This window comes from Acipenser ruthenus, chromosome 20 (assembly GCF_902713425.1).
Source record: "Acipenser ruthenus chromosome 20, fAciRut3.2 maternal haplotype, whole genome shotgun sequence".
Taxonomy (NCBI): domain Eukaryota; kingdom Metazoa; phylum Chordata; class Actinopteri; order Acipenseriformes; family Acipenseridae; genus Acipenser; species Acipenser ruthenus.
Window position 1 is genome coordinate 21,821,960 of NC_081208.1, and position 253,621 is coordinate 22,075,580.

Genomic DNA, 253,621 nt, shown 5'->3' on the forward strand with positions numbered 1-253,621 from the left:
GTAGAAACCAGAATTTTAAAATCAATCCTTAATTTAACAAGAAGCCAGTGCAGTGATTTAAGAACTGAAAATATGGATGGCAGTGAAATAGCGAAGGCTTAAAGGAGTGAACTATGAAGACAGGTTGAAAGAACCGAATCTATTCAGCCTAGAACAAAGAAGAATGAAGGGAATCTTAAAATGAGTTGACAAAGTTAATCCGAACCAATACAATACACAGAAACCAGAATCAGAGGACACAGCTGGGAATTGTGTGGAGATAGACTTAGGATAGAGGGAAAGAGACACTTCTTCACACAGCAAGTGGGGAGGGCTGGAATAGGTTACCTAGCAATGCTGTTGATACTGCACCACTTTGATCCTTTAAGACCAAACTTGACAAAGTTTTGAGATTAGTTAGCGACTATGAACTGGAAGCATAGATGGGTGAAATGGACTCCTCTCATTCTTATTCTCTAATATTATGATCACTACTTTACATTTTACCCCGTTGGTTTTAAGGCATTATACTTTATTATAAGTCAAGAACGTTGTAACTAGTGGCATCAGCTTTGCAACCTTTACAGCCATAGTCGATCAGTGATTTACCGGCATGTTTAGAATATTTACACTTTTTCTTTCTATCAATAAATCAACCGAGGGCTAATCAGCAGCCAAGGCCACAGCTCTACTTAAGTCAATGGTGTCAGTGTAAGGCACTCCCTCTAGAGGGATCTAGAAGAATTACAAGGACAAATTGAATACAATACTTTCAATTACCGGAAACATAGCTATTATTAAATGTATCAGTTTACTTTTAGAAACGAAATACGAATATGCAACTATTCTAATGGGAATTCAATGAAATAAATGAATATTCCATGCAAAAAAATTCTAAACTTTAACTCTATACACAATAGCTTACCAGCATGCTTCAGTCTAAAGGGCCCTTGAGGAAGTTAGACAGAAAACATCAAATTTAAGAATAGGGGTCCTTTCTGACTGCTAGAGCTTGACATTACTGCTAACCTCTCGTGAATACAGTGACATTGACGGTTTAAGTTACTTTTTGCAAGAAGGAAACATTATGCCTTTATGTAGGACATGATCATTTTCAGGTATTCATTTCTTGATTATGTTTTACAAGGAATGTTGGGGAGTAGCACATTACACTTAATGCATTACTGTATTCTGATTACATTTCAGTAACTTGTAATCCTTAAAATTTCCAAAAAACAAAAGCATTTCAAAATTACATGTCAATCCTTATGTGTCACGTGAATGAAAATGACATCCGAGGAGGGAACGAGTGGGGTCAATAACTGTAACTTGTAACTGTATTATTATTATTATTATTTATTTCTTAGCAGACGCCCTTATCCAGGGCGACTTACAATCGTAAGCAAATACATTTCAAGTGTTACTATACAAGTAATACAATACTGTATTACTTGTATTACAGTATTGTCCCCAATACTGCGAATACATCCTTAAACATGTTTTCATCCTTGGAGTAGATCTTTAACTACTGTACCTACATTACTTAAGGATACACTTTATTTTGCATGGGTTAAGACTAAATTTAAAAAGACTGGGTGACTCTCAAGGTCAAAACCTGATCTATGAATAGAAGCATGTTTGACAACATAAAAACAGAAAGGAAAGTAATGAAACAGTAATGAAGTTGTTTGTGTGAGACTGGGTAGCCATTTAATCACAGCACACTGAGCTCCCAAACCACAGGCATTTCTCACTTACAGTTTACAGTGCTGTCACCCTGCCTGTGGAGTGTTGGATAGACCTTTATTTGATCACTCATGTGAAACCAGCACTGCCAACGGCACAGCAGGCACAACTTGGCAACGATAAGAATGTCTGTCTTAAACCCTATTCAGTTTGAACTGGGAAAGTACAGTAACCGGAACAAATACCAGCAGCACAATATATGTACCTGACAAAGTTCTGCAATCAGTTAGCTACTAGGAGCCAAACAAGAACTGATCTTCAAAGAGGTTGTTCTTACTTCATATTTTCATGTCAGGTGTTCCTTGGATGTCCCTACTAGGAAAAATGGGCAAAAAGATCTGTGAAACAGAGCATTCTAATTTTTCTGAATATATGAATAATGGAAGCAATATTCCAAATGTAATAAATGTGTTCATGAAGCTCAACATGTCTATAATAAAAAAAAATAATGCTGTACTTTTATTGAGTGCTTATAAAATTAAATTGCAAAGATTGCAAAAAACTTCTGAGTCAACCCCCTGTTATTTAGTTAACTTTCACACTCCATGCTTATTCTGGTTCAACGAAGCTGCAGTTTAAGCACTAGAGTGCACAGTCAGTAAACAAAACAACAAATAAACAGTAACAAACAAACTGGCACAAGAGCCAAAATAAAGTTTCAAACAAAAGACTAACTGGCTGTAGGCGGTCAATTACCTTCACTACACATAGTCAAAATAATACACCAAAACACTCACCTAACTCCAACAAACAAAGGATTTCTGGGCCCTTTTATACACACTCCCCAATTAGCACTCAATTACCTAATTGGGGAATGGCCATACCCGTAATTGCTGGCAGGGACAGATTTATCCCTATCCCTGCCAACCTTACATTCCCACAAACACTATTTACACCAGCAGGGCTTTTGCCCTGCCACAGCTGGGATGCAATGCTATAAAATGATATTCTTATTCAAAGACACCCAAGGAACAAAATGTACCATCAAAACATGAGAGCTTCCCTTCACAGCTCTGCGAGTGAACAGGCACACTTCAATCCTAACCAGAGAACAACCCCAGTCCTGGTTCTCTCTCGTGGACAGACTGCCAGTTTTGCCAAATTGTATGTTGATTTAGGGATGTGGACATATGGGTCCGGGTTCAGCATCTAGGCTAAGAGGTTTTAAAAGGTTTCAGTTGAAATTTGAAAGCAGCTACTTTTCCCATGAGGTCAACTTCGTGCAATCTTCTTTTAACTCTTACTGATAGATGTTTGGTCCTGATGCGTCTTCCCGCCTCTTGAGTACAGTGTTAAAGTGTTGGTCATTTTGTAGTGGCTTTTCTCTTTCCCCTTATAAAACTTTACAACAGTAAATTTGCGCAGCCATTTTGCAGTTTTCATATAAGAACATATGAACATAATTTATGAATTAGAGGAAGTCACTCATCCGGTTCCTAGTAGCTGACTGATGATGTCAAAACTTTGCTAAGTTGGGTCTTAAGGATCCAAATGGTTCTGCCTTAACAACATGACAAGGTAACCCATTCCATACCCTCACCACTGTGTGAAAAAATGTCTCCCTCCCTCTGTCCTAAGTCTATCTCCACTTAATTTCCAAATGTGGTCCTGGTTTCTGTACTACACTTACCAAGTATTTGTTATAGTTGACTATGTCAACTCTTTCTAAGATTTTATTATTATTATTATTATTATTATTATTTGTTTATTTTAGCAGACGCCTTTATCCAAGGCGACTTACAGAGACTAGGGTGTGTGAACTATGCATCAACTGCAGAGTCACTAACAACTACGTCTCACCCAAAAGACGGAGCACAAGGAGGTTAAGTGACTTGCTCAGGGTCACACAATGAGGCAGTGGCTGAGGTGGGATTTGAACCGGGGACCTCCTGGTTACAAGCCTGTTTCTTTAACCACTAGACCACACAGACTTGTCATGTACCCCTTAATTCTTCTTTGTTCTAGGCTAAACTGATTTAGTTCTTTCAGTCTTCATTGTTACAGTATGCATTTACCATAGTTTACCATGCTTTGCCATGTTTTTAAATGTGCTTTACCATTCACCTATGGGTTTTACATGTGAGGATGCCATTAGTGTTATGGAATCATAGTGATATTTCAGTACCATGGCTCCATACCACTGTTCAATATTAGTTTTAAATCAATAGTGTCGCCATTGCTGGTGGTCTGATGTGGTTGGCTAATGGTTCTGTGTTAGGGTATCGTCAAGGTAAAATGGAATACCAATGGCCTGCTCTGTCGACCGCAAGCTTTCTCTCTCTTTTGGAGTAATTTTCAATGCTTAAGGCCACAGTGTATTCATTCAGTTCTTAGAATTAGCTTTAAATAAAGAGTATTGTGCTTGATTCAGCCAGTCAGTCTCTAAGGATACGACAAGTGCTATTAGTTTTCTTTGCTCTAAATCATAGTTAATAAATAATAACCTAACACTGAAAAATAAGAATCTCATAGAAATAGCTTTTTCATTGATACTGAAAAAATGACTGTTTCACTGACTGGTTCAGTCATGATTCTGTTCCAGCTGCACAGAAGAGGTATTTTAAAATGGGGTGGAGGTGGTGAGAAAGGAGGATTTTTTGTGAAATGCTGAATTCCTTTGGCCAATGTGACGCAGCTCTCTATGTTCTCTGCCTCATCTATTCTTAGCACTGTAGTGATTCAGAGAGTTTCAAAGCCATGTTGTGAAACAGTCATCGACAATGAGAGTAGACTAAAACGTACAGTAACAGCTTTACGTGCTTTGAATGAAATGTCTATAAAATGTGTAACAGAAACCAAACAAACTCAATTAGCTTTGCTGAGAAGTCTGCCAAACCAAGTCCTTACAGACAGTCAATTTAGCACCAAACCTGAACATGAGCCAAAACAGGGAGGGATGTGATCAATCCACAGATAATGTGATCAATCCACAGATAAGTTATCGGGGTGGAAGCAACTCCATCAGGGTAGAAGCAAAGTATAACAGCATCCTTAAAGAAACTGGAGCTAAGATTTCCATTACACGAGAGTAGATGTTAAAACTTCATGCTGATTTGAACTCGGCTCTCGCCAAGATAAGCACCAACTAAGACGTAGCTTTACAGTAAACTAATGTGATCCATATGCGTCTCCATCCATTTACGTTTCCTTCCATATGATGATGTAGATATCCTTCTGTCTGGTGTTAATGGCTGAAGTGTAATGCTGGCTCCAGGGATCAGCTTATTTTGCCTCCCTGGCGCATCAGCACACACAACGGCTGCGATGCTGGCTCCAGGGATCAACCAAAGTGCGGCCTCCCCAGCGCATCAGCATGACAACCGTCTGGATTGAGCTAAGTAGGGTACATCTCTGGGGTTTTCAAGTGGGCACCTTCCATCCTCAGTGTTTCGTCGACTAGCCCACGACACCTCAAGAGGGCTCGACGGTGATTCTGGCGTCCCAGCATCACCCCCCTCCGTCCCCCACTCAACTCAGCCCAGCTTACTTACCTGTCCCCAGCCAGAATCTTTCCGTCTCAACCACAGCCAGTTGCTGCTCCTCTCTGCTGCTTCAGATAAGTTCTTCACTGTGCGACGCAACTCTTGGCCACTGAATCCGACGTCTCTGAGAAACCGGGTTGTAGAATGTGCCACAAATCCTCGACAACCCACTTCCACTGGGTAAACCCGAACTCTCCATCCTCGCTGTTCCGCTTCAGTGGCTAGTTGAGCATACCGCAGTTTCTTCCTCTCATACGCCTCATCTACAGCGTCCTCCCATGGCACTGTTAACTCTACCAGGTGAACAAGGCGTGCTGATCCAGACCACAAGACAATATCTGGTCGAAGGTTAGTGGTGGCAATCTCAGGTGGAAAAATAAGCCGTTGACCAACATCTGCCAGCATATTCCAGTCTCTAGCAGCTTCCAGTTGTCCTGGGCGAGGATTGGTTTTAACACCTTTTCTTGGTGGTTGCTCTCCTGGGCGGAGGAATGTTGTCTTTTGTGTGTAATGTTTTGATGGAACAGGTGGCAACTTATTGGTCATGTTACGCTTGTCTTCCAATGCTAAGGCCAAACATCGCAGCACCTGGTCATGGCGCCAAGTAAACCGTCCTTGGCTAAGAGCCACCTTACATCCTGTCAAAATGTGCCTTAATGTTGCAGGTGATGAACACAAAGGACATGAGGGATCCTCTCCTACCCAGAGGTTTAGGTTCTGTGGTGATGGGAGAACATCATATGTTGACCTGATGAGGAAACTGATCCTGCTCTGTTCCATTGACCATAGGTCTTGCCAGCCAATCTTGCGTTGTTCCACACTCTCCCATCTCATCCATTCTCCCTGTTTGGCCTGGGAAATGGCCTTTATACACCTCATCCTCTCCTCCTGCTTTTGCACCTCGTTGACTACCAGCTTCCTTCTTTGAGCTGGGGCCGCCTTGTGCCATGTAGGAGGAGTTGAACTGAAACCAAGACCCCCTCTTCCATGCTGAACTTGCCCCATGATATCACCAATTCGAAGGGCAGCCTTTGCATCTTCCACAGCTTTCTTTGCCGCCCACTTTCTTCCAGTTTTCAACACAGGTGCTGCCTCCCTTACGCATTTATCGCGTGACTCTACTAATGTCATTTCCAGTCTGACCTTGGCGCACTTAAACTCCTCGGTTAGAGCAGAGACTGGTAGCTGCAGTATTCCTTTACCATAAAGTCCCACTCTGCTGAGGCAGCGTGGAACTCCCAACCATTTCCTGATGTATGAACTGATTAAAGCTTCCAGCTTCTCTACTGTTGTCAAAGAAACCTCGTACACAGTCAGTGGCCACAGCAACCTCGGCAGTAGACCAAACTGAAAGCACCAGAGTTTTAGTTTACCTGGTAGAGCGCAGCTGTCTATGCTCTTCAACCCTTCCACTGCTTGTTGTCTAACTTCTCCCACACGAACTGTGTCCTTTAGATCCCCGTCGTACCATCTCCCAAGACTCTTCACTGGCTTCTCAGACACTGTTGGTATTGCCTCACCATTAATGAAGAATGTTTTATCTACTACTTTGCCTTTAATTATAGAGATGCTCCTTGATTTAGTGGGCTTGAATTGCATTCGTGCCCATTCAATGTTATTGGTTAACTTGCCCAATAATCGATTAGTGCAGGCTACTGTTGTAGTCATGGTTGTCATGTCATCCATGTATGCTCGAATTGGTGGTAGTCGCATTCCAGAAGCCAAGCGCTCTCCTCCTACTACCCATTTTGATGCCCTAATGATTACTTCCATTGCCATGGTAAAAGCCAGTGGAGAAATGGTGCATCCTGCCATTATTCCAACCTCTAGGCATTGCCATGTAGTGCTGAATTCTGAAGTTGAAAAACTGAATTGCAAATCTCCAAAATAGGCTTTCACTAAATTTGTTATTGTCATCGGTACACTGAAAAAATCAAATGCTGCCCAAAGTAGTTCATGTGGCACTGAACCATATGCATTAGCCAAATCCAGGAATGTCACATGGAGCTCCTTCCTCTCCTTTTTAGCTGATTGAATTTGTTGCCAGATCACATTGATGTGTTCTAAGCAACCTGGGAAACCTGGAATGCCCGCTTTTTGTATTGAAGTGTCAATGAAGCAGTTCTTTAATAGGTAAGCTGACAATCTCTGAGCAATAATGCTGAAGAAAATCTTGCCTTCTACGTTTAATAGGGAAATGGGACGAAACTGACTGATGCTTGTAGAATCTTTTTCTTTAGGTATAAAGACTCCACCTGCTCGGCGCCATGCTCTTGGTACAACCTGTTTTTCCCATGCCACTTTCATCAATTTCCACAGAATTCGTAGAACTCCTGAAGCACTCTTGTACACTCTGTACGGAACTCCATTAGGCCCTGGAGATGATGAAGCCCTTGCTTTTTTCACAGCTTGCTCTATTTCTTTCCACTTAGGTGCACAGTCCTCCATTTGGTATTCTGGTGGATTGATAGGTGGGATGTCTGACGGAATTGACATAGGCTCCTGCCTTTTTGAATCTGTATGTGTTTCCTCCAAATATCTCTCCAGCTCAACCTTAGATGCTTTTAGTGTGCCATTCTTCTCACTGGTGAATAACTTCTTTACAAATTTGAATGGGTCTTTATAAAAGTTAGTTCTCGCACGCTCCTTCTTTTTGTAGCGTTTCCGTAGGCGCTCAGCTCTGCGCAATGTTGCAAGCTTATCTTTTATGACCCTTTGTAAGAGATTGAGTCCCTCCTTCTGACTTTGTTCTGCTCTTCTCCATTGCTTCCTCAGCTGTCTCCTTTCTCTAACTAAGCGTTCAATCTCCTGCTGCCGTCTAGACTTTCCAGGAATAGTTTGTACTTTTTCCTTCCTTTTTTCAACTCCAAACCTCTCACTTCCATATGCGTAGATGATGTCCCCAAATTTATCCAGCTTCTTTTCAACTGTTCCACTTACTCTTTCCAATGCAACGCAGAGATCTGTGTTTACTGTGTCCCATGCAGTTTTCTCACAAGCTCTTGGCCATTTAACTCCAGGCTTGTGCCCGTTGAGGTTCTTTTCTCTCTTATGCTGGTTTGTCTGACCGGGTTCACAAGGATCATTAGGTTCATCACTAACTGTGTCCATGCAAGTCCTCCTCACATCTATGACAGGGGTGCTGATATCCTGCGAACTGTGGTTTGCTTCCTGTCGCTGGATTTCATTCGACTGACTTGACTGACTTCGTAAGAAGTACTGATCAATGCGAGGCCCTTGTCCCTTCTCCCTCAAGCATTTCATTCTCCCTTGATGAATCTTCAAACCCCTGACCGTTGTCGCCTTGCTCCAGCCGCAGACACAAACCTGGAGTTCCATGTCTTTGTTAACTGCAGATCTTGAACTAGTCTTTTGTGAAGTACTCTCCATACTCATATCCGTTTAAGAAATGCATTCCAGAAATCTTACCCATTTTGTACCTCCATTTATAATATAGAACATAATTAATGAATACAATATTTCTTATTTGGTTAAAAATATTGATAAAATCTATATGTAGTACAAAACAACCTTCTGTTGATGAGTTCTATAATCTTGGGTTGACATTATCAAGTAATGAACCCAAAAGATGGCAAGTTTTAGTTTTACTTATTCATATATTTGCTGTACTTCTTCAAATTTCTACAGGGGCTTTATAATTTTTAACAAATCTACAAAATTATAGAAGCAGAGCATATGCATATACTGTAGATCGAATTATGTTATTTGGTAAAACTGTACAATACTAGAACAAAACAAAAAAATAATCCACATACAGATGATGGAATCCTGAACATGTTTTACTTCCAGCTTGTAAAACGCTAAAATTAGCAATATAAACCTACACAGCGAAAAAGGCTACAAATGAACAGTCACTGTTTCCCATCTCATTCTCACAATCTGAAGGCTGTGCAGGCCTTAGTGTCTAATGAGGTGAAACTCACTAATCTAATCCCCTATTCACACTGCCTACTCACATTGAAACCATCTGACTGCCATTCACTTCATGCACGTTTGTAAAACCTACAGCTAGGAACAGCACACAGATACCAACAACCAACGACATTGGGTCTAACTCCATGTTAGGAGTGTTCCCTATATCCTGTTCCCCTCTCCCTTCTGTCCCAGTGAGGTTCTCCCCAACCCCCAACCTCTGTCATCCCACACACACACACACTTCTACACTGTATAATGTACAGTATACAATTACTACATTAAGAAAGTTTAGATAGTAATTAATAATACATTTTCTTAAACTTTTAACAAACCTTTCCTTTGATAAAAAAAAAATGCCACTGTAATTGCAAAAGGCAGATAACAGCATCTTACATGTTGTAAGGTGGCACGGATTGTGTTGCTATGTTGTGATGTGGGTGTGGAGCAGTACAGTAGATTCAAGTTTTGGGAGTCTGGTAGATGCTTTTTTTAGGGATATTTCAGGGATTATATGGGACTGGCTCACAAACCATACGTTGGAAACACCTCATGGAAAAAAAATACTGACAAGCCATTTGACTGCCATTCACATTCACAACACGTGATGGCTGTACATCATTTAAGTAGCGTCCATAGGGGAATAGGTGTACCTGTAATTCATTTAGGAAGTCCGCCCAAAGCACTACACTACAGTGCTGTCAGAAAGTTAAGTGGAGTATATCCACACATGCTGTGACTTGCTAAAGGTGGAGAGCTAGGTTTTGGTACAGACACAGAACAAGGAATAGGGGCAATGTTGAGCCTATTTGACATAGTTAATTTACTATTAGTGTCATTGTAGGGACACAGTGCTGAATTAATCAATGAAGGCATTTGTTTGAGTTTTTTCAAGCATTGTGTGTCACTGTTCTTGTGCTATTAAACTGCTGTTAAGTTGTAGTGAAGTGCTGTTCACACATTCACACGATTTTACAATTTCATCTTCCTCCTGGTCTCCTGCACCAGTCTAACTAAAGCTATCCCATTGGTTTCAATCCGGTGAACCAGCTCCAGGATGGACTCCAGGCTCTGGGATTCCCAGAAGACATGATCACCAGAGAGGGAGAGCAGCAGCTTCTCTGAAACACATCCTGAGGACAACAAGGACACTGACATCCGAGGCAATCTGGACAAAAACAAACAGAGATAATTTCTGAGCGCACTCTGCAATAATATACGTATAGAATCACTGAACTATTGCAAATCACTAAACTAAGCCATTGTAATTGCAAATAGCAGATAATAGCATCTATGTAGTATGTTGTTAGGAAGCCCAGGTTGTATTGATATGTTGTGATATGTGTGGTTTGTGCATGAGGTAGATGCTATTGTTTTTTTAAAATATATTTTAGGGACGACATGGGTTCACAGGCCACAGATTGGGAACCTGTGATGTAATGCACACAATTTTAAAAATACATTTTACACCCTTTTTTCTACCCAATTCAAATCCCCAAAACACTGCACAGCACTTACCTGATCAGGAAGACTTAAAAAAATGAGCTATGAAGACAGGCAGAAAGAACTGAATCTTTTTAGCCTAGAAAAAGGAAAGAATGGGGGGAGGAATTGATTGAAGTCTTTAAAATCCTTAAAGGAGTTGACAAAGTTAACACTAATACTTTGAGCGCAACACAGAAACCAGGACCAGAGAGCACAGTTGGAAAGGAAGTGGGGATAGACAGGACAGAGGGAAGGAGACACTTATTCACACAATTGTGAGGGTATGGAATGTGTTACCTAGTCATGTTGTTGATGCCGAATCACTGGGATCCTTTAAGACCCAAGTTTTGAGATCAATCAGCCACTAGGAACCAGGCGAGCAGAGATGGATCGAATGTTAGTTCGTAAATGATGTCAGAACAAATGTTATCAAGTTACTGAAACCTGAAGGCTAGGGCCCAGCTTGGGAAGTCTCCACCTAGACTCATTGGGCACCTCACCAGTAACTATTCCCACATGATATTCCTCCCTATACTTGTAAAGACCAATGCAGTGCTCCCTACGGTCCCCGGCCAAGATCAGCAGGAATCCAATCCCCTCTCATGACTCAGCCACAATATTATTTTTAGACATGCAAATGTATTTTTTTGGTTTTAAAATAAGCATCCTTTACATTTCTACTGGTAATTGAGAAAATAACCAGTGCACACACATAGAGAGGGCATTCGTAAGTGCATTGTATTCATAATAAAGTGTATAAAATCTAAGGGTTATCCGATTATATTAAAAAGAAACCTGAATATATCTGTTATAGTTATCACAGCTGCAATGACTTCTTACATTTCTTTAAAAATAAAACACTAGACATCAGAAATGAGATTCCACAGACACCTTCTATTAAGGAGGACTCCAGCACAATTTTACCAACTACAGTGTTACTACACCTATTAAGGCTACTATGGGGGCTTTATCTTTGATTACCTTACAGGAATTGACAGGGCTAGTTCAACATTGTATTACTTGTATTTGCTTATGATTGTAAGTCGCCCTGGATAAGGGCGTCTGCTAAGAAATAAATAATAATAATAATAATAATAATAATAATAACATATGAGAGCAACTACATACTCTCTTCATCCTATTCCTGCAAAACTATTAAAAGATGTTCTTGGTGTTATTAATACCCCCATTTTAAAAATTATAAATGGTTCACTTTCCCCCGTATAGTTCCCTCAGCACTTAAGGTCGCTGTGGTAAAGCCTATGCTTAAGAAACACAATTTAGACCCTAAAGTCCTCAATAACTATAGGCCAATCTCCAACTTACCATTCTTAGATAAAGTTCTAGAGAGAGTTGTTGCAATTCAATTACAAAAATATCAAACTCTTTATGGTATATTCGAGAAGTTTCAGTCTTGTTTTTCATGCTGCACATAGCAACGAGACGGCCCTTATCAGAGTTGTGAATGATCTGCTGATAAGCTCTGACTCTGGCTTTCCATCAGTTTTAATTCTTCTAGATCTAACTGCTGCTTTTGGTACTGTAGACCATTTCATCCTACTGAATCGTCTTGAAAGCACAGTGGGACTGTCTGGCCTTGTCCTATCCTGGTTCAAATTCTGATAGTTCTAGTTTTAGTTCGTGTCTATTGGGGAGGTAAAATTGGCATTATAGGAAATTGTCTGTGGTGTTCCACAGGGCTCCATTCTAGGTCCCTTGTTGTTTTCATTATATATGCTACTGTTAGGTGACATTATCCGCAGACACGGAGTGAACTTCCATTGCTATGCTGATGATACCCAGCTATATTTGTCCCTAAAGCCAGGAATTTCTTCTGCCTGGGTGTTATCAGCTACTTGCCTTACAGACATCAAGCATTGGATGTCACGCATTTTAGATAAAACAGAGGTTATGCTAGTGGGCTCTCAGAACCAACTAAAAGGAAATGTGGGATTACATGAGCTCGAACCTTGCAGGTTCTCATCAAAATCAAAACTAGAAGTTTGGGGGTCATCTTTGATCCCGATCTGTCATTTGAGACTCATATTAGGGAAGCTACTCTTTTTACTATTTGACAAATATAGCCAAACTTAGACCAATTATTTCCGTATCTGATGCCTAAAGACTAATGCATGCCTTTGTTTCATCTAGAATTGATTATTGTAATACACTTTTTTATGGTGTCCCAAAACGTGTGGTATCTCGCTTGCAGCTTGTTCAGAATACCGCCACTAGAATTCTTACTAAAACCAGGAAAAGTGAACATATTCCCCCTGTTTTGGACTCTTTACACTGGCTCCCTGTGCAGTATAGAATTGATTTTAAGATTCTGCTGTTAATTTACCAGACCCTGAATGGATTAGCACCTCCTGTTATTTGCAGGAGTTACTGACCCCATATCTTCCGAACCGCACTTTGAGATCAGATCTGGGCTTCTGGTTATTCCTAGGGTCAACAAAAGCAACACTGGACAGGAGGTAGGGCTTTTTCCTGTAGAGCTCCAAAATTATGGAATGCTCTGCCTTCGTTTGTCAGGGAAGCTGGGTCCGTTACAGTTTTAAAGTCAAGACTAAAAACACAGTTTTATAAAATGGCTTTCTTATCTTAGTGGGTTTTAATGTAACTTTAAAATTGCTGCTTTTGTATTATGTGTATGCTATTATTTGAATCTATTATTTAAATGGTCTGATTGTGACAGTTATATGTGTGACATACTATACAAATGTATTGTGGTTTGTTCTTTTTTTCTGCTGTACAGTGCTTTGCAATACTTTTGTATACAAAACGCTATATAAATGCAATGCATAAATAAATAAATACATAAATAAAATGCAGTTCCAGTATATTCAACGTGAACTGAAGTTGCAGGTAGAAATGCACCTTACACTATGTAGTTACACTGTATAACTGCAGTTCCAAAGTATTTTTTAATTCAGTGCTTATGAAAAGTAAAGGATGACAGCACTGGTCAACTCAAAACTAACCTGAACCCACTTTTATTAGGCCGTGCTATTCACAAGTACAGACAGAACGTACAAGCCTTCTCTTACACCTAGCCTCTGCTTTCCAGTTTAATTTTGTGATTATTTATTTATTATATGTTTTAAATGAATTACAAAATGGCAACAAAGCAAAAAAAAAAACCCATAGGGCAGAGATATAGACGCTCTATTTTCTGATATGTGTGGGATCCAGTCTCTCACATTCATGAGGATCTGCAGGTGACGCTGCCTGACTTACCGATCAAAATGTTTAATCAGCGCTGAGTCAAGTTCATTCTGCACGTCAGAAACCATTAATCTTGCATCCGTTCCCTGTGGGAGAATGTTTTAAGAAAAAAACATTACTTTAATTACTAGGGCTGCTGCTGCACTGCAAACGCCATGTACTTATGGTTTAATTTGACAGTAGAAAGCAATGTGGCCTAGTTGTTAGAGCTGAGCCACTGGGACACAGTGAGGCCTAGCAGTTAGGCCTAGGAAGAGCTCAGGGACTGGAAGGCAGTGTGGTCTTGTAGTTTGAGCTGACAGTTTGGGGGGCTGTGTTGCCTAGTGGTGGTCTAGTGGTTACAGCTGGGGACCTGGGAAGCTGTGTGGTCTAGAAATTGGTGCTGAGGGACTAGGAGACAGTGTGGTCTAGTATTACAGGTGAAAACTGGGGTACAGTTTGGCTTATTGCTTATAGCCCAGGGACTTGGAGGCAATATTGCTATGTTAGAGCTTGGAAACGTGGAAACAGCATGATCTAGTGGCCAGGGCCCAGCTGATTGTATTGTGGCCTGCTGATTAAGGGACTTGGCATCCCCTATCTTCCCACCAGCAGTCTTTGGTATTCTGTGCAAAAACTACAGTGGATAACCAGACCTTGTCTAATTTAAATAGTGGGTGTTTTGCTATGGCAGGGGTTCCCAAACTGTCCTTTATTCATTTGAATAAATATTGTGAAAGAGGGAAAGCACACAGAATATGCACTGAGTGAAAATTAAAAAAAAATGGAAACACTTTAATTTTAGTAAATAAAATAAATTGCAAAAACTAAACAGATGTTTTTTTTTTTTATCAAACCTTTAAATTAGGCATCTTTGTATAATTGAAAGTGCTGGAAATGTAGTTATTTTTCTTGGTCATCAAACAAGACAGAAATGCATGTCTCTTATTATTCCCATTCATAAATACCTGAACAGTGCTTGCTGTTCACTGTTAATAGAAAAAAATACATAGAATGTCATTGCTCACGCGGCCCACCTGGGACTGTGTCGCGGACCACAGTTTGGGAACCCCTGTGCTATGGAACTTTTGCTCCCTCTAGTGGGCAAAACTGCAAATGAATGTGGACCACTATCTGTCAATCTTCTCCCCTAAGTGCTTTTTAGGGTGCTCATTCAAAACATGGGGACCCTTGTGTGCTGATTGTGTCAGTCTAGTACATGGTGAACACGATAACCAAACTTTTATCATACACTGAGCCTCCTGTAGACTTTTCAGATTGCTTTTGGCTATAATCTGATAAACTCTAGATTTAGAAAATCCATGTATTTATTTCAAAGCTTCATTTTTGAGACCTATATAACGAATGCTCAACAGGTAAGATTTATGGAATTATTATTTACATGTGATGGCTGGAAGTTGTAAATGCATTTAAAATGTTTTGTCAAACCTGGATTACTTTTCAATAAACATGATTTGAACTGATTAGATTTGAAAGTCAAGAGGAGTAAAAGGAGTGAGGCCAAACAACAGACAGAGTCAAATAATAGAGGAGGTCTGTTACCTGCAGCAGGTAGTCTAGCAGGAGACTGGAGGTGTCATTAGGCCACCCCTCACCCTCACCCTCACCCTCACAGGAGCCCCTGCCCTCACACAGCCCAGCAGGGGTCCGTTCTGGAGGCAGGGTGGGGTCCCACCAGCTCAGTCCTTTAGGGCTGTCGGTGTAGCGGAAGGGCAGGAGCCAGCTGGTGAGGGTGCGGGCGACGGCAGGTGGGCGGTACCCCACACCCAGGATCCTGTCCAGGTGAAACTGCACCACCTCCCCAAGACCCCCTTCCTCTCTGGCCAGCGCACACCAGCCCTCCTCGCAGTAATCTCTAGCACCATCTACAGGCTGGGAAGGGTCCAGCCCCAAAACCACACAGGCAGTTTTGGATGGACGGTTGAGTTGATAGACTTTCCGGATAGACCCTTCCTTCAAAAGTGTCAGAATCCCCTCGTCCCGAGAGCTGAGCCAGTCTCTCTGCCTTCCAGAGTCCAGCAAGCCCTGGAGCTCCTTTTTGGAGAACTCTTTTATGTTCAAGCACGGCCGTTGTTTTCCTGGCTCTTTTGCCCCCCTTTTATGGCCATTTCCTCCACCTTTGACCTGTGGTTGGTCAATAATCTCATTGTCCTCCCCTAGCCACCTATGCAGAACAAAGATAAAGCTTGGTTCGCTGACAGTGCTGAACTCTTCCAGCAGAGCTGTGGAAATGTTTTATAATGCTATTTCTTCCTTCATCTTCCCATCTAACAGAGACTGAGTAGTACTGGATCTTCTGCTCCCTCACTCTGACGCACATTTTGATTTGGGCACGTTTTAAGGCCTATCCTTTAACAGTAACAATAAAGTTTCCAACAGCTTCAATACAATAATCGTTAAGTAAGGTTCTTACGTTTTGAGGTCAAATTGATAAACGTTTAGCTAGAGAAAAGATTATAATTATACAAGGGGAACATTCAGAGTAAAAAAGTGTCACTATCATTCTCTGACAACAGTTTAATCAACTTAGAAATTCATGAAATAATGGGGACCACTTTAAGAGATGTTATTCTCAACATCTATTAAAAATAAAATGTACTCGTTCTACATGTTTTTTTTATTTCTGTTACCCTCATTGCAGGGTCAGTAACTCTTGTTGGAATTACACCATTATTATGTACAATTGGGTGTACTTTATTCCTTATGTTATGATTATTATTACCTCATCCCGTCAATGCTTCCTGTCTTTGATTCCTTGATTCTCTTTCCCAGCCTGTCCTCCATCACTTCCAGTGGTCTGGGTGCTGGGTGAGGGCCTCTAGTTTTCTGGAGGTCTGCTTGGCCTCCCAGGCGAGGTTCCTGGTGCTGCGGAGTGCGATGCTCTCTGCTGTATTTGAACTGCTTTGAAAATCTTCTGTCCAGATGGGTAGCTTGCATTAGACCCAGGCCGAGAGTAACTACTCCCAGAACACAGGCACAGAGCAGCATCGCCCGCCAGCTTACCCGCAGCATGGCTACTTTCTGCAATAGAGAAATGACCCAGTGACTGTCAAGTTGGTTTAAATGTGTGAGTGATGTGTCACCTGCTTACAAAAATTTTTTAAATAAATGTGTTAAGTTGCTTTCTGTAAGAACCTCAAATAACACGTAAGGGGAAAACTAAAACGGATGTGTTTAAACTTGTGTTATATACAACTGGCCACTGGCCTGCAGTGTGGATAGCAATGGGTTTGAGTAGCTCAGCAGCTAGAGTTCTAGACTGCAGTGTGGAAAGCAATGGGTTTGAGAAGATCAGTGGCTAGAGTTCTAGACTGCAGTGTGGATAGCAATGGGTTTGAGAAGCTCAGTGGCTAGAGTGCTGGGTTGCACTGCAGAAGGTACTGTAGGTATTCAAATATGAAAAAAATACAGGGCATTATATTTATGAATTAATAAACATATAGCAATATTATAAAGCCCAGAGGGGAATATTTTAATGTGTTTACTCCAGTCTTTAATTACCTCTTATATTTCTGAATGGAGAAAAACACTTGACAATAATTCCAAATAACAATATAATAATATTGAAATGCAAAGTTTCTATGGAATGGATTTTCCCATCACTAAATGCAAGGTTTGACTAGTACTGTTGAAGAGCTTTCTGATTTCCACGTTATGCATTAGCTGTAGTATGATTTTTAATGTAATGAAAAGTAACTATGTTATTTTTTCACATAAAATGTAATCTGTTACCACATTTCGTTATCTGTCTGAAAAACACATTACAGTAAAATGCAATCAGATCATGTTACATGTAATGTGATTCTTCCCAGTACAGCCCAGCACACACAGTACCTCGGTCCAGAACGGTCAACTTTATTGTAACAATGCAGGTCAACAAAAACCAAATGCTTGAAAATGCCTTCTCCTCATTCCTCATTCATTTGCACTTGGCTTAACAGTTGCAGAATATATTGTTTTATTCATCTCCATAAGAAACACAAACATGTAGACAATGCAAGCTTTACTGGGATACAGAACCTGCACGCAAATATACTGAAGTATATAGTATTACTTGCATGCAATGGACCAGCAATTTTGAGTACTTTGCTACAACCACACTTAGAAAATGATTTTATTAGTAGGTTGATTAAGAATAGATAGTTTCAATAAAAGTATTTACTTTACCTGTTGAAAACAACACTGCTGGGACTGAAGGCTTCTCACTGGTAACAGTGTTTACTTGCTCAATTAGCTTTATTTAGTTATTTCTTTCACTATATCTCTGCTCTTTGGACCCCAATGGAATGAAGACCTATTTCCCAAGACACCCTTTCACCGGAACTGTATCACATGGCCAGAGATACAGAACAGCAGAAGAACACATTGCCAGGCTGTCCCTGTTTCTCTCATTACCTCCATATGTCTCAGATTCTGTTGGTAGGGACACAGCTGTATTTCACTTGGTTAAAAGAGGGCACAATCACCTCTATATTAAGACAGCAATGGAAACAATCAGGGTTATTGGCTTCTATTGCATGGATGCAAAATTTGTATAGTATTTCGATGATGTCATTTAAAAATTCTAAATGAAAAAATCTCCAAATTCTGTTTAATGCCAGTATTATCATTTTCCAAAAATGCTTTATGCCAACCAAAATTGGAATGAATTTGACCTTTGGTTGTTTTAAGTGTGTTTACAATACATCAAACAAAGATTATTTTAGCTGTGCTCACAAGCCTTATGAAACCGGGTTGTGATCTTATTGTAAAACAGTGGGCGGTTATGACATACTGAAATCAGAAAAATAATATACCTAATAAACTGTCAAATAATATAAATGGCATATAAACTAGATAATATTCATTTAAACTGCTTATGGTCTATTTATAATACGTCTTAGAAGTCATCTTTGACGTCACTTTCTCCCTTGTTGTTTCATTCGTTATGAAGCAAAGGTCGACGAACACTATCGTGTAAAGGGATCCCTTGGGACAAACCCGGAAGTATATTGAAACTCAGGGCTGCTGTTATGCGAGTCTCTATCTGCTGAAAAGACTAGTTCAGTGCGCTGATTTGTTTCGTTCGAGTCAGTTGCCATCTGATTAAAATTATTTCAAGTGTTTTTATTTCAGCATTTGCAACCATGACTTTTAACTGGGTACAACGGACCTCCAAACTCTCAAGGTGGCAGGGGGCGTTCCAGTCGTGCATATTTAGCTGTAAACGCTACTCCGTGCAAGAGCAAGTAGGTGCAATATTTCAAGCAGAGCTCGAGAGAAGGAGTTTCATGAGAATTCCTGTCAGCAATAACAGGCTAAGCACCAATTGCATTACAGTTACAGTTAGTAGCATAATTTGCAGGCTTTAACTTGTTTAGTGATGTGGAAGTTGTGTTCCACTAAAAAGCCGACTTTTAATAATAATTATACATATTTGTATGTGTACTGGTACATTATATTTTATTTTTGTAAAGGATGCAGATTGTAATTGGTACAGAAGGCTGTATGACTGGTGTCTCAGTACCAGCTGCAAAAACGGAGTTGATTTGTTTTGGTTGACACTAATTTTAGTGTGTCTGTATTCAGTTGCCAGCTGTGCGTTTTAAGCATCCTTGCCAGGGCAGCTTTAATAACTTTTGTTAATCAGCCTCTGCTGCCACTTCTTCTTTAGCTCATATCTCATAAACTGTTTGAGTTGCTGCCTGACTCCATGCTATTACACTCTACAGTACTTTCAACTGTCCTAAACAATATCCAGCTTATTGAGTTTTTCACATGATTTTTATTTTCAGCTGTCCATCCATTAAAGGTGAACAGCTGTGCTCCATATTTTATTGTAGTATACAGCTAATATTCACCCTCCCTATACGTCCTACTCTACTGTCTGTGGGTTTCTCATTACCTTCATTGATGGAATTCGTTGACTGAATATCTAATGCCATTCTGACTCGACAATTAGCAGCAGAGGTTTAGATACTAAAGATACATTGAGACATTGTGAAACTTTTACTTTAAAAATATATACTGTATATGTATAGAGATATATATAGATATATATATAGATATAGATATAGATATATAGAGAGAGAGAGAGAGAGAGAGAGAGAGAGAGAGAGAGCATTAATTAATACTGAATGCTGACAAATTCCGTTTGTCCCAGAACTCAAGAAATTCAGCCCTATAACATTTGAACACTAGGATGGTTAAAATTTGTTATCACTGTAGCACTGTCACTTAACAAGGTTGGTGAAACATGACCAACATTTCACATGTGTGTGTCATCATAAGTGTCAAACAATACATAGGTAGTGATCAAGAATGCTTGCCATTGTGGAGCTTAGTGGCAGTGTAAGGGGCAGCACTTTATTCCACACTTCTTCTCTTCCTCATTAGTGCCGTGTACCAAGTTCTGTGGTCGAAGCTTTCCGAGCTGTGACAGGAAGTGATGGCGTTTCCATGGGAACTGCAGTCAGAGAGCAGCATGGTAAAGATGAGTCTGTTCACAGGTAAGCCCAGCTTCATTTATTTAGAATCACACACTGATATTCAATGGCAATGGAGTGGCTCTATACTAAGGGGCAAACAGAAGGGCACCTACAGTGGGATGCACTGTTGATAGAGTGGTAGAAACATGCCTACCTATACACAGTGGTATCCATTACAATACCATGGTACAATATCATGCCAGGACACAATATTTGCTCCAAAGTTATTGTATTGGTTCCGCAAATTGTTCTGCTAAGGTTTGTTTTGTATAATATGATTGGTGTAATATTCAAGGGCACACACAAAACAAACAAACAGTAATTCAATGTATCCAATTTGGATACGCAGAAAAGGACACCTAATGCATTGCATCTGGATAGTGTTTTGAAATTGTTTATAAATTTATAAATGTAATCATATTTGCACAGAGAGTACATGATGCAACATCAGTAAAAGCAGGCAGATGCCAGGACATTTGTAGATTTCTTTAAGGAAAGGAAAGCACCCATTGAGATTTGCATCGTGTTTCATATCAATTTAAATACATAGTGACACAGCCATTTTTCTTGTTTCTGTTTCTTATAATTGTTTGTTTAACCTCATTATTTCACTCCCTTCCTATAACTGAGGAACAGGTTATTGCAGGACAAAGCTACCGAATAAGTAAACAAAGATGCACCTTTTTGAGAAGAAAACAATCCTTTGTATTTTCTTTGTTGTCAATCTCTGAATACAAATATCAAGTTGAAGGAATTTGATGAAGTCAGAATAAACAAGTATGTCAATCACACTTTAATTTGGTAACAGTACAGAAATGTTTAACAGTGCTTTGTCTGTCTGTCTGTCTGTCCCTCTGTCACAATTCATTTTCCATTTATATACATAAACTCTTGCCCAATTTTAAGGAAACTTGCTAAAAACATTTGTTAGATTTTTTTGAGTGTCATAATCTGTATGTCACACTTACATTTTTACATACTGTCTACAAATCTAATTGTGAAGAAACTCGGTTTGGACATTCTTGAGTTTTTGAGGGTATGTCAGAATCTTTGGATATAGGAAGACTTCAGTCCAAATACAGTATATTACATTTGTCCATGTGCCTGTAAGTCATGGTGATTGCTCTTATTTTGTATTTACAGTATGGTGTACATTTTTATTACATTTTTACATCATTGATCTGAATGAAGAGAGCTGAATCTGTGTGTGTTTATTTGAATGCTGAGTCCTGTAAATGTCTCTCTCTCCTGGGACACACATTAAAGGTGGGTATGGTTTTCCAGGTTAACCCTTTGTTTCTCAGCTGCAGACCCCCAGATGTGGTGGTGTGGCCGCGCAGCGTGGAAGAGGTCAGTGCGCTCGCCCGGCTCTGTCACCAACACAGCCTTCCCATGATCCCCTTTGGCACGGGCACAGGGCTAGAGGGAGGAGTCGGAGCCTTGAAGGTGTGTAATGACAGAGACAATGTGACAGAGTGATTAGAGCTGATGGAATTAGAGGGAAGCAGTGTGGTCTGATGGTTAGAGCTGAGGGAAGCAATGGGTCTTGTAAGGGATGAAATACTGGGAGGGAGTCAATTTGGCCTAGTGATTAGAACTGAGGCACTGGAAGGGAAGCAGTGTGGTATTGTTGTAAGGTATGATATACTGGGAAAGAGGCAATGTGGCCTACTGGTTGGAGCTGGTGAGGGAGATAGTGGTTAGAGCTAAGGAACTGTGAGGGAGGCGTGTGGTTAGAGCAAGAGTTGATGGTTAGGCCTGGGGGTCAAGGGACTACACTCACAGAGCAAGATCTCGCTTTATATTCTTTTGAGGCTGTAGTCATTGCCCACGTGCCCCCATCTGTGTTTCTTCAGGGCGGTGTGTGCTTTGATCTGCAGAAGATGGACAGAGTCCTAGATTTTCATGCAGAGGACTTTGACGTCACTGTGGAGCCAGGGGTGACCCGGACTGGGCTCAATTCATACCTCAGGGACAGCGGCCTCTGGTTCCCTGTTGGTACGGAGGTGGATCAGGCTCTTTAAAGAACAAGCAGAGTGTATTCGCCAACGTTATTGCTTCTGATCATTTTCAAAGCCATCTCTGTAGATTTTATTTCAGCCAAATATCTAGCCATTTCTTTCACTTCATCCCTCAGACCCAGGGGCAGATGCTTCTCTTTGTGGGATGGCAGCCACCAGTGCATCAGGGACCAACGCAGTGCGCTACGGGACGATGCGGGAGAACGTCATGAACCTGGAGGTGGTGCTGTCCGACGGGACAATCGTTCACACTGCCGGCAAGGGGCGCCGAACTAGGTGAGGAGCAAGAAAAAATGGTTTAATCATCACAAGATAGTGCAACTTTTTTGGTCTCTGTATTCTAACATATGCAGTACAGTTAGTTTCAGATGGCAGAGAAGAAGTCTTAAAGTGCTGCTTATGGTGGACAATATAATATTACCAGGAACCTTTTACAGTAAGGTGATTTACCCAAAGATTTTATTTGAATTGTCTGCTTTCCTTATAGCGGCTTTTAAAAAGTCCAAATAACAAAAGCTGTGATAAACTGTGCAGTTATTTGAAGCTAACTTTACATAACATGTCCAAAACCTCCAGTCAATGTATCTGCCCCTCTATTCCCCTGCATTCAACTCTCTCTTAATGTTCTTCCATTCCTCCTCTCTCAGGAAGACTGCGGCGGGCTACAATCTGACTAATCTGTTTGTAGGCTCAGAGGGGACGCTGGGGATCATCACCAAGGCCACGCTGCGTCTGTACGGGATTCCCGAGGCCGTGGTGTCGGCTGTTTGCTCCTTCTCATCAGTCCAGGCAGCAGTGGACAGCACCGTGCAAATCCTACAGTGTGGCATTCCCATCGCCAGAATCGGTAAGAGATCCTCCTAGTGGGCATTTGGGGAACCTCACACTCAAGTCCCAGACTTTTGCTCCCTTTTGTGTACACTATGTTAGATGTAGGTAGAAATTGATTTATATTTATGACAATTATTTAATTTCCCTTCAGTACTGTGGCTCTTTAAAGTGTTACCTTGGGTACAGTGGGTACAATGGTTGTGTTTGGGAACTGTGCACACTTTTTGTAGTGTAAATCCACTCCATTGCCATTGAATATCAGTGTGTGATTCTAACATATTATTGGCAGTACAGAATATATTAAGGATTGAACACCTTTTTGTTGCAGGAAGGCTGAAATAGGAAATCATCATACTTTTTTGTTACTGTATTCATAGTTTAGATTTACTTTGTCTTATTTTCTGTTTCAATTATTACATCCTGGTAAAACTTAGAAGTTGAAAGCACCCCAATGGCCTCAATAGAGCTCTCCAACATGTGTAATCTCCAAGCTGGTAAACCAGAGTGTAACCATTAATCTGTCCCCTTGCAACACTGGCCCCAGTGGATGTAAAAATGACATCTGTAAGAAATACCACATTGAACAAATGTGACATAGATTACCATTCTACCTGTTTGAGTCTTGTTTATTTAAATCTTTTAGATATTTTTGTAGAGGAGATGATTATCTATTCAGGGATGCCAATGTATTTATTAAGTAAGGTGGGGAAAAGTAGGCAATTAAATCCTCACTCCCTGGCTTATAGTGTTTGCCTTTGGGGTGTTCTGTGTTATAACATATAAAATATGCAATTAAAAAGTTGACTGCCTGTTGATTCTCCAGAGTTTCTAGATGATGTGATGATTGACGCCTGTAACAGGTACAGTAAGCTGTCCTACCCTGTCTCGCCGACTCTGTTCCTTGAGTTTCACGGCAGCGAGCGCAGTCTGGAAGAGCAGGTCTCTTTGGCAGGTATGTTTTTATTATTCAGTTATTGTCCCCAGGTGGCCAATCACATTCCCTTCATCAGGGGAGGCCTGAATATATGCTGAACAGTTTTGTGTAATTGTCATCCATTTCATTGGAGGCAGACAAAAAGGTGCTTGGTTGGGAAGTCCTTATAAAATATTGTATACCAGGGTAAATAGAGAAAATATAGCAAAGTATTTACATAAGTATGCCAAGGTTGTAAACAACGTGGTTTAAGTTTTGTTAAGTGCATATTATAATCATGGCAAAAGCATTGCAAAATGATGACTGCCAAGACTGACTTAGAGGAAGGTGTCTCTGATTCTCTCTCTCACCAGAGGAGATCACGAAAGCCAATAGTGGCTTGGATTTTATCTGGGCGAAGGACCAGGAGACAAGAAGCCGGCTGTGGAAGGCACGGCATGATGCCTGGTACGCAGCGCTGGCAATCAGACCCCGGTGCAAGGTAGGCATGCTCAGTCTTGGGAACCTGTTCAGTCTGAACCACTTAAGGACACAGAGGAAGAGTGGTGCATCCTGTTAGCAATGAAACACTTTGATGCAGATTAGAGACCATACATAACCTGGGCGATTCATAGTTTATGCAACATTTGTTTTGCATTGTTTTCAATAGTCAAGTGGTTTGTCATAGTGTCTCTGTCATATACATTTTTCCTTTGCGCATAATCCTCCACGTACCCTATATTGTATCCAGTACACCATAGTGCTTCTGTTTTTCTGAAACACCCTCTGTGTTTTCTCTGGGATTCTGTAGAATAGAAATTCTAAAAGAAAGAGACTGAGTGAATATGTTCAATGCAATTTGTTTCCACAAACTAATTTATTTAGAACAATCCCATAACAATCCCATTACAGCGAACCTTGCAAATCTAGCATCGATTTACTGACAGAGACTGCTTTAGCTTTATTCACTAGAGGGCACCAGAGCGAGGCACTGTCACTGAACACATTCTCACTGTGTGTTGCTTCCAGGCTTACTCCACAGACGTGTGTGTGCCCATCTCCAGGCTACCGCAGATCATTGTGGAGACTAAACAGGACCTGACCCAAAACAGGCTCACAGGTACATCAGAGGCCTTTTTTTTTCGTGGTTTATAATGTTTAAAATATCGAATTTTTCTTGCTGTCAATAGAGGATATCATTTATATTTGTAGTAATCGCAATTTACCACCAAATGCCAGCTCAGTGCAAGGACTGAAATCCCAAAGAAAAGGTTCACTGGGAGGTGTATCATCATACCCGCTTGGATTTAAAGAGGCAGTGTGATTCACACATTAATATAGTTTGGGAACTAGTTCTACATGTTTGTGAGTTGTATTCATTTACCATCTAGATGAGAGAGCAGTGCACAAGACACTACAGGGAATTGTTTAGTATATATGGAAAGGCAAGTACGGGGTGTGAACCACAAACCATACATTGATGATTGATGGAATGTACTTGTTTCTTAATTCATCTGATCCCATACTTGAATCAGGGTTCCCTAATGTTTTATTGAGATATGGTACTGTCGCTGGCCTTATAAAGGTTTACTGTAGTAAAAGCACAGTGAAAGCATGATAAAGCCTTGATAGGTATAGTAAAGCATATTAGAAATACTGCAAATAAAAAGTATTGTAGGCTATGGTAAATTAATAGTGTAAACATTGAAAGAGCATGGAAAAAATACTGTGTAGCGGAGGATGAGAAGGGAATATGATGCAAACAAAAAGGTTGATTAGGCACATTAGTTTTTTGTAAATGTTGTTTTTGTTCAAATAGAATTAAAAAAAAAACAAAAAAAAAAAAAACAGTAAAAAACCCTCTATAATAAAGTGTTTACTATATATTAATTATAGGTTATATATAGAAAACTAATTGTAATTAAAAATAAAAAGATCAGCCATCTATGTTTTGTAGGAAGAAAAAACAGTGTTCAAAACCAGTGTGAATCTGGGCATCTCGATTAAAATTGAGGTGTTCCGTACCACAAACCTTAATGCAGGTCAAGCTCGAAAAGGTTGCTAGCTGGAATTATATTTCACAAATTAATGAACAAACACGTATGCAGGAACAGGTCCTGGACATGTAGTATGAAATTGTATGTATGTGCCAAAAAGGGGCTACTTTTAAAAAAAAAAATTTATAAACACAAAAAAAACTTTTTTTGTGAAAACGACAGAACAGAAATCTGCTTTATTAGCCAATATATCCCCCCCAGGTCCAATTGCTGGCCATGTGGGAGATGGGAATTTCCACTGCCTGATGGTCCTGGATCCCACAGACCCTGACGAAGTCCAGAGAGTTCAGGAGTTCACTGACCGTCTGGCCAGGTGAGGGAAACCTAAAGTACTTCCAGACTCACTGCTGCAACATTGTTTTAGAAGCTTTGAGTGATTGTCTGTCCGCCAGCAGAGATGTTTGAAGAGATTTCACAGGGCAGTGTTCACTGAGTGAAGGCAAAGACATTCTAATAAGGACACATGTAGACATAGCAGACTGATAGACCTACCAAAACCAACACCCTCTGTACTGTGAGGAAAGAGCTGGGGAACAACTTATGAATTGCCCCCATCCCCATTCCGTTGTCAGTTTTCCTCTCATTTTCCACAATGTACTTCTCTCTGCCCTTTCCTTTCTCTCCATACAGCCTTCCTCTATTTTTTCTTTGTTTAGGATGAATATTTTCCTTCCATTTTTTTCTTTTTTCCTTCCAGGATAAAATGACCCAAGCAAGAGTTAATTAGACAAACTATGTGGCGTATATGGTCTATGGTGTACAGTGCTTTTGTAATGAATCTCCTCCTAGCAGCTGATGAGTTAATAATACTGACATCAGCATAAGACGTGTACTTATCTCTCAACTACAGAGCTTGTTCTTTAGTTGAATGCTAAGACATTCATCTTTGAAGCGTAATGTTAGCAGTTTGCATTCATCCTTGCCTTTCCATTCAATTCAATGGTCTGTGGCACCCTGTGGGAAAGAATCCTGACCCCTGTGGTTGAAACAGGTCATTTAATGTCTGTGTTGCTTGCATTATTATAAGTTATAGCATGCATGCTGGCTGGCGAGACATGTAATTCTGTTAAATTGCTCCTGATCCTGGTGTCAATTATGAGCCCAACATTGAAACTCCCTGAGCTTAGGTAGACAAGCTTTGATTAATCGGGTGGAGAGTGTAATGAATCTCCTCCTAGCAGCTGATAATGTTACTAACATCAGCATGACACGTACTTGCCTCTCAACTGCAGAGCTTGGTTTGCGGTTCAAGTCCAGCCCTTGCCTTTCCTTTTCATTTCGATTGGCCGAATTGACAATTTATTAAACTTTGTTATACTATGGCATCAAAAGCGTTCTACTGGCGATTTTGATTTCTGTTGTTGTTCACATCATTGTACCCAAGCATTTAAGGGCTAAAAGAATTGCTACATTGCTGCTGAAATATTGTTTTGTCTTCAGATGAATACAATTGGTTTGTATAAGATTTCAGAAGCAGTGTAAATTACAATAATATTACTTCTGTTATCATTGTGAGTATTTGCTTCATTATCGCATTGTGTCTCTCGGCAGGCGTGCTCTGGCAATGGATGGGACCTGCACAGGGGAGCACGGGGTGGGGCTGGGGAAGAGAGCTCTGCTGCGGGAGGAGGTGGGACCCCTATGCATGGGGGTGATGGAGGGGGTCAAGGCCTCCCTGGACCCCCAAAACCTGATGAACCCTGGGAAGGTTCTGTAGTAATGCCCATAACCTATACTGAACCTCCGTCTCATTTCTCACCAAGAGGACGATCCCCTCTGCAGCTCTGATTGTGTGGAAATACTATATACAGCATCCCCACTACCTCACTTTGAAGATGTGTTTAAAGAAGCCTCTGATTTCTTGTTTCTAACCTGTATTCCCCCCCAATAGTGTGCAAATCTACATAACTCCTATCACATTATACTGTAGTTCCAGATGTATGTAGAAGTGGCATGTTAGGTATGGATTTGACTCTGAACATGTTTATTTTAAATCTTAGTTTATATAAATGCCAAGTTTGTAAATGATGTGCTTAGAAGATTGTTTATATATTTTACATGCTATACAGTAAATTAATGCATCATTTGTTCCTAATGAGATGCTTTAATTAATAAATCCAGCTTGAAATGTTATGTTTTCCTGGCTAGGATGCTTTTACAAATATAAAGTGTGCCAACCACACTTTCTCTTTTAGGTTTACTTCTCTTGTATGCCCCAATTTGTTTTGTGTACATTTCAGTAAGTTTTACAAATGTGGTCTTGCATGGTTTCCAGAAGTCATAACAAACTAACAAACAAAAGCTACTTATATCAACTGCTTTGCTAATTGTACTTAAACTAGATTAGGGCTTTCGTTAGCACAAGTTCTTAAGAGGAGATACGGTGTCTGTCTGTCTTAATAATAGCCATAGCTCTAATTTGATAATTATAGTTATGGTGTGTGATGTATTAATATATATTTTTTTATTCATGTGTAGTAGTACGACATTGAACATAGTAGTCATAGCAACCTAGAATTAATTATATATATATATATATATATATATATATATATATATATATATATATATATATATATATATAATATTTCAATACAACTTATCAAATCACCTTCACTGAGAAACCTTTTTTTCTTAGTATGTATATATATATTTTTTATTTTATTTTATTTATTTATTTTTTTACTATAAATGCACAAACTTTTCCAGCCAACAGTTCAAACATCAAAATCATTAAACATGATCTACCTCCTAAAACAGGCATCAATTTAAATGATATAAAAAGAAATCCCACAGCCTCTAGAGTAAATATTTAAGTGGTTCCCAGTACACAGAGTGGTTTAAAAAGGCTTTTCTGGATATATAGGGAATACATTGAATCTAGCTTAATCTCTCAATTCCCAAACATATACAACACTGCCTGTGGTTTCAATTCTGATCTTGGGACCATTCCACAGCTTTCATTGGACAATAAACACTTCCCTCAAGTGCTTTGAAAAAGAAACACTCCATGTGCCGTAACTTGATTGCATTCAGTCAACATATAGTGCTAAGCTCCCCAAAAGGTGCCCACCCCACCCCAAAAACATTCACTCACACCCACCCACCCACTCTCGCTCACCAACAAACACACAGTTTATACAGGTAGCCTTATTTGGCAACTTTCACTCACAAAGTGTAACTAGGTAGAAATAAGAGTGCTCATCCATTTTTCTTAATAAATTGTAAACATCAGCAAAATAATAACACACACACACAAAAGATTAAATTTGTAAACATTTCAAGGACAGACCAACAAACTGCACTGCCAAAAAAGAACCTCACATCGTCAATTTTCTTCAGTTCAGATGCCTCAGAAGAGACCCAGGAATTCAAATGTGACTCATCTTCTGATTCAATTGCGTTTTTAACTAAGCCTCCAGACATACAACTCTGTAACCAGCACCACTCCTCTTCCCCCCCTCCCAAATCATCTGTCCAAGCCCTTTCGTTAATGAGAGAGAGATTTTTTCAAGTCAAGTTTTAGAGCTACCATGATCTGGGCTGTATTTTTTTTTCACGGTAAAGAAAACTGCTTATTTCACAGCATTTCATAGGTATTTCAAGATATTTGTAGAATATTTTGTTTATGTCCACATTTTAAAGACATTCTATTTTCACAATCAGTGGATTATCAAACAAAATAAAAGCATAAATAAAAGTTAAAATAACAACAGACACTTGAAATGTCCTCTTCTTGTACTGGACAGAGCTGGTGTCTTTTTCATTGATGACATAAAGAAATTGTGCAACTCTGTGCAGTGTGTTCAATCATTTACCATAAGTAAACTAAACCATTTGCCAGGTTCCTAAATGCAGTGTAACTAGCCGTGCGTAAATAAGGCAAACATTTGCTTTTTTTTTAAGTGACAAAAAATATATATATTTTCACAATTCTTTCAGAAATGGGAATTTTTTTTCACGTGGACCTAACGGCAACGAGTACATTTCACAGAAATCATGAAGTCTGTGATAACCGTGAAAAAAATACGGCCTTAACCATGATCAATGAAATCCCCAACTCTTCTCGTTTGCTGTAGGACATCATTTTCTAAAAATGTTTTGTGAAGAATCTTGTGTCTTCAGCTATAAGCTCAGGGATTAGGGATCAAATGGGGCAAGATGATTTCAGACTTCTTTTGCAGAACACAGAAGGGATATGGGGGGGCGGGGTTAAAGGTTTCGAGGTTTGTTTTTATTTATTTGTATGTATTGTTTTTTTGGTTGTCTCTGTGTCCAGATCTCCAGGTATGCAAGTTTAGGTCAAGTCCATAAAGTGACCTGTAGATGACACAATACAAAAGACATACCACAAGTTTAACTTGGAGCTCTGGTTACAAAACCAAATGACATACGTGTGTTAAACAATAATGTGCCAGTAAAAGGAATGTGACCCAAATATATTATATATACACACACAATTTAGTTTTACATTAATTTTCATAGAAAACATTAAATTACAAAATGACTGTGGCACATCCATTTTGAAGAACCACTGTGCTAACACAAGGTATACAGTAGCCAGCTCAGTGCCTCTTTGTGCATATAGTATTTGTGGGTCTTTAAAGCTGTAGAATCCTATAATTCCATTATACACTAAAGTTCAATTACACAGTGTCCTATAGCTACATCATTCCATAGGTTCTGAGCTAGCCACTTCATGTTAGTCTATATTTTACATACGGTACATCTCAACTATAAACTTGCTTGCCACTATGTCTATCTGTGCTCCTGCGACTACTTGCTGCAAAGAGGTTACCAATGCTCAATAGTTACACAATCACAGGAAAGAGTTAAATGTTAAATCCCAGGAGAATCTCAGGTTTTTTTTTGCAAGAGCAGGAGACTGAACTACCTTCTCATTCCACCAGATGGCAGTTTCCAGTGTATCATAAATGACACAGCACTTGTCAGCCCAATGCCCCTGTTAGCACCGTACCTGCCCTGTGAATTAACAGGACTTCAGTTTCTAGTGTTATCACTACATCACCTTTTATACTGTGTTAAAACTGCACTGTAAAGAGACTAACAGATACACAGACAGGGGGTAGTAGTTTCTCGTGCTGTCTGTAACAGTACAGAGATAGAAGCAGTGCACGTAAATGGCAAGTACATGGGACAGACATACCAATTCAGGTTGAGGACAAGTCCTTACTAAATTCAGCTCTATGTCTGACCTGTAATAGTAATGAAGGGATATCCAGCCTGGGTCAGTCAGAGGGGTGTTCTGGGCAAGACCTGTTTATTTCAAACCAGGAGTCTATACAGCTGTGGAGAGACAGTTGGACAGCAAGGTTAGACCATCTGCAGTGTGATCAGGGAACAGAACATTTTACATTATTTCAGATGGCAGGAAAACACTGAATTTCAACGCTTGGATTACTCAGCCTTCTTAGTTCAGACAGGCCAGTGACTTGCATGCCAATGACAGCAATCAATAAACCGTCTGTCAGGGAGACTGACACTCCAGCAGATACAGCGCTCCCACTAGAAGGACAGCTAATGGAATACACAAGATACCCAAGGGGAGGCAACAAACCCTTGAGCTCTCCCTCACTACTGCTGGTGCATCCCTCAAGGTTGCATGAAGTCTGTCTTACATTGACCCGCCGATATGTTAAACAAACAGCTAGAAGTGAACAAATCAGATAAATCAGTTTAGGTTTAAATCCCTCCCCAATTTGGCAATTAGGCGTTTCAGATATTTAAAGAGTAAGTAGCGGGGTTCCGAAAAATACAGCGTTACACGTCCCGCGTTATGCTACAACTGTTTAAATAACTTACCTGTAATTTTTTTCATTGTTAACATCCTGACAACTTTTTACACTTTTTACTTTTTATAACTTTAAAGTCTGTTTCAAAATGGCTGCTCTAGTGCACTGAGGTTTGAGATCTGTACTCTAAATCACTGCAGGAAGCGCAATTAAAAAAAAACCAAACATAACAACTGCTCTGGCTTTTCTGTTCCGTACCACATCATGGATCGTTATTGCTGTGTTACCTGTTTGACAATGTTGGCAATAATCCTTACACTATCATTGCACTAGAGCTTTGAAACAGACTTTAAAGTGTAAAAAGTTGTCAGGATGTTAACAAGTAAAAGAAAAATTACAGGTACGTTATTGAAACAGTTGTAGAAACACGTGGGGACTTGTAAAGCTATAGTTTTCTGAACCCCACTACTTACTCTTTAAGTCTCTTGCAAAAACATAGACAGTTTTGTGTTCCTTAGTCACCATAAAAGGAGAAGAGGTCCGGTCTAAGTTTGTGTCCCTCTATGATCAGGATGGGCACACAGCCCCATCATGGCACTGTGTAGTATATTAAACAATACCAGGATAAAAACCACCATAGTATTGAGATTTTTGTCCTGGCTGGGGAGGAGTCAGCGCAACCCCTTGTGGAGAATCAGTGCTATGACAGCAGATGAGATCCTCTTAGAATTTATACCTTTTATGGTAAATGCAGAGGCAGGGGAGTCTGGCTATTGTGTCCCCCTGCTGCAGATCATCCAAGCAGATCACACACTCACCAGCATCCTTACTCAGCACGTCATCTGAAAAAACGGCAGAGAAAACATCAGGGGGTTACAGCAGTTAGTAACAGGACAGGTCAGGTCAGGCTAGGGAAGTCATAAAACAGTTACAGTTACCTAAGCAAGATTAGACAGTAAATACACTTACATAAGCAAAACAATACAATCAAAGACTCAGCAAAGTAAGATAATAGGCTTATAATGATTTATATAGTTATAGTGTAGCAAAGAAGGTTCTATACTGTTGTCTATGCAATTCAGTGTATGATAAAAACACCTGCAAAAAATTGGTATGTACTAGGTAACTAACAAGGCCAATCAGTACAGTAGCAAGGCAAAGTAATGTTGTAAAACCATTTGTTAAAATAATCTTATCAACCTACATTAGTTAGTAATGATTTTATAGTTGGGGATCTGATAAACAGTCTTCAGCTCCCCCCATTTAGGGTCATCAGATGATGAAGAGCAACTAGTCTGGCCTCAAATCCCATAAACCCCTCCTGTTTGAAGACAGCTGCCCTCTGAAGGATTATAAGACTTGATAATAAGGATTTATAAGTTTTCTTGTGCACCTGCTTTTCTTTGTCCAACCCCTCCTAGGCAACCTATCCTTGTTGCCTCATGGTATTTAAATATATATATATATATATCTATCTATCTATTTAAATATATAAATATATATATATATATCTGTGTGGTGGGCTGTCCCCGCCCCTGTGCGTATGTTGTGTTTTATGTTGTATGTGGTGTGTTTCATGTTATCTATTATATGTGGATATAGCGGTGCACAGGATATAAATTGATTGGGATAAATTCTCTCCTCTGTCTCTCTCCCGTTCTCCACTCTCAAACACACAACCCAGAGTGAGTGAAACGTGCATCTATATGTACAGCTGTGCTGGGATCAATTTCTAATTAATTATTCACTTGAATCCTGGCACGTGAACTCATTTGTGCACTCGCCGTGCTCACATACTAATACACATTTTATCTGCACATGAAGTGATTGTGCAATCCCTGTGCCTAAATACATATTACAACACTCGTGCTACATAGCCCAACATAAAACCCCAAATATGCACAGGGGCGGGGACACCCCGCCACAATCTGCCACACCCTTTGCATTTATTCTCACTTCTCATATACAGCACAAGACCTACATCTCTGCATTGTAGCATTCTTCAAGATGAAACCTGACTGATACACCCCTGATCAACACTTTCTCTGATAAAAGGCTCCAATTAGCCAGTACTACTCAAGCTACAAATCTTCCAGTAGACCTCTGCTCCATTACCACTTACTTAGGGTCAGGACGATTTTAAAAGAAGGCTGGCCCTGGTTTGTGTACCACTTCCTGGATACCAGAAAAGGGACGGAAAGAGACGGTATTGCTTTGCAAATTGAGACACAAAACTTGTTAATTGAGATGCAGGATCTAGACAGCAGATGTGGGTGTGCTGCCAGACCCCTGGAGGGCTAAGGCGAAAGGGCTGTAGGGGGCACAGTACTGTAGTGAGATGACTCAGTCCTTGACGATTCTGCATCAGCTTTTCCTGTGGAATCCCCAGCAAAGATTCCTGAGCTTACACAAGCCTGCGCCTCCCTGACTGTATGACTCACCCTACACACCACGCAGGTGAGCCACTCAGAGACTCCCCAAACTGTATTTAAACTGTACCTTCTGCTAAATAATGTCCATACAAAGTTTTATGACGGTTGGATGAGTGGTTATCCGGCAGGGAAAAATCTATGACAGACCGTACACCTCCAGCAGCAACAATATGCTGCACATCTCACAGGCAGATAGGTGGTCAAGGGCACTCAACGCATTACTCATGGGTATATACCCAGCACTGTTATAGTTTGTGCAACATCCATAACTACGACACGACTGAAACGTTTGTGTTTCGTATAAGTTTTACCTTAAAGTTTGTGCAAGAAACAGTCACATAGATGTGAAATTCATTGTGGTGGTAGACACAGAAACAGGAGTAATTCATTTAGGCTCCTCTTCACTAGTTTAATCCATTAATACCAGGGGATACAGTAAGTAGAAAATCAGAATAATTTGGGTCATATCGACACCCTTAAGCACTATTTGTGAGATTTTTTTTTAATTTACACTGTAAAAGTTCAACAATAAGCACACTGCAGATGTTTCAGTTTTATGTTTTGTTGTCAGTTTGTTCTGTTTTGCTTTAAAGGAAATGGCGGTGGGGCCTCACTCTTGGTGCTGTAGTAGATGTACAGCATGTTAACATATAAATGCTGTTGATGAGTAGGATTAAGCAACATGCTTTTGTGATTTTGTATCAGTACATTTAATAGGACTATGAGTAATTCAATATTAAACAATGAAAACAGCATGATGTACAATGAATATATTTCTGGACATCAAATGGAAACATAACTGTTGACTATTCTTCTCTTAAAGGCTTTGATATTACTTAATAGTAGCCTGACTTGCATAAAATGAGAGTAGATTTGATTAAAAAGCAGATAGAGTACTACATTACAGGGAACAAGTCAGCCTTGAAAATCACAGTGACTGTTAAACTAAACCAATTTCAGCTACACATTCCTTATGCAAGGTCAATACCGTATTGTGATACCAACCTTGACGTCTGTAATCTTATCACAATAACAGTAGCATCTCAGGGAAAGGATGTCATTTCTAACTCTTGCAAATCCATTGTCATGCTTTTTTATACTGATATATATATTTAAAAAATCCTGAAAAATAGTTGTTAAAAGCAATGCAAACATGAATTAACACAATGCTATTATGTTTATGTTTCTGCACAGTGCTCCTGATCTAGCATCAGATGCACATAGCACAGCCATTTTCATTTCAGTTCTAGCCAACAAGTAGGATTTTTAGAAATGCTGAAATGTTTTTGGCCAGATAAATAACAACATAACAGTTATAGTTTATCAATATTCTATAATGTCTCTTAGCATCATTAAATTATGTTTTCATGATAAGGAAGGATACATTGAAAGTGTGTGTAAAGTACAATGCATTTACAACAAGCAAATCTACTTTAACATTTTACAGGGAGGGTGGGAATATAATCCCAATATTGAGGTTTGTTTGTGTGTAGGATTTTGTCTGTGTGTTTCGGAGTGTGAGTCTGAATGAGTCTATTTTTGTGTTTGTATCCAAGGTTATTTGTAAGGCTGTGTGTACTGTACAGTTGCTTGTTAAACATCCACTTGCCCAAGTGCTGATATAGTTACTGTAGGCAGCACAGTATCTGCCTGTAGTGAGACACTTGTAAGGTGACTTCAGTTTCTTTTGATTCTGTTGCTCTCAGCTGAACTGAAGTATTTCAATGTCAAGGCTCAATGAAAGCCAGGAAGGATCCTGCGTGTCTGCCGAGCAGCACTAAAACAAACTCCTCTAGAGACTGCTGTGCCACGTGAGGCGCGGTGTGCCTTTGAAAACGCGCCTCTGCCTGATGCTATATTAATACATTCTGTTAAATATAGTCCTGATCTCTGCTCTCCTGCTCTTCAGAGTGAGGCAGCTCATTGCTAAACTGTTTAACAGCCCTGATTCTGGGGAACAAACAGCCCCTGCATCTCACTGAACCCAGGACAGGAGCTGAAGAGGGGTGACGCCCCAGGAAAAGAATTCTGAGTTCAAATCCTAATCAGGTTAGGGACATAATGTGCAACAGCCATGTTTCATAGAAAAACAGCAGCGTCGCAATCACATTCAATTGCATACCAATATTAGAGCGGGGACAAATATCAGACTATCTGAACAGACATTCCATTACATGTATTCGAAGGCAAAAAAAAAATGCGTCCCTGTCCGCCAGAAATTACACAATTGATAGAGATGAGTAACACTTATCACAGCAATTTAAGACCTTGCCAGAATCTATGCTAAAATAGCAAGTGGGGATAGGATGCGCACGTAACACAAGTGGCCAAATAGTGATCTCTACTGTACCTAAAGCCACTGGTACTGCTTTCGTTTTGGGAAGCGAGTCAATCGGGGTCCTTTTCTGTCTGCCATCAGGTACAGATCAGGTACGTTTTCCAGCACAGTTTTTCTTATGTGGAATGTAATTAAAAAGAAATGAAATGGTGAGTAAATAGTGTTGTTTTTTTGCATTGTACAATGCTCCCTTTTCCACTTTTATTTTATTTGAAGTGTTTCTTGAAGTTATACACTTTATTAAAACATGTCTATGACCACTTTGTTTATTGCAAAGACACAACAATGTCAGGGATTATCTAAAAAAAAAAAAAAAAAGGTGTCTTTTGGACAGTACATAACCTAAAGGGTCTGGACAACCACTCAACCCCACAGTGGAACATCATCTCAACACTTGTCGTTGATGTCATTGGCTGCAACAACTTGGCATCATCCCCATGCATTAGGAGTTTTGTAGTTCTGCAAAAGCCTTTAAACAGTGAATCTGCATGCACGTGGTCTGAGCATGCCACCGCAAAATACATTTCCCAGAATGCAATACCAACAACTGATCAGCATTGGCTACAGAAACAAAGAGCATCCAATTCTTAGTAATATTTCCTTTAAATAAAGTTACAGGACCATGCAGTTTTATACATTTCCGAGATGGTTCTCGCTTTTATTTTTTTTCAAATATTTGCCACACTGCCTTTCTGACCCTCCGCTCTAACTGGTAGACCAAACTGCCCCCCAGACCCCCAAATCTAAACATAAGACTACACTGCCTCCCAGTCCCCACCTCTAAAAGCAAAGCTACACTGCCTCCCAGTCCTTCAGCTCAAACCACTAGACACCTACTCCCAAATCCATAACCATTATATCACACTGCCTTCAGGTCATTCAACAAGGCATGTGTTGCTACGTTTTCTATGCAGCTGCTGTGTAAGTTGAAAGGTGACTCCAGAGGATGTTAGTGTTGTAAAGCATTTCTGTCTGACCGGGGGATGGGATGCTGGGGGTTTTGGACCAACAAACAGCCAATAGGAGTCTAGCACAGAGCCTGAATTTCCATTTTTAGAAAATAGGTTAGCACGATCCCAATGGATGGCTTATCTACATGGTGGTAACAGGAATGATGTGCTTGGAGCAGCATTGAAAAATGTCTAAGAAAAAGGCATTCATTTTTCCACGGGCTGAATCACTAGTTTCAGCATTGTTCACTGTCATTTAAATGTCTGGAGGTGAATGATCTGTGCAGTGTTCTACAATCCTATTCAATCTGACACAAAGTATAATTCTTTGGTGTCTGTTTACTCCTGTCCTCCATGGTTTAGACTCTGCATGCCACTTCATCAGAAAGTGTATGCTCTGACACCAAGTCTGTTTAGATCCCAAACAGTATGGGATAGTTGGTAAGACACCATCACTATTAAAGCAAAAAGCAGAAAGCATTAACTTACCATTGTAAGACAGGCGGGGCTTGCTGAGACACATTATAAAGTGAACTTCCATCTCATTGGATGCTACGGACTTAGAGCAAATGGGGCACTTAAAACCTGTGGAAAGAGCAGAATATGTCAATGGCATTAATATATAGAGCCACAACACAGCTTTTCACTGGAACAAAGTGATGATGTTGTTTTAGTTTTTCATTTTGACAAAACAAAAAACAAACAAAAATGCAGTCAAACTACATACCATTTACTGTACTGTAGGTGGTAAAGATAAATGATCATCTATCTTATGTATTAAACCATTGAACACAGTCGTAGATGCAAAGAAAACCCTATACAAAAATTGTTTCCCAAAAGTCAGCTTACTGTGGTAAAACCTAAATAAAGGGAAAAAAAAAAAACAAAAAAAACACATAGTACAGTACAGTGCTGCAACAAGTAAAATAATCACAACTTCACTCCACTCTTTGTAGATAGTATTGGTCTTGTTAATTAAATGAACTACTTAAATCATTTTCTGTTGTATCATAATGTATTTATAACGTCTTAATAAAAAGCCTCATCAGTAGCCTAATCTAATAACCAGTGCCATACCGTATAAGATTGAACGGTTTGTAAAGGTGAAATGTAAAAAAAGACTGTATCAAAAGATTGTATATATAAATAGGTTCAAAACAATAAGGCACTGAAATTGGACACCACCTGCAATAAACATTATTGAGAGAATCATAGGATATAACTTTGTACCAACTATAAAGTGCCTATGTCAAAGCATGTTGTCTGTATCATTGATATGGACAGAGTATAAAGCAATGCATCAGTGAAAGGGTTAATTTTTCCTGAACAACACAGGTGATAGGACTTAAGTAAGAAACTAACAGACAATACAGCTGTGTATGTATTAAACATTAGGACAATAACTCCCAAGTGTACTGTCTATTTGCAGATGTAAATTAAAAAGTCACACATATGTAATGGACTTAACAGGCCAGTCTCATGTTCAGAATTTTAACCTATTTAAATGCTGAGGACGGCCATTGTTTGGTCCAAACATGTTTTTGTTTTTTTTTGTGTCTTTAACCTTGAAAATAAAATAATATCAACTAATAATTATTTGAACTTGCTTATTTGATGAGTGCGGACATCCGATGTGAGGGAGATGTAACATATTTAAACCTGCAAACATCTTGTTACCTAATCACATGCTTTTGATTTATTACTCATTGATGACACTTGGCTTTTGAGCTGTCAATCAAGCAGAGGGCCAAAAAGGCTGCCCAGTTCTTCATTGCTGTCAGTTTAATGTACAGTATTAATGCAGAACGCTGTTTCAAACTCTTCTGTTATAAACACCCAGGCTGGTGACCTGACCTTGGAACATCTCTGTCTGTTTAAATAAGATCTGTTGTCAGGAAATCACTATACCAACAGTCTTGGTTGACAGTTTCTGTGCTTGGGCTTTTATGTGCTCAGATAGGCTATATGACCTTTAGACTCCAATCTAAAATGGTCCATATTAAACAATGGTCCATATTAAACAACTGACCAAAAAACAGTCAAATAAAACCGCATTAAATCCAGAAAATAAAAGCAAAAAAATATTTAAAAATCAGGCCAAAATAATGTAGATCCATGTAAAACTCCCAATGGTGCTTCAGTGTCCTGGTGCAACTTTGTTTGCAATCTTCCTCTCTAACAACCTCAGTGAACAACGTTACTTAGCAACCTCCACACAGGTAAACACGCTGGGGAGTAAAGGCCCCTGTGGCTCCACAGCTACGTATTGAAATCTCAAGATAAACACGACAGACAGGATCTGTACACCTCAGGGTCAGAGTATTCCAAACAGTGGATTGCATTCCCCTGTCAGTGCATTACAGTACTCAGGACTATGGGAGGGACCTCCAGCCTATTTTCTGGACCAAAAACAAACAAGTTTACGCCCTGCCCTAAGAATAACCTTGAGATACACCATCAATCATCACCCCAGTATGAACTTGTCCTGAGGGGTGACTCGTATTATAAACGAGATAAAGGGCAGGAGAAGGGTAGGGGTGCAACGATACGCTAATGCCACAATACATGCATGTAGTTATATGATATGTATCACGATACATGTGATGGTCCTGATGGACTACTTGTATGATGCATTTTAAGAAGAAACTATTATTTAATGATGGACTATTTTGTTAAAATATCTAATTAAATGAGATAGGGACAGTATTCTACAAACTATACAACTCAGGTATTCTTCATTCAAGAATCATTTGGCGAACACAATACATTTTAAACACTACCTCTTACCAGAGCCTGCACGTCAGGGAAGTGTGGCCTGCATGTTAGGCTGGCACTGAGATAAGTAAGAGTTAAAGGCAGTGAAGGACAGACTGTCCTAATGGTAACAAACTGCAAAAAGAGTGCACAGTCATTCTGTCTCTCTCTTTCCCATCCTCCACAGTTTCCTCTTGGAGCAGCTGACCCAGATTCCAACTGGCTGCTATTTTGAGCAATATGCTGGGCTGTGCTGGAAGGCTGGCTCCCTGAACAATAGGGAGCAAGAACCAGGCAGGGGAGTCTCCAGCACATCTAAACCACACTCACACCTTCGGGACAGACAGGATTCTACATGGTGGGTGGGGATCACAGGGAAAGAAAATGTAAACAGAGAACCACAGGAGAAAGAAATAAATGATAGGCCCCAGAATTAAATCACCAACAAGACATTAGAAATATTTAATGATCTAAAAACCACTCAGCATTACTTATGCTGTCTGTGCACATACAACACTCACTATACACCAAAATATGAAAAAAAGGCCTGTGATAGAGCAGGGTTGGTGTTTTAGGTGAAGGTATCAAGATCTGTTAGAACATTCCTACTTTAAACACATTTTCAATGTAGGTTTGTGAGTATGAGCAGACAAGCCTGAGGATGGGTTTCACAATAGTGTTTTTCCTTGAATTCCCTGAAAATGCTTCAAGTTTTGAGAGGTACATTTTCCTCTCTTTTATATCAATTCTTGTTTGAGTTCCTTGAAAAGAAAACAATTGCAAATAAGTAAATACACATTTTTTTTTAATCTTTCTTGTTTAATGAATTCCAGTTCATCTAAATATTAACAAGGCAGAGTGCCTTGACGTTAAAAAGCCATTTTTCTGATCCACCGCCCCCCCCTGTTCTCTATCTCTTGTTTAAGGCAGCAGCTTAACATGAATCACGCCTGCCAGACAGAGCCTGCATTGATTCTGATTGCTGCTGAAGCTCAGAGCTGCTGGCCTCTGCACTTCCCTCTCCACTGGGCACCCACCCCCTGCACTGCAGTCCTATCAGGGGTTCTGCTATCACTGCAGGCTCATAGTCCCCCAACATAATGAACAACAGACACATCCTCTCAATGTCACAATACAACAGCTATCTGACAACCTACCGTAATACATTCAAACACTTTAACTTTACGCAAACGTAACGCACAACTTGAGCTTTCTTTAAAGAGAAATTGGAGATTATCCCTGTAGAACGTGAACATTCCTGATAAAACAATATTGGTTATTTCCATCTGAATTTCAAATACAGTATTTGCCATTATGAAGCTACTGAAATAGGTTCATACTTCCCCCGTATTTTCTGGCAGTAGCACGTTACAGCATGCATCAAAAGCCACAACAATCAGTAGCTTGATTTGCATTTGCAATTCTGCAGAGCTAAATGCTCATTGGAGGATGATAAAGTAGGTGCAAGTCAAAGATTAACAATGACTGAAGCACTTAGGTTAGCTACTGTAAAGATCAAGGATAAATTAACCTCATATGAATCAGTATCAGTGACAAAAAAATCTATGCGTGTAACAAAGAATACAGTATGAGCTTGCTATGTTTTAATCATAAATGCTAAAGCCTAAATATGCATTTCTCTTGAAGTATGGCTCAACTTAGGGAGCCCATCTTGGTCGGTAGCCAAACTCTTGCAGGCCTGTGCTTGTCTTGAACTGCGCTGAACTCTTTCTGGTTGAAATACTGCAGTAGTGAATGTGATCATTTTTCCTGTACCAATTTTGAAGCTTTAAAAAGTATTTTTAGTTTTTATGATGTTTTCAATCAAATTGTTTCGACTTTTGTTGCTCCAACTATCTTTAATAGTTGATTAATAGTTTTTTTATACATTTTTAACCAACAGTATCTTGAAACATTGTAACCCACTGGAACTTGAAAAGTACTGTATGTAAAAATGAAATGCAACGTTTAAAAACAAAATAAATTAAAATATGACTAAATACTGAATCAAGCCTTTTTTTACTGAAAATGTATAGCTGAAACAGTAAAAGAATGTTTACACTCAATGTTTAAACATTTACAGCCAAAAACAATGAAAAACAAAGCATCCCCAGTAACCTAAAGGGCATGGCATATCAGACCATTGGCAGGGCGTTGACACAGTACAAGCTCCTCTTAGGGGGATGCTTAATAATGGACATTCCCTACATACTGTGATACACAGTCTACATCCACCTGCATGCAGTGATTCATTAAAATCCTCCTTCCCAAACAGGTTCCACTTCTTTTTTCATGTGATGGTACAGCATAGCTTCAAAGATGCACAGACATGTTGGGTAGTGCTCAGAAAGGTCTGGGGATTATCAGTTCATAATGGGGGAAACTTGTCTGCTCATTGCGTTTCCTAATTTTCACACGTTTTGTTCAATAAATGAACAATTAAAATGGTCACAGTAGATTAATTCAGAAAACTGTTAAGTCATCTTCATGGCAACAAAATGAAGTTTATAACTAAAGTTCGGGAGGAGGGTCAGTCACCAATATCCACGTCACCAAACTGAATCATTCAATTTACACATCAGCTAATTTAAATGGTTAGCACTATAAATACCCTCTTCACTTACCTCTCATTTGTGTTCCGATTTCATCATAACCTACCTCCTCCCCATCTCCACTTTATTAAAAAAACAATTTCTAGGTTTTGTCAATGGGGGGTCTCCACCTCGTCCAGTCGGCCAGTCAGCGAGCCCTCAAACCAAGTTAGGTTTGATGCCAAATTAATGTGTATATACAGCATACTTCTCTGTAAAATTGCATACTCCACATTCTCCTCAATAAATATTTGTACTAAAACATTTTGTGATTGGTGTTTATCCCAAACTACTGAATGGTATATTTAGTCATAACCCAGTCTTATGAAGTGTTGTCAATTTGCCATTAATGTCATCAAGACTCTCTTTCTCAAGGCTCTTTCCCCAGGACCATACTGATGCAATAAAAGGAGCAGCAGTCCACAACTCGTGGAGATGCATTTACAGCACCAGACAAACACCGGTGGATCCAGACAGAGGAAATGTCAGACTTTGCTCAAAGCTATTTTGTGCCCCAAACATCACATCATCAATCACCAGACAGATTTTCACATGAACATGCTGTATGTGGTAAATGTCTAGTGAAAACAATTTACAATTTTTATCTGGATAACGCCAGGTTCACAGAGTAAATAAATAAATGAGGGCCTGATTTTGAAGTATCTCCACATTTCCTTTTTTTTATGTCATAAAATTTGACTGCTTCTACCTTTTACTATAGCTAATAAATAACTTTTTGTATATTCTGACTGCCACCTTTAAGCAACCTAAATACATATATGTTAGATATTATGATGACAGAGAACATCCTACACAATAAAACTGCTATTGAAAACTAGTTGCACTGACAAAAAATAGGTTATATGCTTAAAATATGCTGTTGATAGTTCCCAAGTCAATAAGTGGATAACCAAATACAAGAGTAAAATAGCAAGAACACATCAGTTTGACTTGAGCCTGGGGGCATAAAAGCAAAATAATAACAATATGTAAGAGGGGAAGCCATCGAAACAACTGAATCTGGACAGGTTTTGAGACAAGACATCACACCTGCAGAATTCCCCCAACAACGACTCACCTATAGGGACACTAGAGATAGAGATCTACTGCTTCATTTATTTCTAATATACAATATGGTGGCATTTCCTGTGCTAAAACATCACCTTACAGGAAGAAAGGCATTGTCGTTCCCATGGCAACTACAGAGCAGGAAATACTACAGTACATTGCTCTGCAAAGCTAAATGCTTTAAACCCTCTTATATTCGAGTGCCATTAATTTGAGCTAATTCTGCTATGTCAATTTAATCACAAACTTAAATGGCTGCTAATTTAATATGCAATACGACTGTTTTACCATTTGTCCTTCATTGCAAACATTAATGAAGTAATAGGCTATTGAATATTTTTTCTGCACCAAACTGTTCAGAACAACCTGTGCCTCAAAGCCTGTTCTAGTACATCACTCTAGTGCAGTATGATATTCCAGAGCCTGCTCTAGTACATCACTCTAGTACAGTTTGATATTCCACAGAGCCTGCTCTAGTACATCACTCTAGTACAGTTTGATATTCCTCAGAGCCTGCTCTAGTACATCACTCTGTTGCACTCTGATATTCCACAGAGCCTGCTCTAGTACATCACTCTAGTGCACTCTGATATTTCAGAGCCTGCTCTAGTACATCACTCTAGTGCAGTATGATATTCCAGAGCCTGCTCTAGTACATCACTCTAGTGCACTCTGATATTCCAGAGCCTGCTCTAGTACATCACTCTAGTGCAGTTTGATATTCCACAGAGCCTGTTCTAGTACATCACTCTAGTGCAGTATGATATTCCAGAGCCTGCTCTAGTACATCACTCTAGTAGTTTGATATTCCACAGAGCCTGCTCTAGTACATCACTCTAGTGCACTCTGATATTCCACAGAGCCTGCTCTAGTACATCACTCTATTGCACTTTGATGTTCTATTAGTAGTGTAGCCTGCATGAAATCAGCCTCACATGACTGAGAAATCCATTTGAAAAACGATTTGAAGTGGTTACCTCAGGTCCTTGTATCAGCACAAGAATTCAAATTCCGACTACCAAAATTCATAGTGCAGTTTACATGACCAGATTTCTGAATCTGTTCAGTAATCAGATTTTAACAGAATCTCATGTAAATATACTGTACTGACTGACAGTGTAAAGGTGATTGTAAAGGATTACATTTTTCTATTAAAAAAGAGAAGGTGGAAGAATTAGGATACCGATTTAGTTTATTTAACAATGCAGTCTATTATAGTGCTGTAAAGTAATCTAAAACAACAAAACTAAGACCTATACAGTACCTAAGTGTCGTTCATTGCTGCATCTCCTTGCTTTTAACACCACAGTTTGCAAGCAGTCTCTCTTTATCGGGACTGATCTGGTCTCCTCTGCAATAGACTTAAATGCCACAGTGATAGCTTCAGTATGAAGCATGCTGTGAAGCAAAAGTCTGCCAGGCTGCAAGTTTACATAGATGTCTAGTGTTTGCGATTTCAGTTTTAAAATGTGTTGGTGGTGGACCTCAAGCAGGGTTGGTGGGACAGAAAAGTTCAGAAATCGAACAGCTGAGTGGTTAGTATTGGGTTGTGGTGCTCAGGAGGTAGCTCAGTCCTGATGAACATGCTGGGCTGGAGTGTGGGAGGAAGTGGTTAAAGTCTTGAGCACAAGTGTGTTTAAAACTCTCCGAAGACCATGTCACAAATATCTTATGCTGCAAAATTAGAAATGAAACAGTTAACGCATAAACTACCCACACATTTCAACACTGAAAATTAGTTGTACATGTATTCATTGTATTTTTTTTTTTTTTATAAATCAAAATTTTACATTACAAAATAAATATATTGACAGCATACTATTAAGGGCAAGTACTGTACTTTAATAAATACTCGTTACTTGAAAAACATTACATAGTAGCACTTTAAGTGGTAAAACAGGTGGCAGAATGCTTTTTAAGGGTCTTTAAGGGTCACGTGGTCATTAGCTACTATACTTACATTGGCTTTAACAAAAATGACCAAATAACGAAAACTATGTGTGTATTTAATGCTTACAATGCATAAAGTGTCCCAAACCATGTTTTTTTTGTTTTTTTTTTATCATAGATGTTGTTTGTTTTTGATCATTCACAGTACTGTTGTGGTGACTGTAAAAGCCCCATGTAATGCTGTGCTTTATGAAAGAGGAGGAAATATTTCCATATTTCCAATATTATTTGAATGGGCCAAACATTTTCAAAGCTAGAATCAAACAAAGTATATGCTCCTCCCGATTGAGCATTGTTGGGATTCTTCATGAGCATCCAGTGCCAAATGCAGACTCCCAAAGGTCAAAATGCTTCCAACCATCACTTCATTTTTTTAGTACAGTACGTAATCCACCCAGGTTATTTAACTCAACTGGGATTTTTTTCCCCACATCACAACTACAGTACCTTCATTAGACAGGGAGACAAATTCAGAACAACAATTCTCACTTGATACAAGATATAAAAACACACTCCAAGCTTCTGCACAAATATGATTTGTTGTAAGGCCATAGGAGGACAAAACATCACAAAACCTGAAGAAATTCTGATTTCAAAGCGACAGTAGAATCTGGCTCTACTGCTTTTGTGTTTAGTACAATTATGTCAGCTGGATAAGCGGATAGTATGAATTTCCAAGAACACCTCAGGTGCCACTTTGTTAACATAAAACTGTGGCTGCAGTGTTTCATCATACTTCTATCAAGGTGGTTGGATTATTTCACTAAACGATGCAACAAACTTTTTGAAAAATGAAAATAAATATAAAAAAGCATATGTATTTTGTAATACTGTGGGATATAGTGGAAGCAGGCACACTTACATAGATCTAGATAACCTCTTGTTAAGTTGTGGTGAATTACTTTCTTTAGCACTGTACTGTAATATAGTGTACTGTATCATCATTTGGAGATGAATGAAGGCTGCCTGTCTGCATGCCACATTTATTTATTTATTTATTAAATGTATCTAGAGAAACCTTTGCAGTTTTGTTGAAACTTGGTAAAGACATTAGTTATCGCATGCGTCATAATATGGGGCTATGTCTGTCTATATGTCAAGTCTAATTGCATTTTACACATGGAGAATTGCTTTATGATGAAACTGGGACACCTTTCAGTCCTGGTAGGTTTTGGTGTCTAAAACAATCATCACAATCAACAAAAGAACATCCTGGACCTAGCCTCTTTTTCCTCAAGTGAGCAACAATTACAATAAAACATTTGAAAGCTATCTGAATCAACTGCATATTGCAATCAAAAATGTAATTCCCATCTAATCAAGATAACATAAGAAAGGTACATTCAAAAAGAGCATTTCAGTGTTTTTTGTTGTCAACCGGAAAATAAATAATTCACAAATCCGGCATTAATTTTACTGCAACTCAATTTAAACCTGAATAAACTTGACACATTTAAAACATACTCATGTGACCAAAAAAGGGCCACTGTAAAATGACGAGAAGTCATAGGCCACTAGATGGCACTACGCACAATGCAAAAATCCAATTGGAAAATAAAAAGTCAATATAAAACAAATGCTAATTGAGAAATTTAAGATGAGCCCATCATGGATTTACCAAGAATGTTATCTTGCCTAGTTCTTCAATTAATTATATCCCTGTCAACACAGTAGCTTTTCGGTCCAAAGCCCATTTTCTTCTGCTTTCAGTGCTGGGATAATATTGGTAATTAGGTGTTGCTTATGAAAGGCAGGATTTGATAGCTTCGTGAGTTAAATACTAAAAGCCATAACCAGTGGGGTTTTTTTTGGCAGAATTCCGAGATCCACCTCTACATTCCAGATCCCTCTCGGACTCCAGTGCTGGTTTTCATTGTGGTCCTTCCTGTTACCTGGCAGCCTGTCACTGGACTTGTCTGGCTGCAGTGACAGATATTACGGTTGCCATAGTGACGGCAGCCTCAGGCCTATAGCGACAGAACCATACAGTAAATAGGCGTCAGCTTATTGGGTGAATGGTGACCTAGATTCACTGGGAAGACTTAACACCAAACAAGGAGAAACTGACTCTGTGTGGATTTGATTTCTACCTACAACATCAAAGTGTGCATCTGCAACTTTACATTTACACCCACTGTGTGGCCATGCTGAGGTTGAGAAGTAAGATTATACACACACTGTATTCGTGCTAATTTCCAAGTGCTGTCATTATGATAGTTAGGAAAGTTTATTAAGGGCGGGCTTCTGGCATGCAGAATTCTTTCAAAATAATAATAATAAAAAGTCGACTGCCAAGAATACAAATAAAATGTTACAGATGTACAGTACCATAGACAACTAGGTCACCATGACTTTCATAAACAGCATTGGGAATAACTGAGCCGTTCTTCAATGCTAGGGAATGTCAAACCACATTTCTTCACAATTGAGTTGTCAGGTTTATACATTCACAAAACAGTTTAGTTTAATACAACTAAATGTTGCATAAATGTTTAAACAAAACTCAGATAAACTGTATCAGCCCCTAAATTAATTCAGTATATTATTTATTTGCTTTGTTGTTATTTGAACGGTTTAGCAATGTAGAGTATGTCTGAATGATACTGTAGTTCTACTTTTTACTGTATTGTGTAGCTAGATTTTGTGAATTTGATGGAAATAAGTGCCTAAGGGGTTGATTTGATAAACCTATACCCAGGATAAGCCACAGCTGGGTTTAATAAGAGTTTCTTACAGTACCAGGAAATCCACCTGGATTACAAAGTAATCACTGTAGTTGATGCAATCCAGAATCCAAAAAATGCAATCCAGTGCTGCAAAATGCTTAAAAAAAAAGCTCAAGCTGTAGTTTTTCATGCTGGGTATAGGCTGATCAAATTGATCCCTAAATATAAATGGTATTAGTGGCATTAGTGTTTACAAATATTCATAAACATGGAAGCTCCATTCCCAAAATAGAAAGCGACGTACAGCCCTCAGTGGATAAAATATCCCAAACTAGTTTTAAAGAGTGCACAGAACTCTTACCAATATCTGCAGAAACATTTTAGGACAATCTTAAAAGATTCCATTGCATATTCCTCGTCCTAAGGCTCTGCTTGGTAAATATAACCATGTCCGTAACATCCCCCCCTCTGTAAATACAAAATTATAGCTTTCTGCATCATGACTCTACGTACAGACAGCCTCCATTTATCCATACATTCATTTTCCACATTATACTTGGTAACATTTATTCATTACTTGTATAAACTTGCATGGAGGTATCAAGATCAGGGTTCGGGTGGTGAAGGACATGTAAAAAAAAAAAAAAAAACACCTTTGGCCACGGACAAACAAAACAGAAGTTCTATACAATTACATGCATGTGTGTGTTAGACATATTCACTGCCACGGTAATGCGTGTCTGTGTACGGAAAAGTTTCCGACCCCTGACCAAGATACATGTCATCATATCCTGTTTCCAGGAATATTCAACCCGTGCACAGATAATGAATTATTCCAATATTCTTTGCTATCCATTCTTACACCAAGGCTTTCTGCTTAAACACAGTCCCAGATATACACACAAACACCTTGGCTCTATTGTCTCAGGCATTGTGCAGAAGCAACAGCTATTAGCTCCTTACTACATTAAATCCCCCTATTTCTTGTCCTATACATGGTTGTGTGGCCCTGGTAGCCCCAAATGAAGTTGGAGTGCACTTCTTCCATGATAAAAGCTTGACTGAAAAGGAAGCCTCCTTGTGGCACAAACAAACCACCAGAACAAGGCTTCTTGATCGCCGATTAATGACATATGTCCAGATTTTAATTAGATAATTAACCAACGTGCTCAGCAACAGGGCCTGCTAAAATATTTAGGTTTCATTTGAAAAGCCAATTATCTCCTTTTAGTAGTGTACAGTAAATGCTGTCTTTTTGATTAGGGAGAGGTTTTGATCACACTTGAAACTAAAGTGTAGAGGGTCATATACAAGCAGTGCTGGGCTGCAGTAAATATTAATATACAATAACTCTCTGTGTATGCGCTTTCAGCAATAAAGAGGTGCAAACTCAATATTCACTGTGGGGAAATAAAAATATACACTGCTGCCCTTTAAATTGGTCTCTCTTTACAAATCCATGCCCATCTCAAAGAAGGCCAGTTCCCTTGATGAGGTAGAGAAGTGAAGATATATCCATATTTTATCAAGCTTGTACCAAGAGTTAAGGGTTAAACTGGTACAGTATTTTGATACTTAAGGGAGAAAAACAAACTGTTTAATGCACTAATTGATATGCCACTGCTACATTTGTTTTCATTTTTCAGTCCTTAACATGATTAAGTGATCAGTTAAGGATGTCATTGACGTGAATTTGTGAATGTGGTATTTGAAAGACATCTAAAACTTCTGAATAAAGTAATTAACTGCTTTTAATTAGCACGGTGTAAGATCGTTAATTAATCTTGGCTGTTGCATCACAAAACAAAAAATAGCAAAAAACTTGGACTTGTCAATACATTAATTTGTTGTTCACCAGGGAGCTTAGCATTAAATACAGAAGCTCTCGTATTTGCCATGTTAATTACCCTACAGTAGGCACATCTGACAAATTGATCATCCAATCTCCATTTTGTTTTGGGACTGCAGCTTATTTCTTTGTCTACAGTCTGGATTGAGTAAATTGATCCTCAGAAGACTATTCTATAGCAAGTAATTCTCAAGCCAGTAATCACCGTTATTTACAGCTGTCTGAGAGTCCTCAGCACACCATATCTGAGTTTTATGCTGTCACACAAAGATCGGTTAGAATTACTGTTTATGACGCTCTCTCCGAGTTTCATAAACAGATGTCTCCAACCTCCTTGGCACGAACACAGAAAACAAAAAACTTCAGGGAAGGCTGGTAACTGCAAGTTTCTCCTGATGTCAAGAGTGAGAGATATTGTGTATCGTAAGACTTTGTTCTGAAAGTCAGAAAGCAACAAGCCAGATACTAAGAAACTAAGTCAAGCAGACAAACATCTCAGCTAGTGTATTTGTCAATGTAGCCTAATAACCAAAGAAAAACTCATCAAAAAAGTTATCATTCTTTATTGTATATTCATTTCAAAGACACCAGAGCCCTGTCCTGCAGTGCAATGTTTACCTGGAGATCTGCCCCATGGTAATGTACAAAAAACATTCCACTGTGTAGCGCCAACTTATAGCTCTGTAACACATCTTTGTTTATATTTGGAAGATGAACAGTTGCTTACCACAGTGAGATACAGAGGTGGCATCACTGAAAAAAAAACTCAGTCCCTTCCACTGAACTTACACGTGGCTTCAGATAGAAACAGTTTTGATATGTTCATGTAAATCAAGTATGCATGCAGTTTGTGTACAACAGAGACAACAGATCAGCCAAGAAATACTGTAAGATTTGAGTTTCTTTTTAGCTATTGCATTTCTTTTTCCTTTTTTTTTCTATGTTGCAAAAGTTCTAAAAACGGCACATCAGATTCAAAATCAAAACACACATCGATTGCCTACATAATGTTTTTTCTTTCATGTGTGGTTTTCTATTCCAGTTTGTATGACATCTAAACACAATGGGTTTACAGCATAGCACAATCTGAGTGCATCCAAAGAGCTTAGACTGCAAATGGCTGAGTTTAGTGATTGTGAAAGGTGTGTTTGTCTATTTGGTGTGTGTGTGTGTCTATTCACAGGGCAAGTACTGTTACAGGAATGGATTGAAAGGTTGAATTGAAGGCTGTCGGCACAGCATTACTACAGTCTATAAACAGGGAAGGTACAGTATAGTACAGTGCTGGATTTAGCCTTTGAACATGTCACTTGACCACACTGACAGACAGAGACAGAGGCTTGTATATCCTACTGTACCAATGCCTCCAGGCCAAGCTCCAGCTTCCTCTCAAGAGCCAGGAGGATGCGAATGAGGGATCAGTTCCAAAAGTTGTGTAATTCCTTCTCTGGACCTTGTGTTTTGTGACAAAGATATATACGTCCAGACCCCAGCAGAAGACTGTTTATTCCAGAATCCAACTTAAAGGACTATGGTTAAAAGATGAATCCATTATGCTTACCTTGAATGTGTTGTCGCTCACTGTGCACGTCTCAAATTTAAACAAATGAACTAAAGCATGTAACAGTTTATAGTAACTGCATTAAAAAAAATAAAAATTTAAAAAAAAAAGTTCAGCTGAGGAACGGTTTAACTTGTCCCTTACTTTGCCTGCATGATTTCCTGATTGCTGTAATCACTTTATTCATAGATCTGTATAATTGACATAGCCAGCAGTTAAAACACAATGGTGGTAAAAAAAAAGATGGACAACACCAGCAATGGAAAATGACTGAAAACATACACCGTCCATGGGGTTTAAACACTGTGGCAGTGACATGGTAAATTTGCAGTGAACAACACACATAATGGAACTTGACTAAAAAAAAACAGCTGTGTACCAAATGTGAAGACAGTATCTCAATGTGTACTGTCTCTAGTGCACTGCCAATCTACCAAGTCATATGACCTCAACATGGCAGCTGTATGGTGTGAAGGTTCTATTTCAAGGTTACCAAATTCCTCCCAATATGAAGTGAATGCCTCAAATGGTGTTTGAGATATGAGGCTTTGGCACTGTAGCAGCAGCAGTATTGTTAAATTTACAAACACAAGAGAGTAGATTTTTCTACGTAATAATTAGCAAACGTTTTAACTTCCATCATAGTGCACTAAAGAATAAAGTGGTTTATGATCATCGTGACAAATGACGTTACAGATCCAGTGTGCAAAGCCCTTTAACTGCATGGTGCAGCGGTGATGCCCTGGCAGCAACATTAAGTGACTGGCAGTACAGTGCATCTGTCTCTAACAGGCAACAGTGCTAGATAAGGACTACAACCACGTAAGAGATACAACAAGTGTCATGAAATTAACAGAAAAAGTTCATTTTCCGGGGCTTATTTTCGGACATCTCCACCAAAAACAACAGACACTTTACAAGGATACACCTAAAATATAAAGTCTGATCAATTTGCCTTCACCTTCACAGTAGTGGAGAATTATAAGGTCTATTCTGATTGAAGGCTTTTGCAGCTTAATTATTTGAATCCAGTCTTTGTTAGATGCCAACCAGTAGCCACACAGCTTAGTCAGAGATGCTTGTTGTTTGAGAGGTGAACAGTCTATACGCTGTATCCATAGGCCTGAGCTAAATCCCGCTACCTGTCACACTACAGTCCAACCCCACTGTCAAGTTCTCATAGAAATGGAACAAGTGTCATTGTACCAGTAGCTCATTTTCAATTAAAGTGCAGGGGTTGAGTGAATAGGAAAATGTAGGTGAAACAGGTAAATGGAAGAACAGTTCTCCAGCTGTGTAGCACCTCAGAGCTGGACCTTAAAATCGTCTGCACTGCAGCTTAGCCCTCCAACCACTGTGTTACATGTACTTTCACGATTCTCAGTCTTTACTGCAGTCCACAACCAGAACACGAGCTTCCTGCCACTACCACCTGCGCTTACCTTCCATGCTCCAGACTGCCCATCTCAGCCCGCCGACCAACTAGTCCCTGTAAGACAACTGTCGTGCTTTTAATGTAGAAAAAAAAAATACTGGTTTTGCACTTACCGCTGTGCGCACTGAACCATCTAGGTGCGATGTGGAGTGGTAACGCGTCCGCTAGCGACCCCCGGGATCCAAGATATAGCACCCCATCTGTGTGATGACCGCTGCTCGTCTCGTGGTAGCCGTTACCACGGGAGTCCGACCCGGAGCCTCCGCCGGTCCTGTCTGACTCACCAGTCGCGCGAGTGGCGTAAAAACCGAACGGCACTGCAACACCGGGGTCGATTCCCATCCCAGCAACCGAACTGACCGAGCGGCTGCGCAGCCCCATAGCGCCGCCCGTCCGGTAGTGCCCGAAGTGGGCCGCTGGGGTAACCGCGCTATCGTCCGTGGAGACGCCCGGAAAACCTCCCCGGGACCGCCCCGCCGTGCTTTGTTTACCCCCCATTCAAAACGCCCGAAAAGTGGGCGATATCTAACACAGCGGTCCTCTTTCAGGCACAGTACACTATGTTATTAGCTATCTATGTCTGCCAGTCTCCGACGTAGTCTAAATAAGCCAAGATCTGCTGAGTAGATTCCGGACCCACTGGTGGAAATCACAAAAGCTATGTCAGATCTGACAGAACCAGCATCACTATCCAATGCAACAGCACATAGTCAAAACACGAGAGAATAAAGTTATTAATTTCTGTGGGCTAAAAAAGCCACACGTTTCCACCGAACCGTTCTTTTCAGCTGATAAACATATAAAAACAAACGCCCGCCCAGACCTGCTGCAGTGTTTTCCTCCTAGTCCTAAGCACAGTTGCCCAGTTAGCATGCCTTAGCTGTTGCTGTCTGTGCCTTGCCGCCTATGTCGGTGTCAGGTTTATTTTCAACCCCTAAGCCCCCCACCCCCCCAGACTCGGCTGGATTCGGGTCAGTGTGTGCCGCTCCCCGTTGCTATCATAATCGCTCAGTCTCAGCTTCTCCCTACATTGCGTGCGGAAGACAATAGATTCGCTTTTTGCGCCTGTGCAGACCAGATACTTTTTTTGGATGGAGGGGGGGGGGGGGGCTGGTAGACATGTAACTGTAACTGACTGATTTTAATGTAAGCTACGAGTCCAGAGACTGGATTTTTTACCCCGTGTGCTACCAGTGGTTGAAAATGTATTTAATAATAAAATAGCGAGCTTTGCACCTTAACAGAAAACATGTTCTGGTAGTATTAGTCAATTCTACAATTTGGTATTAATGGGTAAAGATCTGTGGAATGTGAGGTATATAGTGTAGTGGTACATATACAGCAGTGTTGGCTGGGGATCCTAAGCTCCAGCCTTGTGACCCAGGTGACTATAAATGTTCAGATATAGTGCCTTTCTTTTTTTAAGGTTCTGCACTGACTAAAACACATTTTTTTTAAAAAAGTTAAAGTTTCTTGCTCCTTTTGTCTGAAAGCATATTGTACACAATAAGGGCCCTGTTCTGGCCCAGTGGCCCATCTAAAAAAAAAACAGTTTATTTCATTAAATAATATTGTAAAATATTTACAGTAAAACACCACCACCAAGTGGTCAAAACTTGTAACAACAGAATACACTTAATGAACGCTATTGGCATATAAACTTTTCTAACCTTTTTTATAATTATGTGTTAGAGAAAGTATAGAGTTATAGTCTTCCTCCAGGTATGGGAAACTGTACTGTTATTTAGCAGCTCGCGTGGGTTATGGGAAATAAATTCTAAATAAACTAAAGCTACATAAAAATACGACAAGATTTTTTTATTTATTTATTTATTTATCTGCAGTGATGTCTGGCTTGGCCATGGTCCTCAGGACGCCATATGAGACCATGTGAGTTTGATTAGTGCTGTCTATACATGAGGGGCGGAGTTGGCGGGAGATTCAAAGCTAGTACCGCCCTCTTTCTACTGTGTATTAGGGCATACCACAGTGCGTGAGCTTGTTCTGCAGACAGTAACAGGATTACAAATTGTACTTTGAGTCGGTTTAAATTGTTCTTCTTCATTTTTAATATATTGCATTTTCAACAATTGGGTAGACATGACGACCCAGTCCTACCTGCCGGTGCCACCCGGGGTTGGAATGGAGGAAAACTTCCTGTGTCTAGATGATATTTTACTGTCTCAAGAGAAGCTGCCGACCCGAACGGAGTGCGTTTTCCCGCGACTGGGCTTCGTGGAGAAAACCAGTGACACCCGCGACATCCCAGAGGTGAGATAAAGCAATAATAGACAGTATAACGGTGAACTCACTTATTTGTTTATGACATTCATGCAGTGCTTTTTTTCTGTTTCCATTTAAAAGTATTCCTAGCCAAAATAACAAAACATGTTTGGAAAAGTTACAGTAAGCCGATTGTGCATTATTATATATGTGAGGGTGTCCGCTTGGTTATTTTTTCCCACGATAAGTCATGGGATCATACCATACAGTCATAACCATAAAACACCTGGAGTTCTCAATTGATTTAGTGCATTGTTTGAACCGCGAGTAGCGTAAATCTTGAACAATTGTATTGCTGATCAGTCACATTTCTAATTCTTTATTGTGTATGCTATATTGCTGAATGGTGGCACAGATGGTTGAACTCCCGTTGCATAGCAGAATGGAAATGTAATTCATTTAGCATGAATTGATAGTAACCTGTTTTATGTAAACGTCCCATTTTAAGATGGTATAGAATACATATTGACCTTAAGAGGAAGTCCTCTTGTTTTATGTGAAATAAAAACGTTTGTAGGCGTAACATTTCTTGTGTCAAATTAATGTAAATTTTGTAATTCCAGGCAGGAAAAAAACCAGTATGTACAGATTAGGAATTGGCAATGCAATGTTTAATCACAAATGCAAAAATGCGTGACATCCAGACAGACATCCCTTTATATATCCTCGGAATCTGTTGTGCTAAATAATGTCCGTCTCCCTCCCCCTCCCCAGGATGATAATGATACGTGTAACTGGATGAATGTCACACAATGATCCTACAGAACCGATCTGGATTTGTATTCATCATGGTATGATGTGCTTTTGTTGGGTCGGAGATTAATTGAATCTATAACAACCCCTGTGTGTTTCTGTTATCTCTTCAGGGAACAAAGATGGAGATGCCGCTGTGGTTGGCAAAGGGTCTGTATGATAACAAGCGGCGCCTCGTGTCTGTAGAGCAGCCCAAGATTTACCGGCAGGGCTGGAGAACAGTGTTTAGTGCCGACCCCAATGTGGTGGACCTTCACAAGATGGGTCCCTATTACTATGGTTTGGGGTCCCAGTTACTGCACTTTGACAGCCCTGAGAACCCTGAGATTGCACAAACTGTGTTACAGGTGAGATCACACAATTAGCCAGAATTGAAATGCAATTCAAATTGCATAGCAATTTGGACATCAATTACCTTTTATAGACTACCTGCTTGTTGCAAAAAATATCTTGGTTCAGCAGCATTTTAATTGGAAAGCTCTTGAAACTGACCAAAGGAAATATGTATTCGACATTTCATTTTGACATGGATTCAGAATTGGTAGAGAATTAATATTTAACAATCTGAAGTGCATAAACCTGTGCTGCATTTAACCTTGCAAAACTTGCTTTAGCAGCAGTGTGGAGTAGTGGTTAGGGCTCTGGACTCTCGACCAGAAGGTCGTGGGTTCAATCCCAGATGGGGGACACTGCTGCTGTACCCTTGAGCAAGGTACTTTACCTAGATTGCTCCAGTAAAAACCCAACTGTATAAATGGGTAATTGTATGTAAAAATAATGTGATATCTTGTAACAATTGTAAGTCACCCTGGATAAGGGCGTCTGCTAAGAAATTATTAATAATAATAATAATAATAATAATAATAATAATAATAATAACTAATGGCTTTTAGTATGTGCATATTCTCATATCCATTCTTCCACCTTTCTCAAATGGTAAGTATTTAAAAAAGGGGAATAAAACAGCCCATCTGAAATGTGTAAGACAGACCGAATAATGTCAGCTGTGTAGTCTAATACTGTATGTTGTAGGAGCTTTGATATGTGAGAGACCTATCTATTTTTAGCCATTACTGCTGTTCCTCTCGCTATTCGTGGCTGCAATGTCCAACAACTGCCCTAATATTACTCTGTGAACCTACTGTAGTTATTTCACGGATGGAGGTGGCAGAATAACCAACGAGCCCCTGTGTGGGGTAAGTGGATTGTTTACAGCAATCCTTTTGAGTGAAATAAACACAGCACTCCGTGAGCTTTCATTGGGTAACATGTACAATGTATGGAAGAGGTGGTAAGTGTTAACCTAAATTAGGCGGTGTGATTCATCCAGCCAGAATGAATCCGTATTATTATATATATAATTTTTTTTTTAAAAATATGAACGTTTTTCAATGCTATAAATTGGCATTTGCTGTATAAGTTCAAGTATGTCAGGAAAGTTGCTATTGCCCCAGTTTACTAATGTGTCATAACTAAACTAGCTACAGGTCTAAAGGCTACATTTTGTATAAAAAAAAATCAGAAGCATTTATCCTCATAACTGTAGTGATATTATAAAAATGTATCTTAAAAAAAAAACTCTTTTATACTGTGTTGAGGGCAAAAATACCAGAACTATTACAGTATTAGATGGAAAACTGGTGCATTTGGTAACCTAAAGTGTAGTTTATAAATAATATTTATTGTAAAAGAACCAGTGAGTTCAACACTTTGCTGTCACTTCAATGAAATGGCCACAAGGTGGCAACCTTTAAATAGGCTTGTTGATATATTTATTATTAAACAGTTTTTTGTTAGGCAATTTCTTTTTTCCAGAAGCAGTATCATGTGATCTTTCACCACTTTTTTTTTTTTTTTTCTCCAGCTGTCTCTCCCTCACTGTCTTTTTTAATATGTTCAGTTTGAGAATGGGAATTTGTAGGTTTTAAACCCAGCCTTTTCCACCTATCTGTAGAGCAAATGATTACTGAGGCAGACTTGGCTTCCGTATTTAAATGGTCTGACAAAAAAATGGAAATATGCATGAACAAACTCTTTATTTTTCTAACCGCTTTTAAAATGCCCAATTCAAATGTTGTCGCTGTAACCCAGTTGCCAATGAGGTGTACAGAAGAGCAATACTATCATTCCAATCACTCCTTTTCACCCGCTGAACCCAGACAGCAGATGTCACCAATGCTACCCAGCCTGGGAAGTCACTGCCTGGAGTCGTCCAGCATTTGGAGACCAACATTTTTGGACATTCAAAAAAGTAACCTTCATAGCAAATTAGAGATTGTATCGGCTGCCCTACGCCTTATGGACTGTGTTATTACAGCGGCTTACAGTTTTTGGCCAGCGCATTAGGTGACATATGCATAAATGTGAAAGAAAATGCAGGTTTAGCATGACTAAGCACTCTGTACTTTGAATTACACATTGGTAAAGTTGATAGATGCTTGACAACCTATACATGTTTACATCTGCATTTTTGGTTGTCACAAGGTTTCAAATTGTATTTTGCTTTTTTTTTTATCTGAGGCAACTTGCACATTTAATACAGTGTATATACAGGTTGATTCATAATTCTAGCAACATTGTTGTTTTGCATTATTTTTTAATTCTACTTAAATGCTGACATTATTAAACAACTCTTTGGTGGCCAGACAGTTTGTCACAGAGTATCTCTGTCATAGACATTTTTCCATTGCATATCATCCTCCGTGTATGTTGCACAAATTATGAATCGCCCTTTATTACCCCGAAACGTTATTGCAATCTTGGTTCCAATTTTAGAAATGGTTGGGAACCACTGCTGTGATTTTCTTAAAGAAGATAACATGTTGGTAATCTTGCTGTGAAGCAAAAGCTTAGTAAATATTTATTTTGCTGACAGACGTACATAGGACGTTTCCGCCGCATTATGGACTCCTCGCAGAATGCCTACAATGAGGACACGTCTGCACTGGTGGAGCGGCTCGATGTCCTAGAGAGGTCTCTCTTCCGCACTGGACAAGCCGGCCTCAATGACTTCCAGCGCTGGGAGAAAGGCCAAGCCTCCCAGATCACTGCTTCCAACCTGGTGCAGAACTACAGGAAGAGGAAGTTCCCAGACCTGGAGGCCTGAGAGCTGATGGGGCCGCTTCTGCAACAAAGAAAGAGCTTTGAGACGCAACAAATAACTTCAGGCTGACGGGTCTACTGTCAGGCTCTCTGCGGGGGAAAAATGTGGGATGATGAAGCAAAAGTTCTCTTCTCTGTATCTTGTATCTTGTCAAAATGTGTTATTTCTTAAGGAGTAATTTGAACTAATTTGCTTTGTGGTACTTTATAGAATGACCTATATTGCAAGAGCTATAGACCATCTCACTGCCACACTATTCTGTGCTGAATAAAGACGCGTTGGGAATGTGTTCTACCAGGATCTACAGAAGGTTTATCTGGTCAGTTTCATTATAAATATTTTAAAGTTAATGTACCATGTTAGAAAATTGCCTCACCATTTTTTGTTCTTTTCTGAGGTGGATTTTTTAAAATTGTATTTAGTTTTGTTTGGAATCCAAGACTTCCCATGTGACAACAGTGCCACACAATCTCCAAACTGAGCACTGGTGCAAGTTACACTGTATACATGGCATTAAGCTTGTTTAGTTGAGGATGCTACCTCTTGAGGTTGCTTAAACCTTCTATTGTGTGTGGACCTGCTTACAGGAGAAAGGTGCTCCTGACACAGAAGAACACGTTCTGCAAGTCACACCCCAATAAGTGTTTGTCTGAGAAAAGAGCTGTTGGTGGTGAGGTGTATTTGAAAGGTCCAGACCTGCACAAGACAGACTACTGTACATTCATATTTCAGCTCCACATTGTTTTATCGTCTAAGCTGACTTTCGTTTAAGGAATACAAGTTTTTTCAAGATCATGTTACCATTTGGAATTTACGTTGGGTTTTAACTAGCCTAGAAGTTATATACAAATCTATAGTATACTTACAGCTTTTTGTGACTGCTATACTGTATATCCCAACACAAATTTGGCACTGCATTTCTTTGTACCTCAGACTGCACAGAGTGACAACGTGCATGTTTTAGTTTATCCTTAGCAAATAAGGTGGATAATGCTAATGTGTTAAACTGGAGGCACCTGATTCTTTACCCACACAGGTCAGCTCAAATGGAGTGCTCATTTAACTTGTACTATACTTTGTTGCTTTTCTCCAATATTGCTGCATTAGTTTTATAAAGTATAAGCTTCCTCTAATATCAAAGTAAAGATACAAATAAATACATTATATTTGTCGGTGCCATTAAAAAAAAAAAAAAAAAACACCATAACCTCAATCAACAGCAAATACAAAAATTCATCATACTGGAAGACTGAAGTAATTAGATAACAATTGTTTCTTATGTTTAAACATACAGTAAACTAGGACTGCAGTACAAGTGCTGCACCTTTAAAGAGCGACGGAGGCTGCTGTCCTTGTTTACAGCGCCAGAGCAAGCCTGTGCCCTTGTTAGTCTGGAATTGTTCCCTGGCGTCACATGGGTGACCTTGACACTCGTCATGAGGAAAGGGCCCCGAGGGATTCAGAGCAGCACGGCTCACTGCATCATACAAAGAGTCAGCACTACTGCTTCATTTTTTGTTTTCTCCCATTCAATTCCATCATCTGGTCATGTGTAAAATGTTAATCAATGACAGGCGTTTTTTTTTTTTTTTTACTGGGTGATGAAAGTATTGACACTATAGTCTTGATTTTAATGATCAGCTGCAAACAAGTGTTCTCTACTTTCTAATGATGTGACAAAATCTAGAATGTGTTTGTTTGTTATGAAACTCATACAAACCTTTTTTTATGGTGGACATCTGTTGTGATGTGCTTTATTTAAAGTTATAATGGAACTGAAAGTCTAATTTGTTGACAAAATTAACCCTAACCAATACTTTAAGCACAGCACTGAAACCAGGACCAGAGGACACAGTTAGAAATTAAGTGGAGATAGATTTAGGACAGGTTAGGAGACACTACTTTACACAGAGAGTGGTGAGGATATGGACAAAGGTTACCTAGCTGTGATGTTGAATCATTGGGATTCTTTAAGAACCAACTTGACAAAGTTTTGAGATCAATCAGCTACTAGGATGTGGACAAGCTTAGATGGGCCTTCTGGCCTCTTCATACATTTTCTTATGATTTTGCTAGACCCGCACAGCCATCCAGCCACCCCCTTGGATCCAAACCTAATCAAAACCTAAATATATAAACATATAGCTAGTGCAAGTATAATTTGGCTGTATTCTAGTTTTCAAGATATTTTGACAATTGGTTCGAAATTATTGGTGCTTTGATTTATTATGAGTTAGTATCTTAGTATGTGCATGTGCACAGTGAACAGTTGTGTAACAAACCTTCACAGGTCGGAAGAAAATATTTTGTAGTATTCTTAAGTCACTGATGTCAGTGAAACTGTAAATTGGAACCTAGTTAAAAGTTGTAAATTGTCTTTCCAAATATGTTCAATCTTCAAACAGGACCAGAAGTGCTTGATACTAATGTCAATAATATACACGTATTTTCCTGACATACACTTGTATTTTAATTTTCCACATAATACAACATCTCAAATTTCCCAAATCCTGTACAAGTCATTTGAGCATCACATTTTTTTAAGTAAAGTTAGTCCACTGAGAATAGTGGAATCTATTGTACAAATGTCCTAAACTGTATTTGGCTATAAATATCCCTACAATAGCTGTTTGTGTTTTCAATAGGACAGTTAATAGACTGTTAATAATTAATAAGCAATATATAGAGGGTTGCAAATACTGTACTTTTAAAAAGCAGTATTTCCAGAGAGTAGGCAATATAACTATTTAATCTTTTTCTTTTTTAGAGTATACAACATTCATAAGGACCTTTCCGTGGCATTAAATGGCATTTAAAGTGTTTACAAATCAAATACTCTTGTAGTTGTTAATATAATGCACCTTACATGTTGGCTTGTGTGGTATTTTTATGTTTTAAAACATAATGTTTCCATAACACTGGCCCTGTTTCAATACATGACAGAAACATGGCACCAGTCCCTGCATAGATGTTGAGGAGGCCCTGTAATCTTTACAAGTGATTCACCAGTGACTATGATATCACCTATTGAAGTGAACAGGAGGACAATCTTTGCCATGTTATAAAATGACTAACATTTCTTTCTTCAAAAACATACTCTGTAAACTGGTACACCTCCTTTAGAAGCCTGCTGTCTTAGCTCAGATTAAGGCTGTTTGCTTATTAAAGAGATTCAGGTGAAATGTAATTTGTAATTTGCTTTGCCACTTGGAGATTTTTCTGTCAAGAAAAACAATGACACGAAAAAAAGTCTTGTTTTGTAAAGCAGCTCTTATCAGGCCTCAACACCCTAGGCAGTAATCTCTTGTAAACACGCTGCAATGATTATTAGAAAAGGGAACCAAGAACTGGCAGATATTTAGGGCAACATGTTTAAATATTCACATCCTGTAACTAAAGGTAGAAGGATAAAGACTTCTGTAACTAATCTTATGTAATTGCAGTGAAAGTACAGTACTCACATCGCTATATAGACACAACACTTGCACTGTTAAGTGGAAGATTTATTCCATATTTCACCCAGCTTTGAGTCGTCTACAGATTTTACACCTTCTCTAATTATCCCGCTGGCTAGGCTATTTATTTAAATAAGAAAGAGCTGGGGTCTCATGACCTAAACTAGAAGTTACTCTTACAAGTACATGTACTGTCTATTTCCTGTGTACTTATTTGGATTCCCACCAATGTGAGTTTAAGGGTTTGTTATACATCATCAAAAGCCTTTGAAAAGAACAGATATATTATGGCATGCAAATTGTTTAAATCGTCTTCTTCAAAGACATTTTATAGGTTAGTCAGAGAGGATCTACTTCATCCATTAATTTACCTCTTATGATTGATTCCATGGTTTTACATGTTTTGGACAAGAACGGAAGGCCAGTGGGTGTCCTCAGATCCCACGACCAAGCCAATTGCCTCTCAAGAGACCATCAACTTCGCACAGTGAAATAAGCTGTACCCTCTGTCCAAACAAACCGGCACTCCCCTGACTGTACAACTTACCCTGCACGCTGCGTGGCAGTGCTTTTAACTGGTGAGCCAATTAGTGATCTTCCATTAGTAATGGTTTGTCATGAGTCTCCACCAGCAAACTGGAAATAGCTTGTTTCTTTAAACACTCTTCCAGAGAAAATGTATTTGTCTTGTGAGTCAAATCTCTGAGCGCAGGCTAGAATGTTAAACGTAACTGAATATAAAACAGTTAAAAATATAATAACAAATCAGGTTGGAAAAAGAGATACTGGACAAGCATGGTACTTGTATAACATTTGTAATTCTTTTATAATAATATTTATGTTGTTTTTTTTCGTGGATGACATACTCAGTTAACAATATTTAGAACTCAGTGCTTGAACCTATGAAAAGCAAATACAAAAAAGTATTAAGAACTGGCTATATTTACATATGTATGCCATACTGTTTGCAGGTAATTAACATTTTATGAAAGATCAATAATAAAAATTATGCATCCATGTAATTTGAAAGCAGCAGGAACCATCTGTTGGGATGCATGTTTATCCAACTCAACCTGCCATTGCAGCCCAGTGAGAAAGAACTTGGCAAATCTCATTACCAACCTTCAATTCCACTGGTGTCCCAATTTTACACACACTATATATATATATATATATATATATATATATATATATATATATATATATATATATATATATCATAGCGTCCAATCTACCAAACCAATGAAGCTGTTGTATAATGCACAGGTGAGACCGCATTATGAGCACACAGAGTACAGTAGTGAGAAGCAGATAAGTCTAGTGGGGTCTGTGAAACCAGACAATAGTTTTAAAGAGGCTGGTCTGTTAAGAATCAGATTTTTTAAATGACAGTGTCCCCTGTAAATGAATGGGATAGGCCTGCCCTGTAGCTCATTGTATACTCTATGTATCTTGTAGAAGCTCTATTCCTTGGCTGCATGCTACTGAAAGTGCAGGAGATGTGTCTGGTATCCTGCTCTGTCAGGGAAAAACACAGCTGAGGGTTACTGCAGACTTTCAAAATCCTGAAACATTATGGTGCAGCCCATTAATCTGTCTATAGGCAAACTGTCTTGCCTCAAAACACTGTCGTTTAACACTGTAGTGCCCACTCCTAATGACTCACAACCTGCAGTAGCATATCCATTGATTTCATTAATCACAGAAATGCTTCCTAGACAGCTAATAGCTGGTACAGTAATCCTAGAGTTACTGCGTTTCATTACTTATCATGCTTACTAGCTATTCCAGCGAAAACGTCCTTTGCCACGGATCTACTACTGAAAAGACTCATTAAAAGCTACATTTCTCAAGTGAGGTGGTTTTTCGTGTCATTGTTTTGCTTGACAGAAAAATCTCCGTGGCAAAGGTGTTGGTGTGAGTATCGAAACAGATGGGTAGCTCATACTAGTGCTAGTAACACAGTATAAAACATGCATAAAACATGTGCGTATGCACGTTTTGTTTCATTATTTTATTGTTAATTATTCCCTGCACCTGGAAGTAATTGTAAATTAGAACCAGGGAGTGTATTTAAGAGGTGCCGTCAGTCCGTACTGGACGGCTGAGTACTAGAACAAAGCTGGAGGTGTACCCTGCTGCCGAGGAGTCACGGAAAGATACTGTGTGTGCCTCTTGTGTAGTGTAAAGAAAACTCTGTGTTTTGTTTTCAGCCGGTAAACAGCTTAGTTGTCCGGCTTATTTAGAGTAGTAGTTTTTGCTCGTGATTAGTTAGTGCTTGTAAGAGCTAGGTGTTTGTTTTCATGTTCCTGTTGTTATTAAAAACAGAGCATCCGCGCTTTAAAGTTTTAATCTTGTTTCTGGGTCTGTATTTTAAAGGGCGAAACGAACCCGAGCCGCAAGGCTCATTTACAAAATATATATGTGTAGCAAAAAAACAAACAAACAAAAAATAAACTGGATAATAAACTATACAAATCAAGCGTGTTGTTAAAATTACAGATGGAGAACAGAAATGTATGGTTATAATATTAAATATATGTGTGGGCGTCTTTCATGCAGCTTTCTGTTGACAGAGTTTGAATTCAGTGCCAGCTTTCAGTCTGATGCAGTGGGGATCTTGCCATGTGAATCAACAGCCCTCCTTCCCTCTCCCTTCCTCTCTCTCCCTGTCTCGCTTTGACAGGGAGGGGAGATCACAGACTCGTCAGATTCATGCTGTATCACCTCACACGTGTATCTGTTTATTACCCTCCCTCTCTGTGCGAACGGCTATCTAAACACATCTATCCCTGCGAGATAAGAGACGAGACGCTGAAAGCCAAGATAAACCTAAACCATATCACAGGTAAGAAACCTAGTGCCTGTTGCTTGGTTCTAAGAGGTGTTGGACATTAGAGGTGGCGTGTGTGTTAGAGCAGTACCTTTTTAATATGATAATATGGAGCCCATTTTTAGCAGGAATCGCGAATTCTCATGGAAGGCTCCTGTCTGGAATGGTTTTAGGAGTGGCACTTACAGATGCCCCATGCTGTCTGTGCTGGCAGATTAAAAACTGATTGGTAAAATAAATGCATGACGACTCACTGTACCAGTGCCTTCATTTATTATATATTTCCAATATACTGTAGTTTGTCTACCCATATAAAAACATAGTATACATAGGCAAATTCCTATAGCATCCAGGTGCAGTCTTATTTTTTTTTTTTTGAAATCTTGAGACTTGTTAAACTTGGGCACCTCCTTAACTATTGCTAAGGAAAACTGTTTTAAATAGATCCTTTCTTTTTCTTAAGCTGAGTGTATATGCTGAGAAATGTGTTGCCTGCTTTGAGTGCATTCTGCTGCGTAGCATTAGGAAGGCAGCCTGGCTCTGTGCTGAGATTCCACTGGCATCCCTTTAATAAGTACTCTGAGCTGCAGGATGACCGCGTGACAGCACAGAGACAGACTCTGTCAAGAACAACCTGCACTGGACCCCTTGATAATAGTCCCTGAGAGAGGGGTTATGCATGTGAAGTCTGATGTTGTTTTTGTGCCAGTAATACCATTTACATCCAGAACATGCTGTCCTAGCTTCTGTGTTCATGGCAGCTGTTTAACTGAAGAGTGCTAGGTCATAATTGTTCTGGAGACCTCCTTGGACATACTTTATAAAGCATCATTGTGCTAGTAGATTCATGGCAATATTTTTACTGAATTGCTTTGTGGGGCCAAGAAATGTTAGAAATAAACCGAGAATATGTAGATTTATTTTACGCATTTTAGCACATATTCTCGGCATCTTGTGTGTGGTGTTTAATTAAATTTATTTTTTGTAAAATAAAAGGTTGTTAAACCTCCATTCTATCAAATACAAACAACTCTTTGGAGAAACATTAGAGGGAAATTGACAAAACCATTTACTTTTTTACTGAAAAACACCCATTGAAGTACAACAACTTGCATTTAAACAACTCCTGCATTTTGAGACTCTTGTGTATTTATTAGTTTTTCTAGTTTTGTAATATTCATGGATAATTCTCTTCTTAGAAAAATTGGTCCAGCTATAAGGAGGGAGCACTGTACATAAAAAGGCTTACCAGCATGTGTTCAATAGTCTAAAAGGGTTTTGTAACTCCTTTCATGAAGAATCTGGATAGGGAACAGAAACCTAGAAGGGAGCTTTTTGATTGCTGTACATTGATACTACTAATTTCATGCAAAAATGTGTGTCTCAATGTTATGCAATCCAGCCTGGAGTGCGAGTGTTACTTGGGAGTCTCGTCCTGGGGTTTGTTGTACTTGAGCTGTCTGTTTTAATTAGCCTGTGTCTGGCATGGAGCTGCTTGACCATGGATTTCTCAGAGAGAGCTGGCCTCTTTTTCAATAGGCTTTTCTGTATTGATACCTCAAGTGTTTTCAGTAGGCCTACAGGGTCCTAGTAAAGTACAGTGCTCACCCTGTTATAATGGGAAGCCATAGTGTGCTATTTGTGTTCCGCCTTATAACGAGTATAAAAGGGCTACTGTAATGGCATTATGGAGCAAATGGGAGCCACAACCCTACGGTGGGGGCTATTGAATGATCGCCAGGATTTCGTTTCACGGGTGGGGGTGTTGGTTTGGTTTGAGATTTTTGCACTTGGCTGATATCACTATGTAACACAATTTTTGTTCCTGGGTAGTGAGTGTTATTTCCTAATTGCTTATGCCTCAAAAATATAGAAAATGTCTATTATTCCCCACAAACTTTGCTTTTGTGACCAGGACAGTCATATTTTGAAATGTACCTATTTCCAATGAGAAAACGGGTGAATCTGTGTCTTTTCGTTCACATAAAGTCAGAAAAAAACAACATATGAATCCAAATTAACATGTATTTATACTAAAGTAATACAAAAATGACTACAAAAGATTTAGAAGTGAGTAGTTTTTTGAGATTTACGATTATACTGTAAATCACTTTCACGAATCAGCCCCCAAATGTAGTCTCCCGTCATGTTCTTGTTATACTGTCCTTGGTAGTGGCGTTCAAAGTCCAGTATATCCTGGTGGAAGCGCTCGCCTTGCTCCTCAGAGTACGCTCCCATGTTCTCCTTGAATTTATCAAGATGAGCATCAAGGATATGGACTTTGAGGGACATCCTACAGCCCATTGTGCCGTAGTTCTTCACCGGAGTCTCAACCAACTCCACATAGTTTTCGGCCTTGTGATTGCCCAGGAAGCCCCGAACCACTGCGACAAAGCTGTTCCAAGCCGCTTTCTCCTTACTAGTGAGCTTCTTGGGGAATTCATTGCACTCCAGGATCTTCTTTATCTGTGGTCCGACGAAGACATCGGCTTTGACCTTTGCCTCAGACAGCTTAGGGAAGAAGTCTTGAAGGTACTTGAAGGCTACCGACTCCTTATCTAGAGCTCTGACAAATTGTTTCATAAGGCCCAATTTGATGTGCAGTGGTGGCATCAGCACCTTCCGGGGGTCCACCAGTGGCTCCCACTTGATGTTGTTCCTCCCCACAGAGATTCTCGCAACATTTTTCATGTATGATATATTTTTTCAATAACATTGAAAATTGTAAAACATTTTAAAATTAAAAACTTTTACAATTTTAAAAATTAACAAATTTTATAACATAAAAATTCCGAGCAACAATTGTCCATCTTACCTTCCAGAGTTTTTTTGCAGTGCTCGCAGGTGAAATGAGGTGCCCAGGGTTTGTCTTGATCCCCGACAGGCATGCCGAAATATGCCTTGTAGGCCTCACACATCTTAGCAGATACTTCCACTGAGTACTTTTTCGCTCTTGTCTTGATAAATTGGCCACAGACATAGCAAAATGCGTCTGCCGGATGCTTGCAGCCTCTTGATGCCATATCAGAAAAATGCAGATATGTATCCACTTAGGCAGCTGGAACTAAACTGAACTGGTGGGCTTAAGGCCCCTGTATTTATACTACTATTTATATTACTGGAAAGTTCTAGAAGTAAGTACAAAAGCAAAGTTTGTGGGGAATAATAGCCATTTTCTATACTTTTGAGGCATAAGCAATTAGGAAATAACACTTACTACCCAGGAACCAAAAAAAAAAAAAAAATTGTTACATGGTGTATTTATTGTCCCATGTCGTTGAATATTTTTTTTTGGGGGGGGGTGCTACAAACCACTAAAACAACCCCCTAGCTATGCCACTGGTTGGTGGAATAACAGATTATTTTCGATGATACTCCAAGAATTTAGAAAATAGACCATTCAGATTTATCAGAAATACAATACAAATGGTGGCCAAAATGTCCTCTCATTGGATCTAGGTAACTGGTAGAGCTTTATTCAAAACTGAAACTACTCTCTGCTCTACTTAACAATAATGAACACTTTGTTCTGTACATCATCTGTTATTATACAACAACCGGACACGATTACTATTGCTCTCGATGAATTTTTGTTATTGCTTAGTTAAGGGAATGGCAAATAGAGCACTAATGACGCTTATTCTAAAACCACTGCTTACTGACAAAACACTTCACACAAATGCATACAGAGCTGACATAACACGCAATGAGCGCATTGAGTCGCACGTAGACGATGCGGTATTACGAGGCGCTGTACAAGTTGAGTGGCGGTAGAGGTTCTGGTTTGTGTGTTTTCTTTTTAATTTGTATTACTGAATACAACTGAAATGCAATGATGGGCTGATTTGCTCTGAGTGAGAAGCGTTCTTCTCTGCGTAGAAATTTGGATCTGGCAAGATAAGCAGATAACCACCTGTGCCAATGGAAATAGGGTATTGCTGACCAGAAGGGGGCTAGGTCCTGGTCTATGTGTTCCTCGCTGACCAGGAGGGGGAGAGTTTGATGCTTGTCAATGTCTATATGCCACTGAACAGGAGAATGTTGGTCCAAGTTACTGACCTTGAGATCTGTGAAGACCTCATCGATGCATTTAAAAAAATAAATAATTAATAATATGGAAGTGTCATTTCTGTGTAACATTCAACAGCTGGTAACTGTTTACTGTGTGGATTGACAGCTGTCTCTATTAACAGCCATGAGCACTACCAGAAGGGTGGCTGGTACTTCCATTGCAATCAATTTTTGCAATGTTTAAGCCCTATGTACATTTCTTTGGGCAAGTACAGTCCCATTGATTTTGTCAATTGATTTCTGCGCCCCCCCCCCCCACAAGAGAACCCAAATGACTTCATGATTTATATTTAACCCACTTTTTGTTTTGCAAAATGGCACTATACTGTACCTGTTCATAAAGGAACAACCTGCAAATAATGGCAACAGACAGGGCTGGACTAGGTTGACTGGCGCCCAGGGAAGCATTTGAGGTTGAAACTAAAGAATTGTGTGTCGCTTTAAAGTATAATGTAATCCCTGTATAACTTTACCCACTATCTTCCAAGCTGTAGTAACCACTGAGCTATTGAAATCCACTACCCTTCACACTGCAGCCCAGCACTATAAACGCTGTAGCTTAAACCCTTCTACACTTTAGCGGTTTCTAAGGCATGTCATACTCCAGATTCTTTATTCTAGGCTGATTTAGAATCTGTTCTTTCAGCTTGTCTTTGTAACTGGGATTAGTATGGTTGCTGTTTGACGGACTCTCTCCAGGGCCACAATGTCCCTATGGTACTGTGATGCTGGACTTAAAGTATTGGTTAGCCACAGTCACTCAAGTCTTTCCATTTTTAAAGCCCTGACTAACTGATTTGTGAATGTCTGAGTACTTGACATGAAGAATAACCAACAATTTAAAAGCAATGGCCCAACACTGTCTCCCCTGTGTGTCCTCAGACCTGCTCTGTGACAGGATGGCTGGGTTCAAGGAGCTACGATTCACTGAGGAGAAACCCCTGCTGCGAGGCCAGGACACTGAGATGGTGAGTATGGACTGGTCTGGGGTACACAGGACTAGTACAGCAAGATGGTCACTCGGTTAGAAGAAAATCATGGTATGCATCTTGTGTGTGTTTGCTGAGTAACTGACAGAGGCTGAGTGACAAGTTCCCAAGCAACGTTTCTAAGCACTGTACAGTAGTTAATTCCACTATCTCATCTTGCCAGCAGGGGTCAGGATTGGCTGTAACACTTTTTCACCATGTGACTCAAATTAGGCTCACTTGTTTCCACAAGGCACAAAAAACAAATATGTAATTTCAGATTCTGTATATGCTGGCACATACTGTACAGTGTTTGCTTCTCCTAACCCCGTCCCAATCAGTGCTCATGGATACCTGATGAGAATATATTGGCATTAATGATTTGCTCCCGCCTACCAGGACAACATGCAGGCATGCTTGTTTTTATGCTAATGATTTATTGATTTTTATTATGCTGCCGCTGGAGAGTTGTAAAAATAAATGCAGAAAGCACGTACAAACAGCCTTATACAATCATGTGAAGCTGTTTTTACACCATGTCAAGAAAAGAGCGGTGTGACTGTGGTCTGGGATTTAAATCAATTAACACTATCATTGCCTTTTGTTTCTGCAGGACCTAGTACTCCCCTGGCTAGTTTCATAGACTCCTTCGCATATTGGACTATACCTGATTTAACTTGGATACTGTACCCCATGATTAGTGCTAAACAGTGTTTTGTGAGTAGTCCAGACCCAATGAGAAACTATCCACATTTATGGTTGCCAAGGAAAAAAAAAAAAAATTTATGTCTACTGGCACCTGAATCGAATGTTGCTAGCGCTATATGAGGTACCCTGGTGCTAGAATCTAGTTGAAAATTTGCACCCCCTGATTGATAGCGAGGAAGTACAAAATATGCAAATGGAGGAGGACTGTGTTTTCCCCCATTCTTCCATGAACACTGCAGATCCGAATGACCAGCATGATCGGAGTATACTCTATTGAGAGCAAACTCATAGCTCCTCCCCCACTAGTGACTTGATTTGATGTCTGGAGATGGATTTGTTTGTCAATAGCTACTACGCCTTTCCAAGAGGGCAGCTAAATTCTAACCGATCACAGAATCACGTAGCGCCCCCCCCCAAAAAATAAATACATTTCTTCGAGTCGGCGTGGATTTCAACAAAGCATTGTGAACTGGTAACGGCAGGGGGCACACTGGTTCCAGTTCAGGCTTCCTGCAAGTCTGGAGGCTACAGCTGACTGTCACAGAGCAATAATTGATGTGACCTTTTCTGAGCACACTTTTTTGGAGTGAGTCATATTGTTAGCATCTCCAGGGACTGTTTTTAATTCCAGCATCTTGTAGCAGAGGACGGCAGTCCCATAGTACCGAGCAGTGCTGGATTATTCACCGCCTCATAAATTAATTAAAATTCACACTGAGAACAGCAGAAGGAGCTAAAACGCACCGTTTCCCGTGGGTACAATTCACATGTGCAGAGTTTTGTTGCTGCTGGACTGCATAATAACTCTGTCGAGAGGGCAACATAATATTTGGAAGAAACATGTATAGGGCTGCTGTTTCAGCCATTACATTCCTACTAGAAAACCCTTCCTTGAGTCATTCTAGTTGTATCATCAATGGTCAAACAAAATCGGTCATTCTGAACAGTGAGGACTTCAGCTACTTTCAGAATACAATGAGTTTTCTGACATATGGTGGACAAGTATAATAACTCGGAGTGACATTTTAGAATATTTTGCTCCAGAATTAAAAAGGTTTTGTGCCTTTCTCTCGATCTTCTCCATGGTATACTGCACAGCTGCGTACCATGAAAGCTACAGGCGGTAAGCTGGAGCGTCTGTGGAGGAAGACTGGTCTTCCTGTTCACCTACAATCTTTTGAACAACATCAACAAGATTATTTTGCCTCTTAAAGTCTGCAAAGTCATAATTTTATTTAAATCTCATAGAGGGTGGCCGTGGTAACCCAGGCTGCTCGTTTGCACTACTCCATCTGTCTTGTTTGACACACAGTCACGAAGATAAAAACTACCAGTTGTCTCTTTAGATCCTATTCCCACTTCCTTGTTTTAAGTCCTGTTTTTCAGCCTTTGGTTCCTTCATTACTTATCTTATTAATAAATCTTTGTATTCTGGAGTAGTGCCCTCAGGATTGAAATTGGCTGCTATTACACCACTGCTTAAAAATACCACTTTGGATACCTCTGCATTCTGCAATTATAGGCCCATTTACTTACCCTTCCTGGCCAAAGTTTTAGAATGGTTCAGACCCGCCCATAGTACTGAAACTGCTTTAGTTAAGGTAGTTAATGACTTACGGATGGCTGCAGACTCTGGTTCTCCATCTACCCTGGTTCTTTTAGATCCAAGTGCTGCTTTTGATACTGTAAATCACAAAATTGTTACACCATCTGAAATCTGTGATTGGTCTTTGTGGTATATTTCTGCAGTGGTTTACATCTTCTCTTTCTGATAGAACACAGTTTGTTACATTGGGTGGGACGAAATCTGATGTTTGCCCATTGAAAACTGGTGTCCTACAGGGCTCTGTTTTGGGACCAGTTTTAGTTGGTATTTATTTACTCCCTCTTGATCAAATCAGCCGAGATGCTATTCAATTCCATTGTTATGCAGATCAGTCAGCTTTATTTGAACTACACCATATATTACTGTGGCTGTCTCTCTAGTGAATAATTGTCTAGCTTACATAAAGACTTGGTTGCAACAAAACTGAGGTAATATTAGTGGGTTTGCTGCATCAGATCTCAACGGCAGCTGATTTTAGCCTTGAAATTGATGGACATGAGATCAGTTCCACTTCATTGGTTACCAATCTTGGTGTGAGATTTGACCCTATGTTATCATTTGAGGATCATATTAAGAATGTCTGCAAAGTGTCTTTCTTCCACCTTAGGAACGTTGCTAGACTTAGATCCTCATAATCTACGACTGATGCAGAAAAGCTTAAACATGCCTTTTTCATCAAGATTGGATTACTGTAATGCTCTTTTTGCAGGTATCTACAAGGTTATCAACAGGTTACAATATGTTCAAAATAGTGCTACCCGCATTCTCACTAAAACCGAGAAACTTGAGCATCTATCTCCTGTCCTTGCTTCTCTTCACTGACTGCCAGTCAAATATAGGATTGATTTGAAGGTTTTATTACTAACTTATAAATCCTTACATTCTCAAGGCCCTGCTTGTTTTAGGGATGTCCTTCAGTTCCACACACCTAAATGAAAACTGAGATCTGGTAACAATGTTCTTCTGTCTGTGCCTAGGACTCGTCTGCACACTGTGGGTGATCAGGCTTTATGCTCTTTAGCCCCACACCTATGGAACACCCTGCCGGGCTATTTGAAAAATTGTGACTCGGTTGATGTTTTTAAATCTAATCTTAAAACTTACTACTTTCGATTGGCTTTCTGTAATTAATTTGTTGTTCTTATTGTTTGTCTATTGAAATGTGTGTTTTTATGCTGCTTTGTGATTTTTAAATGAAAAGCGCTATATAAATAAAATGTAGTATTACTTGTATCCTATTTCAACCACCCCCAAGATACTGACCCAATTACAGCAGTAGAGGCTATAGTTGAGTTTTTGAAATCAGAAAAGTTGTGAAAAAAAGAAATACTTTTTTGGGTGGGGGGTGGAAAATGACTTTAGGTATAGAAATACCATTGACTTCTCATATTGGTTCCAGTGTTGTGTTCTTTTTGCACCATTGCTTGTGAAAGCAGAAAAAACATCCATTCATCTAATAAAACTAAATAAAAACTGTATTTAATACGGCATTAAAAATAAACCACTTTAAAAAGCTTTTGGAATTTAACTCCTGGCTCCTCTCCAACTTACTTTGCACTCTGAATATATAAGCCATATACAGTTGCCATGACAACACTCATTTTAGACTAAATCTTAAAAGAAAGAACAGGATCAAATCAACACTACTAGTATACAATACTTTCAAATAGAATCCGCAGGGTTTTTTTTTAGAGTTTTTGTTTTATAACTGTAACTAATATGATTTTTACCACATCTTGATGCTGTGATTTACTTAACTGTCAAAATCCAGGATGTTTATTTATATTTGAATATGTAAGTATTTGTGACTCATATGCCCAAAGACATACATTATATTTCTTATGCTGAATTAAATTGGCTTTTATCACCCACTTACTTGTCTTTATAGACTTGTTTATGTATACCATTGACCAGAATTGGTAATCTCTCTTCGAAAACCCGGTCAAAGCATTTCCACATGTCTGTGGGTGTCGCAATGCAGAATGTGAATCCTGAACTAAAATCTTCAAATGTCATTTTATTTATAGTATAAACTTTAACCTGACCTGTTTCTAATGTTAACATTGATTTTGTTGACTGGGTTATGTTGCTCCAGTATTGCATTGTAATGGATGATACAAACAAAAAAATGCTATATATGAATAATGTTTTGAACAGAGTAAATGGCTTTAAATTACATGTTATGTTTTACTTTACTTTTTTTGAGTTGTTTAACATCTTTCCCAATATGAGTTGTTAAACTCTAGCCATTAATATCCAAATATACCAAGAGGTCTGTGGCAAAGGTGCTTCCTAAAATACATATTTGTATCAAGAAGTATTGCCCTTATATTTATCGCCATCCAAAACCCACGTCATTACCCACTAAACCACATGATGCACTGACCTTTCAACTTGAAGAAAGTAGCCAATGGTGAATCATCCTTTAGAAGCTGCTCCTGTAGTGATTGTCCTCTGAAAACAGGTCTCACAAATGAGAATGGCAAACTGCCTCTCAAGTCTGCAGGACTGTATCTAATACAGCACCTGTAGCCTTTATTTGGACCTGGCATGTGTGTGGTTTCTTGTGTTCTAATTATGCTTTTGTACACTAATTTTGTTTGCATTGAGTTAGGCATGTGCATTAATGTCAATGTTTCTTTTGAAACACTAAGTCACCTTCATAATAAGTATGGAAAACGCTAGTAGAAGTGCTTTTTTATTTGAATTTATGGGTTTCTACAACAAATGTTTATGCTGGACCAATGATAATATAAAGAAGTGCTTCTATCCTTGAAAGAAGTTATAAAAGGTGGAACATGCTGCAGTTAGTATACAGCATTTTCAGTGCAGGCTGATTGAGCACACATTTTAGTCTCGTTGAAATTCTGCCTCTTTAAATGTTAACACATTTCCTGTTTTTTTTTTTTTTACTTTTAGGAAAACTGTGATGCTTTCATCCCAGTTGTGGACACAGACTGGAAGGTAATTAACCCATTTTAAACTCAACTTCATTTTGATATCTCAATGAACAGTTCTAATTTAATACAGGGGTTTTCAAACCGAGTCCTAGGGAGTGGGTAGCGGAGAGTTTGGTACTGGTTCAGTGTACGGATTGAACAACATATTATCCCCCTTTGCCTTCCTGTCTGTTACCTCTGACCATGCAGGTAAGAGGCTGGAAGGCTAAGGAATGTAAGAGGTTGATTTTAAAGTTAACTAACAAAATAGTTATGTACATTTTCTCCACCATGCCCTTCCCTTTATCAAATGTGAAGTTGCCTTGTGTGCCTGATGTAAAAAAGCATATTTTGAATGATCAAAATTCATAGATTCATTTAATAGGACCTTACAAGCACATTTTTGTACAGCTTCTTAATATTACATTTTTGGACTGGGAGCAGTAATCTTGCTCAGACTGATGCTGACAACAGGGGAGTAAAAGGCTCAATTGAAACAACAATTCAGCTAAGCGAAATACAGAATGTATCCAGTTCTGTATTACCTGGAAACAGAACAGTGCATTTAACTGTGAACCGTTCTTTTAATTACATAACCGGTAGAGCCACTACAGAGGAACTAGAACTTTTCTGCGGTGCTGTGTTATTTGAATGAGGATTGGGGATCCTGTCATGTGACTAGCGCCTTGGATTTTGTTTTCAATCTGCCTGGGGAGGGAGGAGATTTAGCTATGCTCCTATCAGCTCAGGACTGCAGACAAAGATTTGAAAGCAAAGACACATTAGATGGACACTCTTATCAGGGAATTGAGTCTTGTAGCTCTTTTCAAACAGACTGCTGGTTTCAGTCAACGCTGCCCCGTGCCTCTGAACTCTAATGGCACTTGAAGCTAAAAAACAATTTAGCACTCAAAGCCTTCCTTTGTTCAATCTGTGGTGATTTCAATACTAATAATTCACTCATGTGGCTCGTCAAGGGATTTTGAAAGCGCTACAGTATGTTGCTAGGGGCAGATGTATTTTAGATTAGGCTGCTATTCACCTCATTAACACTCTACCTTGCACACTAGTATACTGCTGTTTCTAGTATAGGTATTGGAAGCCCTAATTTGGTCAACTTTCCAGTATTTCTACTTCAAATCTAGAACCTTTACAAGTCACAAAATAAAGGGTTACTATAATAGTTAATACTATAATAGTTAATGGCTGTTGTGGATTGATGGACTCAATCTTCAGTCTTGTCCCACAGTTTGCCAGTAAAGTACATGCATGTGTACAATATTGCTTAATTCTTACTTGGTTGGTGTCACTAATACATATTAAAATAAACAGTACAAAGGATAAGAACCAAGTAAAGGCACAAGTTATTTTAACGCTTTAGAACATACGAACATTCACAAACGAGAAGAGGCCATTTGGTCAATTTAAGCTTGATTGGTTCCTAGTCGCTGATTTGATCTCAACTTGGGTCCTAAAGGATCTAAGTGACTACCTCAACAACGTGACTAGGTAGCCCATTCCATACCCTCACCACTCTCTGTCCTAAGTATCTCCGCTAAGTATCTGTACTGCATTCAGAGGTGTTGCCACTTCTTACCCCCCTCCACACACACACACTTTCCTCATCCTAATGCACGTTAAAACTTCCAGCTAATGGGTCCCACTTAAGATCCATTAGCTGAGGCTTGTCTTTTATTATTTTTTATTTATTATTTATTTATTATTTGTTTATTTAGCAGACGCCTTTATCCAAGGCGACTTACAGAGACTAGTGTGTGTGAACTATGCATCAGCTGCAGAGTCACTTACAACTACGTCTCGCCCGAAAGACGGAGCACAAGGAGGTTAAGTGACTTGCTCAGGGTCACACAAGGAGTCAGTGGCTGAGGTGGGATTTGAACTGGGGACCTCCTGGTTACAAGCCCATTTCTTTAACCACTGGACCACACACATCTTGCATCAATATCAGTTTGTTCACTAGATTAGAATAATTGTGCTGTATCTGATGGACTTAATATAAATATTACTATGAAATATTTTACTTTAGTACATTTTACTTTACTAAAAATGATTCACAGTCTATAGGTACATCTTTCAATAATGTCAAGCTTATATACAGTACATAGGGCTCTAATTTTGTTCTGCCGCAAAAGAGGTCACAAATTATTTATAGTTCTGCTGCTTTATCTAAAGGGCAGACTAAGATTTCACAAAATGGGATTTTATCAACAAGCCCAGAACCCAGTTGACTTGTTAGAACAAAACAATCCATGTGGAACAATAGCTGTATGTTTTGGTTTAAATTATTCTGTATAGCCTGTAAAAGTGAGAGAGACAGAGGGATTGTGGTAGCAAACACTGTCACTGGTGCCCAGGTTTTATTTATTTTCAGAACACCGATACAATATTGCAGATGCAGGCTTGGCTGAAATACTGTGAGCCACCAACAATGGTATCACTTAGGGGGAATAATGCTCTAGCGGGGAACATGGCGCCTGCCGACAATGATACACATGTACCAGCAGTTATACAATACAGGTGTGTTGTGTGTTGTGTGTTTTTTTTGTTTTTTGTTTTCTCTGTTTTTCCTAAATAAGTCCTAAGTGATTGCTCAGGTAGCAGGTCTCTCCAAAACCCAGAAAAAACAAACAAAAACAAAACAGGAAAGTACCAAAACACAGCACAAAAAAACTTTTCAGATAAGGTAAAATTGTTTCATTATGAGTTCTTAAAGGACCCCAGTGATTCAGAATCAACAGTGTGGCTTGATCAACCATTCCATGCTTTTACCACTCTGAGTAGAAGTTTCACTTGCAGATCTAGGCTGTATTTAAAGTTTGTGCTTTCACAGCACTTTGCTGATGTTAAATTTCTCTCTTTTAAGGTGTTTTTCTCTTTATATGGAAATATGCGTCTGGTCTCTCAGAGCTCTCAGTAGACTCATAAGATTATGTGCTACAGAGCTTACTTTAGGGTGGGCTGAAGTGTGTTTGACAGTACTGATATCTTCACTTCAGTTTCTGAATCAGACTTTGCTTCAGATATATTAATAATTCCCATACAGCATGCTAGCATCTACACAAACCCTGATGAAAATACACTATGGTTCATTTGCAGTGTCTTGAACAAAACCTCGGAACTACAGCAGATCCCCTGTGCAGTATGCAGGACCTATTTTGCAAAAGGTTAAATCCAGGAAACGTACATTGATATTGTACGTACGTGTGTGTGTGTGTGTGAGATATTGAAAATGCTGATACCATTAACAGTAGATTTCTTTATGAACAACACATAAAGATATTGATTAATGGCCACTTAAATGTTAACACTAAATCTAAAACCTTATTTTAAAAATAAGTTTGCAGATTAAAGTAGGGGGAATTATACAAAGCCATTCATTTGCAACATTTCTCTCAAAGGAGAATGTGAAAAATAAAATGTACAACTTTTATTTCTAGTTTTGTAACCTTTATCTCTTCAAAAAAAATGACACTCTTTAGTAAAACAAATTGTGAATGTGTTTTTGCCCATTGCATCCTTCATTTTAGTTGCTGCCTTTCAAGTCCTCCCGGTTATGACTGGGGGGGGGGGGGGAATCAAAACCCTAAACATAAAAGAAAAACCAAACATTCTCACACAGCACTGGAATTATGGTTTGCATTCATATTGCATTATTTTTTTAAAGTTGATTTATGTTTGCATTTATCGACATTTATCGAGTTTTAGTATCATTCCAATAATGTTCTTGATAAACTACATTCATTAAACATTTATCAAGCTAATTCTGCTTCCCCACTTTGGATAGAAAAATCAAGTTTGAAAGTTACAATGAAAGCAATTGTGCTGCTTAATTGTTTTCACAGTAAAATACAAGCACACATATGCATGTACATACAGGGCTGCAACCACAGGTGAATAAAGAAGCACATAAATGCTTACACACATGCCGCCACATCCTACACAGGCACATTCCAAAGCACATGCAAGACAAGAGTCATGTTAATCCTATCACAAATATATGTACCTGGATTACCCATACATTTGTGGTATCATACAGACATGGGCATAGAGGGACACAATGTTGCACAATTCATATCATGGATTTTTTCATAGCGCACAATGCCACTGATGGACTAATTCTGTAAATGTGTGTTTTTTGGGATTATTTAACTGAGCAAACAGTTGAAACTGCAGCACCCACACACAAACAAAAGGTCTTAAATTGCATACACCCACACACGTTCAAAAGGAATACAAGGATGTGCTGAAGGACACCTTCCATTGCGCATGCACCGATATAAACGCAAGCCTTCAGAGAATCATCCACTAGGATAGCAGACAGACAGAGAGACGGCAATCCCTGCACCATACACACACACAGGACACCCATGCCGTCCCAAAGGTGAAGAGCTGCTGATTGTGAATTCCTGGTGTGTCCTGTCTGAAGGACAGAGTCTGCAGAACCAGGCAAGGAGCTCAAACACTGAGACTTGAGAGGAGGGGAGATTGGGGCTGACAAGGCAGCCAATTAGAGCACAATGGAACTGCTGTCCAATTGGCTGCCTCTGTACACAGAACAGTGATGGCGGCTACCTTGGGTAGGTTGGGTGTTGTGGGGGGTTTATAAAGAGAGGGAGGGAGAGAGAGAGGCACTGCAGATCCTGCACCAACACACACAGAGAGAAGGAGAGGAGTGCAGCCAGCCCTCTCCTCCAAACCAGGGACTCATTGTGAGCTGCTGAGTGGACCAGTTTTTAATTCTCATTGTTATCATAGCAAGAAGCAACGCAATCTCAAGATGCCTGAGTGCTGGGACGGGGTGAGTTGTCTGGAGGCAGGGCAGCGTGTGATGGAGATGAGTTGTGCTTGTGTGTCGGACTGCAATTTATTGCTTTTCAATAAATTTAGATCGCTACATTGACTTATATTTTCTATGTGTCCATATTTATCAGTGTATACAACGTTATATACAAATATATGTATAGATATATTACAAAAAAAAAATCAAAGGGACAAGAAGCATGCTGAAAAGGTCGTTTGTACATTTCTCCTTGCTACTGATATGATGAGTGTTGTTTAGGAGGAAGCTGAAGTGCTTTGCAGCTGGTCCTAATGAAGTGACTTGACTGGTGAGGAGAGCGTAGGAATGTATCAGACAGGGATGGGCAGGTGTGAATGTCATTGAGAATCTGCGCTGTATTGATGCTGATGGATTCATTTATTTATTGTGATATTATTACCAGACAATCACTGCAGCTATACGCAGCTTTCTTCTTACACAATGTCAAACTGTGTGGAGTACAGTATATATGATATGCATAAATGGTGTACTATACATACTGTGTGTGTAATTTAAATAATGTATTCAGAGGCTAGAATTGCATTATAAACTAAAATATGATTACAAATGAAGTGCTTCATGTACATACATGCTAAAACACATGCAAACATGCAAGCAGACCCCACAGTTAAATCCCCTATTAGTAAAATCCTTCTTCCTGCTCTTTGTTCAGTGGCCTTTCAAAGGGATCTAATGTTCCAATCAATACTGCCAGAGCAGCAGGGCAGGCTGCCTGTCCCCAGCAGGGTCCTCAAGTCCCACAAAGCCATCCTGCAGCACAGTGTGAGCGTGTGTTCTAGAGGGTGCAGGGTGTGCTCCTCACAGCACTAATGGAGGCACGTTTACTGGAACAACAGGGAAGCCAGGCAGCTTTAATGAGAGGCTCAGGCAGCGGCATTCAACACACTGAAGTGACTTCAATGACTCTGTCCGCCCCTCTCTCTCTGTCTCTGTCTACCTAATTACAGTGTCTACAGATCTGTTACTTATTCCCTGTATCAGTATTATTTATTAGAGAGAGCGAAACAGATAGAGAGACACCTGTAATACTGTTCACACACTGAGCTTGAAAAAACAGTCACCTCTAGGACATAGCAGCTGTTAGAAGGCAATGCAGTAATGTACCTCAAGGTGAACAAAACTGAGTTATGACATGGGAATATGTATTTTATTCTTGTGCACAATCTATAGTATACAGTAAGTCCCCATTTGACTTCCCTACTGAGGTTTTAAAATATTTTCATTGTCTGAGGTAAGCCGGATTGCCTTTAAGACCTATACTGGGGCCTTCATTTCTTGATCTACTTAATTCCCTGTGACTCCAAATGTCAGCCTAGTGACTTAAAATTCTCAGGCAGAGTATTATCCTTTTAATTAAAAGAAAGTGAACCTTGTTTGTTTCAGGAACACGATATTGAGACCCCCTACGGGCTGCTCCACGTTGTGATCAGAGGGGCTCCGAAAGGAAACCGCCCCGCTATCTTGACCTACCACGATGTGGGCCTTAATCGTAAGTCATTTTTATTTTTCTGAAATTCCTGAGGTGCAGAATTAAAAGGAACGAGCTCATTCTTTAATGAAAACACTGCCAACAGCAGGAAGTGCTTTCTGAATAGGAAGATTAAAACCCAGATCTGAGCGAGTTTGTTGTGCTACTACTAGTTCAGACATGTTTAGGTACTCGCCAGCTTTAGATTTACGGAAGTTGGAAGGCTTATCTACCTTTAGTCCTGGATTTGAATATAACTGTGTTCCAGTGCTAAGTGTTTGGATACTGAAGGGATTTTACTTGAACCCGTCGACACATGGTTGCTTCACCGACTAACACATGCCTGGTGTTGTATTCAACTGATAGAAATGTTTCTCGTAAATGAAAAAATCAGATTTGTCAGCATTTCTATACTATATAATGTGTGTGTATAATATATATATATATATATATATATATATATATATATACACACACACACACAATATACTGTGTGTGTGTGTGTGTGTGTGTGTGTATATATATATATATATATATATATATATATATATATATATTACACACACTACCGGTCAAAAGTTTTAGAACACCCCCATTTTTCCAGTTTTTATTGAAATTTAAGCAGTTCAAGTCCAGTGAATAACCTGAATTGGTACAAAGGTAAGCGGTAACCTGCCAGAGGTTAAAAAAAAAGTTTAGGTTACCAAAAACTGAAAAATAATGTACATTTCAGAGTTATACAAAAAGGCCTTTTTCAGGGAACAAGTAATGGGTTAACAACTTACAGCTGTTCAGCAGCAATGGAAGTAAATTAAGCCTTGAAAGTTGATGCTAACAATTCCAACAGGTGTCCCAACTTTTGTTGATTACTTACAAACCCTCTGTCTGTATAAAAGCAGTGTTGGAACAGACTGTGTTACTACACCCTCTTAAGCATTATTTGGACAGTATTGTACTGCAGGAAGTAGTATATTGCTCACATAATGGCAAGAAAAAGGCAATTAACAAAGAAAGACAGACAGACCATTATAACTCTTAAAAGTGTAGGTCTTTCCTTTAGAGAAATTGCAAAGAAAGCCAAGGTGTCAGTGAGTACAGTTTCCTACACCATCAAAAGGCACTTGGAAACTGGAGGAAACTCTGACAGAAAGAGGTCTGGCAGACCCAAAGCCACAACAGAATCAGAACACAAGTTTCTGAGAGTCAACAGCTTGTGTGATAGGCAGCTCACAGGACAACAGCTTCAAGCACAGCTTAACACTGGTCGAAGTAAGCAAGTCTCAGTTTCAACTATTAAGAGAAGACTTCGAGCTGCAGGTTTGACAGGTCGAGTGGCAGTAAGAAAGCCATTGCTAAGATGGCAAAATAAGAAAAAGAGGCTTGCCTGGGCCATGAAGCACCGCCAGTGGACTACTGAAGACTGGAAGAAGGTCTTATGGACCGATGAATCAAAATTTGAAATCTTCTGTTCATCACGCAGGGTTTTTGTACGCCGTTGAGTAGGCAAAAGGCTGGTTCCTCGGTGTGTGACACCAACTGTCAAACATGGAGGAGGAAGCGTGATGGTCTGGGGCTCTTTTGCTGGATCCAGAGTCGGCGACTTGCACAGAGTGAGTGGCACCCTGAACCAAAACTGCTACCACAGCATTTTGCAGCGCCATGCAATACCCTCTGGTATACGCCTAGTTGGTCAGGGGTTCATCCTACAGCAAGATAATGACCCAAAACATACCTCCAGGCTATGTCAGAACTACCTTAGAAGAAAAGAACAAGACGGTAGGCTTCAAATCATGGAATGGCCAGCACAGTCTCCAGACTTAAACCCCATCGAGCTGGTTTGGGATGAACTGGACAGAAGGGTGAAAGCAAAGCAACCTACAAGTGCAACACATTTGTGGGAACTTCTGCAACAGTGTTGGGAAGAACTTTCCGAACAGTATTTGATTTCCATTGTAGAAAGAATGCCACGAGTGTGTTCGGCTGGTATATCTGCAAAAGTTGGCTACTTTGAGACAAAAATTTTTTATTAAATTTTGTTAAACAAAACGATTCCATGATTTCTTTATCTCCAATTGTTTATTTGTTCTATGCTTTAATTTCAGAGTATATTGAGACATTAAACTGTGTAAATTTCAATAAAAACTGGAAAAATGGAGGTGTTCTAAAACTTTTGACCGGTAGTGTGTATATATATATATAATTATATATAGAGCGAGAGAGATAGAGATCCTGGTTTCCAATCAAACTCAGTCACTGAATTGCTGTGTGACCTTCAACCCACTTCTGTTTGCGTCAGCCCTCGTGGCTGGGAAATGCTATGCCATTGCCTATATAAATAATAAAACTCCATTAAGATGACTTTATGATCTATTTCTGCTGGTCATGGGAAGTCACATATATTTAAAAAGTGTGCTGCTGCATACTGCTTCCCTCCCGGAGTTTAAATGGATTTAAATGGATCTGGTTTTCTCTGCTGAGGGCAGGGAGATTCATTGTGCAGAGATTTAAAACTATTTTTATATATTAAAATGTCTTTCTGTAAATCAGAAGTGTTCAATGATGCTAGGTCACTGAATTCATAGCTCAACATCCTACTGTCTCGCAGTGTGATTGGAAAGCTGACCTTGTCCCTTACATTTGTAAACCGGGTCTATTAGAAATGAGATGATGCGTTGTCCTTGGAACATTATTTCTCTAAAATAAAACACTAAATTCTAAAAAAAGAGTATTAAATGCATGATACAGTATATCATCTGAAAAGCAGCTGCACTGTGGTTTATAAAGCTGCCCCTGGCATCCATAGATAATTGCTAGCATTGCTCCAGGGTGCTGTGCTCTTTACAAATGAGTCTTTTTTTTTTTTAAAGCAGCTAAAAAAGGCACACAATTAGCAAGTCGCTTGTGTTTCTTTGTTTGCGAGAGTGGGATAACTCCACAATGCAATGCTGCACGTCCCCTACATTTTTGTGCGCAAACTCGTAAAACATCTAGGTCTGAAACACATTGTTTGTGTGACGTATAAGCAGGAAAATACAGCTCTGCCACTGACAGAGTTAAGTATGCAACATTTCTGCTGCAGCTTCCATTAATATTCAGAGAGCAGCACCACTAGAGCAGTCAGTCAGGCTTAGCCAAGGCTAGTAGCTCATGGATCAAAAGAAGGCCAGATCTGCACAGTGAGATTTAAGGAAAGGGTGACTAGGGCATTTACACTGTTTTGCAGTGAGATGGGAAGGAAACAGACAGGGTTACTTAAGAGACAAGCAGGTCTGTCTGTATGGGGGGGCTTTACTTTGTTATATAAGTTATATAAGGGACTGTTATATAAGGGTTTAAATTAGCAACATGCACACTAACCAACAAAGAAGGGCAAGAATAGATTCTCTAGAGCATGATAACTCTGTGCTAGTTATGCTCTAGTGTGTGGATTTTGGGGTCCCTGCATGTTCTTGCACAAGATATTATTATTATTATTATTATTTATTTATTAGCAGACACCCTTATCCAGGGCGATTTACAGTGGATGAATATGTAGGACGTGTATAAAACATTGAGCAAAGCTCAGTGGCAGTGTAGGTGGCTCAGTATTTTTAATGTTGCCTTATATGCATTTTGACTGCACATGGGTTTTGTGAATTATTTTCCTGGTTGGTTGCAATTTACATCAGTGGTCACAAGCAGACAACTGTTGACAGAGCAATATCACGCATAAACATTAAAACCCAGTTACCGATTTTATTTTAAGATTAGAGATTTTACAATGCTCCTGTTTGCCCATAAGGTAAACCAGCGAACTTGCAAAAGATTATGCCCATCGATGAATAGTGTTGTGGGAGAACACTTCTTTTTTTATGACAGTCTGCAGTTGTGTGTGTGTTTCTATTTCCTACTGTTATAAAGACGTCTATAAATTCTCAAAACAATTTTTACATGTTTCTATATAAATATGTAGCTGTTGTGTTAAATAATGTATTGGCTCGTTTACTTGAGGTTTCGCAGTGTAGGTGTGCAGCCCAGCTGCAGTTTACTGCTGGTAAAGTAGATTTCCTTTAATATAACCCTGTGTAATTTTCTTCAACACACACATATACATACATGCATGCATACATACATACATACAGTCTGTTCTAATTATTATCGGCTGTATGAATGCATATACCAGCAACAGGAATATAAGTCGTGCCCATATACAACACTTACATTTTTACTTACGGTATATGTAATACCCTATAATGATGACTTGCTAAAAAACTCTTAACAATCCATTTCTGTTTAAGAAAAAAACAGCCAGCTGAGGCACAGCTTGATGAATAAAACCTGTGATTTAGTATGGAAAGGGTTTACTGTTTTTTGTGACTTCCATTTAACAAGTCAGTTTCAGTCCGAATGTGTGAATGAAGCAACAATGAAATAACAATCTGGATAAATATCAAGCAACAATTTAACTACGAGACAATAACTGGGGGGAGAAAAATAACCATATATTTTAAACAAATACACAAAAGTAAATATCAATATTTGTTACATACAGCTATCGCAACAGAGGTCCAGTGTGCTTTAATCTGACAACCCTGTGATTGCATTTATGATTTGTCATACACCCCAAGCCCAAGTCTATAAATCCACTCAGTTCTTCAGCAGGGTTGGAAAGGTCTTAGTCATTCTCCCCATTACAATGTCAGTAATGAGTGATTAAGAACCAGCTGCACTGATCTGACACTCAATTAAAAAAAAGAAACATACCATGCCAGCACAGGGAAGATCAATGCGCTACAGCTTGTGCAGCTTAGTAAAGGTCCTTTGAAGGACTTTGCTTCAGATTGTGCCAAATGCAAGCAATTTACTAATGAGGCTGTCTTTAAAAAAATAATAAATAAATAAATAAAAAAAAATAAAACATTGCTTTTCATTGCCTACAAAACATACAACATTTAAACAGTATTATTATTGAAAATGTATTGAAAAAACATTCATCTTCAAGGCATTCATTAAATGTTCAACACATTTGCCATTTGTCATGTTTGGTGCAATATTCTGTTACCATGGTAACATTTCTTGAGCAGTGTTAGCTAATGCATCATTTTTATTATGGTTATTATAACACAAATTGAATCAGTAGAGAATCAGGATTGCACAGTGTCAGTTTTCGAATTTTTGGAAACAATAATTAGGATTCAGGTTGGTATCAGTAAACCAGTGGAGAGCTGACTTTTACATTCCGGTATGTGTGTGAGTGCTCCAAAGCAAATTCATTTTAATATGTACCGTTGATCTTGTCTCTAACGGCATAAAAGCATCTTCTTATGAGCACTTTGGGTGAGCAAAGCCATTATCCATGTCTTCAGAATTTTTGTTGCGCACGAGACAACACTTATGGCAAAATACAATGTGCTGGAATGTTTTAAAACTGGCTGAGAGTGACTTCATGATTTCATAATTTGTTCTTTGCTAAAAACACGTGTCATTAAAATGTAGTTACAGTGATTGCAATGATTGTGTTTTGGTACAGATAAGCTGTGCTTCAACACGTTCTTTAACTTCGAGGACATGCAGGAGATCACCAAACACTTTGTGGTGTGCCATGTGGATGCACCCGGACAGCAGACTGGAGCTTCACAGTTCCCACAGGGGTAAGAGACACACTCCTCCTGCAGGTGGCAGGAAGGGAAAGCAACTGCTACCAGGTTGCATATTTAGTCAATTATGTTGTATTTATGTCAGCAAAGTTGTACTTTAACTGATGTATACTGCTATAATACACTTTGAACTAAAGCTGAATTTTAGATATAGTGAAGGCCACTTAATATCTTCTTGGTGAAGATAAAATTCAAGGTCATTGTATTTCTACTAGTTTTGATCAACTGAAATCTAGTTAAGTTTAGTGTGACTCATTAAGACTATTTCAGTTCCTTCCTTTGCACTTATATTGCCTCTGTACTAGGCTATATTACAATAACATGTATTTGAAAATATTAACAATACATCTGTGTGCGTCTTTAAAGTAGAGCAAGCTTTTTTGCTGTAAACAACTCGATAGCTTGTGGAATTACAGTGCTAATGGTTTACTTTGCATGTATCAGTTGATGCATTGAATTCTATCGAATTATGCACATATTAGATTATTTTCTCATTGGGTATTTGTGACTGTTCTGAGGAGATACCATGTCTCCATTCATTCCAAATGTAACATGCAAAATGTAGAAACACCAAATTCTGCTGGTTTGACTGTAATTCAAATAGTATTGGAATATTTCATAGCAAAGCTACCCATTTATCTGTGTTCTTGTGCTTTTTGAAACATTTTTATCAGGAAAAAATGTTTTGGGAAAACTAATTAGGTTTTAATCAAAGGTTTTAGAAAACATTTTATTATTAAACAACATTCATGTTTATTGATCACCAATTTATCTTTTTTTTCCACACATTTTCCCTTTAGCTCAGATGAAACCCCAGTTATCTGGCTAGGGCAGTTTAGAAGTACTCTACTGGCATTGCAGGAAATATGACCTCCCCAGGCCCACATTGTGTCCTACTGTATGTGAAGGATATTGCTCATGTGGCGTCATATTATCTGTAACACAAGAACTTAAGGAATAACAAGTGAAAGCAAAAAAAGTCTGTAAAACAAAAACATAAGAGATACTTTGAAAATATTGCTATGCTAATGAGAAAACACATTTTTAAAGCCTTGGTTTTGTAGGTTGCACAGCCAAGCTGTTCCAAACAGATAGTGTGAATGTACTGCTGACATGCTGTGATATTTCTGCTGTGGTGAACATTTGTGCCCAGTTTTATTTCCATGTTTGACTGAAAACTGTGAAGGGAATTACAATGTTGCTGTTCAGGGACAGTGGTGTGGAATGAGTAAGTGATCAGCAGTAAGAAAAGCAAGAGAAAGACAACCCGGGACAAATCTAACAGTCTGACTAGCCCATGCAACAATACGTGCAGTGAACATGCAGTAAATGCATGCATCGCCTATTATAGATTACAATTGTATTGCAGTCTTGTACACCCAGTACTATTTTAAGTACATTGCAGCAATCACCAAATGTCACTTATACTACCTTCCAACACCTAATATCCTACATACGGTCCCAGCACCTGTTGGTGTTCTGTACAGTATTTTAGAACTCTATTTCTGGTCATAGTGGATTCTAGTGATGATGTAATGTTCTTCTCTACAGATACCAGTATCCAACCATGGACCAGCTGGCTGGTATGCTGCCCAGTGTAGTCCAGCACTTTGGGTGAGTACACAGAATCACTTCCCACAATGTCACTTTAGCTTAACCAGAACTTCCTTAGAACTTGCCAGTTTTAATCTTGTTACTGGAGTTAAAGGTTGCAAAGCGATTTGATATTTTGATTTTTGTCTCGGACTTCCTTGCCAGACTGTGGATGTAGCTTTATAATACGCACATAGATGTATAAAAATAAAATTGTGCCTAAGACACAGTAAGAGAAGCATGGTCACTGAAGACTCCTACTCTTGGTTTTTAAGGTTTAAGAGCATCGTTGGAATCGGGGTTGGAGCTGGGGCCTATGTCTTGGCTAACTTTGCTGTAAGTCTGATTCCAGCTGCAGCTGACTTTTGTATTTTGTGGTTCATTGCTCTGGAATGTATGATTACAGCTGACATGACAGCAGCAGGCCAGGTCAATAAACTAAAGTCGCCTAGTTTAGTACCCTTGTGAACATCCCACAAACACACATGCTTGAAGATGTCTTGCCTCTCATGAGCCCAGTTATCGTGCCACAAGACTATGGGGTTCATAGCGCATACCGTAGATGTACTGCAAGTCATGGTGATCTACTTTTTATATAACTGACAGCTCTAAAATATATATATTTTACATCCATGGTGAGGATAAATGGCACAGACATGCTTGTTTCCATTTTTACAGAAAGGGATGGTACAACATATACAGTTCAGTTGTTGGCAGTAAACTATTTAGATTAAATGTTCTGTTACCACAAGAAGTAGTGCTGAGAAAGATTCCCAAATGTCCTATAAAGAACATAGCAATCTACCCAGTGTCTTGAGTTAGTTAAGTTAGTTACAGTGGTCTAATTGGTGTTAAAACAGTGCAGTCCAGGTTCTGTGAAATAATGAGAACAGCTATGATTTATATCACTGTATACATTGTAAGAATGATTGCTGTATTTTGTTATTGCCTGTCTCTTACCTAATCTGAATGTCACAATTAAAAATATAACATTATTGTAATTATTAGACTTTCATCCACATACAAGCCCCTCTACTATATCCCTGCTGGGGATGATACAGTAGAACCTCAGATTTACAAACATTTTGGGAATGTCTGAAACTCTGAAAATTCATTTGCAGTGGTTTTAATAAACGTGTAGACCTGCTGACCAGACAGGAGGTTCTACTGTAATGACCTTAGGCATACACAATGGCATACTGTGGCTAAAAAAATTGAACATATTGCCCTGCCTGGGAGTTGTGGATCTAAATCTCTCCGCTGGTCTCTGCTCCTCCAGCTCATTTTCCCTGAACTGGTGGAGGGTCTGGTCCTCTTAAACATTGACCCCAATGGCAAGGGCTGGATCGACTGGGCAGCTACCAAGGTCAGTGCTTGCTTTTGTCTCTTTTATACTGTTCACTACTTTTGTGTGCACTGTATGTACCTGTACGGTACATGTTTACTATAGTAAAATTGCTATACGTCACAGTGAAAGCACGATTAAGCATAGGTAGGCATTGTAAAACACAGAGGTATAGTACAGTATATTAAAAGCATGCCAAACTGTGGTGAAGGAATAGTTTTACCATGGGAAAACTCCAAAATGACTGTGGTAAACATCTCATAAGAGATTCCCTGTGCACAGTTAGTTGTAAGTCTGGCAATGTGAGTATAATCACTATTAGACATGATAACTACATCAGTAATTTTTGGTTCATGCTGTTATGAATGTTTTAAAGTCCAATAGCTCTAAAGCTTTAATTGGAAGACCTGTGTGGTGCTATGGTGTCAAAACAATAGTACACTTGCATACAAGTCCTCTTACACATTAAATGAAAGTGCTGTAATTGGCTCTGTTGGGAAAGTAATGAGGACATGATTTATAAAGAATATTAGGATATACTTAATCTTTTCTACTGTCAAACATCAAGTATTTGGAAATAACTTGTCATATTTACATGAAAACACCTCTTGAACAGAATATGGTGATCAAAGATCTGAAATATCACGCTGTTGTAAGCATTCCTGTCAAGAGAGCTTGTCTAAGCTGTCGTCATACCACACTAATATCTCATAAACCACTACAACTTGCAGCTCCATATTTTTAATGTTGTGATAGCGCTTCATGCAAAGATGGCTGCCATAATGGGTTAATGTGAGTTTCTGCTTTCCAGATGATAAAGATCTAACGAATTGAGATACATACTTGGTACAAAACTGCATTCTGTGATTCTCTTGTTCAAGTGTGATCGTGGGTGTGAGATAGCGGCTTCATATTTGCTGGGTTACATAAACCCTGCATGCTCAGAGCTAGCAACTGCTGCCAATAATGATTAGCTGCAGATTACACAATTAATGGACGTGAAAAAGAAGTGCTGCTATTTCATTAATTTTCTCAGACACCAGTAATTGCAATTTGTCTACCAAACTCTCTCCTGTGACCACATATTCATTAAGGATTTCTGTAGTTTCTTATTTCTCAACTAGGCTTTAAACTACCAAGCCATCACATCCTTTTTTGTAAAGCAATTTGAGGATTTCATCCACCAGTAATGGCAGCCATTTTGTTGGAGTGTGGAGAAGCCCTCATAGAAACAAAATGGCTTCTACAACTCTGGCCCTTGAGATGCATTCCAGTCCTGGTCTTTGTTCTAACCAGGTCCTAAATTAGTTAATTGCCTCTCAGCAGCTTCAATTAACTACATTAGAACCTGCTTGGAGTAAAAACCTGGACTGGATTTAATCTTGAGGGCCAGAGCCGAGTACCACTGATATACCGTTTTATCTGTTAATACATAACTTTAATACATTTTACATCACATATGCTAGTACTTATGAATGTATTTGTTTTGTATGTGTATATGTATTTATTCATTAATTTTGAACACCCATGGCCTTTCTTTCATGGCCTAGAATTTTTAACCTTTTCATTTCCATGTGAATAGAATCTCCATCTCCCCCTGAAAATGCAACGTTACTTCTTTTTGCTGTTATATCATATTACTACAACAGAACCAAATAAATAAATAAATAGCTAAAACATGTATTGTATATGTCCATTACTTACAAAGAATCATGCCAAATACCACCCAGCTGAAAACATGCAGTGCCATTTTCTCAGTAATGTAAATAATACTGTTTCAATTGTTGTAATTATCAATGTGTCTGGAAGTGGCCAGTCTCATGAATATGTCAGGAGTAGCCTGTATGCCCAAGTATATTTAGGATTTACCGGACGCTTTGAGACGCAACAGATTTTCAAAATTCCCCTTTAACTGAAAGTAATTGATGTGTAAATTAGCTACACCTTTGAGATTAATCCTGTGGTGGAATTGCTGTGCGTAGCAAACAAGTCACACTGATCAGCTGCTTCCCATCAGATCTATAATGATTAGCTATGGATGAGTAGATGAGAAACGGGATGATGCTTCGCTTGGGAGAGTATTTGCATATTATTGGCGATTTGACTGTCGACGAACAGAAAATAAATAGCGACTAAGTGGCTGCAAAAAATAAATACATAATACATATACATATGCATTTTATTATTTTTTATTATAATGACACAATTGTTTGATGCACATGGTAATTAAGCACCATTATTCACTTTAGCAAAGGTGTAATGGTTAATTTACACATTTAATTACTTTTAGTTTAGGGGCAAGTTTGAAATCCTGTTCTGTCTCCGTGTCAGGCAGATGGCCACCCTATATATTATAAAGGAATTATTTCTGAATACTGTGTGTTAATTGGAGAACAATTTAAAAACAATTGACAAATTAAGGACTGCTCCGGGCATGTAAGTGGGTCAGAATGCTGGAGTAAGCTGATTCAACACTGAGAAAAGCGCAACAAAATACATGCCGTGTGTTAAACTAAGAGATAAACTGTGCAGCTGGAGAGCTTCCCTGAGCCTGTACCTATACCAGGAGAAGCTGTATCTTCCCTTTTAAAAAAAAAAAAAAACTTGAAGTCAAACAATAAATGATACACAGCAAATGTACATGTGCATTTAAGAAATCTTATCAAAAGGAGATACAGTTGGTTGTGTTCCAGTTTAACCCCGCTTTTCTCTATTTACAGCTGTCTGGATTGACCAGTGCTCTACCTGAAACTGTCCTGACCCACCTCTTTAGCCAGGTAAGTAATTAGCCAGAAAGTTTACAAACGAGGGGAGGCCATTCGGCCCATTTTGCTCATTTTGTTGTTGATAGCTTATTGATCCCAGAATCTCATCAAGCAGCTTCTTGAAAGATCCCAGGGTGTCAGCTTCAACAACATTACTGGGGAGTTGGTTCTAGACCCTATACACCTGACCTTCAGTAGAAATCTCACACTGCTGTGACTGCCTCCTTATTATAGTAACTCACCTGGCAGTATTTGTAAAAGAGTCTGAAATGTTACCGTCTTGCCCACAGGAGGAGCTGATGAACAACACAGAGCTGGTGCAGAGCTACAGGCAACAGATTGGGACCAGTGTTAACCAGTTCAACCTGCAGCTCTTCTGGAACATGTACAATGGGTAAAGTCTGGATGCACAGTCCTGCAAGACAAAAAACATATTTGCATTCTTTATTTAGTTACCTGTACTACCTGTTCATTTTTTAAATGGTTACAATATATTCCATTTACTGGATGTGTCAATACCAATTAAAAAAAAAAAAAAAGTGACCCAGTTCACACATTTCTAGTCATTTCCACAAACAAATTGTCATATAATCAGCAAACTGTTCTTACAGTACAAATGTCTACACAATGACATCGCTTGTTGATGTGCTATATCTAAGGTATTAATGTGCTTTGTTATGTTCTCTGGTTAAATAAAAATCGCCATTCCCCTCCACGAATGGTGCTTCACAAGTTGTTGCTGTCTGTTTGTGGACAGATATTCTCAGTAATTGTCCAAGTCAGCTCTCAATTTAGGGTAAAAAGGCTGTTGGTTTGTATGTATGCTGAAGGCGCAATTCCCTGTGTCACAAGCTAAGTTGTTTTCTTTTTGTCACTTCTAGTCGCAGAGACCTAGAAATGAGTAGGCCCGGGACAGTTCTTAATGCCAAAACCTTGAGGTGAGTGTGACTAACAGAGGAGAGCTCGGTATGGGGATTTTAGAAGAGGAGCAGGACCAAAGGGACTAGCAAGTCAAAATTCAGGTTCAGTGAACACTGTTAAGTCTCATTCCCCTTCATTCAGCCTTCCCATTAACCTGGGGCTTTTTCATATAGAAATATACAAATATATAATCAAATATTTATACTCAACAATACATTTGTATAGTAATTACACAACACATGTATTTATAGTTATACTCTAAATTGGTACAAATGATACCTAAAGGTGCCTCGACACCTCCAGATTATATATGAATGTAAACCAGACACCTCAGATCAAGCCCCTTCAGGAATTCAATTCACTGAAGAGTAGCTTAGCACTTACATTGCCTCTGTAGTCAGGTTAGGAAAAGCATCTCTTAATACAAAAAAAAAGATGATGACACAGACATGCATTTGAGAGAAATAGTGGCCTTTTTCTGCCGTTTGACTTTGAATGAAAGACGAACGAGAGGAGGCTATTTGGCCCATCAGTGCTTGTCCATTTCCTAGTAGCTGATTCATTCAAAAAGATCTTAAAGGATCCTAAATGAACAGCATCAACAACAGGACTAAAATCGCTGATTTACTTGGTTTATAATATACACTTATGTATTGTATTTCTTACTGAAGGTGCCCAGCAATGCTGGTTGTTGGAGACAATGCCCCTGCTGAAGAAGGAGTGGTGAGTGTCACATTATATTTCTATTTGAATTGAGAAGAGCTTATGATTCTGGTCTGCACTAAGATACATGTACAAAATCACTTGCATGATATCGGGACCCTGGCATATTGGATAGAATTCACCCTTCAACCGTTATACTGATCATAAAATGCAAATGTTGAACAAAGTTAGAAAAATAGAAAGTCAATTAGAATTAGCATATCCTTTCTAATTTTAAATATTCTGATGCAATACATTGCATTGCCTTTTGAAATTACCCTGAAGAGGTTTAATGTAGCAAATGCCTATTAGGTCAAAGAGATACACACCATAGCTCTGTAAATGAAAATTGAGCTAGATCGCGTTGCAACAGTGCAGATATTATCACCTAATTGTCCCTTTCTATATTGTCATGACAACCTTCTATGGTTAGAAAAATGGAAAGCCTCACATTTTGTTACTTCCATGTGTGTTTTTTTTTTATTATAAAAATTTGGATTTTCATAATTGTATTTATTTATTTCAACATTCTGGTTTTTATCACTCTTTATTTATGGAGATAAACATCTTACAATCTAGCCAACAATGAATCAGCTGCATACTTTGTTAGTGGAGAATGAGGGTGTAATGGAGAAATGTATGATCTTATGCGTGTATTAAAGTATATATTAGCTATTTAAAGTATATATTAGTAGCTGTAGGACTAACAGTATGCAGACCCTGTACAGCTTCTACAGACTTCAGGAATACTGCAGTTTGCTCTTAAAGAATCTGCCAAATCTATTGTTTGTCGACATTTTGGTACTTGCGAATTAAGGTTAAAAAAGATTAGGGAAAATGGTACTGGATTCAGTCCTGGGTCTTTTTTCATGCAGAGTAGTAATTTCATCATTTAGTTTAATGTGCACTGGATACTACAGAAGGTTAAAACCACAAAACTCATAGCCTGAGATGGATTTGCACTCATGCCTCCAGAGGCATGAATGATTAGCCACCCTGCATGGATATCTTCAAACACATGGAGCAAATATGAAATAATTCCTAGAATGCTGTGTAGAGAACGGATTGCAGTACTAGCATGGATAAGGGTGTCTGCTAAGAAATAAAATAATAATAGCATCCTGAAGGATGAGTGAAGGTGAAAAACATATTCCTGTAAATCTCTTAATGTGGCCCCAGAGAGAGAGAGGCAATCTTTCCTGCCAGTGTAACAGCCATTCATTCCTGTAGAGCCCGCTTGCTAAAACCAGTTGTTTTGGTTCAGTGACCCAGTGTCTGCAGTAACGTGCGATCAAGATCATGTGACACTTCATAGCCCCCCTCCTGGCATGCAGCAAAGCAGTCCACAGTGACTCATCACTGCGCCAAGACTGCGGTATTTGGGTCAGAGCCTCTCCCCCCTCCCTCATTCACTCTCACTCCTGCATCTCTCCTCCTTTCTTTACCGATGAATTATATCTTTTTGAAAGTATAACTTAAACATGCTGTAGGGCTGACAGTGACTCATTAAAACCTCCCTGCTTTCTTATTCCCAACAGTCTTGATCTGAGTGACCTTATTTTTTATTTATTCTGCTCTATTTTAAAATGTTTTCCAAAGCTTCCCTTTCTATTGCTTCCAGTCCGCTTTCCCCTCTGCATCCGGCTCTCCCAGTCTCTCTTAAACAAATGCCTCTACATAAGAAAAAAAAAGATTATCTTTTATGGCCATCTGTCCAGTGTTACTCTACCAATCAGTTTTTTAGGTTTATAACCACCTAACTGTATGCCAGTCAGTTACATGACCAAGTCAAATACTTGAAGATTCTCATGCTTTCAGCACCAGTGGTAATGAGCACCATGGACAACACCTACCTTTGTGAGATTTCAAAACCACAATCAAAGGCAGGGTTTTTAACATTACACAATATACCCAAATACATATTCACACAAAGGGCTTTCTTATCAAGGGGAGCTGGGTTTGGCACTGATACCAAGTGAGTGTGACAAGGGCATCTCACCCTGTCTCATGTCTATGATGTATTTAACACAAAACATTCACCAAGCCCATTTAATAACACTAAATGGGCTACAGCACAACCACCCCCTCACACATACAAAATGTCAGTCTTGATATTTATCATTTGTTCTTGATCTATTTACAGGTTGAATGCAACTCTAAGTTGGACCCAACCAATACCACCTTCCTCAAGGTAATCTGCAATGGATATTAATATGAACATTTATTTTCATTAGAATTTAATCCATTATGACTTGATCAATGACTGTTCTTAGTGTCATGGAATGATTAAAAAGCATAATACAGTACAGTTAAATAATAATTTCACATCCCTAAGAAAAATCCTAAATTGCAAGCTACACGACACCTGCATCTTAACACACAAGCACAGTACCTTTTGAAAAAGTTGAAAACAAATGCTTTACAGAGTAAACAAAAACCTAAGCTACAGTACAGTAGCTCTACATAACACACACACACAGAGCTTTCCAGGAGACTAACTCCATCCATCTCCTGTGTGTTTCCTTCCCAGATGGCTGATTCTGGTGGACTCCCCCAGGTGACACAGGTAAGAAATTGTTTTTAGAAATATTTGCTTTTGGTCATTTGTATGGACATTTGAAATATTTTCTAAGTTCTATGTTCAATTTTCTTTTTTTTGTTTTCCCAATTTGACTTGGATTTGGTTTCCAGACAATATTAGAGCCAAACCATGACCATCTTATACTTTCTTCCTACAGACTGAATAGGAAGAAATCCAAGATGAGGGGTTTGGAAGGTCAATCAAGCAATAGATACCATTTGATTTAATGTTGAAAAGAATAATTGAAATAAAATAATTATAATAATAATACTTATTAAAATCACACTAACTGGTTGTTAACATGACAAGTAGGGTAGCACACTGTTTGAAAACCAGGACAATCATATATTCATTCAACATGGGAATACTCAGTCTGTATGTGAACATTAAGCTGATTTTGTTCATCAGTGGATGTTTGCACTTGAGTTCATCGTGTTTGTCTGTGAATTTCTATAATATACTATGTGTCTAGTTACAAATATATTATTTTGTGTCTTTCAGCCTGGAAAACTCACTGAAGCCTTCAAATATTACCTTCAGGGAATGGGATACAGTAAGTACCTCTCGGTGCTTCGTGGTGTAGAGCACAGAGCTCAGTGCTGTGCTTCATGGTGTAGCGCACAGAGCTCAGTGCTGTGCTTCGTGGTGTAGCGCACAGAGCTCAGTGCTGTGCTTCGTGGCGTCTCAGTGCTGTGGTGTAGAGCACGGAGCTCAGTGCTGTGGTGTAGAGCACGGAGCTCAGTGCTGTGCTTCGTGGTGTAGAGCACAGCTCAGTGCTGTGCTTCGTGGCATCTCAGTGCTGTGGTGTAGAGCACGGAGCTCAGTGCTGTGGTGTAGAGCACGGAGCTCAGTGCTGTGGTGTAGAGCACGGAGCTCAGTGCTGTGCTTCGTGGTGTAGAGCACAGCTCAGTGCTGTGCTTCGTGGCGTCTCAGTGCTGTGGTGTAGAGCACGGAGCTCAGTGCTGTGGTGTAGAACACGGAGCTCAGTGCTGTGGTGTAGAGCACGGAGCTCAGTGCTGTGGTGTAGAGCACGGAGCTCAGTGCTGTGCTTCGTGGTGTAGAGCAGCGAGTGTCTGTGATTGGATATGTATAGTCAGAAGGGTTAAGAGTTGTTTAATTAATGTGAACGGTCATCCTTGAGCAGTTTTGGAATCAAAGACGGTATCTTCTTGCTCCTAGGAAAAGTTATACATGCGCACATGCAATAGTACAATACAAGTGGATGATTCATTGCTCTTAAAGCACCTTTGTCAGCCCAGGATAAGTTTTATGACAAAGTAGCACATGCTTTTTGTATACCTTTTTACTACTTATGACTAAATCATGATAATACAACAACTTGGAATTTTACTAATGTACAAAAGTGTTGTTTTATATGTATTAGATTGAAACCGAAACTGCACACTTCATAATTACTTTCCATTTTAATTCAAACAGCTGAATACAATTAAAATATTGATATCGCTAGTTTGCTATTAGTGTACACTTTAAACACACACAAAGTATTCTGTTGTTGTTGTTGCTGCTGCTGCTGCTGCTTTGAAATTGAATGATTTGATTAGTCGTCTACCACTTTCTGAGGTCGACTGTCATTTTTCTAATTCACTTGGCGACTGATCAGTGCTACTTCTACTTTCTACCCAGGATGGATTTCCAGTTGTATTTTAAGGTGGTGCAATCCAGTTATTTCATGTTTTTCACAAAGAGATTTTTTTCCAGCGATTCAAATATCACATGTAATATTGCTACATTACTGCCCAACTTTGAGTCCGCTGCAGGATTCGTTTTTTGAAATTTCCTTTCTCTGTAATGTCCAAGCAGTTTTAAATACCTATTGTTAGTAGCGCTGTTATGACTGCTTCTTTGTGTCAGTTTTGTAAAGAAAAATGTAAGTCTGAGTGATACAGGCAGGTGGGTTGGAAGCCCTTTTTTTATCAACCCAGCCTGGAACAAATGGATAACCAAAACCTTGCATAAGGTTAACCAAACTCTAGAAACCTGCCTTTCAGTTGTATCACCCACCACACACTTGTATTCAATCTAATTTGTTCCTCTCTGTTGTGTGTAGTGCGTTGTTTAGAGTAGAGTTGTGTTAACTTTGCTGTTTGTGTCTCCCTGCCTCCTTCTCTCAGTTGCGTATCTAAAGGATCGAAGGTTGAGTGGAGGAGCAGGTACTTCCTGTTTACTGTTTACTGTTACTGTATTTCAGTTCTCCAGGCTTGTCTCTTGATTTTTCCCTCCCCCCTTTTCTGACGCATGTTCTTCTTTCATTACCTCCCCATTGTGTCACTCTGTTATTCCTTCAGAAGGGCTTCTGGTTTAATAGCACAACTATAGAGATCATAGATTTATACAGTATATCTCCACCATGTTGCAACTTTTTCTTAATTTTCTTGAACTGCTCATTCAAGTGTGATGACTCTTGGTAGATGCTTGCTTTACCTACCAAATGATTCCAGTCCTCCTTCCCTTGCTGTGGTGATGAAACCCTAGACAAGTGAATTATTTAGCTGGTTCCTCCTGGTCAGTGGATGCTGGCAGCTTGGCACATTTCTCCATTTCCATGCATGTCCTTTTTGCCAGTGGCTCAGACAGTCTGGCTGTTTTAACATCAACATGAAGAACTAAGGGTGGGTATGCAGGAGTCTGAGGTGACTATGATTCACATTATTTCTGTATTCTATTGCACTAGAAGATACCTCTCCAACATAGATACAGTATGTGTTGATATGCTGTAAGACCTAATTTCAATTCAGGTCTTTCAGAAACTTTGACTGAAAGCAATCATATACTGGGAGATAATATGGATCATAAAACAATTTATGAATCACAAATTCGTTTGATTATTGAGGTTTCACTATTTCAACATTGTTTAATTGTGATTTGTAAACTTTTTGTATGCAATACTCAATGAAGATTCCATTGTTGCAAAGAGTGTTTTAGTAAGGGACAAGCCTTGATGGGCTGAAAAGCCTCTTGTGACTCATCATCTCTACTGTTCTCATGTTACTCTTGTTACTATTTAAAAAAAAAAAATGACAGGCTTCATACTTTTTAAAAAACAGTTTTTTTTTGGACTGTATTTATAGTAAAGTTGGGATGGGGTTTCGATCAATGGCAGAGTAACTGCTGAATATATTAGTACACAGGACTACCTCCATTGAGCCATTGTGTATATTAATAAAGACACAGGCATGTGCCGCTGCTCTGCCCTCGGTGTATAACACAATGAAGGAATTACTTATATATGCTATTTGATTGCTTGTGATGATGGTTTCCTCATCTAAAACTTGTTTTCCAGATATTTGCATAGAAAGAAAAGATACCCTAAAAATGAAGTAGGTGCTCTTGCCACCAATGTTTATGATTTATTTGTTTTGGAATAGTTCAATATTATACAATGTTATTATACAATGAGCAAAGTTTTGTTTTGTTTTAATGTAAGGAAAAATCTTATATAGCTTCTGAGTGGGTTTACTTTTTTTTCTTAAATACTTTTAATAGTGTATATTTCAGCTAATACGAAATGAAAGAATATTGATTTTGAAAGAAAATAAAAACCATGCTCTTTCCACCACTGATACAGAGAGAACTAGAGATGCTCTGTCTTTTTCTCCCCCCAGTGCCATCAGCCAGCATGACCCGCCTGGCACGCTCTCGAACCACCTCTCTGACCAGCGCCAGCTCCGTGGATGGCAGCCGCCCGCGCACCTGCACTCACTCGGACAGCAGTGATGGCATGGGCCAGATCAACCACACCATGGAAGTGTCCTGCTGAGGGAGAGGGGGAGAGAAACAGAGAGGCAAAGAAGAAAGACGTCGACCTATAATCGGCACGCGTGTGGAGTCGCTTTATCTGAACGCCCCCCCCACTACCCACTACCCACTAGCTCTATAACTAACACAAATGCGAAAGTTGTTCCTTGAATTTTAAAAACAAATAACAGTAGCCATTGTTCTAGCTGGTTTCATGTGGCGATTTGTGTGCATTTCGAAGTACCCTTCCTCCCTTTCTGAACCTTTCATTCCTGTGTTTCATTTTACAAAATACATACCTTTTAAATACATACATCTGAAGTAGAGAATAAAGGGGGGCTCTAAAGCGTGGAATAAGAACTCAACTTCAAGTATTAAAAATGTTAAAAGGAGATAGTAGCTTAGAATCACAAATCAATCAAGTACCAATCAGAATGGGGCAAGCTTCTTGGCAACATGAAAAGTAATTGTTCTTTTAAAGTGATATGCAAACACACTATTTAATTTAGTTTATGAACACCTCATAAGTATTGGTGCAAAAAATTACAACCTTTAGTACATTGACAACTAAGAATTACCATAATCTAGCCTCAAAATACTCTACAAAGCAATCTCTAAAAAAAAGACTTCCTAACAAACTGCAGACCCTTTTATTGAACGATGTTAGTTCTGGTGTGTCTGCGAAAACCCTCCTTGGATCTTCTCCCAAAGCAACGAGCGACCTATCTGTTTGGGTGACACTAAACCAATGTAGGGGTCGAGTAATGAAGCTGGTACTATAGTGCATTCTTGATGGACTTGACACAAGTCATTACAATCAAAAGAAATCAACTGATTTCATTAGAAATTTTAACATACAGTAAGATCAAAGAAGAATGGGAGTAAATTACAGATTTACAATAATTATATTTGCTGCAATACTTTAATTGCCAGTTATCTACAGAACTTTCATTTATACTCCAATTATAAATGCAGACCAAAAACACACTTCTAAAAGGAGAATGTAGACTCTACCCAGATTGGTTTCTACAAATTACAACTTCCACTAGAATGTCTATCAGTTCGAGAGACTCATGCTTTTGTGCACTCAGAACTGGAAAACAGATCAGGGACTGTAGAGTTTCCTTGATGTTTTAAGGTATAGATGGATTTGAGGGGATTTTCATTTCACAATAAGATGAGACTTCAAAATAAATAACTCTGTACTAAAATAGTCATTGATTATGCCAGTTTGATACTTCCATTTCCTGTTAGAAGTGTGTTTATCAATCTGTTTGTGGATTTCAGTCTACCTGTCAGCCAATCAAAATTCAGGTGTGTCAGTTCCCCAGTGATAAGCTTTAAGTGTTTTCTTGAATGACAATCACCTTGGTAACACAGAATATCAGCTCAATCAGTTTTAAACTCTGTTAGTTATGGTTATCTGTAACGGGAGGATTAATTACTTCTATCTATACGGGGTGGGGCTGTTAGAGCCTTCAGCTCTTAATCTGGAATGTAGGGCATGCCCCATAACTGCATACAAATGAACAGCCCCCCCCTTTTTAAAGCCATTTTGCCAGTGAAACCATGAACCATGCCTTGTTGAAACAACAAAATATTACATACCTACGTACCTCCCTGCCAGCCCACACACCTAAAGCTGTATATTTAGTCAGCATTTATATTGCATGACCTACGCCTATCTGAGAATGCTCGTCATTTAAGCGTTTTTGTTTCTGCAGAACATGCTCTTTATTTTCTTTCATCGGTTTTCTCTTGACTTTCATCGTGCCAACACCAGCCTAGTATTGTAAATTTTAAAAATTGTTATTTTGCACAAAGGATTACGGCATACAATCAGTCAGAGATGTCATGATAGTAGTTAAAAATCAAAGCTATTGTGTCCATCATTCACCTTGCAATGATAGACGGTATACTTCTTTTAATCTTTAAAAAAAAAAAAAAAAAAAAAAGATACAGGGCTTGAACTGTTAATTCTCACACAATTTTAAATGTAATAAGGGGTTAAGAAATGAATAGAACTGAGGGACTCTGAAGCAGAGTGGACTAGTGGCCAGAGCTGACTCAACCTCCTTACTCCTTACCGTCCTGTACATCGAGATTCTCCTGTTCTTATTGGCCCAAACTGAGTCCCGCTGCATGAGCCTTTCACACAGCATTCTCAATCCAATAAAGTACAACATAGTCTACCACCATCCAATCTTTTACCACCTTACAATGGAATAGAATATTAATGTGCACAGAGAATGCATTGTGACAGCTCTAAACAATTGTTGAAACAATGTTCAGTGGCTTCAGGTGCAGTAGAAGACCTTCAATGTGCTTCCCCTACATATTTGGTGTACATCCTACTAAGCTTTAGCACTGTAGATAATGTGTGTTTTTAGAGTGATTATGAAATATGTATTCAATACTTGCCTAGTATTGTGATGAGTACTGTGTTTTTTTCCCCCTTTTTTATGATAAAAGTGTTCTCTTGTGGTGTAGTTGTTCCGGTGAGTAATTATTTTTGTATTCAGCAATAAGTTGTTTTGTTCTCTTGCTATCTTGCGGGTGCTGCTTGGAGATGACTCTTACCCACAGCATTTAGGTACCACAGTAAATTGCTTATGATTCTGAAGTACTATATAAAAGGTGTCACTGTTGATGTAACAAAATATCATGTGTGGTTCAACAATAAAGAGGTTTATCTCAGCCGTGCTGTTTCTGTGCCATTTTCCGGTCATTAAAAGGGCCAATGTATACCACATTGTGAAAGGGTGCGAGACTTCAGGCTGTCTTTTGAAGCATAATGGACTTTTAAACACTGTTGTATAGTTGTTTTCCCACTTTCAGGGCAGTGTGTACAGAATTGACCAGAATCATTGTGCAGGGTCTCACCCTGTCACAAAATGTTTTCCAAGAATCAAAGAGATATATCTGGTTACATTCATAAGTCATCTATTCCCCATCCTACAAATCCTCAGCAATGTAGGGTGCACTGTCTGCGATTTTACTCAAAATAGCTAAGCGAACACATCTGGGCAAAAATGACGTTTCCTCTTATAAATGCTGCTCACTGCTGCCTCAGCCTGGTCGGGTGTGGAACTCCAAGCCAAGAATCCCAAAAGGAGGGGATATAAAGTTCAGCGCACCTGTTCACAATCAGCATGAGCACATTTTATGTTTTGAAACCAGTGACAATGAAAGAGTTTCAGTTCAAGCTTTGTGTTCTGGCACCTCAAATATAAGTTTACACAGAATATACACATTATTCACAATCATGTCTATTAGTTGAAATAAATTGATAAGACTAGTGCTGTGAATCTGGGTACAAAAAGACAGAAGAACACTTGTGGATTGTGAGATTTTAGATGAACTCTGGCCAGTTTAAATATTAAAGATTATCTTCAACCACTAGAGGGTAGTGCAGTTGTGTGGGTCGATCAGAAGTCTGCAACCATGAGCTGTAAATGTGAATCATTTAATAGCAATTCAAGTTGTTTAAAGTTTGAAGCTTACACATTATCAGTCAGGTATTACAAATGTGTCTAACATAAAGCAATTATGAAAAAATAACAGCACAATAATTATTACCAACATCATGCCAAAAATTATGTTTAGTTTTTTTCGAGCAATTAGTTGCAGTTGCACAATTTACACACAGTATATTTACAGTACCTCAGTTTAAAATATTTGTGAAAAATTTCACATTTTACTGATCATTGCATGCAAAAAATGAAATAAAAAAACAGAACAAAACCAGTTAAGTTTCAGCAAAAAATGCATACTTGTATGAAAACGTAGCGGGTCTGTTCCAATGTATCGCAACAGCCTCTACCCAAACACCGCCTGGTAACTGAGGATGTAGGCATCATTGTAGACGTAGAGCATGCGGTTGCGTGGGTTATAGTTGAGGTGCTGGATGTTGGTTGACATCTTCCTGAAGGGAAAGGCTAAGTTGGACCGTTCAACCCCAGTTATGGTGTCAAAGGAGTAGAAAACCTCATCATAGCTGCTGTCAATAAAACGGGTAGCATAGAGCACACCACAGGCCATGAATGCGTTTGTGATGATCTTTTTTTGTAGCGAGGTGTACCATGTTTGGAGCAGGGTGAGGTTGTGGGCGTCCAAGCGGCTGAGGATAACGTTGCCGAATTTCGCCTTGGATGTGTAGATAACCCACAGCCCTGACTCGTCTGTGGCCAAGTCTATATCTGTGTATAGGAAGCAGGAAGAAGGTTGGCAGTAGGGAAACGAATTGCTGCTGCCAGCCCCTGGCAATTCCATGGTACTGATGTTTTTGTAGGTCAGGTCAAATCGGCACACAAGACTGGAGCTGTAGCAGTTGTAGTAATAGGCGTTGTTGTATATCACAGAGCCTGGGCCCATTATGGAGTTGGTGGTAGTAGTGGATGAAGTAACTGTTATATCTTCTACTTGCTTGGCAGCAACCAGGTCGCTGTGGCTGCTATACATCCGGATGTAGTTGCCAAAGACATTACTGGTGGTCAGGATCACCAGCCAGTGCCTGTCTTCCTTGCCAGGGGCTGGTTTGGGGTCCATACCCCAAGCTCCATAAGGGTAAGAGGTACTGTACTGGGTTACCATGAAGCTGTTGGGACCAGTTATATTCAACAGTCGGCCAAAGGGGCAGTTTCCTAGGACATAAACCAAGTCTTAAAAAAACAATTTTTTTTCCTTTTTTTAAATCTCTCTAGCTATTCAGCCTCTGAGTATGGTGAGACTAGAACAGCTACTCCACAACTGATGCCAATGTGCATCCACCACTGGAAGTAAATTAGACTTTCAAATAAAATAAGTAACTTCCTGGGTAGTTGGTGTGGGAAATGTTCTCTGGTATGAGCCCTTGATTGTACCTGAAGGCCAAATGAATGTTTACTTGAAGTGATTGTAATTAACACAATAATTCCATAAATCCTACTATACCTGCTGTGCACTTTCATTTGTTTTATAGGTCTTTTTAAAAAAAAAAACATGTTATAGTAATGATGTATTTTATAGTAAAAGATGATAACTGATACTACGTTAGGTTAAACAAATCTCTATTGGAAAGTCATGCCTGGAGGGTGAAATTGTCCCCACCCCTTCATTCGCTTCTATCTTGTCATTAACCATCCAGCTGCTTCCCTTATTTACCTTAAATAAAGGTTTTGCTATAACAGGTGTTTGTTTCAAAATAGCAAATTTGAGACCAACGTTGATAATGCAAGCGCAAAACAGGTAAGATTTATGGTATTATTTTGTTAGCTACAAACACTTTAAGCATCGTTGCGGTTCAAGTCCACCCAACACTGCTGCACTTGCCTGATGGCTAATTTCACAATGATAATACTCCCTTTCAATATAATTAATGCACCCTTTCAATATGATAATGCACCCTTCTGACCATGCTGGAATTTTGCAATAATGGTTGAGGGGTATGACGGAGCCTTCAGGCACCTGCATGGTCACCACTATCCTGCGATCTCAGTCCAGCTTGGCTTGTTTGGGATGAACTTGAATGATGCATTTGATCCTATGCCTACCTCTCTCCACCAATTGCGTGAACCTCTGTATATTGGCATTAAACTCACCATTTATAGAACACTTATCCAATGTAACTGATTTCCATTTGGGTTTCAAGCATTTTAATAAAAGAATAGAAGATGTTCCCCTGGACTGTCATACCTGGAGCTGGGGTTGTGACTGGAGCAGGTGTCGCCTCCAATTTGACCTCACATTCTTTCAGGCTCCTTTTAAGTCTTTTGCTCTCTTGCTGTCTCTTCACAACATGCATTCGGTCAAACTGCTTGATCTCTTCAAGCTTATCAGCCATGGTCTGCATCTGTATAAGAGCACAGACCCGGCCTGTGAGGATATACGGTACATTTCCTTTTGGGACAGCATGGCCTTCATAGCGAAAATGCAGGAAACATTTAAATTGGGCACAAAAATTTAGAAGAGGGCTTCCTAGAAGTATATACCAACCTCCAACAAATACTGGAGTCCCAGTACTTGTCTGTGGATATTGCATACCATATTTATGATCTCTTTTTAGCTCATGGTTTACATAAAAATGTAGAAGTTATAGTAAATATATCTTAGAGAACATCTTAAAATGGTATATTGTTTTGCTAATTAAAGTCCCCATTGCTAAGCCAGTCATTGCAACACATCTATACAGTACCTGTGGAGTCAGGTTGTCCAGGAGAGCCTTTTTGTTATGGCTGGTCTGGTTGAGCTTCAGGAGCAGGCTGCTGATCTCAGTCAGCTCGATTTCAATGATTCTTAGGGAGATGACGCTGTACAGCCCTGTGTCGAAGTCAGCCTCAAAGTCCTTGACATCCTTCTCCAAGTTCTGGAGACGATAGTACAGGCTGGCCAGGAGACTGTCCACTTCAATAAACTACAGGAACAATATACAGTAAATAGGTGATAATGTTCAAGGCGACAAAGAATTTCAAAGCAATATTTCAAAGTGTGTGAAATTTATCCTCTGGGCATAGAAAAGTCACAACAAATATAGCGGCCATACAAGGTCCCTGACACATTTATTAATTTATAAAAATGAATTCTGAATTGCAGGAGGTTACAACATATTTGCCCACATGGTGGTTACAAATAGATGTAACCAAGAATCTGTCAATTTAATTTACTTTGTATTTTTTTTTTTTTAATTTAATGCCCAATTATTTTCATCCCAATTTTCTCCAGCAGAATGTTCAATTATATTTCCTCACCGTAGCAATTCCCCACAACAGCTCAAGAGAATCAAAGGTCAGTGTGTGTCCTCCAATCCCCCTACCATCCCAATTGACTATTTTATTATTATTATTATTTATTTCTTAGCAGATACCCTTATCCAGGGTGACTTACAATTGTTACAAGATATCACATTATTTATTTATTTTTACATAAAATTACCCATTCATAGAGTTGGGTTTTTACTGGAGCAATCTAGGTAAAATACCTTGCTCAAGGGTACAGCATCAGTGTCCCCTATCTGGGACTGAACCCACGACCCTCCAGTCAAGAGTCCAGAGCCCTAACCACTACTCCACACTGCTGCCAGTACACCCAGAAACTCGGCTGGAGGACAAAGGCTAGCCCTGCAGCCCTGCTTGAGCTCACAAGGCGTCTGGCCAGTGGGGTCTGCTATAGCGCGATGAGGAGAAGCAGTCCTTTATGATTTAGCCTCCATCATCCACAGGCGCTCCACAGCCAATGCTCTGTCAAATCTGCAGCAAAGACCGACAACTTTGCACATTCAGGATGCGAAGCAGTGCTCTATTGACTGTATGACTCACCTTGCACACCACAGACGTGCCTGTCTGTCCTACAATTAGGTTACTTGAATTGAAAGTGACATTGCTAATTGAACATTACCCACTCAATGTGATACACAATCTATCCCCAATACAAAGTTATCTTGCAGTCGGAGGCAGGGCTATGTCCCATCACCTATCCGAGCTTCCCCTCCACTGACCTCCTGTTTGCTAAGAGTCTGTGTGCAGTTAGATGAGAAGCTGTGGACTATTTGGAACTCCTGCCAGGGGAAAGCAGCTCCTAAATTCTGCAGCTCACAGAAACATCTTTTTGAAGGGGGAGTCACACCCTTCAGCTTCTCCTCTTCTTCCATCTGACCCTGAAGATGAAAGCAATAAACTCTGTATAAATATATTTATTCAACAGGTTTTGAGAGATCCAGCATCAAATAACATTTTTGTATGTGGTGGTCCTGAGTGATTGTTTTTTAAACTCATCTCAATTGTATTGTTCCACATTACACTGCATTGCTACACAGGTGTAAAGAGGCTAAGGAAAGTAATTCTGGGAATTCAGTTGTTCAGTTTTTGTCCATGCATTATACTTGTTATATAAAAACCCCATAAATGTCAGAGCTACTGTGACTGCTAGTAAAGGGGCATTGAAAGTAGATCCCTTGCTGTAGTTAGTATTTCCTATCTGCATTACGTGCAATGTCAGAGATTTCATTTTTATCTCTTCTTCCAATTAATTTTATTTCTCATCAAAATCTTTTCATCCACATTGCTGCTGCTCACAAAGATTTAATTTGTCATGTTCACGTGCCTTCCCTTATTTGTGCATACAGACAACTGTAAATAGAGAAAGTACCCAATTCTATTTAAGATTAAATGAAATGTAATGTTGGTGTTATACAAAGTACTTTAGTCTATATTTTGTCAATTGACTTTATGAACAGGGTCCCACAGTTCTCTTTTCTTTATTACACTGCGGACTTGAGGACTTCTACATGAGAACTTGAAAACTCACTCAGGCATGTCAATCAATCCGTGACAACAGGTTCTACTTTGCAAAGAAAAAACAAGGGTGCGGGATCTAATCTCTGTATCTTGGGATCACAAGGAGGTTATCCACTGAGCTTTCTCCAGCATCTCCAGTGCTGTTACTGCTGTAATGTAATGTAATGCTCCCTGTTTGTTTTACTGAAAAATAACACTTACATACTTTGCCTTGGTGATTGTGTCACAAGCCAATTACTGTAAGTGGTGCACTATAAGCATGTTGTTATACAGCGGATGTTCTTCTAGTTTTAAAGAAAAAAGGTTTACTAAAACATAAAAAGATAAAGAAAAATAATCAAATTTATCACATGCACCCTACTGCATGAACTAGTTCTGTCTCCTACTTTTACAGTACTTTTAATCCATCTCTACCAACTCTGAGCATATCAATGAGGGGTGCCCTTACCTTGCTACGACCCAGGACCAGCAGCAGCACAAGGAGGGTCGTGGAGGTAAACGCAAGTCCCATTCTCGGGTTGATCATATTGATTGAGTCTGCAGATCTGAGAGAGCAGGAGAGCTTTAACAGCCAGCACAGGAAGGGAAGGAGGAGGATGGGAGTAAGGGGAGTGAACTAGAAGACAGAACTAAACTTTGGCACTAATTCCTTTACACTGCAGGGATCAATCTTGTATTGACACTAGGCTGAATAAGGGTTTGAATTAAGTAAAATAGTACCTCCACACACCATCAAGTCCAATCCCTGAGTCACTTTTCTTTGTTTCAGGCAAAGTGGCCTCCATTCGCCCTGGTCTCCCCTTTTAGACACCAAAGATTTACAATAATCAAATCCAATGTCATTGTGGCTCAGTTGTAATTGTGCAGCTCACAGAATGTGGGGACCCTGGTTCAAATCGAGTCATTCTGTAACACTAACCTTAATGCAGAGCTATCACAACAAATCAAGCATGAAAAAGCTATTAATACGATACATACAAAACAAAATGAAACAAGTGATTAAGGTTGGAAAGGTACAACGTACTGTGCTCTGTTTGTACTGTTGCAAACTGAAATCACAGCAGTCTCGGTTTATAAAATAGGGATGGGGGAAAGTGCTTTAGAGAAGACAACATGCACAGCGATTACCTGTTCTCCTCCACTCTCAAGCCACATCCAATCTGCATCTGTTATACTTCACAAAACTACTCCAATATTCTAGCCCTAATGTTTATCGACTTCAGGGAAGTTGGGACATTTCAGTACTATGCTGCAGGGAAGTCAGTTTCAGCAATTTGTCCCCTAAAAGGCCACTTTGTCCCTTTTTTTGCCAATTTATAGCTTTGCTCTGCAAGTTGAGTCTTTCCTGGAATTTTACTTTTTCATGTCTTAATAAAACAAAAGTGATAATGTACTCTTTGCAGAGGGGGAGCAGAGAGTTCTCAAAAAAAGCGAATGATTTGTACATTCTCGAAAATGTTGAACCACCCTGTAAGGATTGGCACCAGGGCAACGAAAATTCTTCAGGGGAAGAAAATAAGCTTTATTAGATTTGGTCCCACTCCTTCCCCTTTCAAAACCAGGTTAACATAAATCATTTTGAATCACAGCATCCCAAAACAACCATCAAACTAACAATGAACTTGTTGGTACCTAACCATGCGCTCCACCTTTCCATCTTGGAAGCAGAGCCTGCCTGCTTTTATACACCTGACTAGGAGGGCCCAAACAGAAAGGTTTGGTTTTCTAAACCAAACGTTCACATTATTTTTTACACTTATGCAGACGATACCTCTTCTTATTACAAAAAAAGGTACATCATAAATATTTAAATAATAATTAGTCAGAACCAAATACAAATACTTTTAAAACATTTTTACTGAAACAAAAACAAACACAAAGGGATTAAAGGAAATTTACATTTAAACTGAAACGATGCATGCACTGCAACCTAGCAGCACAGAGTCTGCACGGGAATTCAATAACAGGGCTGACTGGATGGTAATATTATTTTTAAGAAAAATAGAAAAAATTGATGACATAGTATATTGCATCTGGTAAAAAAACATTTTTTTTCTGCAAATGTGCATTTTATTATGCCACTTCTTCAAAATGAGAATTTCTTAATACAGCACAAATATTTTGTATCCTGTCAGGAAATGTAAAAGCTGGACAATTACCTTTGGACCTTTAGTTCAAATAAAAAAAAAACAAATACAGTTACTGAAACTGTTTTTTTTGTTTTTTTGGGTGATCGCTGCTTTTTTTATGCCATAGTAACAAAGTCATGGTTTATTAAAACAAAAAAAATCTGATTTAAAAAAAAAATTGAAAAATATCTTTATAGCTTAAATTATTTACACCTTCATATGAGATTAAATTTGCACGAGGCAATTATTATTATTTATTTATTAGTAGACACCCTTATCCAGGGAAACTTACAATTATTACAAGATATCACATTATTTTTTTACATACAATTACCCATTTATACAGTTGTTTTTTTTTTGTTGTTTTTTTTTTAACTGGAGCAATATAGGTAAAGTACTTTGCTCAAGGGTACAGCAGCAGTGTCTCCTACCAGGGATTGAACCCACGACCCTCTGGTCAAGAGTCCAGAGCCCAGAGCCCTAACCACTACTCCACACTGCAGAGTAAAGTTATCTGAGAAACGTACTTTATGTAAAAAATACTTTACGCAACCACTTCTAACGTAGAAAACATTTACACAGAAAACCATCATGTAACCTTACAACTGACTCTCTTTAGAAAATAGAAACATTGTGTAACATTACTCAAAAACACACATACTCAATGGGAAGCAGCATTGTGTTCCTTTGAAAATAACACCCCCCTTCTCCTATTCTGGTCATCACAGTACCAAAGGGACATTGTGGCCCTGGAGAGTCCAACGAAGAGCAACTAGACTAAAGGACAGAGCTACGAAGACAGGCTGAAAGAACTGAATCCATTCAGCCTAGAATAAAGAAGAATTAGGGGGGAGATGACTCAAGTCTTTCAAATCTTAGATGTTTGTTCCACAGTGGTCATGAACAGTTATTGCACTGTCTTAGCAAAGTGTCACCCTTGCTAAATAAGGCATGTCCTTTACAAATAGGATATTCTTAAAAAAAAAAAAAAAAAGGTAAAAATTGATGAAATAGCATTTCCCCTTAAATAGTTTAAACTCTTCCCTCTGGTAAACTTTCATTTAAAAAAAAAAAAAATTTCTGCAAACTTGAGTATTTTCTTTGGCCACTTCCCCAAAATTAGGATTTCTCAATAAACCACAATAACAAAATTGGACAATGACCTCTACCTTTAGACTTTTAGTTCAAATCTGGCCAAGTGAACCGAGTTTTAATAATTTCTTTATAGACAAAGAAACGGAGATGTGGATTTTATTCAAATTATGAGTGGTCATCACAACTGACACTGAACAAAAGGGATCAGCCAAGTCCTGTATCATTATTTATTTCTTAGCAGACGCCCTTATCCAGGGCGACTTACAATTGTTACAAGATATCACATTATTTTTACATACAATTACCCATATATAGAGTTGGGTTTTTACTGGAGCAATCTAGGTAAAGTACCTTGCTCAAGGGTACAACAGCAATGTCCCCCACCTGGGATTGAACCCACAACCCTCCAGCCAAGAGTCCAGAGCCCTAACCACTACTCCACACTGCTGGTCAACATTGATAGGTCTACTAGCTTTAATTCCAACAGGAGTAGTGTTATTTAATTAGGTAGCTACATATAAGCTGCTGTATTTTGAAACAATCATTATACCGCTTTAGGAGTAAAACTGAGGATGGGGTCCAGCTTGAAAAAGCGCAAAGTGAATCTTTAATAAAAATTACGTCTCTGTTGTTACACAAACTGTTTTACTGCTGTTGGAAAACTGATGCAGACCTAACCTAATACTACTGCCTTCAGTTTCCAAGTCAAAGTTCAACCACATGTAATACAACATACTCACTGTATCAATCAAATGACGGAGTATTAACCCAGTGAAGTTATAATTACAAAGTCATACCATTGTTCGGAATCAATTTGGAGAGCAAAGCAGTTAATTCAGTTACCCATTTACACAGTGGGTTTTTTTTGTTTTTTTTTAACTGGAGCAATCTAGGTAAAGTACTTTGCTCAAGGGTACAGCAGCAGTGTCCCCTACCAGGGATTGAACCCACGACCCTCCGGTCAAGAGTCCAGAGCCCAGAGCCCTAACCACTACTCCACACTGCAGCCCCTACTCCACACTGCTGCAATTATGTGTTAACAGTCTTTAATGTTTTTTTAAATTAATTGTATAGTTACTTGAAAGAGTAAAGTTATCTGAGAAACGTACTTTATGTAAAAAATACTTTACGCAACCACTTCTAACGTAGAAAACATTTACACAGAAAACCATCATGTAACCTTACAACTGACTCTCTTTAGAAAATAGAAACATTGTGTAACATTACTCAAAAACACACATACTCAATGGGAAGCAGCATTGTGTTCCTTTGAAAATAACACCCCCCTTCTCCTATTCTGGTCATCACAGTACCAAAGGGACATTGTGGCCCTGGAGAGTCCAACGAAGAGCAACTAGACTAAAGGACAGAGCTACGAAGACAGGCTGAAAGAACTGAATCCATTCAGCCTAGAATAAAGAAGAATTAGGGGGGAGATGACTCAAGTCTTTCAAATCTTAGATGTTTGTTCCACAGTGGTCATGAACAGTTATTGCACTGTCTTAGCAAAGTGTCACCCTTGCTAAATAAGGCATGTCCTTTACAAATAGGATATTCTTAAAAAAAAAAAAAAGGTAAAAATTGATGAAATAGCATTTCCCCTTAAATAGTTTAAACTCTTCCCTCTGGTAAACTTTCATTTAAAAAAAAAAAAAAATTCTGCAAACTTGAGTATTTTCTTTGGCCACTTCTCCAAAATTAGGATTTCTCAATAAACCACAATAACAAAATTGGACAATGACCTCTACCTTTAGACTTTTAGTTCAAATCTGGCCAAGTGAACCGAGTTTTAATAATTTCTTTATAGACAAAGAAACGGAGATGTGGATTTTATTCAAATTATGAGTGGTCATCACAACTGACACTGAACAAAAGGGATCAGCCAAGTCCTGTATCATTATTTATTTCTTAGCAGACGCCCTTATCCAGGACGACTTACAATTGTTACAAGATACCACATTATTTTTACATACAATTACCCATTTATAGAGTTGGGTTTTTACTGGAGCAATCTAGGTAAAGTACCTTGCTCAAGGGTACAGCAGCAGTGTCCCCCACCTGGGATTGAACCCACAACCCTCCAGCCAAGAGTCCAGAGCCCTAACCACTACTCCACACTGCTGGTCGACAGTGATAGGTCTACTAGCTTTAATTCCAACAGGAATAGTGTTATTTAATTAAGTAGCTACATATAAGCTGCTGTATTTTGAAACAATCATTATACCACTTTAGGAGTAAAACTGAAGATGGGGTCCAGCTTGAAAAAGCGCAAAGTGAATCTTTAATAAAAATTACGTCTCTGTTGTTACACAAACTGTTTTACTGCTGTTGGAAAACTGATGCAGACCTAACCTAATACTACTGCCTTCAGTTTCCAAGTCAAAGTTCAACCACGTGTAATACAACATACTCACTGTATCAATCAAATGACGGAGTATTAACACAGTGAAGTTATAATTACAAACTCATACCATTGTTCGGAATCAATTTGGAGAGCAAAGCAGTTAATTCAGCTACAGGCATCTCTCATCTTATATGTCTTCAATTAGTGTTTTCTTTTGGAGTGTAATAAAAGGATATTAAAATAAAGGGTTTCTTGTATTTGTTGATCAGTGTGTAATCAAATATCACCTGATAACCTGACGCGTGTTCATGATTAAGCCTATTTTTTTATTATTATTATTATTTTTTAAGATTTTTAACAAGATTTTTACATAGTAGGAAACCATAACTCCTTATTATAACAAATCCAAACTGCTAGCGCTCTTGTGGTTTATGTTATTCAAAACCATCAGTGTAATTAAAGCCTTATTATGTATGGATGAGTGTATTCCTTGAAATAGTTGAAATAAATATTCTGTTCTTCAAACTGCTGCACTCAGTCGGCCTGCCTTGACAGGGAAGTGTTATTCAGTCAGTGATGAATGTGATTAGCAGGCTGAGCACTGAGCAAGAAGCTCAGGCAGGGCTGAGCTCCTATAAATAAGAGAAGTTTCTCCACATCAGTGTTTCATCAACAGACATGGTTTGGGTTCTGTTTCTCCTGGTCAGCCAGCTGCCTCTTGCAGTGAGTACAAACCTTTTCTTCCTTAATATTATTATTTTTTTTAGATTAACCAAGCATTCAGTGTATAAACTACCCAGTAACATACACATTGGGAAATCCTATCTTGTCTTGTTGAGGGTAGAGTCCCGATTAAAAAAAATGGATGGATGTATTAATTGGTTACTCAATCAATCAATTCTCTACCAGGATTATTATTAGTTTATTTGGCAGATGCCTTTATCAAAGGCAATTTACAGGTTAGTTCACAATTACTTAACAAGCCCCTTCATTGAACTGATGGTTTGCTTAATTAGACCTTTTTACTTGTTATGAGCTCCTAAAAAGTTGCAGACTTCAAGTTACTTATAAAATCTTATAGCTAACCTGAAATCTGCAACTGTTTAAGATCTGGAAACAAGTAAAAAGGTCTAATTAAGCAAATTATCAGCTCATTTAAGGGACTAGTGAAGTAATTGAGAGCTCAGTTGGAAACGAAAACCAGCAGACACAGGGGGATTGAGTTTGAGAAGCCCTGGAATAGACCCTTATAACAAAAACACATTTTGTTTTAGTTTTGAGTGAGTTTTTACACTTACAGAGTTTTTACACTTACAGAATAAAAGTAAGCACACACGTTAACCAGATTCAAGAGAATGTTATTAAAACTATTACACCACTGACATGATGAATTTTGTGTTAGTTTGGTGATACGTGTGTGCAGGTTAGTTCTGGTCAGCTACACCACTGGACACCTGCAGTTAACAAGGTTTCTCTGTGTAGGCGTCCAGTCCACAGCGTGTCACAGGCGTGTTGCAGAAGGATGCATGCGTGTGCCAGATTAACTTCAGCGCCTGGGATTTTCCAGTGCAGGAATTTGAACAGCTGCTGGGCCTGTTTCAGCAATGTACGGAGTCTCTGGATGAACTGAAGACACAGGCAAGTTACTGTAGAGCAGACCTGTAAAATAGTGCAGCAGGAATCTAGGAGAAGGGAAATTATTTTATTATACAGTGATGCAAGTATAGTTATCCAGCATTCACCTGTTTAACACAAGCACAAATTACAGCTACATGTAAAATCTTTAAAAGAGCTTCCTCTGCTGATTACTTTTGAAGCAAAGGCTTGGAATATGATTACAGAACTACAGAACTACAGAATAGCCTACAGAACAACGCACAGTACTAATGCAATGGCTGTGATCTATATTAACCCATATTGAAAGTAAATACATTTCAATAATCATAATTGTATTATTATTATTATTATTATTAATATTATTATTATTATTATTATTAGATGTTAGATATTTTACTGTCCCCTAACATTTTTAACAGGATTGCAATCAATCCTTAGAGGTTCTTATGACAATTACTGAAAGTGTTTTTTCTACTTTTTGGTGCCAGTTGCCTGCCGTAGTGTAGGCTGGATCTGCCAATGGGTATTTATATTAAAAAGCACCATCACCATCTAGCACATAGAAGTATAATTAAAGAGCAGTTCTTCAACTCAGATAATGACCACTTGAAACACTGCAAAAAAATGAAGGGGATAGTTACAAAATCTATGCAAATGAAAAGGATGTTCTAAATATATTGTTTGTTTGATTGTTTGTTTATTTAGCAGACACCTTTATCCAAGGTGGCTTACAGAGAATATATATATATATATATATATATATATATATATATATATATATATATATATATATATATATATATATAATAAAGCAACCCTTAACACTGCATCTGGTATCAGCAGGATCCGAGCAGATACTTTAAGAGTATATTCAGAGCTCATGCATCCATTTCTTTATTATGAATTGAAAGAAAGTTACAATTACTGTTCATATGATTATATATATATATATCTATATATCTATATATCTATCTATCTATCTATCTATATATATATATATATACACACAGTATATATATTTATATGTTTTAAGCAATAGCAATATTTTGGACACTGCTGTATTAAATGTCCAAAAATCTGAATGAATCATGCTTTCAGAATTTAAAATTATTGAAACGTTTAGTTTAGAAAGAAATGATGATACAGAAAAAAAACCCTGAATAGGTCCAGCTACTACACCTTTCAGCAAATGAGTTTTCTTTTACCTTTACATCCAGACACTTAACATGAAGGCAGCTTCTGTAGAGTGCTCCTCAAGATGGTTTAACACTGACCTTTTGGCCTGCACATATTTTATTGGCAGACAAACTTGACCCATTTCAAGATGCCCCTGTTTTCAGCGGCCATCAAGAACATTACAGAGCACCTGAGTCAATTTGAGTATATCAACAACCGAGGCCTGTACAACCCACTCAACTTCAGACTCCTGGACTACGAGATGGGTGACCTGGGGACACAGATTGCAGACGCACACAAGAAGCAGGCCCTCGATGCTTCCACAGCACAGGATCTGAATGATGAGGTGAGACACCTTAACAAATACAAACAATACAATTAGAGTCAGACTAACAACACTGCATTCATTGTTTGTGGAAATATCCCGATGAAATTGGTGCTCTGAACTTCACTTTTACCATTTTAACACATACTGTTTCACTAATGAGATTGAACATTGCTTGTGTGTTTTTCTATGCATCTCTATGCTTTATGCTTCATCATACAGCGCTTAAGGTCACGTTGGCATATTGGAACATGGCTATTCATTTGATATGCAGCAGCAGCATATTATAGCACATACACTCAACCAGGCAGGAGAATTGAATTAGACATTGTGTTGTCACCAAGTAAATACATTTAAAAACAAAAATACCCTGAGTACTGTACCTTTGTTGTACCAGCCAGTGTTGAGCTCACAGCATCTGCCCTTTCTAAAACTGCACAGATAGAAGGCACATTCAACTTTAACATTATTGCCATGTTTAGACTTTTTTTTCATTCCAAAGTGTTGTGAAAATGAAATATTCAAGAAGTAGTGCCTGGTAAGCTTGCAATGATTAATTACACTTGGCTCATGTGCCTGAATACTGGCTGACTGTAACTATGCATTTGGTAACCAGGTGCTGCTACTTGATTATTATTTCCATATGCATCCACCTTTTTATGTGTATTCAGGATTACACTTTTACTGATCATGCCTTTTTTTTCAATCTATGCTATATAACGTTTTACCACCTATTTACCATGCTTTACCACACGCCTAGTGAAACTTCTGTAGGGGGCCACACGATATCTAATCTGGTCCTAAGTGGCATAAAATGCACCAATAAAGGACCTTATGGTAACGCACAGTTAAAGTTAAAACTAGTTTGCATGAATGTATCACCTTGCTTTTTTTTCAGCTGAGCTCCATCAGGCTCAAAGTGCAGAACATGCAGAAATATGACAAGTTTAACTTGCTGGCCTTAAGAGAGCACATCAGAAAACTAAAGAATCGACTGGAGTCATGCCGCACCTACGACAAGACACAGCTGGGTGAGGACGGGGGGGGCAGGGTGCTACGTGCATTCAACATACTATTCAGTTACACTGTTCTGTCCACAGCCTGCTAGGGTGAGGCACTGGGCTATGTGATTAGTAATCCAGGGTACCCAAAAGCCAAAGGTGTCAGACTAATTTTTAACCATTGGAAAGTCCTGCATTTTTTACACCACTTAGCACATTACAGCATTTTTCTCTGAACAGTTCTTAAATTCATTCTGACCCCTGGTGGTCAAAGTTTTTTTTTTTTTTTAATCTACCGGTACTTTATTTATTTGTTAGTGAGAGCAATAAATTAATAATTAACAAGCAATTCACCAGTCTTATCCGCTAAATGTTTATTGGTAAACTTTTTGGTCCAAACCATAAAACACTGTTAATCTGTCGAACAGAAGTGAGCAAAATGACAGTAGAAACTCAAAGCAGCGTCAGGTTGCAAAACAACGAAATGTAGTTGCTAAACTAATATATTGCACTGTTCATAAATAGCGAGGATATAGTTAATATACACACTACTGCGTAAATAACAAGAAAATGGTACATAGCAGTGCAGCCAGTATTGTATAATTCTCAGTATTAATCTAAACTAAATTTAGTTAGTACTGTATCTGCAAAAAAGATAATTTCAGTTTGATTTATAGAGGGCTGTTAAGGAAGGTAGTTTGCAACAGTATCAGCACCAGTTTGTTAGGCTTCACATTGCCTTTTGCAAGCATTAGGTGCAGTAATAGTTACAGTAGGATATTAACTAATGTAGCAGTGAATGCTTGTGCGAATGCACAGTTTAAAACGTTACATAAAGTATACATAAAGGTTTACCAGCCTTGAAAATTTGTTGTGAGGTAAGTATTTTATGGTCTTAATCCAGAATATCATCACAGAAAAAACAGTGTGGATTGTATTCAGTTAACCCTTCAATTAAAATAATTTAGTTACCAATGTTTTGGGTCAATTTCAATCAAATTCAGTGCCTGCTAAATAAAGATGTATTTCACATTGGGAAATTAACCTGGAGATGCATTAATAACATTGATGCTTACTTTAGTAACAGATCATAATTTAATCTGTTAAAATTGGTTACTTAATGTTTTTTTTTCCAAGATCCCAAGCTTCCATGTGCAGTAAAACATTGATTAGTTTTGCTATGTATCATTTGTAAAAAGATTTACATTAAAATGTACAATCAATTGGCATACACTGTAAAAATCCTGAGCAGGGAAGATTAAAAGGCATCATTTTTTTTTCCATGTGTGATAAAGCAATACTGGAAGGATTTTTTTTTTTATCTGGTCTTGCAAACAGCACAAGTTTAGAATGCGTTGTAAAAAAATTAAGCTGTAGTCACATTCCATTTTATTTTGAATAGCTTATTAAGAAAATAGACACATGTTCTCTTTTACACCTTTAGATCAATGCTCCAAAGTTTTACTATCCAACATCAGCTCTCCAGTTGTCACCCAGCTTAACCCTTATGGTACATCATACCCCTTTGGTGCCTGGGGAAAGGAAAGTAGGCATGGTAGCCCTGGATTGTACTGGGTTCAATCTCTGCAGAGTAGTAATATCTATGGCATCACTCTGCGAACATACTCCACTTTTGAAGACTTTGTGATGTCAAAGAACCACAAAGACATCTCAGTGACGTCTTCCTACACCACTACCTATTCCATCCAAGGACCTGGTACAGTCTTATACAACGAGTCCCTCTACTACAACTGCTACAAGTCCCCCAACGTCTGCAAATTTGATTTGAAAACCAATACCTTCCAGCACATTGCTTTGCAAGATGCAGGACACGATAACAAATTCCCCTACTGCTACTATTCCTGCTATGGCACCACCGATATCGACCTCTCTGTCGATGAGACAGGCCTCTGGGCTATCTATGCCACGGAGGAAAACTATGGCAACATAGTGATTAGCAAGCTTGATTCCTCCACCCTGGCCGTGGTGCAGACCTGGAAGACAAAACTTTTCAAGAAGTCAGTCTCTAATGCCTTCATGGTGTGTGGCGTACTCTATGCCACACGCTACTTGAGCCCTAAGCTAGAGGAGGTCTTTTACGCCTTTGACACAGTCACTGGCCACGACACAAATACCCTGAGCGTCCCTTTTGAGAAGATCTCATCAGACATACAGAATCTCCACTACAACCCCACTGACCAGCGACTCTACCTTTTCAATTCTGCATATATGTTGGCCTATGAACTTACCTTCTGATAAGGAAAGCCTCACAAGTTTGCTTCCATATAATTGCATTTGCTGTAGTCTCCTAATTATAAATAACATGCTAAAATCGTATTTACTGTACTATTAAATATAATCAAATATATGGAGAAATAAACCTTATAAATGCATAAACTGTATGTAATTACTAAACTGAGAATGTATGAAACAATGACAATATGTAAAACTAACATTTTTATTATTATTACTATTTGAATAAACTTGTCAGTACAAATGTGGTGTAATGTTTTTTTAAAAAAAACAAATTACCTTGAAAATATAAAGAAAACTAACTTATTTGTATATTTTAAAAGTAGGTACTGAAGGTTTCTATGCAGTTGCACACAAGTCAAACTTGATTCATATTGCAGTACCATGTCTTAATTTAATTATGGCTTGTACATATACTACCATTTGTAAAAGAGCTAGAAAAGTTGCTCAATACAGTTGATCAATCAAGTAAAACACATGGACTGCAAATATGTATGGAACAAAGTGAAATGTATTTAAACTCATCAGAGGTGGGCTGGGCTAAAACAGGACGTGACATTAAAATGCATCTCTGGCCCTGATTTTCATCCAGAAAGTGACCAATGTCCTAATGTGTCATTTTAATTCTTGTTGTGCATACAATTTGTGGGAGGGGGGACGGACGGACGGATGGACAACGTCTGAAAGACACCTGTGTGGTGAACGACTTTGCTGTTCATGTTTCACTTTAGAGTTCAAGACATGTGTGATGTTTCTAACTGAATATGATGTGGGCTAAACCTCTCACAGAATTCTTAAGGGGGGTTTACTGCAGGGATTTGTGGTAGAGTCCAAAATGGCCACTGTGGGTTGAATGAATTAAAATTCAATAAATCAACAAAGTAAACATTTGAATTTATCCAGTTTACATTCAGTTTTTTAATGTTATCATTTAAATTGTCTGACACTTTTTTCTAGGGTTACAGTTGACAGACGATTGTCTCTTATTTTTAACAGCCCTGTTCTTTCACAAGCACTGTGTCAGCTGCCAGTGAACTGTGAGCTACTCACCCAGCTGGTGTCTGTCCTCCCTCTCTCTCCAGCTCTGTGCTCAGTGTGTCTATCTACTCCCTCTGTGAGACCAGCTGCCAGTATAATAAACATATGCATGAACAGAGGTATACGGAATAACAGTAAAATATACTGACTTCATGTTATTTCAATTTGAAAATGATCTAGAAAAAAACTGTTTAACAATAAGACAATGTTTAATCTAATTCCTAAAATTGACAAATTTCTCCCCATGACAAGAGGTCTTTCCGTGAATACATTGTTAAAAAAAAAGGTAGTAACAATTTAGCGAACAAGTTCTAGGTTTTTGCTACAATTAATCCTCTAGCCTTACACCACAAGCAGAGATTACAGTGTTTTCCAATTTCAGAACAAAACAAAATGATGACAGTTAAGGTGCAGTGTCCACAGGTTTTAAGTGGGCCCGGCCACAACCCCATCAGAAAGTGTTGGAAACCAACATGTATTGATTTGTCACTATATAATGTAGATGTAATTAGATTCTATGACAGAAGCTTTTACAGGATTTGAAACCCATGAGGGAAATTATTATAAGAATGGGGTACAAAGGCGTTACTTTGCAGTAGATTTCTAATTGAGGCCCCGAAGGTAATACATATTTTTTGTAGACACGTCTGTTTCTAGGTGAATGCCTACCTGTTTTCTAACTGTGGCAACTTCTTGGACCAGCCTGGTCATACACACAGCTGGGCCTGGTATGCTGCCAGAGACCTTACTCTCCTGGAGCCTAAGAATATAAACCAGGGAGCGGTACAATTATGTCAATTTTGTACTGATCATATATTTCAGATTTTTTAGATGTGTAAGAAAAAATAAAAATAAAAAAATACATTTGATGGTAGAATAAATGGGATGTAGAAAAATATGAATATATCTGTCCTGCGAAGATTGTGTACTTGGATAACCGCATTCATACTAGAATACTGCATAGATAGATAGGTTAAGCGAGAGTCCAGAGCAGAGACCATCCTTTCCTGCAGCCAGAGAAAGATACAGAAGGGACAGAGACTTTATTTACTGAGTGGAAAGATCTGTCATATTTGTTAAATGTAAATCACCTCTCTTAGTGGGCTCTCTCTGTCATAGATGTGGATAGTGCAGCTGTGTGAAGAGGTACATTTATTTTCATGTTTGCAGAAAAATGTATTCTATCTATAAAAATGATATGCAATGTGATCTCAATGATCATAGAAAATTGGCGTTTTCTTTACTAAAGTAAAGCAGTATTACACAACAATTTCTTTATGTGGTCTTTGTTTAGTTTTTGGGAATAAACATGTTTTAGTGAGTTTAGGAAGTATTGGTGCTTTTAGGGTTTGCTTACTCACCACTGGAAAAGGTTGGAACATCATTTTTGTGTTAGTCCAGTCATCCTCATATTGACTACATTGTGAATACAAAAAAAAAAAAAAAGTTATGTTTAAAAAACTGAAAGTCAGGGATTCCTTTATAGAGCTAGATTTGAAAGAAAAGTTGTGCTTCATATTGAAGAAGCAGAAAATGTAGCACCGAAACCATCCTTACATTGGAAAACACACTTTCAGAAGAAAACCTTTATCCCACAAGAAAGCTTCACAACACAACATGCAGGTCTGAACTAGACTAGACTGAACTAGATATGTGTTCACATATTTTTTAAAATAAAAGTTTGCATAAGATTATATTTATAGAGGATGGAACAAGTTTAAATGACGATTAGAAAATGCGTCGGAAACATCCTTAACCTCATTGGTCAATATGGGATCCCTAATCGCTAGTAAATTACCTTGATTGTTATCCTTAAAACCACGTTTAAACTACATTTGCATTAATGTACAAGGCGTCTGAATAGAAGAAAAGCTGTATGTAAGAAGATTTGTCTTTATATTATTTAGGCTATTGAAAAATGCCCACAATGTAACATCGTCGACTGCTGGTTAAAGCTATGCTATGGCACACAACCTCGAGACTAACAGTCTCAGAAAAAAATAAAAGAAATATGGAGGAACTCTGATATTGTAAAGGCCTCTGATTTAACCATTTCTAGTTGAAGTAGGAGGGCTATCAGGCCACATATAGAATTCTCAGCAAACCGCATTATTGAGGAAAACGTTTGTATTCATTAGCAAATAAAACTAGTGTTGCATAAAATCATGAAAAAGAATACAGAAAAACTTTAAAACCCAAAAGATTTTAGATTACTGATTTGCAAATCATTTGACAGCTCATAGTTTGTTTTCATTATTGTGGAAACAGTATTGAGCCGTTATGTTTACTAGACTGTAAGAAATGTAACATTCTGATTCAATCCTTTACTAACCCGAACTTGCTGTTGAGGATGATGTCATCAGAAAATCTGCAGCGAGCAAAGAATTCAACCGCATCTCTGTCACCATGGACAAGCAGGGCGTCCTAAGAACAACATACTGAGTGGTCCTTCAGGAGCTTGGGAGAAAATGCAGTTGAGAATATGTATTATTTCAACATCACCAACCATCAATTTATAATGCACTGGAAGCATGTCTCAAAAACTTGACTAACTGCAAGCTTTTCCATGCCCTGTCCTCATTCAAGAATACCAGCAGATGGCCTTATGCTGCAGAGCACTAGATTACTCTGTCCTAATGGCTTGTTTTGTTAATGCATGTCATCCTTGTAGACACACATTAGTCAGGATTCTATACACAAGTGCCATTCCATTCTGCAGAGGATGGGCAGACGACAGGGATTATATTGTTTATTTATTTTATTTTCTAATCACAGCTTGTGTTGTTCGAGGTGTAGGTGTTGCATTCTAACTGGTTAGTAGTAATCCTCCTGTTTAAAACCATGAACTCCTTTAAACACTAAATTGGATCACTTCACTGAAACCACACCTGAACACAAAATTAGTGCATGAATAATTCAACAAGCTAAATGAGAACGTCCAACTACCTCTTACCATCTGCTAGTCTTTCTATGAGGAATAAAAAATACATATATAATTAAGCACCAATTACAGGTTTGAAAAATAAATCAAATGTGTTTGAAGAGAGAAAAAAAAAACATCTACAGGATGATTGATAATTCATGCAGCATGCGGGGGCTGTGAATATGAGGAACTGTAGGCATCCAGCATCTTTATACCGGAGCAACCCTGGTGATGCCGAAATTTTGTAAAGATTAAAATTCTCAAATATGTTTTTTGTGTTTTAAAAAAAAAAAAAGTATCTGCATAAAAATATTTGCATGATCAAATTAAAAGTTTAAAACTGCTTGTCTCCCTTAACTTTTTCCATTCTCATTTGATTTTAGTGTTTGTTTGTTTTTAAAAAAACAACCTGTTTTCAACCTTATTTCAATCCTTTAGATTCTCTATTTCTTTGCAGCTTTTATATTTTTTACATCCAATTTGTGACTGTTCAATCCTGCTTTACAATGTAGTGTAGATCTGTAGAAACAGCTCCAGTTAGGAGAGTCGGAGCAGCTGTGCTTCTGGGTCAGAATAGCAGAACGGGCTAACCCTGTGTGTGACATTTATACTAGTAATTCTACCGAGCACAAGACTAAAATAAGACCTTACCATGATATGTTCTCAAGGATAGGTTGGTAGTTACTCCATATACAACTTCCACCACCTTGGAGAAAGCATACATTAAAAAAAAAAACTGGTAACCGGCAACTTATTTTGAAGAAAAATACCTTATGCTAACTCTTCAGGCTTTGAAAAATCTCACACACCGGTGATATAAAACAAACAACTTATAGATCAAAGAACTTATGAGTAAATGTATTGTTTTTATTACATTGATTACTGTTTGTTGCTTTCTTTTTCGTAAGATGGTTTGAAGAGCATGTTTTGAAGTGTTTAGTTAATCTTAATTTACTTGTGAAGCGCCCCATAGACATCTGCTAGCTGCAGTAACTTCTCAACAGTGTACACTGTGCGGTAGCTACAATTAAGTGGCTTCCAGTAGGTGGCAGTAAAAAAACAGACCTGGTTTGGCAAGTCAGTCTTTCAATTTTGGCTTCTCTGGCAGACCTGCCAATAAAACAACAAGGTAAGAATCAACCTGCCATAAATTAAAAGTCATGTTTTCCAAATAGCCACATTAAAATAAAGTTGTGTCATTTAAATTTGAACAGAATTAAATCTTTGCTCCCTGTAACATGCTATACACACAAATCTCAATCCACCCCCTCCCCCCCCCCCCAGGATTCCACAACATAAAAAAAAAAAAGAAAATCTGTCCATGAGCAAAACATTGGCTGTGAATGGGTTTTACTGAACACCAACTGTAACTGAACTTTACTGCGAGACACTGACACTGTAAAGACACTGGCATCTTAATAAAATAAACAACACCAGCGGTAGGATAATGTCATTAAGGTTGTGATAATCCTGCTCTGACACAGCGCTCTCTTCACGCAATATTTGAATGTTCTTATCAAGCTTAATTCTGATAGCTTTAAAACGCACTTCAGGGATAACTAAATCTCAATAATAACAACGCTTCTAAAGGGAGTACATTTCTGTGACACGGTAGTAACCTCTGATTAAGCTATCTGTAGAAAACAAACAGAAAAACAGGAACATGAAAACATGTATGATATACAACAGATAACAGCACTATTTAAATCTCATGAATGTGTTTTTCACAAACTCAAACAGGAACTAGGTTCCAGCACAATAGGTTGATGGATGTTGTCATAAATGCAATAATAAAATTCCTTCCAGGGATCTATCAAAAACCTATGAAATTACCGGATTTAACAGCCAGTTCAAACAAAATGTAGGATTTTGTCTTCTGTCTTTCTCACACTTTGAATGTGCTGTAACTGTATGCAGTGTATTAGGATCCCAAGCTGAACCATAACCCCAAGCTGATGTTAGGGACACCGTCAATTTGGGTTTATTTTATCTCTCTTTTTGGGTTTATTTGATCTCTCAACATTTAAACTTGCTTACAAATGCTATGATGTAACAAGTAGTAATGAATTGGCATTGTCACAGTAAGACGTGAAGGCTTGCAGAAAGGGATGAGGTATTGTAGTTAAGTTGTGGTCATTCCTCTATATGTTTACAGTGACCTGAGAAATTAACCTGACTTCCTGTGGAAATGTAATCATGGACACAGGATTAAGTGAAGTGACATCATAAGTATTTAGTTTAATATATTTGGTGTAAATCCCTGCTATAACACCCCACCATCTTCACTTCTCTTAGTAAAGAAGAAGGCTTTGCCATGGAGACAGCATTGCTTCCTGTAATGTATTCAGTGATAATGGGGCCCAGTTTTCACTTCTTCATAGCCCCTGCACTCACTATGAGTGTGTGCAGTTGTAATTCTGCCAGCCATTACAACACTGACATCTTTCTAATAAGTCACAATATAATTGGGACAGAACACCCAGTCCAGGCAAGCCAAGTCAGTATTAACCCACACTAGATTATGTTAGACAGTGGTTAAATCATATAATTAAATCTACATATTGATAACATGACTGAATATGGAATGCAGTATCTGATAAACAGATCTATATATCTATATATAGATATATAGATAGATAGATAGATAGATAGATATATAGATATATAGATATATAGATATATAGATATATAAACCATGTTATTATTATTATTATTATTTATTTCTTAGCAGACGCCCTTATCCAGGGCGACTTACAATTGTTACAAGATAACACATTACATTATTTCACATTATTTTTACATACAATTCCCCATTTATACAGTTGGGTTTTTACTGGAGCAATCTAGGTAAAGTACCTTGCTCAAGGGTACAACAGCAGTGTCCCCTACTGGGGATTGAACCCACAACCCTCTAGTCAAGAGTCCAGAGCCCTAACCACTACTCCACACTGCTGCCCTATAGTGAAGATAACAAAATGCTTTCATATATAGGATTACAAAAATTATATTAGAGGCTTGAAATGAGACGGACAGCAATTTAGATGAATCATGTTGGTCTGGCCACAGTACAAGCAGGTTTTATCAACCGAAGAAAAATGTCCTTGCTAGCTTTCCAGTGCAGCGTCAATTTGAGCACGTCGCAAGAGCTCAAGGGCGCATGATGCCAGCTACCTGCAATACAACAGTCAGAGCATTCAAATAGTGTAACAATAACAGTGAAACAGAGATTGCAGGTATTTTATCTGCAAGTGCTTCCGGATATCTTACACACTTGTATTGATCTTAAAAAGCCCACGTTTTAAATTACACAATCTGTTAATGTATGTGTTTTATTATTGCTTTCCAACATTGACTCTACTCAAGTGTAAAAGAGGTATTTGTATCACAAGGGTTTATATTCCAGTTAAACACTGAGGCACAGTGCTGGGTTCTGCCATATGGAAACTATTACAGTAAAGGGTGTGGTGACACAGCATAATTGCTACTTAGTCTTTATTGGATAACTTCAAAAGTTAAAAACTTCAAAAGTTAGGCAATAATGTCTGCTTTTAAAGGAAGGATGGGAGGGTAGTATACCCACTGATCTATAGTTAACAAGGTTAATGTTCAAAGATAGACTAAATTATATGTCCAGGAATAGGAAATAGCCACAGTGTAGGATAGCAGCCAGTAAGGTTGACCACATGAAGTGCCCTGGCGGCACCTCTGCTTCCCATTTTACATGAACAGTAGTTTATCTGAGCACTGGGATTCTTTTAGAATTTTGGGGGGATTCTTTGCAGACACCACCCTGTCTGCCATAAACTGTTCCAGGCCTGAGTTAAAAAAAAAAAAAAATATATATATATATATATATATGTGTGTGAAAGAAAAGCATGTTAGTGGCATACTGTACAACGCCAACCACAGTAGTAAAAAAAGAGTACATCCACCCTATATGGGTATAGATGTTGGTAAAATGTGTGGCATACATAAAACCAAAAAGCTACTACACCCATATTCCAATATCCCCAGGAGAGAACAGGAAACTGTTTCAATTGTCCCCCCCCCCCATTCTTTTGCTTTCTCTAGGTCAACATACTCATAGTCAAACACAATCACCAACATACCTAAACAAATAACACACATCCCCTGTCATGGCAGCAAAAAGAAAAAGTAAATCACCATGACCTACATCCTCAGTATCCACACTTACAAATGTGAGGGTGACATACAGACAGACAGCGTCAATATGTATCCAAAAGTTTAGTCATATTTGCAATATTAAGTGTGAGGTAAAGAAAGTTACTCTCCACTTCTCATTGAAGAAGAGACCTTTTATGGTACTGAAAGCATATTGTATGTACATATTCAGCTCATCCTATTAAAAGGTATCAACAAAAAAACTAAACTTTTTTGTACATTTCATATATGGACAAGCTCGGCTTAGGACTGGCCAATAAATATTGTTAGTTTAGATGTTGTTATTTCATTCATTTTCCTTACATATTGAAAAAGGAGGATGTATGTTGCTGTTCCTTGTTAAGTTTATCTAAAATATCGATAACCAGATTGTATAACAGTCAAAGTGTTTTTTCTGCCACGGCAACAGATCACACGCTTCCTGTTTCTTGGTAGCATGCACTCTGATTTTCTTTTGAAAAATGTTATAAATAGGCTTGGCATTCAGTTTAACTAGGGTGTCCTCATTAAGGAAACTAATTCACTTTGCAAGTTTTGTTAGCGTGTCAAAGACGGAAAGCCTATTATTGTTTAAATGTATGCAAATATCAGACATTTCAACATAATGTCAATACTTTTGATAGTCTATTTTATAAGCAAGTAGGACAGTAACACATACCACAATGAAGAAATAACACTGGTAACCAAGCTTAGGGCTCATCTTCCCATATATATATCGAGGAAGGACCTGAATAGAGGTACAGGGAAGATGTAAACATGGTTTTAGAATGGCCATTCATATTTTTCCAGCTGTTTACAACAATGCAGACAACTGTCCTTCATGTGCAAGCTAAGTTGTCAGTACATAACTAGAACAAGCCTGTCATTGTAGTATCCTTGAGCAGGATGCTTTAAGAGACGTCTAGACAAAGACCTGGGATCAATCAGATACTAGAAAAAGTGAACATGCTTTGATGGGCTGAATAGCTTCCTCTTGTTCATAACATTTTTTTTAATATAACTCAAAATCGGTCACTACATTCACAGTAATAGCGTACTGTACATGCACTCCAAGCTATAATGTTTTTGGTACCCTGCTTTAGGAATGGGAGGACATATATACTGAAAAGCAGGAGAGAGCCCTGAGGCACTCCCAAGCTCACTGCTAGCCTCCCAAAAAAAAAACAAAAAAAAAACAAAACAGCATTGTTAGGGCTGCAATTGTCAAGCCTCTTGGTCACTTAAAAAAAGTAAAGCAAAAAACTGTGGAAATGCACTGCATGCAGACACATGCTGTGGATGACAAAGGTAGTTTATTTCAAGTTATAAAACGGCTTGGAAATTTCCTGAATTCTGATTGGCTGACATTCCAAAGCAATATGGTTAAAAATACAGTCTCCTTTCATTCCATGCAGTAAGATCAATGTGTGTCTGGGTCAACAGCTTTTTAAGGTGAAATTTGATTGCAGCTGTTGGTTAAGAGCTACAGGCCACATTCATCTTGTTTTCATGATTATTCGTTAGTTAAACACATTTAGAAAGTAAACGGAATTGTACAAATTTAAAATGCCAATCAATCTCCTTGGGTGTCTTTTTTATTTAATCCGGAAACTTCGGCCACAGCGATAACGCTTTTAAATCCTCGTGTTTTAGTAGCGAATGCAGACGATCAACAGTTTCTAAAACTGTGGGCGAGTGTAGCTGCGATGGACCTTAACTACGAGTATGTAAAATAGTCATTTTAAGCCATTTTATAAGCACAATAACACTTGAAGGAGTGGTTTGTACTGATGCAACCCACTTCTCAGGTGGTAGAAGGCACTTGGCTGTATCAGTACAACCCACGTCTTCTCATATGTTATTACTTAATACTGAGACTGTAAATTCAGTATTATTTTTTTTTACAAGGATGCATTCTATTTTTATGAGTAAATAGAACAATTGTGTTTCATTCACGTCCTTTAGCACATAACACATGTTCTGGGAATATGCTGTCAACACACATGCACTTATTTCATAACTTGGGTTTACCAGTCTAAAATAAAAAAATAAAATGTTTCGTGGAAATTTGGTTGAAATTAGATACTGTATCATCTGTAGAAAAGCCATAACACTTGTAATCATTTATGGCAGCTAAAGGACAGCTCTTACAGTACTTGGTATACATGCGATTACAGGGCTCTTAAAGAACCCACAATGATTTGACAAGATTACAAAGTTGTTGTTGTTTTTAGATGCTACCATATACTAGACGTTGCCCACCTTTTGGGAGGGGAGACCTCATTTAAGAAATAATAATATAACTTCAGTTATATATAGCCGAGAGCTGGGGAGGGAGCAAGTTCACAATACCACAGAAGAAATTACTTCTGAACCTCAGCCTGTACAAAGGCAAAAAACATCAGAACCTGCATCAATAATGGCAAATGATAATTGCTCTACAGAAAAAGTCTGTTCTGTGATGCAGTTTTTATTTTGTAGTTTTTTTGTTTGTTTTTTTTACCCCAGAAGACAATCCAGAAGGTCCTGCATCTACCATGTTCTCCACATGGGCACTACTGAAGCACAAGCAGATCAAGCGACTTACTGGTTTATCTCCCAGGGTTACAATGTAAATTAATGGCAGGTTTGTACCTACATATGAACATGATGAAAACAAGACTTATTTTTGGCAATAAAGCATCCCAATACTTTATGTAATTTATTGTTATATTTTTACATAATAGGGTGCTGTTCTCAGCACAAATTCATACCAGATGATTCTGTAGTTCCTGTTAAAAAGGCTTATTATATGACATTTTTCTACTATTAATAAAAGTATACATTTATAAAACTGGTTCCTGTCTGGGTTTATATATTCTCATCAGAGGGCTCCAAAAATAAAGTGTAGTAAGATTTTGGTTCTATTGTCTGTCATCAGTCATTGGATGTATTGCTGTCTTGACTGAGAGACAGTGTAGTGGTGCCCGTATTGTATACCTGTATTTGGACTTGCAGGAGTACTTACAGTCGTTTTAGTTCATATGTTGCAGCTGCCACTATCCACGACTCTATCCCTATGGCAGAAGGCAGGATCTCTCTGTTTTGCTGTGCTTTCCTCCTCTGGACACGCCAATCAATCGCCTTCAGCAGGAATTAATTCACTCCACCATTAAACCTCTCCCAGTCTTCCCTACAGAGGTAAAACAAACAAGTTTAGATTTCAGCTCCACGCTACACAAACTTCAGCAATAAAATTCAACCATTGCACTGCACACAAGAGAATCACAGAAACAGCTGTGTACCAACTATAAAAGACACTGGGGTCTGTTCAATTGATCTGAACAGTAGCAATATTTAGATCTGCCATCGTTCCTATCAATTGAATAAACCTAATCAGGCCTTTTTTTAACGTTGATATAAAATGGAGGTGGATCACATTAACAACACCATCAACGCCCCATACAAATCATCTAAACACCTGTGTGGTTTTGGTTTAACGTCATTGCTGGTGTAAAAGTAATAATTAACATCAATTAGTGGGCTTATCACTGCCACTTGGCGGGTTATCATTCCTGATTGCTATTCAAATGATCATATCACCATTATAAAATTCAGAGTAATGCAATAATACAATACTTTTTAACTGTTGCACAAATATAATTGAATCACGTTTTGTACTTCCTTTTTTTAGTAACTGGAATCCAACTGTAGCGTAGTCTAAATCCACTTTTGAAAATAAGTAACAAAAACAAATACAAAAAAACACCAATAGTACATCAAGACAGTCGCCTGGATTTTTCTAAATTGACAATCTTTGCAGGAGATATCAGGTCATGATGGATCAAGTACTTTTCTCGTCCCTGACAAGCAGAATGGTGCTGGCACCAGGTGAGTAGACAGTGGAGTGGACATCCTCAGGTCCATCTTCAGGCAGGCATACATCATACAGGGCTACCACTGTGCACAGGACATCAGTATTATGTACCTACACAAAGAAAAGTTTGGGAGAGCGAGACAAGAAGAATGCCTCACACATTTGACTAGGTTTTACGTAATATGTACATGGTACTTACAGCTGATCCTGTTAGCACATAATTAAATGTACAATTCATTTGAGTGGTTAAAGCAGACACTGTTATAATGTAAGCACTGTGTTAAATGTACTACTGTAGCAAACAGGTCAGAAACCTTTACCCAAAATCATCATCTTCAGCTGCTAGTGCACACTTTATGTAAGTGCCATCTGAAATACCTAATGCTGTGCAAATAAGCTCCAGTCAAAAAGTGCTCTCTGCAAATGAATGAAAAGAGATAACCTAAACACAGCTCCACAGTGTCTGTGTGTTACATAACGTAAGACAGAGACATTATCCAACTGAAAGATGACCTACATTGCAGGAACTAAGCTTTATTTACTGTGCTCTTACCTAATTAATAGTCTAGTACTACAGTTAGAACAAACACTGGCAGAGCTATCTTTGAATCTACTGGGTTGGGATGGATTCTGTGCTTTTAAAAGGTGCTTTTAAAGGTTGGGGACTGAAAGCAATGGGATTTAAACTACTATTCTTCTGTCTGCCTACAGTAAAATCAATGAGAAGCGAGAGTCTGACAGCACTTGCCGTATCAGTGCCACATAGAAACATTGTTCATTATATATATACTGTATATAAACCTTTGAACACTGGAAAGTGCTTCAGCCAATAGGAATCATTTTAGGTCATAAAAAACTGTTACTGTAAATAAAAGGCCCCATTGATTTTATTGACTTTATTAGGTTCTGCTGCATTTGTCAGCTTTTACTGTATTTAAAAACATAAAACATGTTGAATTATGAAGCTAAAGGCATTTGATTTATTAACTAAAAATGCCTTTCTATAAAAGTAGGTCTTTAAGCTAGATTTAAAAGCATTAAGAGTGACAGAATCCCTGACCTCTTTTGGAATGGTGTTCCATAGTTTTGGGGCTTAACAACAGAAAGCCCTGTCGCCCATAGAACGTAGGTGAACAGAGGGAGCACATAACAATCCAAGATAGAACGCAGGTGAACAGAGAGAACACATAACAATCCCAGATAGAACGCAGGTGAACAGAGAGAACACATAACAATCCAAGATAGAACGCAGGTGAACAGAGAGAACACATAACAATCCAAGACAGAACGCAGGTGAACAGAGAGAACACATAACAATCCAAGATAGAACGCAGGTGAACAGAGAGAACACATAACAATCCAAGATAGAACGCAGGTGAACAGAGAGAACACATAACAATCCAAGACAGAACGCAGGTGAACAGAGAGAACACATAACAATCCAAGATAGAACGCAGGTGAACAGAGGGAGCACATAACAATCCAAGATCAGTTGAGCGAAGGTTGCGTGAAGGGGTGTAGACTGATAAGAGATCAGATAAATACTGTGGAGCCAAACCATGTAGAGCCTCAAAAGTAAGAAGTAACATTTTAAAATCAACACGAAACCTGACAGGCAAGCAGTGCAGGGACTCTAGAACAGGAGTGATATGATCCCTTGCACGTGACCTTGTCAGGATACGAGCTGCTGAGTTCTGAACATGTTGTAATTTGGACAGTGTGCTTTTGGAGACACCTGCAAGCACAGCATTACAATAATCAATCCTCGAAAAAAATGCATGAACCAGTTTTTCAGCTACAGAAGCAGAAAGCATAGGTCACACCCTAGCGATGTTTCTAATGTGGAAAAATTATGCCTTAACAGTATTCTGCACATGAGGTTCAAAAATTAATCCAGGATCAAAAATAACTCCCAAATTTCTCATTTTTGGATCTAATCTCAAACATAGTACCATCAACTGACAAGTTTACAGCAGTGGTTTTACGTAATTGGCGGGCAGTGCCTAGCAACATAACCTCTGTCTTGTCACAGTTAAGATGCAGAAAGTTTTGTGACATCCAATTCTTAATATCAGAAATGCAATCAGCAAGCACAGAGGCAGCAACATCAACATCAGATTTAGTATGCACATAAATGTGGGTGTCATCTGCATTAAAATGATAATTCAGGCCATGTAATCTTAGTATGTGACCAAGGGGAAACATGTAAATACTAAGAGCGTATTCTCTTACACAAAGCAATGTCATCAGATTCCCTGTTTTCTTTCCGAAAACAGTACTTAACAACTTTGTTTGACATAAAAATAAAATTCTTCACATTTAAATATTCTTAATAGAGTGGTGTTTGGGTTTAATGTTAATCTATAAATTTAATTTGGAATACATATTTATTTAACCACTTCACTGCCTTGCATGACAAGTGCTACAGAAAACAATACTTTTTCATATAAATTTATATTTTTGTTTATTAAGGTGATTTGAACTATAAAGAGGTATGAAAAACCAAACCTTGTTGATTCTTACAAGATAATCCCCAAATATATATTTTAATATGTTTGGGGATTTTTTAATTTTTTTATTATGCTCTTAGATGTTTTTTCTGCACTGTGTTTGTGTATGACCAAATTTAATGCTATAGATAATTCAGATGTCAACAACTACATGACCTGATATACAAAACAAGACTTTTTTTCCAGTTTTCTGGAAGGGATGTAAGGATCTGTGCAGGGTGCACATGGGTACCTAGACGAGAATTATACGGTGCATGTTTATTTAGCTTATTTTAATTTGTCAAAAGTGTATTCAAATTTAGATTACCCCAATCAATGCCTGGAATAATTAATCACTCTTCAATATAAATGTCATGCTGACTTAAAACCAGCCTGAAATCAAAAAACAGTAACAGGATTAAAATCCCATTAGCAACAGCAGCTACTAGCCTCTTTACCTTAAGTAATAAGTTGAATGCCCATTATGAAGCAATTATTGCCTGCTATAATTTGTGAAGGTAGGGTGATAAAGGCAAAGTGTGATTGAGCTGTGATAATGCATCTGGCTGAGCACGGCAGAGGAAATTAAGTGACACACAAATGTATTAAACTGATTTTCTTTGGCTAGTTAACTACGCATGAAAAAAAATATCTGCTCTAAATCTTAAACTAGTATGAAAGTATTATTAATCTTTTCATTTGTATCCAAATGTATCTAACCCACTCGTCATTTGCACACATAAAGCATGCACAAAAAAACACAATCACAACACCAACAGACATACAGAAACACATTCATTGAACCTAGAGAATCACAGAATGTGTGTAGAAGCCAGTGAGAGTCACACCACGTCACTGTGCACAAGTGCTGGCTCGGCCCTCATGAATCAGTCTGAAAAATCACTAGGGTTGATATCCAGAATACCAGAGACATCTTGCGTTTCAGATTGGAGGCAATGGACCATGTAGACATGCAATCATTGCACCTCCCGGCTTCCTACAACCTGGTCCCACAATTTATATGGGAGATGTTGGTTATGCCTAATACAACCTTAGGTACTACATCTGTGCATTGTTTCAATTATTATAAGTCATGTTCCCTTTGGATCCTATCATTAGCAACTCAACTTTATAAATCTGTTTAGGGTGTTATTTCATGCATAAAAAAATGATAATCATACAATTCCTTACCGTACTGGTAACATAAATATGGGGTAATCGGTAAGAAATAAAATATTAGGAAAATGTAGAGTATTTAGAAGCATCCCTCTGTACTAGAATGAACTGGAAATGTGGACAATATTATTTGTAATGCTTGGGTGATCAGAAAGGAGGGCCAGGCACTGCTAATATAATATACTTCTCTATCCTTTCTTCCTGCAGGCACCTCTTCAAATACACTGCTTGTGTGAGCGTGGGTTTGGACAGAACTGGAATGAAAGTAAAGAGGAAATGCTAACTGCAGTTGGGAATGCTCCTTATTGTCTGGGATTTGCCGCAATCTCACATGCTGTAAGGTAGGATTTATCTCCAGCCTGTGCAACAGCTGGGCTGTCTGGATTTGTGGCAGATTTTTTTCATCTCCTGGTTTCATATCTACCAGATTCAACAATTTCATAGGGCTGCCTGAATACTCCCTTAATCTTTATCTTAATCTAGAGTTTATAAAAGGATACAGCATAATTACAATTGGAGGCAAATAAAGTTCCTACTGCAGACAAATGTGGTTGACCAAGCAGTGAATTCTTTCTTGAATATTTTTTTTTTTTTTTTATTGTACTCTTACAGCAAAAGCATGTATAATTACTGACAATTCCCAGGCTATCATTAGTGAACTGTGTTGTATATTTTATGAGAAATAATGAATTATATACTATACACCTCTATTGTTTTCCAACAGGGTATTCAGCTAATTAAGCAATCATATCCAAATCACAAACTCAGCTATTACAATCTAGAATGTTTACCACCTAGTACACTACAATTAAACCCAATTATATCACTTTATGTATAAGAATTATAGATTGAGAAATTTTAAAAAAAATGCAGATTATCTACTTTGTTAATGCCCAAGTTTCAAAAGATTTTTTTTATTTTTTTTTGCTTGCTAGTACAGTGATTTCTATTAGCAAAACAGGCTGGCACATTCCAGTGTGCTGTGCATTCTTCCACTATGAACACATGAAGGCTTTTTATAATTGGTCTCAGAGGAGCAGAGCCTGGCAGATAGTAGAGTGAGGATACTCGAAGACACCTTTTACAGACTTTTTTTTTTTTTTTTAAGGAATCGCATCAGAGCCTGATTAGACAAAAACCTGTTCACAGGAACCCAGGCATACCAGTTCATACAGCTCTTAGCATTCGCTCCCAGCAGACTTTGAACTGATACATTTTACAATGGCAAAGAAAAAAAGAAATTAGACTGCTTAGGAAATTATTTTGAGACCCTACAATGTAACTGGAGAAAGACAGCATTACTATGTTTAAAGCCCATTTCCATTCTCTAAGGTCAAAATATATATAAATGTTTCTTTTTCTTCAGCCCTGGTGTTAAACTAGTAGTTTTTTTGAAGGGGTTCTCACTGGTAATAGGATCATTTGCACTGTAATAATGAGAAAACCCCAGTGGGTAATAGGATCATTTGCACTGTAATAATGAGAAAACCCCAGTGGTTCTACTTGTCACTCCTTCAGGAAACATTCTGCTTGTGCAAACTAATTAACAACCTCAGGTGAGAAGAATGGGCACATCCATAATTCATTAGCACGCAGCTGCCGTTTGGGATTCCTTTCTGACCACTACTAAGTGTTGAGTTGAATGTAAAATAAATAAATAAATGAATACAGAATAAAGGGCCATATTCCGGGATGCTAGTAAGGAAATCCGAGGTAACTGTTTCACACCCGTGCAACTTAATAACTTATACTCATATAGGTATCTGTCGATGAGATTCGCTGATTCCAGGAAAATACCGCTATGAAAAACAGGCAAGAGGTTCTCCTCGACAACTGGAAAGCAGACTTTATAAAAATAACTACCATAGCTGCCTATGTTGTAGTTCTATGTTTTAGTTCTTAAAATCAGTTAAACATCCTTACCTGTAGAGTGCACAAACAAGGAAATAGTTGAAAGTTGTTATGGACACAATAGTTTACTTCCGCTGGGGATGATGGGAAATGTAGTTCGCACCACAACATTCGACTTTCAAGTACAGTAGTAAATAACTCGGTCAAATTGACTACAGCAATTACTTTGAATACGTGTTTATCTTCAAATTACAATTTACTTTTGCGTTATATAACAGACGGGGGCGAAATTTGCTTTGCTACCCTAATAAATAGTCTGAACAGGACTACAAGACCATAAATGCTTTGGTTTTTACTTCAGCTTTTGATGTATTCTGATTTGGTTGGCTGCTTACAGAGGTGGAGATATGCAAATAACCTAAATGAGTTGTGGTTATGGGCGTGGTTACAGAGTCCTATCAGTCAGACCTGATTGGTTTAGTAGTTCAAACAGCGTAGGCGTTGTACCTTGTTTGGGGTTTGTCTGACGTCAATGGAGCTGTTCAAGACTGGTGGTGCTGGATAGCTTAGTGAGAGGAAATCGAGAGACCGTCACAGAGGCTTGTCTTTTACCGCACGGAATAAGGATGTGCCGGTAGGTTTTGTAAAACAGAAAGAAACTTAACAGGACAAACTCAAAACTTCCAAAACTCCAGCAAGCTTTCAAACAAGGTAAATGCAATTTCTGTTCTTTAAAAAAAAAAAAAAAAAAAGGGCGTTAGACTAGGAAACCACATAACACCACATGAGCACCGAGCTGATTTATATGTTATCTCAGCGCCGCATATCTATGCAACCGTCAGAAACAAAATGGGTTATTTATTTTTTTACCTTTTTTTTCTAACAGATTGACAGATAATGGTTCCGTTAAGCTTTTGTGACGTGTCTTTATATAACATTGCATACTATTAGCATTGATAATTGTATGCATTGTGAGTCCATGAATTTGCAGGGTGCTATAAAATATTGCATATTATTTTTTGGAGTCATCACTTCTGTATTGCTGAGATGCCAGCGTTGCATCCAGGCTATAGCACAGGCATAGAACAGCTGCCAAGACTCTCCTATCTGGGGACGGTGTGGCTGCAGCTAACATTAACGATGCTTTGTAATGTGTACTTATGGATACTGGCGTTACGTGGCGTTTTTCCACACAAATATAGTGGGTACTAATGCTTTCTGATTAATATTAAATCTAATGTCCGACTAACAGTATTGTGTGTGTGTGTGTGTGTGTGTGTGTGTGTGTGTGTGTGTGTCTGTGCTCTTGTGCACATTTCCCATTGTGCCCTGCATTTTGTTCTCGGTGTTTCAAGGAAATACTCTCCATTCATCTCATCGTGTCGGTCAGTTGCATGCCTTCCTGTTGTAATTTCAGGAACTACATAGTTCATATTATTATTATTATTATTATTATTATTATTATTATTATTATTATTATTATTATTCAGTGTTTTTCCCCTATATATGTTACTCTAGGAAAAAAAGCAATTATGTTTGGTGAAAACAACCCAGTGAGTCTTCGTGTTACATTTTCAATGTAATCCTATTTTTTCACTTTGTTTTTAGCATGCTGCTGCTACAAATGTACACGATACAGAACTGATTTATGCTACAAAATATACGTTAGTCATTTTAATACGTGATTAATACAGAAAAAAATATACACAACAAGTCAATCGATATCAATTTTGTGCTTTTTATGGATCACATCTGATAGTTGCAAGCTAGACATGGGTTACTGGGAACTCGACGCGAGGCGTGCACTGCCAGTTCCTAGAAAATGTAGTTGTGTTGTCTTTCTCAGTACGATTTGGGCGTTTCTCATCGACTTGTGGTTCCTCCTTAGTCTTGTATTGCTCGTTACATGTCTTCGCTTTTAACCCGTTTGGAATCCGAATTACAGCATGAAGCATATGTCGAACTGGGCTCAATGGTTTGAATATTGTATTACACAAGCATTAAGCTTGGGAAATATATAATATAGCTGTTTGAACTCTGCTACAGGAGTTCTTAAAGTATGGTGGGAGACTCCTTGGGTCACAGAAAGGTTCCAGGAGGGGTGTGAAATAACCACATAAGAAGCAACCCAACTTGCAGCAGGTTGTGTTTTAAAATGGTCAGATTAATAAACAGTGTTTTGTTAATCTTAGCATATTTGCTGTTTAAACTGGACACATATTACATTAGTTTGCTCTAGTTTGACACAGTGCTGTTAAACTGCCAGTTTTATACTGTTTGGATCTGGCACCATACCTGGAGGAGTGCTGCCTAATGTTTATCCCATAATATTAACTTAACTGATATCTCCATTAATACATTACTAATGGAACCCAGACATTATATGTAGGGTAATTACTGGGCGTCACTGACTGCTTTTGAATACTGCGCAGGTAGGTCCACCGTAACTTCTACTCAGGTGAGTTTTAGAATTTCAATTCTAGGCTTAACTTTTAATAACATGTGTGGTGGCTTCAATTGTGAGTAAGATGTTACATTTCAGCATACATAAGTGTAGAGCATAATACTACAGTGCTGGTATTGTATGTTTCCGTGTTTACTATTTTGTACGTTTAGTGTAGTGCATATGGTAACATAAAGATGTAATTACCTATACTTATTACAGTCAGAGATGTAACAAGTTTACATATCACACCAATGCAGCCATAAATACTCAGGTACCTAGTAATACAATCAATGTTAACCAAGAGTGGAAAAATAAGACTTGAATATTTTAGACAACTAAAGCAATAACTAGTTCATATTGCCCTTTTTCTTAGTTCCTGGGTGGGCAGTCCCTTCAATTTAGAAAGTATCTATTCTCAGTGAAGGAGACATGATTCTAATCCCAACACTGTTTATAAACAGGTTCATATTATAGGAACATAAGAACAGTTACAAATGAGAGGAGGCAATTTGTTTGCATTTATCTGTTGTAAAGCTTTTTATTTGACACTGACTTATTGAAGAGAGGTAATGTATTGAATGTGTTATACATACAGCTTGCTCTGTCTGAGCTTTACTTAAACCTGCTTAATGTCTTCCAAGTGAACAGTGTTTCTGAGTCAGATCAGAGTTACAGTAAGAATACTGGAGCTAACTTAGTTCTATGGTAATAATTTTTAAAAACCTAGCAGGCAGAATTTAAACTGGAATAAACTGAACTTGATCAAGGGATCTTTTAAAAAAAACAAGCCTGTGGACTAACTGTAGCATCACTCCTTGCTTGGGGAAAAATCAAATATAAGAGATACATTCATTTAAAACGTATACATTGAACTCTAATGCCTGGTTCCACATGTTACCCAAGGCAAAGTGGTCCAAGATGAATACTAATCCGGGTCTATGAAACTAGCCGTAATAATAAATAGGCCTACGCTTTAGCCCAGGCCATTGGCCTTGGTTCAAATGTGTACTTTACATCAGCACTCTCATCTTTCTCAGTGTTAATGAAGACCTCCCTGGGAGAAAGTGTTATGCTAATGCTTTGAACTGACAAGCTGACAAGCTTGTCTATTCTCATATTACCACAGTCCAAAGCAAAGTATTGAAGTATTTTCCAAAGCATGTCATCGACAGCAGGTATACCTGGTCTTGTAATTGAACCAGCTCCCATACGCTGTATAATTACACAGACTGGGAGGTCTGGACACTGCTGTCAATGTGTTAGAGAGTGCTTTATATCAAATGCTGTTTACTGCAGCTTTCAAATTAGCCATCGCTGTGTGTTTGTCAGCAGATTAAAAGATATTGATTGGGACCATGGGCTCCCCTTTTAGTGTAACTGTGTAGAGCAAGAGGAGAAAACTGCCAGCCAGAAGGCAGGGAGAGAAGGCTGGGAGGCACTGGATAGGATGTAGGTTAAAACCAACTTATATGTATCGTTTCAGAGCCTGTTTGAAAAATAACTTTGACAGCCCTCTGGTGGCCAGTTATTGGTGACAAAAGATAGGAAAAGAATATTTGTGAACATTTTTTAGACATTCATATGTATATCACACCAATATAGCATGAGAACTCCACAAATTGAGATTACATTTAGCACAACCTTTCAAAGGTATTAGAGAGACCTGTTTTGAAGTGGTTTTGAGTGGTTTGGGTAATGAAGACCAAATTTGATTACAAATTGCAGTTAATCCACATACTTTAAACGCATCCGTAGTAACGTACATTTACAGTACTGACACCTGATTGGCTGAGCTATTGAGAATATATCTTGGGAGAATTTTGAGGAACCATGTGATTTGTTATGCCATTTTATTTTTACCATTGCACTATATGGTATGGTACTAATGTTACAGAATCTGATGGTCAAATTCTTAATTCCTTCGATTGAGATCTGTGCTGACAGTGGGATGTGTGTGAGTTCTGATTCATGTTCCTGAACCACAGTGTTTCTATTCCTACATTATATTTGGTTAGCAAAGGCATAAACCTATGCCATTTTGAAGTTGAAATGAAAAACAAGCTTTATTGCATTCTAAAGCTGTATGATGTTGTCTTGCATGCAGTCCACCAAGGTTGTTCTTTGAACTGAAAAAAAACAACAAAAAATGATGTGTAATTATAAATAATGTATAAATGGAAATATATTATTTCATATTTTTAGTCTGTGGAGATGAAATGGCATAGTGTAATTATATATTGGACTAGGGAGGTCTCTAAGTTACTGCCAGATCCATGGAGACTGAAGGTTTCTATATTTAAAACTGAAATGTAATGGCAGGGTTGCACGGATCCTGCCTAAAAAGCCGAATACTTCCAAACTAGGATACAGGGTAGCAGTATAATTAGTAGCATGTTGGTTGATTTGATGTAATCTTGGTGGTGCAGTGAATGAGAATTCAGAAGTTTCTAGAAATCATTTCAATCTGGCATGTTTTTTTTTGGGGGGGGGGGGGGGGTTGTGATGTAGCCCATTTATTGAACAATTACTTTCAAATGAAACCACTTTGGTCTCTGTGTTTAGACGGGGTACATGTTACTATGTGTATCTGACAGAGTTAGAATTCAGGACATACGGTTCTTTGGGTAGTAAACATTTACATTCCTACCAGAGGTACTATATATTCTCCAGAATCACAGCTTCTTCCAATTAAATTTTGCTTTTGTTGTAAACATATTTCTTTTGTTTGTATACAGTGTATACAGTCTCTTGACAAATTTAGTTTTTAAACAACTGTTCTTGTGTTTGAATCCTAACTGATAAAATATAATACTGAAAAAATAGTAAATGAATTGTGTAAAAACATGACGGGTATAAAATACACCTTTCTACTAACGTCTTCATGCTTTTTAAGCTTTCTAGTTGCTACAATAATGTTTGAACATGTTCTACAAAATATTTAACTCATAAGTTATTTTTTATAAATTTAGTCGTTGCCAATTATTTTTATTATTTTCTCCCCAATTTGGAAATGGCCAATTATTTTTAGGCTCAGCTCACCGCTACCACACCTGCGATGACTCGGGAGGGCGAAGACGAACACACGCTTCCTCCGAAGCGTGTGCTGTCAGCCGACCGCTTTTTTTCACACTAGGGACTCGCCATGCAGCTACCCAAGAGCTACAGCGTCGGAGGACAACGCAGCTCTCGGGCAGCTTACAGGTAAGCCCGCAGGCACCCGGCCAGACTACAGGGGTCGCTGGTGCACAATGAGCCGAGGACACCCTGGCCGACCTAGCCCTCCCTCCCCCCGGGCGGCACTCGGGCAATTGAGCGACGCCCCCTGGAAGCTCCCGTCCTCGGTCGGCAAAGGAATAGCCTGGACTCAAACTTGCGTCGTCCAGACTATAGAGCGCATCCTGCACTCCTCGTGGAGCGCCTTTACTGGATGCGCCACTCGGGAGCCCCCCCCCCTCATAAGTTATTCAAAGACTTTTTTGAAAGTATGTTTTGATAACTTAAATGAAGTTTGACAGGCAGTTTTTAAGAAGCAAATAACAATTTACCAATAAAGGGTAGTCTAGGTGACTGCCTTTTAAAAGGTCTTAAGGTAAAGCTTTGCAAACAGGGCCAATACAGTAATAAAACCCAGATCTCAAGATTTTCTACTGGGTAGCGTGGCAATACAGCAAACATGTAATTGTGTCTACAGCATTATCGGAAACTTTATAAAAAGTCTATGACGAACGTCACAACTGCAAACCTCTTTCTTCAATTGAATCATCATAGAATTGTAGAAGTTGCTTTTAATATTACTACATACGCCTCCAGTGAGTTTGTTATTGTTATGGATGAACATTATCAGAAATGCATGGATGAAGAATGTGTAATTCTTCATGACACAATTATCTGTGAAGCCAAATTAACAGTGAGAAATATTTCCTATTCATTTAGCTGTTTTTCCCCCAAAGCTCACATCTTGGGAAGAGATACCTCTAATGTTAGATATGTAGTTTTGCCATACAGATTCACATGAAAAGCTGCAAACACAGTAATAGACACACACACACACACATGTTGTAAATTATTGGCTAGGCCTCAGATTCACCCATGCTGGGTTTATGAAGCCCAGTAAATATTAATTGTGTATTTCCATCATTGTATGACAGATTAACTGTCTGTGATGAAGTAGGGAGTATCACAGCCTGTCAGAGAGCTGTTACAAAACCATGATAATCTCACTTATAGTTGAATCAATTCCCCCCACCTCACTGGTGCCACAGCACTTCCTGTTGTGTGCTTGCATGGGGCTGTTACCACGGCAACACCCTCCTAGCAACTTTACATACAAGATATTACAAATTGCTTACGTAAGCATCAATCTAATCTTTTTGTATTTGCATTCCTTTCAGTTGACCATGAATTTTAAGGGGCAGGCAATTGTAGTGCCTTATTTTTAAAGAAACAAAGAATACATGAATGTGCTTTAATTGCTGTTGTCTCTTTACTCTTTCTAGCACTTTGTGTGCAAAATGTTTTTTGGATAGCAGGTGTCAGACAGAGATATAAAGAATATTAATCATCAACCCAGAGGCTCATTATAAAACAGCTTGGTTTATTAATTAAGGTAATACCATGTAATAACCATAATTTACCCTGGTTTACCATGTTTATTGATATGCTTTACCATACCTCACTGTTCTTTACATTGCTTTACCATGCTTTCACTATGCTTTATTACGCTCTTCTATGTTTTTACTATGATAAACTTTTACAAGGGGAGTAATATTGCGATTGCATGATAGTGAAGACAATGAAAGTAATATTTATATGTAGCAATTGTTGTAGTCTCAGATGTTGTAGTCTTTCAATGTTTTTTTTTCACATACAGCTCACAATACATGCTATAATACTAATTTGATGAATCCAAAACACTACAATAGATGCTTAAAGATTAAAACGAAATAAAGTCTCACAGATCCTCCTAAAAAACACTCTTTTTTATAATATATATATATATATATATATATATATATATATATATATAATCAATCATCATTTGTTCTTTATAAAGATGAATTCTGGATCGTAAATATTAAATTTTGTAACAAATAACATTAATATCCCAAATCATAAATCGCATTAAAGATAGTAACTATAAACCATAAAAAGGCATATAAATGGTAGACCATGCATACAAAATAAAATCAGAAGGCACAACAAAGTGCCACAGTATTATAACATTTTCCAGATGCATGAGTTCTGATAATTCCCATAACAAACGAGGAATACAATTCTGCACAGAGCAGGGACATTTCCTCCCCCTTCTGAACTTATACTCACCCTGGCCCCCCTAATTTGCTATAATTAGGTTTGCTCTGCTTTAAGATCATGAGCCAACACAATCAAATAAAGATGTTTTATTGTGTCGATTGATTAAATAATATCTGGTGCCCTGCAACAATACAGTAGCCTGACATTATTAACTGAACAGCACGCACAATGAGAACATTTCATTTTAAATGGATTACTTATTGAATGCGTGCGTTTGCATTTTCTAGTGTACTGCAGATGTCCATGTGTGTCTGTGTTCGTGTGGGTATGGGTGTTACTGTTTTGTGTGTCTCTGCTTACTTCTGTTTGTGTGGTAGTGTACTTTATTCGACAATTGATACATTTCATTTTTAAAATGTATTCATATAAAACTTTGTATCCAAGGATTAATTAAATTCAGACTATTATGTTCTTCCTAACATTGAAAACAGTATGGCCTAGATTTCTGTTTATTGAGTAAACATTGGTGTATCTCTGAATAGCCATCGTCTCAATAGTAATCGATTGTAGATGAAAGGAGTCTAAATTTTAGTCCACCCCAGATACTGTATGCGCAGATGGTAATGAGATTCTTCGCAATTTATTGAATAGCTTGTTATAGTCACTTACAGCATGAATAAATGCTAACGATTTAATTTTACAATGTATTGAATTGCCTTTTACTGTTACTGTCCTTGGCATTGTTAAGAATTGGCTTTTATCAACAATAGTAATATAGTAAATGATTTGATACTTTTAATTTATTATTATTTTAATTTATGAATGGAGTGTTTTTGTCACTGGCAACAGGAATACATGCTAATGCCATGGGTTAATGTTTTTGCAAGTTATTGACAGAGGGAGTAAATACTAAGAAATGGTTTACATTTATGTATGTTGAGTGGATGGATTACAGCAGGGTTTCACTAGATTTATGGTGGGGGTGGGGATGGTCTGTATCTTTTGACTTTGCACACTTGATATAAGCAGATGGCCACAGGAGTGCATTACGTTTCTGTGGGCTTTTTTTTTATAACACAAGGTGCACAATTCTGGTCCTCCATGTCCAGCCTTTGTTCCACCTATAACCTAAATTACTTCATTGAACAAATTTAACCTCCTTCCAGGTCTGAACTGTTTAATATCCTTTGGATGAGACGTAAAACCGAGGTCCTATTGTAAGTGATGCATAGTTCACCCCCTAATCTCTGTAAGTCTCGTTGGATAAAAGTGTCTTCTAAATTTTAATAATAATAATAATAATAATAATAATAATAATAATAATCCCATAGCCCCTTTGACCCATGGTGTACTGTATTTGAAAACTAAGCCCATATTGTTAGTTTAACAGTATGCCCCTTAATTCCGGTATCCAGATAGTGCAATTCAATTTATGTCTATCATTAAAAACGTCTCTGACCTCTTGAAGCAATCTGCTTCAATACGCACTTACTGTAACAGCAATCTTTCATATCACACGCTTATACACTAAAGTGTATCCTAGTGGACTATGAATGATGTAGATTGTGAATCCCTTTACAGTCTGTCCACAAGGCAGGTACAGTACAGCACTGCAAGACCCAGGGAAATGAAATGCTTGAGGCTTTGTCAACACTGGAGATTGAATTCAACATGTCTAAGTGGATCTGTGAGTGAAAGGTGGGCTAGATGAGTCTATAGGCCCCTCCTGACTGATCACACTGATCTGGATTGGAATGTATATTTAGCACATACGTCCTATGAAGATCCTCTCCCATATGGGTCTGCAAACTGCTTGCTTCTGAAATTTCTGTTTAATACTCACCCTAATCATTATCCTTCTCTTGCGATCTCTGCTCAGTACTGCAGTCAGCACATCTGTGCGCGTTTAAAAGAAAATGATTGGATCCTTTCTCCACACTACAACAATGTACCTAGCTATATACGAAGATGCCCCACTATGTCAGGCCTGTGTAACAGTCACCGGTCGTCTCACAGTATGTACCTCATACATGAATATCAGGTTTGCTATTGACTTTGTCCCTTTGGCAAATCGCTTCTCTTGATTGTGCCTTAGTGCCTTAGACCGGTGGTTTGAATTGAGGATAGTTAAAGCTACTGGATTTGGAGGTAGTGGTGAGAATTTAATGACTTGATGGTAGTACCATAGGGCATAGTCATTACAACCAATAATATGGAGGCCTAGTGGTTAGAGCTGTTGGACAGCAAAAAAAGATATTCCCCAAAAACTGTCAACAAACATGAATCAAATTTGTAAAAAAAAACAACCTTACATTTTTTAATGTTAGGCAGAGTATAAGAATCCATGCTATCTGAAGTGAATCAATTCTTCGAGACAAAGTTTTACATGTTTAAATAAAACAAATCAATAGTACACTCCCAAACAAAGACAAATAAATACAAACACACCAAACAGACACATACAAGGGTCTGCTATGACAAAACTCACTCCTTTTTATATAGTGCAGGCTAGCCAACCTCCTGCAGAGTACAATTCATATTTCAGCACAGAACGGAAGCTCTGCAGGATATATTTCTGCTTTCTTTTTTCAAAGCAATTCTTGCACACACCTACCCTGCGAATTATGGCACCACTATCCTTATAACAGCACGAATTAAAAAAAACAAACAATAACTGGAACGAAATATAACTGATGGGTTGTGACACTTTAATGCAGTTTTATTATTATTTGGTACTTTTTAAAAGCAGGGGTAGCAGCTCCATGACTGCACACTGGTGCACTCACCCAGTCCCCAGATGGGTAGAGTTATGTATCAGACAGTGATAAGGCTATGTTGGGTGGTACCCATATGCTCATTGTACTGTAAGTCAAATATCTTGAGAATTGCTTATTTAATTGAGATGAAAATTGGTAAGAGCATAGCATAAGTATCATGGGGACCTACTTGAAGGTTATATCTTGTTAAATACTTTTCAGTTTTGCAAATGGTCCCAATTACATTTGGTTAATTTTAGTTTTTCAAAATGAAATTACATTAATAATACATTAATAACATTTGGCGTAGCTAATATCGATACCTTATTTCCCATCTCATTGTTGTATAACTATGTAGAAAAAAATTGGAATGAAAAGTAAAAAAAGGGATGATGAAAAAAGACAGAAAAAAGAAAATAAAGAAGAAAGAAAGAAAGTGCTGTCCAATGGACAGTGTTAAATCATATGGAGTTTTAGCAGCTAAATGACATCTGTGAAGAAGTATCATTATTCAAAAAGGGCAGGGTGGACAGGGATTGGGGGGGGAGGGGGCTGATTGAATTACACAGATGATTTCCGGTAATTATGATAGCATTATCAATTCAGTTTTCCTTAATAGAATTAAGACTTCAATTACCCAGTGTCCATGGCACGCAGACTTGTCCGTGCCGCAGTGGATGATCAATAGATCCAGGAGGGAGGGAGCTGTAGCCAAAAGTCACTTACATGTTAGAGAAATGGAAAAAATGTATTTGCTTGTTTCGGTGACGGTGACGGTGGCCAGAGGTTAAAGTAAATGCATTTAATATTAATGTCAACTTTCTCCAACATTTCCCAAGGTTATCCCTGACTATTGGCTGGTTTCACTGACCCTGAATAACACTAATCTTGGACCTTACCTAATATAATATTAAGTAGTCCAAGATTAGTGCTAATCAGGGTCTGTGAAACTAGCCGCATACGTAAGCCTTGTTTCTAATTATTAATTCCCAAAAGCAGGCTTGCCCTTATACAAGTTTACCATGGTATTTTTGCACTGTATATTTGCACTTTACCCATGCTTTTTCCATGGTAATACCATGTATTAACCATAATTTACCCTGGTTTACCATGTTAATTAATATGCTTTACCATACCTCACTGTTTTCTACATTGGTTTCCTATGCTTTACCATGCTTTCACTATGCTTTATTATGCTTTGCTGTGCTTTACTATGGTAAAAGGGTGTGTGGCAATGTGGTTTGTAGTTCACAGGTGTAGAGGTGATGCAGTGCTTAGAAACAACAGTCCAACAACAGTTCAATGGTAAATAACAAAGCTTTATTAAGGGCTTTTAAATAATAACAGTGACTATACACAACAATGTGTATAGTCAGCAAAACTATGAGGTTCAGTCCTGAAATAATAATAATAGACGCACACTTTAAAACACCTACACGATCACCAGTCCAACAGTGAGTGCTCCGGGTGCAAGTGGTGTTGTGAATATGTGAAATAGTGCTAACAGTGGTGCAGTGTAGTCTGGGTTTGATGCTGGTTGAGTAGCGACACCTCCCAGATATTTAGCTGTCTACAATGACAAATAACAACAGTTAATGATACAGACAATACACTTAACACTCACAGTTTAGTTTCACTCCTCACGGTCATTCTGTAACCATAACAGAGGAACAGATCGCTCAGCCACACACCCTGATATACCTTCAGTCACGCCCCCTTTGGTAGCGAGTGCAATCACGTCTCCTCCAATCCATGACTGACACATCGCCTACCGCAGTAAGGCGCTGACTTCTAGTATTGTGGCTTCACCCCCTTTTTGGGTGGGCGATTTCCAACTGACCCTGGAATGAACTGTCAAACCATCCAGTCCGGGGCACACTGTTCCTGTTATACCGTGCCCTCACAGGTTGGGAGGGAGATTGTTGAATCGAATTAATTCACTCTCTGTCACATGGTGATATGGAGTTCTATGCATTTCATCAACTGTTTAGTTTCCCTTTTGGTACTTGAATACCCAGCTTTGAATCACAAAGTACAACAATAAGAGCAAATTGCACTTTTGAAGGGATTTTAAAATTGAAAAAAATCCTAAAGCACTGAACTGTAAAGTAGCCTGGAGGTAAGTGTAGACATAAATTATTTTGTCAAACAAGAGAAAAGCACTACAGCAGTTTAAGTCTCACAAACCAAAATAAATGTCCTACTCATGCCTCTTCAGAGTGCTTAAACAGGAAACTGCCACCACAATTGGGCCTAACTGTGTCCTTATTTACCTCATTTATAGTTGGCATAACTAATTGTGGTAAGTTGGTTAGCAGGTGACGTCAGACCAGGCAGGAAATACAGACAGCACTGAGGTAAATGAAAGCGCTGCTTGCACATTTTTTAATAATAGATAAACAAAATAAAAGGTTCGAACAAGCAGAACACAAATACAAAACAAAACGTCATGTTGGCCAAAACAAACAGACAACACAGACACGAAACGAAACAAGCATCGCTCTGGTGTAAACCAGCCTGGATAGAAATTGCCTTCTAAAAATATTGTTGACTCTCTTGTCTCACGACTCGTGTCTCTCATTCCACCTCTGAACACACCAACCCCATATCACCTGTGATCACCCTATTTATACACCTGTGGCTGCAGCCTTAATTAATCATTTAATCACTTATTCAATTTACGGCTTCAGCCACATGTTTTTGCAGGGAGGATTTTAACTTCCTCTCTGTCACCCATTATTGCACACACACACACACACAGATATCCCCATGCTCACATACTAATATACCTTTTTAATCTGCATGTGAAGTGATTGTGCAATCTCCGTGCTTAAATACAAAAATATACATTTTATAACCCACAATCTGCGCACTAATACATACAGACCACATGAAACATAAAACACAAAAAAACACATTCTTTAAGACTACTGTAAAAACAAGAAATATCTGCTGCAACAGTGTTCAGCTGAGGTTGCACTACAGAGAGATCTCCAAGCAATATCACTGCCCTAATTTTTTAGCAGGGGCTGTTGCTAGAATTTGGATAGCCTTGTTTTGCTAGTTCTGAAAAGGAGCTTTGTTAGATGTTTGTTACCCCCAGGAAAATAGATCTAGGCTACCCCTGGTCTTACCCCAGGTGAGAACATTATCACTGACACTCACAAACTGAACGTATTTCCTCATAACATGCAGTTATGGACGCGCGTGTACTCGGTTTGCACACGTTTCCCCAGAACGTGCAGTTAAGGATTGGCGGGTGTGTCCACTTAATGTTTGAGTCCAGCTGCAGTAGTACAATTAGTGCGAAAACCGCGCATTTTTTAAATTATGCTATTTTATGCTAAACTGAAAACCGTTAATATACTAAAGGGAAAGCACTTGTGAAGCTGAATGAAGAATTTCAATGCCGAGTTCCTGAACTGCAGTACGATTTATTTGTACACCACACTGAGCCAATTTTAACACTCGGGAATCAGACAATGCAATGTCTTTGCCAGAACTCATGAAGGTCTGTAAAGAACACGACCTGGGACTTCTGTATCCTGGTGTATCCGATATTGTTGCTTTTGGCCATGCTACCTGTTATAGTTGCATATTCCTGTGCACGCCCCTGACACGGACCAATTATTTAAGACTATACAATTTATCTAAATCCTTATCATCAAAGAGACAGTAACTAAGAGTTCAGAACTGTGGTAACCATAGCAATAGAGATCCCTGGAGTGAGTTAGGACTAGCGTCGCAGGCAGGGCTGAAATGCAAACAAAGTGACCAAAAGGTCAGCTACATTACACAAAGTGAGTGTAGGTCTAGAGTATCAGTGTACCTACAAACAATAGCTTGTTAAAATGTAATAACAATTTGCTTCGGTGATATTGTGACTGTAAAGATACAGCATTTGTTTTTCCATCTATCTGTGATGCAATGATCTGAAATATGTTTAGTTTTTTTTCAGTTCAGTTTAGTGATGTGGTAGAGCTGTGAGGGTGGAGTTACAACACAGAGTCAAATAAGGAAACGAACAATACAGTAAAAAAAAAAAGTCAGATGAGGTGGTTTAAAACCTTGTAACCTTTCCAGGCAGTCCTCGACGTGGAGGAAGGACCAGGTCTTTATCATTAGGTATACAATGCAGTATTTAAAAGACTGGTGCATAAAGCTATTGAGAAGCTATTGTCTAACTTGATGCAGTAAAGCGAACTCTTAAAAGTGTTTGACAAAGGTCACAGTAGAGATGCTATCACTTATAAAAGTTTACCGTAGTAAAAGTGTAATAAAGCCTACTGAAAACATGGTAATGCATAGGTAAGCATTGTAAAAAAAATAGCAAGGTATGCTAAAGCAGTGTGGAGTAGTGGTTAGGGTTCTGGACTCCTGACCAGAGGGTTGTGGGTTCAATCCCCAGTGGGGGACACTGCTGTTGTATCCTTGAGCAAGGTACTTTACCTAGATTGCTCCAGTAAAAACCCAGCTGTATAAATGGGTAATTGTATGTAAAATAATGTGATATCTGTATAATGTATGTAAAATAATGTGAATCTGTATAATGTGAAATAATGTAAAAATGTGATATCTTGTAACAATTGTAAGTCGCCCTGGATAAGGGCGTCTGCTAAGAAGTAAATAATAAATAATAATAAAGCATAATAATAAATATGATAAACCACAGTAAATGATGGTTAATGCAGTTTATAACTATGGGAAAAGCATGGTGAAACTGTAAAACTACCATGCAAAAATACTGTGGTAAACTTTTATAAGGGATATAAAGTACTGGTATACTGGTTATACTATATTTAAACCAACTGGTGACAACAATTCTCTTCTTCAATTCCATGTCAATAAAAACCTTCTGCGCCTTTAAAGTGGATAATATCATAAAAGGCCATTAGCTAAAATGAGATTGGCTACAGTTGTGCTCAGTTTGACAAACCTTTTAAAGAGTCATCAGACCTTTACAGAGTCACCTCAGCCTGTGCCTCTCTGTGATACTGATCATTTGCATTTGCTTTGCATTGCTGCTGCAGCATTGTGGTTAAGATTGTCGGTTTTGATTGTATCACTGTGTAGGCACTGTCTGTGTCTTCAAATGACATTAAATTTACAATAGACTCCAGTTTTGCAAAAATAACATTTGTTTAATTATAAACTGCTGTGTTAAAGTTCACGATAAAATTTGTATCAGTTGGTATGCGTCATTCCAAATTCTTGGTCCCTGAGCTTAAATAAGAAGTTTAAATAATGAATTAAACCCTAAAAACATGAACAGTACAGTATTTGATCATAAAAGTGGTGTTAAAGATGTTTGTCCTGAGTTTGGCAGTTACTTGCCAAGTTACCCAAACTTCAGACACATTTCAATGTAGAAGTAAGATACTACATGACATAGTGTGCAGCTGTGTCTTGCCAGACAGACACAAAGAAACTTGATCCCTCGTACCTGTCCACTAGCTGGTATTTACATATAGACAACGAAACTGATCCAGCCTAGGTTTAATATCAGTCTATGGCTGAAAACTACAACAACATACAGTCAGAAAAACAAGTACCCAAGTGAATTTACCTATTAAATACATACTTAAAATATTAAATGTGCCCATTGCTTACTAGTTTATAGTTAAAAATACATGGCAGCTATTAGAAAGTAGTATTTTGTTACAAAATGAGTACAGGATTATTAGGAAAGTGTTGATTTATGTGGCAAAACATACTAATGCAGTACTTTGAAATGCTGAGAATGCATTGAACTTTCTGATGCTCAACTGACCTTGGAGAATCACCTAGAAGGAACAACATGAACACAGGGATTAACATACAGATACAATAGAGATGTTTATGTATTTCATCACTTATGTAATATGGTTATATATATATAAAAGAAAGTTGTTCCTGCCACTCCCCTTGTGACAAAGAATACTGAAAGAGATTCTGTATCTGATCAAACACAGAGGCAACATTTATTAAACAATCAACTATAATTATTTTTGATAAATAATAAACACATTTGTACATATTTAAGACATTTGTGTTGCAGATGAGGCAAGGTACACAAAGCCCACTCAAAGAGAAACCAAACCACAACATACAGTATGTATTGAACTCTGAACAGGAATCTACAGTCAATATGGCCTGAGAAAGCAGATGCCAGCGATGGAATTGACAATTGTAGCTCGGCAGATCTAATGAGAGACATTACTTCTGACACAGAAGGACTTTCCAAACAAATCTCTGATTTGCATAAAGCATTCCGAGCTTTACATGGGGAAGTTACATCTTTATCAAACCGAGCTGAAGAAGCAGAACACTAAATCAGTGCCGGGGAAGATCAGGCAAATGGGATTGATTTTCAATTGGAAGTCTATGGAAAAGGAGATTTGTTTTCTAAAGGAGAGGAGTGAAGATTTGTAAAACAGAAGCAGGAGGTTGAATTTGAGAATTATAGGTCTACCTGAGGAATCAGGGAAATTGACCAACCTCTTTTATTTCGAAACATTTTTCACCCGCTGGGAAACATATTTGGGATGTCCTATTCTAACAAAATCTTGGAATGCAATTTGTAACTCTGCACATAGGTCTGTTATTAGCTACAATTTTAGGCACTCATAAGTTACGTTTTCCCAGAGATTATATTATAGCCCCTCTCCCTTAAATAGATTAAAGTCAAGCTACTCTGCACTATGTCCACTGTGTAAGAAAGTGGTAGGATTCTTTATACAAATTGCTTGGTCTTGTGTTAGCTACAGCAGTGGTGGGAGATCTGTGGGTTGCTGTTGGAGGTTCACCGTGGGACCTGACCCTCTTATGTGCTTGCTGGGGAATTACTGTTGTGGACTATGCCCAAGGGTAGTTGCCCCTTTCTTCACATGGCACTAATAGTAGTTAAACGCTGCATTACGATTATATGGCAGCAGAAACATCCACCCACAGTAGATAATTGGATACAGGAGGTTAATATACACATGAAATGCTTAGCACTGGAGGTACATTATTTAATCTTCAGAGTCATTTAATCCTAAAAGAAAGACTGCATGTAAACAATGCTGTTTTTTTGTGAGTCTAAGTTATTAAACCATGCCAATTGTGTATATCCCAGATTCTAGGTCTTACTGTGGGCTTAATTAGTAACACATGAGTTTCAACAAACATTCAACAAACAAGCAGGGGTGTCTAATGAGCTAATTATGCATTTCCCTGTGATAGGCATATCGTGGAGGTGTACGTACATACATATGTGCCTGAGACACACCCATCTGGCATACATCTGGCATAGTGAAACGGGATTAGCCTTTCCCTACACTGTTTTAGTTTTGCTATGCTTATATGCCAGCTAAGCTACCTTATACTCCTAATGCTTTGTTTGGTCGACCTTTTAAACTGTACCGACTGTTTGTTAATAGTTATGGAATTTCCCAGTCAGAGTGAAGACAGCCATGTCAACAACATGTATCTCATCTGACACCACAGCAGAATATCAGATACAGCTTGATGAGCACACAGATAACGTGATAGACACATTAGACAGGAACCTCTATATATGATTTTGTCCCCAGCACTGTGCACCATCAGGAAACGCCATCTCTGTCAGTAAGTCTGTGTAATGTGGTTAGAGAAGAACCAACAGGAACCAGGCCGTCTCTGGAGCCTTTACACTGAAAGCACCTGTTCCCCTGAGATTGATTGTAACACACTTCCATAGATCCTGGAGCATCAGTCTATAAGTCCCCACACCTCTGAACTCACTCACCAGAGAATTTAAATAGCATTACCTTTTAATTACAATTATAGCTGTTTGCTTTTTTGAGGTGGAAACTTTGGGCTGTATTTTTCTAGCTTGTGGCAATTTAATTTGCAAAACTATATCTTACCACCCTTGTATTTGCTATAAATTGTTATAGTTGTCTTAATAAATAATTAAGTAATAAATATTACGTAATAAATAAATTAAGTAATAAATCTTACGTGTTGGTATTAAAGACATATTTGAAGGAGTGTGCATTAGGGTTATTTACCAGTACTTGCATCAGCTTGTACTTGCACTGAACTGCTCCATACCTTGCTGCATTCAACTATTGCTCCTACCTATAACTACTTACTATATCTTGTCTTTGATTTTACTCTTTAGGTATCTATACTCACGCTTTCTGTAATTGCTCTTATTTGAAATCATTCTCATCCATTTATTGTACTTACTATGTGTTCTTACTGGACTTTACTCATATAAGCAAATAGTTATTATACTATACTAGTTTAACTGCACTTAGTCGAATTTGCTCTTACTTATAAGTTACTGTATGCCTTATTTTGCTCTTACTTGAATTGATTTCATTGTACTTTCATATCTGCTCTTATCAGTATGATATTCTGTAATGTGATATTTTATAATGTGATAACCTGTAATGTGATATTTTTAATGCGATACTTTGTAACAATTGTAAGTCGCCCTGGATAAGGGCATCAGCTAAGAAATAAATAAATACATTAATAAATAAATAAATAAATAAATAATAATAATAATAATTTTAAAAAAACATATTGAACCTGTTTAGTTTTTTTTTTCTATAGTCTTACTGTATTTTCATGTTTGCCTGAAAGTGACTTAATAAAAAGGGTTGTCAGATATGTGTATGGCATATTCTTTTGATTCATTATTATTTTAAAGCTAATTTCAGTTTGTTAATATGATCTACTACTGCATTCAATTCTAGTCACTGCATTACTAAAAGAACATCAGAGAACATTTGCACTGGTGAGACTGGACTTACAATACTGTGTTCAATAGAGGTCCTCACATTAAAAGTCCTTTGGGGTTTTTTGATAGAGTCCACACTGCCTCCTAGTTCCTAAGCTCTAACCAGTTAAAGTAACAACACTGTCTCCCAGTCCTTCAGCTCTAACCAGTAGACCACACTGCCTCCCCCCTAAACTCTGACCTCCTAGTCTCTCAGATCTGCGATCTTGGATTAAGCTCTAAAGACTTGGTCCCACTGTTTTCTTCTACTGAGATACTCAACAGTAGAATGTCTATGCTTGCAGTGACAAAACTATGCTAAATATATACCATATTATGAGCTCTATACTAAGGAATCCCCTTTTCTGGGAATCCCCTTACTTGTGTACCTTTCTTAGCAGACTGTGCTGTGCTGCTGTCTTTGACAGCCCACTCCTTTTCAGTAGAGACAGCAGGGTCAAACAAAACTCACCACTGAATAAGAGACGTCACCAGTGATGAACCAACCAGGCTGTGCCAGCCCGGGGCTCAGCAGAGGAGCAGTAAAGAGAGAGAGAAATAGGAGTGATGTCAAGTCATTGTTTCCTGTACTTGGTTCAAAGAAGCATGAAGCACTTTGTAATGATGCATTAGTGAGGCAAGGTAGTGAGGTAGATTTCAGATAAAGGGACGTTGTTCTGTACTGTCTGTGTCTACTCAGTTTCAAACTGTGTGCTCTGGTCAAGTAACAAAATAATGTTAAAATCTGGTAACATGAATAAAATACTGCTTTTGAATAAAGTCTTCATGTGAACTTGTGGCAGTGTGGCACGAGGCATGTGTGTATGTGTTGCTGTGGGGAATAATGGGTTGGCAGGGAGGGGGTTAAATTGCTCCCTGTCAAAACACGTAGGAATGTGGTTGGCGCTGACAAGTGATAAATGATTAAATGATTAATTAGGCTCCAGCCAGGGCTGTATAAATAGGGTAATCACAGGTGTTAGAATTTATTAAGGTCTGTGTTCTATGTTCTGTGTTCCGTGATGTACTGTATTTACATCCGTGTCCGTGTTTGTTTACGTTCGTGAGTGTTTTGTATACCCTTTTGTTTTGGCCCTTGTGCCGTTTGTTTTGTTCCTGTCTTTTGATTGTTTGTTTTATTATTTATAATTAAAGTTTGTATTAGTGCGTTCAAACTTGCATCTTTCTTATCTCTGAGTCTCCTTCCTGGTGGAAACATGCTTAAAGAAAAGTAAAATATCTTAATATCATAATGAACTCCTTTAAAAAAAAATGTATGTGTGTCTAGCAGGCTGTTCTTAAAATGCATGTCAAAAATAATGCAAAAAAGGTAGCACAATGTATCCCACATTTTGAATGCCTTTATTTATGCTGCACAACTTTATACAATCTATTTAGGTGATGTAAATTATTTAATTATGTCTGCATACAAAAAAATGAAAAGAACCAAGAAATCTTCATCAATATCAAACAAGAACTTAGTAATGATGTTGCTTTTTTGTTTTGTTATTCTTACAACAGGAAATAGCATGCATCAGCAAGGAAAGTAGGACAAACAGTCAGCCATGGTTAAGTGCCAATTAAAATGAGCTGCTGTATGAAAAGATGATACACTGTATCGCAAGACTTGGGGGTCCTAAAGGTGTAGCTACTTTATTTGTATTCCCCAAAGAAGTAATCAATCCATGTGTCATTAATGTGTATATACAGCAATGTGGAATAGTAAAATGAAATGTGAACTCAAACCAAACGTGAACCTAATCATCAACAAACTAAATTCTGAATGGTGAACCCTGTGAACATGATAAGAACCTAAGTCTATGAAGATAATTTAGTTAACAAAATGTTCTCTCTATTTTTCTTCACAGAGGCAGATCATCAGGGTCACAGACGTCAGTCCACAGCACTCTCTAGGTTCCTCACTACACTTTACGTACCACGTCAATGCAAAGTGCTCCTTATCCTGATCCCAAAGCTGTGTGTCGGCATTTGCCACGGTGACAGCATCGCCAAGATTGTAGATCATATCTGCAGAACTGGGGGAGGGGCTGTTGATTTATTTCATTTTTTGTGTGAGCATTGTGTGTTCTTTTCAGCTATTGGTTGACAGCTGGAGGAATTATGTAGTGAACCCTCTGTGGGGGGGGTGGACAGTTTCTTTGGGTCACGATGGTTCTACACACGTCACCCTTTTCCAGTGCCTTCCTCAGGTTCCTGCACTCTCTGTCCTGGGGTCTAATTTTCCCATGCTTTTGGTTATTTGACCGATTGCTGGCATCTTTCCTGGCCACCACATATGAAAAACGTCAGCACTCGGAGGACCCCTGCTATTCTCGCGCACTCTGCATTCTCATCTCTACGCCGTTCTACTTGGCGTTGGTGGTAGCAACACTTCCGTTTGCATTCCTGGGGTTCCTACTCTGGGCTCCCCTTCAGGCGGTCAGGAGGCCTTATGTCTACTCCCAGCGGGGCCGGGTAGACAAGAACCGTGCAGAGCAAGGCAACGCCGGAACACCCGTCAATGACTGGAGGGCTTCAGGAAAGAGCTTTTGCTTCTGCTCAGCCAATGTGTGCCTGCTACCAGACTCCCTAGCCCGCTTCAATAACCTTTCAGACACACAAGGCCGGGCCAAGGAGGTGGGAAAGCGGATCAGCAATGGAGCTAGTCGCCCACAGATTAAAATCTACATCGACTCACCCACCAACACCTCTATCAGCGCTGTCAGCTTTACTAGCTTGGTCTCACCCCAGGGAGGTGGGGAGGTACCAAATAAGGTGGCTTCGGTTGCAGGTGGCGTCAGGAGCATGTCTTTAACGGAGTACAAACATGAGAGCAATGGGGAGGCAGAAAAAGAGCCAGAGGAGAGCAGCAGCAGTAATTTGCAGGAACTGGAGCAAGAGAACACCCCTTTAAATGAGCCTGACTCAGCTTCAGGGGTTCAGATTAGCATCAGCGCCCCGGTACCCTCGAATGATCAGGAACCAGAGGATGGCCAGACACCCAATGACAAGCCGAAGGAAGGGGATTCAGGCAGCCTTGACAGCAGAACTGCCTCCAGAGATTCCCTGGTAAAGTTCCACATTAGCGACAGCAATGCAGTCAACAACAAGTTGGTGTACCGGGCCTCCATGATTAAGAAGGCTTCAGTCAGGAAGAGACGACATGCAGACGACTGTTTTGATCATGAGATATCTGCCTTTTTTCCTGCCAACCTGGACTTCCTGTGCCTGCAGGAAGTCTTTGACAAGCGTGCGGCTGAGAAGCTAAAGAACCAGCTGCACCACTACTTCCAGCACGTGATCTACGACGTGGGCTGCTACGCCTGGAAGGGTTGTGGCCCTTTCAAATTCCTCAACAGCGGACTCCTTCTGGCAAGCCGCTACCCTATCCTGGATGCTTCATACCGCTGCTTCCCCAATGGGCGGGGGGAGGATGCACTGGCGGCCAAGGGGGCTCTTTTTGTCAAGGTAAGTAGAATAACGGCAGAGTATATTATTTTTACAACATATTTTGTGACCTGTTTTTCAAAATAATTTCTAACCTCTAATAACAGGGTGAGATGCTTTATTAATTAACATTTTATCGGCCAGCTTAATCATGAATTCAAAGCCTCCAGTTCCTTCGGGTCTCCTGTCTTGTGGAGTTGGGGTAATTCACTTCTCTGCAGCATGCTATTTAATTGTCAAAATGTTTAAATATTCAGAATCTTGTAAATATATTACATTGATTCAAGAGTAAACAGTGTGAATATGATATTTCTGTAGAGATTTGTCTCTAACTATGTGTATTTTTTTTCCCCTGGCAGCATAGTTCGTTTTTACAGAAATATTGACAGTTGTAGATTTCAGAATCAAATTTCTCTCTCCAACATGGCTTTGGTAATCCAACATGGCTTTTAAATTATTTACAAAACACAATTATACATACATTCATTATGATAATGCAAATAGCTTCAATTCTAAATGTATTTACATTAATATTGTTTGAAATCAGTTCACATATATTTCTTAATATTTGGCTGTTAGAAATAATTTCTGTGAACACAGGATATGTACTGTTTATAAAATGACAATGTATATTAATACACATTTTATTTTAAATTGTTTAATTTGAGTGTTTTGGTCAGCCCTCTGAACTAATACTACTGCTAATGTCACTGTCAACAACACAAGCAGGCCAGATATAAAGATGGTGGATGGAGATGGAGGCCATGGGTTTTACAGATACATGCTTAAAAAAACAAGCCATGTCAAGCCATGAAAGTTTATCAGACGGATGCGTCGTTATGGGACTGCTGCCAAATACCTAAGGCAAAATCCTACAGTTTTTCTAGTTAGATAGACACTTTGAGACCCAGAAAACTATGTTGTAATTTGATAAGATAGTACAGTATATCTGTAGAGTCTATAATCTTCTATATATATTATTATATTTCCTGTAACAAAGCTGGAAACCAAATAGACTTTTGTGCTTGTATCTTATAAAAACTCAAACTCAGATGAAAGCGTACAATCATTTCATAAAATCCAACTCGGATGCCTTTTATTGATCAACAACTTAAATATCATATACAAAAATATGTACTTTTTCTTAAGAATCTCTTACAGTGATGCTCAACCTAACTAGCTAATTATAGTTGCCGCACCATTAACACAAAAACAAACAAATGATTGTTAGAAAGTTCAATACAGGTCTGCGCTCTGGACAAAACATTGCTAAAAACATTTGTGTGACACATGTATAGCATCTGATGGACTGTTTAGTTTGGAGATAAGTATTTGAAGTGAGCAAAGTTCCAGGATGTTTATACTCAAAACAGAATATTTGTGTGAGTGTAAATGTGCTTATAAACATGCAGGTTCAAAAACAGAAAGACAGGCAGACAGATTGACAGTGTGTTAAAGAGGAGGTGAATGAGTTCTTAAAACTGCATGATAAGCTGCTGAATTGTGTTTGAGAGTGGCCGGTTGTACTGGCAGCGTGAGCACAGATCTTTATTGATCATCGGGCATACACACATCATTTACAGCATCCAGCATCACTCCTTAACCTCCTGTATTGATCAGGCTCTGCAAGACAAGTATAGTCCTGGCAGAGTGGAGCCTGCTAAGTACAGAAAGTGTTTTGAATACTTAAAACACCGACAAAAACTCTTACTGTTTCCAAATCATTATATTATTAATTTTACTTATAGTTTCTCTGCTATAGAAGATGCCGACAGCATTTGGCTCTGTTGTTTTGGATAAAATGATGGACTATGAAGAAGAATGCAGACACAAAGGAATTCAATTTTAGAGGACAGTTAGAGATGGACTGTACCACAGATAGATATATCAATAAGGCAGTAGGATTAAAGGGGCAGGGGGAGGCAACACAAACTCTAAGAGATGATTGTATGTTTCTCTTGAGTCCTGGTTTAACTTCATCTTTAAAACATTCCTAGTTTAGATCTTTGATTTACATATTTCACAACTTTTAGATTCCGTGGAATTTGATTCACGTTACGCATTAACTTACAATTTCATGACTTTTCACATTTAAATGATATTAATACACATTTCAATAATGTGAGCTACTATAGTGTACCTTATTTAATATTTTTAGCGTTAGGCCCCCTGCATTCTTAATCATGTTAATTTGGTAATATTCAATAATACAATATTGTTTGTAAAATATTGATTATGAAAGTACTGTAATTTACAAAATAAGACGTGAAGAGGGCGGTGTTAGAGCATGGCCATTATGGTCTTATCTTCTTAATGCCATATTTGTTAAAACTATTAAATGGAGCTCATTGGCGTCATATTTGATGCATGGCTGTATTCTCTGAGTCTCATAGTTACATTCCATTATTTGTGTTTTCCAGGTAAAAGTAAACCATTTTGCTTTTATTCACTGGATCTAGCTATAAAAAAATAAATATGAATGGATGGCTTAAACTTAACCCAAATGAATATTGGATTCAATAGAAGGTATCCTCCCTCTCCTGTTGAATTTGCACAGTAATTTTGCATTTTTTCCCATGTTTTTTTCGTCATATTTTGCCATGAATTGGGAATTCCTGAATTACAGGAATATGTGGGTAACATGTATACCTCTATTTGAGAATTGAACTCATTAGATAAAATGTAATCTGGAGCAGACTAGAAAACCAAAAGAGATTGAAAACAGAGTGTTTCATCCTACAATCCCTACACATGCACATTTGAATGCCCTAGATTCACAGCAAGTCTGCAAATAAGTGATGTTCTTGTTTTTCCATCATTTATTTACTTCCCCCTCGAGTTCCCCTGCCTTGGGTTCCCATGCCTTTTCACAGAAGCTGTGCTATTTGTGCCCATGTCTGCCTTCATAGCCTTGGCCAACAGTTAATACCAGCTGCACATTGCCCTACAGTGACCCTGGACAAACTTGAAGGCTGTTCTTATTGTCTGATTGCAGAACCCTAAGCATGCTTTTACAACACTGTTTGCTGGTTTCCTTAGTGTTTAACCAAGCATGCATGAAGTCCCGAACATGTTATTCAGACAAGTGATTGTCTGACTCGTGTCCTTTCAGGTTATTTTTGGCTGTTTGTAAAAATGGGGTTAACTGTAGTACAGTTGTTTAGTTTGAATATCTTAGTGCTGGACTGCTGTATGGGAGAATTTTGATGTAAAAGGTAGTGGCTGGTATCCCATGGAATACTTCATATTACTTTTTTGAATGGGTGGTGTGTAAAACAAAAAAACAACTATTTAATTTAGGAGAGCAGACCAGAATTTGTGAAATTCCCCACAAAAAAATATGAAATATGAACTGACTTAAACTCAACTAGAAAAAAAATCATTTTTTGGCTCTGCCTGTTTGAGCACAATCAAAAACATATTTATTATGGCAGCTGCAACAAACAATAATTTCCAAAGCTGCTGCATGAAAGAACTCTTTCATGAAAACGCCGGAAGGATCTTTTCATAATTTAATTTTTTAATGAAGCTAGTCAAAATATTCCAGCCCCTAACCCCCTCAGAACCAAGATGCACTTGTGAAGTACAGTAGCAGAATGTGTCTGTCGGCCCTGTGTAGACCCCCTAGTAGAAACAACTCAAATAAAACTAAAGACAGTTCTGTTACTTGATACAAACCACAGCAGTATCTAGTTAGGCTAGACTTTAATGCAGATTTTACACAAGCTGACTCACCTGCAATTCAGCTCTGTACCTCCACCTCTGTAAAACCAAAAAAGACTTAATCTAAAGAAAAATTAAATTAACACATTAACTAATGGCTCTAATACTTTTTATTTATTTCTTATTTTCTTAGCAGACGCCCTTATCCAGGGTGACTTACAATTGTTACAAGATATCACATTATTTTTTACATACAATTACCCATTTATACAGTTGGGTTTTTACTGGAGCAATCTAGGTAAAGTACCTTGCTCAAGGGTACAGCAGCAGTGTCCCCTACCAGGGATTGAACCCACGACCCTCCGGTCAAGAGTCCAGAGCCCTAACCACTACTCCACACTGCTGCCCCTTTTTAGAAGAACTAGTGACAATTCTGACCGAAAAATTGAAATTGAAAAAAAAAAGGACTGGTACCACAATCTGGAAACTTGCAATGGAATTTCTTTTGATGGAAACAAAGCACTTACTGTTTCCTTCTTTTGGTAAATTGAATTACATTTTCCAGACACTGTATCTCCACTCTAATTCTGATTAAAATCTTAACGATTAAGAAAGCGATCTATACCTTGTCACAGGACGTAAATTCAAAGCAGTGTGACCTGTGTAATAATCTGGATTGGTTAGTTATTCCTAATTTGCCTATCTTGCATCTAAACAGTCATCTGACAAGCGAGCATGTCACAGTCCAATTTGCCATACATTTCTCAAGACCCAAGTATAACGCATTTCAACTTCAAGCTCTCTCACTACTGTTTAACTGTACTGGTCGTCTTTGTGGGGTGTTTTTAAGGGCAGTTGGAAGACATAAACACAGCTTGATTCATAGCCTGCTGTCATCATAAAATGAAGGTGGCAATAGCTGGCAGAAATTGAAATGATTCAATCTCACTATGCTAAGAGTTCCAGATACTTTCATTAGTAATCAGATTGTAGTGACAGCACCGGGAATCGATTTGTGAATCTGAACAAGTAATAAATACTCTCTCTTTTCCTGATGCTAAAAGCCAATTTAGTTGGCTACACAGTTCCAGAGATATATGTACAATCCGCTATTGACATTTAATATAATTTAAATGCTTTATTGGATGCAGTACCGGTGTGGTGAAGTATTTATGACTAATGGTTCACTGTTCTATATTACCGTCCAATAACGCATCAAACACTACTGCTGGGACAAATCTATTCAAAAGCCTTATCTTAATTTTTTTTCAAAGGCAAACTCTTGAGATGAGTTTACTTGAATACGATTAACTTACAAATAGATGCAGAAAAAGTCTCAACTGTCGAGGAAAATGTACCCTAACCAACCTAACAGGAAGCTTGTTCAATTATCACATTTGGCATTCAGTATGGTAGCTTATCTTGGGCTGTGAACAGTTGCCTAAATGGGATGGGACCAAGTGCGACTGGAAATTACCTCTAAAAAAAAACTGAAGGAGCATGCTGATATCTTAAACCCTGTCTGTGTCTGTCTCCCTGTAGGTGCATGTGGGATCTACACCTCAGGATCAAAGAATTGTGGGATATATTTCCGGTACTCACCTGCATGCTTCGGCAGGTAAGCCCCTTGGATTCTTCCAGCTGGTTTCACAGACCCTGATTAGCACCAGTCCAGCACAACCTTATCTACAGTAACATTGGGTAGTAGGGTTGTGCATCAGCAGTGTCTTCACGATACGAGGGTCCCGCTACGCTATGTATCACGATAGAGTAAATTCACTGTCACTATGTCAGAGGTCGCTCTATCGATATTCGTATCATCAAGAAAAATATTGTGTTGCTAAATATCGTACGAATCGATGAATCAGCACACCCCTTCCATACTAATCGGTCAAGATACAATCCAGACTTCCCTTTATCATTTAGCTTTTGCTTCTAATAGCTCCACAAACTGTGTTTTAACTTACATCTTATGAACCTGCTGATCCTCAAACACAATTTTAAGTTAATAGATGCATATTTTATTTTTGTTAATCTGTCTTTAGTTAGTCATTAACATCTACAATACAGTTTAAATAATTTGATATAATATAAATGATATATAGTACTTTACCCATCGTGTCGTTAATCTTGCCTTGTTTGAAAAATCTGGTACCCACAAGAATATTTTCTATATGAATAATGTAGGGTTACCATGTGGCTCCAGATTAACCGGACGCTGTGAGACAGAACGGGATTTCAAACTTGCCCCTAAATTGAAATAAATGAAGGTGTAAATGAACCATCCTTAGCTACAATTAATAATGGTGCTTAAATACACGCATGCGCGTCAAATAATTGTATTATACCAAGAATGAATTGCAGCCAGTCGCTATTTTTTTCTCTTTGTTAAAATTCAATCGCCCATATTATTCTGCAAATACAATTTCATCATCATCTCGTTGCTCTATCGATAAATTAGCTATTCGTTCATTAAGATCAGCAGCTGATCAGTGAGAATTGTTTGCTGTGCCCAAGCAATTCCACCACAGCAGGATTAATCTCAGCAAAGGTGGAGCTCATTTATACGTGAATTACTTTCAATTTAGGGGGAACTTTGAAATTCCGGTCTGTCTCAAAGCGTCCGGAGCCATATGGTAACCCTAAATAATGGGACGAGGTCAGTGTTTCTTGGCTTAACTATGTGAGTTAGCAACTATGCACTGAACCATAAGGGCTATGTTTTTTTACTGGTCCATACGGAATCCTATTTTAAGTCTCTGGAAATCTGTGAAACCAGACACTAATCAGATTCATTTATCACTTTCCCCTTCCAGGCCAGTGAGGCCTAGTGTGCGGGAACAGCTCATCAAACAACTCCACTCTTGCGCTAGTGGCAAATATATGCTCCAGTTGCCATAGCAACCTGTTGACCCCTGCCATGTTATGCCAGAGTACTTGCTATTTTTAAACCCATCATCTCTGACTTTCTCTCCTTATGATGACTGATATTTTTTCTATTTTAGGATCTTCCCCCACATTTTTTATTTCTATTTTTAGTCTGACAAATACAATAAAAATAAAATATTGTCTTAATCTTGTATGACTCATTGCTCATTAGACTCTCATATGAAAGTTAAATTAATAATCTTGGGTATATGGAGGCTGTTTGTCTGTCCTTTCAACATTATGACTGTATTTAACAAGTAAACATGTATCTTGGGAACTGCATGTCCAATTGTCATCTACTTTTACTCCCTATAGCTCTACAATCGGATACTCTGAACTCTGCTAAGAAATGTATTTAGCAAGTTTCCTCATTTAAACTACCAACATTAAAAACTGCAGTTGCCAGAGGAGAAGAGGCCCTTGCTAACCCCTGGAGCAGACTGTTCTAATCCAGAGCTCCAGTCCTCCCTTTTACTGTGCAGGGGTGGGCTTTCATGAGTAAAGAGGGTGGAATAAGACTGTCAAAGCTCCAGACTGAGTGCCATGTCATTTCCATGCACTGTGGTGTTTACGATGCTAATGTTGCACATCAGCCCAACAGGCTTGACATTGATCATTAGTACATATGACCAGGAGTCCATTAAAGAAAAGCAGTGCTTCACTTCTGCAGAGTCTGCATAGTTTGCACATTAAAAGGCTGGCTGAACTGATGCATGGATCCCTCTGGGACCTGGATTTCAATCATGATGGCTTAGCAGTTTATGTCTGATGCTCTTAGAGACTTGGGTTCAAAACCAAATGGTTGAAGGGTTTAAATTTTTATGTTTTATTTATTTTAGTTAACCCAACACTGGTTTCTTTTAGCTTGAACAATAATGATATAACTGGAAAACAATGACCTACAGGGGTGCCTGTAGTACTGAATCAAAATATGTGGTAACTTGAGGCAAGGCAAACTCTACCATAGTGATCTTAAGGTGTTGTTTTAAGTGCAAACTGACTCCTTTCATTTTCCAGCAGAGTGCACCAGAGAGCTTTAAATAAATACTTAAAAGTGCATATTAAGTATTATTTAAATGGCAATGTTGTTCATGGTAAAATTAAAAAAATATGTACAACATTAAAAACCTTTAGTGTGGCCAATATAATTTTCTTGATTACCCCCATCCAGTTCCTATATCAGCTATTGATACAATGTGAAGGTAACAATAAATGTTACTTTTTCATTTTTTCAATGTATTCACAACGATAGATGCAATTGTTTGGCCAAACTTAATGACACCTGTTAGGGACATTTCTGTGTGTGCGCCTTAATAATGTTGGCACATTTTCAGAGAGTAATTCAATAATGGTATAAAATTAATTTGATTTCATTTTTCTGTTTCCACTTTTCATTTATGATAAAATCATAGATGCTTTGACATTTCAAAGTTCTTTTAAATGTTTCATAGTTCTATTAAATGTTTATTTAGTTCTATTAAATACAGCGCCTAGGATATTTGCTGTTCATTAGATAAGAATCAAATGCCCTTTTTATATGGTTGTTCTTAAGGTGCTCCTCCTAGTAATAAAAACATATATACGGTATATTTAAAGGTTTTCCACCTTCTGTATTCACAGCGGACTGTGTGGTTCGGTGTGAACAGCTTGATCTGCTTGTCGTCTGGCAGTCCGAATTCATAAAATCTACCTCCCGTCCTGCTGGGGCAGACAGTCCTGAGGACATGGTAGCATTCAACGTGATTTGTGGGGACCTGAATTTCGACAACTGCTCATCAGGTGAATTCCACATGAAAATACAGTATTTTGTTAGCCCTGTGTACTTCAAACAGCTGAATTCAGGGAACTACTTATTTCAATCTACTCATCTGCTTAGTAACATAGCAGAATGTGGAACAGTGTGAAATGCATTTCTGTCGTATGTGAATGACTGCAAGATAATTCAACTGTATAAGAAAAAGGTTAGTATCAATATGTATACAAGTGTGGAATAAAGAGCTTACATTGATGACTTTTCCAACACATTCTTCCGTATTTCCCCACAGAGGACAAGCTGGAGCAGCAGCACTCCCTGTTCACCCGCTACAAGGACCCCTGCCGAGTGGGACCTGGAGAGGATAAACCATGGGTCGTGGGTAAGTACAGGTTTAAGTGTCTGTCTCACACAGGCTGTCAGTGTCCATGCGGCCATCTGTTACTCCACTTGCCATTTTGTTTCTTTCCTCCCTCTCCCAGCCAGCTCGGCAATTATTTGACTAATTAATTCACAAGTTTTACAGATATTAAATACTCAGACATAAAAGTTTTATTTTCAGTGAGGTCTGAAATGAAAAAAAAAAAAAAACAAAAAAAAACATATTAGCCTGTATCTGTTTGGGCTGAAAGTAGCCTTTATTTAATTCAATTTTTTTCATCATCATTATTATTATTATTATTATTATTATTATTATTATTATTATTATTATTATTATTATTAGTAGTAGTAGTAGTAGTAGTAGTAGTAGTAGTAGTAGTAGTAGTCGTAGTAGTATTGTCATTGTAATACGTGGTACTTCTCTAAGTCTGTGGATCTTTGCAGGAACACTCCTGGATTCATCTGGGCTCTATAATGAAGAAGTCAGTTCTCCAGAGAATCTACAAAAGTAAGTTCCTAGCAGAGGTTTCTGTTTTCCCATGTATTGCCAGGTATTCTATACCCTCTCAGTTCAGGGCACCTCAAAGCAGACGTATTTCTACACACACTAAACTCGTCACTAAATAAACATTTCAAATGCAGAAATGTTAAGAATATCTATGAACAAGAGGAGATCATTCGGCACATCAGTGTCCGGTTTCTAGAAGCTGATTGATCTCAAAACTTTGTGAATCTTAAAGTATACCAGTTACTCAGCACCAGCAACATGGGAATGCAACCCGGTCCATACCCTCCCCACTCTCTGTGTAAATAAGCGTCTCCTGTCCTCTGTCCTAAGTCAATCTCCACTTCATTTTGTTATTACCATTGTTAAGTTTTCCACCCACTTATTTTGTTATTTCCAGAATCATGGAGAATGAAGAGGGGAGAAAGGAATATCTGGTATATCCTACCAACAAGAACCACGGCTCCAATCGAAAAGGTCGGAAGATACCGCTCAAGGGCAGTGGGAGGAGAATTGACTACATACTGTACACTGAGGAAGGACTTCAGCCTGAATGGAAAGTGGTATGTTCATTGGGCATTCTTCATTTCGTAGATCAAAAGTAGATACGAAAGTGACATGCAGGCAGGTTAACCATTTCCTATAATGAATAGCTACTAAATTGTAAACTTTTCTTTGAGTCATGATTTATCCTCTGGTTTAAGTGGTATTTATTATGCAGTTTGTTTTGTTAATGTGTCTAATAAAAGCCTTACTATATTTCACTGTAGCCAGTCATTTAGATTTTTACAGGCTAGTAAATGTAAATGTAATGATAAACCTAATACAGCATTAGGCATTAATCTCAGCGATCAAGATACAGCATTTCATTTCTTTTTTACAATTATAATGCATTAGTCCACCACATCTGTATCCTAAATGCATTATTTTATAAACTCAAGCAAGGATGTTGGATTACAAAGAGGCCTGCAACAGGAGAAGATGTTATTCAAAGCACAGCGCCCTCTGTTGTTATGAAACAAGCGTTCATGTTGTTAGGAAAGATGGCAGTTAGGTTTACTGTGACAGTGACAGGAGGCATACAGATTCGGGTTACACTAGTAACAGTGTTTTACTGATATAATAATTATTGTCTGGTTAATTGTCTCGTTATGCTTTCTTGCACATAGCAATAAACTAAATGAAAGTCTTTCTTCAGCTATTTACCTTGGTGTGTCATCTGATGTCATCTTAAGTGGTTGCCAATTGTCCTCTTACATTTTATTAAAGCACGGAAGATAAACTCAGGAACCAGCTTAAAAATATCCTAAGCATTAAAACCCAAACAAACAGCTCTCGTTAGTTTAAAAATAATAAAGAAACGTAATAACCGTCATATTAAAGGAATGCTTCGCTGTGGGTCACTCCCGCAGAGGGGCTGCAGTACAGGCTCTAGGAAACTGCACAGGCCGAAAAACAATTCACTCAACACAAACGTCCATACCAGTACAAAACAGTTTACTCATCCGTTCCAAAACACATGGCACATTCCTGTCTCAAGTTACCCAAAACCTACACACAGACTACAGGTGAAAAAAGAGTCATATGTAACTTGAACGTATGTGTACACTAAACCAAAGCTTTTGTTACATATTGAAAAAGTGTCAAACAATTATCAATGGGGAAACATTCAAATATTGACAGGACTTATAGTATCAAAAAAATGATTCTTTTTACTGTGATGTCTTCTGTTCATTGTAACCACTGAAGAAAATGTAGAAGTCCATTTCACCCATATTGTTTTCCAACAGCATTTTTGTTGCTCTTACTTAATTGAGGATTTCAGAGTGTTTCTTACTGCATGTGCCACCCTCTACTGAGAGAAGAGAACAATTCCCCTTTACTACCTTTACAATAGGGCAATACAGGGCCATAGTCACAAAGCATTAACCCTATTTTTTATGTTTTAGATTTTTACTCTTTTAAATAATAGTAAGATATTTTTGTATTTTAATTGACTGTGTACTAATCGATATAAATATATTATGGTACTGCACAGAAAAAACTAGACAGTAGAATACTACAGCACATAGTATATTTTTAATCATATCCTGATGTAACTATCACTATTACCTGCTGTATTATTGAATTGTGGTATGTCACACTTGTACTTTGCTTGAACAAAAGTTATTGTATTTCTTGCTCTTATTGTATTACTTGTATTGTAACGCTTGAAATGTTTTTGCTTACGATTGTAAGTCGCCCTGGATAAGGGCGTCTGCTAAGAAATAAATAATAATAATAATAATAATATTTTTATAGGATGGATTTCTGTTTTTTATATGTTAATGTCCCCCAAGTAGTACACAACTTAAAGTATTGTACTGATTAATTGGGATGTATTTCTTGTATTCTGTCCCTTTAGGATATTGAAGAGTTTAGCTTCATCACCCAATTGGCAGGGCTGACTGATCACCTGCCTGTATCAATGCGCCTGGCAGTCTCAACCGGAGAGGAGGAACCCTAGAAACAAACAGAGACTGAGAAAACATGAGAGAGAAAAATAGGGGAGAGGGGCAGACTGTTCAGGAGAACACTGCTCAGCAGGAGACTTGAAGCAAAGAGAAGAGAGGACGGTAGAACTTTCTTACAGTGCCTGGCAGGCAAGCTCACCCCAACCTTGCACCTCTTTTAAGGCCACATTTTGTTTGGCTGACCTGTTGTGATGATACATGGACGGAAGAGGCTATCCAGACTGTTTCTTATTGCCAGGCCCTGGCTTCTTTTTTGGGCATACTCAAGGAGGACTCTTTGAGACCGTGAAGACGTTAGAAGGAGAACACCTTATCCATTTTGTTGGACCAGTGCCATTATTAGAATTATTATTAACATAGAAAGTTATTTTCTACCAGTAGATAGCACAATTTAGTTTGCAACACATCTGCGGCTAAATGTTTTCTGATTTCTTTTTCATACATTCTTTTGAAGTCTCAAAAATGTTTTCTTTATTTTTTTTTTTAAACAAAAATCTTTAAATGTTAATGCTAGCATGCTGTTGGAATGAGATGAAGTTGCATGCAACACAAAAATAGGTAGTACTCCCTAACAACAGGAATGTTTTCATTGGTTCAGCAGTGGCAAAATCCTCCTTTCTGATTGGAAAGCCATTGTTTTGTAACAGCTGGGGAGCATCTATTCCCTCCCACAATCTTCAGGGGAACTTCTTTGCCAAATTTTTGGAATTTACATAGCTTTGCCTAATTCTGAGTCCCAAAACATCTCAAATTTCATTCTGTGGGCTTTATGTTATTTTGTAAGCTCTATCCCAATGGCACAATCTTTGGCATGTGTCCCTCGTGACTAAGGGATGAGATGTGTAGTGTGTGTGCCTCTGTTAGTGCTTCATTTCCATATCCTTGTCTCCAAGGTGCTGGTAAGATTGGTGCAGTGGTGTGATGTGCTGTCATGGTGCTACTGTGCGAGTTGTAGTGCATTTTCAAAAATAAAATGATTAACGCATAGTGCAAAGAAAGTAAACCCAAGGGATTCAATTAGGAAGAGCAGGGAAAAAAGTATTTTGTGATTGCACATTGCATTGTTTGTTATGCTATGCAAATTCCCAGGTGAACAAACACTATAGAATTGCCAAAAAATCTAACAATATCTTTGTAGAAGGAGATTCAATATGTTTTTATTAAATATTCTATATGTTTTTAGGCATCCCAATAAGGGAACTGCCAGTTTTTTTGTAAATCTGCCTAAGATGCCACGTCTATCACAGCTCATGGGCCCTTTCACAAAACTGTTAAGACTGCTTTGTTTTTCTCAAGCCAATTTTGATTAATTAAAACAAGTTTGTAGTTCAGAAGATCTTTTTCAACGGTTTTAGAGAGAGACGTTTATTCTTACTTTTATTTTCAAAGCACTTTTAACCTAAGAGAACCGTCCTCAAAGTTTTGAATAGGGCCCATATCTCATAAACTGTTAAGATATGGCTTCGTATTTTCAGTGTTTTGGAAACTCCTCAGGCAAAATGTAAGATACCGTTTTACCTGTGACCTGATATAGCTGCCAGAATTTGATCATGTGATGTTTTGGTTTCCAGATGACAATAACCAAGTGATTTGTGATATCTGCTTGTTCAGTAAACACCTGTATTACATGTTTCTCAAGGTCAGGTTTGATCATGGGTATCGTCCTATAGAAAGTATGTCTATTTTGTAGATGCAGCAGCTGTCTCATATCTTTATAAATACCATAGTTTCAAGGTAAATGTGTCAGTGACTTGACCTTGTCTTCTGACCAGTTATTTTTTGCTGCCTCATTGAGGTCAGCTGACTTTTTTGGTTTCAGCCTCACAGAGGCAGCACACTTTGATATAGTTTCTTAATATTTGGTACCCATTTGTATTCAGTAACGTGCAGTGACTTTTTATCAAGGCATGCAACAACTTTTAATTGACAGATAAAAACATTTTCTTATAATGTAGGCAACTAATAGCAATTCAATAAACCAAATACCACAGATCCATTCAAAATTGTACACCGCTTCACTGAAATATTGTTTCAACTATTTTCCTGCTTTTCTGTAAGTACTTACTACTTGCAATTTTGGCTTTGGCCGTTCAGTTTTTTTTTTTTTTTTTGTTGCAAAATCTCTTGCACTAAGGAGGATTCAATTCTACAGTTGCATGCCTTGTCTATGTTTTCCAGCGCACGGCCACAAGAAAGTGAGGTGCACGCTGCGTCGCGTTGCCGAGGCAACCCGATGCAATTTGGAGCGTTACATGTCTTGACCAACAAAACAAGACAGCTGAGGTGAACAGATTACTAGCATACAGGGCTATCATATACTTAAAAATGTTGCAGAATAAACATCTTTTTCTATCATATTCGTAAATATGTTGTGGAATAAAATATATTCCAAGGCATGCAATGCATACGTTGCACACATAGACGGCACGCCACTGTTTGTATTCTATTGTTGTCTGAGTAAAGTTCCATTATGGTTAAACATTAATCATGTAACTGCTGCTGGTCATATCGATGGTAGAGACCACTCCACATTTGGCACAAAGCTGTTTACAAGCCAAAACTGCTTTATGCGCCCCCTGAGCTTATTGCTTGTCCAATTACACACATTTCTATTTGTATGTGGTGCTTTAGTTACTTGGTATTGACTTTCAAATTCATAAATTATAAAATCTCTGTAGCACAGGTTATTACAGGTTCTGTCACAATTTGCAGTGTTTATATTTTATTATTATGGAAACTGATACATCACATCAGCAAGAAGCATGGTTATGAAAATGATGCACTGGAGGATGGATTGTATTATGTGTTTACCACTCATTTCTGTGGGCAGGATTGAGACCCATCCTGAAGGAAATCAATCAGTGAAATGTCCCATCTATGGCCTGCATGCTCTTTGTATGATACACTAAAAGGCTTTTAATCTTTCCTAAAATACTGTAGAACATTCTTTCTTTTTTTTTTAATGATCTTGAGTAGTCAGGAACAGCTTTGTTATGAATGGTAGAGTGATGTTTTATAGCCTATCGTTATACAAAGTATATTTCTTCTGCTTTTTAAAACTATTTCATCTTCTGTCTGTGTGTTTATTTCATTTTGTTTTCCACCAAAACACCAAGTAGTTGGGCAAACTGGATTTTTTGGGGACAGTGTGTCGTTAGCATGCAGAGACATCGCATACACCTTTAAGGTAAAATGGCGCTACTGTACAGTACTGTAACTCACAGTAAGCAGTAGTCCAGTTTTGATCCTTAAGCATAATCATGGTACAAAACTAAATCTGGAGACTGAAGGAATCCATCAAAGAGTTCAGTGAAAACTTGTGGTAAAAGCATGTTTTTAAAAACATGAAGCCTATAAATATTCACTTTGAACAATATAATAGTTCAAACAAAGTAATGATTAACACATGCACAAATAAAAAACTGAATTGAAAAAACCTCTAGTACCAAATGTTCATGGAAAGTTTCTTCAAGCAGTTCTGAAACATATAGCCTACCCAATCAGAACTCATGCTTAAGAAAGGTCAACTTCATTCACCTGGGGTTACAATTCTGGTGCTTAGGAACATCCATACCAAGCCCTCTTTAATAAGGATGTCAAGATATATAAGATAGACTGTAATCGAAGGCCAAGTAAAAAATAACACTGTGTTTGCCGCTGGTGGCTTTTTGAGAAAAGACACAGATCACATTTTTATAATATTTATCAAGTTTTATCAAGTAAAATTTACAGTATTTTGGACACATTTAATAGTTTGATCAAACAGCTTTTTTTTTGTTAAAGAAATCACTTAATACTGTACATGTATTGTCCCACATCCACAGTCATGTTGGGATTAACTGAAAGTCTTGTAGAATACACTATATAAAATTAGTGTTCAATATTTACAGCAGTATACACTTCAGTTTCTAGTCAATTAAAAATAATGGCATAACAATGTCTTGTTACAAGTTCAGTGAATTATGACTATATTCCACTCTGCACATCATCTTGTACGCTACAGAACTGAATGCTGCTATCATTCATAGACCACTGATACAGCTGAGCTTCCTGAGTAGGGTAAAACACAAACCAGCAGAGGTTTTTAATTCTTTTCTCTTTACAAACTATAGCACTGCAATAAATACTCTGTGAAAGTGATCCTGAATATCATTGTTAAAATGAAACTGATCTGCACAGAAGATTCATACTTTTGTTTCCTGTGGGCCTGCTGGATTTTACTTTGACAGGTTTTTAATTATATTTTTCACCCAATCTTCTTTGGGGTCAGCACAGAACTGCAAACCACGTTTTGTCACAAACCTGTCGAGACAAAAAAATTATATTAACAGAAGGATTCCAATTGTGTTAGAACTATGCAGCTATGCAGGGCTGTGCCCAAGTGGGACTCCCCAAGACACACTAGTAGTTTAAGGTAGGATTTCAGGCAATATTGGAAGCGCTGTTTAAATGTATGTATTAAACATCTTATCGAGCATGTGGAAGTGTACAAGTTAGGGAAGTCCTTAACAGTAACATGTTCCATTTCAGCTGATTGATCTTGACTAGCTCATCATTGTAACAGTTTATATTATTCTATCCTGCACGTTACAAATCCCTTGAGAACGACATTGCCTGGCAAAATGAGAACAGAATGAACAAGATGGTTTTGATGCACAGAAGATTTGGTGTCAATATAAATGTATGCTTTACCATCAGCTTTCTCTTCATCAGTTCCTCTTGTCAGTGAGACAAGTATGATTAAAAGTAAAGGGTGTGTGTGGGGGAGGTACTTACACAACATCATTTCTGGTGCAGCCACGTGGATGATAAAATCTTTCAATTTTGGCCTTTTTCGGCCTCACTTTCATCAAGTTGTTGCAACAACTCGAAAGTGTCAAAGAATGAGCTAAAAAAAGAGAAACAAATGCATTACTTATAGAGCAAGAAAATAAAGTACTGTACATCTGGCTTCAGTAATGGTGGCGTTACTTCTGTATTAAAATAGTAGTATTAAAACATAACACTTTCAGGATTATGCACACAGGACCGGGCTAATTAAAAAGGAATGAATCCATCGTTATTTGATTAATACAGCGTATTGTGTATTTAATGGTGGTCTGATCCACTGTCCAATTTGTCTAAGCCATTGTCTCTGTATGTTCCAGCAAAATGGCCTTTAATTATTCGGCAAAACTAACACTTTTCCCCCGAGGTTATTAGAGAAGCCGAGCCAGTTTTGACTTTTAAATATTCTATTAAAACAATAAATTTAAACAGGTGTTTACTTTATATAGAATTTTAATAAGCTGTGTTAGATTTTGTATGTTGAAGCTATTTTAGTAGTTTAAATTTCTTTAAAAAAAGTACAACCAGGGTGCTATAAAATGACCCCCAAAACAATGAAATATCTTGCCCAATAAAGTAGAATCCCATTCAATAAGCTCCCAGAGTGCATTTACCTCACACATTCCCAATAACACCATGCAATTTCACAACCCAGTCCCCCAGAAATCTCTCAGGCCTGTAAGCCCGCTCTCACCTATCTGTTCCAACTAAAAACACACCCCAGAAATATTACCCCAGAAGACAGATCTAATAACAAAGATAACCAATAAAAACAAGCCTCACGTTGCGAGTTTGCTGTTTGGAGACAGAGAGCCAGCATCAGGATAGCCAGTAGTAGAGTCATGTAGGAGATCATCTTGTCTGAAGAGTCTTGATTGCTTTTGCAGAGTGAAGAATTAGAGGCAACATTCACAATTTATAGAAGGAGACCCTCTGTCAAAATGCATGGGAACAGTCTTTTGCAGAAAAATACAGTACATTCTAAGTAATGAAATTAATAGAATAAATTGCTCAGCTCTGAGAATTTAAGAGGAAGTACTTTACATTAGAGGGAAGCAAATATAACCCAGCCCAGTTAGAATGGTTGGAGACAAACTATTTTGTCCCAAATATACAGGATTATTGAAAACCTATTTTTTTTTAATGCCTTAGAATTTTTATTTAGCAATAAAGAATTGCAGAAATTATAAAATACAGGAGAAAATACCAAAAGCACAAATTTCACCCAGGATTATAATTTACACCATGAGTTATGATTTTGTTTTAATTCCTCTGAAGTGCATGGTACTGACAGTGGGTTTCATATTTGAATAATGTATCTGAATTTCATTATGTATATGAATTCAAAATATAATAACCATTTTAACATCTGTATCATTTGACTGGAAATAATGCAAAGCATTGATACAGTAGTTGTCAAGTACACATTAGCCTTAGATTGTTATCAGCCAATTTGAAGTTGATAATGTCCTGCTAGTATTGTGGCACATTCTACTGGTAACATTAATAATGTGCAGTGAATGGACAATGTTTATAGAAATGAAAAAAACATAATTCCAGAACAGCAGAAATCTGATAGGTGTGTTCTTCCAAATCATTACAAAACGTGTCCCTCTGGTAATTTGTGGGATGGCAAGTTATATGAATCATTTTGTGTGAAACTATTTCACTTTCGCTATTCGTTATATAATAATTGGCAATTAAATACAATTCTCCAATAAAGAATTGGAAATACATTGTTCCAAATCTCCAAAATAATGATTTAATGTGAATAATCCCAGATTTAATCCATTTGTGAAACAATAATGATTTTAATTTAAAATACGTAACTGAGTTAATGCCAACATACCGGTACCACTTTTATAAAGTTTAGCAAGTTTCAACTTTTTGTTTTACTTGCAAATTTCTAAAAAGAAAATTAATTACATTTACTCTGGATTCCTAATGCAATTTCTAAATCAACATATTGTTTACACCGATAACCTAAAACTTAGGATCTAACCCACGCAGGAGGCTGTGTGGTCTAGTGGTTAAAGAAAAGGGCTTGTAACCAGGAGGTCCCCTGTTCAAATGCCAGCTCAGCCACTGACTCATTGTGTGACCCTGAGCAAGTCACTTAACCTCCTTGTGCTCTGTCTTTTGGGTGAGACGTAGTTGTAAGTGACTCTGCAGCTGATGCATAGTTCACACACCCTAGTCTCTGTAAGTCGCCTTGGATAAAGGCATCTGCTAAATAAACAAGTAATAATAATTTACAGCACCATGGTTACAATTAATAATTGTTCTAATAGTATGTTCTACCTTTCTGAAGACAGTGCTGTCCATTGTTTTAGAATAATGACTAGAGATGGAAGAGCATTAGATCTTGATAAACCGTCTGAATAAGAAATAAATTCTTCTTTGTTACATTTCAGAATTGCATTCATAGTCATATTTTTGAAGTTTGTTGCAAATAGTTATGAGACTTTCACCGAATTGGAGCATTGGCTACTTAGGAGGTCTGGACTGTAATTTGTTCAGGGGAGGGGGACCTCTGTTACGATGGGAATATGGACCTCCAAGAAAAAAAAAATCCCTTTCACAAAATTAAGATCTTGATTTTAATTTACTAAATAAACATTTATTTTATTCTACAAAAAGGAAAGCAGTTAACAAACTAGGATGTGTTTATTTTTTAATATTTTGTCCTCAAGAGAATAGGTACAAAGGAAAATGGATTTACAGCTGGTTTCAAAAACCTGTGTTCCATCAATTTGTTTAAATATTGAAGGGAATATTTATTTTAAAAGGTTTTATCCAGTAAAATGTGCTTACTGGTCACAAAAAACATGCTTGAAAACTTTAGCTATTTTTCAAGAAAACAAAGTGTTACCCTCTGTCTACATAGAATTTTTTTTCTTGTAAATAAAATATCAGAGTTTTCAGAGCTACACTGAAAAAGGAAGGAAGGAAGGAAGGAAGGAAAGCCATGTGTCGCATACATTAGGTAGTGGTACTTTCCAAAACTAGAATCCAGAACCTATCAACACCGGATTTCTCCACTGACTAACATTACTTAAATGTTTAAACTATTGCACCCCCACAATAAAGGGTGTTCAAGTAGAATGCCAGGCAAGCAGCCACTTTATCTATTTCAGCAAATTCATTTATTAATCAGTTGTTCATCTGTGACTGACTTCATATCATTTATGTTCAGTTTGTATTTACAGTATTTTACACATGCTTGCATGCACGTTGAAAAGTTATATACAACATTAAACTATAGCAAGTGGTCTCTGTAGCCCTGACATCCCATCTCCTGTGCTGGGTGCCTCAGGCATCCTTCAACACGCATACAGTGCAGTCGGCCCCTGTTTGCCAGGCGCTCATATGTCCAATGCTGTACGACATTTATTCATTGGGGACATTTATCCACTGGCCCACGCAAACCTTTTCTCAGATCTGAAACTGCCCCTGCACAATCAGGCGTCCACTGGGGACCAGCTGGCCCCCGCAAACCTTTTCTCAGATCTGAAACTGCCCCTGCACAGTCAGGTGTCCACCGGGGACCAGCTGGCCCCCGCAAACCTCTTCTCAGATCTGATACTGCCCCTGCACAATCAGGTGTCCCACCTTCCAAAACACACTTTTAAAAACCTCCTCACTCTCTTCCTCACTCCATCAACTGTGGCCATCCAGCCGGCACCCGCATTTTACTACTGAATATATTTACCAGGTTATTTCTAGCTTCCACTGCCTCTCCCACCTTCTGACAATGCACTTGCCTTCAATCCCAGGTCCATCTCTCTTTCTCTCTGACAGGTTGGCTCATGGTGACACATAAAAACGGAAATAAATCATAACATTAACAACAAAATAAGATATACATTGATAAAGGGGCAGGCACCCCGTCACACTCTCCGTCAACATATCCTGTCAGGTGCTGATATCAATCAGGTCTGTTAATTAACTTTAGATCTTACAAACAGAACAGTCTCTTGCATGTCTAAAACCAGGAAAAAAAAACTCTATAGCTGTATTACCAATCTGGTTCTCCCTCACGCACACAAACTCACATTGCACAAATACCTGTACTCGTTTACATCCACGCTTAGAGGAATTGATGCACGCACAGGGACCTGTTTCTTGTTAGACTAACACCAGTTCAGGTATTTCAACCTGACAGGATTTCAATCGTTGCTCGTTTATTATCCAAAACAGCACCACTTATTTCATGAGACTGGACTTTCGAAATGTTCAGTCTGTGCATTCTCCTTTTACTCCACTCTTTCATGCTCTGAAAGTCTTCCTCTTCATCTCCTGCAGCCTCAGCACTACCTTCATCATCCTCAGTGTCTACCTCATCACTGGTCCTAACCATTCCGGTTCTGGAGTTCCTGATCTTTTACATATGTTCTTTTTACATAAAGGTGGTCATATCCGGCATTCAATTCTTCCACAAATTGTTCTACAGGTCATCCAGCACACCCAGATCTCTCTTCTCAAGGATTTCAGCTCTACTAAGTTTACACGTCACTTAAGTCGCTTGCCTAATACTGTAGACATTCTTACCCGATCATTGCAACTATATTTTAAGTTTAACTAAAACAAAGAAAATAGTTATTGGTTGAATTGAAAGACTTTGTAAGAAAGAGCACAAGAAATCTTAATTTGTAAAGACAAAGAATATCCCTGTCTTCTTACAAGAGTATATAAGAATTATTTGCTTTTATTAAGATCTATAGTAGAACAGATGTATAGTAAAACTATCTTTCTTTGTGTGTAAAATATAGCAGGCTAAATCTTTTACTTAGACACACAAAATGGCTGTTCAAGCGAGACAAAGAAATGCAAGATAAAGATCCTAAAAAAAACAAAAAAAGGTCTGAAATCCAACACAAAACCTCCTGTAAATAAATTGCACAATAGTTTTTTCTTTTTCTTTGAAAATTTAAAATACAATTAGTTGTACAGTCAAGCGCACACAACACAAACTGAAGGACTAGCCTTGAAAAAGGCTAACATCCCCAAGTTGCCCAAATTCAAGTATATTTTAATAAATTATATTATTTTAAGTTCTGTGGTATACAAAGATTATCTCAAGCTAGAAGAGGTAGTAACCTTGACCAGAAACTACTTCAGCTACTTCAAAATATAAATTATTTTATTTAGTTACATAAATCGCGTATTAAAAATCATTTTGCGACCTAGTTCTTATTTTGCCCCTTTTGAAAATCACGCCCGAAATGTCATTTTCTATAATGCCATTCTTACTTTGCATATGTCTTCACTTTCTGTGATTGCCTTTTCTACAATTCTGTAAACTTATGCAACTTTTTGATGGAAATATTGAAGTTCAACGCACCTGTTTATGCGATCTGTTGGACTTTGTTTTTAAAGGCACAATAAGTTTGGATTATAAACTCTTGAAAAGGTGTTAAGAAACCCTTTTCCAAGTCAAAGTAATATATATCTGAAAAGAGTTTGATTGGAACATTCTGCCTGTCTCACCTCCTCACTCATTTTGATTGTTTATTCATTTTAAAAGTGCATGTTGTCTTTTTTTCATTTGTTAATGCTCATTTATATGTTCCATAATCAGGGTAATTATCAAAACACAATCTGATGACTGAACAAAAAGTACCTATACAGAGGAAAGTTAAAGAAACCCATGTTGTTGTTTTTACAACCCTAAAGCCTTCTCAATAATTGTTAAAGTGTACAGTTTTTATCTTGTATTCATATGAGAAATACCCAAATCTTCAACTCTTGGTTTTTACCCTTGTTTTCGCAGAAACTTGGGTGCTAACTAAAGAAAACCTTTCATGTTTTGCATTTCTGTTTTCTCAAAATAACCCTTCTGTAATTTTTCAAAATGAATCACACTTCCTTTTTTTTTATTTTTTTTATTAATAGCAACATTAAACCACAAACAGAAACCTAAACCATGTGGTTAAGCATAGTAGAGAAGTAAAGTTAATAAGAAGTAATATTAATAAAGTTAATTTAAACTTGCAGGCCTCCATGTTGTAATAACCCAATAATAATAACAATAATATTACAACTACTACTACTACTGATGATAATAATAATAATAATAATAATAATAATAATAATAATAATAATAATAATAATATACAGAAACAACTTTCACAAGGTCCTAGCTCTGTTTAGCCTACCAGGTTTTAGTTTAGTTTAGTTTTATTTTATTTAAATATTTTTTGGCCATTGTGACTGAAACAGACTTTCACATTTAGTTTTAATACAGTTTATAAACTACAAATAATCCCTCACTTGTCATGAGAATACGACGTAGCACCCACACACATTCCTCATGCTTTAGAAAGTGCAAGGCCAAACATAGTACAGCGCTCCCCCTTTATAATGCTGTAGTCAGGAGGCACAGTTAAGAGACCGTGCAGTTTGTGTTCTGCCTTATAACGAGAATGACCGTACCGCCTTATAACCTGTTCCTCAGTATAAAGAGCCCTCTTATAAAGGGGGATCACTGTACAACTCAAAAGGGTGGGTAAGTGTCCTCAAGCTAAAAAGTTGCTCAAAATGACTACAGCTGCTGTACCCTTGAGCAAGGTACTTTACCTAGATTGCTCCACTAAAAACCCAACTGTATACATGGGTAATTGTATGTAAAAATAATGTGATGACTTGTAACAATTGTAAGTCACCCTGGATTAGGGTGTCTGCTAAGAAATAAATAATAATTCTTTATTAACAACTGAGATCTGTTGAATGTACACTTGGCAAAGCAAGCTTCTTTGAGCAATTAAGAATAAATAAGCATACAAGGGGGTTGAGGTTTAAAGACCTCTTCATTTATTTATTTTTTTCATTTGATTCTGTTTATAGAACAGTTCAAAGTAATTCCATTTGCAAATATCATCTCACTAGTACCTGTTGGGTTCCAAAATAAAAAATATATTTTTCCATTTTAACCCCAACATAAATGTATTACTGTATATCTTAGCAGGGAATTCATGCCAGGCTAAATAATCAGCCAGGTAGAGTTAAATTGAAATCTCTTGAACTGAATTCATATTCAACAAGACAAGCTATATATTTTGAAAAGCAATAACAATGAAAAAAATTGTTAGTTCTATGAATTTCTTCAAAGAGATAAATGTGGGGCATCAGCTTGCTGCAAGATTTAGAAAACTAAATTCCAGAAAGTTACAAAAAATTCCCAGGGTGGATAAGGCACTTCTTAAACTTGTCTACTGGTATATTGGTGCCCCAAAAAACAAAAAAAAATATATATAACAACATTCAACTGGCTAGAGCCTTGCATTAGCCCTGATGAATTTGAATGTCAGTATTTATTATTATTATTATTATTATTATTATTATTATTATTATTATTATTATTATTATTATTATTATAGTGTGTAGCAGCAAGTGTGGGCAAGTATGTTTGTCTATTATAGACTTGATAGCAGTGGCTGGAGTTCAGAGCCATGTTTTTCAACTTCATCAATAGTCATGCAAGGCCAAATTTGAATGCTGGCAGATATGGATATACTCTCCCATATTTTAATCTGAAAGATAATTTCTCTCCCAGAAATAATACAACCCAGTAAACCAAACCAGAGATAGCTTTTTTTGTTCACATATTTTGTCTACCGTATTTATATGTACTGTGCATTATATTGTAATATATTGTAGCAATGTGTCAGCAGCAATAAAAGAGAACAATAGGAGGTCAGCTTGGGATCTCTCCTATTGTAGGAAAGTTATTGGACCTGATGTAAATCAATTCAAGAGGATATGGTAACATTAAAAACATAATTATTATTAATTTCTTAGTAGACATCCTTATCCAGGGTGACTTACAATTGTTACAAGATATCAGTTTTTTTTTACATACAATTACCCATTTATACAGTTGGGTTTTTACTGGAGCAGTCCAGGTAAAGTACCTTGCTCAAGGATACAGCAGCAGTGTCCCCCACTTGGGATTGAACCCACGACCCTCCAGTCAAGAGTCCAAAGCCCTAACCACTACTCCACACTGGGTGCCTTCCTATATATGGTAATCAGTGGAGGCTCTGTAGAGGAGACAAGGGAGGCAGTGCCTCCAAAATTTTAAATGTATTAAAATTCTACGTAAAGAGGGACAGTCAGGGACGTTCTCTTCAGTTTTTGGTACAAGGCAGCGGTTTGACATGGGAGCGGAGGCGGAGTGTTGCTCTGTGGCTGCTCGTGCGGTGGGCTGAAATAACAGAGGTGATGCATCTTGACACAGGCAAAGACAACAGAGCAAGCCCAGGCTAAGATGTATGGTTCTTAAGAATGGTTATGTTGTCATTGTTTGCGCCCCGACACCTCTCTCTGTACAAATTGCACTATCCTTGAACTATTGCACTACTAATATGTCATTGTAGATATAACTTGTTGTAATCCTAACTTGTTGCACCCTAGTTAATTTTGTATTTTAGTAGTATTATTTACACTTACTGTAAACTATACTGTATTTAAATATTAATCTTCCATTGTAACCCTGCACAGTACTGACCTGTAACACCTGTAAATCACCTTAATAATACTGCTGCTGGGGGCTTAATCGGACCTTAAGGAGACTTCTGCCTTTTTTCTGTCTCCCAAATTTTTTTGACCACCAGCTGCCACTGATGTCAATATTATAAACAGATATGTTCTATTGCTTAATAACTAAATCACTCGGTTCCTAATTGGACAGCAGGGTGGTATAAACTGGATGAACCACACGCTTAATGGCAGTTGAGTGGGGTTACTCAAATGTACAAGACATGTATCTGCTTTAAAGTGCTATCTTGAATCGGACTATTCCTTGGCTTAAAAGCAATAAAGGTTAATCTGTGTGTTAATGTACCACTGTCTCCTGGTCTAAAGTAGGTAACCAGCAAGAAAGCTGCTGGATCATTGTAAGAGCCACCACACTGCGTGGACAGGTCAAACAACTATATGTTGAATACATTTTATATTTTTGAAGTACAGTAGGCTACTCAGAACCTTGTTAAGGCAACCACATGTTAACACATTACTCTTGAATTAGTCACGCTGCTGCTGGGTGTGTGAAACTGTTGATAGCTTAGTAATAAGGAAATACACAGCTATCAGTCAGTATATTGTGCTTTATTGGTCAGATATTCAAATTTGATCAAATAATAAAAACCTTTTATTTATTGTGTGGAGCAGAAACTATATTTGGATGTAATTGGTGAGTAATCCTCAGTGTAGGAGTGAAACAGATAAATCCCCATGGTACTTTCACGCTACCCACTGGAACTTCCAGTATTATGGGACTATAAATGACAACCTGAAGGTTTGATTCTATGTGATATCTTAACTGAGACACAAAAAAATGACCTCTATTCGCCTGGCAGTGGTGATCGGTGCCCTTGTTTTCCTTTGTGCCATATCCCTTGGCGATGGTAAGGAGTGTATGACAGAGTGTGCTTTAGTGTATTATGTGGTTAGAGCTGAGGACTGGGAAGCAGTTCAATCGGGTGCATAGAGCAGGCACTGGCAGTCTGACCTAAAGACTGTGACTGACAGGCAGTATTGCCTATTGCTTAGAACTGATAGATTGTTCTCTTTCTGGCGTTGCATCTGTTGTGCTTTAGTACTCAAAATACCTTTTCTACTTTTCCTCCAACTCCTGGCCAAGGCCAACTAAGACATTTGCTTTAGGAATGTAATTGAACTCCCGGCAGATCTGAAGATCAAGCCTACAGTTAACTTTTTTCTTCTTCTTTTTTTAAAAGGTCTTCGGATGTCCAATGGGCCTAAAAAGTGCTGTTTTGAATTTGCTGTTCAACAATTGCCAAGAGGACGCATTCAGGAGTACACTAAAACTAGCCCTAGGTGCTCTAACCAAGGAGTTCTGTAAGTATTTATTAAGCCTGTCATTTATTAGCCTCCTCTCATTCATAACTTTTCTTATGTTCTTTGTATTTGCGTCTTGTAGCTAGAAATAAACCACACGTCATGGTAGAATGCAATGCATAGAAAAAGTAATGCGTCATCAGCAATAAAATAGAAGAAGAAATACTAAGAGAGTAGCTTCTCTTTTGCATGTTCAGAATGTTCCTCTAAATGAGAGCTGTCAGTGTGAGATGTATATTTTTCTTTTTGATGTTGTCACAGTGTCTGGTGTCTTATTGTGAACCTTTTTAGTGTCAACAAGAGAGCCAATATCAAAAGTTCTCGGCATAAATACACATTTCAAAATAAGGGTTATAAGGGTTTCAGCTATGGCCAAAAGTTTTGCATCACCAAGAATTTTAGGACTGAGGCATCATGTAATCAAAGAAACTACAAAATGATATTGCAAAAGTCTACCGGAAGCCATAATAAAAGTGCAGTATTTCATGTTAGATTTCGAAATGTCACATTTTTCCATTTTTGGCAGTTTTTCATTAAGTATATGGAAAACTACAAACCGGTATGCAATTTAATGTTAAAGTAACATTATTCAACAGGCTTCATTCGACTTTATGAGGCATAATTTGTTAATTCTGGGGTGATGCAAAACTTTTGGCCATAGTATGTAATCTACACATTTATTTATTTTCTCCTTGCTCAGTTTGTGTGTACACCCCTGTATCAGCGTTTGTCTTTTTAAAGTAAACTCATGTCATTACAAGATAATCATTTTAGGTGTTTCATTTAATTTATCTTCAAAAGTGACAGGGTATTTTTGGGGACGTATTTTTACATTACTGTTTTTTTTTCGGCGTACCCCTATCAACCACTGAAGACCAGCATCACAATCGCAGTTAATATCTTACAGATACAATTGAGAACAGTTGAAGAGATGATTCAATCATAATGACACCTGTCTAAATGTAGCTCTTTATTTGCTCACTCCAGGTTCAAAACCAATGCAGGCCGGCAGGTCTGTGCCAACCCTTCTGACAGCTGGGTGCAGGACTACATGAAGCATTTCGACAGGACAAATATGAAGAAACAAAACCTGTGAAAAAATTGAATGCCAGCATCCCTCAAACTGCTTACACCACTGTGCAATCGAATGCCATTTGTTCTAAAGTGTCTTTGCTTACAGAGAACGAACTGACAACACACATACTCCTATTTAACCCATTAAGTACCAAATTCATTTTTCTTTGAAAAAATCAGAACACCAGCTGTATTTATGTAATTTGATACATTCTAAATCAATATTTCTTCACAAATATATATATATATATATATATATATATATATATATATATATATATATATATATATACAGTATATATATAATTCTTCGTTTAGGCTCAAGGCAGTCACATTAGATGTGCCTGTAATCAGACCAGTCAAATTTCATGGATCACGGATATTAAGTTCATAGAAAATGGAGCTTTATCATCACTATTATAATGAGTCCTCATAAAAGCCCCTGAAGGGCTATATTTGTAGAATTGCCAGTTAAAAATGCTCCAGAAAGTACAAAGTAGCCTGTCAACAAATGAAGACAATGGCACTTAATGGGTTAATATTGACCTCTGCATATGTGTAGGTCATATATTTTCCTTGGGCAGCAATTTGATCATACAGCAGACATATCCAGACATAAGCTTTGAATTATTGAATTTTAATACGTTATCTTTGCAAACCCGATGTTGTCTATTGATGAGAGAATATGTTTTCTACAACTGTAGTGAATTACGTTTTTATATTGGAATGTTTTGTTTAATATGTTAACACCAACTTATTTAACCAGTGTGTTGTTCTTGAATAAAGGCACCATGCAAAAAAGAACACTTTTATATTTAAGACTCAAAATGTACTTTAAGGGCTACTGTGAAGTCCATCCATACGGGAGAGAACTTAATCTTAAACATATTCCCAAACATTTTTTTTTAATTAATATAACTGATCATTTATTATCTTGAGAACAGGGTTTGCTGAATGAAAGCGGAAAAAAAAAGCTGAAGTTGGATGTCTAGTGCGCTTTATGAATATTACAGACATTTAAACACGTGTGCTATCTCAAGAAATAAATGTAGTGTACTGCTTTTGAAATGTGTTATTTCTACAATAAAGTTATTTGTTGCAGTCACGTATTGTCAATTGACTTTTTACTGTAAGGTTTCATTTAAGTATAATGCATATAGGAACCCTGGTATTCTTCCAAGCCTTAGCTTTTCTAACATCCATTATTCCTATTCCTAAAACAAACCCCAGTTGATAGCAATAGCCAATCCAGTTATGATTTTAAAGTGCCAAAGGTACTCATCACAGTACTATGACTGGATCTCCCAAAAAGTCCACTGTTGTATCATCCACATACTTAAAGCTGTCACGCCCGGGTATGCTGATTATAGACCTGTTCATTGATGCGTCAACTCACTTGATTATCTTTAATTGGGACTTTTTTTGTAACATATGCATGTGCAAAACTAATGTTTTTGTATCTGCTTATATAATAGGGCAGCAGTGTGGAGTGTGGATGGGCAGCAGTGTGGAGTAGTGGTTAGGGCTCTTGACTCTTGACCGGAGGGTCGTGGGTTCAATCCCAGTTAGGGGACACTGCTGCTGTACCCTTGAGCAAGGTACTTTACCTAGATTGCTCCAGTAAAAACCCATCTGTATAAATGGGTAATTGTATGTAAAAATGATGTGATATCTTGTAACAATTGTAAGTCGCCCTGGATAAGGGCGTCTGCTAAGAAATAAATAATAATAATAATAGAATAACTGTGCTAAGTGACACATAACTTAATAAAGTAGTTTGTGTCAAAGGACTATCAAACTAACTGAAATAGATTGAGAGAGGTAGAGGGGAATGTAAAAGGTGCCACGAGTCCCTTCTGGAGTTAGGGCACTGCTGACTTGTGTTTGTGTGCATTGTTGGGAGGACCAGGGGCAGCAGCAGTGTGGTGTAGTGGTTAGGGCTCTGGACTCTTAACCGGAGGGTCGTGGGTTCAATCCCCAGTGGGGGACACTGCTGCTGTACCCTTGAGCAAGGTACTTTACCTAGATTGCTCCAGTAAAAACCCAACTGTATAAATGGTTAATTGTATGTAAAAAAAAAAATAAATAAATAATGTGATATCTGTATAATGTGATATCTTGTAACAATTGTAAGTCACCCTGGATAAGGGTGTCTGCTAAGAAATTAATAATAATAATGTCTTAAAAGTTAAGACACAGATTTCAGTTTACCTGCAAGTTTTGCCTTGAACTTGAAAATAATGGAACCTGAAACTTGAAGTCCTCTCAGAAGCAGCATCCCTGGTAAATAATCATATATGCAGAAACCACAATAATAAAAATGATAGGAACAAACATAGTAAGATATCTGACATATAAGAAATGTAACATTCATAAAGTATACCTGGTATCATTTATCCTTTTAACCTCTCTAATTGATTGTACGTTTTGATATGAGTAAATGCTCTGTAATAATATAGGAATGGTTGTAAACACCCAGACCCATTGAAACACTGTGCAGACTTGAATCAGTGTAGCCTGGGCTGCCCATAATGGCCAGACTCTATTGATTGAGTTATGTGTCTTATACCCCTGTATATTGTTAAAGATATTTATCAAAGGATCAACAGTTAGGCGGCTAAGTAAAGATAGGCGGCTAAGTAAAATCTGACCTCCTTTTCTTTCCCTCCTCCTCCCCCTCCTCTGATCTCTCCATCTCTGTTCCTCTGGAATCTACCACACTCTCTCCCTCTTCCTCAGCTAAGAACCTTGGAGTCACCCTGGACCCCTGCCTCTCTTATTCCCAGCACATCTCCACTCTGGCATGCACTTGCCGATTCTTCCTGAGCAACATCCGAAGAATCCGACCCTTCCTCACCAACTATGCTACCCAGCTCCTGGTCCAGGCCCTGGTACTCTCCCGCCTAGACTACTGCAACTCCCTCCTGGCTGGCCTCCCTGCGTCCGCCACCCGTCCACTCCAGCTCATCCAGAACTCTGCTGCCCGCCTGGTGTTCTCTCTGCCTCGCTTCGCCCACGCTACTCCACTACTCCGCTCGCTCGACTGGCTCCCGATCACCGCTCGCATCCAGTTCAAGACTCTTGTACTAGCCTACAGATGCCTTGACCAGTCTGCACCCAGCTACCTCCAGACCCTCATCTCTCCCTACACCCCCACTCGACCTCTCCGCTCCGCCTGCACTAGAAGACTAGCTCTACCACTGCTACGCTCCCCTGCCTCCAAAGCCCGCTCCTTCTCCACCCTTGCTCCGCAGTGGTGGAATGACCTTCCTACAGATGTCAGGACTGCCCAGTCCCTGACCACATTCCGGCGCCTCCTTAAGACTCACCTCTTCAAAGAGCACCTGTAGAACTCCTCTGTTTGTATCCTGGGACACTATCACCCTTCATGTAAATGTGCTTTATTTTGCTCTTATCAGCCCCTATTTTACTGCATTTAATCCTGTACTTCAGAATACTGTAATCTGCCAAGTTTTTAACCTGTAGTACTTTGTATTTAATCATATCCTGATGTAACTATCACTATTACCTGCTGTATTATTGAATTGTGGTTTGTCAAACTTGTACTTTACTTGAACAAAAGTTATTGTATTTCTTGCTCTTATTGTATTACTTGTATTGTAACGCTTGAAATGTTTTTGCTTACGATTGTAAGTCGCCCTGGATAAGGGCGTCTGCTAAGAAATAAATAATAATAATAATAATAATAATAATAATAATACCGTAGCACATAGACTTTGTGGCTCTCGGATCTGCTCAACATCACACAGAATATTCCAGTGGAACCATATCCTTTACTAACCCTTGTGACTATGCAAACAGTCCAATATACTGTGCCAAGAATTACATTTGTAAACATGGTGGTATAAGGTTTTAAATTGAAGGTTAAAGGCGAATGACCTTGTATTCCTGGACTTTGGTTATAATGAGTAGTACATTGAGGACCTACTTGTGCACAACAGCTTTTTTCCTGTGAAAAGAACAAAGTTCTAGTGATACTGATTTCCTTGCTGAATTATTAAAACATATACAGTTATAGTCAAAAGTTTACATACCCCAATGGAAATGTATAATTTCTCAAAAACAAAGAATTATAGGAAAAATCTTTTGTAGCAAAAGTTTTGCTTTTGTGGATGAGGAAAAAAGTTACAAGAAATAGATGTCTACAATTATTTATTTCAGCAATTTTTTTTGCAAAACTCCAAAAATGCAAATTAAAAGGGTTTAGCATTATTGTAGCCATAAGCAAGTACTACACAGTAAGGACAGACCCTTATGAACGTTTACCACAGTAATTCTACAGTTTCCCCAGGCTTCTGCTATACTAAGCATTAACCATAGTTAATCACACTTTACAATACCTCTCTGGGCTTTGTAATGCTCATCTATGCTTTACCATGCTTTCACTACGCTTTGTTAGACTTTCCTATGCTTTTACTATAACAGACTTTTATAAGGACTATAACATAATGTTTGACCGAAGCTCCTTGTACCTGCTGTAGACTGCCTGTAATTAAATGCATACTGTACATTTCAATTCTGTTCTTATTTACAACTATGTGTGCCGATGTGTTATTTTTTGGGAAACTCTACTCTTCTGTTTTTCTAAAAGTAACTATAGCCGCGCAGGTTTTGTTGAGCATTATCTAATAGAGTAAGAGTGTGCGAATGTGTTATTTGTATATAATAGCGTGCTTGTAATACTAGTATGTGTTATCATGCATGCTTATCACTATGAACTATATAAACTACATGTGCATATATAAATGAAAGTAACAGACTGGATAAGCAGTACCCTAAAATGACATACAGTCGAACGGACAGACAAACAGAGCTGAGAAATGAACTGTGTCCAACTCCAATAATCCATTTCAATGTATTTTTTATTATTAATGTTTTGGAACTGACAACTGCAAACAAACATATCCAAGTGCTGTATATGTAAATAACTGCACTGTGGTATAAAAACAGTGATTAACATTTTCAACAGGCAACACTGGTTTAAAAAAAATGTTAAGTGAATAAAAGTATATATTTAAAAGCTGAAAATTAAATGCTATAATTATATTTCTAATAATAATAAAATGCAGCACATGCAAACTAAAGCCATTCTCACCAATTTCACACATTTACTGTGAATAAACTATAGCAGTAAACAGTTGAATCAGGTGACTAACAGATATACATGATAAAGCATTTTAAAAAGACGACTTTACAATCTCTTCATTGGTAAAGACTTCTAGTCCAAACATTTGTCACAGAATTTTATAGTTTTGTTCTAGTATTTCTACATATCTTAAAATACAAGTATTAAGTAACATTATTTTATGAGAGCATTTTTATGTTGATGTTGGTTCATAAACATACAGAAACATTTTAAAATATATTTGGTACAAACCATGATGAGGCAAGGCACCATCATATTAAAAGTAGGAGGGTTAAATAACAATAACATTCATATTTACAACATACAAAATAATAGCTGTGTTAACTGCACTTCAAATAAAGTATCATTTTTTGCTATATAAATTACCTCGACAAATAGTTGCATTTTTTAGGTTACAAAGAATAGTCAAGAAAGAGTTTAATGTGACAATAAAAAGTAAGACCAAATTGTGTTTTAAAAGCTTTTGAATTTCAGCAGTAACTACATTATTAGAGCAATCACTATTATGAAAATATACCTTCATAATTAATTACCGTTTATAGTTTCAAGAAAACTGAGCAAGATATTCCTAAATTATAGCTTCCAAATGCTCAGCCAATCAGGTGTAAGAATCATGAAACATAGTTACTTAATTCTTGTTTACCAAAACATGTAGAAACTCAACACCAAATTGTACCTGGCATGAAAATGCCATCCCAATTTAATATCTGCTCTACCAATCAATCAGCTCAAGTACAGGAAGCACCTCAGTCATGTGTTATTACAAAAGTCAAGGGAGATGGGGACAGCACCAAGTATAAAGTGTAATATATTTTTGGTAGGTCAGAGTAGCTTTACAGGTTCCTCACTTGTTTCACTAAAGTGTTGCTATACAGATTTAGATGGGCAGATGCCTATAATCTATCCTCGTAGCTGGAGTATTACATTTTCCTGGTAGGTCTTATTTTAAAAGGTTGTAGGTAACATTTTAAAATAATGTCTGCAAATTTACAATTAATTCATATTGAATTATTTCCTGAGTTTGTGAGTTGAATGAGACTAAAATCAAGTGTTCCATGTTACCAGCAGTGGCATCACTAAACACACTTCACTTGTCACACTCTATGTCTTGTATGATGCTGTCTGTGTGCAGATGGTAATGCTGTTCACAGAATTCCTTAATCCGGGTACATGCCTCCAACATCATATCCTCTGACACCGTCACCACGATCCTGAAGAAGTTTGGGAACTCAAAGCACTGGGGGGAAAGAATTGTAGGATATTTTCTTACAATTTGGATCACGCATCGTGCATTAGAAGTGATGAATAATTATTCAAAAAGTACATTACTATTATATGTTCTATCTGTGTGACAACATTTCATATGAAAAGGTGGAGTGACACCTTTAACTAAAACAAAACTGCCCACATGCCAATCACTTTAGAAGATGATTCACGTACCAAAGGGTGGTGCTCTATCTGAAATACTATATGCTTTTTTTTTATTTAATAAACATTTAGAGGGCAAAATTAAGATCTTATTGACAATCACAATTTAAAATGCTCAATCAGAATTCTAAGATAAAAGTATAGGCTACATTTTGGATAGTGCCTTCTTCAATGCAAGCTGGCAGAACACTTGAGGTCTAACCAGCATGGCAATCAGCTTTTCAGGCAGTTATTCTGCCCTCTTGTGGTTGCATCCAAGTCTTTGCTGTATTCTTTCAGCTCAGAATCACTGCAACTAGTGTCAAATAGGAATCATACCGTGGCAGGAAGGCAGAAGACTGACTGCTCTGCTATTAACTTCTCTGTGAAATCCACATCACTCTCAAACTCTGGAAAGTGTTCCATATTGATTCCAACCTGAAATGAACCAAAAGTTAATAGTATCAGTGTATTGTGAAAACAACCAATTATTTAAAATGTTAAAATCATGGCCTGCAATATAATCTTCCAGGGAAGTTTGAGGTGGCTTTCACTGGTAAAATCAAAAGTAAAGTCTGCCCTTTGTCTGTACTTAACATTGCGTTGTATACAAATTAGCCACTTGTTTTCACATATACACAAGTTATCTTTTCCTGCAGCTTGCAGATTTTGTGTTTGACCTTCTTTACTACTATAAGTGTGTATAATGTACTATTTACTACTAAAACCCCAGATGGTTTATTTGTTTTAATTTAACATCTATTTTTTTTTTTTAGAAGTCCTGACCAATGTACACGTGGCAGCCTTAGTGAATGAGGCTATTCTAGTTTCCATTGGCTTTATTCAAAGGATTTGTACGAAGAAAACAAAACATAACAAAATGAACAGTGTGTTTTCAAACTGAAATTTACTTACCATCAGATACATGGCACCTGATGGCTTGATTGGTCGGAGGCCAGCAACTGTAGACAGAGCAGTGTAACATATGTCTGAATTGGACTAGAATGAAAAAAAAAAAAAAAAAGATTATAGAAAGTACAGTTTCTGTCTGGCAGCCCACCATTATGACTTTTCAGCAAGGTAAATGAAAAAGTACATTTTGTTATCAAAAATCAAACAGAGTGATGTGACTGCAACCTTGAATTTGTACCCATGCAATTTTAGATGAATATTTACAGCTTTAATGTTAACCGACTGATGTCCTGATGTAACACTTTGTACACTTTCTGATTTCCCCTTTGGTCCTAAAATAACATGAGGATGGTGTTTTATCTGGGACACAACACAATTATGTTAGATAGTAGAAACACCCATTAGGGGTATTAAGGATACAAAGTGTTTACAGTAATAAACAGAGATGGGCATTCAATAAGTCATCTTTTCTAAAACGGAGAAAAACACCCATGTCACAAACGTGAATAATAAGGTTAGTCTGGGTTAGTAGTTGTTTCTACTTTGCTAGGTTTGCAACAGTACTTGTGCAAGGATTGACTGGTAAGTCTTCTCCAGAATGAAATAACCTTCAGGTTTGGATGACCATGTTTGTTTAAAAAAAAAAAAAAAAAGTTCTTGGAAGGATTTTACTTAGAGGGAGAAAGCAGCTTTTAAAGTGTGTATTTCCACTTGTATGAAGAAGACACCATGATCTGTATATTTAGACATAGGTCAGGTGTAAATACAGACTGAATTAGAAGACACAGAAAGAAGTCAAGAGCATGGAAAGGGAATCCGAGTCATTGGGATCCTTTAAGAGGAGGTCATTCAGTCCATCAATGCTCACCCAGTTCCTACTGGTTGATTTATCTTTAGTAAGTTTACACTAGAGATAGCAGACGGTAGCACTGCCTGATGTTAAACACACTTCTAGGCACAGAGGGATAAAGGCCTTCAACTTCAAAGTATAGTAAAGGTTAATGTTCCTGTCATTTAAAGTGTATCCAAAGGGAACAAAAAAAAAAAAAAAAATCATCACATACCTTCAGGAAACTGATAGTGTTATCATAAAATTCTTGAGGCGTTTTATTAATGATGGCTTCCAGTGCTCCCTGAACAATTGTGCACGGCCCCAAAATTCTCTGGCTTAGCTTGACTAAGCCTTCCCTTATCTGAAATAAAACATTAAGACATATTTTATTGTTCATTATGTTTTTTAATTCTTCAATTTCCTTGTGTAACTAGGTAAAAAAAAAAAAAAGCACAAAGAAAATTTGCTACATTGCTAATCTTCTACAGTAAAATACATCCTGTGAAATGCTGATCTTTACCTCATTGCCAAATACATTTTTTCTGTCGTGAATCAGAATCCATCCCAGTCTCCATCCAGGTACAAGCCACCGCTTTGCTAAACCACCACAAGACAGGATTGGGACATCCGTGCTCAGAGAAGCCACAGAGGTGTACTTGCAGCCAGAGAAGACCTGTGAGCACATCAAAGGTATAAACTAAAAATACAACAAAGTGCATTCACTCACTGCGCCACCACATAGTATATATAGACACATACAGTAGGGTGCACCGTTATTAGAACAGCCCATTGCTTCTGTTTGGATTTGTTGTGCATATGAAATCAAACCACTGGAACTGAAAATCTTGGAAAATTGTCAAAATAGACAAATTAGCGATTGTCTAATGCCATTTATGACTTGAACAGACCACACATGCAATTAGTTTAAAACAGTGAAAAGGAACACATAGCCACAAATGGTAAAATGCATGAGACTTTTTAAAAGTTGTCTAGATACCTAATTGAAGCACAAAGTGGTCTAAAATTTTCACACGATTATTTCTATGTCACCAATTACTGACCGAAAACCCCAGAGGGTTTCATGCAGATAGGTATATAATAAAGGATATCATTGACAAATCTTGAGGTGTTCTAATAAATGTTCACACTACTGTATGTCGCAATCATTAGTAAGTTAAGATCACCATTAAAGTGTGAAGAGCAAACTAATAGGGTGTTGTCCAATATTAGTCGAATGTACAGTAGTCAACTAAAAATCTAATATTACTGTACATTTGATGCTTAATGATAACATGCAACAATGTTAGAACAAAGGACATTTTAATCAGGGAAAAAATGAAAAATGCTGTTTCTCAAAAGACAGAAATACAAAAGTAACATATAAACTAACAAAGTCTTAATGCATTCAGGAAACACATTTCTATTTTAAAAAAAAAACAGAATTTGAATGTTATTTATACATAATAAAGCTTGAAAAGCATTATTTGTATAGGGCCAAGTAAAAGACATACACTTGCAAAGGAATTTGTTTCAAATATATGTTTGTTTTTTTTTTTAATTATTATTATGGGCTGGGCACATGTACTGTAGGTGTAGTGATGCAGGAGTACAGACAACTTTCCACCATCTGAAAAGAATTAGTGTGTGCTATCTAGAGCTGTAACACCTTGCTTAGCGAATCAGATGCATTGCTAAAGTTGTGCATATGCTAGGGGCCCTAATGTCAAAACATGTATAGAAGTAAAAGCTGCAAAGTCATTGGCACACATGTTACTTATTAAAAAGACCATAGTAACAGCCAGGGGGCTCTAGAATGCGAAGGGGCTCCACTGCATTGCAGAGCAGTCTGCCCTAGAAAGCAAAAGCTTATTATCTAAAACCATGGAAGCTTACTTTTGCAATGTCCTGTAAACTGCAGAGAGAAATCCAATTGCATACATGTTAAAATCATTTTTAAGGTTTGCTATATGTATTTGGGTTACTCCAGGGTACCGCATTCAGTCACATATGTCAAATATAAAAAAAAAATCTGTTTTTGTTTACTGTTATATAGCAAACATTTACACTTACCATTTCAGCATAGATTTCATCAGCCAGTATTGGGGTACAGTGCCTGGAAGCAACTAAAAAATGAGGGGTGCTTTTCAGTAAATGGTATATTATACACTGAGTGAATTAATACTTTACAATGAACCCTAAACAAGATGCATTTCTAGAAAGTAGTTATATGGTTCAATATGGCTCACATACACAAAAAGGCAGGACGCTGTGCTACATGACAAAATGGGAGCAAACATATGTTGGACAATATAATTTATACAGAATAGCAAAGTGTGATTCAGATGACAGGCTACAGAGACAAACACAGATGTTAAACTATATAAAGAAATTGCCAATAAGACTATCTATACAATAATAAACCACTCTGGACTAAATACAGGACCGTGCATTTCTTTTTTTATTTCTATTGGTTCAAGTGAATCTTTCTGTATTGAGGCTGACCTGCGATGATCTTCTGGATGTGTGATTTGCTGAAGACCGACCCACAGGGATTAGAAGGATTGTTGACAATAATGCAGCAAGTCTTATCATCAATTAGCGATTCCAGGTGTTTGAGATCGATTTCCCAGGATTTCTCAGGCTGAAAAAAAAAATATTGAGGCTGTATGGTCCAGTGGTTAAAGAAAAGGGCTTGTAACCAGGAGGTCCCCGGTTCCAATCCCACCTCAGCCACGGACTCATTGTGTGACCCTGAGCAAGTCACTTAACCTCCTTGTGCTCCGTCTTTCGGGTGAGACGTAATTGTAAGTGACTCTGCAGCTGCTGCATAGTTCACACACCCTAGTCTCTGTAAGTCGCCTTGGATAAAGGCGTCTGCTAAATAAACAAATAATAATAATAATAAATTGAAAATGTCCCTTTCATTGGAGTTTTCTGTCAAAAATGAATATCATATTGGTCTCCTTTTATGTTACTGACTGGTTCATATTACAGCTTTGACTAAGGTAGTCAAACTACATTCTATACTGTAAATACTGTGCTTTATAAAAAGTTATGCATTTCTTTATTTATATATACACTGCTGTGCAAAAGTCTTAGACATGTTGCATTTTTCTACTCTGATGCATAGGAGCGTCAACAATTTACTCAATGCCTCCACTAGTGTTTTCTACTATTATAACAACCTCGACTTGCATAAAGAAGAAAAAACATTGAGTGAAATAGCTTGCATCACTTGATTTTCAAGGTGTGGTAGCCGAAGCATAATCAACAAGTACAGAGAAACATCATCTGTAATTGACAAACCCAGGATTGGAAGACCCAAAAAGCTGTCGAACAAGGATGAGCAATACTTGAAGATAATAGCCTTAAGGAATAGAAAGAAGACAAGCGTTGAACTGCCAACAGAACTGGCAGAAGGCAGCTTGCTCTTCTTAATTATGTTTGATACATTTTTCCAAATTAAAATAGTTACAATTTAACGTAGCAATTCAAAACAATTGTGCAGTTGTGGACAGGTTCTTATTAGCTGACTGCAACAATTCCAGTTTTGCTAGTGTAGGCTGCATTTCTGTGAAGGTCCCTAAAGATTATCTATAACCTAAAGGTTATCTATAATTGAAATAAACTACAGTACTATGTTAATGAGTATCTACCCTTGAGCTGATATGATTGAAGAGGTGAACAGGTGATTACATATGTCTCTGCTTTGCACTAGTATTGGTATGTGTATGTGTGTATACACTGCTGATAGGTACATTGGATGCAAAGCTTCTTATCTCTCCAAATAACCAAACAAAACAGTACATCAGTTAATCATTGCCAAACTCTGATCACCCTGCAGCATCTGTCTGATCCCATTTTTTTCAAATGGAATTTAAATTTGCATCAATACACATTTTAATTGAACTCATCTGAACTCAACCACAGTATATATAATTTACAGCTGTGTTAATATTTTTCCATAAATATTTCTCAAAGAGTCATCTGGGCCCTATTCACAAAACTTTTTTTTAAAAGGACTGTTAAGGACTTTGCTAAAATGATCTAAATAATACATGAGAAAAAAATCCTTTAACATTTAAAAATGGTTACTGTCAACTTGATTGAATTAATCAAAATTGGTGATTGTTAAACAAAATATTTCCTCAATATAAAGTACAGTGTCCATTATTATTATTATTTATTTCTTAGCAGACACCCTTAGCCAGGAGGACTTACAATTGTTACAAGTTATCACATTATTTTTACATACAATTACCCATTTTACAGTTGGGTTTTTACTGGAGCAATCTAGGTAAAGTACCTTGCTCAAGGGTACAGCAGCACTGACCCCCACCTGGGATTGAGCCCACGACCCTCCGGTCAAGAATCCAGAGCCCTAACCACTACTCCACACTGCTGCCCTTGAAGTTGCAACGGTGGATTGATAATTGCATCTTACTTCCCCTCACAGGGATGGTTAAATACAAATGTGACGGACTTATACCTCCAGGTTCTAATACTTTGTGCTGAAGAATGTCCATATGAAAGTTCCCTTAAAACTGTACGAGTGATTAGTTATATGTATTAATGTAAGTGTCTATTCAAGATATAAACTGGTGTAACAAAGATTATGAGATGGAAGGAGGAATAAATGCTGCACATCATACTGGAACTTGTTAAACAAGTATGTCAGTAACATATACTCCCCCAAAAGGTTTAGTGGCAAATCTCAACTTTTTTAATGTAATTTTTAAATAAAAAATCATAGCATACCAGTAAATTGTACAGTTTGACATCAATACCCATGGAGACTGCCAGTGTTTTATACAGAGAGAACCCTGGGCGGGGTACCAAGATGTTCTGCCCAGGGTTGCACAGCACAGCAATCGCCAGCTCAATGGCCTGACTGCATCCGCTTGTAAGGATAACATCCTAATGGGAAACAATGCACTGATCATTATATCAACTAACTTAGAAACATGCATCAACGTTTGATTCTAAATACTGCTCATATTTTTTGTCATTTTCATTTGCAGCGATTTATTTTTCTGTCCTGATGAACTGGGAGAAATGAAAAAGTACCTTGGCAGCCAGAGGGGCTTCTGGACAACTGTAGAAATTGGAAACAGCCTCCCGACTTTTCTGATAACCTACACAGCAAACAATTATTTTCAAAATATTTCTGCCATAAATCTGTTATGCATTAGGGTTGGCATAGCACCAAGTCCTTTTATTCTGTGCTATTGATGAATATTCTCTAAATTGATCAGGAATCTACTGTAGTAACACAATAACATACCTATCGCAGGTGCGTAGCCATTAAATCTTTTTGAATCAATAGCTTCCTTCATGGCTTGTAGAACATTGTCATCAGTGGGAAGATTTCCAAAAATGGTTGGGTCACCTGGTTAAAAAGAAGACTGTGGTGTGAAGATCGGGAACACAAACAACAACAATTATAAAAGTATCTACAGCACATTCAGCTTTCAATGTCACAGTTTACAAGGGCATTGCCCCACCTATGGAGTAGAGTCCATCGTTTGGAGTCTGTGCTTTGTTGTTCTATTTTTCTTTAATTTAACCATCCATATTTTGAGCTGTAGCTCAAGAAACCTTATCTATCTCTCACCTGTCTACATTTTACATGTAAAGTGTAATACATTAATTTAAAAATAGTAAGTAAAATTACAAAAAATATGATTTTACAATTAAAAAACAAATAAGGCATTGCATCAGGATAAGAGCTTTAAATAATATTGTACAGTATAAGCCGGTAGCACCTGTGTATAATTTTAAATTGAATTTCTTTGCTGTCAAGCAATAAACCATAATTATTAGATACAGACCACGTTCTCTTACAGTTTAACATTTCAGTTTAATATCTACTGTATGTGTTTTTTGGTTTTGCATCAGTGTAAAACAAGCCCCTGTTCATATTACACCAGTGCCAGTGATTCTTGTGGTTACATTTGAGGGATTATTGAAGGGGAAACAATTTTGAATATGGAGGTTTATGGTTTCTTTTATGTTGATACATTTCAATAGGCAGAGAAAAGGCTAGGATGACAAGTAGATTGTTGCAATTAATACTGTAGCGGCGGGTGCAGGCGGACTGGCTTTGTCTGTGACTGTACTCCATTCCACAAGTGTTAACTTGCAGGACTTGATTGCTTGCACAATACAGCAGGGTGCTGGGACTTGCAGAGGGACCAGGCAGTTTATACGCGGGTCACCAGTTCACGTTCATGTGGCTGTACAGGACTCCGATTGGGTGAGGAACGTGATAATATATTACATTGCTGTTAATTAAAGGTCAGTGCTGATTTGTTTAGCCTCACATAGTTGTAACTTTGTGTTTTCTGTGTCTGTGTCTGTGGGGGGATAAAAGAGGGTGCATCAGGTGTGTGGATTCGGAGAGTGTAGAATAGTGTACTGTGAGCTGTGTTACTTGCTGAGAACCTGCTGATGCAAATAAAGAGCCTGAAAGCTATTGAACCGTGCTCTGTTGTCAAGACTGCCGTCTTTTTCCAATTGCAATTTCATCCAGGGCTACAAAACATTTGACTATGAGATGGCAAAACTGGAACATTTCAGAAATATTCTAAAATCTTATAAAGGTGTTCGATTTTTACTTACCTATAGACAACGCTATCATATTTTTGCTTGGGTTTGGTTCAACATTCATGCTGTCCACGATAGCCCTGATAGGGTTAAAAGTTTTTCTGGACATCTCAGAGGCTTTGATATTCCATTTGGGCTTCCTGATTTTCATTTTTGCCTGGTAGAGGCTCATGTTAACATGGTGGACACTGTTACCATTTACCTGGATCCCATATGATTCGTGCTCCATCTTAATAATAGGACCTTATAAAAAAATATGTAAAGTTACATACATAATAGGCTACTACATTGCAGTTTGCCAAAGACAGTTATTTAGAAATGACTGATGTTTTTTACCTATACTATTTACCGTCCGACTTGGAAACAGTGATTGACATAAACTGATGACGTAAGAACATTTCATTTACACTGGAGCGCGTCCAGGGCTCCAGAAAAACAGGAACCAAAGATAAGCTAAACTACAGTACCGTTATTCTCAGCATTGCATTCCCACAATAGCCTACAGCAGCAGTCAAATACACTTGCATACAGTTTTAGAAAGAAAATGAAAAATTCCAAAGTTTACATATTCATGATGAAAAAACTAAATTAACCAAACTTTATTATGTTTGTATTTATGGAGATATATCCATTATAAAGAAATATATATAAAGAATGTTTGACATTATACAATTAGTACTAAGCGTTCTGTGATTTTTTTGCACTATTATTGAATTCCGATGACAGCAATATTTTTTACAAATGTCAAGTAAATATTTAACAAAAAAATACTTTTTTTTTATAAATAAAATAAGCAAGCTGTATTAATATTAATTAATAAAAATAACACTTCCTGCCGTTCAAAACAGTATCCAGCACTTACATCAAAATTCGTTTGTAGCAATACAACATGTAAATTAAAAAGTTACATATTTAACGACTATTATTTTATTTGAACTCGAATTTATAAAACGTTATTGTAATTAATGAACACAGAAATCAAGACACTCAGAAAACACTCTTAATAGGCTATTTATTTATTTTAAAATGAGTTAAATAAAAAAAAATGTAAAGCAAAAAATATGGCATACCTTATGAATAAAATTACCTTCTGGTATCAAAAGACAAATGCACAGACTTCAGCAGCACCAACTTTAAAAAAACAATATCATTGAATGAATGAAAACAGTTTTACCAGATGCTTTAAATTTGTCCCGAAAATGGGAGTTGAACCACGCCTCCGTCGTCCATTGGTGGAATCTGAGGGCTGTGCCCCACACCCCTCTACACATATCAATCCAAAAAACCAAAAAATAAAAAATAAAAAAACCCAGGTAAGTCAGTTTACAGTAAATCTATAAAATACATATATTGCTGTAAATAGCAGCTTTTACACCGCCTGTGCGTCCAGTTAACATTTGTTTCAATTACCTTATCACTAACTCACAATTAGTTGCTGGAATTTTCAGGAGGGTGTGCTAACGTGTAGAACAGCAGTCAACACTACATAATATCACTCGCGTTAATAATGACTACACATACAATTTATTTTTAACCGCACTTAATATCACTTTGGGAAATAAAACCATAGAATTTGAAAGATTACATGTATAGTATGTAGAAAGAAAAAAAAAATAGCACAATACAGATTACAATGTTTGCTTATTGTGTTTTAATTGTTACCATGTGTTAAGCAAGTATATTATATAGTATATACTCTACTGATTGAAAATAAATGTCTTAACGGACGTTATTGTAATCGCTGAACACTGGACTACACTTTCACTGTGAGAAAGTGTAGCCCTGGGGAGCAAAGGACTATGCCTCCCAGGAGGTCACAGGCTGAAAAGCATTCATTTCTTTAATTGTTTAATTACATTTGTCAATTGTTTTATTAGTAATTATCCCCTGCACCTGGCAATCATCAAAGCAGCAGGCTGTTCTGGGCTGTGTATACAGCATAGAGGAAAGGTAGCGTGGTAGTAGAAAGCCTTGTTTGTATTGTGCTGTGTAAAACTGTGTTTGTTTTGTTTTGCAACCAGTAAACAAGCTTACCTGTCTGGTAATTAGAGAAGGTTCCAGCCTGTGTTAGTTAGTGCTGGTAAGAGCCAGGTGTTTATTTTTAGTTTTCTTTTTGTAAATATTCAAATTGCACGAAAGTGCTAAAAGCTAAAACTCAATTTCTGTGTCCTGGGTCATATTTAAAAGGGGCAATGAACGTGAGAGTGTGCAGCGCGATCACAATATCTGTATATATTATTGTAGCGATCTCGGTTAATGCAGGCAGGCGCATCACACAGGATGAGGAAATCCACACACAGGCCGCGGGCGGGCGCGATATATATATATATATATATATATATATATATATATATATATATATGTTTTAAACAAAACAGAAATAAGTCAACTCCACTTATTACTTCCTTTTGAAGTAATATTAAATGGTTTGCCTGCACTTAGAGATCCTTTTTATAAAGCTGTAGTGCAAATAATTTTAAGTGGATTTGTCTTTAATGCTGAGCTATAGTGTACAACAGTATAGGAAGTGTATTTTTAAGATTACAATTACAAATACGAATAACAATCTACAAATTGGAAATGCATCAGGTCCTATTTAGCTGCATTGCAAATGTACTGTTTGTTACTCACCTGTCTAATTTGTCTTTATTTCCAAGTGTAATGAGAGAATTCAGTGTTCTGAACTTGAAATGTAAAGGAAGTGCCTTGCCACAGGCCGAGGGGGGTCCATCAGAGCTAGAGAAGCATGTTGTAACTCTGATAAACTGCGACACTGCAGTGTTTTATATTGTACGTAATGAACATGTCTATTCTATAATCTAACACAGCATGTAAGATGGAACCCTTTGTAACTGTGTTATCCAGGTATTATGACGGTCCAAGTTATGGACTACAAAAGAAGGTATGGCTGAACAAGAACATTAGCAGAAAACTAAAATTGTTAATTGACCTTAACAATCAAGCAACTGCCTTTGAAATGGGCTCGGTCCATACGACTATGAAGTTTAATAGTTTTAAAGAAAAAAAGGAACAGTAGCTTCGGTGTGTAAACCTTGAACTAATTTGTAATCACACTTACTGAATCTACTGGGCATGTACTGTAACTCAAAGACAGCCATTGCTTTATCCTTCCATAAACACTCATCAATTGAAAAGGCTTCAACGCAACACATGATTTACCTTGATTACACCTAAATAGCAAATGTATACAAAAGCTAAACAGATAGTATTTGTAACCACAAAGTTATGCAGATAATGTATGTTTTCAGTAGATCAGTATTCAATAACAGATATTGTCAAACACACTGAATACAATGGAAACTAAAACTAAGGTGCTTTTACACCTGTAATGGAACTTTATTCAGAGGAGAGTACAACTACTGTATGTCAAAGCGTGTGGTGTGTATCATTGATGGCCAGTGGTTAAAGCAACATGTCAGTGAAAGGGTTACTGTACAATGGACTGTATAAATACAGCAGGTAGCATCATATATTCCCAGGGTGAAGAACCCTCACCCCCATGGAAGACACTAACATCCTGGGTGTACCTGAATATTGTTGTTGATCAAATCCATCTCTGATGTCTACTCTGACAGACCCTGACAACACCCACTGTGCTGGTACTGCCTGTGTTGTTCAAGAGGCTTCAGTCATTTCATTGAGCATCTGTGGGATGAACTTACACTCATGGTCACAATCCTTTGCCTACCCCAGCTGGCTACAATCTAGGAGGAATGTGAAACAATCTTACATGATACCTTGTGGAGTTTACCTAGAGACTCCAGTCTGTCATTGTGGCTGTGTGGGCAATTTAAATATAAGGAGGGAGGCCAAAATGCAGACCCCATGCATACATGCGGGAACTCATGACATCTAGTGGTCAACCCGTTACACTGCAGGGAACAAGCTCTTATTATAGTCTCAAACTAACCTACCGATTCTGCAGCACTTCACCACAGTAATCATATTGGTCCACTTTTAAGAATAAAAACATCCAGGACGGATGTGATTCTTACAAATAATGTGCATTGTACCAGCAAATCTCACTTCATTGAAAATGTGGAGGAGGGGAGAATAAAGCTTGAATTATTTATTTTCATGAGTACTATTATAAACACTTAAATATTTCCACAAATAATTTAAATATCTGTTCTTCTGAATATGCAAAACGAAACAGCTCTTAAAAGTGCCTGATAGAGAAAGGAGGGATCCCCAATGTTCAACTTCAAAGCATTGTGTAACCTGGATGAGAACAAAAAGATACCTCGTAAGTTACTTTTGCATATAAAAAACGATATATTTATTTATTTATTTTTACTGCATCATCATTCACACTGGTGTTGCTTCAAAATAAGCTGCTTTCAGGAGACCTAACAGCTGTTCATCACTGCGAGACAGAGCACTCTCCATTGCTTTTGCCATTGTCTGACGTGAAGTTTTTGCATGCAGCAGAAGGAAAAGGTGCTTTTCTTTTTAACCAATGCTTAAAGATAGAGGCCGAGAATCACGTATGAGAGAATAAAGTCTCGCGGCACTTAAAATATCCAGCACTACTTTTTATTTATTTATTTATTTATTTATTTTAACCAGAACTAGGCTCATAGTGCTTTCGTCACTGACACCCACTTCTTTAGAGATTGTTGGTGTTTCAGGCATTCTAAATTGGGTGAAAAACACAGTAGCTTGCCATCTTAAAATATCTCTGTGGGATTTTCCCGCACTGAAAGTTGCAAATATGCCGGTGCAACTTGGAAAATGCGCGATTCCCGTGCTGAAATTCAAGCCCTGAAGTCAAACGACCACGTCAGTTATTTAGGTCAGCTTTTGTTTCTTTGGGACAGGAGCCAATTATTATGGTCCTTCTTTAATGAAATAAATCTACCACATTCATCACGGTGCAATTGCACTGTGCCACTGACTTTTGGGGAAGAGTATGGAATGTACTCAAAATCACTGAGGTCTGTGTGACAGGATTCACTTGTAGAAGTATATGTGCTCACAAAAGAATTTTCTGCTGATTCCTGATCATTGCTATCTTCTTTGCTTTGTGCTTTGGTTGGGTTTCTTACAGTGTCAGGACCCAATGTGGAGGAACCAGCCCAAGACAAACATCCAGCACCCGAGGTCCAAGAATAAGCATCAAATGGCTCTCTAGCAAGGGACTGGTTCAGATCTTCATCTAAAACTAACCTGGAGAGCAGGACAACAGGCTGGAGGTTGGCAGAGTGCGAAATAAACTTTTGGCATTCCATTGATAACTTAACCCCTTTGTCTTGCTTCGACACAATACCATTTGTGCAATGAACGGAATTCAGAGTCGGAGTGGAAACCATGCTCTCACTTTGTTTCTCTGCACTGGGTTTACATTTCCTGGTTAAACCCAAAATTAGTGGTGAAATCATCTGGGCAGAGGTCTGATTTGGAAGCGAGTCAACGCTTTGTATATCTGTCTGTCTGTCACGGCTGCTTATGCTTTCTCGGCTTTCTTCTGAACACAACATGTAGTCATTCAGAAATTTTTCAGCATCACCACCTTGGTTCATGTTGACTCGTAGCTGCTCAACATCTCCAACTGATACAGTCAAGGTGTCGTTGCGATGTCCACATCTTTCACCTGGCTGGTACGGTATATGGCCTGTATCTAACTGGTATTCATTTGGTTCACTCAAGACATTTCTACTGCAATGATATACAGGCACTAGGTCCCTGGCTTTCTCTAACTGGCTTTGTTTCTGGGACTGGAAAGGGTCAGGTGGAGACATGTTTTCTTCAGACTCTTCAAACGAGGTAGAATCCATTCTCAGAGCAGAAAACACTGGTGTGGTAGAGTAAGCATGTGACTCCACTCTAGGACCTTCTAGCCTACAAGAGTTATTAGCTAAAGAAGCATCTGTATTAGTTTTTCCCTGCGAGCAATCCTCAAGCAATGTTACATCAAAATCTCCAAGACATATCACATCCATGCTCTCTTCATCCTGGTCACCGCTGTCATTATAAGACACATCTTCAAGCACTGATGTGGTGGTTTCATGCAATGTCTCACCAACCTCAACATCTTCACTGAGTTGTTCAATTTCTTTTCCATAAACTGGAGATGTCCCTACTTGGAATGTTTCAGTTCCATGTGGCATGATTCCATTTACCAGTGAACTCTTCGAGTTATTTGGTAACTGTAGTATATCTACACAAACATTATTTTCTCTCTGAGAGACATGTCTATTTGGTTGTTTCACGGCTGCCTGTTCTTTTCCCTTCATTTGTAGATCAGAACTGGCTCTTAAAATGGTTCCATTTGTATCATTGGTTTCCATCAGTCCACTGTTGTCTTCACCTACATTCAGCTGTTCTTTACTATCTTTCTCACATCCTCCTTCCCTCTCCAAGCAATTACCTTCTTGATATAAAGACTCTTCCAAACTGGATGCTATCAGGTTTGGTTCACTATTGTCATGGCTGCTGACTGGAACTGTCAATATAAAACAAAAAACAATACCACAGTTAGTATCTTTGAATTTTAACTTTTTATAACTTTTTATAGTTTCAGACCATGATTAACATCAACCAGATGTTATTAACTCAACATAGGAGGCTGTGTGGTCCAGTGGTTAAAGAAAAGGGCTTGTAACCAGAAGGTCCCCGGTTCAAATCCCACCTCAGCCACTGACTCATTGTGTAACCCTAAGCAAGTTACTTAACCTCCTTGTGCTCCGTCTTTCAGGTGAGACGTAATTGTATGCGACTCTGCAGCTGATGCATAGTTCACACACCCTAGTCTCTGTAAGTTGCCTTGGATAAAGGCGTCTGCTAAATAAACAAATAATAATTACTGAGAATTGAATAATTAAAAAGTATAATTAAATAAATGATAACTCATTATAAACAAAATAAAACAATAATCATTTCTTAGATTTTAAAAGTGTGGGTAAGTCAGTTATGATCGGTGGTCTCTCAATAAAGACAAGTTGTTCCCGTTGTATTTTGGCCTAACCTGTAGTTGATGTGTTTCATTCTATTTAGATTATTGAAATCGAAATCAAAAGGGTTACAAAAAATTACCTATACAGAAGGAACTAAATATTTATGGCATGATACCTAACTCCTGTGAACAGTCTTGCTCCACGATACACTGCAGAAGCCGTTGTAACGTGTCAGGAACACTGAGGGTCTGCTTTTGAAGTAATTCTGCCAATATACATTCCTCTTCGGTACAATCACTGCTTATTTCACCGGTCAAGAGCTACAAGATAAAACAAACAGATTAAACAAATACAAGCAGAACACAGCTAGATTGTGAGGTCATTAAATTGGCATGATTTTAGTTTGTTATATACTGTTTTCACACTAGGTTTTAAAAAGATTAAACCACTAAAAAGTGCCAAGCGTTTAACAGTATCTACAAATGAGGAAACAGTATCAACAAATTAGGAAACACTTGGAGCAAACTTATTCCTCCTTTATAAATATCTGGTTGACTAGGTTTCTGATATGTGTACTCATGCACAGAGTATAATGCACTGAACAACAGTTTTAAATTTGTTACATGAGTTAAATGGGAAAAGGTAGTTCATAAATAAAATGTCTTGAAAACAAATTGAAATATGAACTAATTTTATTTTTGCTTACATCTGTACTGTTTGCAATTACAGTTAATCATTTGATTTTTTTTCTGATAGTCATGAATATTACTTAATGCTACATGTCTATCATTTTGAAAGAATGCCCCCAACTGTGCCATGTACCCCACCCCGTGGATTTAATGTCTTGTACTCATTACCTGCTCTATCTTTGGTGGAGGGAATATGCTTTCAAGTCTTTCAAGGTATTCCCAAAATAACTTCTGTAAAGCATTTGTAAACCGCTCACCGTATTCATTTTCTAGATCAACCTAAAGGAGAGAAAAAAGAAGATTTTCTATATATATATATATATATATATATATATATATATATATATATATATATATAGAGAGAGAGAGAGAGAGAGAGAGAGAGAGAGAGAGAGAGAGAGAGAGAGAGAGAGAGAGAGAGAGAGAGAGAGAGAGAGAGAGAGAGAGAGAGAGAGAGAGAGAGAGAGAGAGAGAGAGAGAGAGAGAGAGAGAGAGAGAGAGAGAGAGAGAGAGAGATCAAGCATAAAGCCTCAGAGACTATCAAATATTTTCAGGAAACAGCAAACTGCAAACCTGCTGTGATTTATATAAGTGTGTTCTTTGAAAGCAATAAAAAAAAAAAAGGTGTAGTTTCCGCAGTCCTGGTAACTACGAGTGGTTTAAGTCTCAAATCACCTCAGGACAGCACATGGATTTCAGCTCTGTCTGTTGTCTACGAAGGTATATTTTCTGTGTACTTACCTGCAATATCGGAAAACAGTTCTCTAGCATTCAGCTAAAGTATGTCCAGACCAAGTTTCATCTACATTTCCTAGCTATACAGTATGTAAAATGTGTGACACACAGTAGTACAGACAAAAAGTGATCACACACCCTGATAATAATAATATTCAATAACTTGTGCCAAGGAAGGTCGTCTATAGATAATTGTACATACACCCACCTGCCTGCCGTCAGGAGGTCATATCTGTTCTTGATCATTTGCAGAGCAGTTGCTCTTACCTCAATATACTGCTTGCAAAAATGTTCATCCCGAATCATTCTCAGAACCAGCTTCCGAAATTGTTGAAAACAGAGTCTTAATTTTTTAGTATCTCTTCTTGTCTGAAAAACAAAAAACAACAGAGAGGAACAAAATTAAATCCTTTGCATTTCTTAAAGGTAGGATGCTGAAACATTGTGTTTCCCAGCCACCAAAAAGGATGTGAACTGAAGAGATCAAATTCCTACTCTATGTGTTCAAATCAAAAATCTGAATTTAAACAAACAATAAACTTCTCAGAATTAAATCAAGACCGTTTTTACACACAGGACATGCACTGCAACAACCGGAATTGTAAGTTTAAGCCAAAATTAAAACAGCAGAATCAGGGATTTTTCCCCTTTTAAATCAAGCTCTGCGTCTGCTTAGCAACACAGCAGATTTTGGAAGAGTGCCACTGCAATCATTCAATAGCTGGATTTGAATGAATGGAAGGATTGGTTCCAAAATGAGATCTGGTAAAAAGCTACTCTGTAGTACTGAATGTGAAACGTTATTCAACGCTAGATACTGTATTTCAGCACAAAATGTGTAATATACTTTATATATAATATGAGGGTGCTTTTACTCACAGCTTGAGCATACTGGGGGCCATTCTCTGGGAAGAATTCGTTGAGAGATTTAAGGATGTTCAGCAGATTATGCTGTTTCACAAGCATATTTACTATAATCTTGGAGAAGGAACAAAAATACATTAATGAAATTGAAATAAGTGATTTGCAAATTCCCACAACTATAATACTAATAGTCAACATCTGGAGCCTGCAGATACAGAAATGTGCTTGTGCAGGAACAATCAAGTTTGAATATTCTTTCAAAATGTAAATTATGAATATTTAATTTATTTAATTTTGAATGAGCTAGTATTATTAATACAGTTTTAAAGGGAAATAACGGTTGCATTGCATAGCAGTTTGATCAATTCCTGATTTTAATAAGATACACTTGAGCTTGTTACCTATACACTGTGGTAAATTCATAGTAAAACCTGGAATAGGAGTCTTAATTCCATACCCGTATTAGAATTAAAAATAATAATAATAATAAAATTTACAAAAAAAACAAAAAAACAACTGGAATAAAACGTGGCACTGGTATCCCATCAAAATGACCTATTAATAAAAGGATAGAAGCACACTTCAGTACTGAAGAATGTGTATTTATTTTAGATATCTTATGCATTGATTTCCTTTGCACATTACCTTTTTGATAGTATTCTATAAATAATTTTACATAAACGAATACGAACACAGTGAATACAACAGTTTGCCCAAATATTCCAATATTTAATACAATACTTATTATATATTTAAAATCTTTGTACAGCAAAGGTTGGATGTTTAAGCAGATACTGGGGAAGGCAAGGAAAAGAGGAGAGATTGTAAGGGAGGGAGATGTATAGCACAGCACTGAACCTGGACAAGACAACAAAAGCATCTCAGGCTCAATGGATTTATGCTGTTGATGTTTAACATCTGAAAATGGTCACATAACAGATACATATGGGAGACAGTCAGTCTAAATGCAACTCGAGCACTGCTGGGTCATTCCGTGTCAAAGCAACCAAAATCCAGGAAAATCCCCGCCTCAGGATTTTGATTTTGCTCTTATTTTGTGTAGTGGAAGATACAGGTCAGGTTCCATAGTGTTTTACTAGACTTACCTTTGCCTTCAGTGCTGTGCATATTTTGATATAGTGCCTGAAACAGACCAGATCAGGGTTCTGCTTATAACTCCACTCAAGAAACTCCAGAATTCTTGGAAAATGCTCCGTGTCTTCACTCTTCATCACAGACCACATGTCTGTGCTTAGAATGCGAAGATGGAGAATACCACTATTCAAAAGGTCTTCAAACACAGTGAATCCTACACCAGAAAAAAATACAAATGTGTAATTAACATGGATGTATTGGCGTCTGTGTATACCCCTAAAAACAAACACCAATAACAACAAACCCAAGTGTACCCTAAATCTAATACCTGATATTCCTTTTTATTACTGTATGTATTTATGTTTTACAAAACAAAACACAACCATAGGCACATGAGATAAATAGTTCACACACAGATGATAAACAACCACAATAAACAACAAGACAGTAACACATAAACAGCCTCTTCAGTATTACATAAGGCACCTGGTCTCTATTTGCCAATACGATTTTGCTTTTTCTGGTAAACAACAGTTACAAGACATGTAATACTATAGTTCATGTCTACCTCTCACAATATCCAATTGCCTGTGTCTGTACAAGTAATCCAGGATCCAGCTTCTTAACTCAGGGATAACCTGCACGCATCTTCTGAGGTCTGCGATGTTAACGTCCTGTGCCACACTTGACATTCTGTACAGAATACACTGACGCTGGAACTGCCGTTTACATTAATAATGGTTTCACCCATTAACACTTATACATTCACTCTTCCTGATCAATACGCCCAGCGTGAGACAGAAAACCAAAGACATGTGCAGGCAAGTATCATTTCCTTCTGGGAGGCACTCATATTACGTAACTTCCTTCACGTGTCAAAGCTGTTTTAAACTGGCTGCGTTCACGAAAACCTGTCCAAATTCATCGTCTGCGTGAACTCAGCCGGAAAAGACTTCACCAGGTCACGCATCCACGGGCTTAAAAGTCTGCACAGCCGCGCAGCTTCTCAAGAGGTACTGCGCTGGAGCAGCCGCGGCTCAAAACATTTGAGTATGTACAGTAAATAATTTATATTGTATATAATATATATATAATACATAATATATATAATACATAATATATATATATATATATATATATATATATATATATATATATATATATATATATATATATATATATATATATTCCCTTATCTTTCATTATGCTTGCAATCAGTGTGAGTGGTTCTCATTGCAGTTGTTTTATTGTTTTATTTTTGGTATTTTGTTATGTATTGAGGTATGGTGCTTTTGCCGGATTGCGGGAGATGCTTTTCAGTTCCAATGGGCTACGTATTTGTAATGCTCGCTAGATGAAGTAAAGTGTATTTATACAGCCAGCCTAATCTACAGATCAAGTTAATTTTAGTTTTTTTTTTTTTCTGTTACACTGTTATGTGCATTAGACTGGCTCTTACTCAGAAGACATTTTAATTGAATAAACCAACTAAAATAGTGACAGGTTTACTTTTTTGACTCATTTCAGTATTTTAACATCAATTAGACTTTCTTTGTTCATAATTGGATATGTGGTTCTCTAGCTACAGTATATACTTTGAGAATCGTGTATCCAGACAGATAGACAGACAGATCCCTTCCATACACCAAAGGAAAAGCATCACCATTAACTAAATGTAATTATTGTTGAAATTCCTTCTGTCTGTAAATTCTATTTGCCATTCATTGGGGGTTGTTATGTTTCCATGGCAATAGTTCTGAATTTTAAAATCAGTAGAAAATAAAACAAAATCAAAAACTGTTAGTGTCACAAAACAAGAAACAAACGATTCAGACATACATCTCCCTTCAGAGTTGCTTGGTATAAGTTTTCCTTTAACAAAGAACAGTATATACTGTATTATAAGGCAGAGTACATTATGTTTCATGAAATATTGCCACTTGTTGGCAAAAGAGTGGATAAGATACAGGATGCTGCATGTGTGCCTGCTGTTTTCATTATTGTATTTACTTGGGATATCAGGTAATAGTGTAACAATCAAATATATTATCTACTGTTTACATTGTTATATATGTCATGCAAATAGTAACAAAATGTTCATACATTCTTTTTATTGGTATATCAACTTCACATTTATGTTATGCCACTGTATCACACATATCATTTATACATGGCAGCAATTACAGTTTTATAATATATAGATAAGTACTAAAATTGAAGCTTGGCCCTTATGAAAGTCATAATTAAGCAATGTTACGTCAAAAATTCATAATTTAAGCGATGTGACGACACATCGCCTATTAATGATTTTCCCAACCACTTCGTTTTTATTTTTTTTTAAAAATCCAAGCTCTCAAAATGTAGGTCGTTTTGAAATTCCCATACTAGAAGCCAGAGAATTATTCCTCGGAGACCAAGAAAACAAACAAACAAAAAAAAAAACTGCCTTCAATATAAACTTTGTGAAAACATACCTACTACACAACAAGTAGGAGAGATCAGAACCCTTGGATGCAATTATAAATAACTCACACACAGACATCAGACAAAAACAGTTATTTGCAAGCATTAAAAATGCATTGTGCTATCTGCATAAATGGAATGTTTTTTTGATTATTTGACATTTTTATGCTTACTATTTAGAGCTTGGTTTGACGCTATAGTAATAAAAACGAAATCTAATGTGTGTTCATCATAGCCATTTTTTTGCAGGTATAGCTAAATACCCCAACCATTTAATATTTACTAATATTTAAGTACTGTACTGCTGAACACATGTTTCTTGCGTCAGCCGTTTCACAAAATCCCAACACCTTTTTTATTTATTTATTTTTTAATATTTTTTGCATGATGTAATGTACATATGGGGTATAATACATGGTCCAACATGATACTCTCTGAATGAAAACATGTGCTTGTACTGCCCTGGATTTCTACTGATTTGTGCTTAACAAGTCATTCATGTCAAAAGTCTTTTGAAAGTCAAGATAAATTCTGTCCTACGTACTTACATACCCTCTTCTATCCCGTCAGTCCCTCCTAACAACCTAAACCCACTATTTGTGAATTTTTCTGTGTGGTTAGGGGTGGCCAAGTTCAGCTGCTAATGTGGTTTCTAGTTCTCATACTTTATTTATAATATTTCTAGCTTTTAAACATAGCAATTTGATGTGTTTACTAGTTTCCACAGCGGTTTAACTATGTTTTATTCCCTAGAATTTTCTCAATTTGTTTCGCCTTGTTTCAATTTTACTCCATACATATTACATATTTTACATTTCAAAACTTGTTTTGTTTTATTTTTTGTAATGCAGGTGCAGCTAATTATGGCCCCTATTTTATATTTTCAGATCACTCGTACAAGTCTTTTTTTTTGTATTAGAAAGCACTACAAAATGCACACTTCTGCTTCAATACTGTATTATTAGATGCTGTCCAATTTATAAAGAACTAAAAACTGTGCCTGTTGAAATTTTACTTTTTAATATTAAGCACCTATACTTATATTACTGTTTACCTGGAGTTGAAACAGCTTGAAATGTAACCCTGGATGCTTAAGATAAGATTTTTTTTTGTTCACATATTATGAAAGCATTTTCTTTGTTAAAGTCTTCTCTCTTTTGCAAGCTGAATGGATCCCCTTCCATTAACCTGATGCCCTTTCATCTTCAGCTTCTTCTCCGGACTCCTGGGCTTGACCGTGCAGATGCATGCAGACACCCCTGCAATGCATTTAGGCAGGTCCACTCCCCTTGTCCATTTTTTCGTCTCTAAATCGTAGACCTGCACCATTTTAGAGAAAACAGTGTTCTCCCAGCTGTAGCCGCCAAGGATGTAAATCTTACCACCCAAAACAGCAACCCCAGACTCACTGGTGGCCTGGAACAGGGGAGCCACTCGTGTCCACTGGTTACACTGGGGGCTGAAGCACTCCACACTCAAGATGTCAAAGCGCTCCATGGTCTCAACATGGTCATCACTGCCTCCAATCGCATAGATGTGTTCCTGCAGAGTGCACATGCTGTGCCAGCCACGACCCTTGATCATGGGGTGTTTCTCCTCCCAGACATCTGTGCGGTAATTGTAACAAAGCATGTTCCGTCTGTAAGGGCCAATCTGGTAGTCGTGGCCCCCAGAGATGTAGATAAACTCTTTAGAGGTCGTGCCTGCATGACCGTAGGTAAATCTGTGATTCAGGGGAAAAACAGAGAACGTTACTGTAAGAGCTTTTCAATTGTAAATGTTAACAGAAAGCAGCGATGATTGTGTTAATTTAGTGTGAAAAGTTATATGTTATCAGCAGGTTTATGGAGTTATTTAAACACTACCGTGGGAGTCCTGCCACATAGGACCAGGTGTCTGTTTGCGGGCTGTAGACCTCCACAGAGGACAGCGCTCCATTGTCATTCCGTCCACCCACAGCAATCAGCAGGTCTGCAATAGTGCCTAGGTAGAAATCCACGCGCCGCTGGTTCATAGGAGTGCCCTGGGAAAACACACAGGACTTCAGCAAACAAAATCTGCTGTAGTTACACTGCGCCAATAGAGTTGAGAACCAATACCACACAAAAGCAGAGTTAAAAATAGACAGTTGTAGAACATCCAAGAAATAATAAGTGCACAACTAGGTTTTCGTTCACATGCATACATTTAGCCACAGCTCCTACAGTAAATGGCTTCTCCCTAATCCTCTGCTGGGGATACATACTGTATAACAGAGGCAGCCATAGGTTCATGCATAAGTCTGCATGTACACATCACACTTAGGATACCGACGAGTTTTGCATTCTACTATAAAACCAATTACTGAGGACCTTCTTTAGAACAAGTTTTTGAGTAGAAGCCTGTAAAGTTTGAGTTAAATCTGCACATCTATGCTTTATTAGTCAAATATAAGAATTGCACTGTAAGTAACATACATCCCTTCTACGGCTGTAAATTAAAAATTAGACCTATCAGTATGATGTTAAAGTTGACAACATTATATACAGAACAGTATAAAATAAAAATAAAATGTTTACGATAATCGCAATTTAATAAGCAGCTCTCCAGATTTGAAAAAATGTAACTGTGACGGATGTACTGACAGATAGACTATATCCACAAAAGGTGTGACATACATAAAGCTGCCTCCAATATATCCTCATCACCAGGGTTTCAACCCTGCAGGGGATAATAAACTACTTGCACCAAACCTGGTGAGTTTTTGGTTTTCTAGAGAGAACTACAGTTACCTTTATCCACTCGTTGCACCTTGGATCGTAGCGGTAGAGCACGTTAGAGGCAGCGTCCCCTCCATTGTCCCGGGATGAGCTTCCCCCTGCCACGAAGATGAACCCTCCCATCACAGTGACGCAGTGGTGGCTCCGGCGGGCAGGGATCTCAGTCTCAGACACCCAGCGGCCTTCGGCAGGGTCCAGGAAGCAAACATCATCGCTCAGCTCCTCCCCACGCTCTGACACTTCCCCGCCAACGAACAGCAGCTGATCAGCATCAGCACGCAGTGCTGAGCGCTTGTTCTGCAGAACTGGCTGGGCCATGAGCTGGCTGTGGTAACCCAGGGCCTCCTCAATCAGAGCCTCACAGTTGGCCTCCTTTGGGAGCAGGGAGCACACTGCTGGCTTGACCCTGTGCTGGAGGTCACTCATAGGGATGAGTGGGAAGTGGATGTTGGCCAGAACTAGATGGGCGTCTGATTCCCTCTCAGGGTTTTGGGTGAGCCACTGCAGAGCGGCCTGCAGCAGGTTGTGTTCACAGTCGTGCTGCACATGGTTGCTGGCCAGGTAAGAGCAGAGTTTCTGCATCCTGAGATTTTGCAGGAAGTCCGGGGTGAAGGACAGGGTGCCGAAGTTACAGAGGATGAAGCTGTCGATGTACGAATCGAGACGGTCCAGGCTGTAGATGAAAGCCAGCTCCTGCAGGTACAGGTAGTTCTCCTCGCTCACCTCGTTCTCCAGGTACTCACAGCAGAAGTCCACTACCTGCCACACCTGCAACAGATGGGCTGTCTCCAGCACATAGTCAATGTTGCCCCCATCCAGCGGGAGCTCGCTGCTGTACAGAAAGTCGATGACAGCCTTCAGGCCAATGTAAGAGGCCCCCACCAGCTCAACCTCCAGTTGGCGGGCCTCTCGCATGCCAATGGTAAACATGGAATTGAAGTAGTCACTGTAGACAGCGAGAAGGTTGCGGTGGGCCGGTACACGCTGCTCATCCGCCACCAGGACAATGTCACAGAACAGCTCCTTCTGACGCTGCTCGTTCAGCCCTTGTAGCACCGTGCCTGGGTGCTCGGCCAATCTGTACACCTGCAACAGAATGACTCACTTATTTATCAATGTATTTAGATAATAATGATAACATATGTAAGAAGCAGTAAATAATTCCAAAATGACCTACAAATATTAGGTACACTATCAGAAACCATTTTATTATTGTCAGGAGTTTTAGCAGTGCACCAATGTTTTATTTACCTTAATGAAAATATTTACATAAAATCTCTCCTACAGTTAATGGGACCCCACAGTCTGATGTCACTGAGGAAACATAATTGTAAATGATATTACAATTCAGGTCGCTGCACGAAATGTCCATAATAAGCCGATTAAAAATAAAGGGATATTCAGCCTGCACAGCCAGCTCGGAAGAACTTGAATGCCAAGATAGGTTGAGGGGAATTCATCTATTTAACCAAGAACAAATTTGATTTAAGTTTTTAAAATCCTAAAAGAAGTTGACAAAGTAAACCAATATTTTAACTGAAACCAGGTCTAAAGAACACAGTTGGAAATTGAGTGGAGACAGATTTAAAACAGAAGGTATGGACTATTTTTTACACAGAGTGGTGAGGGAATGGGATGGGTTCCAAGCCATGTTGTTGGTGCGGATTCATTGGACTCAATCAGCTACAGTACTCCCTTGTTACCCTGCCAACCACGGGTTAGGTACCACATTGGCGCTACGGTGAGAGTGGCAGTATAACAAGGGTCATTAAAGGGTCATTAATCCCTTAACCTACAAAAACTGTAAATTGGCAATCAAAACCTTTTGTTTTTAAGTGAAACCATGAAAATATTGTGTTCTGTATAGTAAACAAAATGGAAGATAAGTGAACAACAAGTGGTCAAAGATTAAGCCGTTACATTCTGCATTGTATTGGTCCTGAGTGTCTTGCTGGTGATAAAATGAGAGAGACTTTAATGCATTTGCATACATTTGCTTGGCTTGCTGCATTGGCAGATGGTTGACTGCAAGGATGGTGGTATAACGGGGGAAAGTAGCATTGGTTAATATTGGTAGCATTGGTGTACATCGGTTCAGAAGCAATACATGGCAGAATGCGAGAGTGGAATTATTACAGGAGGTGATATAACAAGGGAGTACTGTACTTGAAACTGGATAAGCATTGATGCCAAATGACCTCCTCTCAATAGAAAATTCTTATATTCTTAGATTAAGTGTATATTCAGTACATACAAAAAATTCTGATTAGCAGAACAAGATTCTAAGCAATGCTGTTGCTAGACTTCAGAACACAGGTTGGATCTCTTCAGCTTCATCACTAACTGTATGCTTTCTTCTAGAACAGGCCATTTTCTAATCGCAGTAAGAAACTGGGTGTGTTGTGAAATGACTGTGCCTAACAACAAGCCTAGTGGCGCTTTGCTGTGTCTTATTGCTTAAATATTACATTTTTGTGAAGGCACTTTTCCAATATGCTTTCTGAAAACTGTTTCATGACTTTTTTAATTGTAATGTCACATATGTATCATGTATGTAACTGGCACCATTGTTTGAACGCTGTTAAGAGATTCTGCGCCCTGGGGCAGAGATGAGGTTTCTGGGTCTGTATGCTTGTGTTAATGATCCTGTCACTTTGGTATAATAGTGAAGATGCTGAACTGTAGAGTTTTTGGTTGCAGGTTTCTCTGCCCTGCCTGTATTCTTTCACGCTGCAATACTCTAAACCCGTGCCCTGGGGTGCATTGCTTACTGGCTTTAGGAGGATCACTCATATCTGTGGACATATTTTCTTGCTCCTGTATTAAAAATGAAACCCACCTTCGATGACTCGCTGATTCTGTGCGGACGAGAAACTCTGGTTTGTTTGGCCCCCTCCATTGCAGTCAGCCAAAAGACACCTGGCAGGTACAGAAAATACTACTCGCATCAAATTACTAAATATTGATAAAAATCCCCCCCCCCAACAAAATAACATTATTAATATATATATATATATATATATATATATATATATATATATATATATAAAACAATGTTAGCACATTGATGCTAGTCGTAAACATATACTAGATCTACACATCGAACACTATTAAATGTGGCAGCAAAAATAATTTGCTAAATTGCCAAGCTTATGCAAAAATAAGGAGTAGTTTATTTTACACTAAAGTCAGACTGGAGGTGCAGACTGGAGAGCATCCTCAGTGCTCAAAAGCATATCCGACAGGATTCAGCAGGAATGAAGTGTGCTTGTACGTATTTCACTCTTTGCAAATCGTGTTCACGCTTACACATCAATTTTAAAGTAAAATTGCTATACTGTAGAAGTACAAACAGCAGACAATTTGATTATCATCATTATTGGTCAGTACATTACTGAGCAGGATAATGTCAGCAGAAAGTATCTGTGCTGTTTATTTAAACTAATATCTGAACACCAAGTTTGTTGTGCGCACAAAAAAAAATTATAGGGTGGGCGATTTTTTTTTTATATCGATCATATTATCGGTCTCAAGTAGAACTCCCAAAATGCACTCTGGTGAACATAAACAATGTTTTGTAAACAGATAGATACAGACTGTGGTGCTCAAGTTCACCCTCAAATTTAAAACGCCATCACGTGACAGCATCTGTAGTTGATGCTTCAGTTACTGTATTTTCTAAATTCGGTGCATTTTGTTCAAGAGAAAAACGAACAATGAATGTTAAAACCCCTTCCTTTAAACTCTAAACAAAGTACAGAACATGACATAAACTTCTTCTTTAAAAACATACATTTGTATATCGGAAAACGTTTATTTATTTACTTTATTCCGAATCGTTTATATATATATATATATATATATATATATATATATATATATATATATATATATATATATATATATATATATATATATATATGATGTTTTGTCGTTTAAATTAATTGCACGAATGTCTCCAGTCACACAACAATAATTGTTGCTGACTTTTTTTCATTTAAAACCTATACTCGATTAACAATAAAATATGTTATCATTACCAATCCAGCCTTGGTCTCTATTCGCTCATTGTTTAATTGACAGTGGTAATATTGGACCGTTTCCATAGAATAATTCTAAGGTATTTGCCCGGCTCTGTCCTGTTCCAGCCATAATCTCATCCAGGAAGTGTTTTCCGGAACAACAGACTTTACAGTACACCAATCAGACGTTCAGCTCTTCATGAGGGCGGGCTTGATTCCTATCCTGCAGCTCTGTCTGCTACCACAAGGTGGCGAAAGCACAGGTATGAGCGTCTCATGCGTGATACAGGTGTTTGCTTACACAGATATATTTCAATTTTTTTTTTTCATTTTCATTATAATTATTGAAAATAAGACCTTACCTTTCTATCGCGGGGAGTGTATGTTTTAATTCCTGATAGGTGTTTTCTGCCAGGAGGGCCTACCTTTGTCTTTCTTTTGCTTATTTGCAGGTAGGGAATTAATATGCGTTTTATCTTTTGTATTTGTCAAAACAATAATAGTCCAATTAAATCGATATGTTTATTTAGATATACGTTTTAATGACACGTGTTATTCTATAGCAAAACAGACTTACTGTATTGCATTATATTAACATATTCCTAACTGTAACCCAAACATGACCAAATCGATATTAAGAGTTATTACAGGAAACACAGAGAAAAGTGCTTTAAACCCGCCCGTGACCAGATTTTTAGCACAACGTACCTCTTTTTTTGTGGGAGAATAACGATAATGAAACACAGTATTAAAGTACCGGTACTTATTTATTAGTCTAATTGTATGTCTCTCCAGCAGGGGGCAACAAATACAAACGCTTTGCACAACAAAAACATTGGGTGGATTTAATTTGTCTTTATCCCCATCATGACCATTAGGAGGTGAGTCTGAGTCTGCATTTGGGGACCATTTTCATTGTAACCTGATTGTCGAAAGTCACCAACGCCCAAACTGAAACCCACCCCCCCGAGACTTCTGAAGATCCGCTTTTAAAATGTACTGATCATTCAATAGACGTCCTCCGTGGCAGCCTGTGCATCGCGCTTAAGAAACATCTAGATACATACAGTGCCTTGCGAAAGTATTCGGCCCCCTTGAACTTTGCGACCTTTTGCCACATTTCAGGCTTCAAACATAAAGATATGAAACTGTAATTTTTTGTGAAGAATCAACAACAAGTGGGACACAATCATGAAGTGGAACGAAATTTATTGGATATTTCAAACTTTTTTAACAAATAAAAAACTGAAAAATTGGGCGTGCAAAATTATTCAGCCCCTTTACTTTCAGTGCAGCAAACTCTCTCCAGAAGTTCAGTGAGGATCTCTGAATGATCCAATGTTGACCTAAATGACTAATGATGATAAATAGAATCCACCTGTGTGTAATCAAGTCTCCGTATAAATGCACCTGCACTGTGATAGTCTCAGAGGTCCGTTTAAAGCGCAGAGAGCATCATGAAGAACAAGAAACACACCAGGCAGGTCCGAGATACTGTTGTGGAGAAGTTTAAAGCCGGATTTGGATACAAAAAGATTTCCCAAGCTTTAAACATCCCAAGGAGCACTGTGCAAGCGATAATATTGAAATGGAAGGAGTATCAGACCACTGCAAATCTACCAAGACCTGGCCGTCCCTCTAAACTTTCAGCTCATACAAGGAGAAGACTGATCAGAGATGCAGCCAAGAGGCCCATGATCACTCTGGATGAACTGCAGAGATCTACAGCTGAGGTGGGAGACTCTGTCCATAGGACAACAATCAGTCGTATACTGCACAAATCTGGCCTTTATGGAAGAGTGGCAAGAAGAAAGCCATTTCTTAAAGATATCCATAAAAAGTGTCGTTTACAGTTTGCCACAAGCCACCTGGGAGACACACCAAACATGTGGAAGAAGGTGCTCTGGTCAGATGAAACCAAAATCGAACTTTTTGGCAACAATGCAAAACGTTATGTTTGGCGTAAAAGCAACACAGCTCATCACCCTGAACACACCATCCCCACTGTCAAACATGGTGGTGGCAGCATCATGGTTTGGGCCTGCTTTTCTTCAGCAGGGACAGGGAAGATGGTTAAAATTGATGGGAAGATGGATGGAGCCAAATACAGGACCATTCTGGAAGAAAACCTGATGGAGTCTGCAAAAGACCTGAGACTGGGACGGAGATTTGTCTTCCAACAAGACAATGATCCAAAACATAAAGCAAAATCTACAATGGAATGGTTCACAAATAAACATATCCAGGTGTTAGAATGGCCAAGTCAAAGTCCAGACCTGAATCCAATCGAGAATCTGTGGAAAGAACTGAAAACTGCTGTTCACAAATGCTCTCCATCCAACCTCACTGAGCTCGAGCTGTTTTGCAAGGAGGAATGGGCAAAAATTTCAGTCTCTCGATGTGCAAAACTGATAGAGACATACCCCAAGCGACTTACAGCTGTAATCGCAGCAAAAGGTGGCGCTACAAAGTATTAACTTGAGGGGGCTGAATAATTTTGCACGCCCAATTTTTCAGTTTTTTATTTGTTAAAAAAGTTTTAAATATCCAATAAATTTCGTTCCACTTCATGATTGTGTCCCACTTGTTGTTGATTCTTCACAAAAAATTACAGTTTCATATCTTTATGTTTGAAGCCTGAAATGTGGCAAAAGGTCGCAAAGTTCAAGGGGGCCGAATACTTTCGCAAGGCACTGTATGTACTGCATAGCTCTCTCTGTCTTGTAACTGTAGCTCTTACATACTTGCATCTATCTGTTTTCTCAAGATTTTTGTGCGTTTTCAGTTTCTTGAATTCCTTTGTGAACCTAGAGGTTTTCACTTCCCCCGACATCTAAAAAAAAATGGCAACAAAAATCGATAAAGAGGCTTGCAGGGAAGCATACAACCTTGTGAGAGACGATAACACTGAAATAAGCTGGTAAGTCATTTTAAAATCTTTTTTTTTTTTTCTTTAGAGGATCCCTAATATAAATAAGATGTTTATGAATACGTGCAGAATGCAGTTCTATGCAACGATATATTTCTGATTCACGTTGTTCAAAACCAGGTGCGCAGAGCTTTCTATTCTAGTTATTCTAAATATTTGAACTAACAGTTAATCCGTTTATATTGTAAACGTAACGGGATTGTGTAGACGCGATTTACTGTAACGCTGACTTGATAATTGAACGCATCCCCCTAATACATTGACGCAGCTGTATTGTTGTTTTATTTATTTATTATGAAACTGTATGTTACACGTTTGAGTGGAAAACGTAATTTGATTTAACACCTGCTTAGGAAATCAAAATGATGTTTTTGACTGATCAAAATGGAAATATTATACAACCAATACACAAATATTGTATTGCTGAATTATCATTTTGGTAGCAACAATTATAGTATATTATTATTATTATTATTATTATTATTATTATTATTATTCTTTATTTCCATTAGGGCTTCCTTCAAATATGATGGTTCAATGATAGTACCAGGGGGCCAAGGCAAAGACTATGAAGAATTTATGAGTCAATGTACAGGTATGACTGTTAAATACAGATTATGTTTCTAAATCGTTCTGCATTTTGTGAAGATTATGTTGTTTTTCATGAGTTGAAAAACTATGCAGTCAAAGAAACGATGATGTCATGTAAATGCTTTGTACAGATCAGGAATTTAATTTTGTTAATTAAACATGTTTCAGTGTGCATGGAGGCGTTTTACTTCCTATAAAGACTCAAAATGGAGTACAGAAAAAGACAGCCACTCACTGGAGTGTAACAGGAAAGATTCTTGGGAGGGTAACAGAAGACTTCTGTGAACTTTGATCCCATTAATTGGGAGACATTTAAAAAAAAAAAAGAGCATTATGAAGGGCAAAATAAGTCACCAGAATGGCTTCTAATGCTTGCAATTAATACATAGTAATTTTAAAGGACATTTAAGACAATCCTGTACAATTAAAAATCATGTGATTTCCTACATGTGCTGTCTAAAAAAATAAATACAAAAAATCCAGGAATAATTTTGCCGAGAAATCGTATATAAAAACGGTGGGGTGTGGCCAGTAAACATGGGATGCATGCAGGTAGCTTCTCAAGAGATTCAGATATGCAAATATGTGTGTATTTTATAGGCTGATTTGTACTGTAAGTGATATAAGGCTAAACACATACAGTGGGTGTGTTAAGTAACTGAGCAGCTCAGTGACAGAACCCACTTAACGGAATGTTCAGTTCTGCTCCCACTGAGCAGCTCCGAGCGCTGCAGAGCAGGTTTCATCGGTGATCTGGAAAAATTGCCGCTCTGAGACGCTCAGTTACTTAATGCGTGTAGTGTCTTTAAGCTTATGACTACATTCCACTCTAGAAAAAAGAATACCACTGTGTTTTTGCATCCATTGTCTGAAATGTGCATAAAACAGTGAAAGTGGAGAAATGCTGTACACACACACCCTGCCTCCCTGTATGCTGTGTCCAGTTTCAGCCACCTCCCTACAAAAAAGGTATTTTTGCACTTGAGAAGGTACAGAAGTGAGTGACTACACTGATCCCAGGACTTAATGACATGAGCTGTGAGGAAAGGTTAAAATAATCACTTCAGCCTAGAAAAAAGAAAGAGGGGGCTTGATTTTAACTTTATACAATCCAAAATTGTCTGGATAAAATGAACCCAAGACACTACTTCAAATTTAGAATGAGTGTCCCATGAAATGAGATCCCCCTAGTAGGGGCGAATGGTCTGCTAACAAGGGCTGCCTTGAGGCCAAAAAGGCTTTTCTTGTTTCTAAATTTTCTTATGTTTGTAGGTACTGTATGTTTGTGTTTTATGTGTGTGTGTGTGTGTGTGTGTGTGTGTAAGTGTGCCATGCTTTAGACTTTTACATATATCTAGAGAACCTTTTATCCAATTTAAGGTTGAAACCACAACTGAAATCTAGCAGGTATATATTTCACATAGCTCTGTGTAACAGGCAGTGTTGTGTGATGTACTGCCGTTTCGAATTCTATCCCATTGGTGAGATAAGGTTAAAAGCTCTATAACCACGAAAGCAGACGAAGCCAGCTTTTTTGCATAGTGATTAAAGCACTCTCTTGAGGTGTGTGAGGCGCCAATTCGCGCCCAGCCTCTGCCCTGTTACAAATGCAAATGCCACTATAGAAAATGTGATAGAGATTCAGCATCATATTATTATATAGAGTGCATGTGAATTGGGCTAAAAAGATGCATGCAAATTGAAAAAAAATGATATACTGAAGAGTTTTTAAGAGGTTGATGAGTAAAATACTACTTCAGAATAACTTCTAGTTGAAACATTTGTCATTGAATTTTCTCTTCCTGCATTCGCCATTGAGTGTTCTATTGAGGTTTGCTGCATTGCTTTGGCAGTTCCGGGGAAGGTGGGTTTTGATGCATTTGAAGCAGCAAATCTGTGATTTCATGTTTAGGGCCTGCTGAACCACTTCCTTTCATAATAAACAGGAAATTCAGGGCATGAAGAGTTAAATGAGCCCTTGAAAGATGACAGAAGGAGGAAGCTAATTCTCTCAGGCTGAGTAACAAATCGGATTCAAGCGCTTGCTGGGAAGGAAGCTGACATCCTCACAGGAGCTAGCAGCAGATATTAGTCTCTAGTGTAGGTTTCTATTGACTAGTGTCCAGACTACTACAGATTAATTAGATTGGCTGTTTATAATATACCTTGCCTGGGGCCTAGGATGGCCAGTTACTTTATAATACCCATATCAAATGGGTTCATACCCTGCTTCCCCTCTTATGTGGGTCTCATTGGTGTGGTATGAGATGTGGGCCCCCTCCTCCCCTAGTGAGGAATTGGCAGATTTATATATCTATGATGGTGCTAATAAAACAATATTTAACCCATTGTAATATCTGTAATGAGGCACAGATTAATAGACAGACAAGGCATCATTAGGCATCTTCTGTATTGCCGACGTGCATATTCAGAAACATCACCCACCATCCACTTACGTGAGTGCAGAGCTCCGAATCCATTTCAAAGACAAATCTCCTATATTCTATGTGTTTGCAATCATTCAGAGTGGTTCTGGGTTCTGTTGCACCCATATTAAGTTGGTACCATTTTTCTTTAAGTCTGCCTTTTACCTGACTTTGACTGGAGACTCCCAAGTTATCGGACTAACAGCCTTCCCTGTCCTGTTCCAGTGACCTTGGTTAGCACCCCTCCTACTCGCTCTGTTTGTATATATATATATATATATATATATATATATATATATATATATATATATATATGGAGTGAGGAAGGCTGTTCAGTCCTGGCACTTAGGATTCCCCAGACAAGCTGAAAGCAAGCTCAGGGACGGGTAGATTTAGAGACAAGTGATAATCCCTCAATTTGGGAGCAACACAACCAAGAACCATTTAGAATGATTGCAAACAGTATAAAATAACAGGAAATGTAAAATGTGTTCAACAAGGTCAGCTGCTACAGTGAAGTTGTGTGGGTGTGGGGGTCAGAAACCTATTTTACCAAGAGGAAATGTATTCCAATACTATGTTAAACAGAAGATCATTTTAGTACAAGGGACTGCCATTCCTCTGTTGTATTCGCTGTAATAAAATGCCAAATGTTGGTTTATATCTATAATTCTCCAGACTGCTGGCCTCTTCTGTCCGTACATTTTGTTGAGTATTAATAATGGCCCATCCAGAGGTCATAGCAGCAAGGCTTTGGGAGGCACAGTTTCACACAATCTGCTGCTAGCATATAATCTTTGTACAGTACAACGCAAGGTACAAGCAAGATTAGTTAAGTATACCTGGGCAAACATAAATGATGTCATGTTTGATAAGCTGTTTCCTTGTGAATTTGGAAGGACAGTTGGTTTACTTAGGGATGGAAATAAGGCTTATTGCATAGCAGTTTAGTCTATTCCTTGCTTTACTTGTGAATATGTATACAAACTGGAGTTTGTAACCTAAACACTATCTAATTAGTCTCAAAGTAAAATCTGGAATGGATCACACTGCTAAGCAATGAGAGTCTTATTTCTATCCCTTCTCGCTGCTGATTGGATATCTACTAGGGCTATGGGAGGAAGTTGTTAGTTATCTAGTAAATGGAATAAAATGTATTACGATGCATTTCCTCATTTGCAGTTGCCTACACAATTAAGTACCAATCATTAACAATTTTACAGTAACATATGCTATAGAACCTGTTGGGATAAAACTAAAATGCTCATATTTTAGCTGCAATTTATTTCTTACCTTTCTATTATCCCCTTTCATACAAAATCATTTTGATTTCACTTCCTGATTATCAATTTGCTTGTTTTTGTAGAAATGTGTCAGGTTTGCAATTAATGTGGGATTGTAATCCTGGACGAGATGTAACCTCTGAATAAACTTGACAAGAAATGACATCTCCCAGTGCGCACAGAGGTAGATAATTCAGTCAGTGTCAGGTTTGCAACAGGTTTTATACCAGTTTATGGGCACAGTACGGCACTAAAAATGTCAGGAAAAGTCTCTTCCAAGTGGCTTTTAAATCCCTCAATGCAGCAGTGAATTGCCATTGATTGATATTCAGTTATGTAAATGAGGGCAAATAAGAGAAAGGCAGCTTTTCTCGTTGTGAACTAAACTCATTTTTTAAAAGACTGTGGGGTAGGTTTACTGTCGCAATAGTCGCAAACGAGTGACATTTTTTTTTACTTAAAAGACCACGTCAAAATTAGACACACGATATGCATTAGATAAGGCTGTTCAGAACGATGCACTTTACTTCCTGTACGTCTTGTCAAGAAGCTTTTCCAACTGCAGTAAACTTTAAATTCAAGTGACCGCTCCTGGTGAGTTACTGACTGCTCTAATTTAGCATTTATAGCTATGACAGGAAATGTGTGTCACTGATGCTTGTCCTGTACATGGATGAGAATAACACTCTCGTTACATAAGTTTGGCTTTTGTCAGTCGTACTGATGGTATCAGGAGCCGAACATTGTTTGTGTGTAATTGTGTTTTTCACCTCTTTTTCCATGCAGATGATGTTAGGTTGTTTGGGTTCATACGGATCACGACTGGAGATGCCATGAGCAAGCGAGCCAAATTCACCCTGATCACCTGGATTGGGGAGAATGTCAGTGGTCTACAGAGAGCCAAGATCAGCACAGACAAGACTCTGGTAAAGGACGTAGTACAGGTAAGACATACCTGCATTGGAAGTAGTAGAGATAGGGGAGTAGAACTGTTTATTTTAAATTCATTTAACAGCTGTATTTATTGAGGCATGGTTATTTATTTAAATCTCTGATCATCTCAATGATAGACACTACAGGCGTTGAGGTTTTGGACCTGATTTAATGAGCTCCAGTTTTTAGTTTGGAATGAATGTCAGATGATCAGCATCATTCTGCAGTGCACTGTAGACGAATTGATAAAAGTAAAAATAGAAGCTGGTATACTTAACATCACGTTGTATTCAAATTAGCGATATGCTTTTCTGAATGCTTTGTAAAGCACTAGAAAAGCACATATTTTTGTTCCAGCTTACCTGCTTTTTAATGCATATTATTTACTGTTTACTACTGTGTAACCAGATGTTGGGTAATGATTTATGTTCATTTTTGTTGGCTTGGGAAGACACTACCCTCTGTTTAAAGGTTTTGTTCACAGGAGGTAGTTTATATATTTACAATCTTTTTTAAAGTGACAGCCTTAATCACTGGCTCCAATGAAGGGACTTTAGAACCAGCAAAATAACACAGCACCTGGGGACTTGCAAAGATAACTGGAGGGGGGGGGGGGGGGGGGTTCTCTATATGTCAAACTTATTGCTGTGCTTAAGACATGGTTTGCTGAGAACTTCAATAAATCAACCTGCTGAGTAAATTAGCATGTAGTTCTTGTCCCAGCTAGCCAACTGAATGTGCCAGGCTTTATAAAAGAACGTTTTGTTTCCTGCGACCAAGCGAGTGGCTGGCAGAAGCTTTTTCTGTGAGCGCCCACTCAGAAATGCAATCTGAAAAAGCTTGATTCTTCTGTTCAGATGGCCTAAGAAAATCAACAAGCAAGTTCAGTATATTCCAGGATTTCCACTGAGCTCATTTTGTTTAGAGCAAAGCTTCTAATAACTATCCTTAGGTTATTGTTCCTTGCTGCGTGTTCTTTGTTCAAACACTTACCATACGCCAGACTACAGATAGGATCATTTTTGTCATTTTTACTGCAGATTTGAAATCACTCAACCAATGATGCTCCGCTGTTTCACAAGCCTGTTTGAGTGAGGGTCGGCGAATCAGCTTGTTTATTTTAGTAAATATTTGTATTCAATTGTTAAATAACATGCATGCAATCTTATAATACAAACATATTATCAAATACCGTATATAACTTTCGTTCATACATGTACTATATAAATCTAAGCCCACAACCCATACCTTCAGTGATAATTATTATTACATAATAGAAATAGTATAATAACAAATGTAACATTTTTTAAAAGTCACTGAAGTAAGCCGACAGTAATAAAAACATATATCTATTTTTGTAATTATTTTAAATAATGGGCCCCGCATTTTAAGGAAGTCGTTTAATTTCCCTTTGTCCGTCTGGTAGAGCCTTTCCAGCTGTAATACATATAGCATTAGATGTTTCCATTCTGTGAAAGTTGGACATTTGTCTCCTTTCCAGTATAGGTAGACATTTCTCTCCTTTCACATCTAACGGTGAATCAGTTCCTGGCTGCAAGAAGTTATTTGAATCAAATCAATAAGCAAACATCATTAATGTTCATACAAATCGATCAATTACATATTTATAAAAGTAATGGCCATTTAAAAAAAAATAAAAAAAAATAAAATAAAATAAAATAATGTTTGGCACTTTTTGACAAGCGGTAAAATAAGCATTGAGAAGAGTCACTGTGTTGTGTTGCGTGCTGCATCGTTGTCAGATATACTAACGGTCCGTGAAGGGCTCCATGAATATTCAGAGGAGACCACACCTACGTGATGGGAAATGCCAAATTCATTTGATGCTCTTGTGACGACGCTTGCTGTATATACACTGGTAGAATTACAGCACGTATACGTTTACACCAACAGATGTGGTGTAACTTGCTTGGGTAACACTGGAATTTGTAAAGATTCACAGATTAATGAAGTAGATTAGGATTGACTTGCTGCTGCTGGTTATTTATTGCTGCTTCAGGAGTTACATTTGTGTATCAAATGAGTTGAAGAGGATTTGTGGTTCAGAATTAGGGGTGTTGTGGGTAGGCCAGGTATACTGTACGTGATTTTTTGGAACTCAATCCAGTCCTTTCCAGCTAATTTGTTTTTAAGCAAGCACTCTGCATTGACAAAGGACATGGAAATGTTTATAGAGAAGTAACCATTCAACCTTTCAGTTTGAGTATAATGAGTATCTTAACCTTTGACACAAGTGCAACATTTGAATCTGTTTTTCCGAGAGAGGTAAAAACAAATAACAAAACTAGGAGCAAACAAATTAGAATATTGAAATAAGGTTGGGTTTACCAGGGTGTCTAATTTTCATATTTCTATTTAGTACTTAGAAAGTATACTCAGAAGCATAGAAGCCAATATCTCAAAGCTTTTGGTTTCTATTGTACGTCAAGCCAAATTCTCTTACCCAGCAACGGACTCAAACACAGGGCTATTGTTATAAGTAAAATATGGTTTTAAATGGTACGTCCTAAATTCAAAGGAATACGGTAACCATTTTAGCAGTCTTTTATCTGTAATCAATAAAACAACAGCGCTCAGAAAACGTGGAGAAACAAAAGATCCTCCCTAGATGACAGAATTAAAGTTATTAAACTTGTAAAGACAGTAATTGCCAGAAAAACTGCTGAAAAATGTGTCACAAGAAAGACGCAGATACAGCATTTTGAAACATAAAGTTTTAGGTTTTTATTTTTGTTCACGTGACCATGTTTTGAGCCAATTCAATATCTTAATTAAACTCGGAAAAAGCTGTTAATTACTAAACAAAGTCAATTCTTTTTACCTTGATGTCCTGATTGGCTTGCTGATTCTGTTTCACCTTCTTCATTATTCGAACACAAGAGCAAGCAATGACATTAATCACTTCCCCCAGATGCTACTTTAACTTGCATTTTGTTCTCGCACTTGCCTGGGAACATGTTTTGTATTTCCAGCCAAGACAGGGGATGTTACTAACATATTTGTTTAGGTTTAGTAAGGATAGACTGCTGCAAGTTTCCATTAAACATACAAAATCCCAAAAGAAAACAAAAACTCAAATACTTTACCTGCCAAGAATTATAGATTTTGACTTTACAATTAAAAACATGTGCACTAGTAGAGCATAGTAGATTTTTTTAAGGTTACTAAAATTAAATTTGAAGGATAGTTTTACTATATTGGACTTACATAAAGGAAACATATAAATTACAGTAGTATTCAACAAGTGGCATCAGGTCTTTTAATTAATTAATTAATTAATTAATTTTGATTGATTACTTTTATTCATGTTCATAGCCCTTTATCATTTACCCACCTCAATTTCAGTGGCTAAACTAGTCACTAGCTTTTAGGAAATATTTTATAAATAACCGTTATTATTATTATTATTTTTTTAGATCAATTTAAAAGGTGTTAGGCTGCATTAAAGGCCAGTTTGAATAAAATCTGCCGTCAATATTTCAAAAGGCCTCAATAAAATGTTTCACTAATTACCCTTTTTCCTTGCTGGTTTTGTAGAACTTTGCTAAGGAGTTTGTCATCAGTGACCGTCGGGAATTGGAAGAGGATTACATTAAGAATGAGCTGAAGAAGGCAGGAGGAGCCAATTACGATGCACAAGCAGAATAGTGAGCCTTCCAGAAACCATCTGCCTGCCTGCTGCTGCTGCTGCTGCTGCTGCCGCTGCTCGTAAACCAGACAGGGAGAAGGGAAGCCACTCAAGGCAGATCCGCCTCATTCTCCCACTCATTCTGGCAACATCTACAACAGTCACCACAATCAAGGACTTCTCTCTCATTCTGCTTTAAAGCAAACACTCCCTTTAGCAAATTAAGGGTGGGTTGCAGAGGAAATCAAGGATTCTGCAGGGCACAGTCAGATGCTTTTGTCCAATGGTCTCTCAGTTTTGTCCTGCTACTGGTAATTAATGGAGTATTGAAAGGCTGAGAAAGATTGCCTCTTTTTCAGCGTTGCTTGTCTGATTGTCTGATGTTGCTTCAAGCTACTGGTACATTCTTTCTTATGTTCTTATGTACTCGAAAGCCTACAGATTTGTGCAGGCTTTTAAATTGTTTTTTCTTCATTACTGAAGTCTTTTCTCCTCTTTCGTTTCCCACACAAATTTTGCATTCCTTTTAAAATGGAATTGATTCAGTGACTTGGCCTAGTGAGTTAATGCAGTGAGCAATATTAGTGTACTTGCAGGAGCTCATTATCACACTAGCGGATGTCAAGCTGAATCAGAGAACTGGAAAGGTAGCTGGATTCCAGTCAGTTAGTATACACTGTCTGTAAAGAACCTTGCAACTACTGTACTTCTGTCAGCTGATGATCAGAAAATCATGTACCTACGCACACATACTCTAAATGTTTAACATCTCAGAGGAACAATTGGAAATCCTTCAAATGAGGGTGCCACCTTCGTAAACCTAAAAGAGGGGAAGGGATCTTTCTTTTTTATTTTGGTTCTTTTTATTGAATTGTGCTACTCTTCTAGACAAGTAATCTCCATACTCTCTCTGAGTCCAGGGCCATCGATGTGGCTTCCTTAAGCCAACCTAAAGCACAAGATGATATTAGCCAATGTAATGAATGGGTCTAAAATGTTGGTATTGTATATTTTATGAACAAACAAATAAGAATCTGATGCAAAAACACCTGTACAAATTTAGACATTATGTATAAACAATAATCGCCACCAGGCTTTCATGGGTTTCTTTGGAAGGCCCCAGAGGAAGGTTGGAGAGTGTAATTTTAGAAGAGTACAACAACTTCTTCAAAGCATGCTCAGAAAGATCTTCAGTAAAAGAGTTAATGCTACCCTTTGGATTGTTTGGACTTGCCTCCGGGGCATTTGGTTGAGGCCTTGTGCCCCACCCTCAATTGCTGAATGTACCCTTCATGTTTAATCTGCTTTACGAAATGAAATTTGAGCCTTTCCAGAAATGTGACAGGTTTCATACAAAGATCTGGTTTAATTTAAAGGCCTCTTATTTTCTATTCAAATAAAGCACTAAGCATGCTGACTGTCTACAGATTAGATTTTAATACCATAGTGTTGGACTAATTGACTTGTAAAATACAAAAAAGGCTGAAACTATTAATGTAGATGGCCTTTTAATTACGGTTCTATATGTGTCTATACATCTGTATAGATCTAGATATAAAAATATGTATGTGTGGTACATACAATGTTAACCTCATGAGAACAGGTTGTTGTAAGACAGTGGTTCTAAACTTAGTTAATAAAGTATCCAGAGGCACAATTTGCTGTGTTTTTTTAGTGACCGGAATGAAAGTTGTTTTGTGAAACTCTTTGTTTTCTAGGCAAGTTTGGCTAGGTTTTCAAATTGGAACATAAAATAAAATAGTTATGTATTGTAAGGACAAGCACCATTAAGGATAAACCATTTCAGAATAAAATTCCATTTTTTTTTCAAAAATGATATTGGCTTTATTTATTTATTTGTCATCTTCATACATTTTTTTTTTAAATAGATCTTTAAAGGAGTAATTTAGTTATTGGTAACACAAATGGATCATCAAATAAATATTATCATATCCTACCACCTAATAATAGGACTGCTATCAAAGACAGTGATAAAAAGATATGAAGCTCCTTTTTACATTTACTATATATCAATCTCTTTACCTGGAATTATTTTTTCATGAGAGCTTATATTTAGAACTAAGCAATCCCTATAACCTACAAATGATCTTTATACCATACACCCTACTGTAACACAAACTTCTCTAGAACTGCTAGTAAAAGGGAATGCACTCTTGTCAAACATTCACACACCACTTTATTAAACAGAAAAACAAACATGTTTGTAGAACTATTTTAACTAAGTGGTAGCTTAAAGAGCCAATATCATGCCTATATAAGTTTTAACAATATCAAACTAGTGGGTGCACATCTCTGGCCCTCAAGATCTGGGTTATGTTCAAATCAAGTCCTAAATAGTTAACTGAGTCCCATCTCCTATCCGGCGTCCGTGTTTATATTCAGAGCTTACCTCCCAGGCATCACATTATTCTTTTCCTGTTCATGAAGCACAAAGGTAAACCTCCTACACCGTTGACACATCCATAGATCTTCTGTTCAACAATGGATAATTGCAAAGCATACGACATGGTGTATTTAGATTTCCAGAAAGCTTTTGACAAAGCCCTGCATAAACAATTCATTCTCAAACTGAATGCAGTACGGATTCAAGGAAATGCATGCACATGGATTAGGGAGTGGTTAACATGTAGAAAACAGAAAGTACTGATTAGAGGAGAAACCTCAAAATGGAGCGAGGTAACCAGTGGGGTACCACAGGGATCAGTATTAGGTCCTTTGCTCTTCCTAATCTACATTAATGACTTAGATTCTGGTATAGTAAGCAAACTTGTTGAATTTGCAGATGAAAAAAATATTAGTAACACCGTTGCAGCAGCAAAGGTCATTCAAAATGATCTAGACAGCATTCAGAACTGGGCAGACACAGAGAAAAGTGTAAGGTAGTTCACGCAGGCAATACAAATTTGCAATATAAATACCATATGGGAGATACTGAAATTGAAGAAGGAATCTATGAAAAGAAACAAGCACCAGGGGTCACAAATGGAGATTACAAAAAATAGGAGGCACTTTTTTACACAGAGAGTTGTGGGAGTCTGGAACCAACTCCCAAGTAATGCTGTTGAAGCTGACACCCTGGGATCCTTCAAGAAGCTGCTTGATGGGATTCTGGGATCAATAAACTACTAACAACCAAACAAGCAAGATGGGCTGAATGATTTGTAAACTTTCTTATGTTCTTATGTATTAAACTAGCTGCCCGATGTGTGACAGCCCTTGTTGCAGTGTACGCGATGGCAGATATATACACATACAAAATATATTGTTCTTGTACTCACCAATGCAATTAATACCCCTATAGCTAGGTTTAGAGATTATTATTATTATTTATTTCTTAGCAGACACCCTTATCCAGGGCAACTTACAATTGTTACAAGATATCACATTATTTTTATGTACAATTACATTATTTTTTACATACAATTTTTTTTTCTTACTGGAGTAATCTAGGTAAAGTACCTTGCTCAAGGGTACAACAGCAGTGCCCCCCACCTGGGATTGAACCCATTCCCCTCCGGTCAAGAGTCCACAGCCCTAACCACTACTCCACACTACTGTATACAGACACCCTGAAGGGTCAAATGATGGATTTGAAAAAAAAACAAAACAAATGTATTCAAATCATATGGATTAATCACAGAGAATGAGTCCAAAACAAAGCCATTAGTCTAAGGAGCACATTTCAATAAGAACCACCTTGAGGAATTAGATTCCTAATGTTAATAATGTTGTTCTGAAAATACTTAAGGAATTCCTCACACCTTGCAGGAGAAACTTCAATATAGGGAAGTGCAGCTGGTGATGGAGTTATTAATCTGTCAATTGTTGAGAAGAGTATTCTGGGATTATTTTTATTAACATCAATGAGATTTGAGAAGTGGCAACATCTGGCTGTCCTCAAAGCTTCGCTGTATTTTAACAGTTGTAGCAACACATGGGGATGTGTAACACTATATTTTTCAGAACCCTGCTACTTAATGTTTAACAACTAATTACATAAATTGAATACCACTTAGGTTTTGCACATGTTAATAAAGTAATGCAAATAAAAGTTATATCTTACTATTGCGATTGCTTTCCACTCCCAAGCAATAAGGTTTAACTATGTTTAAAATAGCACTGGTCCCCTCCTCCTGAACTCTAGTAATTACCAAACTCTGCAGGGCTTTCAATCCAGTACTAACACAGACCAGTCATTTTACAGCCATCTATAGTAGCAGGCACAAGAATACAGGATAAGGAGACTTGATAAAAAATACTTACCCTTTTCAAGTGCAACATTTATACATTGAAGTAAATAAATGACCTACCGTACTATTATAAATATGTCATTTTGTTTTTCAATGAAGCTTCCTTTATGTTTGCAGCTGTTGTACTAGCCTACTAAGTGCTTACAGATTTGTCTGGCTGAATTCTGACACTTTCATTATTACACAACAAAGCTCTACTGTTTACAGTGAAAAGACTCCAGATGGCATACAGCAAGAAGTATGTAGGTGGGGTGTTATTAAGAGAATCTATTTATCTTCACCATTTCTCTGGTCTGCTTGGTGGGGGTGATATTCCAACTGCTATTGTCCTAGCAGGAGCGGTCACATTGAAATTCTGTCTTAACAAACAATGTGTTGTGTGTTATATGGAGGTTAAAGGTCTGTGATAAACTGTCTCTTAAAGTACATATAGCTAACAAAAAGATTCCAGCAAATCTGAAATAATAAGTCACATGCATTAATTGTATGTATGCTTTTGAGAGTTTGAGTCCTTGTAGGAAAAACAATTCTAGCGTATCAGTTTTTTAGGCAATAACTCTTCGTAGTGTGTTTAAAAAAATTATTCTCCACAATTATTTTTTTTTTTAGAAAAATGTGATAGCAAATGTATTATAACAATATATCTCAGGTAAAGTCTACTGGGATTATTTTTTTTAGCACCATGTACATACTTAAACAGCTGCTATGCTTTTTAAAGATTTTTCATAGGCTAGCTATGTTTTTCACTAATGGGCTAAGTTACAAAATAATAGGCCTAAAACCAAATTTTGAAAGAGTTGTACATGATTTCTGACTGCAGTGAGGCTTGCTGGTTGAGATATAATCTCAAAGATTTCCCGGATAATTTAATACCGGAGAATTCCAAGTGGGAGGAAGGCGCCTCGTGTCGGTACCTGCACTGGAACCTGAGCTTCAAATATCACCTTTCTGATAACAGCAACATTCCATAGTGCTTACTCAAGCTGGGCTGTTGGTACAAACACAACTAAAGTTACTGAAATAAGACAAGTTTCCACATATGTAACAAACCAAACACCTCTGGATGTGCTTGGGTTGGATTAAAAGAAACAGGCTGCCTTAATAAGGCAGACCTTAAAAGATTGTACGGTGTGTAAATCATTCTGGAGGGAAGGACACAGTACCTGTACATTCCTCAATGACATCCGCCTCAGGGATGAAATCTGTTCTGCAGAGCTGCCCAGAGTCATCACTTTTGAGACTGTTCATCGTAAACAGAGTGGGGAAGCAGTTAAAAAGGCAAATAGAGCAACTGGTTATATAGTCAGAACTGTAGAGTACAAATCAAAGGACGTTATGATGAGGTTGCATAATGCACTACTGAGATCGCTCATACATTTTCTTATTGTTTATTTCTATTGGATGAGCAAATTCAAATTGAAATATAAAGAACCATTGATCCATGATTAAGATATTAAAATTTACCAAAATGATTATTGTGTTCTCTGCAGAAGGCTGGAATTGTGCATATTGCAGATAAGGGCTGAGGTCAAATAATTTACTCTAGTTTTCTCCAGTCTATAATTAAGTCCCTTTATTTTAGAATAGAATCAAACCAATTGTTTGATATGCTTGATATCTTAAGCACTCTGAAGTGGTTTGTTTCTTAGTTTTGTAACATTAACACTTTCCTAAAATGAATGAAGGAGGCTGGAGAAAATACTTTGAATTTGCCGCACAGTTTGGTCAAAACTAGTGGTTGTTCAAAATATTGACGCATATGTAAATACAAAAAAAGATAGCCAGAATGCAAATTGAAATATGGAAAAAATATGTTTGAGACACATTCTCAACCATTTTGTGTTGCTACTTTAAAACATTACAGTTGAAAATTGCTGCAATTGATCATAATTGTTACTATTACTGCAGCTACTACTACTACTACTACTACTGCTACTACTACTACTACTACTACTAATAATAATAATATTAGAACATTGTGTGTTAGGATTAGATTTATGTGTTGAAGCCTCTGAAAGTGTGAATGTTCCTGAAGTGTTTTTAACCAGACGAATTGACAACTTGTCGTCATAACAACTAGGGAGTCAGCTGACTGTAGTCAAAAACAGGATGTCACCATTATTTAAAGCAACAGTGGGTGACGGATATCTGAGCTTAGGTTGTATACTAGTGTTTGAGTCTATCGATGTAAGTTTTTTTTGTGGACTACACAGGCATATTACCCTGTCCCCATCATAATGAGGTTTATTAACATGCATATTAACAACAACATTACATCCATTTGTAACAGTGCAGTTTAAATACATGCCCTGCCTGTTGACTTCAGGACTCTGCTAATGAAGTAATTAGCTCATTTAAACACTACAATTCATTAGCAGCAGCTTGACAATAACAGTTATTCACTGGAGACAAACCCAACCGCCTCCTATTGAAGTGTTTCGTGCAGACTTCCCACCGATGCACAATTAAAACTGTGAGTGGTCTACCCTAGAGATCAAAATCTCAGTGCAGTCAACTCTGGATACATTAAATAGGCCTGTATAAAGGGAGTCTGGGGGACCCAGCTTTTCAATCAATACTTGTCTCCTGGGACATGGTCAAACTGCTAAAGAGGCTGGCTGTGCATCGCATGCTCCAGGCCTGTCTGCTGGTGAAAGGATCTGATGGCTGACTTATCACCAGGCGTTTTATTGGGCCATCAAAAAATTAAGCTGCTTGAAGCATGTGGATATGTACAATAATACAAGTGTATCTGCTTGTCACCTATCTTTAATCATATTGGGATATCCGTCACACACAAAAAACACGCTAGATTTTAATGTCTCTTTGGCGTCATCGTGTTATTCTAATGTAACTCATTAAAATGTATAATGTAGGAAAATGTTTGGTAAAAATATACTGACAGTTGTACCACTTTGAAAATAAAAATGTTCATTGGGGTCGGGTGCTGGTTTTAGAGTCGTATGCTATACTGAAGTATTATAATACAGTATTTCTCATTTTCTGTCAAGGCAAAGCTTACCATGTCTCAGCTACCATTTAGCAGTGTGAAGACAAGAAGAAACACGTTGCTTTGCTCATGGTCAAATGTTGAAATACGTTCCAGTGCTTATTCCTGGGCAACAGCAGTGCCTTAAGCTGTTACATGGTCAGGTGATTCACCAGCAGTGTCAGCCTTGTCAGAAGACATATTAACCAATGGATTGAGCAATTATAGAGGACCAGGTGTTCATTAAGTCTTCTTACAAGAGATTGTGGTACACTCCATGCAATCTGATGTCATTTGAATCAGCTACTGTATGCTTATGAAATCTGAAGTGAAATGATGCTGAGAGTGTGTGTGTGTGAAGCAGAAATGGTGAAGGGAGAGACTGCATAGGGGATGGATCCTTTAATATTTTATTTAATAAAATGTGATACTGTGAACGGCGCTGTTGAAACGATAGTTGTATTTACTTAGTACTGAATGTCAAAGAGGGCTCTTAAAAATAGGTCGGTTTGTGTCCTTTGTTTACTGAATTCCCTTGTCCCAGTGCCTCCTAATGCAACAGCAGCAGGGACGCTTGCCCAGGTGTAGAAGGTGAGCTTAATAATAACATTGATGTCCCTCTCTCACCCTTGTGGGATTCTGAACCAGTTCAAATGGTCATAATGGGATATCTTTTATACATAGGGCATGCAAACTGTTTTAAAACAGATGCCACATTTGTGTGGTCCAGTGGTTAAAGAACCAGCCTTGTAACCAGGAAGTCCCCGGTTCAAATCCCACCTCAATCACTGACTCATTGTGTGACCCTGAGCAAGTCACTTAACCTCCTTGTGCTTAGTCTTTCGGGTGAGACGTAATTGTAAGTGACTCTGCAGCTGATGCATAGTTCACACACCCTAGTCTCTGTAAGTCGCCTTGGATAAAGGCGTCTGCTAAATAAACAAATAATAATAATAATAATAATGGTCATTGGCAGCTAAGCCTGTGGCTATGAACCTTGCTGAGCTTAACCTTTTTAAAATATGTTTCAGTGATGTGATGAAAAACAGAAACAAGACAAGAATTGGAAACAAAATAACATGAATGACACATGCGCATGAGAATAATCAATATCTAAGCCCTATCCTAATTTAACGTCTGTAAAATGCCTCCATAAAATTGCCGTTAGCCCGTTTGGTACAGTTAAAACATAGCTTAATTGTGGCGTAGCATAGAAGAGCATGGTAAAAGCATTATATTAAAGTTATTGTAGAAAACAAAACAAATCCAGAAATCTTACCCATTTTGCAGTTCCATTAGGTATATAGGGGCTCGGAGGTGTAGCTTTCGAGAAGCACATGTTATTACAAACATGTATTTCCATTTTAAAACAGACACCTTCCAGGAAATCTGTTATTACTTTACCTTGATCAATTCACCCAGCAGTGTCTTCTGGGTCATATTACTACAGTACCTGAAAGGATAGGAGTCAATAGGGCAGGGCTTCTCAAACTCGGTCCTGGGGAGCCTCCAGATGAAATGACCTATAGGAATTGCAAGACAGTCTAAAATCACAGCTTGCAAAGTGAGATTTATTTAACCTAGTGTCAGATATATATATGAATGTTTTTCTTTCAAAACTGCACATTCGAGAGATATATAATGATTGGGTGTGCGGAGAAACTACTTTGGTAGCTCCAATTACTTAAAATGTTATAGTAACGATGTGCAAATGTAATATCATGGTTTAATAAGAGATGTGTTTATAGCCCTTTCAGCATCACATAACAGAAGTTGCACGCTATGATAGAAGCGCTACTATTTCTAGAAAAAATCCACTTGTCTTTTTACATAGAACCTTTAATTGTACTTTCAGAACCAAGCAGAGTCATTATTTTACCATTTCTGCAACTACACAGGGTTGCACTTTACAGCAGGGCGAGCATTGCAAGGGTACAAGTGTGACATTTTCGTGTTTTGTTTTGAAATGGACGTCTGCCTATCATAAACCACAACAGATCCCATTGTTGGAGAGCATTTCTTTTTCTGTGGGTGAATTTAATGGATCCCAGGTGCAAAGAATCATGTCTTGAAAGTGCAATCCTTGTTACATACTTGTTTGCTCATCCCTCAGGCATTGTTCACACCTGTGGTTCATTAAGATATTCTCTAAACTCACAGAACCCTCCCAGGTGGATTAACCTAGAACCCTTGACAGAGTGTGAATTAAAATAAAAGATTAGTACCAAAAGCGGACAGAGTAATGTGATTAATACATTTACAAGTGCAATTTGAGATTAAGCGTAGACAGGTCTTTTATCTTTGATAAGGAAGAATATAAGCAAAAACTGGCCTTATGGTTTCATCCAGTTGTCTTTGTGGCATGCTAATCAGAAATATACATCATACACACTATAGTTCAGCCTTTACATTTGAATTGGTGCCAAAACATCTGGTTTCCACTCATCGGCGTGGCAACAGAATAATTGTCATTAATGAAAAGTGCAAAGGCCTTGCAAATTAGCATTGCTTTAGCCTTGAGTAACATGAACATGAAAGTAACTTGGCATAGGATCAAACACATAATGTATTATTATTATATAATAATTATTTTAGATACTATTTTGTAATGTAGTATTACTTTCCTGCAACTGCATGTTATTGTATATAACATCTGAATAAAGGTCTGTATTTTCCACTATCCTTTATGAGGTTGTGATGAATATGTCCTTTCAAATGTCCCTTGCAAATGTAAAGTAAAATATGTGACAGTTGTAATGTCAGTCTAAATATAGCATCATTTTTTGACCTTACTAAATTAAATAAAGCTTACCTTATCATTAAAGCACAGATAAAAAAAAAGGGTCTGATGTATCTTGAAATAAAATTAATATTTTTTAAAGGATAAATTAGAAACATAATAATATTTTGGTTAAATTCTGTTGGTCTGATATACATCATAAAATATAAAAATGATATTTCCAGTTTGACCGACCTTAATGCAGCCTTCAGAAACAGTGGGATGTAATCCAGAGGCTATTTTCTAAATGAGCTAATGCACTAGAAAAGGAAAATGCCCATGCTATAAATGTATGAGAGTAAATACACATGTCATATTAATAGTACATAAAATGTCCATTATCCAGCTCGCCACCATATTTTAAATATAAATCCATAAATCTGGCTGAGCTTCACGCCGCACTTTACCAGCAATTCCAGTCTATTTATCTCAGCTCTTGATTAAAATGTCAGCCCAAGCACTGCTAATGAAATGACTAAAAGGTCACACAGACAAATCAGTGTATGTTCTATGACCCCTATGGCCTCTTTCTATTTCAATAAGGTATGAAGGGTTCATTTTGTTATATCACAATTCATTCCTTAGTTATCTTCACAAAACATTTAGCAATTTAGTCGGGAATGTTAATGTGAGGGGAAGGTTGTTGTTCTTCGTGCCACTTTACTGATGAAGAACAAACAATGAATCTTGTCTCTTCTCTGGATGTGTATTGATCACTGGGTACATTATTGTATTTGTATTGGTTACCACCAATACCATTGTAATCCAATCAGTATATCAAGTTAGGAAAAAGTTCCTACTTTGGCATAGTTATATCAGTGGCTCACACTTGTAGTAGCCTATTATTGGCCTATAGAACATAACTAAATGTCATTGGAAATCCTTTGGAAAAAGCAGTAATTGCACATATCAAAACCAGGATATATTTTCCATATAGAATCTTTAATTTAAGAACATAACACAGTAACACAATTTGGCTCACCTATGCTCATCCAGTTCCTAGCAGCTGATTGATTTCAGACCTTGTCAAGTTGGGTCTTAAAGCACTGAAGTTATTCAGCATCAACAACATGACTGGGTATTCCATACCCTCACCATGCACCCTGTGTCTATCTCCACTTATTTCTCAATTGTATCCTCTGGTCCTGGTTTTTGTGATTAGAGCTCATACATATTTTGTCAACTAACCAATACTATAAACACAGCACAGAAACCAGGACCAGAGGACCTCGGTGTATTTCTGAATAGTGAAAGTGTGTTTTATTCAATGTACTACAGAACTGCTTGTAAGTTCAGTAGAGCTGAAAAGAGGATACACATGGAGAGGGAGGGTGAGTAGAGTTTAGGTCTTTCTACCATTAAGGCAAGTAATTAAAACGATATGGGGGACTAATTTTCTGGTGAAAATCCAAATATAGAACTGAAATACTTCCTAAATAAATTCTGTGTTATTCAGCCAGTTTTTGCTCTTTATTTTTTTGTTCTGTTTCTTACTATAATATGTCACTCTCAGTATCACAATTTGAATACAATTTAATGACAAACAAAATAATCTTAAACTCAATCACAGCCCGTTTCTGTGAAATATGGAAATGATGCGGCTGTCCAATATTTTAATGCAGATATTTTTTTTAATGGTTGCTCTTTTAAGAGCTATGCCTTTTATCTTTAAAACAAAGCCTTTTCTTTTGGGAAATTCAGAGAAAACAGCTTGTTTCAGCAGCGAGGTGGGTGGAAAATCTTGAAATCTTACCAAGTGTCACATCCCCTTTTTGTAATATTGTCAATTCACAAGCTGTCTAAAGCAGCACAGTACAAGGCAAGCCCAGGGCAGCACAAGCTTGGATTTAAATTAAACGCAGCAACTTCCTGTTCAACAGAGAAATACACCTAAGTTTAGCAATAAATGAATTGCTAATGCTGTGTTTTTGTTATTGCTGGGGCCTCACATAATTTGGCTATTAGTCTTGGTGAACAAAATCTTGTTTAAATCAAACGTAATACAGTAAATAAATAAATATTGCATTGGTTTACAATAAGGTATCACAACATTTTTGAAAATATAAGATATTTTGTATGACTGTTTTATAGCCTCCTGCACAGTATTATCACTAAAGCAGAGGTGGACAACAGTTCTTGTGAACCATGTCAAATTATTTAATTACACCAGAATATTTAATTAACCGGAACATGCCCATCCTTGATATGAAGATGCATAGGCCATGTGCTTTGTTTAATATAAAGCAGATTTATAATGAATAGACAGGCCCTGGTTACTGGAATTTCTCCCCTTTGCTAGCAGTCAGATTGCGGTATAGTGGCATGTTTGGAATTTGTTTAATTTGTTGTATAATTACAGCACAAAGCTTTAACAAATTACTCATGCAGGGGTTAAAACAGAGGGTTAACTCCTGTAGCTTAGCTTTGTACAGGCTTTTTTAATTACACAGCACATTTCGAAATGAATGAAATCAAAAGAGTCCACAGTACGTATCTACTTCTTGCTAATGGTGGAAAAGTTAACTCTGATTACATATAACACAGTTTCTTTAAATAACATAAGGATAGTAAATTGCCAAAAGGTTGTGCTTGAGTGGTAATTACAATCTAGCCCAGGGCCCCGCTTCCATCCCATTAAGGAGCCACCCTCTATAGGTGAGGCTGGAAGATGGTTATCGTCTGCCCATCCAAGGCAGATTGGCAGCGCTTCCACCGATCTCCAGGTTGCAAAGGGGTAGGTGTCAGATAACTGAAAATCAATGTGGAGACATTCAGTATATGAAGGATACTTGGGCAGATGGTTATGATTGTCCTGCAAAAGAGATGTGTATGTATTTCAGTTTTTGTAGTTTTGGTAGTTGAAATACCTTTTAGATACTGTGTGTTTAAAAAATACCATTGGGTGTTTAGCAATGAATGTTGAGATGTATCCTTTTTCCCTAGACGAAGATGCTGGTAACCAGACGTCTCCCTTTGTTGGTCTGTTTACTATGAGAGTTAAATGCCTCTGTTATAAACCTGAAGGAAATAAATCAGATCCATTGTCAGACAACAGCAATACTGGCAAAGGAACATAATCAATATGTAACACAGGCTTCACACTGCAATGTATTACCATGTATTTTGAGCTCCAAAGGAAACCATTTGGATTTTGCATTAACTGAAAAAAGGGTTAGTCTATTATGAAGAAAGGTGTAACAGATTAACCTTTGCACTGCAAATAATTTGTATAGGGCGGTGGTTATTTGACCACTTTTATTGACTGAGAAATATCATATTCCATTGTATTATCAGAATTTTACAGATTGCCTGTGAAACAAATCACTGTGTTGATTGAATTGGCTTGATAAATTCACCTTGCATGTACAGTATTGTGACACAGGGTGCATGGAATGAAAATTCTGTTTTGAGAGATATTATCCATACCTTTAAACACTATGGGGTGCTTTGGACTACCTAGTCTGAGATTATTGTTAATCGGGGTCTGTGAAACCTTAGGTAAATCAGGAATTCAGAGTGGAAGTCACTAGGCAAACATTTTGACAAACCCTCTTTTCTCTACTTACTTATGTTTTAGTTCAGATGCTTTTATGCTTTTAAAATGTATCTGATAGGCTTCATTAATTATTAGATGTCAGAAGATTAGAAGTAGTTATCAGACTACGTCTATTTAGTTTAAGAAGTATATGATGTTTGAAAGAAACTCTGGTACAAAGGTTACTTCTTTGATCGGGTCCCATCTGGGTTGAGAAGCAACTGTAAAAGGTGAACAATGAAACATAAGGTGTGATTTAATATTCTGACTGGAGACTAGGGCCTTCTATTCCCAAAGTTTTCCACTGACCTTAGATGTTTCTTTTTCAACAAACTAACAGATATGTGAGTAAAACAGCACCCTCGCCACCTCTGTGAATTCGAAATTTGAGCTATCAGTAGGATGAAAAAGTCAATGATATAAATCAACGGTATGTACAGAATAGTATAGAAGACAGACACCCCTTATTCCCCAGAATCTGACACTCTCAATAACTTAAACTTAATAATGTTAGTAGCAATATAAGGTTATTGGTTGGTGTTAACTTGAAGTATAGTATTTCATTGTCTCACCTAGGTAGTTGTCCTTATTTACCTACATTGTTAACATGTATTTATTGATATTGTGTAAACCAATACTTAATACAACATGTAGACACCATTGTTTCTGTTTTGTTTTTTGTCCATTCACAAGCCCTGCTGTTCCACCCTTCCTGTGTGGAATCTGCTGCAGCTGAGTCAGCTGTTGGAATGTGTCCTGAAGCTACTGTATTTGTGCTGCATGGACAAACAAAAAAATGCACCATGCATTAGCAAGTAACATTTTTAAAAAGGTGCCATTTGCTTTAGCACAGTCTATCTCTGCTCATACCACTTGTGGATGCCTTAAGAAACAGGAAGTGGTACAGAGCAGCACTCGGTGACTAATCATCCCCGCTCTGGCTTCAGAAGGAAGTCCCAGGTTATCTAAGTCAGCAAGACTGCAGTGTGGATACATCTGCAATCCACACTCCTCAGCATTACTGGGAGCTACGCTGTTTCTCTGGAAGCCAGTTAAAAGTTAATTCCTTTGTTTCTTGAAAAAACAGAAATGCACTTTTCTTGCTCTATTGCAAATTTTGTTGCAGGAGTTCACTGCCTACAGCAAAAAAAACTAAATAAAAAACAAAAAAAACATACAGGTAACTTGCCAGTCCAATGGAAAAATTGACAGACATCTACAGTAGACAATTTGGAGACTTTTGTGACTAAGTGGGAGCTATCTTAACATGTATATACTGTATGTAATAACTATTTGTTTCTGAGATAGATTGTAAATACAGCAAATTCCAAGATGCACCACCCTGTATATTCTTAGATTTAAAAAAAAAAAAAAAAAACATTTTATTTGGACAACTTTAAATATTTTCAACAGCATCCATGGCTACTCTGATCTCAGATAAAAACAGTTCCATTCTCCAGTCTATCAATTCTATGTCAGGGCTTCACCACAGCCTCAAAATTTTTACAGTGAAATCCTGCCTCAGCATGTACTACTACATACTGTACATACCACTTCCTAACTAAAACCTCTTACTTGTATGAATTATGTAAGAACTTGACATTACTTCAATATTTCACTCGTCAGGTTTCTAGATGTATTTACTGTTGGGCAAAATACCTTGTCATATATATATATATATATAATATATATATAATTATAATTATATATATAATATAATCATATATATATATATATATAATTTCAGTTAAGCCCCTAAACAAGAGTTTTACCATATAGGGCAATAACTGGAAAGGAAATAAGTGTAGGTAGATGTCAGACCAGAACAGTGTCAAACCACATGTACAAGCCCCAGAGAGAGAGAGAGAGAGAGGGAGAGAGAGAGAGAGAGAGAGAGAGAGAGAGAGAGAGAGAGAGAGAGAGAGAGAGAGAGAGAGAGAGAGAGAGAGAGAGAGAAGGGGAGGGAGAGAAAGGCTGACATCACAATCTACACACATCCTCACAATAAATTCCTTTTATGGTAACAATGACTTCTGCCCCCACGAAGAAGAACTAACACAGCATTTTTATTACACGCCTAGGTTAGCATCAAACATTAAGAAACCAAAAGACTTACTCTTTAGTGAGAAGGAGGTAGTTAATGTATAATCCAGGAACTTGTTATACAGAAATGAGGAAGTGGTATGTGCAAATAAATGAAAATAACCCATGGGTTACTGGGTTTTTAAAAAGAGTTTCCCATCCTGCAAGATATGTTAGGTTTAGCATTTAAATTCACAAAGCTGATAGACTGTGTTTTAGAAAAACAAGAAAGTGTCCTGCTAAATACCTTAATACTACAAGCTGGTTCTATCTGAAAATCAGTCCTTTGGTACAATTTATCAATCTCATAGGTGATATATAAAAATAATATAGTCATACAGTATACTGTATATTGACAGATATAATTTACATGTGATATGACATTAGGCACTCCATGCAAAGGTAAATAAATAGAGGTCGATAAAATATATCTGTTTTGTTAATATAATACACATATATATGTATGGATATATGTGTGTGTGTGTGTATGAGTAAGGTAATTAATTCAAGTTGAATTGAGTGTGTTCCTTCCATTTGTTTATACACAGAGATAATATCTTCTTATCTCTCTGGAGACTAAAGCAATGTCTATACATATTGTGTTATGCTTTGCTTATTTCCTTAAAAGGCTGTATTCCTGTTATAAGCTCTTAGTTGAATTATTGCAGAAGGATGCTGGTGTTACAGGGCCAACCAGCACCCTCTTATGGCCATCACAAAATGAACATTTGAATGAACAATGAAAGGAACCCTTTATTTCAAATTGAAAAGGTTTGTTCTGGTATTTTGGTTGAGGAACCTATTATTAGACATTTTAAATTGTGGTCTGAAGACCAGTAGCTGGGCTCACCTCCAGAAGTCTGCACATAATCTCCACTCCTGAAAAGATTGGATTCATGTTTGATTATTATTATTTATTTCTTAGCAGACGCCCTTATCCAGGGCGACTTACAATTGTTACAAGATATCACATTATTTTTACATACAATTACCCATTTATACAGTTGGATTTTTACTGGAGCAATCTAGGTAAAGTACCTTGCTCAAGGGTACAGCAGCAGTGTCCCCTACCAGGGATTGAACCCACAACCCTACGGTCAAGAGTCCAGAGCCCTAACCACTACTCCACACTGCTGCCCTGATGATTCTTAGGTGCTATGCAAAGTCAAATGTTATTATTATTTGTTTATTTAGCAGACGCCTTTATCCAAGGTGACTTACAGAGACTCGGGTGTGTAAAGTATGCATCAGCTGCAGAGTCACTTACAATTACGTCTCACCCGAAAGACAGAGCACAAGGAGGTTAAGTGACTTGCTCAGGGTCACATAATGAGTCAGTGGTTGAGGTGGGATTTGAACCAGGGACAAGCCCTTTTCTTTAACCACTGGACCACACAAATGTGGCATCTGTTTTAAAACAGTTTGCATGCCCTATGTATAAAAGGATACTGGATAGAAGAATATGGATTGGATTAAGCCCTAGCAGTGTGCTGAGTAATTATAACAAAGGACCCCGCACCTCGAAAATGATTACAAATGTCAGAACAAAAACTACTTTGCACACTTTCTAAGCAGAACAAATGGTCTGGCATACAGAGGAATGTCTTTGCATGACAGATAACACAGCAGAATCAACTAGGCTGGCTGAATATAATTCACATGATCATGGTCATGTTTAAATTCATATTTGCACGATAATAAGAATACATTTAGGAATTATTTGCGAAACAATTTTAGTATAATTGATGCACGGTTTAAAGAAGGGAGCCATGAACGTTTTGTTTCTAGTATTACTTACACCACTATTAACCTTAACCTTTAGCAGTTACTGACTCCAAAATGACATGGTTACAGACATGTATTGTCGTGTAAATAAGGGAGGAATTACTTTTGGATATCAGTAAAAAGCTGTTCAAATATGTTTTCTCTTTACGGCTTCTTTAAATATATACTTTATCTGTATACTATGTTTTCACCAGTAAATAAAAACAATGTTACATGACTAGCA

At 38.0% G+C, this 253,621-nt stretch overlaps 14 protein-coding genes and 1 long non-coding RNA gene across 25 annotated transcripts; 7 read left to right on the top strand and 8 right to left on the bottom strand.

The window, feature by feature from the left end:
* Window positions 1-10,112: 10,112 nt before the first annotated feature.
* LOC131698959 (uncharacterized) lies at window positions 10,113-18,069 on the bottom strand. Its single transcript, XM_058994092.1, has 5 exons — window positions 18,021-18,069; window positions 16,576-16,874; window positions 15,396-16,017; window positions 13,866-13,939; window positions 10,113-10,308 (listed from the first exon to the last, which is right to left on the bottom strand). Exons 2-5 carry the CDS (start codon window positions 16,863-16,865, stop codon window positions 10,113-10,115), a joined length of 1,182 nt encoding a protein of 393 aa, XP_058850075.1. The 5' UTR covers window positions 16,866-16,874; window positions 18,021-18,069.
* A 745-nt stretch (window positions 18,070-18,814) lies between these two features.
* Window positions 18,815-28,275, top strand: LOC117425405 (probable D-lactate dehydrogenase, mitochondrial). Its single transcript, XM_034042316.2, has 11 exons — window positions 18,815-19,081; window positions 20,229-20,341; window positions 21,625-21,766; window positions 22,177-22,318; window positions 22,458-22,617; window positions 22,989-23,188; window positions 23,996-24,124; window positions 24,460-24,587; window positions 25,115-25,205; window positions 26,344-26,455; window positions 27,694-28,275. Exons 1-11 carry the CDS (start codon window positions 18,980-18,982, stop codon window positions 27,857-27,859), a joined length of 1,485 nt encoding a protein of 494 aa, XP_033898207.1. The 5' UTR covers window positions 18,815-18,979; the 3' UTR covers window positions 27,860-28,275.
* A 493-nt stretch (window positions 28,276-28,768) lies between these two features.
* LOC117425322 (E3 ubiquitin-protein ligase znrf1-like) lies at window positions 28,769-54,561 on the bottom strand. Its single transcript, XM_034042167.3, has 5 exons — window positions 53,603-54,561; window positions 38,105-38,200; window positions 32,632-32,737; window positions 31,359-31,449; window positions 28,769-30,462 (listed from the first exon to the last, which is right to left on the bottom strand). Exons 1-4 carry the CDS (start codon window positions 53,985-53,987, stop codon window positions 31,392-31,394), a joined length of 645 nt encoding a protein of 214 aa, XP_033898058.1. The 5' UTR covers window positions 53,988-54,561; the 3' UTR covers window positions 28,769-30,462; window positions 31,359-31,391.
* An 868-nt stretch (window positions 54,562-55,429) lies between these two features.
* Window positions 55,430-59,928, top strand: LOC117425005 (DNA replication complex GINS protein PSF3-like). The gene is made up of 3 exons (XM_034041608.3): window positions 55,430-55,760; window positions 56,639-56,872; window positions 59,401-59,928. Exons 1-3 carry the CDS (start codon window positions 55,590-55,592, stop codon window positions 59,629-59,631), a joined length of 636 nt encoding a protein of 211 aa, XP_033897499.1. The 5' UTR covers window positions 55,430-55,589; the 3' UTR covers window positions 59,632-59,928.
* Window positions 59,929-65,653: 5,725 nt separating this feature from the next.
* Window positions 65,654-104,533, top strand: LOC117425542 (protein NDRG4). Of its 4 annotated transcripts, XM_034042528.3 has the most exons (17): window positions 65,654-65,931; window positions 70,870-70,955; window positions 76,189-76,233; window positions 82,453-82,558; window positions 88,047-88,167; window positions 89,725-89,787; window positions 90,042-90,102; window positions 91,046-91,132; window positions 93,832-93,888; window positions 94,167-94,270; window positions 94,758-94,814; window positions 95,469-95,520; window positions 97,643-97,690; window positions 98,030-98,065; window positions 98,582-98,633; window positions 100,213-100,251; window positions 101,704-104,533. In XM_034042528.3, the coding sequence occupies exons 1-17, from the start codon at window positions 65,799-65,801 to the stop codon at window positions 101,856-101,858; spliced, it is 1,302 nt and encodes a 433-aa protein (XP_033898419.1). In that variant the 5' UTR covers window positions 65,654-65,798; the 3' UTR covers window positions 101,859-104,533. The 4 variants fall into 4 exon arrangements, with proteins under 4 accessions (XP_033898419.1, XP_033898420.1, XP_033898421.1 ...); XM_034042529.3 differs by lacking the exon at window positions 100,213-100,251 and having other exon boundaries at window positions 65,656-65,931; XM_034042530.3 differs by lacking the exons at window positions 65,654-65,931; window positions 70,870-70,955; window positions 76,189-76,233 and adding an exon at window positions 80,846-81,027.
* Window positions 104,534-105,283: 750 nt separating this feature from the next.
* LOC117425484 (olfactomedin-4-like) lies at window positions 105,284-111,623 on the bottom strand. Its single transcript, XM_058993656.1, has 6 exons — window positions 110,827-111,623; window positions 110,555-110,651; window positions 109,308-109,466; window positions 108,009-108,227; window positions 107,510-107,666; window positions 105,284-106,479 (listed from the first exon to the last, which is right to left on the bottom strand). Exons 1-6 carry the CDS (start codon window positions 110,889-110,891, stop codon window positions 105,656-105,658), a joined length of 1,521 nt encoding a protein of 506 aa, XP_058849639.1. The 5' UTR covers window positions 110,892-111,623; the 3' UTR covers window positions 105,284-105,655.
* Window positions 111,624-116,317: 4,694 nt separating this feature from the next.
* LOC117425926 (olfactomedin-4-like) lies at window positions 116,318-122,290 on the top strand. Its single transcript, XM_034904615.2, has 5 exons — window positions 116,318-116,397; window positions 117,157-117,312; window positions 118,595-118,813; window positions 119,691-119,823; window positions 121,238-122,290. The coding sequence occupies exons 1-5, from the start codon at window positions 116,353-116,355 to the stop codon at window positions 122,047-122,049; spliced, it is 1,365 nt and encodes a 454-aa protein (XP_034760506.2). The 5' UTR covers window positions 116,318-116,352; the 3' UTR covers window positions 122,050-122,290.
* Window positions 118,706-139,866, bottom strand: LOC117425928 (uncharacterized). Of its 2 annotated transcripts, XR_009307913.1 has the most exons (11): window positions 139,613-139,866; window positions 134,000-137,943; window positions 133,176-133,340; window positions 127,073-127,117; window positions 126,659-126,713; window positions 125,417-125,541; window positions 124,446-124,500; window positions 123,754-123,844; window positions 123,097-123,170; window positions 119,176-119,225; window positions 118,706-118,822 (listed from the first exon to the last, which is right to left on the bottom strand). It is a non-coding gene; the product is annotated as an uncharacterized LOC117425928 (long non-coding RNA). The 2 variants fall into 2 exon arrangements; XR_009307914.1 differs by lacking the exon at window positions 134,000-137,943.
* Window positions 139,867-140,074: 208 nt separating this feature from the next.
* Window positions 140,075-176,988, top strand: LOC117425713 (sphingomyelin phosphodiesterase 3-like). 2 transcript variants are annotated; one of them, XM_058993658.1, is made up of 8 exons: window positions 140,075-140,174; window positions 160,595-162,194; window positions 167,379-167,454; window positions 170,385-170,543; window positions 170,810-170,899; window positions 171,343-171,406; window positions 171,804-171,966; window positions 173,808-176,988. In XM_058993658.1, the coding sequence occupies exons 2-8, from the start codon at window positions 160,896-160,898 to the stop codon at window positions 173,907-173,909; spliced, it is 1,953 nt and encodes a 650-aa protein (XP_058849641.1). In that variant the 5' UTR covers window positions 140,075-140,174; window positions 160,595-160,895; the 3' UTR covers window positions 173,910-176,988. The 2 variants fall into 2 exon arrangements, with proteins under 2 accessions (XP_058849641.1, XP_033898814.2); XM_034042923.3 differs by having other exon boundaries at window positions 140,078-140,251.
* A 1,092-nt stretch (window positions 176,989-178,080) lies between these two features.
* Window positions 178,081-182,563, bottom strand: LOC131698909 (C-C motif chemokine 22-like). Of its 2 annotated transcripts, XM_058993660.1 has the most exons (4): window positions 182,456-182,563; window positions 179,527-179,621; window positions 178,693-178,804; window positions 178,081-178,218 (listed from the first exon to the last, which is right to left on the bottom strand). In XM_058993660.1, the coding sequence occupies exons 2-4, from the start codon at window positions 179,597-179,599 to the stop codon at window positions 178,134-178,136; spliced, it is 270 nt and encodes an 89-aa protein (XP_058849643.1). In that variant the 5' UTR covers window positions 179,600-179,621; window positions 182,456-182,563; the 3' UTR covers window positions 178,081-178,133. The 2 variants fall into 2 exon arrangements, with proteins under 2 accessions (XP_058849643.1, XP_058849642.1); XM_058993659.1 differs by lacking the exon at window positions 182,456-182,563 and having other exon boundaries at window positions 179,527-179,773.
* A 5,488-nt stretch (window positions 182,564-188,051) lies between these two features.
* LOC117425716 (C-C motif chemokine 4-like) lies at window positions 188,052-190,783 on the top strand. Its single transcript, XM_034042926.3, has 3 exons — window positions 188,052-188,150; window positions 188,484-188,604; window positions 189,592-190,783. The coding sequence occupies exons 1-3, from the start codon at window positions 188,081-188,083 to the stop codon at window positions 189,698-189,700; spliced, it is 300 nt and encodes a 99-aa protein (XP_033898817.1). The 5' UTR covers window positions 188,052-188,080; the 3' UTR covers window positions 189,701-190,783.
* Window positions 190,784-194,543: 3,760 nt separating this feature from the next.
* Window positions 194,544-206,092, bottom strand: LOC117425437 (tyrosine aminotransferase). 4 transcript variants are annotated; one of them, XM_058993663.1, is made up of 13 exons: window positions 206,013-206,092; window positions 205,777-205,865; window positions 204,618-204,845; window positions 203,281-203,385; window positions 203,064-203,131; window positions 202,755-202,913; window positions 200,499-200,637; window positions 200,067-200,119; window positions 198,517-198,669; window positions 198,229-198,357; window positions 197,168-197,251; window positions 196,592-196,690; window positions 194,544-196,082 (listed from the first exon to the last, which is right to left on the bottom strand). In XM_058993663.1, the coding sequence occupies exons 3-13, from the start codon at window positions 204,829-204,831 to the stop codon at window positions 195,933-195,935; spliced, it is 1,353 nt and encodes a 450-aa protein (XP_058849646.1). In that variant the 5' UTR covers window positions 204,832-204,845; window positions 205,777-205,865; window positions 206,013-206,092; the 3' UTR covers window positions 194,544-195,932. The 4 variants fall into 4 exon arrangements, with proteins under 4 accessions (XP_058849646.1, XP_058849644.1, XP_033898274.1 ...); XM_058993661.1 differs by having other exon boundaries at window positions 205,777-206,092; XM_034042383.3 differs by lacking the exon at window positions 206,013-206,092 and having other exon boundaries at window positions 205,673-205,788.
* A 2,786-nt stretch (window positions 206,093-208,878) lies between these two features.
* On the bottom strand, window positions 208,879-215,772 carry LOC117425552 (uncharacterized). The gene is made up of 7 exons (XM_034042545.3): window positions 215,471-215,772; window positions 214,914-215,116; window positions 213,823-213,921; window positions 213,211-213,312; window positions 212,377-212,487; window positions 211,695-211,839; window positions 208,879-211,068 (listed from the first exon to the last, which is right to left on the bottom strand). The coding sequence occupies exons 1-7, from the start codon at window positions 215,592-215,594 to the stop codon at window positions 209,420-209,422; spliced, it is 2,433 nt and encodes an 810-aa protein (XP_033898436.3). The 5' UTR covers window positions 215,595-215,772; the 3' UTR covers window positions 208,879-209,419.
* Window positions 215,773-217,226: 1,454 nt separating this feature from the next.
* Window positions 217,227-224,354, bottom strand: klhl36 (kelch-like family member 36). Of its 2 annotated transcripts, none has more exons than XM_058993664.1 (5): window positions 224,165-224,354; window positions 222,964-223,062; window positions 220,137-221,210; window positions 219,231-219,388; window positions 217,227-219,088 (listed from the first exon to the last, which is right to left on the bottom strand). In XM_058993664.1, exons 1-5 carry the CDS (start codon window positions 224,228-224,230, stop codon window positions 218,506-218,508), a joined length of 1,980 nt encoding a protein of 659 aa, XP_058849647.1. In that variant the 5' UTR covers window positions 224,231-224,354; the 3' UTR covers window positions 217,227-218,505. The 2 variants fall into 2 exon arrangements, with proteins under 2 accessions (XP_058849647.1, XP_033898688.1); XM_034042797.3 differs by having other exon boundaries at window positions 222,964-223,043; window positions 224,165-224,353.
* Window positions 224,355-226,845: 2,491 nt separating this feature from the next.
* Window positions 226,846-237,794, top strand: cotl1 (coactosin-like F-actin binding protein 1). Its single transcript, XM_034042798.3, has 4 exons — window positions 226,846-227,066; window positions 227,588-227,670; window positions 232,162-232,319; window positions 235,867-237,794. Exons 1-4 carry the CDS (start codon window positions 226,990-226,992, stop codon window positions 235,975-235,977), a joined length of 429 nt encoding a protein of 142 aa, XP_033898689.1. The 5' UTR covers window positions 226,846-226,989; the 3' UTR covers window positions 235,978-237,794.
* Window positions 237,795-253,621: the final 15,827 nt, after the last annotated feature.

Bases quoted from the DNA above. Each gene is read 5' to 3' on its own strand.
- LOC131698959 (XM_058994092.1), bottom strand. From the start codon at position 16,865: ATGCTGCGGGTAAGCTGGCGGGCGATGCTGCTCTGTGCCTGTGTTCTG. The intron at 13,940-15,395 runs GTAACAGACCTC...ATTCTCCCACAG, and splicing joins TGCTAGACTACCTGCTGCAG to GGAACGGATGCAAGATTAAT. The intron at 10,309-13,865 runs GTAAGTCAGGCA...GTTTTTGTCCAG, and splicing joins CTGATTAAACATTTTGATCG to ATTGCCTCGGATGTCAGTGT.
- LOC117425405 (XM_034042316.2), top strand. From the start codon at position 18,980: ATGACTTTTAACTGGGTACAACGGACCTCCAAACTCTCAAGGTGGCAG. The intron at 21,767-22,176 runs GTGTGTAATGAC...GTGTTTCTTCAG, and splicing joins GAGGAGTCGGAGCCTTGAAG to GGCGGTGTGTGCTTTGATCT. The intron at 22,319-22,457 runs GTACGGAGGTGG...TTCATCCCTCAG, and splicing joins CGGCCTCTGGTTCCCTGTTG to ACCCAGGGGCAGATGCTTCT.
- LOC117425322 (XM_034042167.3), bottom strand. From the start codon at position 53,987: ATGGGGGGTAAACAAAGCACGGCGGGGCGGTCCCGGGGAGGTTTTCCG. The intron at 38,201-53,602 runs GTAAGTGCAAAA...CTCTTTCCACAG, and splicing joins ATGGTTCAGTGCGCACAGCG to GTTTTAAGTGCCCCATTTGC. The intron at 31,450-32,631 runs GTATAAATTCTA...GTCTCTCCACAG, and splicing joins CTCTGCATTTACCATAAAAG to CTGTATAGACTCCTGGTTTG.
- LOC117425005 (XM_034041608.3), top strand. From the start codon at position 55,590: ATGACGACCCAGTCCTACCTGCCGGTGCCACCCGGGGTTGGAATGGAG. The intron at 55,761-56,638 runs GTGAGATAAAGC...TTATCTCTTCAG, and splicing joins ACACCCGCGACATCCCAGAG to GGAACAAAGATGGAGATGCC. The intron at 56,873-59,400 runs GTGAGATCACAC...TTTTGCTGACAG, and splicing joins TTGCACAAACTGTGTTACAG to ACGTACATAGGACGTTTCCG.
- LOC117425542 (XM_034042528.3), top strand. From the start codon at position 65,799: ATGCTGTATCACCTCACACGTGTATCTGTTTATTACCCTCCCTCTCTG. The intron at 82,559-88,046 runs GTAAGTCATTTT...GTTTTGGTACAG, and splicing joins CCACGATGTGGGCCTTAATC to ATAAGCTGTGCTTCAACACG. The intron at 94,271-94,757 runs GTAAAGTCTGGA...TGTCACTTCTAG, and splicing joins TTCTGGAACATGTACAATGG to TCGCAGAGACCTAGAAATGA.
- LOC117425484 (XM_058993656.1), bottom strand. From the start codon at position 110,891: ATGGAGGCCACTTTGCCTGAAACAAAGAAAAGTGACTCAGGGATTGGA. The intron at 110,652-110,826 runs GTACTATTTTAC...CTGCTCTCTCAG, and splicing joins GGACTTGATGGTGTGTGGAG to ATCTGCAGACTCAATCAATA. The intron at 107,667-108,008 runs GTACTGTATAGA...GCTCTTATACAG, and splicing joins TGGACAACCTGACTCCACAG to ATGCAGACCATGGCTGATAA.
- LOC117425926 (XM_034904615.2), top strand. From the start codon at position 116,353: ATGGTTTGGGTTCTGTTTCTCCTGGTCAGCCAGCTGCCTCTTGCA. The intron at 117,313-118,594 runs GCAAGTTACTGT...TTTTATTGGCAG, and splicing joins TGGATGAACTGAAGACACAG to ACAAACTTGACCCATTTCAA. The intron at 119,824-121,237 runs GTGAGGACGGGG...TTACACCTTTAG, and splicing joins CTACGACAAGACACAGCTGG to ATCAATGCTCCAAAGTTTTA.
- LOC117425713 (XM_058993658.1), top strand. From the start codon at position 160,896: ATGGTTCTACACACGTCACCCTTTTCCAGTGCCTTCCTCAGGTTCCTG. The intron at 162,195-167,378 runs GTAAGTAGAATA...GTCTCCCTGTAG, and splicing joins AGGGGGCTCTTTTTGTCAAG to GTGCATGTGGGATCTACACC. The intron at 171,967-173,807 runs GTATGTTCATTG...CTGTCCCTTTAG, and splicing joins TTCAGCCTGAATGGAAAGTG to GATATTGAAGAGTTTAGCTT.
- LOC131698909 (XM_058993660.1), bottom strand. From the start codon at position 179,599: ATGATCTCCTACATGACTCTACTACTGGCTATCCTGATGCTGGCTCTC. The intron at 178,805-179,526 runs GTGAGGCTTGTT...CTCTTTTTTTAG, and splicing joins CCAAACAGCAAACTCGCAAC to CTCATTCTTTGACACTTTCG. The intron at 178,219-178,692 runs GTAAGTACCTCC...TTGTCTCGACAG, and splicing joins TGCACCAGAAATGATGTTGT to GTTTGTGACAAAACGTGGTT.
- LOC117425716 (XM_034042926.3), top strand. From the start codon at position 188,081: ATGACCTCTATTCGCCTGGCAGTGGTGATCGGTGCCCTTGTTTTCCTT. The intron at 188,151-188,483 runs GTAAGGAGTGTA...TTTTTTTAAAAG, and splicing joins TGCCATATCCCTTGGCGATG to GTCTTCGGATGTCCAATGGG. The intron at 188,605-189,591 runs GTAAGTATTTAT...TGCTCACTCCAG, and splicing joins TGCTCTAACCAAGGAGTTCT to GTTCAAAACCAATGCAGGCC.
- LOC117425437 (XM_058993661.1), bottom strand. From the start codon at position 205,873: ATGTGTAGAGGGGTGTGGGGCACAGCCCTCAGATTCCACCAATGGACG. The intron at 203,386-204,617 runs GTAAGTAAAAAT...CTTTTTAACCAG, and splicing joins TATGATAGCGTTGTCTATAG to GTGACCCAACCATTTTTGGA. The intron at 200,120-200,498 runs GTCAGCCTCAAT...CTCATTTTTTAG, and splicing joins CATCCAGAAGATCATCGCAG to TTGCTTCCAGGCACTGTACC.
- LOC117425552 (XM_034042545.3), bottom strand. From the start codon at position 215,594: ATGTCAAGTGTGGCACAGGACGTTAACATCGCAGACCTCAGAAGATGC. The intron at 215,117-215,470 runs GTAGACATGAAC...TTTCTGGTGTAG, and splicing joins GCAATTGGATATTGTGAGAG to GATTCACTGTGTTTGAAGAC. The intron at 212,488-213,210 runs GTAAGAGCAACT...TCTCTCCTTTAG, and splicing joins TTTGCAAGCAGTATATTGAG to GTTGATCTAGAAAATGAATA.
- klhl36 (XM_058993664.1), bottom strand. From the start codon at position 224,230: ATGGAAACGGTCCAATATTACCACTGTCAATTAAACAATGAGCGAATA. The intron at 223,063-224,164 runs GTAATGATAACA...TGATGCGAGTAG, and splicing joins TAGAGACCAAGGCTGGATTG to TATTTTCTGTACCTGCCAGG. The intron at 221,211-222,963 runs GTGGGTTTCATT...ATTCTGTTGCAG, and splicing joins GAATCAGCGAGTCATCGAAG to GTGTACAGATTGGCCGAGCA.
- cotl1 (XM_034042798.3), top strand. From the start codon at position 226,990: ATGGCAACAAAAATCGATAAAGAGGCTTGCAGGGAAGCATACAACCTT. The intron at 227,671-232,161 runs GTATGACTGTTA...TTTTCCATGCAG, and splicing joins ATTTATGAGTCAATGTACAG to ATGATGTTAGGTTGTTTGGG. The intron at 232,320-235,866 runs GTAAGACATACC...CTGGTTTTGTAG, and splicing joins TGGTAAAGGACGTAGTACAG to AACTTTGCTAAGGAGTTTGT.